Raw genomic sequence first — 288,358 nt, 5'->3', positions numbered from 1 at the left:
CATATCAACCTACTCCGAGCCTGCTAAGAAAACAATTCAGATATTATAGTCATAAGTGTAAATAAATGTAATTCCTTCCCCTCACGAAGAATAGTTCACTTTCAAATGACATATTAACTTGCCTATAGGTGGGATGTTAAGAGTGAGGTTCATTATAGGGAGAAGTTATACATTGGAGAGTTTAGACATAACTGGGAGAGGTCTGGGGCTAGATGCCAATCAGAGAGAAGACAGCTGAATAATCATTCACTGTATGGTTAATGACAAATTTCTGCATTTTGTCTGAAGACCTTTATTGATCAGAGTACGTGGATTGGTTTAGTGAGATTTATAAGAAATAGTGAAGTAAAGCTTTTAGGTCATTTATCCCACCTTCCCCTACTGCTCTTCAGCCAGTCATATAGCAGATAGTTAAAACACAGATAAATACATTTCTATTTACAGATCATTAACTGTACAGTATGCTTGGAGTCTGATAGGGCCAAGGAATTTCATTTTAGAATATGAACTGATATCTCTGAGTTATGATTATCTTGATAACATTTACTGAATTGACCAAGCTGAGTTGGAAGGTATAGAAAATGTTCTCTATTGTTCTTGTGTGTGGAGAAGTCAAGCTATCATGTTGTCAGCTAGATTTGAATTGCTTTGTCCTCAATAAATAATTTAATTAAATGCATTGTTTGCATATTATGGGGGAAAATAATTTGCATAAATTTGTAGTCAGGTTAAATAGAACCTTCACTGCAGGGGAGAATACCGATGGTTGTAGCTATATTGATTCATAATCTCCTAGCTCCAAAATGGTTTGGACATTTTGGGATCTTTTATTTATAGAGTTAGAAGTTCATGTTTATTTTTAGGCATACTGAAAATACACTACATGTTTGTGTTGTAGACAGACATTTCATACTACTCAATGCTTCAAACAAATCTTCTTTTTCAGATAAAAATCAAATCAAATCCTATTTATCTCAGATCTAATTCGCCAATTTTAGAGACATCTTTGAACCATATTTACTTATCACTGTTGGTTTTCCATCTTCTTTCTTTGTAGATCTGCCTATGAAATAAAAGTAGCCTAACCTTCCACATTGAAATTCTTATTCATTCTTTAATCCACTTCCTATTTGAGCTACTAAAATTCTTGTCTGATGTTTGTAAATTGGGGGTCACTGCTCCTCAGAAAGGTGCAGAATGTTGCATTGATCAGAGACTTACTAATGACTCCAACCTATATCAAATTCATAGACATCCTGTTTTCAAACTTTTTCTCCACCTACTCTCCATGGGATCACTTGTTTTCCTTTGCTTATTTTCTGACTCCATTCCACGACATTAATTGGCAGTGCTGGACAAAATAATACATGCTTTATAATTATCATAATCCCTCTAGAAATCCCTCTCTGAAAGTCATCAAGTCTCTGTTGCTATTCACATTTCCGTTTTTGTTTATGAATGACTCACATTAAAGTGTTTTATATAAAGAAGAGTCTACAAAAAATTGCTTTGTGTTCAAGTTAAGGTGCCATCTACTATTCAGCATCACAGTGAAGAATGCTCTGTTTTAAAAGTTAGCATTCCTCCCTCCAAAGTATTTCCAACTACTCTGAAGGCAGAAATAATAAGAGAGCCTAAGGTCTGGGTCACTGTGTTACAACTTATGATCATAATATCAGAATGTGATTTATTTGTCAATTACTTCTGGCAAATATAGTGTGCTAGATTAAAAATCAGGAAGGAAATGAAGATTAAAGTTCAAAAGGGTACAGTTAGGTGAGATGAGGCTCCCATTAAAGTTGATGGGAATTTTACCATTGACTTCAATAGATGCAGGATTGGGTTCTGAAATTGTGTTTTGCTAGATCTAAAGGAGCCTGACAAGTGAAGAAGAGGAATTGATCTAGCCCTGGAAGAGTACTTTAAAGTCTATTTTAAGCATCAAGAGCTTGATATAGCAAAACTTTAATTAAGTTCTCCCTAAACTTCTGGGCACCCTCTCCCTCTCATTCTTTGTGCGTGTATTAAATTACTTTGCTAGGCAGATGCTTGGAAATGCTCACAATTTTAATTATAAGAGCAGAGCAACACTAAGAGCCAAACTTTATCAACAAAATACTATAAAAAGATATGCTGTATTATTTTAATGACAATATTAATTAATTAAATGTATTGTATTTAGCTGAGAGTTATAGTGCTGAACAGTAGCTCAGAAAGAGTTTGAGCTCAATTTGCATGTTACACTCTCTCTCACATCTCAGCCAAATACAGCAAATTTACCTTCTCTCTCTGTTCTCTTTCCCATGGAATTTCTTTCTATATTCTCTCCACATACGGCGACCTTGATTCTTCTAATGAGGCTACCTCCTCCCTGGACCTCTTCTTCTCTGTCACAGAACCTTTCACCTCCCACTCTGGCAACCCACCCAGGGTCAGATTTCATACCTCAGAATCACTTCCATCATATATATCTATGATTGGATGATTTTCATAAATCATTGGAACCATATTGTGGACATGTGGGTATTCATAGGTCATAAGTATGTGTCACTATCCCTGTGTTACCAGTTTGAGAAACTAAGGCACAGATCAAGGAAGTGACCTGCACAAGGTCATACAACAGTTCTGGGTCCATGAAAGGAATAGAAATCATAAATCCTGATGGCAATTGATGGGAAAATGGAAGAATTTTAACACACTTTTGTGAAAAATATGCCTGTGAAAAATATCAATAGTCAGAAGATTTTGAACATCTCTACTTTTGACTCAGTTGTGTAGCACTTTGCTAGCTGAACCATATAGCTAGTGTTTCTTCACATTTGCCATAGGTAGCTCTGAGGTAAATACCTGTATCTCCACTAACAGTGAAGATAACCCCACAAGTTTCAGTTCTGGCTTATATTTTAAAGTCAGCATCCAGAATTATGAATGCTTTTTGAATAAACTGCTACACATACATACAGAGAGAGAAAAGGAGAGAAATCCTTAACAGACAGTTTTAACCCCCCTTAAAACTCTAGCTTCTTTCAAATCTTTTTTGCTGATGGCACATTTTGACAGGTAACGTCAAGTTGCATGAGTCATGTCACACTACTGCAAAGTGGTAATTTTCTCATTTCAAAAATATCACTTTTTTAAGGGTCACTGGTGACTAAAAATCCTGCTGAGGTTATTTGCTAAGGAAGACCAGACTTACGAATAGTTGTACAGCTTTATTTCCATTGAGATTGCATGGAGGTGAGAGAGACATCCGTCTTCCCAACATGTGCTGTTAGAGATATAAAAAATATTCATAAATACATGTGGGAAGAGGCCACTATAAAGCTTAAAGCACTGTGTGAGGAGTCAAATAAAAGCAATTTTTAGATGTCATGTATGAAGAAGAAATAAAGTGGCAGACATATGGGCTGTGTGAAGTTTAAAGCTGAATAACTTAAGTCTTTTGTTTACAAAAAACAATTTGTGCTATTTTTGTTGCAATTCATATTAGTATTGAAAGACCAAAGTACAAAATAAGCTGAAAGAAAGCCAGCTCTCTGTGCACCTGTTCTGTGTGCTAACTGAAGTCTGTATTATTAAGGTTTTATGCTTATGAGACACTTTTCATCCTAAGTGTTCCAAAAACACTTAGGATGTTTGACACCAAAGGGAAACAGGCATCTCTAGGGTGACTATTAGGAGTCAAGCAGCAAAAGAGATGTTGTGCAACAGTAAAGGAGGAGAAATATGTTCAGGATAAAAGACAAACCTCTGCTCTTCCTTGGAGTATTATGAAGTCTTCAATGTACATACAGAACAACTATTAGGGCCAATAGCAGGCAGTATAAGAAATAAGAATGAGGAAATTAAAACAATGGTAAGAATTTGTCTTTGCATTCCCCAGATTCCTTAATTTACTCTAGGGTCTGGCCACTCTAAGGAGGGACAAACTTGCAGCTGAAGATCAGTGCAGTATATGAACATTACAGCCATGTCTCCTTTCCCCTCTGCCCATTCTCTGTTCTAGCAAGCAGCAGATTCTAGATTAGCAAGGATGTACCTTGCACTGAGGTGATCATTTTATCTCCAGGAAATCCATCTTAAGACAAGAACATGAAGTGACAGCACTATGCCCCAAGGTCTGGCTCATGGTACTTATGGTCTCCTCTGAAATAATCACACTAAGTCAATTGCATTTGCACAGATACTTTTTTTTAAAGCGTCTGTTAAGTTAGCATCTGTTGTTTCAGATCTGGTTAACAAATAGTCTGATTACTTGTTTTCTGGTTCTGCTTTGACTTTGTCATCATGCCCTCATTATCATATTCAATTAATTAGTGTAGAAAAGTAATATTCCAGCATGCACACCTCACCAAGAGTCATTATTGACTTCAAATAAGTAGGGTAGGTTTACAGCAAAAAGGTGGGGATTTAGGGAGACTGTTTAGGTGATAGAAGAACACAATGAAGTCCTTTAAAAAGGATACAATACTAAAATACACTTTTTCCCCCCAGAAGAGCAACAGGCAGTCAAGGATTAAGGAAGAGAAAAATTCAAATAAAGGCAAAGCCTGAGAAAAGTGCGGCTATACACTACGAGACAATTAATTTATGTTCTGTTTCACCGTGGCCTGATTATCTTCACTAACACCAACATGAGTGGGTATTTAAGAACTGTGCCACTTCACTGTTTCAAAGCAGTCATTTTTAAAAAAGAGAATTCTGGATTCAGTGCCTTTGCACTAGAATATCAGAAAGTTAATAAAATCCACCATATTATTAGTAGGTGAAAATATTTGTATAAGTCGTCATTTGGCTACTGCTGCTGTTCATACAGTCAAGAGGTCTGTAAAGCAAAGCCTATCAAAATATTAATAAGAAGCAGAACTTCACAGAGACTGCACATGTGCCCATGTGCTTTCTTAATTCAAAGGTTTGAAGAATGCATAAATGTGATCTTAGAAAGCATCTCCATCCTGACTCTTCACATTTGTAGAATCAGCTAGTCTTGGACATTTTGTATTTTAGATCCATTGATACTCACTCTGATTTGCACTGCAAGTTTTCATAACTGTGGTGTCATGGAGGAGTGCATGTTGAGCATAGTTACTTCCGTTGGTCCAGTGCAGGGTTAATACACCCAGTCACACAACCATCGGGACTCCTTACTGGATCATGCAATTTCAATTAGGGGGAGCCCAAGATCCCTGGCAGGGCTGCTGGCAGGTCCTGGCTTCGGCCAAGAGACGGTTTATGACTACTGGCTGAGGCAAACAATCACAGCTGGGCTTTGAGCCACTGAGTAGGGTAAAGCCAACAAATATCCTGCAGCCATGGTGATAGGGCAAAAACAAAGCTCAGTCTTGTCTCTTATGCCTTCTAGAAAAGGCAAAGAATAGCAGGTAGGTGGTTCTGACCCTCTGGACGGGGCAGATCAATCTGTAGCCTGTGAGCAGAGCAAAACAGAACAAATCAGGCAAAACAGGCAAACCCTCCTGCACAGACAATCACAGTTAAGGGGCTCTGATCCTCTGGGTAGGACAGAGTAAAACAAGCCATTGAAGCTCTTGGCTAGGGAAGGCAACAGCAATAAGTGCAATTTGATCCTTTAAAGAAGGCAGAAAAAGCAAACAGACTATAGCCTCATGGCAAGGCAGGGCAAACAATCAGTCTGTGACTGTAGCCCCCAATAGCCACACCTAGTGGCAAGTGAGGAAGGGGAGCTTATGCCCACACTACTCTATGAAGTTCTAACCCAGGGCCCTTTGAAACCAGAATATTGCCATGTACGGCTTCAAGCATTCGCTTCTAATACATTCTTGGGTCACTTCCTACCACAAGTGTCATCTCCTCGGCACTTGGCTCAGTATCCCAGTCAGGTTCTGTGATTGACAGGTCATCCACAGTACAGTCCAAGTCCAGAGTTTCCACTGCTTGGAGAATCACAATCACCTCTACTGGAACCCACAGCAGCACATGGAGCTGGGATGCTGTCTTTTATCTGTCACTTTCACCTGCAGCATGCTCTACAGGATGTGTGGGGTCTTGAGTCCACAGTGATTGGACAGGTCCCATTGGTCATGAGCAGGAATGGCACACACCATCACACATAGGTTACTCAGTTATTTTTTCCCAGTGCATTTTTAAATAGATGGACTGAATTCCATTATTGCCTCCTCCCCTATACACTGTTTACATGAAGAGAGTCCCACTGTCTTGATTCCAGATATGATCAATGTTATATGTTTTATAACACACAAAAAGAAATATTGCTGTTCCAACAAGAGCAGAACATTTATACAAGGTACAAAATGATCGCAAAGAAGTGTCACACTTGATCATCAATTCTTGGCTGGAATAGCAATGTTGCACGGTTAGAAATGCAAATAAAGAACATCATATTGATCTCATCTGAGCTGTTATCAATGCCCCCTAAGATGCCCTTTACTAAAGCACTTTTTGACACTCCTCCCATTAGATCGTTCTAAGAGCGCCACCAGATCTCTCATGACATGAAGCTTTGGCTACCATTGAAAATGCATTTCAACATCCTCAGCTGAAGAAGTGTACTGAGTTTCTGTGTTTGACAGTGTACTAAGTAGACTCAATCTTAGAAGTAGAATAACCCCATAGATCCGTATCAGACATTAATAATTACCCAACTTATCCCTTTGGGATGTTAATGCTGAAATATGGTGCTCTGAGGAATTCTAGCATCAAGTCAGCAGGGGGTACTGTGGGCCTTTGCTGCTACAACTCTTATCATTTCTGAACCAGGTTGCTGTTAAAAAGGGACCTTAATTCAAAGAGAAGTGAATGACATCTGAGCTCCCTCGGACAAACTGCAGCCCATTTAAGGGCAAAAATGGCAAGGAGAGAAGACCCAGTCTGATCAAAAAGGAGAAGTAGTGGGCCTCCCATCATTTCTGCAAGTGTAGATGGTCTCTGCCAACTCAAGTAGAATTAGGGGAATAGTGTGTAGCATAGCATGGTTGGAAAGCTAAGATATCCCTATGTTGGGGTATGTTTAGGCCCACAGATTATTGGAGGCTTCTTTTCTAACTATAATCTGGCAGAAATGGAAGGATAATTACATTGAGAATTGCTCTACATTTTCCTGTAAGAAAAAATATATTATCAGTCAGTTTTTTTAAAATAAACTCTAGTGTGCATGTTCTAGATGAGGATTTGCTTTTTAGTTAATTAACAGTCAAAAAAATCTCCCTTGCCTATTTAAATTGGTTTATTAAACCTAATACAACTCATGTGTATTTAAATGACCATCACTAGTCATTGGCACCTCAAGTTTTCATTTCAAATGTGAGGTACATGTGCAGCCTTTCCACAATATAATTTAAAATGCATATTTTCAATGACAAGTATCCAAGGCTTGCACATGAACCTAGCCCTGTGTATGAAAATTGGGTCATTTCACATTACTTTAAATGTCAAAGTAACAGAAGTAGGAGGCCAAAGCGCATTGTTCACTAGGCACTAATTGCTTTAATGAAGTAACCCAAACATCACATTGTGCGATGCTGTCATATCACAGCTTTTCTAAGAGAGGTCCAAGTTTTTTTTCCCCCCTCTTTCTTTCTCTTCCTCTCTTTTTCTTTTTTTCAACTTTAAAGGTTTTAGAGTTCCTACGAATTTTCTAGTGTAAAAATATTTTTTGTTCTTCACTTATAAAATAAGTCAAAGAACTGTTAGTGCTGAATATATGTTAATATTTGTCAAATAAACACTACAGCAAAATATAATATTTTAACAGCAAAAAGATTACTGAACACTGTATTTGACAGGATGTGTTAGTTTATCTTAAAAAAAATCATTCTTTCCCAAATTTAGCCACATCAATCTATGTGCCTAATTAAACAGGAGCGTAAATGCTCAGCTACCTCATTAGCTACATGTATGCAAGTATGGAATATTCACTGCACAGCCTTACATATCAGAATAGTTTCATATATGTGAGTAGACACATTAGAGTTAATTGATCTACTCATATGAGTACAGTTACACACATCTTGAAGTGTTTGCAGGATTTGGACTTCATTTTGTGCATTTGATATGAAACAAAAACACTAATGACTTTAATAGATTTTGATTTTCTCTAGTTTTCAAATCGTGTTATTCTTAGAACATGAAAAAGTTGAAAACTATTCTTCTTTTTCTGCCTGTATTTTGCCTGCTCATTTACGAATCACAGATATGTGTGGGAAGAAACTATTCAATAAAAAAATAATTGTGCGGTGTCAAAAAATTTCCATCAAAACACATAGTAAGTGGAAAAGGGCATTTTGAAAAAAATTCCCCTTTTTGGCGAGGAAAAAAAAAAACACACAACATTTTAGGTTTGTAATCAAAAAGTGATATTTCAGCTACCAAAACTACATAAACTAAGATGCACTATGGCCACAGGACTCACATGCACATCGTAGTGGTACAATTGGAGGAGAAGCCACAATGTGTCATAGGATATGCAATCAAGTCAGTTCCAGCCCATGGAAGAGAAGGGGACCATTAAGCACCCTTAAGCACTGAATTGTAATTATTTTGATGTACTGTAATAGCTCAGGCAACGCAGATTGAGAAATTGAACTAAAAACCAACTGAAATCTTTAGGTTCAGGTAATGTAAATATTTTGTTCCCCCTGAATGGAGTACACACATACATACACACACAATTAGGAGAACAAAAGGGTTTCATTTATAACATTGGGATACATTTTAGAATTAAAATAATATTTTCATTACAATAAAATTCTAGTAGCAGAAGTGATTGTGCTCATTTATTGGAGAGAGAGAATATAAAATGAAAATTTCAGAGATTTAGACTAATTGATGTAACTTGGCACATCAGGGATTCACTGTCATCTCATGTGGTATTCAAATCTGACAGGCCATAGCATCACTTTGGGTTAAGTGTGTCTCCGTGTCCCAGAACAGTTGATTCAGAATATTTTGATAGCTCCATTAATCCACTGTCAATTCAGCTAGCTTGGTAAGCATAGGATCCCATACCAATTGTCTGTATCTTAATGGATGCACCAAAACCATTAGACCTATTCTAGAGGAAGAGGGCACATCTAAAGTCATGTCATGATGTGATAAGGCTCACAAATAGAAACAACTCTACGGCAGTTCAAACAGCCAGGCTATTACACTGCTACTGATAAAACAGCTGCCAGGAAATATTAAATAGTACTGGCCACTCAGCATCCCTAACTGTGCAAATGGCATACCATGGTGTTCTATGGAGGCATGCCAAAGAACAGAGGTAACAGTATGCCTTTCCTGCAGTGAGTGTAATGTAGGAAACATACCTGCTCAAACCTTTCTGAATTCATAAGCCACTGTTGAATAAGGCTACATCTACACTTCAAGGTTTTTGCACAAAAACATTCACATCTCAAATGAGCTCTTGTGCAATTAAATGGGCAGTTAAATGGCAGAACAGAGGGCTTTTTCCACTGTAGGTAAACCTCCTTTTCTGAGGAATAACTGCTTTTAGCACTACAGCTATTGTGCAAGAAGGAAAATGTGGACGCTTTCACGATGTGCTTTGAGGTATGGATGTACTCTCGCAGAAGAAGCTTTTGTGCAAAAAGACTTCTTGCGCAAGAAGCAGGTAGTGTAGACATAGCCTAAGTGTTTTCCCTGCTACATCTAGAAAATATTCTTTGCCATGAAAAAAATCAAATCCGTCAGCTGGGTCTCAAAGCCCAGGCTCCATACCAAGCTCAAATATATGCTTTGTGGTTTTATAGCCTCACAGACGAAGCCCTAAAAGCCCAAATAAGCTGAACAGCACCAATCACAGTTGTGCCACAGATCTTTTATTGCTATTTGGGCATGTCATCCATGTCCAGATCCTGGGTTCTATTCATGACATTAATACGCTCTGTAACCACCTGCTAATCAATTAACTTCATTGTTCCTGAGTTCCTACATCTGTGAAATGAGTGCAATAATATTTCCCTGACACTCATGAAAAAAAATAGTTAATGAGCATACTATTTTTTATTGCAAAAAACTGTATTGATTCCTTTCACCTCAAAAACTCCAAATGTAAATGAACTTTTTTCTTCTTAAAATAAACAAAAGTTACAAAATGAACAAAACAATGACCTGGTCCTTAATTGTAGATATTTTTAATTGGAAGAGTCTATGCTACTTGTCAAGACTGTCTTAAGAAAGTTCCTTTTCTCTCTCAACTTTGCAAGTTTTGATGGAAATCACTTTTCTTTCTTGAACAGTGGCATAATGATCACCTGTATTTTTTTCAATTGTAAAAACCACACAGAAAATCTGTTCTAGCAAATTTCTGACACATTGCAAGTTTGATTATACTCAAAGGTGAGAACTGAGACTGAACTGAGCAGAAAGCAAATAAATAATTTCCAAGTTTTTTGCAAACCAGTACATGTTCTTCAAAATCGTTAGTATTTCAATCAAAAAAGCAATTTTCTGATGCAAAGCTCTAAAAACACAAGAGAAATATAGATCTATATTATTAGAACAAATTTAAAAGAAATCTTTCAAATATATTCAAGGAGAAAACAAATTAAAATAAAGTGCAAAATCTGATTTTAAGGAAATCAGTGTTGCTTCCTGTCAATTTTACATCAGGTCAAGAAAGATAAGAAAACAGATTAATACATTATTATTCTATTATCTAGAACATTAGGGGGATATAGTATAATAATTAATTGTGAAGCCAGAATGTTAAGGAACTTCTATAGAAAAAATTATGTTGATCAGATCTTTGTGCTCTCAAGGATCCATAGAAAACAGAAAAAACAGAAAATCATTTTGAAAGAGCTGAAGAAAATATTTGGCAAACTGTTTCAATTAGCGAAGTGTGATTCAATTAATGAATCCCACAAAAGAGTAGGAACTGATAATAGCAATATCAAACAGAACAGAAAAATATCTTTCAAAGACTGTTTTCAGCACACTACTAACAACATAAAATTCAGCTGAAATGGAACAGACCAGATGCTGTTGCTATTATAAAGGTATCATAAATTCAAGCTATATGCAACTTATTGCCCCCAGGAGGCAAACAAATGAAAGCACTGGTTCACAGTGGCTCCTTTCAATCATTATTAATTATTATCATTTAATTATTATTGGAAGACTTTCAAATTCGGAAGTCTGTAAAAGTTTAGGCCTATAGACTTAGAGCTCCATTTAAATTCCAAGTGCTACTGTTCAATAAGACATAGTTACTACTGTTCCTAAGTTGATCAATCATTCCACAGGAGGTAAAATCCTGGGTCTACAGAAGTCAATGGGGAGAAAAATTTCCATGGATCAGTATTTCATCTATTAAGTCATGTTGTCTTTACCAGTGGAACTATGCACAAAGTTTAGGCATCTTCCTGCATCAGGACAATCTTCTTACTGGATTTCATAAGCCTTGTTTTGCAATTCCTCATGCAATTCTTCCTATTTACAGTACATGAAGAAGCTGTTGAAATACTTGTGTCTGTATATTTACCCTAATTATGAGTCTCAACTATAAAAGAAAGTGAAGATTTGTAAAATGTCACAATAACCTATGACACATGTTGATGGGAATTTATCTAAAAGGAGACAAAAAAGATGGAAAAAATACTGAGAAAAAGGCCTCTGATGCAAATCAAGGACGACATTAAGCTTATGTCTAGTAAAGTGTGGGACAAGAAATCAATGAACCAAAATAGATTTGTCAGAAATTAAATGAACTGAATAATGAGAAGATGTGCTCTTCTGCCTATCTCTCTACTTTTGGGGGGGTGTCATTAAATAAGAGAAGTTGGGGGAAAATTAGGAAACAATGCACCAATTTCTGACTGAAAGAAGGGAAAGGATTGAGCTTTGCCATTATTGTTGCCACCTTCGCCTTCTCCTGTGACTCCAGGATCTCTAACACCACCATTGGTCCTGAAAAGCACCCTGACCAGATCAGAACAGAGAAAGAGACCTCGTTGAAATTTCCATCTCCATTTGTTTTACAAAAAGGGCAACCACTGCGTCGGATCTAAAAGGCAGACATATATACACACATGAATGCCGTTCCTTTCTCATCTTATAACTTCTATTTCCTATCCCTCTTCTTTTTCCTTCTGTTTAATAAGAGTATGACTTAGTTGGTCAATATTCCCACATTGCTATAAGCCTTTGACTAGGGAGGCCAATAAAATCAGTGTGCTAAACCACTGGTATAACTTTGCCAGGTCTCACAGAGTACATTTACACAGCAAAGAGGACCCTGTAGCAGCGAATCTCAGAAGCTAGGTCTATAGACTAGAGTTTGGGCTAGAGAAGAGCTGGGCTGGAGCTAGAGCTTGTGCTCTGAAAGCTGGGACGGGTTTCAGAGCTCAAGCCACAACATTTTACACTGCTGTTTTTAGTTCCATATCATGAGCCCCGTGAGTCCACAGCTGTAGATTTGAGGCACTGTTGGTTTCAAAACACATTGTAAATGTATCACAGCAGCTAATAAGGCCATATGCCATGCCTGTGTTTCTCCAGCAAGGAGGTTTCCAGGGAAAGTCAACACCAGAAATAGATGCTGCATTTTTTCCACTTTGCTAGTCTTCTCTTTCTCCTTTTGAGCAAGCTTGCCTGTCTTGTGTTCTAAGAACTAGGATTGGACTTTAACAATAGCAATAACCCCCCTCCCCCCAGCCCATCTCAATTACTTAATCTATTTTTTCCAACAAAGACAGTTATTACCATATTTAATACCTTTAAAAAAATATCAAACAAGGGCTTTTTTCTTATAGGAAACTTTTCAGCTAAAGGGCAAGAGAAAAAAGGAAGTTGTTAAAATCAAAGTCTTACTTAATATTTACCTTTCAGTTTTTTAAACTGTTGTTCCTTCTCTTTCTGCATCTCAATTATGTGTTTACCATGCCATAAGTCAAGATGGGGGTCTCTCTATACTAAACACCTTATCCTTTTTAACATTATTCAGTGTGGATAGTGCTAGGGCAAAATTAACTCTTTTAATTCATGGGGCCTGTTAATTCCATCAAAATTAATCCAACAATCCTCCTTCACCATGGACGGTAGTGTTGCCAGCTTTCACAATTTTGTCTCAGATATTGGTATGTTTGTTATTTTCTTTATATGTTCAGGACTTCGCTGAACTGAGGATCTCCTGTGCTCCTGTGGCATCCCAACAAATTCAAATGCAGATTAGAGACATAGAGGATATGTACTCTATCTACCATCACAAGAATAACCATCAGCATTATCTCCCTATCAGGATATCTAGATCTTGCTTCAAACTTAGTCCTTATTAATAGTTTTGGGTGAGATGTATAAACAGACTTACTGACTTTCAATGGAATAAAGGGAATAATAATGCTTCCCTACCTCACAGAGGTATTGTGAGACTAAATACATTAAAGACTGTGAAGTGTTACTGATGAGAATCAAGTATCATGATTAAACCATTAAGCTGCTTTTGAAAAATCCTCCCTGTAAATGGAATTTATTTTTAGAATTAGAAATGCCCAGTTGGAGCATGAGCAATGAGGAAGAAACCATGCTCCCCTTAACATTCTCTTCCTACTAATAGAATGCAGCTATGATCTTTTAAAAATTATGTTTTCTCCTATGGCATTCATTTTGGTTGTATGTAAGGAGTTTCCCCTATTACTGTACTACAGCAGACATTATGAAGCTCATATTTGAGAGAGGTCTAATCAGTAAGAATCGCTGATCACAAACTTTTCAGCTGAATACTAGCTGAACCAAACACATTGAAGGCACAACAAAATCCACAGATGGACAATTTTATATTTGTGTGAACCAACCCAATGCTCAGATAGCGGTCAGGCAGGGAAACCTGAAATAGTAAATATATTTGCTACTTATCAATGAGATTACTATTAGTAGCATTTTTGTAAAAAACAAAAACAAACAAAAAACCCTTTTTCCATTCTTTTTCACTAGCTAGAAAAAGATTGGAATTATGAGTGTAGTGTTGCCAATTTTCACAATTTAGTCACAATTCTTGGCATTCTTTGTTGTTTTCCTTATATGTGGAGGTCCTTGACACATGTGAATTTCAATTTTCATTTAAAAAAAAGGTCCTAAGCCCCTCATATTTGTTGGTAAAATCTTGCAAGTGCAAACCCTAGTGCTCCAAAAGCACACTGCAAATAAAAAGTACTTTTAAAAAAAAATCTCATTCTTTTTAACACCTGGGGACCAGCAATACTGGAGAAAAGCCTTTTAAAATGTGCAGATATTGGAGGATCATGACTGGTTGTTTGCTTTAGGAACAGATTTGTGGAGATAAACTAAATGAAGGTCCTGACCACACTAAAACTTTTCTCGAAGTTCCTTAACAACGTGATAACTGGCTCTAAACATGGTTGCATCCTCATACAAATGTCATATTTGTCTTTCTGTTACCTGTTTACAGTACTGTTATATATGTATATTATCATAACCTTCTAACCATTGCTTACTAAGCAATAGGACCAGTTTACCTTCTTCCCAGCAATCAGTATAGAATCACATCACAGTATCTATTTACCTTATGTGCTGTTGATTCATCCTCTTGAAGCAATATGGGATGTCTGTCCACCTCTTTAGAATTTCAGCAATACCTTTTAGAAGTTGATTTTTCAAGTTCCTCAGTCAAGATTGCATTCTCTTTCTCTCTTTTTTCAACTCAGGCTGTTCCTCACTGCTGTGCATGTGTTTATATATTTTTCTTACCCTAAACACACTAACCCCCTTTGAGATAGATATGTGCCATTTGCAGTTACTTCTCAGCCAAGAATCTAAGTGTGCAAACAAAACCAATGACCATCTGGAATTGATTAGTCTAGGATTCTGTATCTGATAGAAATGATTCACAACCATTTTGCACTGATGAAAAGGAGCACTGCTTTCCATAATAATAATGGGGAATGTTTTCAAAAGCACAAAAAGGAAATAGGAAGACAAGTACCCACCTCCCATTGACTAATTCTGATTTGTGCCTTTCAAAATTCTCTGCTAACAATAATACTATCCTAAAAATATGTAAAGCAATAGCTTTCAATGTAACTATGAATGTATGACTCCATTATCCACTGTTTCCTGTTAATGAAAGTGGCTTGGATGTACTTCCTGTAATTGGGTCCCATGTCATATATTTTACTTCAGTACATTATTTTATTATTTTTGTCACTACAGAGTCTAGAAGTTTGTGCATACTCCACACAAAGCAAAACATTTTCATTGCTATTTCAAATAGAAAATTTTGAGGCTCTGAAAACTTTGATTTAAACCCTGCTGGTTTGAATTGGGTGTATTAATCTGAAATAAGTGACTTTTGAGGAGGTTAGCAGTTTACTAAGAACATTTCTTGCCATTCTAATTGAAATCCACATGCACCAGGCACTTTTTAAAGTAGTTCAATCTTCATAAACCATTTGTTCAACTCAGATAGTGCCACAGCAAATCTGGTTAATCCATACATTAAACTGACAGTGCAATCACAGTATCAAATACATTTATGGTTATGTCCATAAGGCTTTTGGCCTTTCATCCATGAGACATACCTGCTTAGTACATGACTAGAATGCTCAGTGAACTACTGAACTTGGATTTTTCTCTCCCTAACCGTGTGCACTCTGTTTCAAGCTTCCTACATTTTTAGACTTATAATTCTCTTCTAGTCATGAGCAAGGTATTTATAGTTTACTAAACCTGATGGATTTTTCTGACTTCTCGGATGGGCTTAGATCTGTCAGCTTTATTACTACATGGCTACTGCCAGACATCTTCAGCACTCCAAAAATGGTTTGCATTGAAAAGTGGCAGTGCAAACTCCATTTAATGTGATAATTTGCAATAGGCATCAGTAATGGCCAAATGCTTGTCATCTAAATATCCCTGTAAATATATGCAGAAGTATAGCTTTGTTATACTACATATCTACTGGCATCAAACCTTTTCTAACTGTCTAAGTCAGATGAAGAACATACTCAAATTATAAATTGCCATTTTATACGGTATTTTCAAAAATATGACAGCCATCCTATAAAATCAGTATCAGGTCTTTTCATATGCCATTCGGATATTCATTTACTTTCAACTGAAATGAACTGCATTGAAAGTATCAAAATAACTGTTTTATTTTTACCCCAGCCTCAGCAAGAGATAAGCATATTGATTATTATAGTTGGCTTGAATGTGGAGAGATTTGTGAAAGGGCTAGATAAAAATAATATTGGAAGTGTTACTAAAACAAAAACAATCCAAATATAAAGTATTAACATCCTACGAACAAAGAAGTGACAGAATTGGTTTAGATACCCACTGTGTGCTATACCAAGAGACAGCACTCATCTTTTAGCTGACACTGAGTATCCATTATTGACATTAGATGCATTAACTGCCATAATTCATGGAAACCCAGAAGTACCTTTACTGTACACTTTTTTTCTTTGTACATGTAACTCTTCTGCCAGGTAGTGCCAGCAGTAGCCAGATCTGGGTTCAATATCTAGAGGTTACTCTCCATCCATTCATCACAGAACTGGCTCAAGTAACCTGGGAAATTCACACAATACCTCTGGGTGCTTCTGAAAGGCAATGCTTCCACACTCAGAAGTGTAGAGTCTGAATACAGAAAAGAGACTTTAAATAAAAGGAGAAAGAAGTACCGGGACATTCATTTGGGAAAACACAACAAACAGTTCATAACCAAAACCACAAGTAAACATCCCAGCTCAAGAAGGTTGGGTAATGTCCTTTTCCTCTCAAGCCCAGAAATATAAATGTCCCCTCTATATGCCTAACCCTTCTCTGTACCCCAGGTCAGGGCAGACCAGTGTTCAGAATATCAGAGGGGTAGCCGTGATCATCTGATTCTGCAAAAACAACAAGAAGTCCTGTGGCACCTTATAGATTAATAGATTTATTGGAGCATAAGCTTTCATGGGCAAAGACATCTGATGAAGTCAGTCTTTGCCCACAAAAGCTTATGCGCCAATAAATCTGTTAGTCTATAAGGTGCCACAGGACTTCTTGTTGGTGAGAGGTGACCTGCAGAGTTCACCTTCTATCCTGAGGGGGTAGGAGGCATCTCACCTACTTCGCTGATCACTTGCCATCCACCTGCTCACTAGTGCTTTCCTGCTGGCCATTTGTCATCCCTCACTGCTACTGCTCTGCCGGACTCTTCTCATGCCTTTCCATCACCACCCTGCTGGTTACTCATCACATCTTCCTCTGGCTTGTAGTAGATTTGTCTCTGGGCCAAACCTAGTGATTTCAGCTCTCAGTGATTTCAGCTCTTAGTCCAAAACACAGTCCAGCCACAAAAGATTCTAGCATTCACTGGAGTAAATTTACACACAAAAGATACTCCTCCTGGAGCCTTTCTTGAATTCTATCATTGAAACAATGGGGAGAAGCAGGTTGAACCAGTCTTATAACTCACTCCTGGAGGTCATACAACCTGCTGATTCACCCCTTTCCCCTGCTTAATCTATAGGGGTATGTCTACACTACTACCCTAGTTCGAACTAGGAGTAACGTGGAATGAGGAGTAATGGTAGTTCGGAATAGGAAGCCTAGTCCTAACTACCTAGTTCGTGCCGTGTGTAGCCATGGGGCACGGAGTCCGAACTAGCGGACATTTAAAAATGGCAGCGCCCGGCAACATGCAAATGAAGCCCGGGAAATTCAAATCCTGGGCTTCATTTACAACTCCGGTTGACTACATTACCACCCTAGTTAGAACTAGGGTGGTAGTGTAGACATACCCTTGGTCTCTGAAAGACCAGCCTCTGTCCATCAAGTGTACTTACATCGACAGGGGCTCTCCTTTTCACTGAGTTAAATGCAGTCTGACTTTTCCGCATTGCACACTCCCATAATAACTGCTTTTACTGTACATACAGACTATGTCTAGAGTGCAGGGTTATATCGGTAAAAGATACGCAAATTGCAATTTGTGTAACTTTTTTCACTTTTTTTCGGAAGAGGTTACATGGGACCAAATTTTGGAAAAACCTCCTCTTTTGGAACATCCCTCGTTCATCATACAATGAGGAATACAAGAATGCTGAAGGAATGCATCTGCTTTTTCTCAAACTGTTCTGAAAAGGTGGGCATGTTCCTTGGACATGGCAGAGCTTTTCCCAGATACCACAGGTATCCTGGAAAAAGCTCTGCAGTGTAGACAGCCACAGTTTGTGACTCCCACAATAGTCAAATTGGTTCCAATGGGCAAAACACCTTCTAACAATTGAATATCTACTAGGCCTAAGCAAGCTGAGTGAATTGTATTTACATAACTACACCCAGGATTGATTTCTCATTCTAGCTGACTGCAGTGGAAGCACTGATTGTTCCTGGTATCCCAGGGAGCCACACTGGAGCTATTCAAATGGAGTGAACTGAAAAGAATGGGACAAACAATCCACAAAGCTGGTGGGTATTAAATTTACCAAGACAGCACAAAACAGTTTTTATAATACCTTGTTGGCTATGCAGAAGCCAGCAACCGGTTCCCTTAGAGCAACCCAGCCTAAGGCCTCCACCTATATACCCAAGTCAAATAGAACGAGGATTACTGAAAATCTTATTCATCATATAATTAAGTTCTATCAATCCCAAAGGATCAGATTTATTACCTCCCAGGTTAATGAATATTCCAGACATTACCCCAAAACACGCTTACATCTAATTCTTATTAAATAAATTAAAATTTATTTTTCAAAGAGAGAGTATTTGTTAAAAGATCAGCATGCATTCAGATCTGAGCATAATTACTGAGATTCAGATTCATAGCAGAGATGGTGAGCTCTATAGTTGCAAAGAGTTCTTTCAAAAATAGTCTATAGGTTATAGTTCAATGTTTGTACTCAGGGGGTATTCCAACTTAGGACTGGGATCTTGGCCTTGCAACTCACATTAACCCCGATGAAGCTTAAGCAGATATGAGATAAAAAGGATCAAGACCTGAGTGGGTTTTATACAGTTCCAGGCTTTCTCTTTGAAAGTTAGCCTCCTTAGGTGCAAAATAGGCATTCACAGAGATTTTGAAACAGACCTATTTCCTAATCATCACCAGTAATTGACTGAAAATAGGTGCTTGACATATAGCTATTTTCAAGTTATTTGCTACATTTCAAAGAGACAAACACAGTGATGTTAACTATGTTTGCAGGAAAAACGTAAAAAACAATAAATAGCCTAGTTGCACCTAAGGGTATGTCTACACTACCACCCTAGTTCGAACTAGGATGTTTAATGTATGCAACCGAAGTTGCAAATGAAGCCCAGGATTTGAATTTCCCAGGCTTCATTTGCATATTGCCAGGCGCCGCCATTTTTAAATGTCCGCTAGTTCTGACTCTGTGCCCGCGGCTACACGTGGCACGAACTAGGTATTTCGGATTAGGCTTCCTATTCCGAACTACCGTTACTCCTCGAGGAATGAGGTGTACCGGTAGTTCGGAATAGGAAGCCTAATCCATACTACCTAGTTCGTGCTGCGTGTAGCTGCGGGCACGATGTCCGAACTAGCGGACATTTAAAAATGGCGGCGCCTGGCAATATGCAAATGAAGCCCGGGAAATTCAAATCCCGGGCTTCATTTGCAACTTCGGTTGCATACATTAACCACCCTAATTCGAACTAGGATGGTAGTGTAGACATACAGTAACAGACTAACAAAACATGTAGACGGTATCATGAGCTTTCGTGGGCACAACCAACTTCTTCATCTAAATGTTACTATGTCCACTTGATCTGTGAATCAATAGCTATAGTGATAGACAGGATCTGTCTGTTGACATGGCTAGCATCAAACAAGGTATGAGGATACACACAGTTGGTATTACCTCTAATTTATAACAGTGTAGGTTTGCATTTCAAAGGTCTAGGCTATCAAACATGTAATGGCTCTAATTACTAGCTACATACTTTTCAAACACATCTCTAAAGGTTGATTCTGTGTAATTTAGCCTACAAGCTGCTTAACCCTTTTTAGCCACGCATCACACTTTGCATAAGATTTGTTTACAAGAATATAACAATAGTAACAACATTAATTTTGCATGGTCATACTCTAATCAGATAACATCACAGTTTTATTTATTAATGACCTTTAAGGAGAATTGAAGTTTCTTGAGCATTCAAATACTTTAAAAATTATTTGAAATGTCTATTTCTAAATCCCATGGATATTATTCTGTTATCTGATATGAATGCAAGTGGAAAACATAATTTTTTTAGTGACTGGTTTCATCATGTTCTGCCATGTAAACACTGTGGGAATGTGTCGTTTCTATCCATGTTCACAATATATTCAGAACACTAATATAATCTCCATCACCAAAACAATATGTCCATTGTGTAGACCAGCTTCATGTAACTCTTCAATGACAGAAATATACTTAGTTTTAAAAATCTCCAGGTTGATTTGAGGAAATTTAAAATGTACATCCTTGCTCCTAACTTTTTCTCCACTTGGGACTTGCACTATCCAGAGTTTGCTTCGTTTTCCATGGGCTTTTCTGATAGCCTCTTCAATAGCAAGTTGGGAAAAATTAGCCCCCCCCCCCCCCAATTTTGGAGCCACCCAAAAAGGGGATTTGGGTCAACCAAAGAATTTCATGAATTTCTATTAACTTTGGTGAATTGATTATTTTAAAAGTTACATATGTCAAAATGACCCATTTCAACACCCTTGGTAAATTCCAGGCCACACTGAGGTTAATGGGAGTTTTTCCATTAATTTCCATGGATGAAATCTTAACTCTCTAATCTTTATCTAAACAACTTTGTCCCCATGCTCTCCCTCCACCTTTTCTTCCAAGACTATTATCCATTCCTTTTGTTTCCTGCTCTTAATACACATTTTGAAGGTCTAAATTATGTTCACTGTAGAATAATTAAAAAGAGAGAAGAAACATTGGAAGCATCATTGTTTGACTTTCAAGCTACATGTCATCTGTTTTTATGTGAAATATATATGTAGGCACCTCATGTCATGAAATAGGGGGCATGCAAGCCATGGTGCAAGGTATAAGCAGCTGCTCGTGTCATGGGTGAGACTGCTCTATATAGCCAGCAACCATGTTCTATTCTGGATGTGCAGCATGCTATATGTTCACCAGCCAGCTTCTCTTTGCACTGGAGATTGGCCAGTGACTGGGACAGATGGATCATCTGAGGGTGAGACTCCTCAGCAGGGAGGGGTAAAGTAAGTAACAGGGTGGATGGGACAGGGAATCCTTTGGGGAGGATGATGGCTGAGGGGGTAAGTTTAGGGACTCATTGCCTGGGGAGATCACCTGGCAAGTTAAGAGGAGAACATGGTAGGGGTCAGAGTCTCTCTCTTCCCCACAAAACACTTCAAATGATGTTTGCAGCCTGTGACATGCCTAAACATATGTTTGCATTGAACAACCTATGCCTAATTTAGATGGTGAAATCCTTGTAGCGGTCATCATTGATTTCTTTTATGCATTATATGGAACCAGCCAGAATATTATCAGTGGTCAATAAATAAAGAATTATTGCATCTCAGATCAGGCAGTGTGTCTTCAATGATTCAGTCTTCAATGTTGTGTTTAAATGCATGTGGGTAGAAATGTAGGAAGGGAGAAAAAGCTACATGCCCATTAAATTTACAGTATAATGTATCGTAATGTACAAGATAAATCTTTTTTTCACCAACATAGATTACTTGAATGAGTTCTCAGCATGCAAAGTATATAACATATTTAAGTAGAAACCAAAGTAATATAACAAGTGCACACTAAATTACATTGATTCAGCATACAGTTGGAGCACAAAATGGGAGTACGGCTACTTGTACTGATTTGGTATTCTGAAATACTATTGGGATGGTATAAGTATAAGCTAGACAGGGAAAGGCCTGATTTATCTCTTTCCTTCCTGTTGGCTGCCTTTCCTGCTATAGATTGATGCGTGTTGTACTAGTTTACCACTTAGAGGTAATTTGGCTTTCAGGGAAGTTGCAACCTCCTGCATGGTGCAGCTGATCGAACTTAACTTACAGTTTCTAATAGCAGAATTGTATTATTCTATCATTTTGTTAACATTAGCTAGCAACAGGCAAATGTGTAATCTGAAAGTACAACCTATTTGAACTCTTTGCAGTATTACAGAGGTAAATAGAAATATATATTCTGCCATTCCTCGATCACTGGCTAGTAAGATATAAGAATGAGGAAATACTTATCACCATGGTGTCTTGCTGTCTTGCTCTCTCTCTCAATTAGTACTTTGTCCAATGCAGGAATAATTTATGTCCTTTTCCCATAATCAACCAACACTCAAGAAATAAATATTTACCCATTGGTTTATCACATTTTCCACTGTTGACCCACCTTGCGCTTGTGGGTCCTATGTTGTACTGTACATTTCAATGTAAGCTGAATGACAGCATTAATCTTGAATTTTCTTTCATTTATACATTTAAACACAGACTCTGACATTTACTTTTAAATTAGGTTTATGTATTCAATAATACTGGGTTGTTTTTTTTATAGTGCTGTTATACAAAACAGGAAACTAACCTTGCATTGACACAACATTGGGTTGTAATTTACTTGCTTTCAGTGTTGCACTGAGACCTCTTATTAACATTTGCTTTTGTACTGAATAATACTGGGAACCCCAGGCAAGGCATTTCAGTCCAGCATTCAGACATACAACAGCTAAGAGGATAGATTTCAAATGCCTGAAAACAGTGAAAAAATAAATTAGCTCTTCCAGAATTGTTATTTCACCATGAAAGACCCACACCTCTCTCTCTCTCTTTTTTTTTTTTTTTTATATTGGCCATGAATAATGTTGATCCTTCATGACTATAAGCAACACACACACAGCCACAGAATTTAACAGTTTGAAATACATATTTCAAAAGGCCAAAAATCAACTGAAAGTGCTGAAAATGGACAATCCCTTGTCCTATGACAGTCACAGCCTGTTAATTTACCTTACCAACCAATAATTCTTAGACTATTAGAACTGGTATAAAAATATGAATTTCTATTTTTCAAACATTCCAGTACTACAAAGTTGATTTTCATTCCAAATTGGGAAGTTCCAAAATATTTCCATTTGGACATGTCAAAACATCTCATTTGGATGTTTTTTCGTAAAAAAATCTTTGGATATGTCTAGACAACATGCCACTGCTGACAGAGGCATGTAAAATAGGCTACCCGACATAGTCAATGAAGCGGGATTTAAATATCCCCGGCTTCATTAAAATAAAAATGGCCACCGCACTGTGCCGGCTCAGCTGCTCATCGGCACAGTGCATGAGTTGAGATGCGGATCAGTCAATAAGGGAAGTCTTTGTCAACCTCATTTCACGAGGCATAACCAAGCGGTCGACAAAGGCTTCCCTTGTCGACCGATCCACACCTTGACTCACGCTGTGCTGATGAGCAGCTGAGCCGGCACAGCACGGTGGCCATTTTTATTTTAATGAAATCAGGGATATTTAAACCCCACTTCATTGACTATATCGGGTAGCCTATTTTACATGCCTCTGTTAGCAGAGGCATGTAATCTAGACGTACCCTTTCTGTAGTGCCTATGATGAATAGTGGTAGTTAAACCATAGGAGAAACTGCAGTACATCAAGGGTGGTATAGTTCATGCAAGCAAAACCAATTAAAGAGAATGGGGGATGAGGTAACTCAACTACAGGTCCCATGAAGAACAGGGCAGGGCAGTTCAGGGAGACACTGATTAACATCTAACTGATGTGGAAAAAAATAATTTGGTTTTAGGTAAACCTGATTCTCAATGAAATATTTTATTTAAATTTTATCAATGGAAAACAGAAAAGATGGAATAAAACATTCTAAAGGAAAACATTTGAATTTTGCAGATACCGCATTTTCTTCAGAAATTCTTTTTGACCATAATTCCCAATCAGCACCAATACAAATGATTCCTACTGAATCAAAATGTAAAGATGTTAACAGTAGTTTTTTTTAGCTTTCCCTACCAGTTTAAAACCACAAAAATAAAAGTATGGGTAATTTTTTTAAAAGCCTATAATATGGCCTATTAAATCAGTTAGGCCCTTTAGAAAATTTTCCTTCACATTTTTACCACAAAAATTCTTCAAGCTAACAGCAAATATAACTTGTTTATATAAATTACATAGCAAGGGAACATTGTCATTAAAAGGCCATTATTACTCCTGAATCATTCTATGATGTCAATGGGACTACTCAAGTGATCAAAAGTCACACATGTGCTTAAGAATATGCAGGATCGTGATCATTGCATCGAAACAGTGATCAGAACACATCCAGATCAAATGTATCTCTCAATTTTCCACAACAAATATACCATATATAAATCCTCCTTCGTGATGAATGTTCCATTGTTGAGAGCATGATTTACATATTTTTAATGTATTCTTTGAAAGAACATTTTAAATGTATAATAAAGAGTTTATTGTGCTTATAGCTGTAAAGGATCTTTGACTTAAAACATTGTTTTTTTTCTACATAGTATTATGATTTTACAAAAGATTAATTCTTCTAAGCTCTTCTAACTACGTTTGAAGAACTGGATTCAACTGAGCCTAAAAGATTTTACAAAACTCAGTGTGGAAACCATCTTTACCTGGAGTTTTATTGAAATGCAAAGAGAGTAGTGCCTCTGATATGTCTGCCTGTGTAAGTAGATCTTCTGTAATTTATTTTTGTCATCTTAAAAGTGTAGGGAGTTTGCAGTGCACTCTCTCAATACCCACCCCCTCCAAAAAACCCTGCTACAGTCAAGATATGATTAGAGACTTAGTTGATATATAAGGTAGAATATTCAAAGTTATCTAAATATATTGGCAATTTGCATCTAAAATGTCTTACAAGGACTTAAAATATTCAAAGACCTTATTTTACATCTTCCTTTCTGGAACATTCCAGCTTTTTTTACCTCTTCAGAATGTTGACAGGAGGGAAGAAAAAAAGAGGATAATGGTTTTGCTATACATAATGACATTTGAGCCTTGCCTATTTCTAACACTTTCATTTAGAGAATATGTCTCTTTTTCCAATTTTGTGATTATTTTCTATCAGTATATAGGGTTTTTTTATTTTTAGAAATAATTTTATGCATTTATCCATCATTTTTATTTCTGCAGCTCTTTAAAAAAATGTAGTTAGGATTGTTTTTATTTAAGATGGTGATTGTCCTCTAATAGAAATCTACTTGACAGTTAAATATCATGAAATACAATTCAGTTCATCAGAGTTGATGTATAACTTGTTTCTGATTCTGCTTTGCAATTTGGACAGTAAGTGCAAGTTAAGGGGAGAGCTAAATTGGCAAATGCGATACTTGTCCATAGAAGACATGCATTCTTTCACTATAAATTGTAGGCCATTGAAAAGTCTTCTGGATTTCTATACCATGCAAGCAGTCTTCGGGCAATAAAGGACATTCAATTTTTTTAACTTTGGTACAGTGAGATTTCTTTTTAAGTATCTGAAAAGGAAACCAAGTGCAATCAAGTATGTTTATCCATATAACTCACACATGCCTCAAATTTCAAATTTTTCAGCTTCTGTCTGGCAAATACTAATAATCATTTAACCATATAGACCTGGTTTCTTGACAGAAAATCATGTGGCTCTTTTCAGTTTTTTGGATGTCTTTCACAAACTTTTTCAGCCAGTAGTCTTTTGCTTATTTACAGCATTTAATAAATGCTCACACTGCCATCACCAAAAAACAACCTCCCTCCCCTAAACAAAAACATAAATAAATACAAATAAAAAAAATCCGATACAAAGCTGATATCTTCAATTATTGCAATTATAAAGACAAACAGATCACCAGATAACTTAGTACATTTTGTTCCATCTCCTTTGTGATGACTTCACAAGATGAGGTTATCACCATTCACCACAGGACAGACCCTGCCTTCTTGGATATTGATGGTCCTCAAGGAAAGGATGAGATAGAAAGTGACCTGTGTTGTGTTGTGGTTTTTATGACCTGCACTTTCTTGTGTTTTACATGATTAAATATAGAAGAGCCTAACAGTGTTAGATACAGTGCAGAGTAACTTCACAACTACTGCATACCTCAGAGTTTAACTGCAAACAAAAGTATCACACCTTCAGGTAGAATTTTGAGGGGATGTGTTTAAGAAACTGGAATGTCTTGGGTGTCTGAGCTGGTCCTGGAGGCCTAGGGCAAAACATCGCTAGAAAGGCTATGAGAGAAACCTGTGCTGCAGCCTGTTTAAGCTCCAGGAACTCAAATCACCCCAGGAGATACAAAGCCCAGAGGCTCAGATTCCCAGCACAGCAATCTCAATGGGTGGCCAGCAGAGGAGAAGATCTATGATAAGGTATTTTACACCAACATGAAAGTTATTCTGTATTTTTGTTGTATGCATAGGTGCACACCACTCATCATGTGATTTATTCCACAAACCAACATTTCTGGAATTAAATGAACTTCTTGGCATGAATATCAAAACAATAGGTTTATCTTCATTTGCAACCCACAGAAGCTTCCCTTCCCCTAAAAGCATTCATTAAACTTATGATCAACTCCCATTGCTAGAGGTGACACATTGTTAATTTGTTGATATATCAGGATGTAGTTCCAGAGCAGGTCCCCTCATGGCACAACAGATGTGACAGGTACCCTGCACCAGTGTGATTCTTGTTCTTCCTATAATGCATACAAAAGCTAGATAATTTAAAACAATATGCCTCATCTTGGAATCTAATTTATTAAGTCTCAGAGAGGAAGCCATGTTAGTCTGTTACTTTAAAAACCACAAGTAGTCCTGTGGTACCTTAGAAACTAACAAAAATATATGGAATCATCAGTGTTCATGGGTAAAACCCACTACCATCAGATGAAGTGGGGTTTTACCCATGAAAGCTCATAATTCTATATATTTTTGTAAATTTCTAAAGTGCCACAGAACTACTCATTGTTTCCAATTTATTATGTTCTCATACAATGCAGTACCCTTTCCCCACTGCAAACCCAAAACATTCTGCTTGTGGGTACAGATTCACCCTTGTGCCAGAGCTTTAGGTCCCAGTTGTAAACCTTCCCTCTCCCCCCACCCCCCCACACACAATTCCCTCTGAGCCAGATAGCTCTGCCAATCCCTCTGCTGCCAGTGAATTCTCTGAAGAGACTTTCCCACAAGTCCCTCCTGCCCTGGTCTGTGTACTCAGCTCCTTTCTCTTGATTCCTCTGAGTCTATATTGCACTCCTTTGAATCTCACACTTCTCCTCTGGGGGACAGGGTTGTGATTCATGCAGGTGCCCCTAGTTCAGTCTCTAGGTTCTGATTCCTATCACAAAGAGCACCTCTCAAGTCTATTCTCATCATTTTCCTTTCCAGTCCATCCACACTTAAGAATCACTTAAACGTCTGGGTTCTAGCATGATCAAAGGGTAGCCAGTTCACTAACACCTGTCCCCCATATTCCCAGCCTGTCCCTTGATCCCTTGAACATCTCTCCTTAAAGAGCGTGTGTAGTGAAAGATGGGTTGACTGGCCATGGTCTCTTGGGGACAGACCAGTCTGATACAGTGTACTACTAATGATATATTTTACATTGATGATTTTTAGCCCTTCTTTGATTCCTTCTTGGATTAAGATTGAGTTGAGTTTATTAATTCTTTTATCAGTTTAAAAATCAGATTGTATTATCCTGTCAAGTTAGATTCAACTGACTCTGACTAACTGAAGTAATCAAGATAAGTGTCTTATCCATAGGAGGCATTGTCATTTTCCTGGGAATCAGTGTTTGCTCATTTTTTCCATCAAAGTGTGAATTCTTTCCATTTATGTATGGAACACATTTTTTGACTTGAGGCATGTTAAAATGTGCATCACAAGCAGAAACAAAAAACCTAGCTATGGGCACTCTCCTAATCAGCTGAGAAGCATTTGGGTCTTTCCTGGGCAGCCACACAAATAAACAGTTTATAGGGAACATTGCCTGTGACCTTACATCTTTCATTCTCAATGACAGATGACTATCAATTTAACTACTGTAATGCACATCCAGTGATGGCTCTTTGGACCATACAACCAAGGGTTGCCCCCACCACATTTATATATTGAAGACTTTGCTTTGGGTTTTGAGCACCCATGAGCTGTTTTTACCTTTAGATACCTGATGATCAACTTCCTCTTGATTAACTTTAGAATTATATATAGGCTGCACAGCTCTCTCAAGTCAGGTCTAATTCTATATAAAATACCTAGAAAATTTCTACATCTAAGAACTCAGTGATAAATGTGTCCTTAATGTGCTTCTGTATATCAACATCAGACTTATATTGTGCTGATTCAGGCTTCTATTGTTTCCCCAAGTTTTCAGTTCCTTCTTTAGAAAGGTACTCTCATAAATTGTGCTCTCTTTGGGGATAAAATATTCATCAAACTTTCCCATTACTATTTCATAATCATTTTCATCATCTTCACTCTTAAATGAGAAGGTTTCAAATATTTGTTCTGCCTCCAGTCCGATGACACATACAGGAAGCAAAGCTGTACTTTTCTTCCCTCTATATTCATTGCTGTCCTGAAAAGGTACAAATATTGCTTCCATTCAGAGTAGTCTCATGGATAGCTAACACAAAAGCTTCTGTTAGTTGTGATATTTTCTCTTCCTTTGCTCGCTTTGCTTACTTCTCCCTCCTTAGACACCGCTATTCTTGTTTTATTAAAACAATGCATCTAAATGAAATGATGTCTACAACTAGTATTAACAAATTATTCATAAAGGCCCCAAAATCCACCATTACATTAAGTGCAGTCACTGAAAATACTTGCCACGACAACTAATGTGGTAAATTTTGGCTCCCATAACAACTTAGTACAAGTGAGCAGTTTCTACTCCTCAGTGGAGACAGACATCCCATAAAAACAAATACATTCATGCTTAAACTCTGCCAGCAATTTTTAAAAGTCTCACTCTATTGCCCTTCACCCAACCAAATTTCCATTCCATCAAAATACCTTTATTCAATATAATCTTTCCTAGCTGAGCCTCTGGATTCTTTAAGGAATAGTTTCCTAATTCCTAGGTCTAATAAAGAGACTGGCATGCGATATTCACTTCCTGGCACACAGATGTACAAAAGTTGCTTCATTTTGTATTTCTCCACTAGCCAGTTGTTGCCAGTTCATTTATGGAAACCCTCCATAGTTATTTTACACTGTGTTATTCATATCTACTGACACTAATTCTAATAATAATCCTCCATTACAGTCTCAGTGCTTAAGACTGAGCCATATATTCTTCCAAGTCAGTGTCATTATCACTCAATATCAAAATAATTCACATTAACTTGTTTGGGCTGCAATTAAATAAGCACAAGACCTGCATACTATTTTCTAAAAGATCTTTCATTCCCTTTTTGGCTTCACAACAGCTTCCCTCCCCCCCCCCCCCCAACTCCTTTTTTGTTTGTTTAATCCTCATCTGTATTTATGGGACAATGTACCCAAACAACAAATATTCATGAACTTGTGAGCCATCAGCTATATTGTTTTAGCACATTCTAAGCTAATTCCACAAAAAAAAGTTTTAATTAAGCATGAAAAAAAATTTTTTCCTCTGTCAAAAAAGTGTTAGGATTACAAATGTATTCTGGGCATGTTATACTGTTTTCCTGTGTTTTAAGTTGGCCAGTATGCACTTTTTATTTTACTGAGAATATCATATGCTATTACAATAACAGGTAAGTGATAGAAGTTGTTGCATACAGTCACCTAGGGTAAAAGGTACTCCAAGGAAGTCAATCCCTTCAAATTTGGCTTGATAGGATACTCAACACAGAGTGAACTAATGCTAATGGCTTTTTGTCTTCCACTTCTGAAGGGATTTTCTGTCTAGGTATTGTCCTCCAACCTTATAAAAATGATTTTCAACTCTGAAAGTGCATTGTCATGTGATAACATATTAGATTATCATGGTTTTATGACACATCATGTTGAGAGCACTTTTGTTTTTAGACAATAAAGATTTCATGTTCAGACCTGGTAAAAAACCTGTAGGAAACATAGTTCAGGATAACATTACTAGTATTCAGCTTGCTGAGGAGCTACTCAATGAAAATTTAACCTATGTTGGAACAAGTTAACAAAGAAACCAGACATATCTAGTGGGATGCATCCCCATTTCAGCACAGAAGAAAATGTTATCAGTAACCAGGTTTACTGTGTCACTGACTCTGGCTTCCTGTGTTCCAAAGGAAGGCAGGTCATTAATGATACAATCAATTAAACAATTTGACAAGGTCGCAGAAGAAGACAGAAAGAAAACCTATATATTTCCATCACAACCATTACACTAGAAGTGGAGTCAATAATATGGACCATCTTCCAGATACAAGGTAAATAGATGAACAATGTTTCTCTTCTTCAACATGCTTGATATTGCAGGCATTGAAAGTTTCATCCGTTAGCAACAATCCTGCTTTACACCACACTTGACCAAGACAAAGAAAGTACTTGTCCTTTGTCAATTTAAGAGAATGACTTATAGATGCACATACAATGAGAACAATCATTGTTACTCATCATGTCCAACAAAAGAGCACTTTCATCCTTTGGCTGTCATCAAAAACCAGCCACCATGGAACACCTAGCAAACATGTGACACTGATACATTTGCCCAAGGCCAGATAATCATAACGGCCGTAAGCAATGTGGAGAATGCAGTGAATCTGTGTGCACTGAGCATTTCACATTGATGCTGAAGTGTGTGTCATTTGCACGCACACATTAATACTGAATGAGGGATAGCTCAGTGGGTTGAGCATTGGCCTGCTTAAACCCAGGGTTGTGGGCTCAATCCTTGAGGAGGCCATTTGGGGCAAAAATCTGTCAGGGATGGTACTTGGTCCTACTGTGAAGGCAGGGGACTGGACTCAATGACCTTTCAAGGCCCCTCCCAGTTCTAGGAGATAGGCAGTCTTCACTCATTAAATCTGATAGTTTATTATTTTTTTCTCTTTCCATCTAAACAATAAATTATTCTTGGTTACTGAATACATTTGGGGAACAAACTTCCCCACCTGTTATAATTAATGTAGCCTTTTTTTCCAGTACAGGGTAAGAGTTAAACATCTCTTTGTTGACAAAGGTATACATACAGAAAAGAAATAAGTGAAGTGTAAATTAAATAGACATAAAACAACAAATCCTTATTTTTCTGATTTTCCAGCAACAAAAGAAACAACCAGGAAACTAAAGTGTGTTAGTTGTGTCTGAGTTTAAATGTGTTAAAATAACTGTGGCAAGCCAGAGACTAAAGTCTGTTACCACAAACATGGGGGAAAAAAAAAAAAAAAAAAAAGAGACAGAAGGCTCAAAATAAGCCCTCATGCAGAGCTTAAAGGAACCCATAAATCAATTATGAAAACTCTTTCTGGATTTATTTTTTCAGGTAAGAGGTAAAATCATATGAGAATCACCAGAAAAATAACACCTCTCTCAACTGGACACACTACCATCACATTCTCTTAATCAGTTGCTTCCTGAAATGCTAATTGACCATAAAAAATTGCCAATACCATCACCAATTTATTCATTGAAAGGTCTTTTGATGTAAAAGAACAAAGTATCACTGCCTAAAAATTAATAGCAGAACTGATAGAAACATTTCCTCATTTGGGTTGCGATAATAACCCAGTAGCAACCATAACTCTATTAAAGAGAAATGTCAAGGAAAGGCTGACACTATTAACCTTCTTTCTTCATATTTTCCTTTTCTAGTTTCTGTGAGATAGTCAGAACTGTTACAGGCCCATCTCAAGATGGGTGGGAAATACAAGGCTTTTCCTTAACACTTTCATGAAAAGTCATTTGAAAATATGTTGACACTAGTTCATTTTCTTGTTAAAAGAGGCTCAATTCTTATATACAAATCCCAAATTCTTATCCAAATCCCACAAGTACAAAACCTTCCTCCTCGTATACAGAAATTAAAAAGCAAAAGCTTTTTATTTTTATTTTCCAGCAGCTTGTGCTATGTTAAGTGAAATAAAAATGAGTGCTTAATATGCAGTTACAGAAACTTTCAAACAAACAAACATCTCTCTCTTTCCTTTCCTACACTAAGGAATATATTACTTTCCCCATCTGTGCAATAAAAAAGTTTATGGCAATAGATCCTGAAACAGTCTTCTGTCATTCAAACATTGTCATATTTTTATGATTTTATTAATTCCTTCATACTGCTGGTGTTAAGCATAATATGATAAATACAATACTGCTAAAATCTCATACAATTACAAAGAAAAAGAACATAAAACAAATTCTGGGCACTCTCTCTAATAGTAACTACACGAGCACAATGTAAGATACTCATGTTCTTATAACACTTCAGTACACCTTTTAAACAAAGCTGGCTGTTCAGCAAACAATCCTCTGAACAAAAATTTATCTGAATTCTAATGTGCTAACAATGTCACTGTTTTGCTGAAATAGAGGGCCAGTTTCATCTGTGGTTTCATTCTGTTGAAGTCAACAAAGTTACACAAGGGATAAATTTAGAGAAAATATGTTTGATCTCCTTGAAGCGGAGCAATTAATGATAATTTGAAGTGTGTTACATAAGAAGATTTACAGATGTCATGAGAATAGTCTATTCCATATTTTAGAAGATGATTAGAAAATACAGTAAGAGGAATCCAAAGGAGGTGTCTTGGGGAGAGGATGAAAAAAGTACGAGAGAGAGAGAAAGGGGACATCACCAAAGTGCATGCTGACGATATTTTAACTGCAATCTTGGTGAGATAAAGAAAGCCCCTACATTGCCTATGGTTTCAAGAGCATATATTAGTCAATCATATGTTTCAATTTTAATCACTTATGAATACCAGGCTTTCATTAATGGAAGTATTATTGTATTGTATACAATAAACATGTATTGTATCATGCCATGCTATCAGGTAGCACTTAGGAGAGCACAGAGCCAGCAAGCCCAGCGTGGACTAGATCATACCATTATTGTCTCTAAATTTTAAAAAAGGACCATGCTGTGTATGTTATACTTGAAGTTTTAATTTGAATTAAAACATCAATATCTTGCACAAAATCACCTAGCCATGGACCTGTGAAGTGAGTTAGCTCAATTTTTTTTCTAGCAGTGCTTTTTGGGTAGAGTAAAACAGAAAACTACTCCTCTCTTCACAACAGATATTTATGCACAGGATAGCTAACATTTGCCTGTTATAGGTTATCTGGGGTCGGGAAGGAATTTTCCTCCAGGGTAGATTGGCAGAGGCCCTGGAGGTTTGTCGCCTTCCTCTGTAGCATGGGGTACAGATCACAGTTGGAGGATTCTCTGCATCTTGGGGTCTTCAAAGTATTTGAAGGCTTCAATATCTGAGATATAGGTGAGAGGATTATTCTAGGAGGGGTGGGTGAGATTCTGTGGCCTGCACTGTGCAGGGGGTTAGACTAGATGATCATAATGGTCCCTTCTGACCTTAAAGTCTATGAGTCTATGAGGTTATTACAGGGAATATTGATATTAATGATGTTGATCATCCAGAACTGAATTACTGATGTTTTTCAATCTCTTCAGATACTATGGAAGCAAAGGAAATAATTGCAAATATGTAAATATAAATGTTGTAAATCCTGAGTCCTAGGGTGATATACAAAGCTAAATCTAGAAGTAAAGACTGAGTCCTAGATTATGCAAACTCCCTTCACAAGTTTCAGGAAAGTAGGGTTTGAAAAATTGATCTTGATTCACCTCTGTTCCAAAATAGGTTTGCAAAACTGCATATTGCTTCAGTTTAATATAACATCAACCAGATTTTGGCTTTGCAAAACCAAAGCCTGTGGTTCAGATGTGGACACAGTTCATTTGATCCCTCAAAGTTTGTGAATGAAGAGTGTTCAGATAAAGAATTAGTGTCTCTCCACCTCTGGATGCAGCTAGACTGTCGGAGTACGTGTTTGCTCTTCTGCTTTTTTTGAGAAAGAGCAAATGTACCTCTTCCAACAAAAGTATTGGGAAAAGATATGCAAAATGCAGAGTGCATTTTGCATATCTTTTTTCCGCTAGATCTATCTGAACCCTCTATTAATGATATTTGTAATTGAGAACTTCAAAATATATAAGCATTGGAAGAGACACAGTAGAAATTTCACTGTCTGCTTAAAAGTCACCACTAAGGAGTAATATCCTACCTTTGCCAGCTGTACTCATCCCTTGAACATGAAATTCTGTGCTACAGGTACTTTGTCTCTGAGTGCTCAGACAGGCATGGTAACTTAACAGCAACTGAACACTATACTGGTATGCAGTACAGATGGCTGTAGCTTGTAAAATCAAACTAAAATCCTGATTTAATTGAACTCTAATGGAGTTTTATCATTGTCTTGAGTGGAACCAGGATTTCACCCATACTGTACTATTCTACATGTTCAATAGCATTATTCCACATACCCTGGGTGACATTTTTTATTCCAAGATGCATAAGTTTAACTTCCAATTGATTTAAAATCCCATCTTTAGTTAAGACAGTGTAATTTTAAATATAGACCAGGCTCTGTCTCAAAATATATGGAAATGGTTGAAAATTATGAGAAAATATATCAAGAAAAGAATCATGTTATTTTAACAACCAAGATAGCAAATAAACATAAGAAAATAGATATTGGTCTAACTCAGAGAAATGGATATGCCCCTATACTCGCACACCATAATCCTTGTACAAAATACACTCCGTGAAGAATCACTTAAAAACAAATAATTTGTTGGTCAACAACGTCATGGTGAAATGCACGGGTCAATATTATCTGTAAAGTTATAACTATAAGCCAAAGTAATGACTGAAATGTGTTTACCACACAAGCCTGGAGGAGTTGGTAAACCAGTATCTCAAATTCAAGCTCTAGACGGGTCTCAAAGTTGATTGGCAACCCTTAGAACCCTCAGAAGCAATGTATTTCAAAGGGTGACTAGACAATAAAAGTGAAGGGAAAAAACCACAAAAAGGTGTTTCTCCTTTTTTCACCTAAAATGACAGAGAATGCAGCCATTATGAGAAATCTTGATCTAAAATTTGGTTCTCTGTTTCTGGGAATATATGGTAAAAATTTTAACTTGAACTAAATCTAGTTTGCTAAATTTTAGTACTAGAAAACATTTATCATAATTTCCCTTATAGCCCTTTTGGACTTTAATGACCTATATTCACTTAAAACCAATCTCTTTGTGGTTAAATAAACTGATTTAATTCTTCAAAAACAACATTGGATCAATTTTCATTAAACTTTGTGGAGGACAGAATTTAAAGTAGCAAATTTTTCTACATTGATCCCATTACAGGGGCAATGCACCTCCAACATCTGCACTATTCGGGGGGGCTGGACAGTGAAACACATATTTTAGAGGAAAATTTGGGTCTGTGAGTCTGGTGGGGTCACCCAGAAGGGACTAATCAAGGCTGCTGGGGTCAGTCTTGCTAGCAGCTGCAGTTATAAACAGATATTCAGGGTGTGGCCTGAATGTTGTTTGGTTGTTTCTGAGAAGGCCAGATAGAAAACTGTATCAGCACAAGTATTGTGAAGTACTCAAGTGATGACAACACTTCAGTGGATTGCGTTGCAGTCCGGAATGTGACACTGACAGAGTTTTAAATTTGTGAAAAGCAGACTAAAACACTCAGTGGGTGATATTTTTTATACCATCTATAAACAGAAGTGCTGGAAGACCCTTAACTAAAACAATGCTAGCTGATACCACTATAATTATTTCCACTATTTGTTTTATTGTTAGCGTCTCACCTTCCTTGAGAAGTGCATCCTAAAATAACCTTTTAGTGCTTCCTTACACAACTATTAAGTGTTCAAAAGAACAGAGCTGGCTCTCTGGGTTTTTTTTTTAAGAAGCCAACAAGCACAAACCAGCAGCTAGATGTGCACTATATTTGAGCATGATCCCGTAAACCTCTCTTTCACTATAAGATCCCTCAATGCCCACGGATATATCCCATCAGACCCAACTCATCACACTCTACCCCCAAGGTATTTACTATTGTGTTCTATATAAAAGCTGATGCCATGCTGATCATGAATGTCATGGTAAAATGTATGCGTTAATATTATATGTGGAGTCATGAATTTACTTATTCCCATAATATAAGAAGTAGGGGTCACCAAATGAAATTAATAGGCAGCAGGTTTAAAACAAACAAAAGGAAGTTTTTCTTCACTCAGCGCAGTGCACCTGTGGAACTCCTTGCCAAAGGATGTGGTGAAGGCAGGACTTTAACAGGGTTCAAAAAAGAGCTAGATAGATTCATGGAGGTTAGGTCCATCAATGGCTATTAGCCACGATGGGTAGGAATGGTGTCCCTAGCCTTTGTTTCTCTGGAAATGGACAACAGGGGAGGATCACATGAGGATTAGATGTTGTATTCCTTCCCTCTGAGGCATCTGGTATTGGCCACTGTCAGCAGACAGAATACTGGGCTAGATGGACCATTGGTCTGACTCAGTATGGCCGCTCTTATGTTCTTATCAGCCTGCAAAAAGTAACCAGGTTGGGCAAGGCTAGGGTGAAATTTTGTGGGCTGCTGGCAAGGTACTTGGGTCAGAATTGTGGACCAATGCTGCCTAGTCCTAAAACACCCAGGGTTACAAGACAGATGGTGACCAAATCACTTAATGGGTTTGTGAACCCCAGAACTTCACAACCTCCATGGATAAAATTCCACGCAAGAGAGTGAATGGAACCCTGGCCTCAGTGAAGTCAATAGCAAAACTCTACATTGCTGCCAATTACATTCCAGTACTGTAACAAAATCTTAAATAGTTTGACAGTGTAAATTACTCAGATTATATATTTGTAGACACTGGTCAAAGGTTGATAGTTTAGGCTAACTTGAAAATATCAGTGAAAGTAGTATTATTACCTATTTTATAAGGAAAACAAAATATTTACATCTCATACTCATGCCACGTATTCTGTATGTCTAGATCTTGTGAATATTGTAAGAGAGCCTGTTGATTAGGATAAAAGCTAGAAACAATTAAAAAGGCTCTCACTAGACATTGATCATAGATTTTATGTTTCCAGTTGACAGTCTTCAGACTTAACACCTGAACAGATATTGACAGAATCTCTAGTGTAAGGTAGACGCTGCTGTTAGTATTTATGCAATAAAGTACATATTTACATTTTTCCACTTTAATTATTTCATTCATCAGCAACCTCAATTCTTTGTTCATTCTTTTCCCTTGTGTGCTGGGATATAAAAATATCAAACAGATACTGGAACCTTAACACTTAACATGGACCAGAACCCTCCAAGCATGGAGCCTCTCTCTCCTGCACAGAAAATGGTCAACTGCTTTTGTGGCATCATTATGTCACTTGTTACAGATCCCACAAAGGGTATAATATAGGTCTGTATTACTGAGCAAGACGGCAGGCTTGTAAGGGAGCAAGATTAGGTTGGCAGGAAATGTCTGTGCAAAACAGAAATTCTTATCATTTGTCCCCCACCATTGTCTCTGGACTTGGAAAATTACTTAAGAAAAGATATATAGTCTTGGCTTGTATTGTTGTTATCTTTCTACTAAAACCCTCCACTTTTAAGAGTCTCAAAATACAGTGCAGTCAGAGTGACTTCCAGTGATGTAATTTCCTCATAGCCATGCGTTTGGTCAGAGCAGACACTGGAGATACACGGACTTTGGCGGATGTATCAGGCTTATGGTCAGGTTCCTCTTCTTTGGTGGGACAGACTCAGCATTGAAAGCATCCCAGATATTTCCTTCCCCATCCTGTGGTTAGGAAGATGGTTCCAATCAGAATTTGCTACAGCACTAATTTGGTGGCAAATCCTATCTAGTTCCCTTAGGCATTTAACCCCATTGTCTGCAATGGGATGACCCATGTGAATGGAGCAAGTTAAGTGGTTTCTCATATTGAATTCCATTTTTATCAAGTGCCCTTTATTTATTTTTAAAGGTTATATTGTGTCTGACAAATTAACAGAGAAAGGTTCATGTATTGTGCAAAAAAGGATAGCATAACAGGTGATTAAATCCTACTTGCTAAATTTATAGCCACTATAGTTATTAATTTTGTACCCCTCTTCTTTTGTCTGTGGTGAAGAGACTTATTTTTAAATTTCAGAACACAATATGTACATTTTGAAACCTGTACTTTTTTCTGGCATCTGTCAACATCCTGTAAAATGTGTACAGAAGTCAGTAATTTACATATTTCTTGAGTTGTTGAGCCCTGATGATATGGCAACTGCTCTCTACTGGGCATACTTTTTAATTAACTGATGCTATAATTTTTATCTTAAAAATATTGGCAAAAAAGGAGCTGTTCAGATTGAACAACCTGTAGCCTGAAATGAGCAGATGTTTAAATACTCTAATCTGACTTCCGTGCAAGAACATCACTGATACTGCACTCCTGCGTTCTACGTATAGAAAGTGCTACAAGCAAAAAGTAACAATTGTGGTTTAAAATGATCACTTTCAGCTGCCTCTATTTTTAGTGCAATAAATCTTTGTGAATTTTCTAGGCATGAGGTGTCACTGAGATGAAGTGTTATACCTATTCATGTCCATGTGCATATCAGATTATCCTCTATAATCATTCCAAGGATACATGTCAAGAATGGCATTTGAAAAGATGCAACTCACTGTGAATTGCCTTTAACAATAACGTATTTTTCAATAAGCTGTTCTGAATGTGAATGATTTCATATACTGGAATATTGTTTTTCATTTTTATCCCAGCGGACTCGTCGTCCTCAAAAAGATTTCCCTTACTGCGGATATTTGTTGCCAGCCTCTCTGAGGCAGACGAGGCAGGACCGGATAAAGTCCATTGATATTCATAATTCAGCTTGTCTTTAACAGCACTGTAGTTAAGCTGAACCACACAGTGCGGATCTTTCTCTATGTAGAGAGGGGGCTGATTACTAGTGCCGTGCAAATAACTGATTTTTCAATCAAAACCTATTTCATTTTGTATCAAATGAAACAATTTGTTTAACCTTCAAGAAAATATTTAGTTGGGGTTTGAAGTTTTTTTGTTTTTCAAATGAAGTTGCAGTAAAATTCAAAATGAAAATGTGTTTAGAAATTTTTTAAAAAATCAAAATATCTTCATTTCAAACATGTCAATATTAAAAGCATTTTTTCTTCCCTTTCCCACTCAGCAGAAATAATGTGGTGAGTTAGTCTCAAATTCATGAAATGTTTCATTTGGCCCAAATGTTCATTTTTCATTGAAAAAAAATTGCAGATAAATAATTGCACTCAGCTCCACTGATTATCCAATTAGAACCCAATCTTGCAACATCTATTGTGTGCAAATGGTGCATTTGAGAGTTTCTCATGTCAGCTTGGGGCCTTGATCCTCAGTCATACCTTTAAGACACAGCTGAAGACTGGAAAAGTGAAGAATCTTCCCATCCCAGAGGTGAAAGGGAGAGATGACATTTTTATTAATTTTAATATTAAACCATTGAAAGATCTGGGATCAGGTATATCTTGGAGCATCTGCATTAGCAGCATTACAGAGGTACAACTGCACCACTGTAAGCTCTGTAGTGTTGCCATAGCCCTAGACTCGGCTGAACTACTAGGGGTAGAACCATCAGGGGACAGCCGAGTTAGTCTGTACAGGGAAAAAAAAAACAACAAATGGTCTGGTAGCACTTTATAGGCTAACAAAACATGTAGGGTATGTCTACATTACCCCGCTAGTTCCACGAGGAGTAACGGTAGTTCGAACTACCTAGTTCGTGCCCCGTGTAGCTGCGCTGCACGGGGTTCGAACCAGCGGGGTTTTAAAAATGGCGGCGCCCCGCTTATGCAAATGAAGCCCGGGAAATTCAAATCCCGGGCTTCATTTGCAAGTGCGGTATGTCTACATTACCACCCTAGTTCGAACTAGCGGGGTAGTGTAGACATACCCATAGATGGTTCCATGAGCTAGTAAGTTCTAGAGGTGGCTTCTTCCCTGAAAGTGCTCTGCCTTTTAGGGCTCTCCTGACTAAACCCAGAAGTGCCAGCTCGATTGCCACTGCTGATCTTTTCTCTCAATATTAATGCTCATGGCCCCACTGTAGTTTTTGAACACCTCACAACATGAATGTATTTATTCTCTTTACACTGCTATTAGGTAAGGAAATGTATTGTCTCCCTATTATAGATGAGGAATGAAGGAACAAAGCTGACCTGCTTAAGGTCTGTTAGAGAGTCTATGGCAGAGCTGGGAGCTGAACCCAGCTGTTCTGAGTCCCATTTCAGTACCTAACATCCAGATTACACATCCATATGCTCAATTACTATAGTATAAGAAGAAAAAGTCAATCAGGACCTTAGGTAACTAGGCCCTAACCATATTTAGGAAGTGACATATTTAGGATGTAACAGTATATTGGCCAAACCTTATTGAAATCGATTTACCATCTTGGATTTTTTAAATAACTTCTCCTTATTTACTTTCTCCACACTAGTCATGATTTTATAGACATCTAATACATTCCCCCTTACTCGTCTCTTTTCCAAGCTGAAAAGTCCCAGTCTTATTAATATCACCTCATATGGAAGCTGGTCCATACACCTAATCATTTTTTGTTGCTCTTTTCTGAAAATTTTCCAATTCTAATATATCTTTAGTGAGATGGGGTGATTATATCTGCATTCAGTGTTCAAGATGTGGGCTTACCATCAATGTATTTATTGCCAATATGATATTTTATCTTATTTTCTATCCTTTCCTAATGATTCCTAATAGTCTGTTATCTTTTTTTAAAAAACTGTTGCTGCACATTGATCAGTTGTTTTCAAAAAACTATCCATGAAGACTTCAACATCTTTTTCTTGAGAATTAATTCGTAATGTAGAGCCCAGTTTTTAAAGTTGGGATTGTGTTTTCCAATGTGCATTACTTTGCATTTATCAACATTGAATTTCATCTGCTATTTTGTTGCCCAGTTTTTTCAGATCCCTTTAACTTTTCAGTCTGTTTTGGACTTAACTATAGTAATTTACTAATTTAGTATCTTCTATAAAGTTTGCCACCACACTGTTTACATCTCATTCCAGATCATGTATGAATTTGTTGAATGGCACTGATCCTAATACTGATACCTGGTCACTACTATTTAACTATATTTTGGAAAATGACCATTTATTCCTACTATTTGTTTCCTGTCTTTTAACCAATTATTGGTCCATGAGATGACTTTCTCTCTTATTCCATGACAGCTCACGTTGCTTATGATCCTTTTGTGAGGGACCTTATGAAAGGCTTTCTTAAAGTCCATGTACACTGTATCTACGGGGTCCATCCTTGTCCACCTATTTGTTGATCCGATCAAACAAGTCTTATCCTTTGGCAAGACAAGATTTTTTCTTACAGAAGCTGTGTTGACTCTTTCTCAACAAATCATGTTAATTTCTGTATTTGCTATTTGCCACAGTTTCAATCAGCTTGCTTGATACTGAAGTTAAACTTACCAGCCTTTCATTGCCAAGTTCATCTCTAAAGTTTTTTCTAACAATTTGTGTCTCATGAACTATCCCACACTCACCTGGTCCAGAAGGTGATTTAAGTGACAAGTTACATACCACATTACTTCAATTGTCTCCTGGAATTTCCAAGCATGCAGCAGGCACATGTATCCAGCTAAATATCTTAAAGGACTTGAAAATACTGACTTCCATTTACATTTTGAGCTGTTAGCTATAAGCCTTTTACTAAAGTAATACCACTTGAATAGAGAAAGAGAAAACAATGTCTTTGCACTCTGACCATCTTTTTCACACCTACTCAGGACAGTCAGTCTGTCTTCCATACAAAAGGAAAAATTTTGAATAGTGAGTTTTATCATTCAATAATATCAAAAATAAAATAAGCTAGTTTTATAGCGTTTCTTCCCCCAAAACAGAACTTCATTTTGCTTTTATTTAGGCCAGATTTGATATTCTTATTCTCCCCATGAATGACCTACTGAAATCAAAGGGACTACCTGTGAAGCAACAGTCTCAGTATGTGTAAAGATATCATACTGAAGGCCCTTACTGGTTAATTAGCATCCTTATGTTATACATAGGAGTCCATAGCAGTCAGAATTAATATGGAACCTAGCCAGGGGTTATTAGAACATTAGATTAATGAGCTAAAACCAGCAGTCCCAGAGCAAGAACAATTGTTAAAAATCTAAGATTCACAGGCAAGGACTACCATCCTCTATCACCAGTTGCCAGGGGAAAAAAAAAGAGAAAGAGAGAGAAAAGATTGGAGGAAAAGTAGCAAGGAGAAGTTTATTTACAACACAGCACATGGGGACTGAAAAATTTTAGGTATGACAACTTCTAGCTTAGAGACAACAGTAAATAAAAGGCTAACACACAAGTAGAAAGAATTACACTGCAGTTTTTGAAAATAAAATAGTTGTGTGTAATCTGCCCGAGGAGCCAGAAATGGGATAGAAGTTCACAATATTTCCCTTTTGTTTGGATAAAATGTTTCTTCCAATTTAAGCAGCTGATGCACATTCATTTTAGAAGTGACACACTGTCATTACCACAAACACAGTAAGTATGAGTAAGACTTGGATCTGAAAGATAAACAGTTATTGTAATGTATCAGTTTCATGTTGCGTATACATAACTTAACAGCTGCTATTTACAAAAACTAAGGGTCACCCAATAAAATTAATAGGCAGCAGGTGTAAAACAAACAAAAGGAAGTACTTCTTTATACAAGGCACTGTCAGCCTGTGGAACCCCTTGATGTGGGATGTTGCGAAAACCAAGAATGTAACAGTGTTTAAAAAAGAATTAGGCATGTGTGTTGAAGACAGATCCACCACTGACAATTAGTGAAGGTCTGGCACACCACCCCATCTTCCATGGGCCCCTAAACCTCCAACATTCAGAAGCTAGAACTGGATGTCAGGGTGGATGACCTGACAATAGCCCCGTTTTGTTCATTTCCTCTGGACGATCTGGGATTGGCCACTGTCAGAGGTCAGATACTGAGATAGAACATTTCTCTGACCCAGTCTGACCTTGCAATAGTGCTGTGCCACTACTTAATCTAGAGCAAGGATAGGCAAATACTGGCCTGTGAAAAGATCTGGTCATCAGGATTAACCTCTGGTAGCCTGCCAACACTAATTTACCTGCACCACTGTAGGTTCAGGCGATTGCAGTTCCTGTTGGCCATGGATCACTGTTCCTGGGCAGTGGGAGCTGCAGAAAGTGGTGACCCAGTCTGCGCCATTTTCTGCAGCTCACATTGACCAGGAACAGTGATTCGCAGCCAACAGGAGCAGCTGTTGTCAGTTCCTGCAGAGTGGAGGTAAATATAATGGTGGCAGCCCACCAGGGGTTAACCCTGGCAAACCACCACAATTTTATTGTCCATCCCTGATTTAAACTCTAATCCTTTTGTAAACATACCTAGTTAAAAAAAATAAATATATGGCTAAACTATTTGATGATTCAGGGGTTGGATTACCATGAAAAGATCTCCTGGAACATCAGTGGGATCAGTAGTGGATTACTAGCCAACTTTATGGTATTAAATAAAAATCAGGATATTTTACTTAATAGGAAAACATTTAAGGAAAGGAAACTCTAAATTTCTACTTGCATAGTTTTCTTTTCATGTTGCTATAAAGGGTTTAGAGCTTGACCCTCACCTGCCCACTAGAATATATATCACTAGAAACAGGTGAAGGGTGACAAGCAGGATATTCTCTAAGGTCCTCAGTTTTGGAACTCATTCCTCCCAATATGTTATATTTTAAGACAGAATGTGAAGCTCATCTTTCCCCAAGCTATTGAAGGAGTGGGCTGATGTAACTATGATCATGGGACAGCCCTTTCATATTTTTTGTTGTATGACCATAGAATAGGTGACTAGAGCATAGGATGATTGCCTGTATTGTTGCATGTAGTTAGTGATATGGGTAGGATATGGGTAATCAAAGATGTATAATAGATAAAGGGGTGTGCTTGAATACAGGCAGTCCCCGGGTTACGTACAAGATAGGGACTGTAGGTTTGTTCTTAAGTTGAATTTGTATGTAAGTTGGAACTGGTACATATTGTAGGGGAAACTCTAGCCAAACATTTCTCCAGAGCTCAGTTTTATTCTCCCACACCTCACTTCCCTCAGTCCTTTATTCTCAAGCTGAGGTGTCTGCTGAGAAAAGCCGCTCCGCGTCTCCCTGGTCTGCGGGGGGGGGGGGGGAGGGCACTAGCTTCGCATCTCCCTGGTTTGCTGGGAGGAAGCAGCTAGAGCAGGGTTGCCTCACCCCGTTTGTAAGTAGGGATCCGATGTAAGTCGGATCCATGTAACCTGGGGACTGGCTGTACTTAGTGTGCACAATCAGTGATTCAAAATGGAGTCTGGAGTCTCCATGAAGCTGAAGGGAAGGGATAAAATCCAGTCAAATCTGGATTTTCCCACTCAAAGTGCTTTGCACTCAGTATACATGGAGTTGCAATCATTTCTAATTTGTGTACCCAGCCCAAGATCTATGCACTTATTACGCTAGATCTATGTACACGGTCCTAAATTGATTAACCCAGTTTGCAACTAGTTTTCCCACCTTGAAGTTAATAAAAGCTTCCTGTGAAGAGAGTTCATGTTGGCTCTTTGGATCTGGACCAATGGTGCATTGCTGTCTTAATTGCTGTAGCGAAGGCTCAGGATAAGGACTTGGTACTTGAAATAACAGCAGCCTTCCTTTCATGTAACACCATCTGGGCTGCCCTCCGGTTTGCGATATTGCATCAAAGAGTTAATCACCTCCATACCAAGGAGAAGCCACCAGCTATTATGGACTTACTTACTTTGGGTTCCCTCTCTATCCTGAGCTAAAAGCCTGCAATTGTGCTTCAAGGGATCTCCTCATTGTTCCTCCTCCAAGACTTTCAATTAGCAGACGGGCTGAAGGTCACAAGGAGTATGTAATATATATTCCTACCTTGTTTTAGGATTTTTCTGTCCTCTATCTCTTCGGGTTAGATTTGGATTGGGTATTGGTTGTTTTAAGTTTCATGCGTTGCTGTTTCAAAATTTATGGTTTGGCCCTAAATTGGAGTCTGTGTTATTTGTTTAAAGGGAAAAAAATCACTGGTGATAGAGATACAGTAGGTTGTCAGCAGACCTAACTTCTGGTTCAGTGACGCTTAACATCTTTATTGAAAACAGAGCCTAAAATATTCCAAATCATTCTAAATTGATCGGTTGCAGAGATCCCTGTGCAACAATATTTATATTGTATAAAATAAAAAACAAGCAGAACAAAACAGTGGGGATGTTCAACACTCTAAAATTCATTAAGGTAATTAGGGGAAGGTACCCCCTACTCGCTATGCTCACCAACCTCCCTCTCTAGGGATAGGAAAAGCGTGGCTGCCCTGGCCTGCCCGAATCTCTCACCCCAGGTGCCAAGAACCCTGAAGTGAGGCCAGCCCCAGCTCTTCTCCACAGCTGCAGGGGCAGATGGGTCAGTCCAAGAGTACAGATGGCCCAGCTCACTCCCTGTGGACACCAGGAGGCTGGGCCAAAACTGTGCCAGGCCCAGATCTCCCTCTGGCTACCGGGAAGGGCCTGGGGCTGAGGCCACACTGTCCCCAGCTCTTCCCTGCCAGCCCAGAGGCTGAAGCCACCCCGGCCTTTGTGCTATCTCTCCCTCCCACACAAACCTCTGCTTCTTTGGCCCCGTCCACTCATCCGCCCCTGTCCAAGCTTGGCCGCACTTCCAGCCACAAGGATGGAGGCCTCATGGCTTTCCTCCTCGGTGAAGGTGGAGGACACGTGGCTCCAAGCCCCTCCCCAGAGCACTGTGGAAACTGCATTGTTGCTGCCACACCCCATACCAGGGAAGCCATGCCTTCAGCATTGGGGAGGGAGAGAAGGAGAGAGAAGGCCGTGTGGCTGGGGAGGGAGGGAGCCTGTGGGACACAGAGTGACATGATGACATCACTCTGTTGGCCCCCCGCAGGAAATAACTTATATATATATATATATATATATATATATATATATATATATATATATAAAGATTGTGTGTCAGCTCAACTACCTTCTTTTAGACAGAAAAGCATTTCCAGGCAAACATGACCATTGAGAAGGACTTTTCAATAAATGAGACTGAATTACCATCCTACCATCCTAGATGAACACAAAATGAGCCATTACACTTATATATTAGCTTCGTCTGTTGGAAAACTTTTTTAAAGAATAAACTGTAATGAACAATTTACAGTTTTGCAGAGAAAATGTTGTTCTTGTGTGGGAACAGAAGTACATTTCTGACTCGGTGATATTTCTTAAATGGTCTGTAAAATATTTTTCAAAACAAATATTGTTTGCACTCCTCATTCTCCATAGCACCAACAAAAACTTCATGTTGAGTTGGCAGCTAGTATGCCCATCAAACTGAACAGTGTCATTGTTTTCCTGCCTTTTCCTGTTCATCTCCAACAACTTTCTCATCTTATACTTGTAAAGTTTTTGGGGGCAAAGACCATTATTTTTGTTCTGTGTTTGTACAACACCTAGCTCAATGGGGCTCTGGTTTATGACTAGGGCTCAGAAATACTACTTAATTTTTTATTATAAAGTAATCAATCATCTTACTGCTGGTATATTCCCATTATGTTAGCTAAATGCACTCTTGGCAGCCCATCATAAGACTAGCGTGGCATACTTTCACCATCTCTGCTTCTTCCAACACACTTTGTACAGCATGCCAGTATGAAAACTACCTATATTATATGCATGTCAGGTACTGCTTTTATTCAAGTTTAGTAGCATTTTTATGAGGACAGAGAGCTTCTTTGCCAAAATGGAAATGAACAATGTAATATTATAAATGTAATATTATAAGTTAATATAATTTCTAAACAAGCTTGAAAAGTGGATTTGTCAGTGATATATGCATGTATGTATGGGTATGTCTACATTACCACCCTAGTTCGAACTAGGATGGTTAATGTAGGCAACCGGAGTTGCAAATGAAGCCCGGGATTTGAATTTCCCGGGCTTCATTTGCATATTGCCGGGCGCCGCCATTTTTAAATGTCCGCTAGTTCGGACTCCGTGCCCGCGGCTACACGCGGCACGAACTAGGTAGTTTGGATTAGGCTTCCTATTCCGAATTACCGTTACTCCTCGTGGAACGAGGTGTACCGGTAGTTCGGAATAGGAAGCCTAATCCGAACTACCTAGTTCGTGCCGCGTGTAGCCGCGGGCACGGAGTCCGAACTAGCGGACATTTAAAAATGGCGGCACCCGGCAATATGCAAATGAAGTCCAGGAAATTCAAATCCCGGGCTTCATTTGCAACTCCGGTTGCCTACATTAACCACCCTAGTTTGAACTAGGGTGGTAATGTAGACATACCCTAAGTAAGTAAGGACTGGTCTCTGGGGATTTTCTTCTATAAAAGGAATTCAGTAACATCCCATTTATTCATATGTCCCCATCTTTCTGTGGAGTTAGCTCCATGACAAGTTTTTTGTGAATGCAGCTCAGAAAAGACACTTCTGCTACAATAATACCAGTGTTTGGATCACTAACCTGTTCATTTCTAGGATAGAAAGGTTTGGAAGCAAAACAAAACATTCTTAGGGTAATGAAATGAGCAAAAATTCCTCACCCAGTCACTAAAAATCATAAACGGGACATACTTTTTCTTTCCTTGCAATGTCTCCGTCTGGCAATAGTAATAACACAATAGGGACTAACCCTTCACTCTTTGTTTTGGCTCATGGGTCCTGGACTACCAAGCTGTTTAATTGGAGTGTAAACATTCAGGCTCAGGATGCTCCCCCTTCAGGAGGTCTCAGAGCCTATGCTTCAGCACAAGATCAAATTTCTACACAACAATTCAACAGGCCAGTCACAGATGCTTAATTGTGGCGTAGACCAACCCACTAAGGGCCCATTCCAGCAAAGTATTTATCAGGGAAAACTATATATTTAACTGTATAACCTTTATTAAAAGCATAGATAAAGGCCCTGATGTGCAAAGGCACTGGATATTTTATCCAAGTGTGGCCTGCAGTCCTTGGCTCTCTATCATTTAAATTCTGTTCCATTTATTTGTACAATGGAAAATATGCTTCCCTTTGGAGTGTCTCTACCAGAGTTATTTCTGAGGATTTAACTATGAGTACAATACACACACACACACACACACACACACACACCTCTGCCATTAGCATTAGTAGGAACTTACTTTATATTCATGGGAGGTTTGTGTGTGCAGTGACTCTAATAAAGATCTTCAGATAGTTAACATTTAGTTTACATTCACAACTGTGGACCACATTCAGCTTGACATGAGCAGGCACAGCTCCACTGATCTTAATGAAGATGTATCCACTGACTCTTGGGATGAAATTGGCCTTCTGTGATTGGACCTTTTTAGAATTCCCACCCATTTTCATGTCCCTTCCTTCTATCATCCAAATATGTGACTGCCTGCATCTCAAATCTAACAGCAGCAGAACACCACCTGTTCTGATGTCTTTTTTACCTTCCCCCCTCCCTACCCCGCCAGGGACACCATTTAACAGTTTCTCTGTACATGAAAAATTTAGATTTTTAAAAAACCTAGATCGCAGAACGTACTTCATGGAATGTTCCAACCCATCAGCTAAATACACCAGTATGTTCCTTTAAAAAAGAAGGTAGGTACCAAATATACATGAATGGCTACTTTGGAGCCACACACACACACACACACACACACACACACACACACACACACACACACACCCATATGAATACATACTGAAATCTTCATAAATAACACTCACAGCCTGGAACAAAATCTTATTTAATTTCTTTAACTCTTTTGTCTTTACAAAGGAAAAATAAAGCAATTAAGCATCATTCTGTGCTCCTTTGCAGAACTGGGAATAATAGACATACATACACACATCATATTTTAAATGAACTCTCTCTGAGGCTTTAGCTCTCAATAATATGAAAAGTCAATGATCAAGCTTCATTGCTCAACTGGTGTTTCTATTGGGACAATCCTGCCCTCCTTTCTCAGGAAAAATGCCCTATTTTTTCAACTAAGTATTTTACCTAAAGAAGAAAAGTCTAATCAAGCCATCTATTTCCTAATGCTAAAAGCAAAGTTTCAACATAGCTTTATGTAATATTAACAAGAACACAATTTTTAATATAGGATGAAGAATGCATCATCTACTAGGACTGGACAGTCAAGGATAGTGGAAATGTCTCTTCACATCTTTAGCCCTAATGTTTCAATCTGCCCCATGCTATTTACTGACCTCTGGGAAGATAATTGGGGGGTCTACAATCTGTTCCTTTAAAGAGAAGCTAGATAATTTCATGGAGGTTAGGTCCATAGAAGGCTATTAGCCAGGGGATAGAAATGGTGTCCCTGGCCTTTGTTTGTCAGAGGCTGGAGAAGGACAGCAGGAGACAAATTGCTTGATCATTGTCTTTGGTCCACCCTCTCTGGAGCACGTGGTGCTGGCCACTGTCGGCAGACAGGCTACTAGGCTTAATGGGCCTTTGGTCTGAGCCAGTATGGCCATTCTTATGTTTTTATGTTCCTTGTATGCAGGTGTCCACATGATAAGTGTTGCGGAATTAATTCTTCCTGGCTTTGTCGGTGAAAAGGACTAAAATTGAGTGGAATTCTCCTCTGACCACCTAGTTATGTTTTCTGGAGTTGAGACATATTCATGAGACAGTTAGGAAGCTTACTTTTCCTTCTGCCCTGCTATGTACAAAACACTTCCGATTTCTGGGATGTCAAGCTGTCTGCTTTTACTAACACTTTCCAAAATACATTTAAAATATATTAGAATAAAATTTGTATTCACAGTGAATCAACCTCTTAAAGTTCTTGTTTGCCTTTAAAAGAATACAAAAGACATTCTGGGCACAGCAGTCCCTCATCCCCTTCTCCCACAAGAAACACATAACAGATGCACGCTTCATTGAGTAAGGAACATGCACACATTTAAAATTGGTTTCATCTTACATTTTACAACACAGTTGTGAATTATATTCTTTTCCATTTGTGAAGAGGGTAGAACAGATGGTGAGGACTAAGTTTAAAATGATGCACCCTTTAAAATAACCTATGCTGACCAAAGATTGTTCAGAAAACTGTGTGATTTGTACAACTCTAAGAGGGTTTCTGCTCCAATGGAATACTTTACAGTGGAATGAAGCTAGACTTTAGGAAATGTGTTTTATATCATGGGATTCATGCTAGTAGAAGTTAGTTACCATTTTAGAGCTAATTTATGGCACTGTTTTTCTTATGCACTTTCCTATATGCTCTGAGATTTAGAGAGGTGAAACACTGGTTAAAGTAACATATTATTGCAAAAAAAAAAAGCTGTTCCTCCTCCTGGCTGGTTTACTTTGTGCACCTGCTGTTTGAAAAAAAATTTTTTTTTGCAATAATAGGATTAGAATGCCTAGAAGGCTTACAAAATCTATTTTTCCTTCCTCCTTACTCTGCCTACATTAAAACTAGTACAGTCTAAAAACAGAGAGTGTATTGCAGATTTTGAATGAAAACAGTTATAAAAACAAGGGAAAAGAAAGAAGAAACTCACTCTTATTACAAGGGCAGGGGAGAAAAATCAACCACTCGAGGCTAGAGAGCTATCTATTTATTTAAGTTCTGTGAAAACACTTTAAAAATTGCCTTTAAACAAAAAATCTATTATTTGCCCAGCTCCACTCATCAGACCCTTTCAGCTTCCATTCCCCTCTTCTAGCAGTGTACAAGTGTAGGAGTAGCACATACTGGGAAGGGCAGGTTCGCATTGCAGGAGTGAGAGTGTAGGCTGGAACAGAGATGAATCTTGTGGACAGGGAAATAAATGAGAATGAGGTGCTTAAATATCTTTCAGGAGCTGGGCCATGGATCCAATCTCTGTCAGATACAGTGGCTGACAATCTGTATGTAAGGGGTGAACATGGTCTTTTGTGGCAGTTCGCAAACTAGAATAAGCAGTTGCAATGCAGCTGAACTCCTTCCCCTGGCTACAAGGTGAATTGTGTCATTTTCAACCCCCACCAACGTTCCTCATACAAAGACAATTTACTAGATGGATTGAATTTTAGTCTTGTTTGATAAAAGTAGGGATACAAAATAATCACTGGAAACATTTATTAATATATTAAACAATTACTATGTTATTAAAATAGACTCTCCATTTAAATATTATTCTCAACACATTTGCAATGTAAATGTTGTTGGCAGGTGTCATCACCTTTCCAGTTATTATAGCACAGAGCCAGAATTAAATAAAACCATTTTCAGGCCGATTTTCTTTTTTGGAATCATTGATAATGTTTTCAGTTATAGAAAAAGTAAATCCATTAGATCAAACATGGCATCTGATAGAATTTAGCCCTTAGGACAGATCTTGATAAAATACTATTTTCAAAAAGTTAAACACAAATGCATCTTTCTGCGAACTATATTTGGTTTGGCAGTTTCCCAGTCTAATATGTAGCATTATCCTGTACCTTAGGTTAAAACTAGCAAATCATCAATCCCATAATTGCCCTAAAGCAAATTTTAAATATAAAAATTGGCATGTTTACACTAAATTAGTGGTAGGAAAAATACAGAGGAAAACAGCCATTCTGTGAAGGCCAAATTTAAAGCTGAAAGGAAAAAAAATCAGTTTATTACTAGATAGTACATAGCCTGTTAGAGTGGAACACCTTTAAACAAATAGTTGATACAAATACCTGGATTTAATAAACAAAACATTTATAACTATACAACCAACTTGTTGATGATCAGTCTTATCTAAAAGCTGTTTCTATTAGCCATCTTTAAATGGAGGAACTCATCTCTTAAATAAAGGAATTGCTCTGTTAAAATGATTTTGTATAAACTAAAGCAGACTAGTCCAATGGTCTCTGCTGACATCATCATCATCATCATCAACAACCATGGGCTCAGTGCCTGTTGGTGTCCGATGTCTCCCTCACTATTTCCTTCCATCTTTTCTTGTCCAATGTGGAGTGGCTTAGTTTCTGTAGACTAAATTCGCACCTATCTGCTATATCAGCAGACAGGTATAAGAATGTTTGTTATAGTAGAGCAAACTGACATTTTTTCACTGAGCCCACTACTTGCATCTAAACATGCTCCCCAAGTCCCCCCACTCCCTTCTTCCTAGTTTGAAGCCAAATCATCAAAAAGTCAACCATCTGAATCAAGCGTATATATCAACAATTGTAGAGATAGGGCTCTATGTCCACCTTTTGGATGACCAGATATAATCAGAATGAATGTGTACTTTAAAAAATGAAGAACTTAAGCAAAGCATCAATATCAGTTGAACTAAAAGACAGAACTGTGTAGCACTTTAAAGACTAACAAGATGGTTTATTAGGTAATGAGCTTTCGTGGGCCAGACCCACTTCCTCAGATCCATATGTGGAAGAAAATCGGCATAACCATATATACCAAAGTGATACAATCAAAAAAAAGTGAACGCATGTGAAATTGACAAATCAAATTTTAGAACAGAGTGTAGGTGAGGGGGGAAGCTTTGTCCACACATTTACTCTGCTGACACAATTATTGGACCTAACCATGCCAGTTACAAGATCAAGAACACATATTCCTGTTCATCAAGAAATATAATTTATGCCATCATGTTCCTAAAGTGTCCGTCTGCTATGTACATTGGACACACGTCTCAGACACTTCACCAAAGAATCAATGCCCACAAAACAGACATAAGACTCTCTTACAGAGAGAAAGCTGTTGCTTGCCATTTCAGCCAGAGTGATCATTCACTTAATGACCTTAAAACATGCACATTGCTTCAAAGAGACTAACTCCAGACTTCAACGAGAAGCTTCAGAATGGTCATTCATGCTTAAATTTGACACTTTATGTTTGGGTTTAAACAAAGACTCTAATTATCTCACCCATTACAAAGATAGCTTCCCCAATTATCCCCCCTATGTCACTACCTCACAGAAACTTACCTTTCCCCCTCACCCCCACTCTGTTCTAAAATTTGATTTGTCAATTTCACATGCATTCACTTTTTTTTGATTGTATCACTTTGGTATATATGGTTGTGCCGCTTTTCTTCCATATATTGATCTGAGGAAGTGGGTCTGACCCACGAAAGCTCATCACCTAATAAACCATCTTGTTAGTCTTTAAAGTGCTACATAGCTCTGTCTTTTGTTTCAGCTATACCAGACTAACACGGCTGCATCTCTATCACTATAATTTGAACTGTGTATTGCTTAGCTAGATGAAAATCTACTGCCATAATCCTGAAGTGAATGGCGGTGTATGGGGGTAGGGAATACTGCAGAGTACTGCATAAGAAAAAGAGCACCCAAATAAAAAAAAAACAGAAAAAAAAAACCCTCCAAAACATACATGGTCACATTTCATTTTCATTTGCTCCACTTCAAATTGCACTGAGGCAATTTATGATAGATTCTGACCTTTTATTTTTTACAGGACATTTTGAAGGAAGAAAAGAGACAGTGTTTGCAGATCTTTGCTTGGCAGCATACAGTTGCATCACATGGAAATACCTATTCTTCACTTTTTTAATGTTAGACATAGAGACAGTGGGCCTAGAATCTTGAAAGTTATATTGTACCCATCTTTACAATATATGTCAATGCATCTGTGGACATACACATCTCCAGATTGCACTGCGGAATGTGTCTCTCTAGGATTCCCTCCTCCAGACAATGGCATGAATTGTGGATGGTTCAGTATACATGTGCACAGAGTACAGCTCTGAATAAATGTTTCAGCTTCTATTTTATAACTTGCCAGGAGCAAGGATTTTTTGAGCAAACGCCTCCACAGCTAGTTGTTTCACAATAAAGACGACAGTTTCCCACTGGCTCTAATAATATTATTTTCCATAAGAGGCTTGAGTCACAGTCATTACTCAGTGCACCCTAACCACTAAATCTGGGTCTCTCTCAAAGTTTGCTTTCTTGTTTTAATGACAAGAATGTATGCTGTATTGAGACATATTGGTAGACATATGATCATGGCATGGCAAGTTCAGTCATTCTCCTTAGCATAACAGTAACAAACTTGAATAGATTAATTGTAATGAGGACCCTGTTCTGCTCTGGGTTGAGGGTTTGATATCATCGGTGATGTGTGTGTCCACTCAAAGGCAGAATTTGACACCTCAGTGGTTATGTGGATTAAAACAAAGTATTCTAAACAACTGAAAGGTATCTATCAGGTAGAGCAAAAGAACTTAAGAGATCCAATCTGCCCTTTTGGTACTGTCAAATATCACCAAACCCTGCCTTCTATTTGTTATTAATAAACTAGGGGATTGGTCACTTTATAGCTGCTATAGTCTAAGTCAGCCCCTCCATTTCGCACTGCAAACTCCCTGGCTACGTCTACACTGGCCCCTTTTCCGGAAGGGGCATGTAAATTTCAAAGTAGGATTAAGAGCCTCCGGAAAAGGGCGCTTTTTCCGGAGGATCGGGGCCAGTGTAGACGCTCTTTTCCGGCTTTTTTAAAAGCCGGAAAAAAGCGGCGGACATTTTTATTTAAATGCAGCGGGGGATATTTAAATCCCCCGCGGATTTCCCTACGACGACTGGTGAAATTTACATGCCCCTTCCGGAAAAGGGGCCAGTGTAGACGAGCCCCCTATGTGCCAATTTCCCCTCTATTGCAGGGACTTTTCCCATCCCTGACATCTCCTCATGCTAGGGATTGTGTGTCTCCATTTGCCTCCCCGTACCATGGTTCCCCTAGAAGAGGAGTTCTATGTGTCTCCCATTTTGTCCTCTCTTCCCTTCATGTTAGTTTCCTTTCTTCCTTACTAGGAGGTAAGTTATTCAGCACTCGAACACGTTAAAGTCTATTGGAAGGATTGGCAGAGCTTCAGTGGGGGCATTATGCTGAAAGGTGAGTGCCATCAACTTCTTCTCTGATATGTTGAGATGCTGCTGCATATGCTCCACAGATTCTCTTTTCCCTTTCAAGTTAAAAAAATTGTTAGGGTACATTCAGAGAAATACCACCAGGTTGAATGTAGAGACTCAAATTCATTCATTATTCATTCTTCATTCACTGAACAGTACATTTCAGCCAGGTTCTCAAAGCATTTTATAAACATTAATTTAGTCACACAACAACTGCAGGAAGTATTATATCCCCATTGTACACAAAGAAACTAAAGCAGGGAGAAGTTATTTAACTTGCCCAAGGTATCAATCACAAACAGTACCAGTACCAGGAATAGAACGCAGATCACTTGACTCCTAGTGCCATGCTCAGACTACTAGGCCATGCTCCCTTACTATTGTTAATTCTGTGGGCATTGACCAGCCTATTCTGTTTAAATCACTGCTGCTCAGCTGGTGATCTAATCAGGATGGCAGTCAGTTCTGCTGAACTCACAGCTCCTGCAGAGCTCATCTCTGCGGGAGTTGCAACATAATGCATGTTTATAATGGATGGTTGAATGGAAAATAAAGGTAAGCTATTTGTTTGAAACTTACATCCTATTTATTGCATGTTTATATGTTGGCATAAAAGTCCTCCTAAGTGGTTGTCAGAGATCCAAGACAGACCAATATGTACACTCATATGCTTAGCTAAGAATGTTCTTACTGATAGCTAAGAGTGTCTCTCACTTATTCCCTTGGAATGAGAGTACTAGAAAGGAAATCTGAAAAGTTCAGATATCACATGCCTACACAAAAGGGAGCACAATATTTTATGATATGCAGACAGGGACACTTCTGTTTTTGTAAATAATGATAAATAATGGATAGTTTAATCACATTTTTCAAATATTTGAGGGTTGAATTTTCTTAATCAGCTTCAGATACACTTATCAAGGTGATTTTCAAATGCATGCATGAGGAAAAGAGCAAGCTGCATGGTGACTGAGTATCCACGCACTAACAATTTACAATTAAATGTTAAAACACCATTTCCCAAAGAGTCAGTGATGAATTACATCACATACACTCATATTATAGTAAAAGCAGCAGATGTATTTTCCCTTTTTATATCTAAGTGACCTAAGAGGAAAGACTGAAAAAAAATGGTTTTATTTAGTCTGGAGAAGAGTAGATGGGCCGGAGAGGGACATCATAGTCTTTGGTGTGTAGAAGTTTGTTATAAAGAGGAGAGTGATAATCATTCTTCTTAATTACTGAGGATAAGATAAGAAGTATTGAGCTTAAGTTTCAGTAAGGGAGATTTAGGTTAGACATTAGGAAAAATGTCCTAACTGTGGGTGTGTCTAGACTACATGCCTCCTTCGACGGAGGCATGTAGATTAGCCAGATCAGAAGAGGGAAATGAAGCCGCGATTAAAATAATCGCGGCTTCATTTAAATTTAAATGGCTGCCCCAATCTGCCGATCAGCTGTTTGTCGGCAGATCGGGGCAGTCTGGACGCAACGCGCCGACAAAGAAGCCTTTCTTCATCGGCACAGGTAAGCCTCGTGAAACCAGGTTTACCTGTGCCGATGAAGAAAGGCATCTTTGTCGGCGCGTCGCGTCCAGACTGCCCCGATCTGCCGACAAACAGCTGATCGGCAGATCGGGGCAGCCATTTAAATTTAAATGAAGCCGCGATTATTTTAATCGCGGCTTCATTTCCCTCTTCCGATCTGGCTAATCTACATGCCTCCGTCGAAGGAGGCATGTAGTCTAGACACACCCTGAAAGGGTACTTCAGCAGGGCAAAAAGTTGGCATGGGAGGTTGTGAAATCTCTTCCACTGGAGATTTTCAAGAACAGGTTAGAGAAACAGAGAAATGTCTGAAGTAGATAAGACTTAGCCCTGTCTCAGACCAAAGGACAGGAAGAGATGGCTTGTCAAGGTCCCTTCCAGTCCTGCAGTTCTACTCATACATAACTCTATAGCAAATATGAGCCCCTCACCAGCTAGCTTGATATCATGTGTAAATTGGATTAAATTCTTGCTTGGACTAGAGTGATCACCAAGGTTTAAAGAAGGAAAAGAAATTGTAGAAAAATAAAAAAGATGACGCTTTCTAGGAGACACTCTTCCACAGTCTTTTATGTATAGTACAAAACCCAAACACACATTTGCATATGATGTTTGACCCTATGGATGGATATTTGCAAATGTACTTTTTATCTGATCAGATGCTTCACAGTATCGCCTTATTGGACATATATTGTGGAATATTGTGTGTCACATGAGAAATGCTCATTAATAGATGCTAAAAGTCAGCACAACCAATAATTCTTCAGTTGTCAACAAAGCCATGGATTTTGGATCGTTTCAGTGGTGTGACTGCTGTACTACTGCAATATACGTTCTCTCAGTAGGACACTTCTGGTGGGTATGGAAGCTCCAGTGCATCAGGTTGCTACAAGGGAATGCTTGGAACAACTCTAGTGCCTGAAGTCCAAGTGTTGAGGGAATTCCTGATGTGGAAAAGGTACAGAGCAGAAAATACGAGCCTGTGAGAAGCTATTGCAGATAAAACTAAAAGAAATAGAACTTGGGTCTCCCTACACATAGTGGTGAGGAGTCCTGTGGAACCTTATAGATTAACTGAAGTGTTGGAGCATAAGCTTTTGTGGGCAAAGACCAACTTCGTCAGATGCATGCGACATCTGACAAAGTGGGTCTTTGCCCATGAAAGCTTATGCTCCAACACTTTGGTTAGTCTGTAAGTTTCCACAGGACTCCTCGCCGCTTTTGCAGATTTAGACTAACACGGCTACCCTCTGATACTTGACTCCTACACATAGTATCAGCTATAGTCACAGGCCCCCTGGGAGTGGAGAGAGGAGGGGAAGAGATAGACACTTCAAATATAGGTAGTGGGTAGAATAGGGTCTGCATGTTATTGCTTTGGTTAGATTTTGCTTATGTTTTAATTAGAGCTTGTTTGTCTGTAAATGGGTGACAGGGGAAGGATCGGGTGAAGATTACCTGTTGTGTTCCCTCCCTCTGGAGCATCTGGCATTGGCCACTGTTGGTAGACAGGATACTGGGCTATACGGACCTTTGGTCTCACCCAGTATGGCCATTCTTATGTTGTAAACTGGTATTTCAGTTTCATGGAAAATTCTATATTTTTTTAAAATCTTAAATGGAGTAAGATGTCCATACACAACAACTCCTAAGAAATTAGTTTGTTCATTTTTAATTGTTTTGGAACAATCAGAATGTTCTGTTTCAATTTAAACTTTTTAATTTTCTATTTGCATTTAGTTTTAAATAAAATGGTAACTTTAAAATTGTAACCAAGCTGTTCTGAAACAAAACAAAACAAACAAAAAAAAAAACAACCTGCAATGTTTTGATAATGTTAAATGGATTATTTTAAGTAAGCAAAATGTTTGTTTCAGGGGTTGTTTTTTTTCCACGTTCAATGAGTTTTATTGAAACTGACCAATTGCTATGTAATGTTTTAATTTTAACAAAGCTTTTTTTTATATATAGAAAAATGTTACATAAGAAAACTTTTGACTAGGTCTAATTTTGAAAGATTAATTCTATGGTTAGTATTTTACTTTTGAGAGGACATAGAAGTTATGTTAATATGCCATGAAATGAGAGGATTGCCCTTAGTTTTATGTTAGTGGAAGCTGATTTAACAAAATGCAAGCTCAGAGAGAAGAAGAAAGGAACCCATAGATCCATAGATTCTAATGACAAACACAACCATTATCATAAACTAGTCTGACCTTCTGTGTAGCACTGTTCATATATCTCACCACAAATCTTTCTTAAAGCATAAGTTTTGAAAACATCCAGACATGATTTAAAAAATGGAGAATCCACTACTATCCTTGGAAAGTTCTTCCAATGATTAATTAATCTTGCTCATAAAAAAAATGTATACCTTATTTCCAGTCTAAATATATCAAGCCAATGGATCACGTCATACATTTCACTGCCAGACTGAAGAGCTCGTTATCAAATATTTGTTCCCCTTCTGGGTACTTAGAGACTACAATCAATTCACCCCTTAATTCTCTCTTTGCCTATGTGTACACTGGTGGTTTCTTGTGCAAGAATATCTTGCGCAAGAAGTCTTGCGCAAGAAAACGTCCACACTGCCATGTGCGTGCTGTGCTTTTGCGCAACAGCTCCCATAGCAGTGTGGACACTCTCTTGCGCAAGAAAGTTCTGATGGCCATTTTAGCCATAGGGCTTTCTTGCACAAGAAATCCCTGCCGAGAATCCACACTGCCCTCTTGCGCAAGATCACCTGCACAAGAAGGCTTACACCTGATAAAAAAAAGAGCATAAGTCTTGTGCAAGGAGCCCTCTCTTACCACGCCGTACTATAAATTTCCTTGTGGAAGAACGGCCATACTTGCGCAAGAAGCCGCGAGTGTAGACATAGCCTTTGGGTACGGCTACATTGTGTTTTATTTTTCAGAAGAGGTATGCAAATAGTGCTCGCATTTGCATACCTTCTTCCGTTTTTTCCCATAAGAGGATTTTCCACCATTTGGCCCCATCTACACGGAGCCAAATGTCAGAAAACCCCTCTCTATTGAAAGCCCCCTTCTGCCTCATAAAATGAGGTTTACAGGGGCTTTTGAAAGAGGTTTTTTTTCAGCATTTGCAAGTGCTATTTGCATATCTCTTCCGAAAAATAAAACACATTGTAGCCATACCCTTGGTTAAGATAAATCAATTTTGCTCCTTTAGTCCATCACTATAAGGCAAGCTTTCTTATCCTTTAATCATTCTCACAGCTCTTCTATGAATGTGCTTCAATTTACCCCAACATTCTTCTTGAATGGTAGGCACCAGAACCAGACATGTATTCTAGCGATGAATTCATCAGTTCCAAATAGAACACTAAAGTAACTTGTGTTCTACCCAAGAATTCCCTGTTTATGCATCCCAGAATCACATTAGAGCACTTAGCCACAGCTTCACTTGGGAGTTAATGTCCACCAGACCCGTAAATCTTTTTCAAAGGCATTGTTTCCTAGAATAGAGTCCCTTCTCCTCTGTGTACAATCTACATTTAGACATATTAAATATATAGTGTGTGCTTGTGTTCAATTTGTCAAGCAATTTAGATTGCTCTGTATCAGTGATCTCTTCTCTTCATTATTGACCATGCCCTCAACATTTGAGTTATTTGCAGACTTTATCAGTCATGATTTTATGTTTACTTCTGAATAATACTTAAATAGTTTGTCTAGAATACAGGGATTTTTTGAAAAAAGTGGCCTTTTTTGAAAAATCTTTACCTGAGTCTAGACTGCCACTGTGTTCTGTCAACAGTAAATCGAAAGAACGTGGCTGTTTTGTTGTCTGTGGAAAACCTCATTTTATGAGGAAGAACGCCTTTTTTTGAAAGTGCCCTTTTGAAAAAAGGCACTATGTAATACAAAATGTGATTTTTCGAAGGACAGCATCCAGACTGCCTAGGTGCTCTCCTTCGAAAAAGCCGCTTGCTTTTTCAAAACTACTGATTGTAGTCTACACAAAAGGTCTAGATGTAGCCAAAGATGCTAAATAGAATAGGGGGGAAAAGAACCATCCCTATTAGGAACATCCCACTCACTGAGGATTCTTGCAGATACTTGTGGACTGGATGTGAGACTACAAATGTGACCAAGTAGGATTCACTTTAAATGCTCAAAGCTAGAAAGAGACGTACAGCTCAAGGCATAGTTTTCTTTATTTTAGAAAAAGGGCTTCCAGACATAGTGACTCCAGCCCTTGTTATTAGATTTTCATGGATATCCTGGGAAAATAGTTTGCTCTTTCTGACTATATGATCAGACTATCAATACCCCAGAGCGGGTAAGTATATTTTGGAATTACTTCTGTATTGCTAACAGTAGCTTATTTTACAGGTGATTTATATACTGTGGCTATGTCTAGACTACATCCCTTTTTCGTAAAAGGGATGTAAATTAGACGTATCACAATTGCTAATGAAGCGGGGATTTAAATCTACCCCACTTCATTAGCATAAAAATGGCTGCCACTTTTTTCCGGCATGGAACTTTGCCAGAGAAAAATGCCAGTCTAGACGTTAATTTTTCAGAAAATAAAGCCTTTTTAAAAAGATCCCTTATTTCATAGAGGGATAAGGGATCTTTCAGAAAAGGCTTTATTTTCTGAGCCGAAAAAAAGCAGCAGCCATTTTTATGCTAATGAAGTGGGGGAGATTTAAATTCCCCCTTCATTAGCAATTGTGATACATCTAATTTACATCCCTTTTACAAAAAAGGGATGTAGTCTAGATGTAGCCTGTGTGCTTAATTACACCACAAAATGATCAGTGTGAAACAACAAGCTATTGCACTTACTCAGGTGGTTGAACTTGCAGTCTGGAATGCCTTCCAAGGGAGGCACTGCCAAAACCTGAGGTTTACTATACCAGAGGAAATGGTGTACAATTTGAATCATGGGTCACTACATTTTTGTAAAATGTAATTTAGTAACTGATCATTGTGTTGTTGCAGGTTATCTATAAGGAAGGAAAACATCACTGAGGTTCTGTGTCCTCAAATTGTACAGGGAGGATGAGAGAGTCTAAGGTAGCTGGAAATGGCGGCTCATCGTAACAGAGCTGTTTCCACAGCTCTGTTTCTAAGAAAGATGATATAGGTTAGCATATGCAGTGCTGTTGTAATTCTGCTGTTCCCAGGACATTAGAGAGATGTAATGAAGTAATATATTTTATTGGGCCAACTTCTTTCAATGAAGGAGACAATTTTTTTTGAGCCTACACTAACCTGAAGATGAATTCTGTGTCACCAGGAGAAGTTGGTTCAGTGAACAGTATTTTCTCACCCAATGAAAGATAGTTACACTCAGTGCCATTAGCTGATGGAAAACTGTTCTACACCAAAGATGTATGACCATTTGAGGAAATAAAGTGTTGTTCATGGATTCCAGAAGAAACAGATGAATGTACCTTATAAAACAGAAATGCTGTACAAAGACAAGCCACTCTGACTTAAAGGAATCAAGCACCTGTAACAAGCACTGAGTACACTGAGATGACACAAAGGAGGCTGGAGGAGCCCCATGTTTCTATCAAATAACCTTCCAGACATTTATGGTAACACATTGTAATATACCAGGTGCTTTGGGGCTCTGCTGAGAGGGTCAAATCAGGGTGAATTGCTTAGAATCAGGGGGTACGTCTACACTACAGCGCTAGTTCGAACTAACTTAGTTCGAATTAGTTAATTCGAACTAAGCTAGTTCGAACTAACGCGTCTAGAACTAAAAACTAGTTCGAACTAGCGTTTTGCTAGTTCGAACTAGTAAGTCCACATTGAGTGGACTCTGAACAGGGCTTAAGGATGGCCGGAAGCAGTGCCGGCAGGGCATAAAAGGAGGACTTAGAGCATGGAGATGCTGTCTCAGGCTAGCCGAGGGCTGCGCTTAAAGGGTCCCGACCCCCACCCCGGACACACAGTTCTAAGGGGTGCCCCGCTTGCAAAGAAGTTCTGGCTTGGAGTGCCCTGAGTGCCCACACTGGGCACATCACACCACTCGGCCATCAGCCCGGCTGCACTTGCCGCAGGCTGCCATCTGGGGAGAGGGAGTAATTGGGGGGCTGCAGGAGAGCTTCCACCCCCAGAAGCCCGCAGAGCCAGCCCAGTCCTCCCCATCGGGGGCTCGTACCCCATTCCTCCCTCACCTCCTTCCACTTACCCTTCCCTAGCCCCTCTTCTTATTGATGTACAAAATAAAGATAACGTTTCTTCCAACATTGACTCTGTCTTTATTGAAAAAAACTGGGGGACACTGGGAAAAGGAGGTGGGAGAGGGGAAGAGAAAGGCTGGGAGAGGGGAGGGCAACTAACATGATCAGGGGTTGGGAACAGGTCCCAGATAAAGAGAGGCTACAGAGACTGGGACTGTTCAGCTTAGAAAAGAGGAGACGGAGGGGGGACAGGATAGAGGTCTCTAAAAGCAGGGGTTGGGTGGAGAGGGTGCATTCAGAAAAGTTCTTCCTGAGTTCCCATAAAGAAGGACTAGAGGACACCAAAGGAAAGGAATGGGTAGCAGGCTTGAAACTAGTAAGAGAAAGTTGTTGTTCTTGACAAAGCAAATAGTTAACCTGTGGAACTCCTTGCTGCAGGAGGCTGTGAAGGCTAGAACTAGAACAGAGTTGAAAGGGAAGTGAGATCAAGTCATGGAGGTTGGGTCCATGGAGTCCTATTAGCCAGAGGGTAGGAGTGGTGTCCCTGCCCAAAGTTTGTGGAAGGCTGGAGAGGGATGGCACGAGACAAATGGCTTGGTCATTATCTTCGGTCCATCCCCTCCAGGGTCCCTAGGGTTGGCCGCTGTTGGCAGACAGGCTACTGGGCTAGATGGACCTTTGGTCTGACCCAGTACGGCCATTGTAAGCTCAGGGCTCAGTGTCGGGGGTCTCAGTGGACCCCCTTGATTTTCATGCACACCTGGTCCTGGGTGGCCAGGCTGGCAGCTCTCCTGCCCTAGACAGCCACTTTCCTGTGCCTAGTGCGGAGATCGTGGACGAGGTCCACGATGTCCGCACTAGCCCAGGAAGGTGCCCGCCTCTTGCGGTCCAGGGCAAGCTCCCGGGAGCCGCCAGCCTGGTCCCGGCAAGAGGGGGTGGGCTGGGGGGCATCGGGTGGGTGGCTCTGTGCCGTGCCAGATGCAGGGTCTGCTAGCTGGGTGCTGGCAGGCTTGCACCTGGCACGGGCACCGTAGCCAGCCCGTGCCCCTTTAAGGGGTCCGGGGCCGGGAGGGGGGCATAGAGTTTCCCTGGTGTTGGCCAGAGTGGCCACCAGGGAAACCTGGGGAGGGCTAGCCTCCCACTAGTTCGAACTAAAGGGCTACACAGCCCTTAGTTCGAACTAGCTAGTTCGAACTAGGCGTTAGTCCTCGTAAAATGAGGTTTACCTAGTTCGAACTAAGCGCTCCGCTAGTTCGATTCAAATTCGAACTAGCGGAGCGCTAGTGTAGCACCTATTAAAGTTAGTTTGAACTAACGTCCGTTAGTTCGAACTAACTTTGTAGTGTAGACATACCCAGGGCTACTTACAGCCCAAGACTGGAGTCCTCTTCTATAAGGCATCAAATCTGGCACACTGAGCACTCCAGCTGCCAATCTGGCCGGCAAGAAGTTGCACAAGCAAATCCCCTTAGACACTCCAGCTTTACCTGTGCCACAACCGATGAGAGGTTATGAATCCCAATCTCACCAACTCAGAACAGGCTCTCCTGGTCCCAAATGACCAGCCACAGTCCCAGGTCAACTTATATCTCAGATCTTACCTGAAAGAACACATTGTGTCAATCCTTAAGACTCTAAAAATCTAAAGGTTTATTAATAAAAGAAAGAAAAGGTTGAGAGTAGGATTTTTGAAGAAAGCACATTACATACATCAATCACCAGGTTCCTGATGCAGGCTCTTAGCAGAGATGTAAAAAACTGCTAGCTTAAAAGTGTGTGGAGTGCATCCTATGTTAGGATGGATCAACGCTCCTTCTCCTGGATCAGAGAGCAGGAGTTAAGACAAAGATGGAGGAGTCCTCGCGACCCTTTTATAATCTTGCCTATGTGGAGGGAAATCTGTTGTTCTCCTGAGTGATGGTGAAAACTCCAAAATGGAGCTGATCACATGATCAACTAACTCATCCATGTCTTTCTATGCAAATAGCCAGGGTTCGACAATCTATATAATCTACTCATCCGTGGCAAGTAGATTACATCCCAGAAGAGCCGGGTTCTGGCGATCTGCGCATGTGCACAATGCCGGACAGTGTGGCTAACAATAGGGGCTCGCCATCGCTCAGCGAGCCCTGCAAATAGCCATGTGTTACCCCAAAAATATTCTCACTGGAGACCACCCAGAGTTACACTAGTATGGGTTTATTTCCACTAGGTAAAATGAAAGAGGAGAAAGCAGCCACCAAAGGTTAAAACTAAAGAAAATAGAGATCTCAATCTCCCTCTCTCTCCCCCTCCCCCTGGAGGGTTTGTCTGCTTATCATGGCTGGGGAAGCTATTCAGGAGAGACACTGGAGAGGAGCTTCTCAGGATTAGAGGAAGGAAAAAGAAAGTCTCACATGTGCTCCTTCTCTTTTAGTTATAAGCTGGGGACACATCAGTTTGAAGTAATGAAAGAAGAGAAGGGTCTTGGAGTCCTGGTTGATCACAGGATGACTATGAGCTGCCATTGCAACATGGCCGTGAAAAAGGCTAATACGGTCTTGGGATGCATTAGGCGAGTTCTATTTCCAATAGAAATAAGGAGGTGTTGGTGCCATTATACAAGGCATTGGTGAGACCTCATTTGGAATACTGTGTGCAGTTCTGGTCTCCCATGTTTAAGAAGGATGAATTCAAACTGGAACAGATACAAAGAAGGGCCACTAGGATGATCCGAGGAATGGAAAGCCTGTCTTATGAAAGGAAACTCAGGAGCTTGGCTTGTTTACATTAACCAAAAGAAGGCTGAGGGGGGACATAATTGCACTCTTTAAATATATTAGAGGGATAAATACCAGGGAGGGAGAGGAATTATTTAAGCTTAATACCAATGTGGACACAAGAACAAATGGATATAAACTGGCTATTAGGAAGTTTATACTTAAAATTAGACTAAGGTTTCTAACCATTAGAGGAGTGAGGTTCTGGAACAGCCTTCCAAGGGAAGTAGTGGGGGCAAAAGACTAATCTGGCTTCAAGAATAATTTAGATGGGTTATTAAGGGGATGGTTTGATGAGATAACATGATCTTGGTAACTAATTGACCTTTCACTATCAGTGATAAATAGGCCAATGGAGGGATGATAGGAGTTACTATAGAGAACTTTTTCCTGGGTATCTGGCTGGTGAGTCTTCCCACATGCTCAGGGTTCAGCTGATCACCATATTTGGGGTCAGGAAGGAATTTTTCTCCAGGGTAGATTGGCAGAGGCCCTGGAGGTTTTTCACATTCCTCTGTAGCATGGGGCACGGATCACTTGTAGAGAATCCTCCAGCATCTTGGGGTCCTTAAACCATTTGAGGACTTCAATATCTGAGATATAGGTGAGAGGTTTATTCTAGGAGAGGGTGGGTGAGATTCTGTGGCCTGCATTGTGCAGGGGGTCAGACTAGATGATCATAATGGTCCCTTCTGACCTTAAAGTCTATGAGTTTATATAGTGTCTGAATGGCTCCGCTGACTCATTCGCCTCGTCATCAGGGAGCATGCCCATACTGTGATGACTCATTGAAATGTGCTCCATTGTTCCAAGCCTTCTTCAAACACACTCTCACACTCACAATCTCTCTCCATTCACTCAGGGGAGAATGCAGTTTCAGGAAAGTTACAAGCAAGGTGGCTGAGAGTTACACAGATTACAAAGATTGACAAGGATCACAACAAGTTACAGTTTAAAACCTTAGACCTTACAGTTTGGTGTAGCTTCAGAAAATCCATGTATATAAATCAAGTAAGCTCAAGTGGAGGCTTTTTTATGCAGCACCATGGGGTACCTGCTAGTCTTCAGCTTCCCAGCAGAATTCCTCATATGTTTATTGGCAACACTTGAAAGCCATTGTCCATACTGCATCACAATTCAGCATAGCTATTCACTGAATAATCATTCCCTCCAATAAGTGGTCGACACCTATTTCTGTCTCCCAAGCACAGAACATTTACATATAAGTAAAGAGCCCATATTCATAACTTAACATATAAAATCATACATACATATATAAGAGTAGCATAGACCGAATCAGCATAACATAAGCTTTCATTAGACACCTCATTCATACCACTTCACACAGAATTTGATGCAAACACACAACAACGGTAAACTTAATAAAACAACAAATAGTCTGGTAGCACTTTAAAGACTAACAAAATATGTAGATGGTATCATGAGCTTTTGTGGGTAAAACAATTATCTTCATTTTCTTATTAAAATCCAATAATGTGACACACATCAACAGATTATCCTTAATTACCAGGGAATTTCAACATAAACACACACAGTTATATAACCATTGTGTATATTGAGACTAAAATACAAACATTACCTCACTAAAAGTAGCTGCATAACTGAGTTAAGTAAACGAAGAACCTTTTTTGCCTCAGAGACTAAGATGATGACTGGTTATTTGCCAGAATGATTTACCAATAATAACCACCTGAGAAAATTACTCGGCTTTCAGACTTATCTGTAGCCAAATATTCTGATTTTACTGTTTTCAAATATTTTAATTGTATGTTTATATTTAATCACTTTTGAACAGAGAGGATTTTATTCTGGGCCCATCTAAGTTAATGGAAGTTTTGCCACTAACTTCAATCTCTTCCTCGGTTTATTTTCTCTAAAGCTTTGTCACACTGGTGATCTGCCCAAGCCACTGTTCAGACATGCCAACATCAGAATTTCTATTTCATTTTTGAGAAGTGTTTATTCTCCCCATTTACATATATGCATTTTCCATATTTAAATGTCCATGTAACTTTAGATCTGTCAACAGAACATTGATTAATTGCTGTGCTGCACTGTGCTTGCAGTAGTCATGTCATGTTGCTATTTTCTAAAGTGCTATAGATGCAATTTTGATTTGTTACTGTTCTGTAGTACTTGTTTAATAAGTGTCAGCCAGAACTAGAGTGCCCAGACCACACAATATTGAACTATCCACTTACAATAAATCAACATTCTGGTAAATCATCATTTAACTAGAGCTGGGTTCAGTCTTTTGGATAACTAATTTTGTTGCTGAAAAATGAAGTTTTGATCAACCGGAAACTATTCACAATGTTGATACAAATTTTAAAATACTTTTGGCAAAAGTCCCAAACTGTTTTTTAGGGATTAAGATGCCATTCACAAGATGGCAGTAGCAGCAAGTCACCTTATAACTTTTAGCCCACTGATTGGGTCACTCAACTAGGCTGTGGGAGACCCAATCTAATTCCCCGATTGCCTTTTATATAGAACATACTTGACCTTGTATCTCCCCTGCTTGTGAAAACATGTTAGCCACTGCACTATTCTGCAATGGAGCGCTCCATCTCTCCTAATGAAGTTGTAGCATAATAGCAAATCAATAACTGGAGCAGAGACTTGAACTTTGGGGTTTCTCACCTGGTAGGCAAGTGCTCTATAATTAGCCAGGCTCCAGACCTACTCTCTCTGGTTTAATCATTCAGGGTATATCTACACTACCCCGCTAGTTTGAACTAGCGGGGTAATGTAGGCATACCGCAATTGCAAATGAAGCCCGGGATTTGAATTTCCCGGGCTTCATTTGCATAAGCGGGGCGCTGCCATTTTTAAATCCCCGCTCGTTCGAACCCCGTGCCGCGCGGCTACACGCGGCATGAACTAGGTAGTTCGAACTAGGAAGCCTAGTTCGAACTACCGTTACTCCTCATTCCACGAGGAGTAATGGTAGTTCGAACTAGGAAGCCTAGTTTGAACTACCTAGTTCATGCCGCGTGTAGCCGCGCGGCACGGGGTTCGAACGAGCAGGGATTTAAAAATGGCAGCGCCCCGCTTATGCAAATGAAGCCCGGGAAATTCAAATCCCGGGCTTCATTTGCAATTGCGGTATGCCTACATTACCCCACTAGTTCGAACTAGCGGGGTAGTGTAGACATACCCTCAGTTGTGCTAATTATGAATTGTCCCTATGAATGCAAGCATGAGCATGACTTTGAGCCAGTATTTAGGGCACTTACCTAGGACGCAGGAGACCCAAATTCAAGTCCATAATCTGATTAGTCAATTAGGTATGTAAAATTGAATAGCTTCAACAGAAGAGATTAAGCTTCAGAGAGGTAGCCAAGTTAGTCCATAACAGAAAAAAAAAACTTAAACAATGCTTTTAAATGTTTTTCCTATTACAGGAGAGATTAAGAAAACTCCACACTCAAATATTCTACAGTCCAGTGACAAAGGTTTTCTCCTGAACTGTGGGGGACAACTGAATCCCTTTTCCATATGAAGCACAAGTAGAAAGAAAACCTTATCCCACTTTTCATTTTCTACATATGGTTTAGTTGATGGCTGAGGTTTGTATGCAGGTGATCATAGATGCACTCATCTTTCCCTTTCATTCTATCAGCCATTAGCATGCATAAGTGACCTAGGGGACAATAGCACATTCCATTTGATTGGGCAAAGAAAAACCAATGTTTGAACTCTCATTTTTTAATGTTGCTATGGAAAACTATCAAACTATCAGAAGAAAGAATAAGTAGGATTAATCTCATGCCAAGAAAATCTCATGTAATATTCTGCCACTGAGCATAAAATAAACACAGGCTCTCCAAACAAGCACTACTGCCTGTAAGAAAGAGATACAGATGTAATCAACACCTGGAAACTAAAAGCTGGGAGTGATAGTTCCTGCCTCTCTGAACAACAGCTGACATTTCCGTTATATGAAAGAGATGTTCAAGTCTCTCTCAGGTCTTAAAGCCTGTCCCTAAATTCCATTGAAAGAGAACAAGAAAAGGGTTAATAGGGTGTACACTGTAAAGTTATTGATAGTGTGTGTGTTTGGTGGGGGAGGGGAGAGTGATCCCTACAAAAAATGCACAGAGCATATTGCAAGAAAGAAACTGCCGTCAAGTCAATTCTATGCAGTATGGTATCCCGCACAGATAGAGTTGAAAGTCTGATGTCAGGTGGCTGTGACAAATGTGTACACATGTAACTATAGGAGACTACGCTAAGCATGTGTGTTGTTTGAGAGCAGGATATAGCCAGACTCAAGTTTTGCTCCTATTTTAAGTCAGTCTAATATCACAATTATGTTAGTTAAGGGCCCTCCACTAATATGATCAAGTGCCAGCACAAACTACTAATAAAGTATTTGTGCAGTATCCAGACTAGCTTGCACACGTGCATTAGCTCCCTCAGGTTAAACAGTTACCATTTACCTTGAGAAAAACCTCTTATGTAAGTAAACCCGACACTATTCAATGCTATAAAAGCCCTCTTTTAATAAGTGCATAGCTCTTCATTAACTCAAAATGTTTCTCTACTAGCACCAAGAATACACTATCCAATACTCAGTTTCTACATGCGTGTTGCATTTCATAATTGTTTGTCTGAAGAGATGACTAGCCAGCTAAGTTGTTTGCTATCTAGGAACTTCCACTTGCAAAAACATCTACAGATTTACTTCCATTTCAATAAAGTTATTTGGATTTCCTTAAAAGAGGTAGTCAAAACAGGTAGTCCATTTTATGACCTGAACAGCAAATGAAGCATAATTTATTCTACCTTTTTTTGCCCCTTTCCAAAACAGATGCAGGTTTTGTATACAAGTCGATCATCTGTACCCCCACTCAATATGTCTTTTCCCTTGGTAGAGGTCTTCTCTCTACACCTTGTTCTGGCTTCAGTGATCATGAAAAAAAAATCTCCTGAAAAATGTATCCTCCATCTGCCACTGAACCCACTCTTCAAGCACACAAGCTGGATCTGATGTACTTCAAATTGGGTGTGTCATCATATTTCTCCATCTGTTTAGCCATATATTTTCTTCTTACTGCATTATTCCGGTACGGAACATGAGCAACATTGCTATGATGATTGTTAAAAAGGAGTCTGGAAATTTCAGGCAGAATTTTCCCAAACCACATGAACATGAAGGACAAAACCAGAAAGCATAATTCTGACCTTTAGATGTTTTATGAAATTCAGCTTAGATGCAGAAACACACTTGCTTTGTTTCATAAAATTAAATAAATTAATTTAAATAGGGAAGGAAGCTATTTTCTTATCCTACAGAATATCAAATTTTAGAATTCTACTAGTCCTGAATGTGGACAAAGATGCAAAATCATGAAGAATTCCATAAGCCAAAAATCTGGGGATTTTGTAAATCAAGGTTTATTTCTGATTTTGACACTCCTTTTCTTTCACTATTTACCATAACATAATTTCCAAACAAAAAAATTCAACCTCTTCCCTTTGTAAAAAATTTGAAATGACAAATTTCTAATTTTTTTAGAGGACAAGTTTCTCAGAACCCACTCTCTCCTGCAGTTTCAACAAATAACATTTTCTTACTTCAAGAAAAGAAAAGTTTCAGCTAAATGCCTGACCAACACAACTCATAACTGCTACTTTTGAGCAAAATGAGGTAATCTGAAACCTTTTATTTCAGAGTTTCCAAAGTGGGATGGCTGCGATGAAGTGAAACTCAGAGAGACACCACTGGCTTAGGTTTTTCATAGCTAATTGCTGACAAAGAACATTTTGACAAATCAAAGACAAACTTACGATAAGTTTTAATTTTAATCAAGCAATTTTAGGACAAAACCTGTCTAACATGTATATGGATGCCCCAGAGTATGCAAGTAGCACCTATTTCCTCACAGCAAGAGGCTACTTTAAGAGTTTTCTCCCCCTAATGGTGATCTCTTGAAAATGAAATAACTGAAAAGAAAGATGGTATAGAACTGCAGAATGTCCTGGCCTGGCCTGACAGCTGTGTTGCTACTACCAGTGACATCACTGAAGTTACTGTGATATTACAGATAGCCCTCTTGAAGTTGCTTACATCTTGGGCATTCCCCACAAAAAGCAGTTTTAGAAACAATATTTATTTTCCTTAGTTGAGGCTAGTTATTTTAATTTTATTCCTAAAAGATTCTCTCTTAAGAAAGCAGTCAAGTTTTTTTTAAATTATTTTTTAAATTTTGCTGAACAGCAGAAGCTAAAGGTTTCATTATCAGTCAAACTATTGAGGTAGCATCTAGCAGCCCCAGTCAATAAACACCTCCCTATGCTTGGAACTGTACACGTTAAGTAAGCCCTGGTATACACTAGGGGCATGTCTAAACTACAAGGCTCCATCGACGGAGACATGTAGATTAGTTTACTCAAGAAAGGGAAATGAAGCGTCGATTTAAATAATCACCACTTCATTTAAATCAAAATGGCTGTCGCACTGTTCCGCTCAGCTGTTTGTCAGCACAACGCGGCAGTCTAGATGGGGATCTGCCAATCCCAGAACCCTTCATCGGCAGATCCTGTAAACCTCGTTTCACTGTTTAAAATGCCGCTTCATTTCCCTTTGTCATCCTGCCTAATCTACATGGCTCCATCGACAGAGCCATGTAGTCTAGACACACCCTAGCACTTTATTTCAAAATAACCCCCCGCTCTAGGTTGACTTTATAAGAGGAGTGTCCACACTACCAAGCCTGTTATTTCAAAATTACAGGCTGAGGAATTCAAAATCTGAACTGCTTTCCTTGGGGAATAACACCAATTCTAGAATAGTTATTTTGAAGTAACGGTAGCATGGACACTCCTGTGCCACTATTTTGAAATAATTACTCCACAGAGTAATTCGAACTAACTACTCACAGTGCTTCCTGGGGCTCTAAGTCTGAGGTAGCATGTCCATATTAACTGAGCTTCTCTCTGACTGATTTTGAGGCTTCCCCATAGTTTCAACACTAGTTTGTATGTGTTAAATCAGGAGCTAAGTCAAATTTACTAATTTCAGAATACATTCTAGTGTAGTAAACATGGCCAAAAAGTGAAAGTGCCTTGTCTGCTATAAAGAACTTACTATTGCTCTAGAGAAGAGATTTCAAGAAAGAAAAAGGGTATGTCTACACTACAGCACTAATTCGGACTAACTTAGTTCGAATTAGTTAATTCGAACTAAGCTAATTCGAATTAGCGCATCTAGACTTAAAAACTAGCTCGAATTAGCATTTTGCTAATTCAAGCTAGCATGTCCACACTGAGTGGACCCTGAACTGAGGTTAAGGTTGGCCGGAAGCAGTGTCGGCAGGGCATCAGATTAGGACTGAGTGTGGAGCTGCTGCTTCAGACTAGCAGAGGGCTGGGCTTAAAGGGACCCGACCCCCACCCCGGACAGACAGTTCTCAGCGGTTCCCCGCTTGCAAAGCAGTCCTGGCTTGGAGTGCCCTGAGTGCCCACACTGGGCACATCACAGCACTCGGCCATCAGCCCAGCTGCACTTGCCGCAGGCTGCCATCCGGAGGGGGTCAATCAAGGGGCTTCAGGAGAGTTTCCACACCGAGGAGCCCGCAGAGCCAGCCCAGTCCTCCCCATCGGGGGCTCATACCCCATTCCTCCCTCACCTCCTTCCACTTACCCCTCCCTAACCCTCCTTCCTGATGTACAAAATAAAGAACACGTGTGTTCAAAAATAGAAACTCTCTTTATTGAACAAAACTTGGGGAGACTGGGAAAAGGAGGTGGGAGAGGGGAAGAGAGAGGGTGGGAGAGGGGAGGGCAACTAAAATGATCAGGGGTTTGGAACAGGTCCCATATGAAGAGAGGCTAAAGAGACTGGGACTTCTCAGCTTAGAAAAGAGGAGACTGAGGGGGTATATGATAAAGGTCTATAAAAGCATGAGTGGTGTGGAGAGGATGCATAAAGAAAAGTTCTTCATTAGTTCCCATAATATAAGGACTAAAGGACACCAAATGAAATGAATGGGTAGCAGGCTTCAAACTAACAACAGAAAGTTCTTCTTCACAAAGCAAAGAGTCAACCTGTGGAACTCCTTGCTGCATGATGCTGTGAAGGCTAGAACTAGAAAAGAGTTTAAAGAGAAGTGAGATAAAGTGATGGAGGTTGGGTCCATGGAGTGCTATTAGCCAGGGGGTAGAAATGGTGTCCCTGGCCTCTGTTTGTGGAAGGCTGGAGATGGATGGCATGAGACAAATGGCTTGGTCATTGTCTTCGGTCCATCCCCTCCAAGGTACCTAGTGTTGGCCGCTGTCGGCAGACAGGCTACTGGACTAGATGGACCTTTGGTATGACCCAGTATGGCCATTCTAAGCTCAGGGTCGGGGGTCTCAGTGGACCACCTTGATTTTCATACACACCTGCTCTTGGGTGGCCAGGCTGGCAGCTATCCTGCCCTAGACGGCCACTTTCCTATGCCTAGTGCGGAGGTCATGGATGAGGTCCATGATGTCTGCACTAGACCAGGTGGGCGCCCACCTCTTGTAGCCCCGGGCAGGCTCCTGGGAGCCGCCAGCCTGGTCCCGGGAAGAGGCGGAGGGCTGGGTGGCAGCGGGTGGCTGGCTCGAGCCGTGCCAGGGGCAGGGTCTGCTGGCTGGGTGTTGGCAGGCTTGCACCTGTCACAGGCACCGTAGCCAGCCCATGCCCCTTTAAGGGCTCCGGGGCCGGGAGGGGGGCACACGAGTTTCCCTGGTGTTGCCCAGAGTGGCCACCAGGGAAAGCTGGGGAAGGCTAGCCTCCCACTAGTTCGAATTAAGTGGCTACACAGCCCTTAATTCGAACTAGTTAATTCGAACTAGGCGTTAGTCCTCATAGAATGAGGTTTACCTAGTTCTAATTAAGCACCCCGCTAGTTCGAATTAAGTTCGAACTAGCAGTTTGCATGTGTAGTGCCTATCAAAGTTAATTCGAACTAACGTCTGTTAGTTCGAATTAACTTTGTAGTGTAGACATACCCAAAGGAAGTACTATACCCATTTCATAGCTAGATAATGGATGCACAGAGATATACTTGTCCAAGAAGTCTGGGTTAAAACTGGAAATGAGCCACATATCACCAGTCCCATTCTACTGCCTTAACGATAGACTACCTTCATATCAGGAATTCTGTAAAATATTAATAATGGACTGCAAACACCATATCTGTATATGTTTGTACAGCACCTAGAACAATGGGGCACTTCTCCAGAATAGGGCCCCTGGAAGTTACTGCACTAGAATAATTCAGGCAGAATAACACCACAAAAACCAATCCATTCAAGGGGTGGAAAGAAGGGGGAAGGACGATAGACTGCACAACTTCAAAGAGGTTCTCCCCTTGCCTTCATGATTCAGTAATGTGATGGAGTTCACCTATACAATCTGAAAAAGCTTAAAATTGTCAACTTTTCATATTTCAGAGCTGTGTTAGTTCTCCTTCACAGACTGCTGCAATTGGATGTAATCCCTCTGCTATAAACTAATTTTCACTTCAGAATTACTTCTAGGGCAAAAGCTGGTTGTTTCTTTTAGCTCTGTGTTATTTTATTTTAAAAATATAATTTCAAAATGGCAACGAGACAATCCGTGGCTAAAATTAAGTTGGGATATTTGTGACTAATCCCATATGTGTGATCAGTTACTACATAACAATTCACATCCAGTTCATTTTCACTGCTTCATTAAAGTGCTTTGTGCTCTCAGCAGGTACAGAAATTGAGTCAAATTTTTCCCAAAATAGTTAGGTTTTTTTTTCAGAATCTAATGAATATGTAAACCTTTTCACTTCAGCTTTAACAACAAGATTCATAGTCCAGATGTTGCCACCCTTACTTGCAGGAAAAGTATCTTACTCCATATTTAGTGTGTTCCTTTCAATGATGCTACTGATTGAGTATGGTGCTATTCAGTGGGAGTTAAAGTGCAGAAAATAGCATACAGATAGTGGTATCTTAGTTTTAGGAGGACCGTGAAACAGGTCTTGATGGGTAGCTTCATATACCGGCACCACGTGCCTTTTAGGGAGCCCATAGATCAGACTTTATTGTGGTGAATGGTGAATTCTACATCCTAGCAGGATCTCGGATTTGAAAAAAAAAATCATTCGGAGAATTCATGTGAACAGTTTTAATGTTTTAACTATTGCCAATTGTTCAGTCTAATATTGCTCTAATTGAGCTCATTAAGAATTTTGGACTCAACTGAGGGCAGAATTAGACCCTTGACTATGATGATGATCCATTGATTCATTATTTTTATCATGCTAGTGCCTTGAACCCCATATTGAAGATCAAAACTCTTTGTAGGAGGTCAAATAGAAACACATAAAAAGAAGTAGTATCTACCCTATGAAATTCACAATTTAGGACTCTAAAAGATGAAACACATGGAAGAAACAAACAAAGGAAAAGGTAATGGTCAAACTACCATATAACATGTATTAATCTCTGCCCTCAACTTATCACCTTCTAATCTACTGTGAACCAGTGTTTTGTAGCCATAATGTCAGAGAAAAGCTTTCAGGACTGAAGGGATTTAAAAGGACATCAAGGTATATACACATTTCCATCCCCATATGTATTCTAGTAATGATGTCAGTTTGCCTTTCAGGTTCTTCTTTGGTTTCCAGTTTTTATGTTTTAATACTTTAATTAGTATTCTTTATTAATTTATGAGATAGAAGAATTGTGCAAAAAATTGCTTTATAAATTTCTTTTTTTAAGACAACATATGAGTTTGGCCTTGCTGTATATTTCTCTATGAGGTGAAGTTTCTCCAACCAAATAAGTGTAATCAAAATATGCTGAATGCACATCATGAAAATATCAATGCAAAGCTTTTAGTTAAAAGAAATTTATTACTTAACTACATCTCCACTGTTATTTTGGAATCCCACATGAGAATTAAGTGTATATATAGGCTGACATTGATTTCAAATCTTGAAGATAGCAAAAGTGGTCTAAAATGTCTCAAGTAATGATTTTGTGTTAAAAGGCTTACTGCCATTAAAATACTTCTTGTGATATACATGATAGATCACAATAATGTTTGAGCAGGCTAAGGACAAAATCTTGCCCTTACCAGCAAAAATCTCATTCAGGGGGTTGAACTATCTGCAATACTTCATTCAAATAGTCATCTTCTTGCTTCAAGGCACAATGACTCAGGGGTGAGTGGCTACACAATGCAAGTGGGCACATTCATTTGCTCTTCTGCACCCTAGCCATGCTGCAGATGGCTCTAAATCTCCCAGGCAACTGGACAGTTGATGAGGCTCCTTTTATTTTAAATGTTTCCCCCTTATCTCCATTGACCCCACATACAGAACTATGATAGATCAACAAGCACACAAGCCAGTCCTTTTCCTCAGTGAGCTCTTTAGGAAAAGGTTAGAAGAATCCTGCATTCACTCTGGCCACGTGTTCGTTCCCCTCTCCCTCTCCCACACCCACACACACACACACACACACCCATCTACATCCACTTCTCAAAATGTAATCATTAAAACAGAGCAGGATTTGGTCCTAAGGGAGCTATTGTTACCAAAATTATTATTGTTGACCTGTAATGATGTTATACATCTTCTAGATCTTCTAGACTTTGATGCAGTTTTCTTGTTTGCAGTAAATTTATGGCAACTTTACAGTAATCTTGAGAAACTTTCAGACTGTGGTCCTAGTAAATTGTTGGAGACTGAGTGACTGCAATCCTGTACCAGACAGAGCTAGCAGCACTGCAATGGTCAATGACCGTGATGTAATCACTGGGCACCCCAGCACCCCGTGATGTCATCATAAGGTGCCCAATTGAAGGTGGTGCCCTAGGCGACCACCGAGTCTGCCTATGCTCATGGGCTGCCCCTGGGTAGAGACCCAGATTTTGGTTGTTTATAATGTTCTCAAACATCTATTGATTTATGATTATCTTTTCCATGCTGGCATTCTGTTGCTGGCAGATTTTGGAAAGTTTCAGCAAAAATGATTCAGACATTTTCAAGAATGAGATTAGGGAGGGAAAAATATGTTGTCTTCCCTGTGTTAAATAAATATAAAATCTTGTACTGTTTTTGTTTGTTTCTTGAAAATTGGGAGAAATGTACTGACATTTGGAAGCAGGATGTAGGGGGAAGAAGTTATGTCAGGGATGGGTCTTAGAGAATTTGTAAAAAATGCGAGAAGGGTAATCTCAGTTTGTACCTGCTCAGTTAAGAATTAATGGAGTTTGTCAACTAAATTCACCAAAGATTCCATCCACAACAACAACGTTTTAGACAAGGACTGCGTGAAAAAGCCCCTACAATAGCTCCTCTTGATGGTTGTGAGCTATTGATGAGCACCAAAAGTGAGAGCAGATAGGCTGTCTATCCTGTGATCTGAATGCCCCTTCCCTGTTGGTACTCAGGCAGCATGGAGGAGGGAATAGTTAAACCTGGTTGGGGAGTGGGGAGAGGAAATTGTAAAGAAGAGACAAAGGATATTAGGACAAGAAGCAAAGAGAGACCCTGGAACTGGGAGGAGCTGTGGGCCAGACTATGAATGACAAGACCAAGGAAACTTGAGCTGGGATCCTGGGGGTGGCAAAAAAAAATTAAATTAAAAATAAATAAATAAATAAAAGAATGGAGGGAACACAGAGCGAGGAAACTGTGGGTGGACAGATTGGAACAGGCTAGACAAGAATTTTGGGATAAATATTTGTGGGGAATCTAAAGGCAGGCATAAGAAGTCAGGCATTAGGAAGGAGAAAAGATAGGGAGCAGCAGAAGGGCCCCCATGATTACTAAAAACACTCTCTTCCAGAACCTGAAGTGAAAGCTAAGATGTGTGCATGCATGTGCGCGCACACACACAAAGCCAGCTTGCAGTAGCTGCTCCACATACATAACCACTTAGCTCAACTGGCAGAGGCCCGTGCAGTGTATCTGAAGGTTCCACACTGCTGCTGGGCAATATCGCAATCAGTAATGGTTCTTCATAATTAAATTTCTGTTTATTTCCATTTGTTTGGTTTTTTTTAAATCTAGACAATTTCATTTAAATAAATATGAAAAAGAATGTTATGGTTACAAAGTAAAGGAGTCAAAAATTAGAAAATAATTGAATCAAGGTTAATTTGGCCTCCTTTGTGTATATGCATTATGAGATGGTATATGTCCATGATCATGCTATTTTGCATCTTGATAGATGTCTGTTAATGTCATTTTTCATCTATGAGGCAATGGGGAAAGAGATACTGGACAATTTGTGGGGTCTGATGATGGTATATATAATAGCCCCATTTACTGATTCAAAGTCTGCTTACGTCCCAAGTAACCAAAAGTTATTATCTGATTGCTTATTTGTTATGGGTGGGTGGTTACAATCCCAATTCTGCCTAGGTAATCGGCATCATTTGCTAACCTGATGGCCAACTCAGTGAAGACTCCTCTATTTTCCCCAACAATCAAGCTGGTATGAAATGTTTGACTAATGTCTTCCTCCAGATGGTCCATCCAAAAGAGAAAAACTGCACATTGATGGAGCAACATGAAGAGGATTGCATTGCCATTGGTGGGTGTTTGCAGCTAAATAAAGATAAGCAGGTCTGACTTTTTTCTAGCTTATGTAAGTGAAAAAATTAAGAGATAATTCCACTGAAGTCAGAGTCACAATGATGTAAAGCCAGTGTGAGATGAGCCTCTGGTCTTTACTTTCCAGCATTTTAAAATTTACAACTTTCAGGGGCATCAATATTTTTTTTTAATCCAAAAATATTCCAGGAATTGTGAAGACTGTTACCCTCTCTTCCTTGTGAAACAGATGAGCACCTTTTAGATCTAGCTTAGTGTGGATGACAGCTAGTGCTTAGGCAACATCTATTCAGAAAGTTCCACATGCCCAACCTTCAAAGACTTTTTGATGGTTTCTGAGCCTAGCTTGCACAGTGAAGAAAATCTGAATTCCCACTTTACTTTCATTCCATGTGGAAGGCAGTCAGCAGAAGTAATAGCATCATCATAATGCACTGGCACTAAAAATACATTCTGCATTATACAAAACAAATGCAGACACAACTCCTGTGCCTTTTTCCCAGGAAGCTGACATTTGAAATGGATAATCCTAAGTGACTAGATCGGTTCTCTTTGAATTATATTAATCTCTGGTGCGATATCGAGGTTCGCAAGTTGTACTTTGCATCCTCTAAAGACTTGGGTATTCCCTGGAGTTGGACACAACACACCTACATGTATTTTAACATGGCACCTTCCATTCTGAACTGAGAGAATCCCACACTGCACTCCTGAATTTCCTCACTGCTGGATTCAACAAGTACATTGTATGCATGCCCATCTTCCCCCCAAGCAAAAACTCACCACATCAAGCTACAAAGGCTGCCCTTTCAAATGGGCAGCTCTGTATATCTAATTTGGATTAGTCATGCATTCACTCCAGACTAAAAACAATGTTTATGCTTTTTATTCATTATGCGTTGGCTCTTCAGCAAGTTCCATATTCATTAACAAAAGTTGGCAGATAGGAATTAAGACTGGTGTGGGATTTATTCAGGAAACAGATGCAGAATGGGCATGAGGGAAAATTTTTGTCTTATAAGTACCACACACACCTTCTCATGTGGATTTGAGAGGCATTTTATTTGCATAAACAGCTGTCTTCTTACCTCATTTTTGAAGCAACAAATAACATCATGCAAGAAAGCTGCCATAATACATCCTACTCATATTCTTCAGACCACTCCCCCTCTTCTATTTGCAACTGGCTCTCTCCAAAATCTCATCTAAAAAAACCTGAGGATTACATTATTTTACATTATAATGCTGCAGGGATAAGATATCAGGACTTGACTGTCTAAAAATTTGGAAATTACTAACAATATCCTGTTGTGGTTTTATCACTTTAGGAAGGTTTGTTTTGGTTTGCTGGCCAAACTTGTTTTTATCCAGAAATCAGGGATATTGCTAAGGAGAAGATGAGTGAAGAAAAAAAAAACCCAAACCCAGCTGCCTAATTAAACTACAGAATTCTGAAAAGGTCAAAATAGTACAGGATACTACTGTAGATCATAGAACGAATGAAGCATTTAAATGCCAGTACTCCAACCCAGGAACAAAATTACAAAGGAGAAAAGAGAGACTTGATAGCTTCATGATGGTGAAAAACAATTGCAATGCAGATTTAAAATTCTCTGTTTAAAAAGCCACAAACATTTTCTCATATGTGTATTTTCAGGACTCTTTTCAGATGCTGCACATTCAGGTTATGTCTGCACAGCAGTGTTATTTCAGAATAACTAATGTAATGTAATGTAATGTAACGTAAGCTTAAAATAATACTCAGTCTTGGCATGAGTGCAAGTAGGGCTGGACGGAGGCATGGGCGAGCCGGGCAGCTGCCCAGGGCGCCAACCGATGAGGGGCGCCTGATGGCAGCTGTAAAGAGGTACACAGAGTCCCTTACAGCTGCCATCAGAAGCTGCACCCCTGGCTCCCACAGTGCTGGCCCAGCGGTGCCCTTCCCCCCACAGCTGCGGGGCCCTGCATGGCCCGGCACGCATGCCAGCAGCGCTGGCCAGGCCAGGCTGGCTAGTGCATGCACGTGCGCCCTGGGGGCAGGCCCCGGGCTGCGCACCAGCAGACATGACCGGCCCACGCATGCGCCGAGTGCCCCGGGGGCGGGCCGGTGCTCCCTGGGGGGTGGGCCTGCGCATGCGCCCGGTGGCGGCACCGCGTGCCCGGGCCCAGGGCGCCAAAAGGGCTCAGGTTGGCCCTGTGTGCGCCTACAAAGGAAGCAGTTATTTTGATACTATGTTGAAATAGTGACGAGCTGGAGGACTTCTTACTCTGACCCATGTAACTCTCATTTTATGAAGCGTAAGGAAAGTTAGAGGAAGAATGTAGACAGCACCTAAAGCCAAAATAAGCTATTTCAACTTAAGTTACGCAATTGGCATAGCTGAAATTGCGTGGCTTATTTCATCTTCAGCATTGCTGTGCAGACATGCCCAAAGAGTACTATTAAACATATTACATTAAGTCCTGTAGCAGTTCAAATATACTGCAGTGTGGTAACTATACCATATGGCAATAGATGACTACTTTTCCAGTGCTGTCTACTTTGTTCTTTCTACATTTTAAAACAGCTTCCAGGTAATACATTTTGAATAGAACTACATTTATGTCATGTGAGACTAGCATTTAGAGAAATTATCTTTCACCTTTCTTGCTCTTTCCAGCCCCCATTTTATCCCTGAGATTTCCTAGTTGGGAATAGTTTATATTTCTCCCTAAACATGCATCAGTGCAAATTTAGTCTGGCACTTAGTCCTCTCTTTTTAAATTGTCTCTCTGTGATGGTTACTATTTATCCTGTAGCATGCTGTTTTACCAAATCAGAACCATCACGAGTAACTGGACATCACATTGATAACTGAGAGGACGCATTGCCTCCAGGAGGGCTGACTCAGTGAAGATGGGGACAGTCAGATTATCAAACAGCAATAAAAGGATTTTGAAATCTACTGGAAAGCATTTCAAGCCAGAGGGAACGGGAAAGGAAGTACGGAATCATGAGACCACAGCACAGGATGAAAGAGGTAAAGTGAAGAGAGAAAATGAATGGGAGATTACAAAAAATGTATCTTCAACTTCTCTCCTTGCACTTTCCAACCACACCTTTTGACATCCCCCTTCTGTGTGTTTCACACTGGTTTCTTTTCTATTCTTTTCTCCCTCCTTTCCATCAGCCTCACATATTTTACTCTAGCTGGGAAAGTGTACCTCACCACTATACATCTCCTTACATCACAGTAGCTAACAGAGTTAGCATTAATCTTCATCAAAAGTATTGCTACAAATCTCACTTTAATGTAATTCTCAAATGTTCCAGTAAAATCCCTTTTCTTGCAGCAGGTCTCTCTCATAATCCCATATCAATGGTGAATGTAGGCAGTGACAAACAGCAAATTGTGTCTAACGCCACAGTCACTCTGATTCCCTCTCCCTATCCCTCTGGAATAACAATGATAGAAGTCACTGCTGAGAACCTTATAAAATTTGCTTTGTTCCTTCAAACAACAAAAGAGAACAAATGCACCAAAGGTGGGGGGGGGGGGGGGAGGGGAGTCCCAATCAAACTTTGAGCCAGAAACTGAAACAGTGTTACTGTAAGCATAACATTAGTCTAATGGGTTTAGTAGGAAGTAGAGAGAAATTTTAAGAACACCTGTTCACTATTTTCTCTCTCATTAATTTTATGGGGAAGGGTTTTCAGTTGTTAGTCAATATCATGTATTTTAGAAGACTCCCAGGATACTATGTCTTTATCTTCTGCTGTATTCCAAAAATACTAAGAGGTAAACCCTCAAACTGTAGCCTGTAGATTTGTAGCCTGCTTGTTTGCTGATAGACAGACAGACTAGTTATTTCCTTATAATAGGTTATAATATGTTTTAAGTAATTTGGCTCTAATGAAAAGGATTTAGAGGCCATACCCTGTATTTTGTGCTAAGGCAAAGTTAGCATGTGTCTGTCTGGGAGCTTTCACCAAGACTACAATGTTGGCACACATTTATTCAGGAACTTTCACATAGATAAATGGTGTTGAGCGAAAGCATGAGGTCCACATATGACATAAAAGCAAGTTAGCATAGAGACTTGCCTAATTTCATACCATTTTAAATTTACCAGGTACAACACAATTTGGAAAAACCAGAAATAACTGGTTAAGACCAGAACAAAATAACTGGTTAGGACAGAAATAATAAATATGATACCTAGCCCACAAAAGGGACATGGTAACTGATTGATATGAGATAATAAGTTGAGATCATTGATATACTATTCTATAAGGGAAAAAAAACACTTCAGCATTAGTAAAGGGAAGAAATGCCAATAAGGAAAAAGGGAAACATCCCCTATGTATGCATCGAACATAACGTCAGCATAACATATCATTAAAGTGGCATCCCAGCATGGGGCCAGTAAGAGAAAGAGATACAGCTCATGCGAGGTGACAGAGGCCACTGGTGATGAGGAGGAAGATAATGGCTAATATACACCATTCCTTGTAGAACAACCTGAAGTATGTGGAAGTGCAGATGTACATTCCCTATACATCTTCCTTCAGCTGTGTTGTTTGTGACTGTGCTAAATGTATTAATAAACTAGCTTTGTAAGTTAAAGAGAGTGCCTATTGTGTGAGTGTTACAACTGTGCACATCAGGATTTTTAACTACAGAATAATTTAAATACTGTGCCTGATCCTGAGACAAACCTGTCAGCCCTCAAAGAGATAACTGGGAATTCTTAAGCAATCAACATAATTAATACAGAATCTAAGATCATGCAACAAACCCTGTACTTTGCATGGGTGGTAACTGTCAAAGTCAGATATATGTTCTATAAGGAATGCTCATATATTAACAGTTGCTAGGTACCATTCTGACAAAACAATTCATGCAACTACAATCTCATGTTATTCGTAAAGACTTACGCAGATACAAAAATCTGTATCTGAAATTGTACCTGCAAAAATGAGCTATGGCTATCCGCATTGATGATGTGGATACACATGGATCTAAAGAAGATAGAACCCTGTACATTTGCAGGGTTCTAGATATGATAGCTGTATCCGCATCCACATTCATATTCATAAAAATGAGCTGTGAACATCAGTATCCCATTCTGCAGATGTGGATATTTGTGGCTATCTGCAGATTTGCAGGGCTCCAGCTATTTGCACTCTGAGCTTTTTCTAACATCTGGAATGTTATTGTATATGGTTTGTATAGATGTCTTTTTATTTTGAAAAATAGATATGAAACTAGATAAAAAGGGAGTGGGGTTTATTAATCTTCTGCTTCTTGTAAACAAATGCACTATAAATATAAGTTGAATTAAATTTATATATTGGAACAGATGGAAAACGTAAGCTGTGAATGCTGTTCCCCAGAGAATGGCAATGCATGAGCCTCTCTCTTTGAGCTGATTTATCTATATTTAATAAACATGATTGAGCTGAGCTTACCTAAAACTCAATGCAAAACTCCTGCATCTGACTTTAAAAACTATTAAATTTCCTTACTAATTTTCTCTTCACGTTTATTCAGAATTTACTTTCCCTTTTAGAAACAACGTTTCTGATTAGACACTGTACAGTTTAAGTCCTGCTGAGTTTCAGTGTTTTTGATAAGTTTACCCTGAATCTTGTCTTTGAAGGCAACAAGGCAAATTGAACTTTATGGTTTTGCCCAAATTCTCACAAATGCTCAAACACTCAAAATAGTGTGGAGTCCAGAACTGGACACAGTGCTGCATTTGAGTTTCACCAGTCCCAAGTGGAGTAGCACAATTACCTCCTATATTGCATTTGTATCAATCTACCCCAGAATTATATTAGTCTTTTTTCACAACTGCATCAAATTTTTTTACTCATAATAGCTGTGTCTACATTGGCACCCCTTTCCGGAAAAGGGATGCTAATGAGACCAGTCGGAATTGCAAATGCTGTGGGGGATTTAAATATCCCCCACGGCATTTGCATGAACATGGCTGCCGCTTTTTCCGGCTCGGGGTTTTGCCAGAGAAAAGTGCCAGTCTAGATGGGATCTTGCGGAAAATAAACCCTTTTCCGGAAGATCCCTTATTCCTACTTTCAAAAATACTTGCACAAGGGCCAGTGTATACAGGGAAGAATTGTTTTGCGCAAAAAAGCCCCGATGGCTAAAATGGTGATCGGGGCTTTCTTGAGAAAAATCGCGTCTAGACTGGCCACAGATGCTTTTGTGCAGATCCGTGCCAATCTAGATGCGCTTTTGCATAAATACTTTAACGGAAAAACTTTTCCATTAAAAGTATTTCCACAAAATCATGCCAGTCTAGGCGCAGCCACAGTGTATTTGATTTTTCTTCGTTAAGCGTAGTACCTTGCATTTGTCTTTAATGAAATTCATCTTTTTAATTTCAAAGTAACAGTCCAATTTCTCAATATCATTTTGAATTCTAATCCCGTCCCTCAGATTATGTGCAATGCTTCCATTTTGGGACCATCTGTACATTTTAGCAGTATATTCTCCAGTCCCTTATCCAAGTTATAAGTGAAAATATTGAAATCATACAAGAGCCAGGACTGATCCCCGTGGGAATTTACTTTCCTTCCCCCTACTCTGGCAGAAAATTATAGATAGCTAACCTCTGAGTACAGTCTTTCAACCAGTTGTGCACTTATGTTACAGTAATTTCATTGAGAACACATTTCCCTAGTTTGCTTATGAGAATAAGTGGGACAATATCAAAAGCCTCCTAAAATCAAGATATATCATGCATACTATTTCCTCCCATTCTAGACTAGGAAAAACAGCCGAAGAAGTTATTTGTTCTTGATAATTCTTATAACCATCCTAGCTCTTGGGTTCTTAAAAAGTAATTGTTTCATAATGTGTGTCAGTGTCTTTTCAGACGTTAAAGTTGGACTGGCTGTTCTATAAGTCACAGGATCCTCTTTGTCATTCCCCCCTCCCCTTATATATATAAGTACTGTACCATTTTTTCTTTCTCCATTTCTTTGGAACCTATCTGTCCTCCACGAATTATTAAAGATAACTGCTAATGATTTAGAGATTACATTAGCTAGTTCCTTCAATATCCTATGCTCAATTTCATCACACCTTGCTCATTCGAATACATCTGACTTACATAAATACTTTTAACTTGTTCTTTCCCAATTTTAGTTGTCATTCTTTCCCTCTTGATAACATGTATTTTGCTCTGTACTTGGTCACCATTAAGCATTTTAGGGAACACTAATGCCTAGTTTACTTTACAGAGCCAGCTTTAGGCCAATTCGCCCGATTGCCCCGAATTGGGCCCCATGCCTAAAAGGCCCCCATGCCCTAAAGCAAGAGGGCCCAGCACCCTAAATCTGGAAGCGAGCTGGGTGCACTGCGGGAGGCGGCGTCGGCCCCCTGAGGAGCGCAGCGACTTCTGTGTGCCACAGGAGGGGTAAGTCGAGCTCAGGAGTTTCCCTGCTCTGTGGGAGGGGGAGTCAGCTTGGTAGGAAGGTGAGACTCTGGGGATTTAAAGGGGCTGTGACTTTTGCTCAACCAAAATTTGTGTGTGGGGGGGGATTTGGGGGAGTGGGGGGCAACAAAATGGGCTTTTGGTCAATTAGAAATGATTCGAATTGAGCCCCACACTTCCTAAAGCTGGCCCTGTTATTTTAAACACATTCTTATTGAGAGCTAGTAGCTCTCCTTCCCAACTAAATAGAGGGTCTATACATTCCTTTGTTTTTATCCTGATTCCAATGCATTTAAAGAATCTTTTCTTGCTATCAGTAACTCATTTTGTGCTTAATTTTGTCTCTACATGTTGGTGTTTTTCTTTTGTACTCAACAATTCATCCATGTTCCAGTTTTTGAAGGAGACTTTTTTTATTATAATTATTTTTCATGCAAGAGACCCTTAAAGAGCCACATTGTTGTTCTCCCTATCCTTCCTTCACATTGGTGTTACCTTCTTTTCGCTAAAGATCAACCCAGGGTTACACTAATATTGCTTTTATTAAATTCCACTGTTAAATTAAATATAAAAGAGATTGAACCTGATTACACACATATATCTGTACACTCGTATACAAACAAACAAATCCTATCTTGCTTTTGCTTAAAGTTACCAGTCTGTTGCTCACATTAACTCACCTGGCCAATGAGTTAAATATGAGGGGAGGTATGGGGGGCTTCTCTCCGTCGGGACTCGTGCTCTGATCTTGACAAGATGAAACCCAGAGATTCCTGCAAGATGCCCTATCTTTTATAGGACTTTGCCCCTATTCAAGTCCATTCATTTTGCTGCATCATTTCTTAAATCAATCACCATTTTACCAGCTGTTTATCTGGAAGTCATTCTTCTTTGCCATTTGACATCAGTATGTTGGTGGTTCCTTCCCAGTGTTATTTCAACGATGTCTTGTTTGTAAAGCGATGCTTGCTCTTAACATCCAGGGCTCTCCATAATGTCCTGCATTAGTCTGCTTTGTTTTGGGCCTCAGTTTATGGTACCTTGTCGCCTCTGAGTCTTCCAGCCCCTTCTTCCACTGTTTGAACTCTGAAACTGCTGGACCTACAGATTGGTATCTCTCAAAACAATCAAATTCCAAACTCATTAACTCCCCCTCCCCAAGAACTACACAATCATTTCACAGATGGGAAAAGGGATACAACTGTCCAACTGTGCCACATTAGCAGTTTAAGTGTAGACATAACCATACCATCAATTACCGTGCATTGTTACAAATTAGATTATAAACAGTTCAGGGAAGGTATGTAATTTCTTCTTTTCTTATATCATACCTAGGACTATGGTGCCCATTTCTGATTTGCATCTTGGTCACTCCTTTGTATTAAAGCTAACACATTATACATAATGTTTTTGAGAGAAGGATGTGGTCCTTATTCAATGAAATTCCATACATTGTATTTTTGTATTTCCATCTCAAAATTAAACAGTTAGTTTACTGTTTATAGTAATTCCGTTTTTCTAGCTCTACTTCCTACAACTATTAGTCCAATTGGTTTGCTAACCTCATAATTCTATTTCTTTGTTCTGTTATTTCAGTGAATAGTTCCTTCCAATAACATTTTCACCCTTTCACAAAACTAAACCAATCAGAAAGCAAAAGCATCCTGGGCTGAGACACAATCTCGTACAGTTGTCTTGACAATAAGAATTTCATCTGTCAGATAGAAACTATTTGTAAGGCAAAGATATATTGCCAAGAAATACAGAGGAAAGCAAAGAAAAAAAGAACTAAAGTGTACCAGTTGGATTTATATTATAATGATTTCTGAACTGTAGTTCATAAAGACAAAATGTATTTCTTCAAAAAAGGAAAAGGATATCAAGGGGTAGTAAAAACAAAAGATTCAAGACTTCAGGCGATGTGGCAGTCAGCCTGTTGTAAACACACACTATAAACTATTACAAGCTGATCATCAAAGAATACTATAAATACGGGACTGAGATGATGGAGGGATGGTCCTTAAAATGCCATCTAGTCGCCCACGCTGGGGTGGGACCTAGACGACCCGTGGCAAATGTGTGTCTACTTGTTCTGAAAAATCTCCAGTGACAAAGATTCCACAGCCAGCTCTGGTTAATTTAACTCTCCTTATATTTTTTTTCTTAATCTCTAGCCTCAATCTCACTTGCTACTGATAAAGCAGATATCTACCTTTGGTGGATATGGAGAATAGTTGATGACCAGACTCATGACAACATCCTATAATGGGGTTTACTCACTGCTGAGGCACCTCCTTGAGTCTAGGTTTGAGGATTAGTGCTCATTCAGTCTGACACCTCTTTCCACTCCTATCACAATATCTCTCTGGGCTCCGGATGCTCCCTCTTTAGAGATTTGGCCTTCTGGCCAGATCATTATTTAGTCTTCCCTTTCCATGACATCCAAGTCCCACCAGACAAGCTTTCCCTAGGTCATGTCCAGCAATCTCCAGTCCAGTTCCAGGTTGAAATCCAGTGCCACTTTTGTAGTGGCTGAAAAAAGAACCCTGGCCCACCCACTACTCTAGGTTCCAGCCCAGAAACCCTATGCCTAGAAAGCACAGTGTTCACTGTCTCTCACCCTGTTCCTTTCACCTCTCTTCTCTATCTCTTGGGCCCTCTCTGTGTTTACAAGCCTGAACATCCTCTGATCCCCATGATTACTCTGTTCCCTGAGCTCCCTGTCAGATTGTGTAATCCAACCAAGACCCCAGAATACCTCCTTATTCTTAGCCACTTCCTTTTATCTCTAGGGAGTGACTGCAGAGCTCCTCCCTACAAGCCTCTCACTCTCAACTTCCCACCTTTATACAGGCCCATTTCGCCTCTGCCCATATGGGCTACATTTTCAGTTAGGCTTTACCCCAAAAAAGCAAAATGAGCAACATATTCCAAATGATGACCCAGAATTGTGAAGGAACAGAACATTTTCCTACCTAAAGATTCACACCAAAGTCACCATTGCCTTGAACCTTATTTATATGAAATTAAAGAGATGGTGTTTTCCACCCATTCTGCACTGGTGCAAATGACAACACAAAATGCATGGAAATAGTATATTGTGTCCTCTATTATCAGGTACCAGATAGAAAAAGATACACAATTCCCCTGTCTGGCCAGAAATTATTGTAAAACCTGTCTGTGGAATGGAGCTAAAAATAATCCTTTCTAAAGGAAATCTAAATACATTATATTCTGACACATACAGTTTTCCCTACTTTCCATTTACTTCTTCATTTCTTGTGTACCTATTTTAAGTGCACTCACTTTTAAGGATTCTTTGTGCTGTCTATCACAGATTTAATAAAAACATCCATTATTGAAAGCATTTCACACTACATGATAAAGGCACACAGACATCTTCAGGGGAAAAAAACCCAGATATTGCAGGGAATATTTTAAGACCCTTGTGCTGCCAGCACCATGTATATGCTTAACGTTTATCACATAAGGAGTCCTATTACAGTCACTAGGACTATTCAAAGCCTTCATTAGAAGTATGTATACAGTGTATGCAGAATCAGGGCATATGTCCCTGAAAATTCTTCCTTACTCTGTACAACATCCAGATTCCCTCTTAGTAGCATGGGGAACTATTTTTAAGAACAAAAGAAACACAGAAAATATTAAAAATTCTCTCAAGAACAAAAAATAACCTTGTCTCGGTTGGAGTTCTTGCAAGAAATAGCTTGATTGCTTCTGTGAAAGGAAATGTGCCAATTCCAAGAGATAAGACTGGATTTCAGACTTCTCAAGTTTATAATTAAGAAAAATAAACCTTTTAAATTATCTTGAAAAGGTGCTTTCTGAAACCTGAAAAAGTCAGTAAGTGAACAACAGAGCAATCAAGGGTATACCAGTGAAAACTCTGAAATATTTCAGTTTAGAAAATAGGTAAAAGGAAATAGGGAGGGGTAATAAAAAAAAGACTGAGGGGAAGATTAGTAAATTGGAAGCCACAGTGACTCAGCTCACGCCAGCTAGAGCTCTCAGTGAGAGCTGGGCCAAGGGAAAACTGTAACTGGTTACTTATTAGAGACTGAAGTGGGAATAAAAGACAAAAAAAAATTAAACTGAAGCAAATGGAGGGAAAAAAAACTGGCAAGCAGCCAAGCAGAGTCAGGGAAAACAAGGCTGTACCAGGGGAGTTGGCGTGGAACCAAGCATGAAACCCAAAAGGAGACACACAGAGACCTTAAAGAATGAGAAATCCAGCTTAAGGGGAATTCACAGACAAGTAGAAAAACCACATGACATACTGCCTAAGGAGAAAGCACACATACTTGAAGAGATGCTGATGCTTTTGGAGACAAAAGCAGGGAGAAAAAAAAAAAAAAAGACTGAAAGTTCTGAATTTGAATCCCTGAAGGGAACATTAAGCTTAAAAATGTATTCAGGCACAGTAAGGCAGAACAGTTGTACATTCTGTGATTGGAACAAATATTCAACACTGAAAGAGATTACAACTATTAATAGACTTAAAGTTAATCCTTTATAGAAATGTAAAAAATTAGACAAGTAGATAAATGGGCTAAGTTGTTACTTTTAGACTTGTCCCCTAATGTTGTCCTGTCTCCCTGAAGCAAACTTCCCACAGTGTACAGTTTTACTTTCAGGATTATTTTATGTTTTCTGACTGTTGTGTTGATCTTTCACAACTGCAGGTTCAAAAGGGACCCGCTTTTCTTCATGTTACCTCAAAACCAACGAACAGTTGGTCCTCCCATCAAGTGAAAAGATGTGAGGTATCTCTGAAGTGGACAGTGAGGAAGAGTCACTGTCAGTATGACTTCTGTATACTAGATGTATTCCCCAAACATGTGCTCTAAAAATATTCCCTCCCCCACTGAAAAAAGCCATTCAGAGTCTGTAAGGGTATGTCTAGACTACATGCCTCTGCTGACAGAGGCATGTAAAATAGGCTACCTGACATAGTCAATGAAGCGGGGATTTAAATATCCCCGGCTTCATTAAAATAAAAATGGCTGCCTCACTGTGCCGGCTCAGCTGATCGTCGGCACAGCGCATGAGTCAAGACGTGGATCGGTCGACAAGGGAACCCTTTGTCGACCACTCCTGTAAACCTCATTTCACAAGGCATAAGGGAGCGGTCAACAAAGGCTTGTTGACCAATCCGCATCTTGACTCGTGCACTGTGCCGACGATCAGCTGAACAGGCACAGCGCGGCGGCCATTTTTATTTTAATGAAGTCGGGGATATTTAAATCCCCGCTTCATTGACTATGTCGGGTAGCCTATTTTACATGCCACTGTTGACGGAGGCATGTAGTCTAGATATACCCTATGTTATCGTGTATATTTCTGCCCAGCACCTCAACCACTGTAACATCTGAACAGGCCTTACAGTCCTGAACATTTATTCTCTTTTGGGGGTACAGTTGGACCACCCTGGTCTGGCACCTTCAGGACCCGACCTGTCCTGAAGGAGGAAGTGTGGGGACCAGGGGAGGTCAATTCTGCTGATGGACTCTGGATGTTGCTGGACTGGGGGGTTCAACCTGTAGTGAAATGCTATCATGCTGTTTTTGTAGGTGGAGAACTGAGGCACAGACAGAGCTTTCATGTCATAGAAGCAGGGCTGGCCTTACCATGAAGCGAACTGAGGTGGCCGCTTCAGGTGCTAGGCTGTGGGGAGGGGGCACCACTAGAACCCAGAGTGTAGAAAATGGTGTCTGCTTCTGGTGCATATGTATTCTCTCTGCTCTAGATGCACAGAGATGGTGGAGTGCTGTGCTGGAGGAAGGAGGGCACAAGAGACATAACAGGCAGGCGAAAGAGTGGCATAGGGGCGAAAGAGTGGCAAAGAGTGGCATTTGAGCTCCCCGACTCAGATGCCAAAATGTTGTGGGCCGGCCCTGCACAGAAGAAGTCTATGACAGAGCAAGGAAGTGGACGCAGTTCTCTCACATCCTGAAGTAGCACCCCTGATGACTGGGCAATCCTTCAGCTCAGACTGCCAAATCAGGGTTAAGGGTGATATTAAATATAGGTTTTATTGTCTTCAAACTCCAGAAACACATTTTAAAAGAGGCACTTGTAGAAAAGGAAGTTTGGGGTAACCTCAAAAACTGACACAAATTATATCTGTTACCATTTTTCAAAAAAGAAATGCCTTAGTCTGCCTGCACTCTGACGGTGCAGCTTTGGAAAACTCAGCACTGCTTTGGAAAGTTATGTAAAGCCCTTCACAGATGAAGTTAAAAATAGAGTATCACGTCTTCCTTGCTTTCCCCCCCCCCCCCCCTTTCTTGTTTCTGGTTATGGCCTGCTTTGTCATTACATTGAAAAATCTGTTCAGTTGAAATATCAGAGAAAACAGGTATTAAGAGTAGAACAGAGAGACTCCAGGTTTGTTTTAAGCTGGGGTCATTCAAGGCTCTGGAGCAGTCTGGTATTTAAAACAGAGGGCCATTTTTTCCTTTCAGCACCATCCATGAGATCCTTTGCCTTTGGCTTCTATTACTAGCTCTTTAAAATACAGAGATTGCACCAGGCTACTTACCCCATTGATAAAATTCTGGGATTAATACTTGGTCTGTCTTTTAAAATGCAAGGATGGGAGCTTGCTCAATAATATGAGTTATGAGGTACATATAACTAACACCAATCACTGGAAGAGTTGTTTCTTCCTTACTCCAGCAAACATTGTCCATAGCCAAATGGCATGAAGTAGTATAAATTGGACTAGAGAAAGAGGGTCAGGTTACAGGAGGAACCTAGTCTACCATGAACTCAAGAATACAAGCGGCTACTACCAAATACGTGCCTCGAAGTATGAAATGCAGGCCTATATTCCTACTCAGTTATGCATTCTCCTCCCTGTCTGCTGCATCACCGATTGCTAGGGTAACAGCAGGGACTGTTTCACCATCCCCCAGCCCTCCAGATTGCTAGCCTGGGTTCCTAAGAGCATGTTCTATATGTGGCATGTAGGAAGCTCTGCAGCTGGGATGAGCTTTCTGTAAATGGCATGTTCAGAGATTTTATCTGAATGATTAACAATCTCTCTATGTAATGTACAAATCATGATTTTCAAAAGTCTTACAATTCAAAGCCAGTTCTGGTTGGATTTTCATGAGGATTCCAAAACACAACTTTCTAAATTCACAATTGTCCCTTCTACCACATTTCAAATTTCTACTACTAATCCTGAAAGAAATAAAGTTTTGTTTGTTTGAAAGATATGATTTTTTTTGTTTAAACATTTGCAAATGCTACTTTCCCTCCTAATTTCTCTCTTAAAATGGAATTGTTTTTGAGTAGCTCCCAAAATAGCCAAACTGAGATAAAAAGTAAATATGAGACATTTTGACTTGCAGGTTAAATTTGGGGGATAAAACCCACCACACCTACCACTCTATAAGCAATGGAAGACAGATGCCGTTTAGCAAAGGGTCTGTCAAAGTTATAAGCAAGCATAAGTCTAAGTTTTACTATCAGAGCTACTTAGGAGGAAGATGTAGATTTGAAAGAGAAAATTGCACAAATATCTATGACTGCACCTCGTTGACATTTACCTATTTCAGAATATAACAAAACTGACAACAGGCGTTGGCACGCACAATTTTTGCAAATAGAAAATTTTGGTCTGATACTGTGAAGGGACATTGTCCACAGCTCAAAAAATATTAAAAATAACTCCCGGAATAAATATAAATTTGTTAGGTCTGGCTTTAGCAGTAAAGGGATCGGTCTCCCTCTCGGCAAATTGATTGTATTGCTGAAGGACATTCTCTATATTTCTCACCTTTTCTCAATAACTTAGTTCTGTGACGTTACTACATTACTGCAGGCCTCAATGATTGCCATAAACAGTAGTGTACTTTCAAGAGAAATGTTCAGTTATTGTGATTTGGTCATAGTGATTCAGAACTAGGCTTATGGGCCCAAATATGCATAATTTGCCCAAAGCATCCTTCAGTTATCTCATGTAACCTGTCAGTCTTCAAGTCATAATCCACTGGATCTGTTTATCTTATTTTGGTGTATGTATCATTCTTGTATGTGAGGTTAGTCATATGGAGTATGAAATGCTTTATTATTTTAAATGTGTAAATGGAAATCCATCAAGGTTGATTCTACTGCTGGGAGGGCTCAATGTCTGGGCAATCATATGCAAACAGCCTTTTGTCCTTAAGTCTTCCTAGTGGTTGGTAGGAACGGAACAGGCCAGGCTACTTCCCATGCAAAAAGAGAATCTTTAAAAACAATAGGAAAGTAGGAGTGTTTTGTCTTTGGCTGGCACACCTTCCGGAAGGAACCAAAGACCCCAGGGTGAGGAATAGCCCTACTTTGGAAGGCTTAGCTGGGAAAGGAACAGTTTTAGGGTGAGTTGTAATAAGTGAGTACTGAGGTTTCAGTCTTAGAGTCAGCTAAGCGTTTTCTGTTATTTTCAGTTTGCAATCTACTTTGCTCTGCCTGTTCTCACTTATTACCACCTAAATCCTAGTGCTTGTACTTAATAAAAGCACTTTTATTAAGCTATCAAGCCTAGTGTAAATAATTACTACCTGGGGAACAATCAGTGTGTATATTCCTCTTTCATTCTTGAAGAGGGCTTACCTAAATAATTTCTTTGGGGTTCTGATCCCATTTGGGGAGTGGTATCCTGGGAAGCTGGGCCCTAAAATGCACTTTCCTTGGACCTGAAGAGATTCAGTGTCTGCACTGCTTCTTGAGGTGGCCTTGATCTCAGCTTGGGGACTTGGCTGGGGGAGACCAGCAGAGCTGGCTGAGCAGGACCAGGCTGAGCAGGACCAGAGAGCAGATAGGTGAGTGGCAGTGGCTGTGTCAGCACTCTGGGAGGCACCCCAAGGGGTCTTCTGTGACCCATCACTTATGGTTTGCATACAACTGTCATACTACCACGCTCTTGTAAGTGTGCTGTTTCTCTATTGTTTTTGTCATAATGCATTCTCTCTTGAACAGTTTATACTTCGTTCAGGTTTTCAAATGATCATTGCAACTAGGTGATGTGGAGGCTTCTTCATTTTGATCATACACTTTTACTTTTTAATTTTATTGCATTATATAGTACCCTTTTTACTCTGCATAAATTGACCCTGGGAGGGCTAATAAATTAACAATAAAATTCATTCATTTTCACAAATGGGCCAATTCAGTACCTAGTTAGAAGCATTCTACACTCTAAACATGCTGGAGAACTTGTACAATGAAAGCTCAAGAGTTCTCAAAAGTTCAGAGGAAAAAAAAAAAAAACAGGAGACCAAACTTTTAAGTCCTCACTTAACTTGTATGCATCATTTTCTCAGCCACTGTCTGCTTAAAAATTGAGCAATTTGTCTCAGAGAAGAAATCCACAACTAACCACCCAAAATGGTTCCATCGCATGCCAGTATCACTAACCCTGTTCTTTCTAAGCTTAAATGTCTAAGGATATATCTAGACTACATGGTTTAATAAAAACCTGCCTTTTTTAAAAAAAAACTTCACCTGCGTCCACACTGCAATCGCATTCTTTCAAAATTAAATCGAACACAAGGGGGGTTGACATTGGTAAACCTCAAATTACGAGGAAGAATGCCTTTTTTGAAAGAGAACAGGGACGCAGAACAGAGACATTTTTCAAAAGAAGAGGCAATCAGAAAAAGCATAGGTGCCCTGGTGGCCACTCTGTGAATAGCAATCAGGGCTTTCTTTTGAAAGAGCGTCCATGAAGTCTGGATGCTCTCTTTCAAAAAAATAAATCGCTTTTTTTAATCTGATTTTGAGGTATGGATGCTTCTTTGAAAGAAGCTTGTAGTCTAGACGTATCATAAATGCACAGGAATGGAAGGTTGTACAATGGAGCTATATTTTCCCCTCATCCTCCTGCTGCAGGACCTAGTCCCAACCTCACTCTACTGTTATACCTACACTTGAAGCCACAGGTATGATTCCCAGCCTTCATAGACGTAAGTTATCTCTTATTGACAAATACTGTAGCAAGAATTGCATGGGCTGTGGCAAGTATAGGCACAGGCTAGCCTTTCCAAGTACAGACATGGATAATTCGTGTTCCTGCAGCTGCACTATGATGTTTAATGGACTGGCCACTTGAGTTGGGAATCACACACCCAGCTCCAAGGGTAGGTATTGACTGCATTTCACAGATTCCAAGGCTTGAAGAGACTCTGCAATAGTCTAAAATGAGCCATACACCTTGCCCAAAATATTCCTTTTTGAACTAGACTTGCCATTGTGAATCCAGAATATGGGGAAAGCAATATAAATAGTTCATGCCCCTCTCTCTGTATGTACTGAATCAGATGCTCAGAAAGGGAGGTAGAAAGCTGTTTTCTGTTAAAGAAAATTTAGACTGTAGTATGTTTAAGATGTAATATTTTGATTCCAAAGTGTTCCTGTAAATGGTTTTCAATATCTAGAAATTATTATCAGTACTTAAAGTACATATTTAAGTTTATTATTCCTGTTACTTCAATTCACTAAGACAACGCATCTTTAAATGTATAGTAGTCACAGCAATAAATCAGAGCAGACATTTCTTCCCAAGGTTTTTTTTTTTTTTTTAAGAAAGTCTGATTACCATAAGAATTTCCTCATCACCTCATCAGCATTGAAGCTAACAGGTAAAATGATCATTTTATTATGTGTAAGAACAACCCTATTCAAGGGCATACAAATAATCCATTGTTGTGCACTGAAGAGGTGATACCACATTCCATTACTATTTATTTTTCATTTGTCACAAGCAGCCTTGTGCCAGGCAAAGATAAAGACTGTTCCTGTCCCCCAAAGAACTTACAATTCAAATTCGTGACCCTGCAAGTACATATTCACATGTTCAGCTTTAATAAGCATGTGAACAGTTCCAGTGTAGTCAATGGGATCCCTGAAACCGTTAAAGTTAAGCATGCGCTTACGAACACTTCAGGATCAGGGCCAAAAAGATTTAGAAAAGGCAAGATAAGGCAATCCAAATGGGGGAAATAAAATAACTATGCAGAGTGTACCAAGGGATCGATGAATCAAAATTTCTTTTTCCCTTATGAAATGGTCATATGTAGTCATTGAAAGACCAAGAAAACCTGCTATTCCCAGATTTTGGATTTAGCTGTAATTCTATGAGGGTCTGTCTACACTGTGGCACTATTTTGGGATACTTCCGATATCCTGAAATAGCTATTCCCCATCTTGGCAGTGTGCCCATTATTTCAAAAAAGCTTTTGAAATAATGGGAACACTATTCCAACATCCCTGTAAACCTTGTTCCACAAGGTTTAAAGGACGTTTCAGAATAGTGGTTTATTTCGAAATGTATCACTATATAGACAGGGCTGGCCTGAGTCATTTGCGCGCCCTGGGCTCCAGGAGTGCGGCACTGCTCCCAGGAATGTGACGCATGTGCGGCCCCACCCCAGGTGTGCAGCACATGCGTGGCTCCACCCTGGGCATGCGGAGCATGCGCAGTGCCGTTCCCGCACAGCCCGGCAGCCCGCACAGCACCCCCTCCAATGGAGCGCCCCGGATGGCAGCCCGCCTTGCCTGTACCTTGGGCTAGCTCTGTATATAGATAGCACCAAATTATGAAATAAATTATTTTAAAATTAACTTGAAATAAGTTCTGCAATTAGAGTAGCTCAAATTTTGTAGCTTGTTTCAAGATAAGGGTGCAAAGTTGATGCACCCTGAGAAACTTCTGATCCTCCTCTTCTTCCTTAGTTAAGGCACAGATTTTGGATCCACTTCCTCTGATGAAGGATTTCATTAAAATACACATACAATTCCTAAAAAAGCAAACAGTCAACATTCTTACCCAATACAATAGCAAATTTCAATATCAAGAAAACCCAGAAGGACAAACAACTAAGAGATAAAACTTTACTAGGAAACAGAAGTGATTGCTCAAATCTGAGGGTATGTCTACACAGCAAAGTTATTTCGAAATAACTTTCCTAGCGTCTACACAGCCAAACCGCTATTTCAAAATAAATTCGAGGAATAATGCCAAATTCGAAATAGCTATTTCGAAATAAGTGCTGTGTAGACACTTATTTTGAAATAGGGGGCCGCCAGCCTTCCCAGGGTGCCCTGGTGGCCACTCCAGCCTCAGCCAAGAACACTTTTCTCCCTCTCTCTGTCCCCAGAGCCCTTAAAGGGGTAGAATCCGGCCACAGTGCCTGTGCCAGCTCCAAGCCTGCCAGCCCAGAGCCAGCAGTCACTGCCCCGACCCAGAGTCCACAAAACATGACCCAGCAAGCCACTGGCAGCCAGCCCTCCAGCATTCCTCAGGAGCAGTCTGCCAGCTCCCAGGAGCCTGCCAGGGCCTGGAGAAGGTGGACACGTTCCTGGCCCAGGATAGAAATCATGGACCTTATTAAGGTTTCGGAGGGATGCTCCCAATGTCCATGATCTCTGCACTAGACAGAGGAATGCAGATGTCCATGGCAGGATAGCTGCCAGCCTGGCCACCAAAGGCCATATACGAACCCAGGAGCAGGTTTGCATGACAATCAAGTTGGTCTGGCAAGACCTCCACCCCGAATCCTGAGCTTCCCTTCTCCCTTCTTCCCCTTACTTCCCCCTTCCAGCTCCCTACTCCCAGGTTTCCCCCTCTCCTCTCCCACCCTCTCTTCTCCCATCTCCTGCCTCCTTTCCTCGGTCTCACCAGAGTTTCATTCCTCTCCCCCCAGTTTTGTTAAATAAAGAGAGTTTGTGTTCATGAAAATACATGTATTTTATTTGACTTCAGGAAGGGAGATTAGGAAGGGGTAAGTGGAAGGACGTGAGCGAGGAATGAGGCACAAGCCCCCAGTGGGGCAGCCAGAGAGGCTTTTAGTGCTCTTCAGGGTGGAAGCTCTCCCGCAGGGCCTCCTGGATACTGACAGCTCCCTGATAGACCTCCCAGATGGCAGCCCACAGAAAGTGCAGCCAGGCTTACAGCAACGCATCAACAAGAAGCACCAGCATGCCCAGGGGCAGCTCTGGCACCATGCTGCAGAGTGCTCTGATGTCCCGAGTGAGGGCAACCAGAGCACACAGAGACAAAGTGCTTTGCTGTCCCTCATCAAAGTAGACAAGCAAGCAGGGAAACCTGAGAACTGGCTGTCTGGGGTAGGGGAGGGGGGGGGGAGTTCCTTTAAGCACAGACCTCAGATAGCGTCAGGCAGCAGCCCCACACAGTAAGTCCTGACCTGGTGCCCTGCCGGAACTGGTTCTGGCCAGCCTTAAATGCGATTCAGAGTCCACTCAGTGAGGACGCGCTATTTCAAAATAGCAAAATGCTATTTCAAAATGCATTGTGTGTAAATGCATTATTTCAAAATAAGCTATTTCAAAATAACACTGTAGTGTAGACTTTCCCTGAGTGTAGTATTGAGGGATGTACTATGTCCTCCAAAACTGAATTTTCTACTGGCAACAAAATGTAGGCTATAGAATAACCACCTGTATACATATCAGTCTCCCTTTCCCTGCACACCAAAATTTCATACATAGCAAATAGGTATTAATTCATGTTTCTCATTCCCTACTTTAAGATTCTCTTCTAATCCCAAAGACAAATATGGTCACTTAACTAAAATACAGTAGTTTTTCTTCCAGTGTTTTTTTTTTTCTTGTCCCTCTCCATTTTGAAATCTGCTTTCAGAGTATACAGAATTATATCAGATAGGTGCCTCATGTTTAATAATGAAAGTAATTATAACGTTCAGTAACTGACTTGTGTATTACCTCTGCAAGGATCCCTAGATGTTTCTTTAAATTGTATCCAGATACAATAAGTGAGGAACAAGGTTGCAGATTAGTAATAGTTTTTATCATAGATCCAAACCAATAGAATGTTTTCATTAGGGCTGGGAATGCAAGCTGTAAATGCAGCCTCTTTTCCTGTTTGTTGAATTAGCTCCAAAGAACCTTAGGTGTTTTGACTTTTTGGGGGCTTTTTAAATTAGCCCTTCTTAATTTAATAAACAGCTTTGAGAACATATTTTTGCAATCAGTTAAATTCAGCCGTGTGCAGAAAAGTAGTACAGGGCTTGACCCTGAAGACATAAATCGGGTTTATGTTCCAAATTCTGCAATGTTCCTCTACAGGAGAATTTCACCCTCATGTTTTCTCCAAGTATTCATTATTCACACTTGATCACTCAAGTAATATACAATATTTCTGTTATCTAATCAGATGACTCCCAGATCTACACAGAGTTTTCAACCAGGACTTCCTGAAAGTGACGTATGCGAATACATTCGCACCCAGAATACACATTTTTCACAAGCAAACATAACACTATTCTTGAAAACAGCTCTTTCTTACAACTTGCAGACAGCAAAGAAATGAGGTCACATTTTAAAGAAAATACTACTTTATTTGAATGCATTTTCAAAACACATTTTTGTAACATTGGTTCTGCTCTACTCTGATAAAAACCATGCAAAACTGCAAATAGCATAATATGACCCCTGGTTCAGCAAAGTACTTAAGCATGTTCCTGTATTTAAGCATAGCCCAAGTTAAAATCATTCATGAAGCATGATCAGCAAAGTTAATGGGTCTACTTCCACTTAGACAATTGCTTAAGTACATTGCACAACTCGGGCCTAAATGAGCAATTGGTAAATTACCTGACAAAATATAATGTACGATTTGATTTTAATTATATATGCAGCTTTAGCTCTCAGTTATATCCAAGGGTATGTCTACACTACCCTCCTAGTTCGAACTAGGGTATGTCTACACTACCCTCCTAGTTCAAACTAGCGGGGGTAATGTAGGCATACCACACTTGCAAATGAAGCCCGGGATTTGAACTTGCAAATGAAGCCCGGAAATTCAAATCCCGGGCTTCATTTGCAAGTGCGGTATGCCTACATTACCCCGCTAGTTCGAACTAGCGGGGTAGTGTAGACATACCCCAAGGTAAATCTGTAGTAATTCTTATTTCAATGGGATTGCTGCAAATTTACGCCAGCATAACAAAGGAGAATATGGGTTTTATATTACTGGAGGTTAAGATGTAAGGCAAGAAATATGAAACTTAGAGGAAATAAACTGACGTGAAAGCCTCTGTAAATGTTACCCAACATTCTTGGGAGAAAAAGAAAGCCAGATTATACCCTCAAAGAAGTTCAGCGCTTGCAACTTAATTTTCTGCTGCATAAAGATGCTTGTAGAAACCAAATTTGAAAAACACCAGCAATATTGATTTCCCCAGGCATTCTACAGAGACTGGTATATGAGGTGCAAGTCTCCATAAGAAAAATAATATTTTACTATGGAACCGAAACCATTATTGTGTTTAAGTAATATGACTTATCAATAAGATCCCCATATTTATTAATTCTAGCTTGATGTCACCAAAAAGAGTTTTTAATCAGTTATAACTAAAAGGCTTATCCAGATTGATTCATCTATGGCCCCTAGATGCTTAAACTTGGAACTGTGCCCCATTCAATGAATGTGCGACGAGTGTTCTTTATAATTAAATTTTTAGATAGTGACTTTGGCATTAACATAGTAAGTAGAAGTCTAATTGACAAGGTTTTATAGATAAATACACTGACTTGCCTTGAGTTCTTAACATTTAACAGAGAATTCATTCAGAATGCCATGGCTGTATGTAACTAGGAATGAATATATGCATTATATTAATTCCTTAAAATAAATTCAGTATCTATCACATTGGCATTGGACAGTTTGCAATATTAAAAAAGATCTCTGCTTTCTCAGTGGGGCTACCATCTCATCAATGTCCCAAAGCTTTGCTGCACAATCCATGAATTTCATGGATGTATATTGAAGGTGGCTGAAAAACAGCTCTCCAAGTTATACCCCAGATATCAAAACTGAGTGAAACTCAACCAGAGTTCATGGGTCCCCTCCTGCTCTGACACTGTTCTCTTGGAATATGACAAGTCAATTCAAAATAATCTGTGAACTCATCAGAACTCCTCCCCGCACCACCCATGAATCAATATAGTAATTTTTTGGCCCAATCCTGGGGCTTGAGTCTCCTCTCCTCTCACTGGTACAGTGTGTAATGCCATTGGCTTCATTAGCAGCCCAGGCAATGGGAGCAGTCAAGAGTAGAAGAAGAGGGCAGGACATGGCTGCTAGCAGAAGGACACTGGGTCAGAACCTAGAGTAGTGGAGGGACTGAATCTCCCCCTGACACCACACTTTGCCACCAAAGAGCATAGCCTTGACAGACCTCAGCTTGCCCTTGAGGCAAGGGACTAGACTCTGGGGATGCAATTGGCCATGGTGGCAGGTGTAAGGACTAAAGACTGCTGATAGTAGTGGGCACTGTTGGAGGGCAGTGTCCTGAAGAGTCTGTAGCAAGACATAGGTCCGGAACCAGAGGGTGAAGAGAATGGATGGAGAGCAGAGCGGTGACAGGCAAGACACTGGTCAGAAGGCAGCACAGTTCAATGGACTGGGCTAATTCCTAGCATGACCACGGTGGTGTTGCAGTGACTAGTCAACCCTGATGCAAGAAGCCAGTTATAGAATTACAACTAGAAACACAATCCCTGCGTTTCTATACATCCAACAGAAAATTAGTGATTGGTGAAAATAGACCATTGGTATCCTGCAGTTAAAGATGCAATTACATACTTCATAGACTTGACTTCTATTGTCTAGAACTGTTAAAACTCACAGACAGTTATGTGGTCATTGCAAGCTAGGGGATACAAGGCCAAGAGTCTTAATCAAATAGGGTATGTCTACACTACAATGTTAGTTCGAACTAACGGACATTAGTTCGAACTAACATTCATAGGCGCTACACTAGCGCTCTGCTAGTTTGAATTTAATTCAAACTAACGGAGCGCTTAGTTCGAACTAGGAAAACCTCATTTTACGAGGATTAAGCCTAGTTCGAACTTACTAGTTCGAATTAAGGGCTGTGTAGACCCTTAATTCGAACTAGTGGGAGGCTAGCCTTCCCCAGGTTTCCCTGGTGGCCACTCTGGCCAACACCAGGGAAACTCTATTGCCCCCCTCCCGGCCCCGGACCCCTTAAAGGGGTACGGGCTGGCTACGGTGCCCGTGCCAGGTGCAAACCTGCCAGCACCCAGCCAGCAGACCCTGCACCTGGCACGGCACAGAGCCACCCACCCGATGTCCCCCAGCCCACCCCCTCTTCCCGGGACCAGACTGGCGGCTCCCGGGAGCTTGCCCGGGACCGCAAGAGGCGGGCACCTTCCTGGGCTAGTGCAGACATCATGGACCTCGTCCACGATCTCTGCACTAGGCACAGGAAAGTGGCTGGCTAGGGCAGGAGAGCTGCCAACCTGGCCACCCAGGAGCAGGTGTGTATGAAAATCAAGGGGGTCCAGTGAGACCCCCGACCCTGAGCCCTGAGCTTACAATGGCCGTCCTGGGTCAGACCAAAGGTCCATCTAGCCCAGTAGCCTGTCTGCTGACAGTGGCCAACCCTAGGGACCCTGGAGGGAATGGACCGAAGACAGTGACCAAGCCATTTGTCTCATGCCATCCCTCTCCAGCCTTCCACAAACTTTTGGCAGGGACACCACTCCTACCCCTTGGCTAAGACTACTCCATGGACCCAACCTCCATGACTTGATCCCACTTCCCTTTAAACTCTGTTCTAGTTGTAGCCTTCACAGCCTCCTGCAGCAAGGAGTTCCACAGGTTGACTCTTTGCTTTGTGAAGAACAACTTTCTCTTACTAGTTTGAAGCCTGCTACCCATTCCTTTCCTTTGGTGTCCTCTAGTTCTTCTTTATGGGAACTCATGAAGAACTTTTCTGAATGCGCCCTCTCCACGCAACCCCTGCTTTTAGAGACCTCTATCCTGTCCCCGCTCCATCTCCTCTTTTCTAAGCTGAACAGTCCCAGTCTCTGTAGCCTCTCTTCATCTGGGACCTGTTCCCAACCCCTGATCATGTTAGTTGCCCTCCCCTCTCCCAGCCTCTCTCTTCCCCTCTCCCACCTCCTTTTCCCAGTCTCCCCCAGTTTTGTTCAATAAAGACAGAGTCAATGTTGGAAGAAACGTTATCTTTATTTTGTACATCAGGAAGGGGGGCTAGGGAAAGGTAAGTGGAAGGAGGTGAGGGAGGAATGGGGTACGAGCCCCCGATGGGGAGGACTGGGCTGGCTCTGCAGACTTCTGGGGGTGGAAGCTCTCCTGCAGCCCCCCAATTGCCCCTTCTCCCCAGATGGCAGCCTGCGGCAAGTGCAGCCGGGCTGATGGCCGAGTGCTGTGATGTGCCGAGTGTGGGCCCTCAGGGCACTCCAAGCCAGGACTGCTTTGCAAGTGGGGCACCCCTGAGAACTGTCAGTCTGGGGTGGGGGTCGGGTCCCTTTAAGCGCAGCCCTCGGCTAGCCTGAGACAGCATCTCCACGCTCTAAGTGCTCCTCTGATGCCCTGCCGGCACTGCTTCCGGCCATCCTTAAGCCTGGTTCAGGGTCCACTCAATGTGGACATGCTAGTTCGAATTAGCAAAACGCTAATTCGAACTAGTTTTTAGTTCTAGACGCGTTAGTTCGAATTAGCTTAGTTAGTTCGAATTAGCTTAGTTCGAACTAGGAGGGTAATGTATGCATACCGCACTTGCTAATGAAGCCCGGGATTTGAATTTCCCGGGCTTCATTAGCATAAGCGGGGAGCCGCCATTTTTAAATCCCCGCTGCTTCGAACCCCGTGTAGCGCGGCTACACGGGGCTCGAACTAGGTAGTTCGGACTAGGGTGCCTATTCCGAACTACCGGTACACCTCGTTTCACGAGGAGTAACGGTAGTTCGGAATAGGACCCTAGTCCGAACTACCTAGTTCGAGCCCCGTGTAGCCGCGCTACACGGGGTTCGAAGCAGCGGGGATTTAAAAATGGCGGCTCCCCGCTTATGCTAATGAAGCCCGGGAAATTCAAATCCCGGGCTTCATTAGCAAGTGCGGTATGCATACATTACCCTCTAGTTCGAACTAGGAGGGTAGTGTAGACATACCCTAAGTTAGTTCGAACTAACTCTGTAGTGTAGACATACCCATAAAGTGTGTGCTTGTCTCACAAAAGCAGCAACATTTGAAACACGTGAATCCATTATGCAATGCTCTTGTCTTGATAGAAGCAAAAGTAATAAGGAAAATAAGATCCTAAATGTACTGTTCTTGCCGCATTTGTTTGGGATTAATTCTCTCTCACTCCTGCTTTACATTTCACAGTTGTTTTCAGCTGTGTTTTCTTATATCATGGGACAAACATGGCAACAAGGTGAGTGATGCTCATCCAACACATTAAAAGCCCCCAGAACAACTATGTGGGTGACACCAGACAATCTCAATGCTCTTGAATAAACCTATACTGAGAACTGGTAAAAGACAAACACACCCTGTTGCCATGGGTTCACACTTTCCACAGAACTGACACTCAATTTCTAATTTATCAGTCCTCACCCTCAAGGAAACCTGCACACCATCTTCAAAAGATGAACCTGACAGATTAAATTCACCATGTTCCTGGACACTAAATACCATGGTCTTAATAAAGACACTAGATTAACGGCTTACTAGAAAAATCTGAACCCTATTCATCTCCCGTTTTAGTCCTAAGATTCCAAGAGTGTTAATAGGCCACTTCACCTTGAATGGTCCCTTATAGATATGTTAACTTCTTCCTCTAATCTGTTCCACCTTGTATTTAGCTGTGACATTACCAGAGATGAAGAACACCATGTAGCTCAAAGAACACTTGTCTCTTTCATAAACAAAAGCTGCTCCTGTAACAGATAGCACCTCGCCACCCTTGTTGCTCTTATGTTCAATAGGCCACACTTCATAACCTCCCCCAACCTAAACAGAATTGATAGCATCTTCTTCTTTATGCTATTATATGCAGCTCTGAGAATACAGCAAAATAAAATGGGAGGAATATAACTCTGAAATATCTATGGGAGACAAACACTAAATATCATCATTCTAATTAGCTGGTGAAGTAGTTAGTTGTAATCCTGGTATAATTTTCTGAAACAAGAGTATTCTCTCCTTACGAAATGTATAGCTAATGATACAGACATATGGAATATTAGCTCTACAAAAAGGAGAGTGCTTTATAATTAATTAATTCATACCATCAAATGTATCTCTTATGACACAGGAGCATCTTTGCTGTACGAGAGCCAGAACTATAGTTTTGTTTCAAAATTCTCACAAGACTGTATTTTTATACCATTAGGGATACCCTTGATGGTAAGTATTAATTTATATTGGCAGCAAGCTTTGGAAGACTGCCATTTGCCAGTTTTGCATGTACAAAGTGTGCTGCTACAGATGTTGTAGCAGCAGGTCTGGACAATCAGGAACCGGGGGGAAAAAAGATATAGACTTGATCTTTTTAGTCTTTTATCTATACATTTCTAAAATATACTCATCACAGTATTCCCTGGATGAATATACAGTCTTTAAAGCTATAAAAATACAGATTATTGTTGCTATTAACATTACTCTAAGTCACTTCAGAAATTAAACAATAATTACCTCATAGTCCTGTGGTACCTTTGGGTATGTCTAGACTACATCTAGATACTGTCGACAAAGCTTCTGTCGACAAAGAGCATCTAGACTACATCCAATTCTGTCAACAAAGCAAGCCGCTTTGTTGACATCACAGTGTAGATGCAAAAAACAGTGTAGATGCAATAACGCCTTTTGTCGATAGAACTCTGTCAACAGAAGGCGTTATTCCTCGTAGAATGAGGTTTACAGCTGTCAACAAGACTGCTGAGTTCTGTCGATGTTATGTTGACAGAACTCAGCAGCAGTGTAGACGCAGGTATAGTTTTGTCGACAAAAGTGGACTTTTGTCGACAAAACCGTGTAGTCTAGACACACCTTCAGAGAGCTTTCATGGGTTAAAACCAACTTCACCAGATGAGTGATCAATTCCACCTGCAGCCTATAGACCTCCTCTCTGCCCTTCTTTCCCCACTCACTTCAGAGTTGTTAAAGTAGTTAATGGTATGGATATATACAGTGCCATGTCTACAGAAAATGAAGTCATAAACAAGACAAACATTTAGTTTATTTTTGTAATCTTGCTATTGCAGACATAATTCAAAATACAGTGCACACTATGCTTTTTATAACCATGGCTATCTCTCCCTCCTCCTACCTAACAAAAAGTTGCAGAAGGTCTTTAGAAGTTTAAATCAATATTAAATTCAATATTAGTCTCAAATTTGGAAGCTTTAATGTTAGAATTAATAGCTATCAATCCCACAGAGAAACAGTTCCTTTTAAAAGACTGCCAGCTCCATTCAGGGAATAGTCAAATTGTGTGCTAGCTAATAATTTAACAGTTCAAAAACAGAACTTTGAAATGAATTATGAGTTTAGAGCACACAAAGGACATTTAAAAAGTTCTCCAATGTACAAACAATATACTTTGTGGATGTTTAACACATTTCAAGATCATGCAATTACAGACGGAAGCTTCAGATGATTTAGTTCTTAAAAGGTGTACAATAATCTTTTAGTTAAACATAAAAAATATTAAAGGTAGAAGAAGAACAACAACTGCTTTACATCCCAACTCACTTCAGGAACATACATGTGAACATACACTATAAACAGAATGATGTAGGGAACCAGACTACTTCTGCAGGTATGCAGGCTAGTCCAAGGCACTCCACTCACTATAATGATTCATTGCATGGGTCCAGGCGCAACTGCTGTCACTACACTCCTGAGGGTGTGTCTAGACTACAGCGTTTTTTCAGGGAAAAAATGGCCTTTTTCTGAAAAAAAACTTCCTCTGCATCTAGACTGCTGCCATGTTCTTTTGAAAGTAAACTGAAAGAATGCAGCAGTTTTTTTGACCATGGAAAACCTGGTTCGCAAAGTGCTCTTTCGAAAAAAGGCGCTATGTAATGCAAACTGTGCTTTTTCGAAAGTGTGCATCCAGACTGCTTGGGTGCTCTTTTTCAAAAGAGTGGCTTGCTTTTTCTAAAGTACTAGTTGCAGTGCAGACGCTGTTTTTTGAAAGAGGCTTTCAAAAGAGGCTTGTAGTTTAGATGTAGCCTCACTGTGTTTGTCTAGCATTATTGCCAGGACTAGAGTATCTGTCTGATACTGTTGCACAGCAGGACAAGATTGGTGGAGCTCCTGATATGGTGCCCATGTGCAGAATCTCTGGTGTAATTTTAGCATAGTTAGCTGGAGTGCCTTTGTGAAGTCTCACTGCTACACGGACTATTTGTGTCCCTAAAGAGGGATGAGAATTCAAAGTTCCATTTAGGCCTGTATTTGAAAATATGATCCTCTTTGCTTTTGCTTGCTTGCCTGCCAAGTCTGTGGGCTCAGTTCTGGGTTTCTCCTACAGCAGATGGTCATAGAATTATAGGAATTAAAGATGAAAAAAAAAAAACAACCCACCTATCTGGAAATTTGGCCATCCTCTGCCAGCACCAGATTGTTCCTTACAGCACAGTCAGACTGGCTGTGTCACAGGTCAAAATGCCACTCTACCAGAATAGGCCCCAATAGGCATGCAAAAGTAAAATCTAAGTTTAATGGGTAGTGCTTGTGGTATAGGACACCTACAGTATCTCTAGCATCCTAGGCTAGTCTACATTTCCCCTACAAATGGAACAGGAACCTAGAAAAATTGAGGATCCTTGGTGGATGAGCATTAGGAATAGAGAAGGCTCATGGCACAATGAACTTCTAACCAACTCTTGCAATTTTATCATGTGTCTCCTTATAGTTGGTATTTCACTTGAAGCCTCATGTCTTGGAGTCAGGTGATTACATGAGAATCCCCACTTCATTATTTGTTAAATTACCAGTCCCCATGGTTGTGGAGACAAGCTGGAAAATGTGACCCACGTGCATGCTACACTCTCTAAAACCCAAAGGTCCATAGAAAGAACCTCCAAATGTATTAGATAAACAAGTATCTGTCAAACAAATTTAGCTAATTTCATTATTTAGGGGTTTGATTTTTTTTTTTTTTTTTTACTTGATACTTGCCTTGGGTGAGCTGAGGTGTTTGAAGCTGAGAGGCGCTGAAGCAACCAAGGCAAGGTAAACTTTGTACCCAGAGACTGAGCAAGAAAGGTGAAGGGGTGGAGCAGGGGCAGCCAGAAGTTGTTCATCATAACCTTCAGTGATTTCGGGACTGAAACTACAAGTTGGAGACAGCAACATTTGGTAAGTCAAGGCCTCAAGGTTCTGGGGAGAGACAAGGAGATGGAGGACTCCTCAGAAAGTTGCCTAAAACATTTAGCTGCATGGTATTAGCAATCCAAATCAGATGTGAAATGGGCCCCCTGCAGCACTAGCTCTCACATAAGTCTTTTAACCCACCCCCCAAAAATGGGGGTGGAGTTAATTTACTACTATTATTCGTATGTCAGCATTCAATTTCATCCTCATAGGTCATCACATTCAATACAATATTTATAGTGTGAGCACATAGGCTACATCTAGACTGGCATGATTCCGCAAATGCTTTTAACGGAAAAACGTTTCCGTTAAAAGCATTTGTGGAAAAGAGTGTCTAGATTGGCACGGACACTTTTGCGTAAAAGCACTTTTTGCGGAAAAGCATCCGTGCCAATCTAGACGCGGTTTTGCGCAAGAAAGCCCCGATTGCCTTTTCGCCATCGGGGCTTTTTTGCGCAAAACTGTTCTCAGCTGTCTACACTGGCCCTCTTGTGCAAAAGCATTTGCGCAAGAGGGCTTTTTCCCCAAATGGGAGAGTCATTGTATTTGCAGAAGAACACTGACAATCTTACATTAGATCATCAGTGTTCTTGCGCAAATTCAAAGCGGCCAGTGTAGACAGCTGGCAAGTTTTTCCGCAAAAGCAATTGCCATAGGGTGCATCTAGATGGGCAAGATTTTGCACAAAAGCAGCCATTTTTGCACAAAATCTTGCCGCCTGTCTACACTGGCTGCAAGTATTTGCGCAAGTGCACTGACTTTGTACTGTAAAAAAAATCAGTGGTTCTTGCGCAAATACTTTGACGCTTCCACTCAGGGATAAGCCCTCTTGCACAAGTATGCTTGCACAAGAGAGTTAGTGTAGACAGGCGAGCTGGCTTTCTTGCGCAAGAAAGCCCGATGGCTAAAATGGCCATCGGAGCTTTCTTGTGCAAGAAAGCATCTACATTGGCACGGATGCTTTTGCGCAAAAGCATCCATGCCAGTGTAGAGGCTCTCTGGCACACATACTTTTAATGGAAAAACTTTTCCGTTAAAAGTATTTGCGCAAAATCATGCCAGTCTAGATGCAGCCATACATATCACAGATTCCTTTTCCCAGAAGGTTGTTGTAAGAAGTTTCTCTCTCTTTCTAGTATCAGAGGGGTAGCCGTGTTAGTCTGAATCTGCAAAAGCGACGAGGAGTCCTGTGGCACCTTATAGACTAACTGAAGTGTAGGAGCATAAGCTTTCGTGGGCAAAGACCCACTTCGTCAGATGCATGACTGCATGACTTTCTATCACTTTCTATCCATCACGTGTATTTCATATTAATGCATCTGACGAAGTGGGTCTTTGCCCACGAAAGCTTATGCTCCTACACTTCAGTTAGTCTATAAGGTGCCACAGGACTCCTCGTCGCTTCTCTCTTTCTAGAACACTAGCACTGAACACTAGAAGACTGAATTCCCTAGGGATGGAATGCATCCCCACTCTTTGCTGTGGTATTGGTCAGAACACACTAATTGGATAAGTTGAAAGTTCCAGAGTGAAACAGGAGAAAAAGTAGCATGCTAATTGAGAGCTAATTATGGTTAGCTAGCAGTTGGCCACTAGATGGTCTGAGCTACATAAAAGGAGGAAACCGGGTAAGCAATACATGTTTCTCTCACAGGCTAATAGGAATTAGATTTCAAACTATACTTAGTCTTGGCAGAGTTTTATTTTTATCATTCTGACACAACACCAATGTTTATTTTAAGCATGTTTTCCAAGTTTTATGTATTTAAAGTTGCATACTTGAGATGTATTATGAAGAAGGGAAGGTCAGATGATATTCCTTAAGTGACAGATGGAGAGATTCAAAAAATTAAAGCTTTTTAAATGTTAAAACAAACTAACAATATCCCATGTCAAAAATATACCAAAGAACAATTTTTAATTCGAAATTTAATGACTTCATAAGCAGCAGTTCTTACTTTTCTGTGTGTGTGTGTGTGTGTGTGTGTGTGTGTGTGTGTGTGTGTGTGTGTGTGTGTGTGTGTGAGAGAGAGAGAGAGAGAGAGAGAGAGAAAAATTGACATTTATGAATACAAAATCTAATCTTTCCAACCCTGTAAAAACTGTACTGTAAAAACTGCAGTTGAATGCACTGTGAATCTGTTCAGGTTGGCTTATTCCAACTGGGAAGTTTAGATGTGGAATAGGGCAGCTGTTATTAACGCAGAGTGAATGTGAAAGACTTCCTGCATTTTTTCTTACATTTAGTAAACCACACTGAATACTACCTTTGAAAACCACTTCTATTATCTCCCAGCATTAGCTAATGTGAAGTAAAATTTTTCTCTTTTCCAATACATATTCATCTGAACTAAACAGTTCCATCTTAGAGTGACTCTTATCAGCTGTCATCCACGGCAGCAAAAGATCTTGCCTTATATTCCATCTCTGATGTCTAGGGTAATGCTAACTGGGTACATTTATGCTTATCCTTGTTGAACTGAAACACAGATTTGTTTGTCAAACAGTATTTTGTATTGCTACCAATATACTAAGCAATGTGTTCTGAAAACTTAAAACTATCATTGAGCAAACAGATGAAAGAGACTTCCATAAATATTTATTCATTTCTGTTTGACGATGATTACAGCCCTTTTGTGTTTGTCCTCTTGCAACAAACTCTCTCCTCCCGCCCCATGCCATTATGTTGGATTTAGGTGGCAAAGTGGGGAGTCACCGCCTCTATAGAAAAGCCAAGGGTTTCAGCATTTGCATACAAGGCAGGAATAATAGAAAATAATAAGGTATATTGCTATAGCAATACCACTTGGTGAGAAACATGAATTTGAATAACTATAAATATGATCCACTCAAAACTTCGACAAACTGATTAAGGTGAGGCTTTACAAAAATAGAAATTAATAAATAATTGAGACTAATTGGCATATTTCAATTCCTGTTTTGAAATGTTGTACTATAATATCACCCTGAATTTATTAAGTTTGTGATTCTGGAACTTTTCTTTGGAGAGGGGGGCAATATATTTGGCTTTGCTCAATGAAAATATTTCCTATGCTCATTCAATTTCTATCATCTGAGTAAGGATTTTATATTTTGTCTTCTAAACAACTATGGGCCTGGATTAGTTCAATAGTACTTCAAGTCTGGTATTGAAGGATACTAGGGGTACCCACTGAGTCTACATCTAGACTGCAAGCTTCTTTTGGAAGAAGCTTTACTGGAAGAGATCATCTGGAGAAGCTTATTTTGAAAGAGCGTCCACGTAGCAAAAGCGCAATGAAAAAGCGATGTGCTTTTTCGAAAGATAGCATCAACATTGATTGTACGCTATCTCGCATTTAAATTGTGATTAGTCTGGACAAGTGACCACCAGTGCACGTGTTATTTCCTGGAGGCCTCTTCTTTCGAAAGAACTTCCTTTTGTGTATCCACACACGTTTTCCAAAAGAGCTCTCAGAAAAAGGCTTCTTCCTCCTAGAATGAGGTTTACCGCCATCGGAAAAACACCCTATAGTCTTTTGACTTTCTGTCAAAAGAACTCAATGGCAGTGTGGATGCAGGTTTGGTTTTTCCAGAAAAACACTGCAGTGTAGACACACCCCAAGTGTGATCAAATCACCATAAATGGTGGCAGCCACTTTTTATCCATCACGTGTATTTCATATTAATTTCCCTCATGCAAGTTTCAGTGTAAATACCACAAAGTGTACACTGAAACAGGGAAAGAAAGCACAAAGTGTTAAATCAGGGCTAGCCACTTATTTTATTACAAGGCCATATATTTCATTCCTCCTCTTTAAACTTTGTGAGAGGAGAGTGAATTTTTCATGACTTGAGGGGCTCAAGGAATGCAAGTGAAGAGAACTATAAAAAGGTATTGCTCCATCTAACTAAGGCAAAGTGCCTGGAGGAGTACTGCTGGGGTCACGGTCAGTGATGGACCCTGTTTTGTTTTACATCTTTACCAATGATTTGGAGAAAAGGGAGAAAATACATTTGTTCAACTTTGTTCAAAGGCTGGGGTTGTAAACAGACAGAAAAATTCAGCAAGTGAAAGCAACACAACAGCAGAGACAAATCCCCCAAAGAGTAGCATGCATATGTTTACTTAATATTCCATTTTTGGCAAGATGCAGCTTTCAGATAATTTGTGCAGAATAGAATAGAGGTAACTAGAAAACAGCAGTTCTGCCTCTGGGGGATGATAGCAAAACAAAGCATTAGAAATGAGGTGGACATGATATAATGCTTTGGCAAGGCAAGACAATGTTATCTTGGGCTACATACACTGAAGCATGACTTAAAGAAAACAAGGAGTAGACAGTTCTTGTGTGTTACGCTGGAGTGAACGTATCAGGAACAGAAAAGGTACTTCAGGGTTGTTCTGCTAATAGATGAAACATCAGAAACAAAGATTTAGGCATGGTCAGATGAAAAATCTGAGTAAGGTAAGTTATTCTGTGGAATAGGTTTGGGCACAAGAAACAGAAAATATCCCTGCTTTGGAATGTAGAGATATTCGGAAAAACCGTGATGATTGAGGTAAACTTATAGAAGTAACACTGACCACACTAGCAATAGTGAGTGGGTTTTCTTTTTTCATCTTTGGGTTTTTGTTTAGTAAACCCCGTGATGTTAAGAGGTGCCAGTTGGATTACACTAGAAAAAGCAGCTGTGTATAGCCACACACGTTCGAGCATAAGGAACGCTTAGTCGAGCCCTTCATCAACCACCCTGACAATGTCTCTCAATCATATCTAGAGGGAATAGGTTCCTCCCTGGTGTCCATTCTGTCACTAGCATCTTTGTTAAGACTGACAGCAAAAAGTACTTGACTGATTATGATGCTTCTGAAATAAGAGTACTACTTCACAAAGAATTAGACTGAAAATTTGCTTTCTTCGGGCCTCATATCAATGTTAATGGTGATAACTTTTGTTCATCTCTCATTCTATGGTGGATTGAACCGGTGCTTAAAAACCTGAAGATATTGCCATTCTCGTATTCCATTCAAGAGCACAAGAACTGCTCTTAATGTGTCAGTTTAGCAGACCATTATTTAAAGTTACCATCTGGGAACAATACAAGCTATGACCAAAGCAATCATTAAAGTCAGCAGATTCACCCATTTCCACATATGCTTCCTTCCAGCAGATGCATCTGTGGAAATGCAATTGTAAAGAAAATGGTTTAAATGTACTGTGCCCATCTAATTATAATTAGCTTTGCACATGTAGAGATCTAAATATGATACATATGGCTCTGAATCTCTACTCCTACGTGCATGCCCATGATAGTATTCAGCCTTCACAGAATGTGTGTGTGATGAAAATGTGGAGCATCTGACAGATGCTCCACAATTTAGATAAATGAAACTTGTTCAGATCAGGTCCATGAAGACAGAAGCTGTGCAAATTCTCTTACAAAGTTTGGATAAATCCACTTGAAACCCCATATGTAACTTTTTATTTAGTGTTTCAATTGACCGATAGGCACCGCTTAGGGAAAAAAAGCAAAGAAACTGTATGTTTGAGACCCCACAATCCAGCACAATTTCTGAAATTCATAGTTTGGTCCTATTGCTCTGTCCAGTCCCACTATTGGGGAGGGGTGGGTAAAACTGTCAAAGCTTCCAGACCTTCCTTCACTACCTGACACTTGTATTTCATATTAATTTCCCTTATGCAAGTTAGTTTACACACACTTTCATTTTGTAATAAATAATGATAAATGAATAATAAACACACAAAGCTGAACTAGAGAGACCTAACTAAAGGAATAAAGTCTACATAGCACAAAATGCACATATGAAGAAACAGTACGCAGGTAGATATTGTTATACTGTACAATAGAAGGACCTCTGAATAAAATAATTCTTAGCCATAATATGTAATTAATTCTCATACCAGTTGCAACATGGAACCAGTTATTCCTGAGTAAATTCACTTGACTAAATACATTTTATTCAGATTCTGAATAAATATTGATTTAAATACAATACAGAGTAAATGTTCACTCATAATGAATGATTTTAAAGAAAAGTGCCCTTTTCCGGAGGATCTTATTCCGAGGATCTTATTTCCGGAGGATCTTATCTTTGAAGTAGGAATAAGATCCTCCGGAAAAGGGCACTTTTCTTTAAAATCATTCATTATGAGTGAACATTTACTCTGTATTGTATTTAAATCAATATTTATTCAGAATATTAAGAATTCAATAATTTTTAGGACTGGCAAAAGTAAAATACTTGAACAAAGTATGCAGTTTGGTATGTTTCTGTTCACTTTCTGAATGTAGGATTGGATCAGGCTAGATAAAAGTTCTCGGAATATAAGTAGGTGGGACATACAATCACTACTAGAATCCATTACCCTTGCAAAAAGCAACATTAGGATACTGTAACTGACGGCAAAGGTGATAGCTTGTATAATAGGAAATCTCAAGTTTGTCCTAAGCAAAATACAGTTGCATTTAGAAAAAAAAATAGTTACTGTGCATAATTTAGATATTTTCCCCCAAGAAATGAATCATCAGTTGCTTCTTATCCCAATAATTACAACATAATGTAGCACCTAAAACACCCACAGATCTGATGTGATATTAGATTAGATGTCACTTTCACAAATGATACATCTCTTAGGAATGCATGATACTGAACAAGCTGTTACAATATTTTAACATTGTATTTACATGCTAAGAAACTGTTCTTTTAATATTTTGAATGAAGATTAGTCAGGATATTCAGTTTTAATTTCTCCTGAAAACATAGCTCATTAGGCAGCCCACTGGCACACTTCAGGGGTACATCTTCACTGTGGTGCTATTTTGGGATACTTCCGGTATCACGAAATAGCTATTCCGCATCTTTTAAACAAGCTCCTTATTTCAAAATAGTTTTCATAATAATGGGCTTGCTAGTCCAATATCCCTGTAAACCTTGTTCCATGAGGATTAAGGGACATTTTGGAATAGCACTATTTCAAAATACACTCGAAATAAGCTACATAATTTGCGTTGCTCGAATTGCATAGCACATTTCAATTTATGGATGCAGTGTAGACACAACATAAGTGTGGATAATGTATTTGCATATTGGGAGTGGGAACTGTATCTGATTTTGTAGATAGTGGCCAGTACAATGGGATCTTAGTCTTTGTTGTGTCCTCCAGGGATAAATGTAATGCACTTATCAATAATTGAGTATCTGATGCAACACCCACTGACATCAACAGGAGTCTATTATTTTCTATGGCCATCAGTTAAGATCCTTGTCACAGTAAGTCAAGAAAAGCAAGAGTTAAAATTCTACCAGCTATATAATTGAGAGTAATTGCATAAACTGGATGTTTGATAAGCAGTGATGTTTATATTTCTAAACAAATAAAATGCATGTTGAAAGTGTCCAAGTTAACATTGCTACAGGAATTTTAATTATTTGCATTTCATGTATTTGTGACTAACTGTGCAACTGTCATTTTGCATTAGTAGTTAATTGCATTGGATTACCTAGGTCTTTTTTAGAAGAAAAAATATGTGGAAAAAAAGAAGGGAGAAAAACCATCTCTATTCAGTTTGCAAAATCAGAGCTTTACAAGATGGCTTTATCAGCATCTAAACTAAACAGTCCATATTTAGTGAGCTACATGTATATGGTTCAAAGGACAAGTCCAGCAATACAAATATTGCCAGGCACAATGTCAATCAAGATAATCCAAAATGGGATGTTTCACAGTGATGAGAACTGCAGAAATGAGTATGTTTTGACAAGATCAGGCCTATCATGTTTACTCATGTAACGTAACTGTGACCATGGATGAAGATTATCCAGAGTAGACTTTGAGGTACATTGCTAGGAAATTTGAATTCACCCACAAAGACACCTCAACATCACCATGTTATCTTCCCCTAAATGTATAACATAAATCTTAACAGGAGCCTGGAATAGAAACCTATGGAACTCTACATGAGAGAGTTGCAAAGGTATGTGAGCATTTGCCCAAATGTTACTTTGGCATTCCCTTAAGAAGTATTTGGAATTCCATCCTGTTATGGTATGTCTAGACTGCATCCCTCTGTCAGCAGAGGGATGCAGATCAGGCAGGTCGACATTGCAAATGAAGCGGGGATTTAAATATCCCGTGCTTAATTTTCATAAAAATGGCCACTGTTTTTGCTGACTCCGCACTTTGTTGGCAAAAAGTGGCAGTCTAGAGTGGAATCTATCAAGAAAGAAAGCCTTTTTTGATAGATCCCTTATGCCTCCTACAAGGAGGTTTACAGGATCTGTTGAAAAAGGCTTTCTTTCTCAACAGTTCCCTCTCTAGACTGCCACTATTTACTGACAAAGTGCTGAGTAGGCAAAAATGGTGGCCATTTTTGTGCAAATTAAGCGCGGGATATTTAAATCCCCGCTTCATTTGCAATGTCGACCTGCCTAATCTGCATCCCTCTGCCGACAGAGGGATGCAATCTAGATGTACCCCTAGGGTATGTCTAAACTACATGGCTCCGTAAACGGAGCCATGTAGATTTATTTGTTCGGCAAACGGAAATGAAGCCGCAATTTAAATAATCATGACTTCATTTACATTTAAATGGCTGCCGCGCTGAGCTGACAAACAGCTGACCAGCTGTTTGTCGGCTCAGCACAGCAGCCATTTAAATTTAAATGAAGCTGCGATTATTTAAATTGCGGCTTCATTTCCCTTTGCCAATCAGCCTACTCTACATGGCACCCCTAGAGTCCACAGTGGAGCTGGATGATTTTTTCCAAAACAGTTTATTCACACAAATTCATTTTGAAACACCAAAATTGGTTGCAAAATGGGGGTCAAATTCTGTAAATAGTATTGTAATTCTTTCTCCCCCAGAGTTTGATCTCAATCATTTTCAAACAAAATGTTTTTACTTTGTTATAAAACATTGTTTAGTTTCAAAATTAAGCTACATTAAACAAAAAAAGATAAGGATACATATGATGACATATAGGACATCTAGCCCCACTGTCCTAAATGGGAGGTTCACAACTGAATTCAGTAAGGCCAGAATTTCATCATTCGTCTTCATAACCAGAAGATCAACAAACATATTAAGTGCACTAACCATACCCAGACCAATAATCAACCAATACTCTGAAAAAACTTCAGGCTAAACGAGTGAGAATTACCACACCTCTTCCTTGTTTTTACTGGCTGCTTGGCCTCTCCATGTTGTTTTCCCATTTGATCCTTCTTCTCAAAATTTACTTCTGAGAAATGGTTGGTCCTAATGGTATAGGATAAGTTAAGAGCCCCACAAACTTCCATGAATTATCATGTACTTATATTAAATGTCACCCTAACTAAGAAATCTAGTTGATTCTTTGAAATAATTTGTCAGCTGATATAAATCTCTTTTAAAAACTATGCTCATAGCCTGTGGTGAATGATTAGTCACCAAAGGCCTTGTTTCTTTTCTTTAAATGGATAATCTAATAAATGCTGTTCACAAGATACCTCTGATCACATACAAATCTGGGTACTGATATGAAGACCAAACATTTGTGCTTACATAGTCATTTGTATTAAATTAAATTGCACTGAAATTAGCAAATCAATTTTTAAAATGTGCAAAAATCATGTTCAAGCAGCTGTTCATATGTACAGTTTTTCAGGATTTCACAGTGTCTGAATGTCATTAAGATGTAGACATGTAGATGTGGATTATTTGTATAGTATTTTTGACATCACTGTATTTCCAAGTACACTAAACTGCCATACTTTGAGCGGTCCTAATCCAGGAACACTTATGGTATGGAGAAGGAAGTGGCTTCGTGTGCTGTCACTCCTCTTCACTGCTAGATGGGAGAACAGCAGCATATAGGGCCACCTCTCCTGCAGCTGCCATAGCAGCGAATGGCAGTGCCTGGGAGCAACAAAGAGGGTGGAGCTATGTGCAGGGAGGAGGTTGGCAGATTAAGGGTTCCACCCCTGACCCATAATGCCTAGACCCCAGAGCACCCTCCCTAGTCCAGCAAAATCTTTAATCCAGCATATTTTATTTTCCATGGTTGCTTGATTAAAGAGCTTCAAACATATATACACCAACTTCAACTTTCCTTCATATCTTTTTCAACGCCACTTTTAAAAGTCTATCATACCAGTGTCGACTTCAATGGCATATCAACATCAATGTCCCAGTATAAAGCCACTGTCCATATGAGAAGTTTGGTACCATATCATAAATTTATAGAAGATGTATCTTAAAGTACCATATATACAAGGTAGCTTATATTTTGCAATTATAACTACAATTTTGTCTGCTGGAAATAGCTGCTCCCAATTTCTTAAAGGAAGGTCAGAAAAGAGTAATAAAGCTATGAAGAAACAGATTCATTTTTTCTATTAATGACTAGCAACTACCATCCTGACTCAGGAAAATATAGATGACTCACGAGGTAATAGGAATTCTGAACTCAGGGATGCAGTCTGAATAATGAGAATATTATCTAGAGGCAGTAGAAAAATATATAATCTTAAGTAGCATCAGGAATGCTTTAAGTTGCTGAACTGTAGATTTGCAGAGTCCACACAGAGTATAAAGATTTTTTATTTTTAAAAGAGTCTTTGTTTGAACACCAAAATGTACAGTAGGCAATAAGAGTGTGTTGTTTAAAGAAAAGAGAACAAGGTTAAGTAATTTAAACCATCCACCAACATAAAATCATTCTAGTGCTCTTATGTAAGCAAAAAAAAAAAAAAAAAAAAAAAGTGAATATGTTAATGTAATTGTAAATATTTGTAACATTTATGCCCCCTCCTGTAACTAACCTTAGATTTTACGGCATCTGTACTAATTTTAACTTATAGGAATAGACCAAGGGTAGGCAAGATGTGGCCTGCAGACCAAATCTGGCCCACCAAAGCTGCTGGATCTGGCCTGTGGCCATCTTGTTGGGACCCTCACTACAGAACAACTCATGTTTTAAATGTCCATCTGCTCTCTGCTTTGGATGCTGGGGAAGGAGGAGGGAGGCTTCATGTGCTGCCCCATCCCCCAGCAAAATCTCTTAGCTCTCATTGGTTTCCGTCCCTTGTCCCCCGCCACGTCCAGAGCAGAGGCAGATGGAGCAGCCAGCCGACCAGCCAGGCACTGCAGCAGAAAGGAAGAGAGCCTGTCTCAGGTTCCTGCAGTGCTGCTGGGTGGGAGATGCCTAGATAAGCGCCTTCCTGCCAGAGTCTGCCTCTGGCACTCCATCTTCTCACTCCCCCCAACTTTCTGCCCCAGCCACCATTCCCTCCTACCCCGGGTCACTACCCAAATCCTCTGCACTTCCTTTCCCCCTTCTCCCAGGCCACAACTCCCTCCCAGAACCTACACCCCTTCCCAGAACCCCCTCCCCAGGCCATAATCCTCCCCTGTACCCATTCCCCGTCCTGGGCCTTGTACCCAAACCCCTGCCTCCAGATCATAACCCCTCCTTTACCCTCTCAGACCCCAACCCTCCTCCCTTATCCCAGTCCCCTACCCCAAGCTCTCTTCTGCACCAAACCTCTGTCCCAGACCCAACACCCCCTCCATAGAGGAGTGGCCCTTGACTACTTGCCAAAATCTTGGAGTGGCTCCCCCATTAAAAAATATTGCCCACCCCTGGAATTGACACTGTGTTCTTATTACCTTAGCACAGGTCTTGTCTCATTTATTCTGCACTTATTGGCTTGCTATATGAGTAATCATTGGCTGTGATTTCCTGCTCTCCCCTGGCCCAACCTCTTTTTTCAAGGATTCACAAAGTTCAGGAGCTTTTCAACCTCTGCCTTTAAGTACAGTTTCAACTAACAGCAAGCAAACACCTCAAAGACTTGAAGTAGTAATCCTTCATCTTAAGTGTTCATTAAAAAAGGCTAATAATGCACAACCTCAGGACAGCTGAATCTTTATGATAGTTCAAACGTTACAGTATGCCTAGCCAAGCTAAAAAACAATACTATAGTACTGACAATGAGGGACCCTGTTCATTATTTAGAAATGTACAATGTAACTCAGATGTTTATATATTGAGAAGAGTTCATAGTAAATGCTGATGTTAGCCGATCATGAGTTTTTGGGCAATATGTCTTATTAAACTAAGTTGATATTTTATAGAAAAAAATTACAAAGTTGGTAGAGTAATAGAATTGATGTAAGATATATAGAATTCTTTAAAGTGTTTGACTTGGAACTGTATGACATTTTGATTAAAAAAAAACTAGAGCATAAACTTGATATAGCACACTCGAAATCGATTAAAAACTGGCTGATGGGTCTGAAAATGGGAAATAATCACAGACAAATATTTCCAGTTAACATTTTTGTTGATAATCTGAAAGAAAAACAAAAAAAAAAATTGATAAAATTTTCAGATTACAGAATTTTAAAATCAAAATGGAGGGTTTTTCCCTCAACGATCCGCTCTAGGAATTATTTTTGGAAAGTGCTATGTCCTGTGTTACGCTGGTCAGACTAGATTACTACAATCGTCCCTGCTGGCCTTGGAATACAAGAATCCTTCTTTTCAGTTTCAGCACTTGAACTCTTCTATGGTGTGTCTAGATCTCAGGGTTTTTTCGAAAAAAAAAAAGGGGGGCCTTTTTTCAAAAAACCTTCCAGTGTCTAAACTGCTACTGTGTTCTTTCAAAAGTAAGCGGCAGTTTTTTCGGCCGTGGAAAACCTCATTTTACGAGGAAGAATGCCTTTTTTTGAAAGTGCTTTATCGAAAAAAGGCGCCATGTAATACAAAGTGTGCTTTTTCGAAAGAGATCATCCAGGCTGCCTGGGTGCTCTCTGTCGAAAAAGCGGCTTGCTTTTTCAAAAGTACTGGTACTACACGCTCTTTTTCGAAAGAGGTTTTTTTAAAAGTCTCTTTCGAAAGAGGCTTGCAGTGAAGATGAGCTTCACTGGAGAGGCAGAATTTCCCTAACCCTTCCCTGGGATCCTTCACTCAGCCTTCCAAAAATCTTTTAAATCTTGTCTTGGGTCCTTGCACCAGCTTTTGCAGAAGCCCATCCGAGGCTCTTGGACTGGAATTAACAGAAGTGCCTGTACCTTTTCTCTCCAGACAGAAACTCTCAATAAATCTCACTCCTTCTCCTAGTTTCTTACTCATCTACTTACATCTCTACCCAGATTCCTTTCCTGAGAGATTTACCACTCCCAACTCCCATCTGTACATTTTAGAATCCTCTCTTCTTCATGGGAACAGGGTCAGAGTTATGCCAAGCCTGTATGTACTAATACCAGCAAATGTCTTGCTGGTGAGTGGAGTGGAGTTTATAGCAATGCAGAAGAGAGCCAGATTCTAAGTGGTCTAGTCCATGAGAGACCAAAATCCCCAATCACCAGTCTGACGAGCACCCTATGTTTCCTTGACTATGTCTACACTATGGAGTTTTTCCTGGTTAACTCCAATATACTTGAAAAACTCCACCTCAACCATGGAACTCATCTGCTCTTCCAAAATTTTGTTCAGAAGAGCAGAGGCGCACTTTTGGAAGCCATGTATTCCTCATTTTATGAGGAATAAGGACTCTTCTGAAAGAGGAGGTTTTTCTGACATTTGACTCAGTGTAGATGGGACAAATGTTGGAAAAGCCTCTTCTGAAAAATGAGTTGGAAAAAGGTATGCAAATTGAGAACTGCAATTTGCATACCTTTTTCAAAAACAAAAAACAAAAAACCCCACCAGCAGTGTGGACATAGCCCTAGACATGTTGTCATTGTGGTTTTCTTTGATCTTGCGACACACGTAAAGTGTCCTAACTGGTCTTTCTGGTACCGTAATTCATTTTCCTATCTCTAAAACTATTTGTAAAATAAATAAATTCTTAAGTATCCAACTGATGATGAAGTGCCCCTTAGGATAAATGCATTATGCATTATTTCACTACCAGTACACTTGGTGGTTATAGAAGAGACTACCATAAAGCAAGCCTAGTATTTTTCTTCCCTTAGGTGAGCCTTTTAAAAAGGCTTTCTCTAATGGTTTACTTGGCTTCTGTGTCCTCATGAATATTTCATTACATATATAGCATATTAAATTCATTTTGGCTATGCTCTTTAAAATATGCTCATTATAAATGCAGTGTAAGCAGGGTAGGAGGAGAGGAAGCCCTTTAAGGAGATTCTGATGTTTCTAGATATTATATATTGCTGCCCAGTGCATGTAACATCAGGCTGCTTTGTCAGGAATTGTAATGGTACCCTTTACTGTAATGTTAACTCTTTCAGATGGCAGGTGATTTTTTTAAGTTTGACAAACCAGTATTACTCTTACTCAAGTATTACTGCTTTATATCACTAAAGACGATGGTCTTGGGTTATTAACTCATACCATCTCTTTTGTCTGTATCCACTCTACACATTTTCTAGAGCTGGTTAGAAAATTATTATTCCCTTCCAATAAGTTTAAACAAAAAACAATGTTGTTAATGTTTAATTTTTTAGCAAAAAACAAAATGCCCAAATCCTCCTCCTCCCCCCCCCCCCACCCCCAATCAATTGCTGGAAATAGAAGTTTTAACTTCGACAACATTTATTTTTTCTTTGTTTTTCAAATGATCAGTTTGACAGTCAAAACATGGATTTTAGGGATACTTAAGGGTATTTTTGCAACATTTAACCAAAAATATTTCAATTGAAAATTTTCCAAAGTTCATTTATAGTTTCCTTGGGGCTCTGGGTTAGCATCTTTAAACCACTTCAAAAGCATTTAATCAATGCTTTATTAAATGTAGAATGGTAAGTCTTGGCTACCACAGCAGTAAAAAGTCCTGTCAGCATCTAACTTGGTTTGGTTAACTCTTATGAAAATACTAAATAAAAATAACTGTCCCCAAAGTGCACTAAGCACCTTACAGAACAAATGAATGTGTGGCAAAATCAGCATAAAATAGCTTCATAAAAACTGGGGGAAGAGAATTGAGCTCTCCTTTATGCTCCAAATTCTTCAGTATCTTTCTCCCTGAGATGGTCATAAGAACATAACATAAGAACGGCCGTACTGGGTCAGACCAAAGGTCCATCTAACCCAGTAGCCTGTCTGCCAACAGTGGCCAGCACCAGGTGCCCCAGAGAGGGTGAACCAAAGACAATGATCAAGTGATTTGTCTCCTGCCATCCCTCTCCAGTCTCTGACAAACAGAGGCCAAGGACACCATTTTATCCCCTGGCTAGTAGCCTTTTATGGACCTAACTTCCATGAAATTATCTAGCTTCTCTTTAAAGTCTATTATAGTCCTAGCCTTCACAGCCTCCTCTGGCAAGGAGTTCCATAGGCTGACTACACGCTGTGTGAAGAAGAACTTTCTTTTATTAGTTTTAAAACCTGCTACCCATTAATTTCATTCGGTGTCCTCTAGTTCTTCTATTTAGGGAACTAATAAATAACATGTCTTTACCGGCCCTCTCCATACCACTCATGATTGTATAGACCTCTATCATATCCCCCCTCAGTCTCCTCTTTTCTAAACTGAAAAGTCCCAGTCGCTTTAACCTCTCCTCATATGGGACCCGTTCCAAACCCCTAATCATTTTAGTTGCCCTTTTCTGAACCCTTTCCAAGGCCAAAGTATCTTTTATGAGGTGAGGAGACCACATCTGTACACAGTATTCAAGATGTGGGCGTACCATAGTTTTATACAGGGGCAGTAAGATATTCTGGGTCTTATTTTCTATCCCTTTCTTAATAATTCCTAGCATCCTATTTGCCTTTTTGACCGCCGCTGCACACTGTGTGGAAGTTTTCAGAGAACTATCCACGATAACTCCAAGATCTCTTTTCTGATTGGTCATAGCCAAATTAGCCCCATCGTACTGTACGTATAGTTGGGGTTATTTTTCCCGATGTGCATGACTTTACACTTATCCACAGTAAATTTCATTTGCCATTTTGTTGCCCAATCACTCAGTTTGGTGAGATCTTTTTGGAGTCCCTCACAGTCTGCTTCTGTCTTGACTATCTTAAACAGTTTGGTATCATCTGTAAACTTTAAATGGTATCATCTGCAAACCACTTCACTGCTTACCCCTTTCTCCAGATCATTTATGAATAAGTTGAATAGGATTGGTCCCAGGACTGACCCTTGGGGGACACCACTTGTTACCCTTCTCCATTCTGAAAATGTACCTTTTATTCCTACCCTTTGTTTCCTGTCTTTTAACCAGTTCTCAATCCAAGAAAGGACCTTCCCTCTTATCCCATGGCCGTGTAAATTACACAAGAGCTTTGGTGAGGGACCTTGAAAATCTAAGAATACTATATCTACTGTATCCCCCTTGTCCGCATGTTTGTTAACCCCTTCAAAGAACGCTAATAGATTAGTAAGACAGGATTTCCCTTTACAGAAACCATGTTGACTTTTGTCCAACAAATTATGTTCTTCTACATGCCTCACAATTTTATTCTTTACTATTGTTTTGACTAAATTTGCCCGGTACTGAAGTTAGACTTACCGGACTGTAATTGCCAGGATCGCTTCTAGAGCCCTTTTAAAATATTGGTGTCACGTTGGCTACCTTCCAGTCATTAGGTACGGACGCCGATTTAAAGGATAGGTTACAAACCACAGATAATAGTTCAGCAATTTCCCATTTGAATTCTTTTAGAACCCTTGGATGAATGCCATCCGGTCCCGGAGACTTGTTAACATTAAGTTTTTCTATTTGTTCCAAAACCTCCTCTAATGACACTTGAATCTGGGACAGTTCCTCAGATTCATCACCCACAAAGGACTGTGCAGATTCAGGAATCTCCCCAACGTCCTCAGCCGTGAAGACTGAAGCAAAGAAATCATTTAGTTTCTCCGCAATGGCTTTATCGTCCTTGATTGCTCCTTTTATAGCTCCATCATCTAGAGGACCCACAGGTTTTTTAGCAGGCTTCCTGCTTCTAATGTACTTAAAAAACATTTTGTTATTTCTTTTTGAGTTTTTGGCTAGCTGTTCCTCAAAATCTTTTTTAGCTTTTCTTATTACATTTTTACACCATTACAGATCGTTGATTTGAGAATATTAACAGAGCTGTAGTTATTCACTGCATAATAATAACCATACTCATTTTTGCTTAATGCTAGTCCTATCTGATGCTGAAGGAAAAAAAAACAAACTACCTATCCACACAGAGAGATCGAGTTGCAGAAGTTCACACATTTTCTGTTTTTCCATCATATTTTATATAGCATAAAGACCAAACCAACCAACATTAACTCTCAAGTGGAGTTTAATAGAAAGTCACATTTCATGTGGTTCAATGACAATAAAAGAAACTTAAATCACTCAAATTGTGAAACCAATGCAAACTTTCAATGAACCTTTTCCAGTGTCAAATTTTTTAACGGTACATTAAAAAAAAAAAAAGGATCTGTGTTTTGAATTTAGGTTTGAACATTTGTGCACCTCTAATCATTTAACTGGGTAATTCTTGAGAAAAATAGTTCTCACAAGTCCCACTCCATTCAAATCAGAATAGAAATCATATTACATTTTCCCCTTCAAGTATATAATAGCAAACCTAAATTAATTATCATCGTACTTAACATTTTCACTTTTCCTGGAACAATTCATGTTTAGAAGAGAAATAATACATACAACAGATTAATACTCAGCTTGGGTAAAACAGACTCATTGTTATAATAAAGGTATTGCATAAAACTAACAAAAAAGTTGGACTGTAAGTGCTTCTTGTGCCTACAGTTGAGGCTTGGACTCTAGATACTGCCACAATGAAAAGAGCAAATTTACTAAGAGATATCTTTCAAGTACAAGTAATACTAAAGGTTAAAATGAGAGGAAATGATGAAGTATTCTGAACATTCTTCTATCCTAAACTCACATGTGCCAATGGTTTAATAGCAACTATGAACATTCCACATGTTTTATAATGGACGTGACAAACTGCACTGGGAGTTTTAGATATTCAGAATAGAAGTAGAAGTAGAAGTAGAATTCCATCATGAAATTGAAGGTACTATCCCATATTCTGTGGGGAATTTCCAATTGATGGAGCTTCTTAAATTATTGCATCTGAACCTATCAGTGCTGCCTAAGGTATAAACAAAGTTATGTCATACTGATCTGTCCTGGACCATTCGTTGCATTCTCCTCTCCACGACCATTTCATCTCTAATAAATGTAAAGAAGATACAGTTTTTCCTACTACAGACTGAACTTCTCTAATCCACCACCCTCAGCACTTGACCGGTGCTAAACCAGAGAATTTGCTAAACCATGGGAGATCAGTATTATCTAGCAGTATTACCAACACTTACACGGCATAATGGGCTCTTAGAAGACATTTAGGGGTAAATTAGAGCTAAACAACAGCACAGAACACTGAGCCAGGACTGGTAGTTGTAAACAAACTTTATCGGATCATGGGAAACTTGGCCATACCCATGGTAAGTGGACATCCAGCTACCTAAAATCATGCTGGACCATGAATCAGAGTTGTTGACTCGAGTCCCACGACTTGAACTCGAGTCCAACTTAAGTTGCCTAGGTGACTTGACTTGAGACTCAACTCAGGTTCATTGTTTGTGACTTGAGACTCGACTTGAGACTCGACTTCAGACTTGCTAATTTTGTTAAATCGACTTGGTGAAAAAATTGTCTGAAAATGCCGATATTGATGGCTTGTACAAAAGTGACTTGACTTTTTTTTAAAGTAAGACTTGAGAGTCAACTTGGGACTTGACTCGAAAGTGACTTTAGGGACTTGAGACTTGAACTGTAGTGACTTGAGACTCGACTTGGACTTGACAATGACAACTTGAAGACAACGCTGCCATGAATGTTGCCAGTTCTGAAAGTACCAGACTAGAGAGGTTTGATCTGAAATTAACACAATTCTAATGATAAACTCATTTGTCAAACACAAGCCTATGTTTTAAGGAGAATCTTACAATTTCAGTACTTATGAATGTCAATCTATATAGACATAGAAGACCTATATTCAGTAGTCACACAGCCATTAGGTATTGTAGTGATACCCTAGGTGCCTTAGAAAAGCCGAAAGTAGTTCAGATACACAGGCAGAGTCAAGCTGTTAAAAATAAATTCAGGAGAAATGAATTTGAGAAAGAATCAGTTTGACATGATGAGAAATATTCGAGCTTTAAGAATCTAACAATGCAGGGAAAGTGTTCAGCTGTTTAAAGGACTTAGCACTCAAAGCAAAGCCCAAATCATGTTTCTCAATAACAAGTAGAGAATGAATGAAGTAATGTGCCCAGTATGGAGTCTGGCAAATAAGGTTTCTGATCTGCTGTTATTAAGAACTACAGTACTATTTAACACACTAGGATTTAAATTAAAATAGAATCTGCAAAAGGGATTACTGTTCCACAGCTCCTTCCACCGTTTCTTAATGGCAATTCTACCTAGACTTCCAATTTCAGTGCAGGAAAAAAAGGCCCTTAAAAGCAACTTGATGGGTATTATAGTCAATTCAGCTCCAGTCTTGTCTTTTAGATTTCCATCCATTTCAATATGATTGAAGACAAATAGTGTGGACCTCAGTACCCAGCATATTAATGAATCACTCAATCCACACCGGCTGCTTTTTGGATGCAGTGAGAGTAACTAAGGACAAATTGCTAGTTTTAATCATTATATATTTTACAGCTCCCTCTGTGAATATAGTAACTTTGAAAAGAACAAATGTGTCTGATATATAACAATCCCTCACCTAAATAGATTGTAATCTAATGGCACATGCATATGCTGTATGTTACAACCTAGAGAAGAGATTGATGTGAGGTTTTTATAGCAGAAACGTAAGCTGAGTTGTTCTGAAGCCGAGGCATCGTATTGGGGAGCGTGCAAGACAATGAGAGCCAATACAAAGTTACAGAGTGACTTGAAACTCAAGTCAGGGCAGAGAGAATTTATGCAAGAGAAGTGTGAGATGGTGTTATATGCTGGAGATTTTGGCACAGTGATGACCTATGCCTAACGGCATACCGGGGGCTAGCTCTGCTCATCTTGTCATTAGAAGGCTGTCACTGTTGATTGTGAAGCTCATATTCAATCCATCTGATTCCCTGGAAATATTCTCAGTAGACTGATGGAAGGAATAAGACAGCCCCTCATCCCACCTCCCCCTACAAAACTGGAGCTAAACCAAACAAGCTAGCATTCCCCTAGTGTATTGGAGGGAAAGGAAAAAGACCCAGGATAAGTTAAGGTTAAGCTGAGGAGACAGCCCAGTTGGTGTCTGAGGGAATATTCTACATGGGTGGGTGAGGTGGAGGGGAGGAAAAGGGATAGTGGTAAGGCTGCAGTTTACAACCCTGACGTTTCTATCTAATAATACAGTAATAATTTCCATCAAATTAATACTGAGAATTAGTCATTTCTTTGCAGAACTTCAAGAATCACGATAAATGTATTTTCATATATGATAATTTATGTGTCCCACAGACTGTATTTAATAGCAATGGAATAATAGAGATTAGAAAGTGAATTGCTAATATACTAGCACTAACCCAAATTCAAATTATTTTCAGATCAACATCACTGTAGTTTCCCAAACCAATAATATTTTTAGTTGTGATTACTTCTCACTCATTCTTATTTATTCCTTGGCAAAAAAAAGGTCAATACAGGAGGGAGTTAGGTTTAGAATAGCAAAAAACTGATTTAGGGTTTTTTTGGGGTGAGTGGGAGGGTTTTTTTTGTTTTAACTTCTTGGAAGTTTGTCATTCAGATTTTTTTCCCCACAAGGTAAAACTTTGTCAAAGTATTTATAGATTTAAAAGCAGCTAATTTGGCACTTGTCAATTCAGGTAGGGAAAAAAAACCCTTCTGTTTCCCTGATGAAATATGTATTGTTATATAGTGGTCAAAGTTAAAGGGGAGGCTTTGAGTAAGGCTAACCTTCCTTAAAGTTTCTGGATTTGGTACATAATAAAAGGAAATAGAGAAGCTTAGGCTCAGAGCATTATTAGAAGATCTAAGAAATCCTGCTGGCTAAATTTCGGTAGCACTATTAATAAAGATGCTTCTGTAGGTAAGATAGGAAAAAAGATTAAAAGAATCAATAGATGAAGGGAAGTTTTATACTGTACCTAATTCAAAGGTGAAACATATTCAGAAAGCTCACCTAAGAAGAGAACTTTTTTCTAATATTAAACTGTGATAACACTAAAGCTGATTTTCTCACTGTCAGAAAACGTTTGCCGTTTTATATTTAATTTTATTCTTAAAGCTTAGTAGGAGGATCATTTGTATTACAATGTCAGATGCACAATTAACTTTATAGACATTTTCCCATTTTTTTCTCCAGTTATGGATAATTTGTCTTGCAAGTATTTTAAATATACCTAATCAAAGGAAGTAATTTTTAAAATAATTTAAAATGCCAAGCCTTTTGGTTTACTAGCCAAAGATGGGAAAGCTTGAGTGTTCTAGGTCTAAGCATGAACTATAGTTTTCAAGTCAATTAAGTATGGGAGATCTGAATCATATTTTATTGTTCCATCCAATTTATCGGCATCTCCATTTGCTTTAAAACATAGTACTGCTATGTCCAAAGAATCAAAAAGGAGAAAGAAAAAAGGTGTTCCATGTCATTCCACTGACTGTGCTAGTGTTTCTCAAAGTGAACCTCAGGGCTATTTTGAGAAAGCAGCTAACATGACACTACAGTTTTTCTGTCCAAAGGCTCCACATCAACTGAGCCTTGCAGCTCCCATTGGCTGCAGTTCGCCCTTTCCAATCAAGGTGAGCTGTGGGAATAAGCAAAGCCCAGGACATCACTTCCTGTGGCTCCCCTTGATGGAAATGGCAAACTAGACCAAGCGGAACCTCTAGATAAACAAACTGCAGTGGCCCATTAGAAGCTCTCTCAAAGTGGGTCCATGCTCCACTTTAAGAAACACTCAATTAGGCAGCTCCTGATTTTCTGTTCAACTGTGTTATTTGGGTGACTTCATCCTGCCTTCTTTCCCCATCCAATTCATTTGCTTTGTCCTCCACAATATTCAGGCTGGCATGAAGTTTGTAAACTTCTTTCTGACACTGTACAGCGCTCTGAATCTCAAATGCTATTCTTCAACATTACCGTAATAGTAACAGTAAGAACAGAATCCTAACTTACCTATGTCTAGAGCATTTTTTCATGTTTCATTTGTTATAAGGTACAAGAAATTCTATGGGATTTTCAAAGTGGTGTAATGAATATAAGTGGAAGGCAAATGGGCCAGTCCTGTGTTCAAAGTATAAAATTTTATGAGGTAGAACAAGGCAAGACCCAGAATTGAAAACAAACATAATGAATAAGGTAGTTGATCATGCAAACCACAGGCAAGTGGCTGCAGCTTAGTTAAATTAATATTTATGTACTATCCAAATGCTCTAGATAATACTCCTCTCCCCCCAATTCATTAAGAAATGGAAATGTTAACATCTCTGCTATTGCAGACCTAATATTACCCCCCATTCTGCTTAAAATCAAATTTGCAGTCAAGGAAAGAGCTCGCTCCTCTTTCAATAGTATCACTAGCAACACCAAACAAATCAAAAATCTGCCAAAACAATCATCCTGTGGAGTAAAAGGAGAGTCACTAGCAGCATAGCTGCTCATCTTTGGGTTCCCTGCTTCCCTACCGCCTGATCTCACAAAGATCAAAGAGGTGAAGTGCATGAGGGTAGGGATGCCTCCTCCTAATGCAAGAGGCTAAGGAGGTCAGAGATTGAAAAAACACTGCTTCTTAAGTGGAGTTAACACTCTCTTTCTATACATAGAGAACTGACAGTGAAAAAGGGAGAGGTTTGAGAAAAAATATCCTCTCCTTTAAGCTCTCAACTATAAAAAAAAAAGATAGTTTTGAGTTAAAGTTTTTAAAATTCCATTTAAATTTGGATTCACCATCAAAAGAAGTCCATCAGACTTTGGGTCCAAAGCATAAAGTTTAAGCCCTGACTGAACTGAATAATTCTGAATGGCCACTGATTTCATAGGTTCCCTCAATCCATATCATGATGAGTAATATTAATTGTTAGAAAATGAGACCAATTCACCTTATGCATGAATGCTTACATGTAGCACACTGAATATGTTAGAGCTTTTAGCACAAAATTCTGGGATTCACTTGTAACATCTGATACATATCTAGTACTTCAAAAGCAACCACTACAAGAACTCTGCAGAGAAGAAGTTCATCCCTGTGTCAAGAGCCAACACAAGACTTACTTAAGCCATGACAACAAAGCTCAAACAGAATTTCAGAGGTGAATAGGTCGCCTGTTGGCTGAGGGTGAACACATTTTTTTATGCTAAACAAACCATTGCCAGAGGCTGTCTTGTTTTCTTTCCTCTGTTCACCATTTCAACAGAAAAAGTGGCCATGGTTATTAAAAAGGAAGATAATAGTGAAGTTGTGTAGACTCACCATCCTGAAGCACCCCACTGTGGCAATTTTCAGCAACTGTGTTCTGCTAGCTCTCTCAGAAATTCTGTGATCTGCTGCTGCTGTTGATGTAGACAACCAGCCAGGCCACCATTTACAGGACTATCAATGTCCCAAACAAATAATGTCTGACAAAATAACGGCAGGCAGCACAATATCACCCACCTTTTGTGGTCTTCAGTTGCACATTTCTTTCAGAGTAGAAGTTCCTTGGCATTCTGCCTAAACCCCTTTAGCAAACTCAGATACCAGACAAAAAACACAAACTCTGCAACTTCCACCCATCTTAAGCTCTCCCAAATTCTTCTCTTGTTTCTTTTTCAAGGCCCACCACAGGAGATAATTCCACTCCTTTAGCTTTCCCACTGTTCTTCCTATGCCCAGCTATTTTCAGGCTTCCTCCATATAAAGGAAATTCAAAATCACTTCTCTTCTAGGTATCCTTCTTCCATCTACTTTGCATCTTTTATTTTTAACAAGTGGGACTAATGTGGTTCTTAGTCTTTAATAACACCAATGAAATGTGCATTTATAATCTTTAGGATAGACAATGCATAGAGATGATAGATATGTAAGATGGGACTTACAAGTTAGCATACTAAGCAGGAAGCCATCTAAACTAACCATTGGCACATGTTGATAAAAGGGGTGTGCCCTAAGCCACAGAGTTCAATGCTTAAATTTGAGCTGTGGGGAGGTGTTAATTGCAGCTTATGTCATACAACCAGGTATCCATGTTCTGAGCTCAGTCAGCTTAGGCATGTAAGCTGTTTCTTACAAGAATAAGATAAGTCCTTGCCTAAATCCACACAAAACAGCTAGTTAAGGCTCTCATATGGTGTCTTGGAAACTTCATTTCCCCTCCCTCCCTGTCTGATATAGAAAAGGGATCTCAACAAAGTTTTTCCACCTGTCAGGAAAGTGCCCCACCTACTGTACTATCAAGTGATTCTCACACTTTTGCGGTTCATTTAAAGTGGAACTCATTCAACAAGCGTGACAAAGAGCATACCTACACTACAAAATGGATCCACCTCTGAATACTCGATAGTCATATAGTTTGAACTCTTACCTGTTCGGTAGAACTTCCCTGTTCAATGCACTTGTCATAGAGATGGGAGAATTGATGGGGTTCTCTCACATTTTGGGGGAGTAGCCTATCTATTGTACTATAGGCCTCCTCCATTTTGTGTGGAGTTGGGCAGGCTCTGAGAGAGCCTAGCAAATCAAGTCTAACAGTCAAGATAGGAATCCTAATCTCCTCTGGGGAACTTAGGTGTGAGATAGGTATCCAAGTAGCTGCCTGAGGCATGACTGTTCAGAAACTTCTGCCTATGGAAATTTTACAGTCAAAATTTAGACCCCAAGTATGTTTAAGTACCTACAGAGTTATGCAGTAGCTCTGTGTGGGTATTGTGGATGGCAGAGGTGCCTAAAAGTGAAACCTAGACATTAAAGTCCCTTTGTGAATATGGCTCAAGAACTTTATAACAATCATTTTTATTGAAGCATTTATGTCATCTGCAATATAAATACTTTTCATGAGCAAAAATACACACAATTAAACTGAAGGGGAGAAATCCTGTCACTACTATGAAAGCTTCTTTGGCTTCAATAACATACCAGGACAGGAGTGGCCAACCAGTTAGAGATGAAGAACCAAAATAGCTGTGGATAAGAGTGCTAAGAGCTACATATTATATATTTATTTTTATCTATCTATCTATCTTTAGATAGATAGATATAGTACCCAAAAGGTAGTAATAAAAATAACATTATAGGACATTTTGAACAACAACCAATAAAAAAAAATCTCTAGTCACTTAAAAAAAATCATGGCCAGCTCATAGATCTTCAGAGAACTTGACAAGGAACAAACAACAAATTAAAAAAAAATAATAATAACCTTTACAAATACAGTAATATTATCACACTAAAAAAAAGCATCCCCAGCATGTATTTTAAATTGAACACTACTGCCCTATTATGTCCTGTGAGTTTTTTAAAATTAAACTGAACTGAAAAGTAAATTAGCACAATTTGAAGTGCCTGTTGATCTCTGGTATGGTTTCCTCATTTTTTTTTTTTTTTACTTATGAAGATTATGGCTTTTTTATGGTTTTAAAAATTCATGTCTGTCCCAGACTGCAAATACGAGAAGTTCAAAAACAAGAAGGGAGAAACTCATATCTCAGAATAATTGCTTCAGCCTGGCAAACAACAGCATTTGATTTTTCTTTAAAGAAACACAGTGTAAACCTACATACTGATTCTTTTTTTGCCCTGGAATTTAAATATGACATCTGTATTGGCTGCCTTATTCTGCATCCATGAAGACTTTGAGTTTAAAATGCTTCAGCTCCCCGCATCTAACCCAATCTCCCACTTCTCCCCCAGAACCAGGCACCCCCATCCCGCAGCTCTAACCCAATGTGTTCCCCTCTCCCAGAGCCTGGCACCCCCAGCTCCCCACTCTAATTCAATGCACCTTTCCTCCCCCAGAGCCAGGCACCCCCAGCTCCCCGCTCTAACCCAATACCCCTTCCCTTCCCCCAAAATCCCCACACACACACTTTAACCCAATGCCTGGGTCCTGGAGCTGCTGCTGCCATGTGCTGCTCCCTCTAGGCACTGGGGTGTGTGCACAGAGTGGCCAACCATGAGCAGGTAGGCACGCAGCTCAGAACTAGGAAGAGACGCATTTCTTTAAGCAAAGAGATGCATGGCCACCCCTATACTAGGTCATTATCTAGTGAGAAAATGGAGCATAACTCATATTATAATAAGAGCAAGTGAAGTGTGGTACAAAGGGATTCTGCTATCCTTGAGTATAAATATCACAACAATTTAATGTAAGTTACAGCTAATTATTTAAACAAGATAGAATGTAGCTATTCCCATGCACTTGGGGGGGAGGCTAGCAAAGATTAACATTCTCCCCAAAATCCCATTTTTTCATTAATAGCTACAAGTAGTAACCCCAGGATACACACACACTTAACTAAAACATCCGTGTTTTCATAATGTTTGGGACTGTAGCCAAATAACTATTATAAATTTATGTGGAACCCCACTTAAATTTGTGCAAGTAGACAAATATGAGATCAAATGGTACAGCTTTTGGAGATGTCTTTTTCTTACAATTCCTAGAGGGTATGTCTACACTTGCACCCTAGTTCAAACTAGGGATGCAAATGTAGGCATTCGAAATAGTCAATGAAGCGGGGATTTAAATACCCCACGCTTCATTGGCATGATCTCACCAGTGCGTTACTCCGATCAACAGCTGTTTCAAAAGTGAAAGTGCGCGCCAGGACGCATTAGTTTGAACCAAACTCCTTGGTTCAAGCTAACGTTAGTTTTCATTTTTTGAGGAGTAATGTTAGTTCGAATGTTCCCCTCTTCATTGACTATTTTGAATGCTTATGTTTGCATCCCTAGTTGGAACTAGGGAGAAAGTGTATACATACCCTAAGGTAATTACTGTCTGTATTCCACAAGTGGTAAATGTGACTTCAGTTTTTATATACTGTGGGAGTTATATAATTAAGTGCCCTACATTGTCCAGCATACTTGCATTTTTTAAAGCAAACTTGGCATGGAAAAATGCATTTCTGGATTCCTCTTTATAACCCATTTGCCGTTAATGACTTTAATTTGTTTTGAAGAACCAACAGGTTCATCTATATTCAAATCAGCAGAAAATGTAAGCATTGCTTTTCTACGTATAGTAGAGAGTATAAAGGCAACCCATTTGAATTAGGCATTCCCAGACCTATTAATCTGAAACAACTTGTCCATTTGTTCCATGCCTTTATAATTAATTAATAGATTACCTCCTCTGTTACTTTACTGGCATAACCCAAACTGTCAGGTTCTTTAATTAGGGAAACTAAATTAAGAAGATTAGTCTTAAAAAAATCTTACTCTTTATTTCTGAAACAAATTTATCCTTAGGTTTGTCATGAACAACTCTCCTAGATTTAGCTCTAGGCACAGTATTATCACATATTTGAGTCAAAAGTGTTAGTTCTCCCATGTGTTCTTTTGGCTTTTTTCCTTTGAACTAATGATTGGCCAAATGTCACCTTCTTCTCACACTAAAATTCCTAGTCATTAGGTTCTACAATGTGTGTGAAGAATAATTTTGTGTGTTTTATTTAGTTATTTATATTTTGTAGTTTACTTAGACAGCCAAGATAACCTAATATGCCTCTAGTTCTTTAATATTGCTCAGACATCAAATACAGAGAAAGAGAAAATGGGAGAAGAAAAGGGTAAGAGCTATGACACAGAAAAAAAAGGAGAAAAAATGTATAAGAAAGTTAAGGATCCTCTTCTTTCCTCTCATAAGAGCCATAAATATCTATGGTGCTGTAGAAATAATTAATAAGCTCTTTCATTGCCACTCCCTTTTGATTATCTCTTAATCTCTTTGCCATTTTCCCAGGTTGCAAGTGATAATTACTACCCCTAACATGGGTTTGTGGATTGATGAATCAGCTAATGTTTGCAGGGAACAGAGAAAATGGAATATGCTATGTATCTTCTACGTATCCTTAATATTTTGATTTCAGCTTTACATTAAAAATGTTAGAGATTTCAGTAAAAGAAGCTTGAAGCTCCGATTTTCAATTGTTTGGTCAATTACAGTTTATCTGTTTTCAGTAGAGGCTTGCAAATAAAAAAACCAAACAGATAACTTCATGTTTTGGCCCATGTAAAAACTTGTAAGGGTATGTCTACATTATGGGACAAAGTCAAATTAAGATACGCAATTTCAGCTACGTTAATTGCATTACTGAAGTCGAAATAGCTTAACTTGGCTTTTGACAAGGTCTACACTGTAGAAAGTTGCAGGAGGAATACTCTTCCTTCAACTTCCCTTACTCCTTGTGAAAGCAGGGTTACCATCATCAACAGGAGTGACCCTTTCACTTCAAATTAACTGTCTTAACTAGACCACTAATTCAAACCCTAGACGATTGACAGCGGCAGCTTCGACCTTACTTTGTAGCCGAGATATACCCTAAGGCTGTGTCTACATTGGCACCCTTTTCCGGAAAAGGGATGCTAATGAGACAAGTCGGAATTGCAAATGCCACGGGGGATTTAAATATCCCCCGCGGAATTTGCATGAACATGGCTGCCGCTTTTCTCCGGCTCAGGGCTTTGCCGGAGAAAAGCGCCAGTCTAGACGGGATCTTTCCAGAAGATCCCTTATTCCTGATTTTAAGAGGAATCCTCACAAGCAAAACCCCTCAGGCATCCCAGGTTTCCTTGTGCCACAATCAGCCCTGGACCTTACACATAGGTGAAAAATTATAAAATCCAATCTCACCAACTCCAAACAGATCCTTCCAGTCCCAAAGAACCAGCCACAGTCCCAGGTCAATTTACACTTTACATCTTACCCACAAGCGCACTCTGAGCCAGTTTTTAGAATCTAAAATTTATTAAAGGTTTATTAATAAAAGAAAGAAAAGTTTGAGAGTAAGATTGTTAAGGAGAATACATTACATACATCAATCACCAAGATATTGATGCAGGCTTTTAACAGAGATATTGCAAACTGCTAGCTTAAAAGTCTCTGGTGTCCATCCTGTGTCAGGATGGGTCTGCAATCCTTCCTGGCTCTCTGACGCTAGCAATAATGCATCTGGAATCAGGAGCAAGACTGATGACAAGATGGAGATGCCATCATGGGATTTTTATATTCCTGGTCTCTCCCAAATTGGAGATGGTCACATGATCAAGTGACCTATCTGTGTTTCACATACAAGCAGCCATGAGGCACTTGCTAGTCTGCAGGCTTCCAGATGCATTCCTCGGATGTGTATTGGCCACTCTGAGAGCAGTTGTCCATGAAGCAGTGCTATTTAGCACAGCTATTCACTGAACTATCATTCCTCACAATAGGCAGTCCAGGCCCATTTCTTCCTTCCAGAGAACATTTACAGTATAGGAGTAGAGCCTATATTCATAACTTCACATAAAAACATCATACAAGTACATGAGTAGCGTACATAAAATCCGCATAGCCTAAGCTTTCATTTGACACCTTACATGGCCCACTTTGTACAGAATTTGGGGCAAACACCACCCATGGGTGCAACAATGATCTGTCTGCTCACTTTAAAATCCAATAACGTGACATGTGCCTTGAGCCAGACAAAGGCACATTCCACCTGGATCCTGGCTTGGTTCAGGTGGGCATTAAACAGGTCCCTACTGGGATTCAGGTGGCCGGTGTATGGCTTCATGAGCCATGGCACGAGGGGGAATGCCACGTCCCCCACTATGCACAGAGGCATGTGCAGATCCCTGACTGCAAAGTCAGGTGGGGGAAAAATGTGCTCACCTTTAGCTTGTGGCACGGGCTTGAGTTTTGGTGTGCCTGCCCAACCACCCTCAAAAAATGTCCATAAATTGTCCTCAGTTGTTCACCAAAGCCTGCAGGACAAATGAAAAGTAGCCCTTTTGGTTAATATATGGGGCCGCTCGATGGTCTGGTGCTCGGATGGGGATGCGTGTCCCATCAATGGCTCCCCGCAGTTGGAGAATCCCAGGGTGGCAAATCCAGCCACAGTTGTGTCCAGGTCTCCAAGACGGATGGCTCTCCACACCAGGAGGGAGTTGATAGCCCTCACCACCTGCACAAGGAGACAAAGAAACACAGAAAACAGAGAAGGAGCAAGAAGGGGTGCCTGAGCCCTTGGGAGGTGGCCCTGCTCCCCTCTCCTGCCCCCCCAAACATCCCAGAAGCCACCCCCTATGAGGTATGACCCCCCCCAAGCAGCAGGGCTGTATGAGGGCAAGACAGCACAAGCCCCCAGGGACAGGGCTTCCCCCCCACCTCCACTCCACCCCGCCCGCACAACCCACAACCTCTCTTTCCCAAGGGGCCACCTTATGCAACACTCTCCCCGCTCCCCTGCAGGGACTGCAGTCCAAGACCACCTTACCTCCATAAGGAGGGCTCTGACGGTGGACTTCCCCCACACTCAACTGGTTGCCCACTGACCGGGGAAAGCTTCCACAGGGTGATTGCAACCCGCTTCTCCATGGGGATAATGGACCGCAGGTGGGTGTCATGACTCCGGAGGGCAAGGGGTGAGCCAGGCACACAGTTTGAGAAAAGTGGCCTTCTGTATATGGAATTTTGGAGCCTCTGCTGGTCATCCCATCGCTCCAGGACCAGCTGGTGTCCAAACTGGTGTCCAGCCTCCAGAACCTTCTCGACTGTGGGGTACAGTAGCCAGAGTGGATCAGCCATAGCCATGGAGAGGATCCCCAGAATGAGCTCGGGGTCCAGGTCCTGCAGTACCAGGAAGGTAGCTAGCACTAAGTGCTGCAGCATGGCTGTGTGGGGCCATTGCATACCCAGGGGCAGCTCGAGCTCCATGGCAGAAAAGAACAAAGCTGTGGCATCCAAAAAAGAACAGCACAACCACAGCAGACACTGCAAATATTCTGCTGTCCCTCAAAGAGGTAGCAAGCATGCAGCAGCAGCAGCACAGAAACAGCTGTTCAGGGGGTTCCCTTTAAGTGCGTGTCTCTGCAGGGAATCTGGCACCAGCACTCAGAAGCAACTGAAGTGATTCCAGGTGGCCTTTTATGTGAGAGCGTCCAATGAGTCTAGATGCTCTTTTTCCCAAAAGCTCATCACTTTTTTGATGTGCTTTTGTGTGTGGAAGATTTCTTCCAAGAAAAGGTTCTTGTGCAAGAAGCGTGTAGTGTAGAGATAGCCTTACAGATGGAGTGACCTGCCTGTCCATTGCACACAGGAGAGAATAGGTTCTGTGAGGCTAACTCTTTTCCTGCATATTTAGAATGGCATTAGGCAGAGAAGAATGGAGCTTTGGCTCTGCCCACTGGGGCCGTGTCCAGACTCAGGGTTTTTTTCGGGAAAAGTAGCCTTTTCCCGAAAAAACTTCCCCTGCGTCCAGACTCAAGCCGCGTTCTTTCGAAATTATTTCGAAAGAACGCGGCTTTTCTTTCGATGGCGGTAAACCTCGTTTCACGAGGAAGAACGCCTTCCTTCGAAAGTTCCTCTTTTGAAAGAAGGCGTTCTACAATGTAAAGAGGCCGTCTTCGAAAGAGAGCATCCAGACTCGCTGGGTGCTCTCTTTCGAAAAAGCGGATTTCCTCTATCGAAAGATCCGCCTGCAGTCTAGACGCGATCTTTCGAAAGAGGCTCTTTCGAAAGATGCTTTCGAAAGAGCCTCTTTCGAAAGAAGCCTGCAGTCTAGACATAGCCAAGGTTTCAGCCAAAAGTGCTGATTCAGAGTGACTGAGTAACATGCTAAGCACTGGAAAAGGCTGTAGCAAACTGGTCCTCTCTTTCAACTTGACCCATAACAAGGAGGAAGTCAAAGGTTCTGTGACTGAGCATCTGTTTGTCAGTCACAGAACTCAATTGCAGTTTGTTCGCTGCACTGGTGCCACCCCTAGAACTAGGTGTAACTAGATGCCACCCCTTAAAAATGGCAGGATGTAAAGTTCCATGCTAGCCCTTAAAAATCTATTTAGCTATTTTTCTGTATGGGCTAATTAATCAGAGGACTTTTTATCCAAATGAACTTGAAGATCTGACTGAGGACAGGTACCTAGGAAACAACTTTATGCAGTAGAGAAGTGGACTAGAAGCAACAGCTCGGCTACGTCTACACTGGCCCCTTTTCCGGAAGGGGCATGTAAATTTCACCAGTCGTCGTAGGGAAATCCGCGGGGGATTTAAATATCCCCCGCGGCATTTAAATAAAAATGTCCGCCGCTTTTTTCCGGCTTTTAAAAAAGCCGGAAAAGAGCGTCTACACTGGCCCCGATCCTCCGGAAAAAGCGCCCTTTTCCGGAGGCTCTTATTCCTACTTTGAAGTAGGAATAAGAGCCTCCGGAAAAGGGCGCTTTTTCTGGAGGATCGGGGCCAGTATAGACGCTCTTTTCCGGCTTTTTTAAAAGCCGGAAAAAAGCGGCGGACATTTTTATTTAAATGCCGCGGGGGATATTTAAATCCCCCGCGGATTTCCCTACGACGACTGGTGAAATTTACATGCCCCTTCCGGAAAAGGGGCCAGTGTAGACGTAGCCCTCCTGTCCAGTAATAAAGGGATTCTGTAGTTACATATATAAATCGTGGATGTGTTAAAAAACCAGAGATTCGGCAGGATAGGAATTAATGACTGCAAACATTAACTTTGAACTCCCTGTCTTTTGTTCAGTTAGTGTCACCATCTTAATGTTACTGAAACATAGTTTTCTAGATTTAATATTTACAATGTGAAAATTACAGCATTTTAGCTACAAGGACTTCTAATCACAAAAGCTAAATGTCAGGTCATTACTTCTGTCATTTCATTGGGGAAAATATGAACCTTTACTTGAAATGCTGTCCAGAAAATCTAAACACTTGTTTCCCAGTAGTAGTTATGTGTATATTATACCATGAGTCAGTGTAGTTTGTTTTGTTTCCTTGAGAAAATCAATTAAAGACACAACATGTAATAATTAACATTAGAGAGGGGGGAAATTAATAAGCAGTCAAAGTGGCAGCCTGTGAAACACCCTGGTTTCTTAAGATTTCATATCACTAATAGTATAGAATGCTCTAAACTACTAAGTAGTGATTATTCACCATGTATGCATACTGGATTTCACCAGGCAGGGCTGTACATGCATTCCCCTTCTAAACACAGCTAGCGTTAACATGATAAGTTACTTGGATTACTAGCCACATCCAGTGTTATATGGAATTACTATGAATGAAACAATATTTGTCCAAGAAATGTAGACATCTATTTTTATTCAGTGGCTCCTTTGATGAGGCTGATTTATCAAATCACTCCTTGGAACAAGCTATTGGCATTATTAGAATTCTATTTGTATGTATTTACTTTGGTTCAAGGCAGAGAAATGAATACATTACAAGTAGAGTAAAAACAATCTTTTTTAAGAAACTAGTAGTTCTGGGAGTCAAACTAGAGACATTAAGTTGCTTGCTTTTCATTAAGAGGATACTGCTTAACTCATTCAGAAAATCAGTCCTGTAGGCTGTCTGTAGCTGGGTAACCAAAACAAACAAACAAACACAAAACCTAAGGCAGCTAAACTCACAAGGCACTTTTAAAACCTTATCCTTGTTTTTATATCACCTGTATTTATTGGATTGTTGAAAGGACTCTTGTCAGCCAATAATGGGGAAAAGAGGTTAACTAGAAGTTCATTAGAACACTGAAGTAGTAGCAGGGTTTGTGAAAAAAGAAAAGCCTTGGAAATAATGAAGTAAGGCTGAAAAAGGATTTTTCTTAATAGAGGTGGCATAGGGCAAGGTGAGCAGTGTTATCACTCTGTATTCATGACAATTTCCAGAAGCCAGGGGACCTATCTAGAATGTGTATTAGTGTACGTATACACTGCGGGCTAAAGTTGAATTAAGATAGGCCACCTCAGCTATGTTAATTGCGTAGCTAAAGTCAAAGTACCTTAACTCGGCTTTTGGTGCAGTCTACACTGCAGGAAGTCGAAGGAAGAACACTCTTCCTTCAACTTCCCTTCATCCTTGTGAATGAGGGTTACACAAGTCAGAGTAAGAAGCCTGCTATTTTGAAATGATTTCAAAATAACAGGCTTTGCTGTGTAAAGGCACACCCTGTTATTTTGAAATAGCGTGAGTTGTTTCAAAATAATGCTTCTTTGTAGACATGCCCTTAATGTGTACCAACTGCCATGTAAATTCTCATGTGTCCCAGTGTGTTGTCCACAGGCAGTCCATATGGAATCTTCTGGTGCACACTAATTTTTTCCTTGTGTGCACTGCCATAGTCCCCTTTCTAATAGTACTACTTCATTATGTGGCAGGAAACTTTTGGTGTATGCCAGCAGACTCCACTTGGACAATTCATAGATGACACATTTATGCACACTAGAATTTATACCCAGGTGGTATGCACTAATGCACTGCATAGGTAAGCCAAAAAACTCCCCAGGTTTGAGAGGACATGTATGATGCACTACAAGGATCTGAGCAACAACAACAACAACAACAAAAACCAGACAAGTTCAAGGCTGGTGTATTTTTTCATCTGTGTAATGCCAGAGTAAGCCAGCTGTAGAGCTGCCCCCAAAATTGGGTAGCATAACTTAGGGTATGTCTACATAGAAGCATTTTCTGAATAGCTGGTGTTATTCTAAAATAACAAAGAGCCCATCTACACTACAAGCCTTTATTTTGAAATAATGTCGAGCTGGAGGACTTCTTACTCTGATGCCTGTAACCCTCATTTTATAAGGAATAAGGGAAGTCGAAGGAAGAATGTTCTTCCTATGACTTCCTGTTGCGAAGACAGCGCCTAAAGTCAAGCTGTTTTGACCTTAGCTATGCAATTGATGTAGATGAAGTTGCATTGCTTAATTTGACTTTAGCCCTGCTGTGTAGATGTACCCTTAGTGAATTAATAACAGACACTGAAATCTCATGTTACTAACAAGTTCACTTTTTGCCTTGTAATTAGAGGTTGGGTTAAGCAAAACATGAGCTGAATAGTCTAAACTTTGGGTACAATGTATATGGGGGTATAGCTCAGTAGAAGCGTATTTGATTGCAGATTAACTGATCCTTGGTTCAAAGCCAAGGGCCCCCTTGAAAGAACAATTCCTTTAGCCAGATGGGTAGAAATGGTGTCCCTAGTCTCTGTTAGAGGCAGGAAAGGGAACACTTCGGCTACGTCTACACTGGCCCCTTTTCCGAAAGGGGCATGTTAATTTCACAGGTCATAATAGGGAAATCTTTGAAGTAGGAATAAGATCCTCCAGAAAAGGGCTTTTTTTCCGGAGGATCGGGACCAGTGTAGACGCTCTTTTCCGGCTTTTCTAAAAGCCAGAAAAAAGCGGCGGACATTTTTATTTAAATGCCGCGGGGGATATTTAAATCCCCCGCGGATTTCCCTATTACGACCTGTGAAATTAACATGCCCCTTTTGGAAAAGGGGCCAGTGTAGACGAGCCCCACATGATTATCTGTTCTGTTTGCCCTCTATGGGGCATCTGGCATTGGCCAGGGTTGGAAGACAGGATACTGGGCTAGATGGACCTTTGCTCTGACCCAGTATGGCCATTTTCATTATCTTACTTCATATCTGCTTGTGAGGTTGGGAAGAACGAAGTACTCCTCTTACTTCTTTGAAAATCCCAGCCCAAACCTTTTGACCAAATTGCAATTTGCACAGATGCATAATCTGATTTGGTAAAATATATCATGTGTGATGTTTGTTCCCTACTTGTACGTTATGCTCCCTTACACTCCTCCAATGCTGCAAAGAAAGGTCCTATAAGTAATAACCATTCAGGTTTCAAACTATCCACTACAGCTCACTGGAGGTCCCCAGAAAATTCCTAAATTTTTCTATAAGTCAATTTCTATGAATTAATTAGAAGTCCTCAAACAGTGATGTGTCCAGGCAACTGTAGCTTAGTGTAGGACTTTGTTAGGGATTTTAGAAGGTTTTCTGACAAAAATAAGCTGAACACCCCAAACAAGTCTCTCTCTGCACTCTAAACGCTAGGTTCATAACTTTTCCAGGTGAGCCTGAGGTGAAAATTCACCAGAGATCAAAGTTAGAAAAGGGAGATATATGAGGAACAAAAACAAATTTTAAAATGGTAAGAAAGAGTTACAGCCAATGATGGGAGATTCATTATAAAAAAGACCTATGCACAGCAGTTGGAAATAAAGTATGTAATAAAGGAACCGTGGCATTATATCCAACAGCTATCTGATTTAATTAGAATTTGGAGGAGAACATTTACTTTTTCATATCATCATTTAAAATTGCATACACATTTCTTTTTAAAAAAACGGATGAATCTTATGTCCATTTTATAGAGAAAAAAATCTGCAATGGGTCCTGATACCTTCTTTATGAGATTATCTATTCTGAGAATATTATTCATTATAATTATGAACATCATTAGCATGTTTCATAGTGTATTCACTTGTTTCTTCCTCTTGGATTGTGAATCAAACATTAAATTTGCTATAAATCCACCAAAATGTTCTGTGTTCCTAGTTTAATCGTAGAGTACCACTATTACGAAGTTTAGTAAATCCAGTCTAAAAATACTGAGCTGTTGTCAAGGTTGTTTGGCTTTTTAATTTAGAAAACAGATTTAGATCTCTCTTGGTTCATGCTGTTAGAATCATATTTCAGCATATACTTAAGGATTCTTTTTCAGAACAATCACGTCTTTCTTGACCATTCATAAAATGTATATTCTTTTATTTATATAGTTTTAAAAAAATTATTTAATCCCCAAATCCAATAAGTTAAACAAATAGATACATTTTTCAAAACTGAGTGCCTTAATTAAGCTCCTGATCTATATTTAGGCATTTAAATAAAAGCTTTACTAGAATTTAACACAGGCCTTCTCTATACTAGAGAGTCCTAGGGCACGTCGAGTCTGCGGTGCTATTTTGGGATACTGGAAGTATCCCAAATTAGCAACACTGTGTCTTTAAATGGTCCCGCTATTTCCCAAAATAGTGAGTGCGCTATTCTGGTGTCCCTGTAAGCCTCATTCCAAAAGGGTTAAGGAATTTGTCAGAATAGTGCTGTATTTTGAAATTTGGAACTATCTACACAGAGACAAATTTCAAAATAAGCTCTTTCAACTTAGGCTATGTCTACACTATAAGGGTATGTCTACACTACAAAGTTAATTTGAACTAACAGCCGTTAGTTCGAATTAATTTTCATAGCATCTATACATGCAAACCACTAGTTCGAACTTAATTCAGACTAGCAGAGCACTTAATTCGAACTAGGTAAACCTCATTCTAGGAGGAGTAACACGTAGTTCGAATTAAGTAGTTTGAATTAAAGGCTGTGTAGCCACTTAATTCGAATTAGTTGGAGGCTAGCCCTTCCCAGATTGCTCTGGTGGCCACTCTGGGCACAACCAGGGAAACTTTTCTGCCCCCCTCCTGGCCCCGGAGACCTTAAAGGGGCACGTTCTGGCTACGGTGCCCATGCCAGTTGCAAGCCTGCCAGCACCCAGCCAGCAGACCCTGCACCTGGCACAGCATGAGCCAGCCACCCGCTGTCACTCAGCCCTCCACCTCTTCCCAGGACCAGGCTGGCAGTTCCCAGGAGCCTGCCTGGGGCTGCAAGAGGAGGGTGCCCGTCAGGTCTAGTGCGGAGATCGTGGACCTCATCGAGGTTTGGGAGGAGGCCTCCAACGTCCACGACCTTTGCACTAGGAACAGGAATACAGCCATCTGGGGCAGGATAGCTGCCAGCCTGGCCACCAAAGGCCACATGTGAACCTAGGAGCAGGTTTGCATGAAAATCAAGTTGGTCTAGTGAGACCCCCGACTCTGAGCCCTGAGCTTAGAACATAAGAATGGCCATACTGGGTTAGACCAAAGGTCCATCTAGTCCAGTAGCCTGTCTGCTGACAGTGGCCACCACCAGGTACCCCAGAGGGGATGGACCAAAGACAATGACCAAGTGATTTGTCTCGTGCCATCCATCTCCAGCCTTCCACAAACAGAGGACAGGGACACCATTCCTACCCCCTGGCTAATAGCGCTCCTTGAACCCAACCTCCATGAATTTATCTAAGTTCTCTTTAAACTCTGTTATAGTTCTAGCCTTTACAGCCTCCTGTGGCAAGGAGTTCCACAGGTTGACTATATGCTGTGTGAAGAAGAACTTTCGCTTATTAGTTTTAAACCTGCTGTCCATTCATTTCATTTGGTGTCCTCTAGTCCTTCTATTATTGGAACTAATGAAGATATTTTCTTTATGTACCCTCTCCGCACCACTCATGATTTTATAGACCTCTATCATATCCCTCCCCAGTCTCCTCTTTTCTAAGCTGAAAAGTCCCAGTCTCTTTAGCCTCTCTTCATATGGGACCTATTCCGAACCCCTAATAATTTTAGTTGCCCTTTTCTGAACTCTTTGCAAGACCAAAGTATCTTTTTTGAGGTGAGGAGACCACATCTGTACACAGTACTGATGATATGGTGTACCATAGTTTTATACTTCCCCTCCTCCTTCTTCCCCTGGCTTCCCCCATCCTGCTCCCTCATCTCAGATTTTCCCCTCCCCTCTTCCACCCTGTCTCTTCCCCTCTCCCACCTCCTTTTCCCAGTCTCCCCAGAGGTTAATCACCCCCTACCCAGTTTTGTTAAAGAGAGTTTCTATTTTTGAACACACATGTCCTTAATTTTTTACATCAGGAAGGGGGGCTAGTGAAGTGTAAGTGGAAGGAGGTCAGGGAGGAATGGGGCACGAGCCCCCGATGGGGAGGACTGGGGTGGCTCTGTGGGCTCTTCGGGGTGGAGGCTCTCCTGCAGGGCCTCCTGGACCCTGATAGCCTCCCGATTGACCCACCCCCAGATGGCAGCCTGCGGCAAGTGCAGCCGGGCTGATGGCCGAGTGATGTCATGTGCCGAGTGTGGGCACTCAGGGCACTCCAAGTCAGGACTGCTTTGCCGTCCCTCATCGAGGTAGACAAGCAAGTGGGGAACCCTGAGAACTGTCTATCCGAGGTGGGGGTTGGGTCCCTTTAAGCACAGCCCTCGGCTAGCCTGAGACAGCAGCTCCACACTCTAAGAGTCCTAACCTGATGCCCTGCTGGCACTGGTTCTGGCCAGCCTTAACTTCGGTTCAGGGTCCAATGTAGACATGCTATTTCGAATTAGCAAAACGCTAATTCAAATTAGTTTTTAGGTCTAGATGCACTAATTTGAATTAGCTTAGTTCGAATTAACTAATTTGAATTAAGTTAGTTTGAATTAGTGCTGTAGTGTAGACGTACCCGAACTCCGCCATGTCCAGGGAATGAGTCTCTTTTTATTGTGGAAGAGCAGATGCGCTCTTTCGGAAGCCCCGTCTTTCTCCTCCCATCAGGAAGAAGGACTCTTCCGAAAGAGGAGGCTTTTCTGAAATCTGGCCCAGTGCAGACAGGCCAAATTTCAGAAAAGTCTCTTCCGAGGCAATTTGCATACTTTTTCCAATAGATCACTGTAGTGTAGACATAGCCCTAGACTTGGAATAAGCTACGCAATTTGTGCAGCACAAATTGGGCATCTTACTCTGACAGAGGGGTGCTATTTAGATGCACCCCTGCTGATTTGCCTTTATCAGTATTCTTAAAGCAGAAAAACCCTCTCCCCTGCTGTGGACACATGTATTGGTATGAGCACCAAGGGGAATAACTATTGCATTAAAGGTAGAATGGCCATATAGTTACATCTGCATTAGCGGTTGTAACTGGATAACTATTCAACATAGTTAACTGTTTATAAATCAGACCTGAGTGTCCTGATTTCCAAATACGCTCAGCATTCTTCAGGATTCATGGGAATACTCAGTGCTTAGCACTTTTGAAAATGGGGCCATTTGCTTTAATTTAAATATGGATTTAGAACCATAATTTTTACACCCAGATTTGGAAATCTGTCATCCTCATTTGGCAAGGACATTAGTTTAAATGTATGAAAACTTTTACATATTTTTAAATCAGTATAGAAACTACCAAGAAGACTTTGTGTTCTCAATAGGATGGAGATGTCGCTGAGGGAAATGGATTGGGGGTATTTATTAAGTGAGTGAGTAATTGAGTGAGAATTGTCTTAGTAACTTTCATGTTTTGGATATGATCCTGCATTACTTGAGCACCCAGAACTTCTACATAGAGAGTGTAAATTTTTTACCCAGCTTTGAATTTTGAATTTAAAAAACCCTATAATATTAACCACTAATTAGCTATGTTTATAAAATTACAAAATGTTACTACATCATTATGTATTATTACATCATTTTGTAATTCACTTCACTCTAGTTCCAAATTGCATTCACAATACAACTTGGACTGAGAATATAAGAAATCAGTCTTTCAAGTATTATGCAAATGAAGGACAAATGATGGGCAATATACTCGAATCTCCTTAATCCGGCAACCTTGAGAAACAGTGTTTGACAGATTAAATATTTTTCTGGACTAGGGAGGGAGGATAACAGGGGTAGGGTATTTACCTGGTGCTCTGCATCCCCCCACCACTTCCAGGTACAGCCAATATGGGAACTGCAGGGGAAAACCTTCTGTCAGAGTGTGTCCTTACGCTGCCATTCTCCCATCGTGGAGGGGAGAGGAGCAGCAGCGTGTAGGGCTGCTTCCACCTCCACCTTCCATTTTTCATACCACCGGTGTTCCGAAATTAGCAACACCTGGAGTACAGAGGTTATAGTGTAGTCATCAAGGAAAAACATCCAAAAAAACCTGACAATGTAATAGATGCAAATTCCTGAGCTGGAGACTGGGAATAATTTGTAAAGAGAAAGTTTTTTGCGATTCATAAAATGTAGAATCACCGGAACAGTGTAAAAATCTATAATACTAAAGAAGATAAATGGGAAATGTACCAGCTTGACATTAAATAAAATAGGATATTTATAGACACTACTAATGAGTAGCCAATCACTGTCTACAATACCGCTGGACATGAAAAAAGGTAGGAATCACAATTAGTGGGGTACTATTGGTAGCTTCATCATCAAGATTTTCTAGTCTTTGGCTGTCAAAAATGTAAACAAGAGACAGAGAAAATCAGAATACTCATGATTGAGAACTAAGGAGAGCTCTATCCGTCTTCACAAATTGTATTTGGTAACCAAATATGATCACTATGGATCTAAGTCAAAGCACTCCAAGCAGGTGAGTTACTGAATTAGGGATAAAAATGGGAATGATGTCTGATGAGATGTGAAGAAATAAAAGCACAGTATATCTAAAGAGTACTTTGGGTGTAGGGTGTATTATTAGAGAAGCAGTTCATGTTGTTTAACTTGGTAAAAAATAGGAGATAGACATTTGATCACTGCTATAAATGTTATTTTTCTTCAATATGAAACAAATGTGCAATGCCTAGCAACCCACTAGCTAACTATGCAGAATAAGAACTCCTCTCTCTAGCTAAGCCAGATCTTCTTGTCTAGCACCCTGGAGACCTGAGTGGTCCCAGGTGAGGGATTTTCTGAATCCCCTGTCACCCCCACAGTCCTGGCCCAGCTGCCACACGGAGTCTGCCACCAGCTCCACTGCCCTGCTTCCTGCATCCACCCCCAAGTTTCCTGGCTTTACTGAGCAGATGACCTAGGGAACAGCTGGCTTCCCAGCCCCACCAAGCAGCTCAGCTGAGGTATGTCAGACTCTTGGCCCACTGGCAGCTCGCTGCTGGCATCCCAACCACCAGCCTTTCCTTTTGAACTCTTTGGTGCTGGAAAATCTGTGGTTCTACTAGATCATGGATGTTGCCAGACTAGAGAGTCCCTGTTTAGAAAGGCTCAACCAGTAATACAACATGTGTTTCTCCACAGCTGAATGTCTTAGCATTTTTCTCTTAGCACAGAAAGGAGCACAGAAAGAGGAGGCCAGACAAGAAGACAGGGAATGGATTCTGGCAAAGGAATTCATATATGTAATGTGGATTTTGGGTTTGTTAGTAAAGGAAAGGAGGAATAATTAGTAGTCTGAAAAGATATGTTATTCCTTTTGTGAAAAGGTGCTGCAGTTTTCTCTCTTTTAGACAGATCTGTTTATGCTATTAATGTAAGATCTAGTGTTCATTGAGCAAAATTCTGAATATTATACCTATAATGATGAAGGTGAATGTATAGAAATAGCTATGTTGCTGACTGCTAATTTTCTTTTTGGGTGCTTCTAAATTTCATGTTGACTCTTCCTAGGACAACACAAGTCACTGGAAAAAAATATCTGCCTGTTTTATTGGTAACTGCACAGAAGAAAAATAAGCATTGGCAAGGACTGGGAAGTGTCAGGCAAAAGTGGTAAGCAAGATAAAAGTCATTGCAAGATGATAGAACTAATGGGCCCCACTTAACTTTAGATAGCTGATTGAGCATGCTGCTGGATAGCCATTAGTGAATCTAGGCTGATAATTGTTACTTTGAGAAAGCCATCTGGTAAAGCAAAACTGAATGCCTCGAGGCACTTGCTGGTGCACATATGCAGTAACAAGTAAGAGACGAAACTATAACTTGGGAAATAGATAGCATTTCAGAATAAATGAGCAAGACTGAATGGATCATTTCTATTCATGCGTCTACGTCACAAACATATAAGCATTGCTTTTCTTCAGGAACTTCTGCTTAAAAAAATAATAAAAGCGTGAGCTTTTGCAATCCTTATTCAACCTGAGCAATATTAGACAAGTAACTAGTAAAGTAAGGCTTTCTGCAACATACACGTAGCAAACCTGGTTTAAAGTGATTCAGAAAGCTGAAAATATCTAATAATCACAGGTAATTACTGATAATCAGATGTAATCTATATGGAACTAAAGATGAAGGCATTAGCTTAGCTCCATCATCCATAATCACACAGAGTAGTACCTTTGTTTGTGAATCCTTTAGACTTAGGTAGGCTTGTGCATCACATATAAGATTGTAGAATATGGCTCAATTATTTTAAGTCTAAAGTTTCTCTCTGTATAAGCACCATTGTGAAACTGTTATTACAGGAAATGTTAAAAAGACACCTTAAGACCATTTTTGTCCAACCTATTGTGAAGAATCAAATTGCACAAATATGTCAATATGGTCTCCAGTGTCTCTAAAATCTTTCAGTTCTAAAAAGTAAAATCATGAAATTGCAAAGATAAGTAGCTTTTCATTTTCAGATTAGTAAACGTCCCTCAGAAAACAAACCCAAGCAATCTAACATTTAAAAGATAAATTCAGCTTTCTGTCCAAAACTGGAACTTTGGGATTTTTCCATCCATGATGTCACACCAGTGTCCACTGTTCACTAATTACATGGATTTTAATATTTGTATTCGAATGGGGTATCCTGGATCTTTAAGGACCCAGAATAAGGAATACTATAGTGTAGAGTGTGGCCATGTCCTTCTCTCTGACAAATAATCATGGGAAAGTTCTTTGAAGGAGGTAGTACAGATGCAACCATAAATGCTGGAATTAGGGATGCTACTGCATTCCCTGACTTTAAGTGGTTTCTATAGTATACAGGGTTTACAGTTTGGTTCAATGCCTCTCAACACCCCTGCAAGCTACCTTCTCTTTCAGAAGACTGCTGACACAGTGAAGGAAGCCAAAATCAGAAGTCTCACTGGACGGACAATAGCCATAGCCCCATAAAGACCAGTCTGTGGAACAGCCAAAAATGGACATGTGTGCTGCTGTAATGGACTTTATTTTGTGGACATTAAGGATTATTATGAATGGCTTTCAGCTATTAATCCAATCTCAGGTAGTGATTTTTGGTAGTACCAAAAAAGACTGTGGGGAGCTCCTGAGGAGATCTGAAGACAGGCAAAATACAGTGCAAGGACATTGGTGAGGCATCACTGGCCAGAAGGAGGTTGCTCAGTAAATGGCAGCTCCATTACATTCATTAACAATTTTAAAAAATACCCTTTATGAATGTAGGATCAGTGACATAGACATCTGTCAACTGCAGTTTATAACATTTTTCTCCTGTTAATACATATATAAACTCCATTGCCGAACTGCAATAAGGCATAATAGGAATTGCATCTTAGAGCAATTATTGCTCTTCTGAGTGCTAGAATGAGCCATTAAACTGATCCCAGAATGAAAGCAGAGTGCAGCTGTACCAGCCCAGGAGGAGTCCAGGCAAAGAACTTGGCTGCTTTTCCCCACTGTTCTGCAGGGAGACTTAGGCTACATCTACACAGGGGAGCTATTTTGGGATGCCTCTGAGATCCCGAAATCGTTAGTCCATATCTTAAGAGAAAGCCTGTTATATTGAAATATAACAGGCTCACTATTCTGATGTCTCTGTAAACCTCATTGCACGAGAATTAAGGGACGTTTTGGAATAGCACCTTATTTGGAGCTGTGTAGGTTTTGCCAAATTTTGAAATAAGCTATTTTGAAATAACATCAAAATAAGCTATGCAATTTGCTTAACGCAAATTGCATAGTTTATTTCAAGGTAAAGGTGCTGTGTGAGGTGCTCAAGGTAAGGTGCACCCTTAGGGTTCTGTACCCCAGAGGTTTTCAAAGTTGGTCACAGGCCTGCCAGGAAAAGCCACTGGTGGGCCCATGACACTTTGTTTATCTAAGTATCCATAGTTATGGAGTCTCATAGCTTCCATTGGTTGTGGTTCATCATTTCTAGGCAAAGGGAGCTGTGGGAAGTGGCATGGCCCAGACTGAAGCTTCCCTCAGCTCCTCTTGCCTAGAAATGGCGAACTGTAGACAAGAGGATCTGCGAGGCTCCATGGCTACGAACACTTAGATAAATGAAGTGTCATGGGTCTGCCAGCAGCTTACCCAAGTGGCCCTGTGACCTTACTTTGAAAAGCTCGGCTCTACATTATAAAAGGTGTGATTGAAGGTCAGGGAATCATACCCACGCTAGCTTCATTCTAGCTACTGTGGCTAAATGTAATGGCCTTCAGCACAAGCTGTAGAAACACATCCAGGGTTCTGTTATGTACCCAGGTTCCTAGCCGGCACTGAAACCCATACCATCATGTCTTCACTGAAGTGTTCATCATGCTACATTAAAGTTAGCATGGATGTGTTTACTCATGCTGCAACTATAACCCATGCCTTCTTGGTGTGGCAGTCTGACCCCCTCTAGTGACAGCTATGGCTGCTGGAGATTGATAAGCCTGCTTGTAAACGGGTCCTGCCGTGCACCCCATTAGCGCCTAACATCACCCCCCGTCCCCGTGTTTCCTTCACCCTTTCGGGTGCCCTCCGGCGTCCGAGTCTGTTTTGACCAAGGCTCGCAGGGCCCTCACTCATTTGGGGTTTTGCTGGCCCCTAAGCAGGAGTTGGTCTCGCACCGACTGCTAGAAGAAGGTGGTCCGGGCCCGCCTCCTCTCACAGACCTCAGCCCAGGGCCCTAAGGACACAGACGCTTCTACTGTCAGGTCCAGTGGGCAGGTCGTCTGCCGTAACTCGCCAGCCCACAGGCTCCCTTTGCCCGCCCTGGGCTACTTCCTCTCTCCGCGGTCAAATATCCCCTTGCCTCCGGGCTCACCTCCTCACCTTAGGTCCCATCTGCCGCTGGTCCTCAGTGAGGGTATGTCTACACTACCCTCCTAGTTCGAACTAGCGGGGTAATGTAGGCATACCACACTTACAAATGAAGCCCGGGATTTGAATTTCCTGGGCTTCATTTGCATAAGCGGGGAGCCGCCATTTTTAAAACCCCGCTGGTTCGAACCCCGTGCAGCGCGGCTACATGGGGCACGAACTAGGTAGTTCGAACTAGGCTTCCTAGTTCAAACTACCGTTACTCCTTGTAAAATGAGGAATAATGGTAGTTCGAACTAGGAAGCCTAGTTCGAACTACCTAGTTCGTGCCCCGTGTAGCCGCGCTGCACGGGGTTCGAACCAGCGGGGTTTTAAAAATGGCGGCTCCCCGCTTATGCAAATGAAGCCCAGGAAATTCAAATCCCGGGCTTCATTTGCAAGTGCGGTATGCCTACATTACCCCGCTAGTTCGAACTAGCGGGGTAGTGTAGACATACCCTGAGAGGTTGCTCCCTCGGACCTCCTCCTCTGTCCGGCATCTCCCGAGGTTTAAATCCCCGCTCTCGCTCCCGGCCCATGGGGTCCTGCCCCTTCCGATGTGGCTCCACTTCCGAGCCATTGGTGGGGCCGTGACCCGATGTCGCTCCCCCCATGTCAGCCCCCGGCCTCCAGGCTGTACGTGGGCTTCCTGCCAGGGCAGCCGCCCAGGAACAGCTGCCGCACAGCTGGTAGGCCAGCCCCTGTACCACTCAGCCCGCGGCATGCGGCGTGCCCGGCGCCACTACTCCGCCCCCTGCCCCGAGAGCTGCCAGATAAGCGGCAGCCAACGGGACCGGAGTGCGGGGCACCTCCGCCCCGTCACAGTGCTACAGTGTATCTTTTAGCTCATGAACCAAGCTCGAGAGGTCCTAGCTGCCAGGGACTGTTGGCCTTACACAATCACATCACAGACTGCAGTGTAGACATACCCTAATTATTCTGGCCCACAAAAAGCTGGTGACAAAATAAGATTCTTACAACTCCCCTGACCATCTCTGCCACCACCGCACTGCTTTTCATTTCACGGAAGTTAGGGAAGTAGACCTCACTTTTCCATCTCTCCATCTGTGGCCTCGAGCCCAAGGATGAACAGAGTTTCTTTAACCAGCAAAGAACTTGGGGGAGGACCTCATCCTTATCCCCTTATGCAACCAAGTAAAGGGTAGGATCATTCTAGCCAAACTGAGTTCTCAAAACATAGCTGTGACAAGAGACAATCTCCTCTGATGAGCACCTCCTATAAGCTGGATGTGATCCTTTTCCTCCACTACTGCTGTCCCCTGTTGACTGTTGCCCTGGATCAGTGAGTCTGCACTGGCTGAGCACTCCTACTAAGTCACCAATTTAACAGGTGAATGAATAAATCTTCTGTGGGTTAACCAAGTGCAATAAATGACCAGCCCTCACTGGGCTCTTCAGGCCTGTCTCTGGCAGCATGTCTGCACAGCAGGGCAAAAGTCAAATTAAGCTACTCAACTTGAGCTACGTCAATTGCGTAGCTGAAGTGAAAGTAGCTTAATTCAACTTTTGGTGCTGTCTACATAGCAGGAAGTCAAAGGAAGAACACTCTTCCTTTGACTTCCCTTACCTCTTGTGAAATGAGGGAGTCAGAATAAGAAGTCTTCCATCGCACCATCATTTCGAAATAATGGCTTGCTATGTAGACCCTTTGTTATTTTGGAGTAACTGACATCGGTTATTCTGAAATAACGCTGTTGTGTAGACACACCCTGGGTTTGTTTGAATTCCAGCCCCTTACTTGGCTTTTAGTAGATAATTTTGTCCCCTTTTTGGGACTTAGACCACTTCCCCACTGGCTGGTGGGGGAACTTGGGCCCACACACTATTCTAGGTCCCAAGGCAGGGACCCTGTAAACAGTAGCGACATATTGCCTCACTTAATAATTGGTGCTGCTGCATTCCCTGGGCTGCTTTCCATTCAGTTCCATCACCTTCACTTTAGGGTTACAGTCCGTTGGTTCTCTCTGTCTTATCCCTACCTACGCAGGAGCTCTTCCTAGTGCCTCTTGCCTGGAAAGTGTCTCTATCTTCCAGTCTTCCCTCATCACTCTTTTGATTCCAGCCAGAAACTGACCAACTAATACCCTACAGCTCCTTTTGTCAGACTCTTCTGTGCTTTGATTAGCTGATTCACTAGAATCTTTTTAGTGACAGTGTGTCCCTAAAGGACATACCTTCACTGCTTCTTTTCTCTAGCAGTGTGTGCTATGACCATGAAGCCTCCAGCAAGAGGCTTTAAAGGGCCTGGTACCAAATTAATCAACATATTAATTTCAGATTAACTTAACTGGAGCTACACAATAATATGCCATTAATTCAGTATATTGCATCTGTCATGATTATGAGGGTTAGCCAGCAGCCTGGGGAATAAGGAGTTAACTACACCTAGCCAGGTGGAGTGACCAGTAGGAATGTAGGTGGGACTTTCAAACTGGGACAAAGGAATTTGGATTTTTTCCTTTCTCCTTTTGTCTCTCTGGGTGTGTTCTCTGCAGCTACAGAGAGGGACAAGCATGTCTCTCTCTCTCTCTCCAAGACACCATTCTTCATTTTCTGTAAGTAAGGTAAAGTTTAGGTAGTTTCGTTAGGCTTTATTGTTTTAAGGGTTGGGTATGGGATCTGATGTCTGGCACTGCTTAAAAGATGTTTTGGCTTTTCTTTGTAACTAAGGCTGTGTCCAGACTCAGGGTTTTTTTCGAAAAAAGTAGCCTTTTTTCTAAAAAACTTCACCTGCGTCTAGACTGCAGCCGCGTTCTTTAGAAATTAAATCGAAAGAATGCGGCTTTTCTTTCGACGGCGGTAAACCTCATTCCATGAGAAAAATGCCTTTTTCGATGGAGATCTGTCGAAAATAAGTGAGTGTGGACGGGGGGAGGCCATTTTTTCGAAAATATTGGCCTCCAGGAAGAAGCCCTGGTGGACAATCTGGGGCATGGCTTGCATGTCTCTGGTTCCTGTCTGCAGCCATTTCTTAAAGGGACAGGCACCCTCACAGCCACTTGTTGCAGCAAAGCAGCCAGAGCACACGGCTACTTAGGTGCAGCATGTCCCAGCCCCAAGACCCTCCTGGCCCTTCCAGAGAGCCTTCTGGGGACCCAGCCAGGGGCTCCAAACGCCGGGCACCATCATGGTCTGGGCCAGAGATCAAGACCCTTCTCGAGCTCTGGGGAGAGGAGGAGGCCTTACAAGCCCTCAAAAGCAGGCGGCGAAATGCGGACATTTATGGCCGCATGGCAGAGGCCCTGGCCCAGAAGGGCCACTACCCCCGCACCCAGGACCAGGTGCGCTCCAAAGTAAAAGAGCTGCACCAGGGGTACGTCAAGGCCAGGGAGGAGAGCTCCCGTTCTGGGGCAGCCCCCTACTACTGCCCTTATTAGAGTGAGCTGGACCAGATCCTGGGTGGCAGTGGTGAAGCACGCACACCACAGCGTTTTGTCCAGTCAGGATTGGCAGACCCTGTGGTGGACGCTCCCGAGCAGGACCCAGAGCAGTCTGGAGACGGGGACATGGTGCCAGAGGAGGAGGACAGTGAGGAGACGGCGACCCTCACCCTGGAGCCAGTCACCCAGACCCCAGAGGCCTCCCAGATGTCATCTGGTGCAGGAGAGGAAGCAGCAGGTGAGTACAGTGAGGTTGTGTAACACCCGGGGGGGGGGGGGGGAGGGGAGGTAGGTGGGTGCACAGTGGGTGATGCACAAGGGAAACCTGTCATGCTCAGGCTGATGCCCAGGTCACACACAGTGTTACCTTCAGAATGTCTGATTCCCCTGTCTCAAGGAGAGGGCATGCCCTTTTGGACAGCTGTTGCACACATGACTGACTGTGATAGAAATGTAGCCGTGTTACTCTGATCTGAGGAAGTGGGTCTGGCCCACGAAAGCTCATCCCCTAATAAACCATCCTGTTAGTATTTTAAGTGCTACAGAGTACAGTTTTCTAGGACCAGCCGTGCAAGAGGGCCGCAGCACGCCAGCCCACCTCCATCTCCATCTCAGGGACATGGGAGCCGCAGACACAGGCGTGTCTATGCGGACATCCTGAGGCAGCACGTGGAGGCCGTGCAGGAGCTCAACTCCATCCTGAGAGAGAGGGCGGAGGCAGAGGATCGCTGGCGTGACCGGCTGATGGAGGAGCTGGTCCTGCAGTGCACGTCCCTGACTGCCACTCTCAGGGAGGTCTGCGGCTTGCCTGCTCCTGTGCCTGGTCCTGCTCCTCCAGCACCCCATGACCCCGCCCCACCAAACCCCCCTTCCACAACAGCATCCCTTTCCCCCCTTGGACCTCCCTCTCCCCCAGCCCCCCCAGTTCCCCAGCCCCTCTCTCCCCCTGGCCCTCCTCTCCCCCAGGCCTCCACGTCCCAAGAGCACCCCAGCCAGCCAACCGACAGGTGCACCACCCGATCCCGTGGCCATGGTGCACCCCGAACACGAGGCCCAGGCAGGAGAGGGAAATCAGGCAAGCACCGTGCAACCTGATCCCCTTCCCCCCCTCCAGGTTTCAAGTCCCCTTCCCCCCCTCCAGGTTTCAAGTCCCCTTCCCCCCTCCAGGTTTCAAGCACCCCCATCACCCCAGTTAAATCACAAAGAAAGGGTTCAACAAAAGGTTTATTGTACATAGTTTTGTCAACATCAAAAATGAAAAAAAGCTTTTTTATGTTTGCAACACTTATACTATTTTTTGAGAGATATTTAAAAAAATTAAACAGAACATATTATTTTGCGACAAACCCTGGTGTTAATGATTTCTCCAATCGAGCGCTCCTCCACAATTCAGGAAGCCAAGGGCAGCAAAGCCAGCCATGACGCTGTCCAGATCTGGTAGACAGATGAGCCTGTTGAGCAGCTCCGAATTGATGGCCCTCACCACCTGCAGAACGAGACAGGCAACAAAATGTTAGAAGGGGTGCCTTATCTCTTAGGAGGAGAACCCACCGCCCACCTTCCCTCTCAAACACCCCGGGAATCCCCTCCTCAGAACCCCCCCCCCCAACAATTCAGGGTGAGTGGAGGAGCTCCCTCCCACTCCACTTTGCCCTTCCTGACAGTCTCCCTTCCCCCCACCCCAAACTGTGACTGTCCCCAGACAATGACTTACCTCCATCAGGATGGATCCAACAGTAGACCTGCCCACTCCAAATTGGTGTCCCACGGATTGGTAGCTGTCGGTGGTTGCCAGCTTCCAGAGGGCAATGGCGACCCTCTTTTCCAGGGGGATAGCGGGCCGCAGGTGGGTGTCTTGCCGTTGCAGAGCAGGGGCGAGCCAGGTACACAGCTCCTGGAAAGTGGTCTTTCGCATCCTGAAGTTGCGTAGCCACTCTTGGTCATCCCAGATCACCATCACGAGCCGGTCCCACCAGTCAGAGCTGGTGTCAAGCCTCCAAACACGCCTGTCCACAAAAAAGTTTGGAGGCAAGGGCAGTGCGGCTGCTTGACGGAGGAGCCCTTCGTACCTCTGGTCTGGGTCCAGCTGGGGAAGTAGCCACATGACTGTGTCATGCAGATGCAGCAACAGTTGCAGTATGATGGTGTGGGGCCATCGCCTGCCCAGGGGCAGCTCTGGCTCCATGCCACAAAAATGGGTCTAAACCAGAAAAACCTCCACAGAAAAAAGCTTCTGGGGTGTCCCAGGAAGCTGAGCACTCCAAACCAGCACTGCAATGCCTTGCTTACCTCCTGCAGGGACAGCAAATGCAGCTGCAGGAGCAGAGCAACGGGTGTTCAGGAGTGTCCCTTTCACCACGCGGCGTCTCTGCAAAGGGCAGGCAGGCAGCAGCACCCGGAAGGAAATGCTGCCCCCATGCCCTGGCAGAAGTGGTTCCGGGTGGCTTTTAATTTCGAAAGAGCGTCCAGCAGTCAGGACGCTCTTTTTCAAAAAAGCGGATCGATTTTCCGATCCGCGTATTGTAGTCTAGACGCGCTCTTTCGAAAGAGGCTCTTTTGAAAGATACTTTCGAAAGAGCCTCTTTCGAAAGAGGCTTGCAGTCTAGATATAGCCTAAGTTCTAGGCCCATGGAGTTTCTCCCTGAGTATATTTTGTAACCTTCCCATCTAGTTATTATGCCTGCAACAGGAATATTGTTGTAATAATAAAAGTCTTCTATTTTCTTTTTATTAACCTGGCATTGGCTACTTGTGTGTCCTGATTTTTATAATAGGGGTGAGATTTCCCAAATGATCTTTCCCCTGATTTCTTTATCAATATTTGGGTGGTGGCAGCAGAAGTTTTATTCCCAAGACCTAGGTTTTTAAGATTTTGCGGGAAGTTTTATACCAAAGCCTGGTAGATAAGGCTTTGGAGTACACTTGCTGGCCCCCACTTCTGCATTTATCATGCCAGAGTGGGGAAGGATCCATGACAGCATCATTTTACATAATAAACTATTGCAGAATCATAAAAATAGAGAAGGAAAGTTTTCATTAATGCACTTCAGAATATGCCTTATAGTACATTTTCTCATTCTTTATACAGAGTCCAGCTTTCACCTCTTCCCTTTCGAGAGGCACAATTCATCCTCTACATTTCCTCCATGGATGTCAGAGTGACGCAATGCTCCTCATATGAGCTGTTACAAAAGATACAATCTATACCTAGGTTGGTTTGTATTTTTCCTCTCCTTGTTAACGTATAATTTTCAACTGAGAATCAGCAGCAAATTCATCTTTGTGCTATTTATTCCTTCTTTCAGATTATGGAAGAACTCATTGAATAGGATGGGATTTAATGGAAGTTTTTTTGGTACCCACTGAATTTCAACCCCGCACTCTTCTGCTTTGCCCTTTGTTGATTCTCTTTCAGCCAGCTTTCTCTCTCTGTGATAGCATTCTTGTGAATTTGAATTAGTTTTGTAAGACTGTGAAAGACAATATCATAAATTACTAAAATGCAAATATAGTATATCTACTGAGTTCCCTTCATCCCCCTAATTTGTAATTCTATCAAAAAAGCAATCAAGTTTGACTGGCAAGATATGGGTCCCTTTCTTCCTTTCTAACTCATGCTGCTTTAAAAAATAATGCTTTTCATTACAACACAGAGAATTCAATACAATGAAACAAGTACCCTATAATAATGAAATATAGAGGAAATACAAAATATAAAGAAATGAATTTTATATGGAAACCTTCTGGGCAATGTTCCAATATTTCATTAGATAACTAAATAACAGCATGCCTAAATAGACTACTTGATCATAAATAAGTAGTGTAGGGAGTTATAGGTCTATACCTCATATTGCTCATAATTGAGTCCGGGGCTTTCAGCATTTAGGAGGACCATGAACAGATGCTACTCTGCCATTCCATAATGTCAAATGAGAGGGGCATCCTAGTAAGATGGGTGCACTTAAATTCCCTAACATTGAATCACTTTCCTTGGTAGTCTATTTCAATGGTTAATTACTTTCTCTGTTTTAAAAGTTATATATTATTTCTATTATGAATATTTACTAGCTTCAACTTACAGTCACTGGGTCTTGTTATGCATCTGTCCTCTAACTTAAAGAACTGTATTATTAGAGTGTGTCTTTCTTTGTACATATTTATAAACCATGATCAATCTGTCCCTTAAACTTGTCTTCGATGAGCAAAATAGATGGAACTCTTAAAGTTTCCTAATCTGAGGTTTACTTTCCAAACTTTGAATATTGTTTGTAGTTCTTCTAGGAATCGTCTCTTATCATCATTCTTTTAAAATTCATTTCATATACCATTTGGCATGAATAGTATATCTAGTTTTTGTCAACAAGGATCAAACTGGGGGGAGGTAGATGGTGTTATTCTCCCAAGCTCCACACATAAAATAAATTCCATCCATGTGATTTATCAAAATGGTAAATGTCATGGTAATTTATGCAGATGTCCAATATACAATTATATATATGGTCTGAACTCATCTCCCTATCAATAGAGCTGGAACATGCTTGTCCATTCTATTAGGCTTTATTAGGTGAAAACATAAATTGAAGTCACTCACGCAAATGACTGAAGGGAAAAAATGCTGGTCTCTCTCAAATCCCTTCCTCTACTGGCCCTAAAACAAGACATCACTCACAATAAATTGTGCAGATCTATAATCTGCCTTCTTCTTTCTTACATGAGGAAGAATGTAGTTAACAATGCTGCCATTTAAATGATCATCCTTGGAAATCTGAATTTATATCACATGGAAATGAATGAGGCAGCTCACACTTTTATAAGCTATTTTTCCAGACTCTCTGCAGACTCACAGAGACATCTCTGCCTTGATAAGACTTTGGGCTTACTTACATGAGGAAGTTGACCAGAATAGCTGTTGCAGAAAACAATATTCTGCATTAGCTCTACATATACATACACCTATTATGGAATAAGAATGTCTCCCCTCTCCTTGAATCTTAACTCACTGGTTCTATACCAGAGTTGCTCCACACGAGATCATGTTGCCAAGGAGGGAGAAGGGCAGAGCCATCACCTATCACCTAAATTGCTGACCAACAGAGGAATTTGGACACTTAGAAAAGGAGTACTTTTAAAAAAGTAAAGCAGTTATTGAATATAGCTTGAACCTCTCTCGTCTGGCACCCTGGGGACCTGACCAATCCTGAACCAGAGAATTTGCCAAACCACAGGAGGTAAATATTGTAACATAAGAACATATGAATGGCCATACTTGGTCAAACCAAATGTTCATCTAGTCCAGTATCCTGTCTGCCAACAGTGGCCAATACCAAATGCCCGAGAGGGAGGGATCACAACAGGTAATCCTCACTTGATCCTTCCCCTATCTCCCACTTCCAGAGAAGCAGAGGTTAGGGACACCATTCCTACCCATCCTGGCTAATAGCCATTGATGAACCTAACCTCCATGAATCTATCTAGCTCTTTTCTAAACCCTGTTAAAGTTCTAGCCTTCACTGCATCCTCTAACAGTATTACAAAAACTTCCACTGCTTACTGGGCTCTTAGAAGACATTTAGGGAGAAATAAGAGCTAATACAGCACAGAACCCTTACTGGGAGCCAGAACTTGGGTGTCTGTAAACAAACTTTATGGTATTATGGGAAACTTGGCCACACCCATGATAAGTGGCCACCTGGCTAACTGTAATCATGCCAGACCATGGATGTTGCCAGACCACAGAGTGCCAGACTGGAGAGATTCAACCTGTGTTAGAACAAATATGTAACTATTTGCTGGGAGCATGTACAGGAAGAACAGGCAAATCAGTAAGAATACAAAAAGCTTAGCTGCAAAGCCTAATATAAGTGGATTAACCACCTCAACAGTTTGGAATAAATCCTTTTTATTTGAAAATATCTAATTCAAGAGTTCGTATACATGTCAGTTTAGATTTACTTTAAAAAAAATTAAGAGGCTGTGGAATAGCAATGCTTACTGACTGAGATAATAAAGTAGTAGAGAAGTAGCTTTGGTAAAAAATCTGGTCCCACCAATTGTAAAGTGCATTTATTACAGCTTTATTGTTGAATTGCTGCAAAAGAACAGCAAAATATTACAACTAATCGAATGCTTTTAATTTGAATCACTACTCTGAAAAGAGTGCAATATAGAGACATTTTTGCTTTAGTTGGACTATATTTCTTATGTTCCCTTCAGTGCACAATGTATAAAATTATGATATGTGTTCAGATTACTACATGTTAAATCATGTCTATTTTAAAATTTTCTCTGCAACCATAGCCACAGCTTTGCATGAACAAAAAAATTAATCTGTTTTAGGTATAAAGAGCCTATAAATCAGAAAGATTCGGGAACTGATTCTTATTTACATCAAGATCACTTTAGCCCTGTCTGAAAATATAAATGACCGTTAAAGTAGGAGTAAACTATATCCACATTCACTTAGTTCCTTTATCCTTTAAATGGGAATCAGGTTGTCTATCTCCTCCCCAAAACTCAGTCAAGGTAGAACATAAATCAGAGTCTATTGATATAATTCATTATATCAATCTGACAATAGCAAATCATGTACTGAAAACAGTTACTTAGTCAAGCTTCTTACAAATTACAGAAAAGGAAAGCACATGGATTTTCACAGACGGGACCATAGTGACCATCTAACATAGGTCATGCAACTTACTTGAATTAATTCCTGTTAGGAGTAGAAGATGACAGCACTCATGTCCATCGTGTCAAGTGAAAAACCACAACTGACATCAAACTGGCAAATGAACGTTGACTATCAACCACTTGGTCAAAAGAGCAACAACATAAATCTATCTTTTCTGGGCCAATATGGTCTTGAATGGATTTATGGACCTACAAAATTGCACCTATAGAAAGCTGCTCTGTAGATGCCATATGCACACGAGAGAGAATTCGCCTTTAAAACAGATCATAACTTTATTTAAAAAAATCTAACCTGGCAGGTTGTTTCAGTGATAATTACCTTAATGTCTTATTTCCATTTTGCAGTTGTGTAGCTTCATCTTTCAGCCACTAGATCTTTTTATTCCTTTTTCTGCTAGTCTGAAGATTCCATTATCAATTTTTAATTCCCTCCGTTAAGTACTTTTAGACTGTATTCAAGTCACCCTTTGACCTTCTTTCTTAAGCCACATAGAGTTTCTTGTGCCTTTCACTACATAGCAAATTTTTTTTTCAATCTATTAATCATTACTGTGGCTCTTCTCTGACCTTTCTCCAGTTTATCAACATCCTTCAGGAATTGTGGACACACTGTACTAGCAGCAGTCATGCCAGCCCAAACCAAGAGTAATATAACCTCCCTACGTTATTTGATGTTTTCGTATATATACATCCAAGAATCACATTAGTCCTTTTGGCCACATTGCTGTACTAGGATCCACCATGATCTCAAAGTTATTTTCAGAGTCAATACATACCAGGATGGATTCCCTTCCTGAGAAATCAAAGACATCATCACAAGGGGGAAGAAGTCAGAATCAATATGCCTATCCATTGCCCTATCAAGGCAGAATTGAAATTCAACTTCCATTAAAATCTAGGCTGCGTTAATTAACTGAAAATGACTTTCTGAACTGGGACCAACTGGCCTATAACTCATGTTAGGGATCATAAAACAATTATAAAAAGTAATGTCTCACATTCATTAGCAGCAGAGTTCCTTTTAGAAATTATATAAAGGGAGTCAGAAATTGACAAGAAAAAGAACCTGGTGTCCCTCAAAAGATAGCAGTTATATAGCAGTACTAGCTCCGTGAAAGGGAGCTACAGCTGGTCTAAAAAGGCAATTTGTTTTCAGAAATTTATGAAAAAAATATTCTTAAAATTTTCTTCTTCAAGAAAATGTAATTTTTTTTTACTGAAACTAGAACATAATTGGTTTCTAGTTTCTTAGTTAAAATCTAAAACATTATACAAAAAAATCCATAAACATTTTCTTTTTATTTAGAAAGGCCATTATTTGTTGAATTAAAAAGTTTCATTGAAAAAAACATAAACATGTATATCCAGCAACACTAAGGCTCCTTTTCCTTACCAGAACAGTGCAAAGAGCAATTAGCTTTTGTTTACACTGACATTTTCATGATAAAACTCTTGCCCTTCAGAGGTGTGAAACAACAGCCCCCTGAACGACAACATTTTTAATGGCATCGCTTCTTTGGCAGGACCCATGATCCCACTGTGGAAGCTACCTCCTTTCTTTGGAGATGGTTTTATTTTGTCACTAGGGTACTCTCTCCGGGCAATAAAGAGCACCTACCCAGTACACCTTACAATGATGCAGCTGGAGCAGCACAGTCATGCTGCAGTGTCGACATAGCCTTTGTGTAATGGGAATCACTCTATGTTTGTGTGACTCAAAACACATTTCTGAGAGAAGACTGTCAGTGATTCCACTGCAGAGCTCTCTTTAGCTATTTTATAATTAAAATAATTTCAGCTTCACAAAAGCATGCAGTCACTTTTGTTGTAAGCCATCATTTAGAAAATTGCCAGAGCCTGAATGTGTTTTTAAATACAGAACAACTGCCACTAAAGCTTATGCTCAAATTCATGTGAACAACACATAAATTATGCATAAAATGTTTGGTTACAGAATATCCAGACTACACTTTCTAGCAGCAAGATCTAATTTAGATAGAAAAATTATATAAAAAAATAGTACTGAAGCTATAATTTCTTAACCACTGACTTTCACTAAACTAACGAATTTCCTTAATGTGTCTTGCAGACATGAAAGCAAGGTTTGGTTGTTGTTGGTTTTTTTTTTAATTGTGATATAAACCAAAAAGCTATTTAACCTTGTTTAGAATTGTTCAATCAAGAAAATAATGAAATGGGGTCAATTTCAGTTCCAAACTGTGCTGATAACAAGCAGAGAGAGAATGACAAAACCAAAATTATAAGCAAGTGAGGACAAACAAGGATGCTGAACAATCCTTTCCAATTTTTTTAAGTCTAATATTGAAGTGCAAGTATATTTTCATGAAATGGGAAAATTATGTTTTAATTATGTTTAGATTGTGACTTAAGGCCTACATTGAAGAGACATATGTGGAAGGGCAGTGCTCACTCGAGTGCTCAGAAGAAATTCTGGATAGATTTACCAAGATACTTAGACACCTCGTATGCCACTGGGATTCACAAAACGGGAGTTATACATTCAGGCTTCCTCTAAAATTAATGGTGAGAGAGAGGCACCCAAGAAAGGGCTTCAAAAAAGCTAGCATACTTGACAGATTCCCTTTCCTCCTTGCAAGTTAGCCAATGAGGAAACGAGGGAGTTGAGCATTTAAAAAGCCAGGTGGGAGGGAAGTGAAGTTTGGTGCCTCCACTGTTTTTGCAGGAATGGGAGCAAGCGAGAGGAAGTGAACTTTCATAACTTTTAGCCCAGCAGTTAGGGTACTCATCTGGGATATGGAAAATATCTAATTCCTCTTTTGAAAGCTGTTTTGAAAGGATAGTCCTAAATATTCAATCCTGTTATGGATCTATGACTAACTATACCAAAGAAAAAATATGCCGAGTATAGGATTTGGAGTGATTTAAGATTAAGTAGTGTGAAAACCACAATTCTTCTTAGCTTAAATCTACATATTCTTATATTGGAGATAAAAGAACATGTGACAAAAAATAATGAAGTGGGTCTGAAGTTATGCTAGTTACTAATTAACTTTGTCTCGCTGATAACAAGTGCAACATATCCTGTGTTTCCCATATACAAACACACACTCAAAATGCACCCAGCAGAGATTTGGGATAAATTTGTTTCAATGTTGCAAATTCATTATAATGTGGAATAAAAGATCTCCATTTGGGGGAAAGAAAAAAGTTAATTAGATCTTATGGATCCTTCTTGAGATATTTTAATACAAATAATTTTAGAATTACTTGTTAGAAATTTCCCCTTTTAAGTTGGCATTTCCTAACATCCAAAAGAGAGGATTAAGTTTTTGAACTACTTCATGCTATACTGTACAGCATGTACACTACGTCTACGTCTACACTGGCATGATTTTCCGAAAATGCTTTTAACAGAAAAGTTTTCCGTTAAAAGCATTTTCGGAAAAGCACGTCTAGATTGGCAGGACACTTTTCCGCAAAAGCACTTTTTGCGGAAAAGCGTCTGTGGCCAATCTAGATGCGGTTTTCCGCAAAAAAGCCCCGATCGCCATTTTCGCGATTGGGGCTTTTTTGCGGAAAACAGTACTGTGCTGTTTACACTGGCCCTCTTGCGCAAATGATTTGCGCAAGAGGGATTTTGCCCGAACGGGAGCAGCACAGTATTTCCGCAAGAACACTGACGATCTTACATGAGATCATCAGTGTTCTTGCGGAAATTCAAACGGCCAGTGTAGACAGCTTGCAAGTTTTTCCGCAAAATCATCTGATTTTGCGGAAAAATTTGCCAGTCTAGACACAGCCTAGAGGTCTTGAAAACTCACCAGGACTATTCACAACACCTTCTCTCTTTTGGGCCATAAAAAGCTAAGAAGATCAGTAATGGTATCTTCCTCAGTCATACTTGTTAAAAGGAAATTCTTCTCTGATACATGTACTCTAATTATTGTTCTACTCCCCTATACAGCACATAGAGAATAGTTATACACAATTCTCAGTTTTAGCGTCAGACACAAAGCAAGAGGCATTTGAAGATTAAAAATGACCTTGCCAAACTGAAGATTATACTAAAAGGCCACAAAAAATGCTACACCATTTATATTATATAAATTTGAAAAAGGTTCAAAATATAATGTAACTGCCATGCTGTAACCTGAAGAAAACCAAAGGGTCTGAGATGTATTTTACAGTGCCAGGAAAAAAATATTTCTGAAACATAAGTAGAGATAAATGCGGGGGGAGGGGGAGAGGAACAACTCTCACTAGATTTTCCCAGAATTGTAACTGATTCTGAACCCTTTTGATAGACTACCTAACTGGTACTGCCAAATAAGATATTCTTGGTTGGCCATTTCTATCATGAACATGCTTGGTCAATAGGCAATTCATAAAAATAATTCAATGTGTATATACAGGCAGTCCCCGAGTTACGCGGATCCGACTTATGTCGGATCCATACTTACGAATGGGGCTTTTCTCGCCCTGGAGGACGTGGGTGGCGGGACCACCCAGACGCGCTGCGGTCCTGCCGCCCGCGTCCTCCAGGGTGAGAAAAGCGTCTCCACATCTACCTGGTCTGCTGCTCCCTCCCCCCCCCCCCCCCGCCAGCAGACCAGGCTTTTCTCGTGGATGCCTGTGGTAGAGCAGCTGGGGCGCTGCTGGGTTGGTCCCGCAGCGCCGCTCCTCGGTGCTACTGGACCAACCCAGCAGCACCTCAGCTGCTCTGCCCCAGGCATCCCCAAGTCAGCCGCTGCTGAAACTGACCAGCGGCTGACTACAGGAAGCCGGAGGCAGAGTTGCTGCCTGTACAAAGTTTTGTTCCTGTTGCATATGACAATGTTTTGACATGGACGGGAGGTAGGATGGAGAGAGAAGAGATGGAATGTTATCTGGAAGCTACAGAATGGTCACTATCATCAAGAGGTCTTTAGACAATAATGAGATTCTGTTTGGTGTGATATGACAGACAGACATTTTGAGTAGCGAGTACTATCTGATAGGGACAAATCTTCCAAAATAGGAAGCTATCCAGAGCTACTTTATGGTTAGGCACTATTCTGAACTTATTTGAAGTAAAATGTTTGGCATAGAGCACAGGTGGGAAAATACCAATCCATCATCCAGATTCAGTTTGCCAGAGTTAGCCCCTGTTGAGCTCTTTGGCAGGTACATGGGATTACAGCTTCTGTTGGCTACGGATCGTTGTTTCCAGCCCTTGAGAGCTGTGATCACCTGTCTCTGCAGAGGTGCAGGTAAATATAGGGGCTAACTCTGGTGAATCACCAAAGTTTTATTACCCACCAGTGACATAGAATATTAGGACTGGAAGGGACCTCGAGAGGTCATCGAGTCCAGTCTCCTGCCCTCATGGCAGGACCCAGTACTGTCCAGACCATCCCTGATAGACATTTATATAACCTACTTTTAAATGTCTATACTATAGCCTGGACCAGCCCTATAACTTGGATTGGAAGGATTAGATTTAAATTGGTAAGGAAACTGGTAAATGATGATTTTCACATTCATACAGACAAAAATATTTTCAATTACAATAATAAAAACGATCAGATAAGCAAAGTAATAAAAATACCTCTTGGCAACTTAGAATTTGATTTCAAGATAGTTCTGTTATATATTTTAAAATGTGATGTTGATAATTTGTGTATTAATGGTTATAAAGATTTTACTTTTTGAATCTCATTGTCTATGGCCATTAAATTGTCTGATACCTCCACTTGTTTGATCCCTACAACTGTAAAACTTAAAGATAAAATTAGAAAAAAAGGCTTACCAATAAATTTATATTATTAAGTTATAAAAATACTGAATTCTGCTAAGCTTAACTATCACATTCATTAATTCCTAGCAGATTCCTTAGTAAAATAGCCTATTCTTGTTCATAAGCAGCTTATAGTACATATTGTTTTTTATTTGAAATTATGCACTAAATAATTCAAATGTTTTTATTTCAACAAATATTCACTGAAATTTGTTTTGGGTACTAATTCAGCTCTGATATCTATATTCATATATTATAGAAGCAACTGAAAGCATTGTGTACCTTTCTGTGGCTCGGGGTCAAGACACCTGGCAGTGGCGGGTGATGAGTACATCCACTGAATGAAAAGCAATTTTGACCTCAAGACTACACAATCTAGCTGTCTATGGCTTTGGCCTTCTAGGTGGGGGTTAAGCAATTAAACAGCCCATCTCTCAAACTTCCTGGCTGAAGTAAACACCTAGGGTATGTCTAGACTACAGGGTTTTGTCGACAGAAGTTTTGTCGACAGATAACTGTCAACAAAGCTTCTGTCAACAAAGAGCGTCTAGACTACATCCAGTTCTGTCGACAAAGCAAGCCGCTTTGTCAACATAACAGTGTGGACGCAAAGGACAGTGTAGATGCAATAATGCCTTCTATCGACAGAACTCTGTCAACAAAAGGTGTTATTCCTCATAGAATGAGGTTTACATACGTTGACAAAACTCCTGAGTTTTGTCGATGTTATGTCGACATAACTCAAAGGCAGTGTGGACGCAGGTATAGTTTTGTTGACAAAAGTCCACTTTTGTCGACAAAACCCTGTATTCTAGACACACCCCTATGGTCTGTGGCTTTAGCCTCCAGATAGAGAGCCATGCGGTTAAACAGTCCCAAGGAAGGGCAGATTAAGCAACAAAGTCTGGGTCTTAGGCATGGAAACCATCTATAGAGCAGTTCACCTTGTGGAGCAAAAAACAATAGTGTATGAATCAAGTTATCTAGGACAGGGATTGAACTAGACACAGTCAATGGCTCAGACTACTAGGTTGAAGGCCAACCCAATACGCAGTCAATATATCTTGCCTTATGGCCTAAAAGGTACTGGCAGGGGTAGAAGGAACCATGACCCACCCTGCTTTACTGGGCCCTTGAAGTGACAGGTTTTTCTACCACACTGTCACTGAGGGAAATGTGCTGCCTCATTCTTTGACACCACAACAGAACCAAAGTTTCATTTCCCTGAGCTACTTCTTACTGTTCTATCCCCACTGGGGTCTGGATCCCAGTGTCACTGTTGAGCAACTTTTCTTCCACTCTTCTGTGATGTTATCAACCTTCCAGGATAGTGGTTTGCCCTTTTATTCCTTGCTACTGATTGCAGCTTCCTGAGAAAGATGTCTGTCTCCTTCCTTAGTCCAGCCCCAACTGAATTGTAGGACTCTGCTTTTACGCTTCCCAGCAGTTCCAGCAAAGCAGGCGGGCTGGAGTTAGCTGAATCCAAGAGTTAACCCTTTCTGTACCAGAGTAAGGACACTACTACTTCACGCTCCTCATTGTTAAGGTTGCCTGATCAAGTTCCTTAAGCTTTTACTACTTCAGATTAAATTTTCCTGCTGCATATAGATTCAGGCTGAATTTTATTTAATTTTATTTATTAAAGTTTCAGCAAAAATAGCTCAGCAATTTCCAAGAACACCATAAGGGAAAAATACTCATTGTAAAAATATTCTTACATTTCATTCAGAAGCACTAGTGCCTCCAAGCTTTGGAACAAGGTTTTCAAATGTATTACCTTTCATACTTATGTCTAGGTTATACTTTACTTGTGAAAATACACCCAAGTATGCCCAAGTTACAGAATTTGAAATACAGCCTGTCTCTGACTTATGAACCGTTTATGGACCAAGCAATTGGTTGTAACTCGGTTTGTTTTTAAGTTGGACCCCATTTCGTTACACATGACCGTGCTGTTCATAAGCAGCTGTATCTGTTTTCATATGCTCAGCAGAGACTTGTTAGAATTTGCCTTCAAATTCTCCAAATATACTATTTGAAATAAGCATGCTACCACCACCCTTGCCTGTATGGGCTGTGCAGGACTTTCTGCACATGTGTTGCTCTGGATTAGCTGGGGTCACTGCCATACCAGGCATTAGACTTTCTCTCTTGTGATCTCCAAACTCCCCTGCTGGAAATCAGGTAGTGAAAAGCAACTAAGAGTTTGACTCAAATATAGATGGCATAAGCACTTGTTCTGGGATGGAGCAGAAAGAGTAAACTGAGATGAGGATCCTGAGAGTGAAGATGGGGACTAGAAGGGTAAGAAGGTGGGCAGTGGATGGAGATGGAGAAAGAAATTGGATAAAGAGCCAGGGTAAGAGTGGGAGAAAGAGCAACTTCCATGGGCTGGACAAGGAAATTGGGACTAGAATCTATGTACAGCTAGATGTTGCAGCTTTTTGCTATGCATAGTGTGATGTAAAGTTTGTCAGTCTTTAGCATTAGCAATGTCAGCAGAAACCAAATTTTAGTTGCATTTATATAACCAGCCCTCTTTTCCCATTATGTTTGAGATTCATTTCAGATTAGCAGTTCATCAAATAAAGAACATATACAGAATTTCTAAGAATTACAACTTTTATGGAGTGAAATGAAATATCTGTTCTTCTGTGACCAGGTAATATCCAATAGATAGCAGTGTGGGAATGTGCTCTTTAAATGTACTGAGAAACAGCAGGAAAATCCGTAAATGTGTACATCAATATTGTCACCCAACAACTTTTTAAAACACGGAAAAAGTTTATTTTAGCTAAAGAAGATTTTCCACAGTGTCTGTGAAACCAGACAGTGCAAAACTCTAAGGCAAGTCCAATTAACCAGACACCTTTGCCCTTTCTGAACCTGGACTGCAGAAACAGAAAGAGGCACAGACAGGAAAGGCACTTTAACACATAGCATTCATAATTGTTTTCTGTACTTAACTTTCCAACTAATTAACCTTTCTTAATGAAGAAAAAGTTATAAATTAATAACTAAAGCAGAACTCAAACAGTTGACTCACTATTATTAAATGACTGTTTCCATTACTTTTTCGCTGTTTCCATTTTTCACAAAAACCTCATTCTTTTAATTTAATAAAATCCTTTCTGGACTTATAACTACGTTACTTCCAAACAAATAAATAAAAACACAAAATAAAAACAAAATAATTGCCCTACACACTACCTTAGAAGAAGTTTAACAATTAATTTAAAAATGTTTTAGGGATTTAGAAGGATTTAAAATGGGATTTCTTTGCTGTTCCCACACGCACAAAAAGAAGTTCTGTATATATGATAGCACTATATTTTTTTCACATGTGATAATTTTGTGGACTGCAATCATAGGGTATGTCTACACTACCACCCTAGTTCGAACTAGGGTGGTAATGTAGGCAACTGGAGTTGCAAATGAAGCCCAGGATTTGAATTTCCAGGGCTTCATTTGCATAAAGCCGGGTGCCGCCATTTTTAAATGTCTGCTAGTGCGGACTCCATGCTGAACGGCTACATGCGGCACGGACTAGGTAGTTCGGACTAGGCTTCCTAGTTTCATGAGGAGTAACGGTAGTTCGGACTAGGAAGCCTAGTCCGAACAACCTAGTCCGTGCCGCGTGTAGCCGCGCGGCATGGAGTCCGCACTAGCGGACATTCCCATCCACCACATTCCCACACCCATAGGGACTACTGCCTCATTAGTATGTGTCAGTATGATCTACAAGATTCCCTCTAAGCTGCTTGGCAGGACCAACCCACAACTGCTTAATCAGCCCCTCCCAATCAGACAGCTCTGTGAATGGAGCTCTGAGCCCCTGACTCGAAGGGGCTGTGCTGCCATGCAACTTAGAAAGAAATAGAAATTTGGGGGATAATGCAGTATGTGATGACAGAATTCATTTTCTGTTCCTTGCCACTAAAATTATCCACCACACATGCATCCATCTTTGTATATGTTTTAGTCCATCGATCCTGTCCTGTCCCACTACCCCAGGGCACTGTACGAACATGAGTCATTATTTAATGGCAGAAGGGACTTTGATCTTCTTTTCTGGATGGTGTGTTTGTCTCTTTCTCTCTTGGTGGACTCTTTTGCTGGAGTTGCTCACATTGTTCTTTGGCCATCAAAGTGGTGCTGCCAGGTAAATAACAGAATCTTACAAGGTAATTCTTAATAGGCTACAGGCTGGAACTCCCTGGTCTGGCATGCTGGGGTCCTGGATGAGGGAATTCACCAAACCTGGGAAGGTCACCTGCAACTAGTCCCTCAGCCTGCCACCCCTCCCCACAGCCAGCTTCTTTAGCCCCACTGTTGGCCAGGTGACACAGCTGCCCCAGCCCCACTGCTGGCATGGCAGCACACAGCCCTGGCTCTCCTACCATGGCACCAGCCCCAGTACTGGGCAGCACATGGACCTGGTTGAGCTGCCCTGGTCCCAGCTGGGTTGCCACAATGACACTAGCCCTACTTCTGGGTTGGTATGCAGCTCCGATCAGGCTACCAGCCTTCTCTGGACCCAGCTAGTTTGCTGCAGCTCTGGCTGCACCGTCTCAGCCCTAGATGTGCTTCCTCTGCTGGACTGCTGTGGCCTAGCCTTACAGCTAGCAAGTTTGCCACAGCTCTGCTCTCTCTGCCAGGCCAGCACATAGCCTCGATGGAGCTGCCATGGCACCAGCAGCACACATGGGCTGCTCCAGCCACAGCTGGGTTACTGGGCTGCCGTTGCTCCACTACTATGACCCTGCTACCGCTGCCAGGCTGCTGAGGCCCTGTTCCTGCTACCACCACTTTTGCCATGTGCGAGGCTGTCAGCTGCTGGCCCTCTTGCCCCAGGACTCTCTCCATTAGGAACATCCATGGTCCTGCCAGACCCTGAGTGTTGCCAGACGAGAGAGTCCTGGTTTGAGGAGGTGCAACCTGTGCTAACAAATTCATCAAAAAGCGGTTACAACTTGGAAAGTTACATAATATCATACTGGTAACAAGAATTCATTAAAAAGATGATTTAATTCTTCAGCCCTACATGTGTCTCTCTTTGCTGTCTGTTTTTGTATCTGTTGTATTGCATGTACAGTACTGTATCTGTCTCTCTCAGAGTCAAAACTGTTTAGATCCTCACGTAGCCCTTGTTACAGTGTTAACGTGAGGTCCTGGGCATGTGGTACCATGTATATTATAATTTAAAGGACAACTGATAGAAGTCAGTAATAACTTACTCACTTAAACAGAAGATTCCCTCGTAATGTGTTTTACTGTCAGTTTGATTTGCCAACAGAGTTAAATGCATAGGCTGTCACCCAGCCTACCTGGAAATAATTTCCTATACTGAAGCTAAAAATATTTAACACTAATTTGCTCCATTTATAATCAGCTGGTCATGAAAACTATGAAGTGCATTATTTTAATTTTTGATCCTCAAGCACTAAAATCACTATAATGAAAGAAGTCACCATAAGCAGATCTGATTATTAAATGGATAACATGCCATGCTTGAAAGATTCCAATAGACTCATTATGCTTAAAGCATTTCTGGAAATAGATCTTCTCCAGACACACTGTGAGTCTTCTTTTTCTCTTCTTACCCTCTCTCTCTCTTTGTGAGTGTGTGTGTGTGTGTGTGTGTGTGCAATAATGAGGTTTGATTTTTTTTAATCTTCTTAAAGATTGTAATGTCACAACTAACAGTGTAATATGTATATTACAGCGATTACTTAAATTATCACTTCATTTTCATATGTCAAGGAAACTCATCTACATGGCTCCATCAACAGAGCCATGTAATCTAGACATAACCTCACAGAAGAACCAGCATGTATGTAGGAGAAGAGGATACAATGCCCAAAAGCTGACATAGGGTGCATCTACACTGAACCGTTTTTCCAGAATAACGGCCATTATTCTGGAAAAACAATACTAGTATTCACACAACAACTGTGTTATTTTGAAAGAAAATTGAAATAACGGAGGGCTTTTTCTGATTCTGGTAAACCTCATTCCATGAAGAATAATCCCTCTTCCAAAAAAGCTCTTTCGGAATAGGAATGTATGGATACTCCACGGCTGCTATGTCGAAATAAAAATTCCTCACCAAGACCATTCTAAGTTATTTCTTCTCAGTTCCTCCTGGTGTTCTACATCGAGATACTACATTCACATTAAGGAAGCCTGCCTCGGACTAATTTTGAGGCTTCCCTGTAGTACATACTCTTTAGTTAGAAATAAATAGATATCTTCCGGAATAGCTTTTTCCAAAATAAGCTTGCAGTGCAGACATACCCATAGGGATTATGCATGCTGCTCAGATCTATAGACTCAAATAAGCTCCTACTGAAATAACAAGAAGGGTTCGCCTTGAGTTCCATGATGCTCAGGCCTTTGGGATCCTTAAAGCACTGACAAGATGGGCTTCTGGAAGCAGGACAGATATCACAGGGATAGAGTCACTGGAAACAATTATAAAGTTTGACTGATCATTCCCACTAAGACAGTGGTATGAGAAGGACAATACCAGTCATAACTACTGTAGCAAAGAGGCTGCACTAATGAACACAGAAGAGTATAACCCACTACAGGGCTCTAGACCAGGACTACTCAACACAGGGGTTTATGGCCGACTGTGCCACACTGGTGGGATCCTTTGAACATGGCCTCCACTGAGAACATGCTCCACATTGGCGAGACATCTCCCAAGCAGGGTGAGCATTGAAAGATACAAGTGGATGGGCTAGCTGGATATACAGATGACATTTCTAGCCCAGAGAGAGGAGCAACAGGGCATTGTGGGAAGTGCTTTGTATTCATGCCCATCAATGTGAAAAGATATTTGCATATATATTTGCATTTATATGCAACCACACTTAAGTTGCAACCCTCGGGCATGTGCTGTGTGTATCATTATGGTCCCCAGGGCTTCCCAAGTTGAGTAGTCCTGTTCTAGACAGCACTAGTAAACTAGTGTTCCTATGCCCAAAGGCAGCTGGGGGTAAGGAGGATGACAATTTTTTAGAGATGAGTTTTATAATCTTCAGCAACATACTAACGACATATTTTTTCCAAAGGAAATTGTAAACTATGGTCCTGTAGACTAGCACAATAAATTCAGAAACAGTATATACCCAAGGTTGGCAAATACTTGTTAAATGTCTTCTTTGACACTTAAATGACTCTTTCACAGGTTCAGTGTTCAGTCTCTTTCATAGGTCTGGCAGATTTTTTCACTTTTAAGCTAACTAGGTCCTTTCAGGAGGAAGCAGAACCACAGAGCAGGGATAGATGGGAACACATTAAGGGCACGTCTACACACCAGGGCTAAAGTCGAATTAAGCTACGCAACTTCAGCTACATCAATTGTGTAGCTTAAGTCAAAATAGCTTATTTCAGCTTTTGGTGCTGTCTACACAGTGGCAAGTCAGAGAAAGAACACTTTTCCTCTGACTGCTCTTACTCCTCATAAAATGTCAGAGTAAGAAGTCATCCAGCTTGACATTATTTTGACATTATGTCAAAATAACTGCTTGTAGTGTAGATATATCATCAGACTTAATGGTGCCCCAATTTTTGGGTGCACTTCACAGTTGAGTATTATTTATTTTGGTAAAGATGGCCTTGCAAATAACAAATATTATTTACAAAACATTATTTGGTGGTTCATACATTTCTTACAAATTCAGAGCATAATCCAATATTTATTAACTTCAGTGAGTATTCTCTCTCACTATTTGTTACTTTTTACTTTGTGTTTAAGTCAAGGCTAGCATAGGAAAGGAATAAAATCTTTCTTTTAGGGTGCATCTAGACTTGCAGGTGTTTTTTTTTGAAAAACTAACATTTTTTCCAAAAGAACTTCACTTACGTCCACACTGCTATTGCGTTCTTTCAAAAGAAAATCGAAAGAATGCAGTCGGTTTGTCCGACATTGGTTAACCTCAAGCTATGAGGAAGAACCCCTTTTCTGAAAGAGCTCTTTTGGAAAAAGGTGTGTGAATGCTGAAGAGGGAATTTTTTCAAAAGAAGAGGCCTCCAGGAAAAAGCACAGGTGCTCTTGTGGCCACTCCGTCCATAGTAATCACAGCTTACATGCAAGAGACTGTCCAATGACTGTGGATGCTCTCTTTCGAAAAAGCAGATAACTTTTTTGATGTGCTTTTGAAGTGTGGATGCTCTCTTTTAGAAGACTTTTTTCAGAAGATCTCTTACAAAAAAGCTTATTTCGAAAGAAGCCTACAATCTAGACATACCCTTTGTCTTAATTATAATGATCTTACAGAATGCCCTCTTCTATCATGATGCAATGGTTTATATATACAGTATTTAATATACAGTATTGAATTCCTACACTGTAGTTTAAAGACTGCATAGCTGTGTCTAGACTGGCAAGTTTTTCCGCAAAATCAGCTGATTTTGTGGAAAAACTTGTCTGCTGTCTACACTGGCCGTTTGAATTTCTGCAAGAAAACTGACGATCTCATGTAACATCGTCAGTGTTCTTGCGGAAATACTGTGCTGCTCCCGTTCGGGCAAAATCCCTCTTGCGCAAATCATTTGCACAAGAGGGCCAGTGTAAACAGCACAGTACTGTTTTCTGCAAAAAAGCCCCGATCGCGAAAATGGTGATCGGGGCTTTTTTGCGGAGAACCACGTCTAGATTGGCCACGGACGCTTTTCCGCAAAACGTGCTTTTGCAGAAAAGCATCCTGCCAATCTAGACGTGCTTTTCCGAAAATGCTTTTAACGGAAAACTTTTCCGTTAAAAACATTTCCGGAAAATCATGCCAATGTAGACGTAGCCTATATGTTCAATCTTGCAAGGGACCAAGCACCTACAATGCCCATTAAAAATATCAGAGACCTCAGCACTTTGAAGGATCTAGCCCTGCCATTTTATTTTAAAAAAATGCTGTATAGGGTTCCTTACAAAAATGACATTGTTCTTTTTGAAGTTTCAATAGGGAAAATAAGAAAATACACCATTCTAGGAAGCAGTGACTGCTATAGTGAAGCTTTGCAAAATGCAAAAAAAAAAAAAAAAATACTAGTATATTCTATTGCAAGGTATTAATAGCAAATTGGGTTTTTAATAACTGATGCTTAATGCATGTTAATGAGGGGAAGAACATGGTTCTGCCGCTACTAGAGGCCTCAGAGGTCTAGTTTGGAAAGACATCAAAAGGGTAAGTTTTATTAAAAAAATATAATAAATGTGAGCTTAGTTTCTAAATTATTGTGTTCTAACTTGTTTTAATTGATTCTCTTATTCAGTCCTGTTTGAAGTTTGACACTACAGCCCCAGTGGAAAGACAGACCTGGATTTAAGTACCAATTTGGCCTTGGTATTATTGCACAAAATCTTCACGATTCTTTTAAAAATATATAAAGCTTCAAATCCTAATAAAAGGAATAATAATCAATCTTCTGGTTGATGCCAAGACAATATTGAATTTCATAAATAAAAACTCCTGAACTACACCTTTTTCAAGAAAAGTTGAGTTTGAATAGGGTTTCTGTATCGATTCACGTCACCTTTAGCTTTCTAGCTATTGAATAAACTCTTCTTAATAGAGGCAAACAAATATTTTGCATAATCCCCAGGATGCACTAATGTATTTTTAAATGTTACACCTGGTAACAAAATCCAACAGTGGAAAACGTTAGTGTTTTGTATTTTTCATGCATTAAAATTATTTAAATAATAAATCTGCGATACACTAAATTGTGCTAGCTGCATTTTAAAGAAAAAGGCCTAGTGGGAACATAGAATAGAAAATTTCCATCTCCATTTTCACTCTACTTTGATTCCACTTGCTAACCCATAAAGATGCTACTCTGCAAGCTTCCCATGACTAATAGCAGAGAGAAGAGTTCCAGAGCAAGAGCCAGAGCTCAGGAAGCCCAAATGTTTGGATGAGTACTTAGCAATGAGACGGATGCACTCCCGCAGATGCAGATCATGCCTGCTCTAGCAGGAAGATGCATGCTGCATGAACAATGTGAAGTGTTTGCTTTAATCCTAGTTATCCATGACCCAATGCACAGCAAACTATGCAGATTAATCTTGATCCTGATAGAAATAATCTGCAGAGGTGGTGATAGAGCAGTGAGGCCAAGGCCACTGAAGATATACGTACATAATTACCACTGCTTTTGCTGCTCTTTTGAGGAACATTTATGCTATGGATTCACCTAACTGTAGTCTAATGAAGATCATATTTTCAAAAGCACAGAAGGCAATTCGATATCTAACTTCCATTGACTTTCAATGGGAGTTAGTCCCTGGCTGCTGCTTGTACTTTGGTAAATCTCTACCTAATATGGGCCACATTCCAAATTGGTGTAACTCGGCAATTCTCCACTGATACGATGTAAAGAATAAGATGAATCCCTTACATACAGTATTCCCGAAACCAGCACTCAAATCCACTAACACAAACTCCTACATGAAGAGCTATTATGTTTTCTGTGTTGGTGAGCAGTTATGTAGAGGTAAATCACACCATTGAAACAGAGGTGATGGAAGGATTAGGGCCTTTGTCTCTGATCAAGCACACTAATTTAGTGGAAAGTTTCATTACATGAGAGGAAAGATCATAATGTAGTTAAAACACCAGCCTGAGGGATACAGGTGATCAGATTCAACTTCTAGATAAACTTAGAGATATCAAGAGGAATGTAAATGGTTGGAGAGAAGAACAAGAAAACCAGGTGAATGAGCTCAGAAATATTCATCTCCCTCTTTTTCTTTAGTCCACTCCTATTATGTTCCAGCAGGTCAGCACCATAGTTCACAGCTGCTGGCACTAGAGGCTTTTCATCATTATCAGGCCTGGTCTACGCTAGCACTTTACATTGACTTTAGTTGCCTAAGGCCAATTTTCTAAGTGATGCATCCACACTACCATGATTCTTGCATTGACCTTAAGGGCCACTAAATTTGATTTCTATATTCCTGCTTTTCACGAGGAGTAATGTTATTCCCAACCTTATATGGTCAAATTTTTGCTAGTGTAGACACAGCACTACCAGGAAGTCAACACTATTGACTCCAGGATGCCTCCTGCAGCTTCTCACTCTGACCAGAACTTGTGCCTATACTGCTTACCTGCTGAGATAAACAAGTCCTGGGAAAGGAAGAATGGTCTGTCCCACTTATCCAGTGAGCTAGCAGCACAGCATGGCACAAGTGGAAATTGCATTTAATAATCACAAGACCAGTGTGATGACTTCAAGGACTTCTTCTCTCATGGGCTTTAGTTTCCAGGGGCACAGATAAGCTCCTACATGGAGTGTCCATGAGATCTTGGACCTCCTCAAACTGTGGTGAGATGAAGCCATCCTTAATGGGCTCCAAACCAGTAGAAGGAATGCCGAGATATATGTCAAGACTGCAACCTGCATATGAGCTAAAGTATATTCCAGGGACACCCAGCAGTACAGAATCAAGATCAAGGAGCAGCACCAGTCCTACCATAAGGCAAAAGAGGAGAGTGGACAGTCTTGTGCAGCACTTCACACATGCAGTTTCTCCAACCAATTGGATTCCATTTTGGGGAGGAGGTGTGGCCACCAGCATCTCCCACATGGTCATGGAGTCTGGCCCAGACACAACTGGCATCAGATGCTGGAGACAGTTCTCCCTTCTCAGGATGTCTCCCACTCCAGTACCAACACCAGGGAAAGCACTACTGGTGAGTTCATAATTTTTGTCTAACTACAAGCCAATTAAGGCAATGGGGTGTGAGGTGCAGCATGCTTCAGTATGTGTGTGGGAGGGGACAGAACAGCTTGTTCACGTGTCTGCAGCTGGAGTGGGAGACTTGTCTGCACAGCTCCAGGAAGCTCTCACATAACACTTCGATTTTTCTCACAAAGTTTTTCGAGAGGCCAGCCTTAGGCCATCTTGGATCTGTCTAGACTGAAGGCTTCTTTCAAAAGAAGCTTTTCCAGAAGAGATCTTCTAGAAAAACTTCTTTCGAAAGAGAGTGTCCACACAGCAAAAGCACATTGAAATAGAAATCTGCTCTTTTGAAAGATAGCGTTCAAATTGATTGGATGCTATCTCGCATTTAAGTTGTGATTACTATGGAAGGAGTGACCACCAGGGCATCTGTGCTTTTTCCTGGAGCCCTCTTCTTTCTAAAAAAATCCCTTCTTTCCTGTCCACACACGCCTTTTTCTGAAAGAGCTCTTTTGGAAAAAGGCTTTTTCCTCATGAAGAGGTTTACCACTGTCTGAAAAACCTCTGGGTACTTTTGACTTTCTCTCAAAAGAATACAACTGCAGTGTGGATGTAAGAGTAGCTTTTATGGAAAAATGGCAATTTTTCCGGAAAAAACTCTGCAGTTTAGACATACCCCCTCTGTGCTAGGACGCTTTCCCATGCCTCCACTTTCTGGCATCATCAAATCACAAAGCAGTGAAGTTTTTAAAGGGCCCTGGGCTCAGTCTCTCTCTAGAAAAAAACTTTTCTGTTATTCACTAAGGATATATGACAACACTTTGCAGCTGAGTAAAGCAACAGTGATATTAGCTGGTAAAAGAAGAAAAAATAGGAAAGGAAAGAGGATCATAATATCTTTTTATAATAAGATAAAGAAGAGATAATTGAATATTCGAAGATGTAACTTATTGTATAAGTATTGGATTTTTTTAATGCAAAGGAAAAGAAATGGAGAGGAGAAAAGAGTAAGAAAACAAAATTTAAAAATAGTCTTTAAACTTGTATTTTTCAAAACATGTTCTGCTTCCCTATAGCTAATGGAAGTTATTGCCACCCCAAACACTACTATGTCTTAAATCTTAGACATGATCATTAATGTTTAGGAATATTGTAATTCCTGCTTAAAGCCTTGGGTAATACAATTACTTAAGCTGGATAATTCACCATGTTCCATTCACTGAATTTCTGCAGAAACAAAGTTTCAAACATTAATCAAATGTAGGCATTAGCCCAAACCACCAAGGGCTAAATTCTGTATTTTACTCATGTGTGGGGTGTAAAAGATGTGGAAATTAGGTTGATTCTGGTCCTGACAATTCCTTAGATATGCCAGTATATTCATCCCTTAGCATCAGCTTTGTGCTTCTGCATTCCACACTGGCAAGACAGAGAAGATGGACAGCCTGGGGACAGAGATGAAAAAGTGCCAAAACAACCGAAAAAAAGTTGGACCTCCCATATCCTTGTAAAATATTTCCCACCATGCCCTAAGGCTTTTGGAAGCTTAATAACCCTAGAAACTTGCATCTACAGTTGAAAATTTATTTGTGAGACTACATAAATATGATATACTGAGAAATTAAAATTCCTTGCCAAAGGTCAAGAATCCTTCATAATAATATGCAATTTCATTTTCTCTATTTTTCTGTCAAAGTGTTTCAAAAATTATGTATCAAATATAATTTTACATGATAAATATAATTTTACATGATAACAAATGTTAAAAATTGGCATAGTACACAGGTTATGAAAAAGTGTCTGTACATCTAGTTGTAGTGCTTAAATTATCCACAAATACAAAGTTTGTTTTAAAATCAAAGGTACATGAGGCACAAAAATCAGCAATAACCCACATTTAGGGGATTACACAATGCAGTTTTGATACATATTAGCATACAAGTACTTGGGTTACATCGTAAATTGATTGTGGAAAGCAAATATAGCAATGAGTGAAGGTTGTACTTCGGTGATTGAGACTTTAGGGTTGGTTGTACATTAGAAAATACTGTCCATCAAGAATGTGAATTACATCCCTCCTGGTATTCCCGATGTCTAGTGATATGTTTCAGGTATATGTCCCATGACCACATAATGGCATCCGACATCCTGTGTTGCTGCATCAGCAAAGCATTCCCTCCACACTTTCTCATTGATTGGGGTCCATGCGACCAGAGCTCTGATGATCAGTATGCAAGTTTGAACCTCATAGCACCTAGCTCTCAGGGTGACAGCCAGAAGGGTGTATTTCTCCAGCATTTGAACTCAGACATTTTGGGAGGCTGGAGTCTTGTTCTTGAAGGGCACTGTTTCTACATGCTTCACACCATGCCATCAAATCAAGTAAAATTGCATATGAGCATTAGGAAGGTCAAAGGTTGAAGCACAGAAAATGTTCCTCAACCTGAAAATTACTGAAAATTCTGATTGAAACAAAAATTGACAGTTAATATATGCCTTATGGTTGACAGGCTTTTTATTCATACATATTTTAAACTCAACATCCCATCCCTCCCAAATTAATCCTAAAATTCATTATATCCTCTAAGGGTCATCATTCCTAGAAACTGCATAATTCTGTACACAGAAAGAAGGGTTTTTGTTTTTTTTTACTGTAGCTTTGCCTATAAAACTATGCACAAATCAGCTCAACTTTTCCAAACCTCGGCTTTGAAATTCTTTATATAGTATCATTAACATGACAGGAAGAGATGTAGAAATGAAATGAACTGTTTAGGGACTTTTTTGAACCATTAAATCCTGATGTGGCTTATTTGCAACAGCTTCATCCAGGAGTCATTAGAACCCTTCTAATAATACAGGGAGTTGGCATAGTAAAAGCTTATTCAGATCAGACCCAAAGGGTCTGATAATCCTATAATAATTCCCCTTTCCAAATTCATTGGGTAGCATGATAACATTTATTTTTATTAGCTGCTAACTTGAATTATATATCTATATCCCCAACCATTGTGATCTAAATCTGTTTTTAAAAGAGTTTAGAAACCTCCCACACCATTCGAGTCATAAAGAGATTTAATTATATATGTATATATTAAATTAGATTTCTCCATCCATTAGGAATAAGGGAACGTGTATGTCAGATGACTGTACATTTTTCAGTGAAACTAGCTAATCCTATAGGGCCAAGCCATGTCGCTTTTCAATGAGAGTGATAGAGCTCTAACAAGTCTTCCACATCTCAAGGGTAACAGAACATTAGCAAGGTTCCTATTCTTTTTGTGAATAGTTACCAAAAATGTAAATTTCTTTTTCCTCAAGGAGATCACACTACACTCATTTCAATCTCATTTCTTGATCCAAAACAATTGAACTTACTCTGATGGAACTGCTTATAGCATTCTTATATTTATCAATGCCAACATTTCTCTTATATAGGGACAGCAGAGGACAGTAGTATAATTTGGGCATTGTAAAGTTCATATCAAACTCAAACCTGGTGCATGACTTTGCAGTTACTTTTGCTATATTTTGCTCACACTGAACAATTTTCACATCTTCCTTGGAAAACTCTTGCCCAGTGTGCCCGTTGTGGGTCACCCACCCAGACTGCTGTGAGCATTTGATAGCTAAATTTTCTTTAGAGCTTTATGTCACACTATCACCTTAATACCTAGATAGCCCAGTGATTGCATCATTAGAAAAGGACTAGACAAACAGATCTATTTTATTGGGGTTACACTGTCCTGTAGATGCTGATTTTACATAACTATTTTCTATACAGTGATTCTCAGTGAAAATATAACAGGGAACAGAGCTCCCCCCTCCTTCGCCCCAGTAAAGACACAATGAGAGTAATTTGCTGGATCATAGTGCTCCCAGGTATCCTTCTGTCTCAGTGACCCAATCCTTACTTCTAGCCTCTGAATTATGTTTTGGATCTGTTTTTCTATTGCATTTACGTCTGAACAAAGGACCAGACTTTGAACTGACAGAGAACAGTGCATATCTAAAGTAAGTCCATGGAAATCTATGCAGTTAATACTTATTTGCATATGGTATTAAATCAATCTACTCCTTTAGGAGTCTCACAGAGAGGACTGATAGCACAGGCCTTTCTATTTTTACAGAAATATTAGGATCCTCTGATAGGTTTCCTATTTTTGATCTTGTCACATAAAGGGGCTTCTAGAGATTTCCATAACCCCGTGCTTGATGTTCCTTATGCATACCCCTTTGTGGGTATCTACTTAGCAATGCCACAGTATCAAACCATCAGTATGAAGGCATTTAATAATGCTTCAATGATTCAACTGTGAGAAAATAGAGACTTATCTAACTCTATTCTGCAAATCTTCAGCTAAGGATTAATCACAGCTGTAGCATAGTTAATTTTATTGACAAGTACAATATTCTAGTAATTACACTTAACTTTTCCCCATTAAAAAATGAAGAAAATCTGAGCAACACATATTATTCGGGTATAAGTGCTGATACATGACATGATTCTGATCTCATGCTATTTTCATGCTGATGTAGTCTAACAATTTTTAATGCAACTACTAATGGTTTTCCCCAATGCGAGAGCAGAATTAGGCCCTGTAAACAAGATCATTTAATTCATTTTTATTGAAATAATCATGTTTTCCTGGGTTATATATAAAATATATAAAATCTTTGCTTTTATATATTCATTTAAGACCCTTCTCTGCTTAAATTAGATGAATAGACCCTGTATCCCTTTAATAATATGTTGGTATCTGGTTTAGCTGAGTGAGTGATGAGTCCTAGGGGCCCCAATCATTTGACCAAGACTTTGTTGTATGCGACAGTATACAAATACATAATTAAAAGATGTCCCTACCCCCAAAGAACTTACTCCGAGACAGAATTGCCACCAACCTTGCACTGGTACTGCTATACCCAAACAGAATGCCAACAGACTTCTAGTGCCTGGGTACTATCAATCAGCAAATGCCTGTTATCCTATTAAGAGTCTAAAAGGCTGTTCCTTTATCACATTTTTGTGCAGTTAGATAGGCTCTATGATAATCCAAATAGTACTCAGGAATGCTCCAAATCCCATAGGTTTATAGAACAACTTGAAAATGTTAGGTAAAGGGAAGCTCAAAAACTCCTAGAATTATTACAGTTACTGAAATTGGAAACAAAAAACAGGACTATGCAGCACTTGAAAGACTAACAAGATGGTTTATTAGGTGATGAGCTTTCGTGGGCCAGACCCACTTCCTCAGATCAAATTGTGGAAGAAAATTAGCATGACCATATATACCAAAGGGATACAAAAAAACAGTTTCTTGCCATTTCAACCAGACTCGGCATTGTATTAATGACCTCACTACATGCATCCTGCTTCAAAGAGACTTTAACACAAGACTACAAAGGGAAGCCTCTAAACTGTCATTCATGCTTAAATTTGACACTTTACGAATGGGCCTCAACAAAGATGCTAATTATCTTACCCATTACAAAGATAGCTTCCCCAATTATAACTCCTAATATCATTATCTCATAGACACTAACCTCTTCCCCTCCTCCCCCTGCCATTTCCCCTCTGTTATAAAATCTGATTTGTCAATTTCATATGTGTTCACTTTTTTTGATTGTATCCCTTTGGTATATATGGTCATGGCAATTTTCTTCCACAATTTGATCTGAGGAAGTAGGTCTGGCCCATGAAAGCTCATCACCTAATAAACCATCTTGTTAGTCTTTCAAGTGCTACACAATCCTGTCTTTTGTTTCAGCAAGACCAGACTAACACAGCTACATCTCTACTACTATTCTAGAATTTGAAACTTACTCAGCACCATTACATTGTGATGGATGCAGACATCAAGTAACTGATCGTCCAACAACCTTAACCAATTCTCGACTAATCTCCAATGTTAATTAACGCATAGACCTTCGTGTTCACACGTTACAAGCTAGAATGCAATGCATAGATGGAAGGCCATTATGTTCTAAGTGGAGGAGTTCTACTAATACATCTGGGCTGCCTATATGGTGTCTGTCTTGGAAAAAGGAAACAAAAATTGAAAAAGGCATTGATAGTTCAGGATGAGCTCTTCTCCAGAAAACAGAGTCAATATATCAAGACAAATAAACCTCATAACTTTTACATTTCTTTCATACGATGGAGAATTTTCTGCACTAGAGGAGATTTTTGTTTTGTTTTGTTTTTGTGCTTTTGTTTTAGAAATAGAGCTTCTGTGTTAACGCTTTCAACTATAGTTCATCAAATATATTCTCCAAATAATTGGATTAATTGCATGCTGTTTTAAAAATATTCTAACAAAAATTTTTGTTAGCTACACATCTAGCAATAATTAATGTATGTTGCCACCAATAGCATGTACCACAAGTTCCAGATTTCTGAGGGTTTTACTGAAAGCCCTCAGTGCCTTGTTCTGACCATGTCCTTCAATGGTCAAACACAGTAGAAAAAGAGACACTGCATACTTAGTTCCTCCTATAGATAAGTTGTTCAAAGTTGAGAAGTAGAAGTCAGTTTATAGTCAATTATCTCTATTGGAATATGGCCAGAGTCCCTAAACATGGTCAGTGCCCTATTGTGATAGCACTGTATAATAAGAAGTAACCCCTTATCCCCAGTACATGTATCTCTATTCCAACATTCCAACATTAATCAGTTACTTGACTCTGTTGTATGTCTACTATATCTTTTCATTATGTGACCACTATACCTCTTTATTCTTTATGCTTAGACTTGATTTAATTCTTTTGCACATTGTTACAGATTGCTGACAATTGCCTCTAGTCCTTTGCATGTCAGGAAAGACCTTTTTGTGATTACTTGATTTCTTCTGTACCAGGTTTCAGTCCCTGTTCAAAGTGGAATATGTCATCATTTAGCACATTTCATCTTGGCTCAGTTTCAGTTGAATTAACTTACATCAGGCCTATCAGGTATCTTTTATATTTATTTGAGCTATTTCATATACCATTCTAGTAATGTATCAGTTACAACTTGGGTCTTGTTCTCTCATGAGACTATTTTAAAGATTTGAATAGGCAGATCGAGCTTTACAAATGCTGTAGCTTTTTATCCGGACATGTAATGTTCTAGTTCTGCACCCATTTTTCTTTAGAAAGCCTTGGGACTATGAGAATGAACAGGTCCTTCCTGTATTGTTCTTGTTGTCTGAATGCAGCTAGCAAATCTTTTACACACTTTGTGTTATTTCACACACACTGAATGGAGAGTTGTTGCAGTGCCATAGCAAATTATATTTAAAGGCCACTTAATTTTATAAATGGGGGATCAAAATAGCACTCTTTAATGGAAATGGGTCAAGAGGAAGTTGCTTTCTTGATTCCCTCAAAAAGTTTAATTAATGAAGACTGAACGGATACTTCTATAACAAAACCATCACTAAGTGACTATGTAAAATTCAGCATAAAGATTATATTCTCTCTCTCTCTCTCACACACACACACACACACACACACACACACAAAGTTCTGAGAGGCTTACAACCTGCATCACAACTCTGCCTTATGGGTTTAGGTACATAAGAGGGGATTTCTGCCAGGAAAGGACAGCTTTAAACCACACTATCACTCTATATAGGCTTTACTGACAGATGCTGCTGAGAGATATATAGAACAGCTTTGGGACCTATATTTATCAGTTCCACACAACAGGAAGAACAATCCAGCACTCTCTGCTCCAGCAGGACCATGGATGCTCCTGGACCAGAGAGTCTAGGCACCTAAGGGCAGGAGGGCCAGCCAGGTGGGACATCACGGTCAGCAGCCTGGCAGGGGGTAGTGCAGAACTGGGTCTGGAGCCCTGCAACAGCGTCCAGCAGCCCGTGGAAAGGCTGGGCTAAGGCCAGAGCCCCAAGGCAGAGGGACCAGAGTCCCCACGGCAACCCCCAGGAGCACAGGACTGGAGTTGGGGCCAGAGACCCATGGCTTCTCCCAGCTGTGTGGGGCCAGGGTTGGTGCTGCGTGGGGCCAAGGTCAGAGCCCCAGCCCCACAACTGCTCCTGGCTGCAGGAGCTGGAATCTGTGCCTTCCAGGGAAGAAGAAGTAGCTGGGCAAGCACTCCAGCCACATTGGTGGAGTGGGGATGGGGGTGAGGCAGGATTGCCTGCTGGGGCAGCCTGTCAGCAGCGGATGATGGGCTTGGGGCCTAGTGGCAAGAGACCTCCCCTTGGGCATCAAATTCAGGACCAATTATGTCCTGATGATGCCAGAGCTAGGCAGTTTTGTTTCCAGGGGGATCCTGAGTTCTGGTTATGGTAGCTGTAACTGGCATATTCCAGGGCTGAATCAACACTGAAAAGAATCAAACTCCATAGGCCTAATTTTCAGAGGTTTTGAGCATCTGCAGCACTCATTGACTTCTATGTTATTCAAAATACATGAAAATCAGGACCCTAAGTCTACAACCAGTGGCTCAGAGATTACAATCTTGCAAATCATTAAACATAATTTGGGTGGATAAAAAGACAATTGCGCTTCTATTGGAATGTCTTTTCAAAAAAAGGGGAGGGAGTTATATAAATTGTTCCTCACACTACCCCTTTCTTATTGTGAATCCTCATGATCTCTGAAGTGACAGAATGTATATTTTATTCTATGAAAAAGGACCCAAATGACCAACCTTTGATTTTAAATTGCTTCTGAGTAATTTATATCTTGATACAAAGTATGATGTTAAAAATGTACAAGTGCATTTGCTCTTTTACAAGTGTTTTAAAAGAAACAGTCGAGGAGTCTTTATTTTAGAAATTTTCTGACCACCTTAATTTAGTATTAGCTGTTGATCTCTCTACCACCCCGTGGTTCCCTCCCCACACTATTTCTTAATTCTGAAATATTCCACTATGGCATGTCAGTGTCCGACACATTTATTGTCCATGCAGTCCACTCACATGTTTTTATTTCTCTACAATACATACTAGCTGTGTCTAGACTGGCATGTTTTTCCGCAAAATCATCTGCTTTTGCGGAAAAACTTGCCAGCTGTCTACACTGGCTGCTTAAATTTCCGGAAAAGCACTGACCATCTCATGTAAAATCATCAGTGCTTTTCTGGAAAAACTATGATGCTTCCGTTCGGGCAAAAGTCTTTTTCCGAAAGACTTTTGCGCAAAAGGGCCAGTGTAGACAGCATAGTACTGTTTTCCGCAAAAAAGCCCCGATCGTGAAAAAGGCGATCGGGGCTTTTTTGCGGAAAACCGCGCCTATATTGGCCATGGACGCTTTTCTGCAAAAAGTGCTTTTGCGGAAAAGCATCCTGCCAATCTAGACGCGCTTTTCCGAAAATGCTTTTAACGGAAAACTTTTCCGTTAAAAGCATTTTCAGAAATTCACGCCAGTGTAGACATAGCCACTCTGTTATAGAGATACTGAGGGAAAACAGTCCAGGCTCTGTTAAGGCAAGTGAGGTCTTTCAGCAGACACCACAAGATTTTAACCACAGTGGAGGTCCTCTTTATTTATATTAAAAAATATACAACACAGGTCTTCTTGGAAACCTTCTCTCCCCATGCTATTAATAAGATTGTTTGTAGGTTGTGTTTTATATGTGTGTATTAAATCTGCTTCAAGTCTGGAAGTAGATTACTTAATCCCAGTATGAACACTCATTCATCTACTGTATCCAAGGCATCTGCAGAGGAATAAATTTAATCTCTCCTCATCAAACAGCATATTGACCTGACTTCATTACCATTTTTTCCACTATATCCCTATATAGTAATGAATATGATAGAGGCCATATGTAGCAATTTGGCATCCTAGGTCACTAAATGAAAATGCTCTCTTTGGCCATGATAAATAACAGCTTTCATTCAAATGTGATTGTAATTCATGAAGTAAGAGCTTAGCTAGCTGATAAATTGATCAAAGATGAGTTGGTAGAAGGGCAAAATAATCACATCATCACTAAACTGGTTCAGTGCCTGCAACTAATCAGAAATTAACTATTTTAGGGTGTCATTTGGATCAAACATTACCTGCTGCATTCCCTACAAAAACTCAGCCCAATTTAGGAGGATAAAATGCAGCTTGCAGTGTTCAGACCAATGCACTCTTTAGATTGTCAAATTTCGCAAGCTCAACCAGCTTTTTTCACATTCAAGTGTTCATTTTAATTTGTTTACTCCTTTAGAAGATATAGAGATTTCAGCTGAAACAGCAGCCTACTTAGACTCTCAGTGCAGATATTATCAACATCTTAAACTTTTTATGGAGGAAGAGTTACAATAAAATATATGTATTATTTTTTTCAGAATCAAGTTCAAAGAACCTGGCCTAACATTTCTGACTTTCTAGCTGTGGAGCAATCTTCCTCTCAGTACACTAGAAAGAGTGACCAAATCTCCAAATAACTACTCTGTTTTGGGCAATTCTCTTGTGGGTATTTTTGGTGCTAAAGTTTTTCTTTACAAGGAGAGTCTATATTTTACTACAAATCAGTTCTGTAGGAGGAAGAATCATGTTCTTACCATGTGAAATACTATGTCCAGCTGCTAACAATAGAGTCTTTTATGGGCACTCATCAGCCAAGTACTTGAGTGCAGGTAAGAACAGTATTTAAATGAATATGAATTTGGGAGACTATGTAAGAATTAAACTGCTGAAGAGGAATGAGCTTTAAACAGCTCATTAATCTTACAATATGTAATGGGGGGGGGCAACACGGTGCCCCACCTGATTGCCAGCACTGAGGGCTGGGAGAGGAAGCCCTATCAACAGAGAAGTAAGGGTGCAAGTTAGAGGACCAAGCTTTTCACAGAAAGCAGGCCCCCCAATGCCAGGGCATGTGTAGGGTGCAGGTAACCTAAAACTGCTAAACAAGCTTAATATTGATTGTAGAAAAGCAAATGAGTAAGTAATGTGAAAAGAGAGAAGAATCTAGTGAAGGAGGGGCACAAACTGACAAAATGTCAGATCAGAAATAGAAGGAAAAGAACTGAAGGATGAGATCAGAGTGGGCAGTGATAATGAAGTGCAAGAGAACTTCCTTGAACCCCAGAATGCATTAACTTGGGCCTCCTGTAAATTACATCTTAGCTGCTCATCATAAATACCTGTTCAGCCACCTTAAGTGAAAATAATTCTGCCTGCAATTGTATAAATTAAGGCAAAAAATTGATTAAGCTTAAATTGGGTAGACTTATGACTCACCTTACACTCCCAGCAATTAGGAATGCTGTAATAGGGAAGCCTGATTGTTACATTAAGACAGCCTGATCTTTTTAGGGGGACAAAGGTCATGTGAGAAATTCTGAGCAGAAAAGAAGTCTTTAAAAATTAAGATACACAACAGAATTCTAATCAACTAATAATGTTAATCAATGAAAGATCATTCTAATCAACTTGTTAAACAAGCACAACACAAAAAGATGCTTGCCTCTACCATGTGGCAAAATATAGGAATGAGTGACTTCTACTTAAGGCTTACCACTGTAGGTAGTGAGAAGGAAAACCACACAAAGATATATAAGGGATAAGCAGCCAAGTGAGTGGTTGAATGGCAAAATGGAAATTGGGAAGATATATTAAAAATCTAGCATGAATATGTAAGGAATGGTCAGAGTTGTAAAAGGTCTTACAGGAAGGAAGAGAAGGATTCATGGATGGTAATCAATTAGATGAGAGATATGAAAGTGACATGCAAAGTAAATCATCATAGTAACTGCTTTTTTATTGATCGAAGTGAGATAAAATGGGTTTAAGAGAGAAGAGAGGAGAAAAGTTTACAGTGGCCACGACAGGAAATGATAAATGTCTTGAGAGCATTAGAGGTGTGGACAGAGAAGAAAAGTCAGATTTTAGAAATGCTGAGGAAGAATAAGCAACATTTGCAAACAGCCTGGATGTGTGGTAGCATGAAGGTGAAGATGGGCCACCAGAGACATTGGGACAGGTTGGACCTCACTGATCTGGCACCATCCAGATCTGAGTGGTCCTGGATGAGAGAATTTGCAGGACCGGGGAAGGTCCCCTGCCACCATCCCCCTCAGCCTACTGCCCCCTCTACTTTCAGGTCCTTTGGCCCCGCTTCCATGTCCCTGCTGCTGTAACTGCTGCTCCAGCCCCACTGGCGGCACAGTGGCATATAGCCCTGGCCCTGCTGCCAGCCAGTACGCAGCCCTGATTGAGCTGCCAACCTGTCATGTTCCCAGAAAGGCTTCCCTTGATGGACTGCCACAGCCCGAGCTTACTGCCAGCTGGGCTGCCATGGCTCTGTTTCTACTGCCAAGCCAGCATGTATCCCCACGCGGGCTACCATGGCACAATCCCACTCCTGGGCCAGCAGACTTGGACTGCCCTGGTCCCAGCTGGGTTGCTAGGCTGCTTCTGCCCTGTTACCACAGCGCTGTTACCGCTGCTGGGTGGCTGAGGTTCTGACCCCGCTACCACCAGCGTTGCCTTTCGCTGGGCTTTCAGCAGCTGGCCCTCATGCCCTGGGGCTCTTTCATTCAGCAACTTCTGCGTTCCTACTGGACCACGGATGTTGCTGGATGAGAGACTCCCAGTTTAGGGATGTGCAACCTTTACTGTCAACAGCGACAGACCATTGGGGAAATGGAGGTGGTTTTGAAGGAATTATCAGTAGTTCAGGTTGGGTCATGTTAAATGTGACATTGCAGTTTATTATTGTAACCCCTTTTTGACTCAATAGTCTATGTACAGGCAGTCCCCAGGTTACGTGCAAGATAGGGACTGTAGGTTTGTTCTTAAGTTGAATTTGTATGTAAGTCGGAACTGATATATATTGTAGGGGAAACTCTAGCCAAACATTTCTCCAGAGCTCAGTTTTATTCTCCCACACCTCACTTCCCTCAGTCCTTTATTCTCAAGCTGAGGTGTCTGCTGAGAGAAGCCGCTCCGCGTCTCCCTGGTCTGCTGGGGGCGGGGGGGGGGGGGAGAGAGCTAGCTTCGCGTCTCCCTGGTCTGCTGGGGGGAAGCAGCTAGTGCAGGGTTGCCTCACCCCGTTTGTAAGTAGGGATCTGATGTAAGTCGGATCCATGTAACCCAGCGACTGCCTGTAATTTATAGGAGCCCTAGAATGTTCCAGTTGGAAATAGACATTGATTGAGTCTAGTAACTTCTTTGGAGCAGTGTGTTTAGTTATAAAGAATTTATTAAATTCTCTGTATAAAAGGAACCAAGACCAAAAGCCCTTTAGCCTTCAAACCTAAAATACTCTCTCTAGCTTTTTTCAGGGTCACACTGCTGCTTATATGCTCCTGCATGACTTTTCTTGCCTCTTTTCATCAGCCTCTCTTTCTTCTCGTCTGTGACCTCATCCTCTCTTACATACACCCATACGTTCAAACACACATTTTGTCTTATGTGAGCTAATATGTACTCTTATTTTAAGTGAAGGATGAGTTCACATCTATTTATCTTAATAGGATTTTAATTCAACTCATAACAAGTCACCCAGCTCTTAACATTAATATGAATAGTGAACTTAGCATCCCACTGCACTAGACACTACATATGTTCATAAGAGACAGCCCAAGAGTTGACAATCTAAATAGAAAGGAATACCAGAGTATTCCAGAGAATCCCCATTTTACAGATGGAAATTGAAGCTTAAAGGCTGCAGATCAGCATTCCATCCCTATTCACAAAACACTTTATTTACTTAAAACTTCTTGGTTTCAGTAGGATTTAAACACACATTTAAATGCTTTGCTGCATTTCAGCCAGAAATATGAAGTTATTTGAAGAGTAAATCTATGACAGATCAACACATGGAACACCCACCTAGTCCAATTTCTTAACCATTGTTCTGTCCATCCCTCTTAGACCTTAGGGTTAAACAGGAATACGGGTTGTTCACCTGGCCCTCATAAAGTGTTCGTATGAGGCCATAAGACAATCTACTTTTATATATATTTTAGTGTGTAATTTCCTTTGAATTGAGTCAATATAGGCAGAATGCAGGCTGGCGAATATATAAATGAATATGAGAGGCCTAGTAGTTATAGGTTTGTTAGCATAATAGGAACAAAGATACATCATCAATAAGTGACCTCGGATCAGAGCCATCCATGGAGTAATAAACTTTTTATTTCTATTTTTTTACATTGTATATGCATTTGAGACTACAGAGTGAAAATTAATAAAATCTTTGACCATGGATGTCATCTTATTAATAAAAGTCTTGTCTGGATCTACTATGAAATACAAAGAAATAAGTAGCTAAAAAGTAATACTCTTGTGCTAAATAGAGAATTTTGGATGATAAAACCTTCCTTAAAATGGCAACAAAAGTTATTTGTATTCCTATTAAGATAATTTTTCTGGATGACCCTGTTGACTCTTGAAGTACAATAGCTTACCTTACTAATGATGATGGAAATGCAAACCAATATATCCATTAGAAATAACCTTTCATAGTGCATTTCAAACTCATGAAAGACATAGTGAGATACAGGAATGAACATTGTATTTAAAATGAAGCTACTTATCATTATGCCATTTTAATTAATTTATGCTCCTTTCACTCTTTTCCCCCCATATATATCCACGGTACATCCAGATCTTGAATATTGCATGCAGGTGTGGTTGCCCTGTCACACAAAAAAGATATATTGGAATTGGAAAAGGTACAGAAAAGGGCAACAAAAGTAATTAGGAGTATGAAACAGCTTCCACATGAGGATAAATTAATAATATTAGAACTTTTCCGCTTTTAAAAATGATGACAAAATATGGAATATGACAGAAATCCAAAAATCATGACTAGCGCGGAGAAAGTAAATAAGGAAGTGTTATTTACTCCTTTGCATAATACAAAAAGCAGGAGCTCACCAAATGAAATTAATAGGCAGCAGGTTTAAAACAAACAAATGGAAGTACTTCTTCACACAATTCACAATCAACCTGTGGAAATCTTTGCAACAGGATACTGTGAAAGCCAAATCTCTAAGGCCGTGTCCAGACTCAGGGGGTTTTTCGGGAAAAGTAGCCTTTTCCCGAAAAAACTTCCCCTGCGTCCAGACTCAAGCCGCGTTCTTTCGAAATTATTTCGAAAGAACGTGGCTTTTCTTTCGATGGTGGTAAACCTCAATTTACGAGGAAGATCGCCTTCTTTCGAAAGTTCCTCTTTCGAAAGAAGGCGTTCGTCAATGTAAATAGGCCGTCTTCGAAAGAGAGCATCCAGACTCGCTGGGTGCTCTCTTTCGAAAAAGCGGATTTCTCTTTCAAAAGATCCGCCTGCAGTCTAGACGCGATCTTTCGAAAGAGGCTCTTTCGAAAGATGCTTTCGAAAGAGCCTCTTTCGAAAGAAGCCTGCAGTCTAAACATAGCCTTACAGTGTTAAAAAAAAGAAATATAAAAAATCATGGATGATAGGTCCATCAATAGCAGTTATTCACACTGGACAAGGATGGTATTTCTAGCCTCTATTTGCCATACTTTGGGAATGGGCAAAAGGGGATGGATCATGTGATGATTACCTGTTCTGTTCATCCCCTCTGGCGTACTTGGTATTGGCTACTGTTGGAAGACAGTATACAGTGCTAGATGGATCTTTGTCTAACTCAGTTTGGCTGTTCTTATGGTCTTACTTTCTTAAACTGATACATAAATAAGAATTAGTCACTTAAAAATAGCATCCAGAAATCTAGAATTTCAGCACTCAATAGTAAAATCAATGCCAATGGCAACAGATTCTCAACTTTGTAACTGACTTCAATAATACAAACATTAAGAGGTTTTTATACTATTTCATTGAATGCTCACTGAAGGAAAAAATTGCAAATTCCAGTCAAATTTATATTCCAGTGTAATGAAACTTGTCACTTCATGATACTGGTCAGTAACATTACAAAATAAAATGTGCATTTTGCAGTGGTTAACTATGTGTTCACATAATTTTAAATCTCGTATTTTATTCTCTTGAAAACATATTTTTTCTAGAGAATAAATTTCACTGACATATTTGAGATAACTTATCTTCCTTCATTTCAGTTCCATACTTTCTTATTGCCAGAGTTCTTAGGAGTATCTCCCTCGGAACTCCTTCATGGTCTGATGAAGGCAGCCCACTCATGTCTCTGGCTTCTAGCCGTCATCTTTCTTAAACAGGATCTCATGAGCTGTTCTCGCCAGACCAGGAACTTATGCCAAAGACCCCTACAATTCTCTGTAATTCTCTCAGAAGATCCAATAGTAGTTCAATACCTGTTCTCTGATTGGCCATGCCAAGGTCAATAAGTGACCAGCCTGCTTGAGATCCAGGGTTTTAATGACTCTAGGACAGCCATGCCATGCAGATTACTGGCACTCACTGTACTTCAAAGTTTGCTGCCATAAAACCTGTAGCTGAGGTGTCTTGAAATGGCCTTCCAGGCTGCATAGTTCTGGGGCTGCACAAGCACATGGATATTGTCCTGGAGCTGGGAATGCCAAGTCTTCCAGATTCCTGGATCAGCTAGCTCCTTTGGCTGCTGAACTTATTCAGCCCAGAGAGTCAGCTGTCCCTGGAGTCTAGAAGCCCAGTTTGGAGCTGCAATTACTAGGGCCTGGTCTATATTCAACCCAGGAGGTCATCTTAAGGTGTGCAATTCCAGCTACGTAAAATGCATAACTGGAGATGGCTTACCTTAAGCAGAGCCTTGGTGGCAACCACATCGTGGGAGTGTTTGTTCCCATCAGCTTCCCTTATTCCTCACAAAAGGAGGAGTACTGGATGGTAGCAGGAGCTGCCCTGAGCATTTCATTTATGCGTCTATACCAGACCCACTAAATCAAATGGCTAAAGATCAACCTCTGTAGCATCAATCTTCCACTAAGTATAGACATGCCCTAGGAGTTTTGGCTACTGCTGAACTGTCAATGGTTAAACTAACAAGAATGTCCATTTCAATCAACAGCTGTCAGTCACAAGATTTTATTTCAGAAACACTATGCATTCATCTGACGAAGTGGGTCTTTGCCCACGAAAGCTTATGCTCCTACACTTCAGTTAGTCTATAAGGTGCCACAGGACTCCTCATCGCTTCTGCAGATTCAGACTAACACGGCTACCCCTCTGATACTTGACACTATGCATTCATGTTTCTGAATCTATTTAATTTATTAAAAAGATTTCCATCTTGCAAGAAATTTTGGAAAAAAATGCTTTTGGTCCAATTTGAAATAAATCCAAAATGGAAAATCTCTAGATGTGTTGTGACACAAATCCAGCTCTAGTTTTCAGTTATTTGGTTTGCCAGGCCTCCTGAACAAGATCTAACTAGTACATGTATTTTCTCCCAAACAGTGAGAATTTGCCAGACTTGCCTATATATTTGAATTAATCACCCCAAAGTGATTTCATTTGCAGCAGGAAATTCTGTGAATCAGGAACACAATCACTAGCACATACAAATACATGTAACATTGAAAAAAATGATACAATAGTATCTGAATATTTTGTGTGCATAGTAGTTGTTCCTTAGTACAGAAATGCAGTTAATTATATAGGTAGAAACTATGTGAAATCAAATTAATAATCAAAGTGTGTGGGGATTTGAGTTGCCTCAGTTGCTGTTTTCTTGTGCCCTTTTAATCTTGTATTTGGAATTTGGCAAACACACAAGGGCTGTGTCTAGGCTGGCAAGTTTTTCCGCAAAATCATCTGCTTTTGCGGAAAAACTTGCCAGCTGTATACACTGTCCGCTTGAATTTCCAGAAAAGCACTGATGATCTCATGTAAAATCATCAGTGCTTTCCCGGAAAAACTATGCTGCTCCCATTTGGGCAAAAGTCTTTTTCCAAAAGACTTTTGTTCAAAAGGGCCTGTGTAGACAGCGTAGTACTGTATTCCGCAAAAAAGCCCCGATCGCGAAAAAGGCGATCAGGGCTTTTTTGCGGAAAACCGCGTCTAGATTGGCCACAGACGCTTTTCCGCAAAAAGTGCTTTTGCAGAAAAGCATCCTGACAATCTAGATGTGCTTTTCCGAAAATGCTTTTAATGGAAAACTTTTCCGTTAAAAGCATTTTCGGAAATTCATGCCAGTGTAGACATAGCCAAGAAGTTTATTTCTTTAATTTGTACCAAATTGACATATAATTTTAGAAAAACTATATATTAGTATTAAAACACTAGTTTGGTTTTATTTTTCAGGTGTGCCACAGATTTCCTGGGTACCACTAGACAAGTCTCTTAAACCAAAACCCAGAAGTCAATAGCAAAACTTTTATGTCTCCTATTGAATCAGGATGTTACTATCATTGTTCTTTGGCTCTGTGTTGTGAAATATAAATACTAGTTTCTTTTTCCTACCTTTCATCTTGTCTGTTTTGATTGTAATCTCTTTGGACATACACTGTCTTACTAGTATGCACTTATGTGTTTAATAAAAATGCCTTTATTTCTCCACCTCTTAAGGTTCAATTCTGCAAATATGCACCACAGAACTTTTCACACATGAGCAATCCCAATTATCCCAGTTAATATATATACATGTGTGCAGCACCAGGTCACACATTTATACATGGACTTGGTAGAATTAGATTTTAATCAGTAATTGTTGGTAAATATCAATTTCACCGTGCGTGCACAAATCAATACAAAAATATTTCCAGGGATGATAATCAAAATTTACAGATAGGAAAAGTCAGAAAAATGCTGCTGGAGAGATTTTGTGCTTTTATTTAAGAACTAGCCAATTAGCCTGTCATAAGACGGGATTTTTAGGTCTCTCCTCCACTTCGGTCTTCTCTCCTGAGCCTCCGGTCTCTTACTCCGTCTCTCTCTTTCTCTCCTCCTCCTACTGCCTCCCCCACTCTCTCTCTCTCAGCTCTCCTTTGCCTCCTGCCTCTCTCCCTGTCTCTCTCTTTCTCTTCTCCTCTCCTTCCTGCCTCTCACTCGGGGGATTGTGGAGCCCAAACGGCCATTTGGGCTCTGCACTCCCCGTGCTGCATGGGGAGCGTGGAGCCCAAACGGTCACTTGTGCCACTTGCTCTCACGCAGCGGCCTGGCTGAGCGGTGCAAAAGTCAGCTGAGCACTGCTGGGAGGCAAAGGGGGGCGGGGTGGTGATGTTCACAGTCAGGGGCAGGGCCTGGAGCCACTGTCATGCTGCATGTCATCGCCTCACCCCCCTTCGCCTCCCGCCGTGGCGCTCAGCTGACTTCTGTGCCACTCAACTGGGCTGCCGTGGGGGAGCCCAAACAGCCGCTTACTCCGCTTGCTCCCCCGTGGCGGTCCGGTTGAGCAGCACAGAAGTCAGCCGAGCACCACGGCAGAAGGTGAAGGGGGCGGGCCCCCTGGCCATGTACATCACCACCCTGCCCCCCCCTTTACCTCCTGCCACAGTGCTCGGCTGACTTCTGTGCCACTCAGGGGAGAGCAAGGCGCTCCTCATGCAGCACAGGCCACCCAGAGGGAACAGCCAGCATTTCAGCAGCAGCACCGCCCAGAGGGAACAGCCAGCATTTCAGGCAACAGCGCCCCCCAGAGGGAACTGCCAGCATTTTAGCGTTACAGACTCATAGACACTGGGCTACTATATATATGATGTTTTGTCTGGATGTGAAGCTGACAATTTGTGTTTCAATAGTTTAAAAGTTTTAATTTCCAAATCTCACTTTCTACTTTAATCAATTTTTGCTATCCTTTGTTTATCACAACTAGGAAAGCTTATATGGGTACAAAAAGAAACAAATGTTTTAAAATAAACCAATATTATCAGTCAAAATTATAAAAAATAGTATGATAAAAAATAAAAATTTAATTCTGTCAAGGCTCTTCATATAGCACTTACTATTACAAACCCTAAGCCTGGTTTGGATTTGTTAGGCACAAATATAAACATTAATAATCACTCTTATTTGCATAGTATATTCTTAAGATACTTTAAAGTGTCACAGTACAGTGCACTGAAAAACATGCTATGGATATGTGTTTGTTATATTTGCCTGCAATGAAAATGGATTTTTTTCTGATGGTTTGATCAAAAAATTAGAGCCTAGTTTGCAATTTAGTTTTTTTATTTGTTTTCTAGGTTCACTGTCTGTTCATCTGTACACACCTGTCCAATCTTTACAATACATTCTGTAAACAGAAGCAATTTTCCCTAGTTATATTACTGCCAACACTAAAATTAAGGCCCAATCCAACAACTCTCAGTCCCCAAAGCAACCACATTGAAGTCAATGGGATTTCTTTGATTACATGAGAACTGCAGTATTTGGCTCTTATTTTCAAGACTTACGCACAATTATTTTATTACACTAGCTAAGACATAATATCCACAAAATTCCTTCCTCCTTTATTATAATGTATGTCATCCATGTGTGGACCTGAAATGAGAGCTATCTTACTCCAAGTATTTGAATGAGCTTCTCCGATAATGTTGGTTTTTTTGCTTTCCAGTAGATTTTGAGAAATCAAAGAGGGATGTTCACAAAACCCATTAACAAATAACATGTGCTCTCACATTTCCTGCACACTGTTTTGAAATTTGATCCCTAAGGACCTAATTAGCTATTATGCACTTTTCCTTCTGGGAAAAAGAAAAGGAACTTTTGTGGTTAAAACAACTTTGAAACCAAAATCTTCCAAAAGGTGCCATCCCTCTTCTTCAGCAATTTTTCATAAAATTAAACTAATCTCCAAGGGCCTGATCTGAAGTTCACTGAAAGAAGTTTTGGCGTTCCAAGGAACCACACTTAGAATTTCTTCATCTGCGCCCCAGAAAATATAGAGATTCTGATCCTGCAAAAGGCTGGGTGCTCTTAACTTCTGGAAAAGTCCGTGGGAACTGAGGGCACTCAGCACCTTGTCAGAGAACTAAGATCCCTCAGAGGAATATGTGCAGTGCTTAGCAAGCTGAGCAAACTGCTGTGTTTACAAAGTACTAAACATTAGGAAGTAGGGTGAAAGGAGGCACAACAGACTTAGAAGTATGGCATAGGTAAGATATATGCACTTTATAAGTGATGCAAATAAAAATGATGGTGCAGTAGCCATTTTAATTAATTCCAGCTACTATTTTAAAAATCAATAGCAGTGGCTTACATGTGTGTCCTCAGCTGCACCTATAGTTTAGTGCAGGACAACCGTGGAGAGGTGAATACTGACAGAAATATTTCCTTAGTTCTAATAAAGCAATATGCCTCAATGAAGTTTCCTGAGTGTTGCAAGATGGCCTAGGAACACAATATTTTTGGTACTGACTAGCCTACAGATCCAGTGAGTGGTATATTTGAAATATATCCAGGGTGGGAATGAGATATAGAATCCCACCAGCTAACCCTAGCAAGCAATGTAAATTGTCCTCCCAGAGAGCAGTTACAAAAAGGATCACTTTCACAGACTGTGCAAAATTGTTAGCCTGCTCAATAGTAATAATGCCTAAAGAAATATCATATCAGATATCAAGAGTTGCTGAAATAGTAAATCTGGGTCTTGCCAAACAATTAGTGGACTGCAGAATTTTTGACACAGATAAACCTCATTCATATCCATGTTGAGTGATTTACAGGGAAACTCAAGTAGGGATTAGTTCACTCAGTTAAATATAAGGTATGTTTCTCACACTTTTTTTCTGATGTGACTTGTAAAGGTTTCTATTCTATAATATGGGTTGAAACTCTCTAGTTCGGAACCATTGGGACCTAAGTGGAGCTGAACCAGTGAAGTTGCTGAACCATGGGAGTTCTACATTGTATCGTAGAATTACCATCACTTCCACTGCTTACTGGGATTTAAAAAGATATTTAGAGGTAACTGAGAACTAAATAACAGCATAGAACACTGAGAACCAGGACTGATGGCTGTAAATAAACTTTATGGGACTGCAGGAAATTTGCCCACACCCATGATAAGTGGTCATTTGGCTGACTAAAATCATGCCAGACCACGGATGTTGCTAGACCAAAGACTGCCAAACTAGGGAGGTTCAACCTGTAACATAAACTATATGAGTGAAGTACACTTTGTGCTAAAGTAGCTCTAAGGTACAGCATTTTACACGTGATAGGATTATAATCTATTTTACACATTTTACCATTTGATTTTGCATACTGTATATGAATTTATATTATTTTAACAAGTAGGGATTTGAGTTTATAGTACATTCTGCATATATAATGTAAACTTGGGTGATAATATAGAGGTTTTCCCCATTTGTATATAATTTGATACTTTCCAAATAGAAATTAAATACAAACATAATCCAAAGGGAAAGAAGCAAAGAGAAAGAGGGGCATAATGTTCTTTACAAAGTGAAAAAGAAGTGGTCACAAAAATCTAACAAGTCCCCAGCTTAAGAAAACATGAGGAGGTGAAGGGGAATCTTAAACAGCTGTGAAAAAGATAATCTGTCCATATGCAACTATAACGCAACAATGACAATTTAAAAGAGGAATATTTTCACAAATTAGCATTTAATCCTGAGCTGCCCAGAAAACTAACCACACTATTCAGTCAGCTGAGATTCAGCCAGTTTAAACAACGGTAAGTTTTATCCCTATTTTGAGAAAGGTATTGTAACACAACCAATAATTATGTCATTTGAAAAATGAAGCCAACCTGTTAAGGTGATAGCACCCTATCAATCTGTGATAAACAACTGCAAGCTGTTGCCACTTACAATGATACAAGGTAAAGGTTTGGGCTAGGTGGCTCTTTACATAAGTAACAACCTGACATAATATAACAACAGATTAGATGTGAATGTCATTAATTTAAATAAACAGTGCATCTCCTCTGAACCACACAGTAATGGATAATTGCCTAATAGCAAGTACAGTACGCTATATTCCATGTGGTTTCTATGCAAAGTATAGTATAGCATGCAAGCTATTGCACAAGAAGCCAAATTCAACCTTATCTCTACTCCACAACAGTATGTGTTACTGTCCAAAATAAATTCTCATTACAGAAGATCTCTTTAATTTGATGAAGCATATGGTTAAATTATGGTTGAGAAATAAAAACAGGAAGAGAGCAATTCTGAAGTGTTGATTAAAAATGTTTTGTCAGGAAGACAAAGGGTACTAATTAGTAAAAGTTTATGGAAAGTCATTAGAACACTTAATTTTAAATTGAATTAATTTGTAGAAATTCATTAACATACCATTATAAGCATAAAGAATTCTAAATGGCATTGATATAATTTTCTTTCTTTATAAAAGACCCAACAGCTATGGATTTATTTTAGTGCCTGCTATTTACATGCATCTTCCAGAAATTACTGTGGGTATGTGCCACACAGAAAAGCTTTTGTGCATTTTACCACTTGTGGAGGATCCATTCTTCTCAATCTCTTTTATAAAATACTGTTGAAAACTGTGTCGTCATAGCAATTTCATTTAGAATGGAACTTGCTGTTCCCTTACTGAGAATGAAATATAAACTGTCATCTGAGGCTAAAAGTACACTGGTTGGCTTTAAAACTTTAACATTTTTCCCATAGATATCTGAACAATATTACTTGAGTATCTGTGGTATTCTGTAAGTACTATATTACTGCCTAGAGCTTTGGATAAATGCCTCTTGTTATTGCTGTAGAATTCCAAATAAATGAATAATAAATCTAGCCCCTAATGATCAAATAAAATTTGCTCCAGGCAAGAGAAAAAAAAGTAGATTTTCTACTTTTTCAAGTCCATTAGTCCAAAAATTGCAGTTTCTTTTCAACATATTACAGTGTTTGTCAAGCTGTAGTTGTAGCTTTCATAAAAAATAAGAAGTCTATTCTCCCTTTCTCCATTCCTGTACAAGCATTTAAACTGCATTTGGAGAATTCAAAGACAATGCTCAATGATACAGAATGAAGTAGAATCTGCTTTATGTGTTTGTGCTCACAAGCTGTAGAAAACCGATTATAAACTAATTTTCTATGGGTATATCAATTTTGCCATTAAGAGAAAAAGTACTACATACGGAATGACCATCTGATACTGAATAATATAATTGTTAAGTACATTCTTATCAAGGAGCCTGCTATTATGTTCTGTATGTCAGATTAAACTGGAAATTATTTTTTGTCCACTGAACGTGCATCATGAAAAAAACTGGATATTTTAAAGTCATGTGTTGAGAAATATGTAGAAATCACTAGTGATCATATACCTGCTTGTGCATTACAATATCTACTGATTACTGTCACAAAGAGCCACTCTTGCAACATGAATGGTAACTATCTAGAGGTATGTTATTTCGAAATAACAGCAGTTATTGCAAAATAAATGTCCTAGCTTCTACACAGCCAAACCGCTATTTCAAAATTAATTCGAAATAGTGCAGTGCTTATTTCAAATTTGGTAAACCTCATTCCATGAGGAATAACGTCAAATTCAAAATAGCTAAATCGAAATAAGCACTGAGTAGATGCTTATTTCGAAATAGGGGGCCTCCAGCCCTTCCCAGGGTGCCCTGAACAACCAGGAAATCTCTTCTGCTCCCCATCAGCCCCAGAGCCCTTAAAGGGGTAGACTCTGGCCACAGTGCCTGTGCCAGCTACAAGCTTGCCAGCACAGAGCCAACCACCTTGCCCAGCATAAGCCAGCAACCCAGTGGAGCCCAAACCTCCACCGCTCTCCAGGAGCAGGCTGGCAACTCCCAGGAGCCTGCCAGAGGCTGCAAAAGGTGGGCGCCTTCCTGGTCTAGTGTGGAGATCACGGACCTCATTGAGGATTGTGGTGGGGGGAGGCCTCCAATGTCCATGATCTCTGCACTAGATGCAGGAACACGGCCATCTACAGGCAGATGGCTGACAGCCTGGCCACCCAGGAGCAGGTCCGCATGAAAATTAAAGAGCCATGGCAAGCGTATGCCAGGGCCACATGGGGCATCTCCCAACCAGGGGCTGACCCAGACCCCTGCCCCTATTATGATGACCTGGACTGCATCCTGGGGGAAGCACACTGGCATCCAGGCACCGCTGCTTCTCCTCCCCGGCCCTCAAGGGGGTTCGGAAGAGGGTCTGGGGGTTGGGCTGCAGCAGATGCTGCCAGGCAGTCTCCAGAAATTGCAGCCAGTCTTGCAGCAACATGTCCAAAATGAGCACCAGAGTGCCCAGGGGCACCTCTGGCTCCATGGTGCTCAGTGCTGTGGTGTCCCGAGTCAGGGCAACCAAAGCTGACAAAGAGAAAAATGCTTTGCTGTCCCTCAACGAGGTAGGCAAACAATCAGGGAAAGCTGAGAGCCGGCTGTCCAGGGGGGTCCCTTGAAGCACAACCCTCAGATAGCCTCAGGCACAAGCCACCCAAAGCAACTACTGACCTGATGCCCGCTGGGACTGGTTTCAGCTGCACTTAAATGCAATTCAGCATCCAATCAGTGTGGATGCGCCATTTCAAAATAGCAAAATGCTATTTCGAAATGCATTTTGTGTGTAGATGCGTTATTTTGAAATAACTTATTTCGAATTAACTATTTCAAAATAAGATATTTCAAAATAACGCTGTAGTGTAGACATACCTTAAGAAACATGCATACACAAAAACATGCATACACTTGCCACACAAAAAAACAGTGCAAGACTATTAACACCACAACCCGTGTAGGAAAGGTGTCCTTCTTTTATTCAGGAAGTAATATGAGCACACAGTTCTCATCTTATCCCCTTAGGGTATGTCTACACTGCACCCTTACTGCAAAATAAGCTACACAATCTGTTCTACACAAATTGTGTAGCTTATTTCGAGGTAATTTAGAAAAAGCTCATTTGAAAATTTGGCACTATTTAGACAGCGCCAAATTTTGAAATAAAGTGATCTTCTGACAAGTTCCTTAACCCTCATTTAATGAGGGTTACAGGGATGCTAGAATAGTGCACCCATTATTTCAAATTATAGTTCAAAATAACAAGCACATTTAAAAACACAGAATTGATATTTCAGGATATTTCCGGTATCCTGAAATTGCCCCGCTGTGGTAGACGTAGCCTTACTGAAGTAAGGACTGTGCCAAACACTGCATTTCAGAGTTGTAATCGAAAGTGAAACAATGTCTTTTATTCAGGACATCTGGCCTCTTGCTTACTTCTCCTCTATCCTTTCAGGACAGTAGATAGGTCCTTAGTGCCTGTAGTATGTCTCAGTCTCTGGATCACATATCACACCCGCTGGAATATGTATTGGTAAGCACATGCCCTCCAAATACAAAGCTAAGGAAGCTGCGTGTGGTTGAGGGAAGTATATTATTTGTAATGCTATCATTAATCATGACAAGGGTAGACATGTGAAACCAATACTTTTAAATGATTCATCACCATCAAGTTATGTGTAACAGCATGGATTTACCGCTTTTATTCTCCCCTTTCCAGTTATCGTTTTTTACACTCATGAGTTTAGTGTTGTCTTAAATTAGTGTGCAAGACCAGATGGGACCACTGTGATCAACTGATGGCAGGAACTATGCCTTTGTATGTATTTGAACTGCCCCCCGCATAATGAGATGCTAATGCTGCCTGGAGTATTGAAACCTTACTTTAGAACAACTAACAACTTCAACTCAATATAATAGGAATATTGGATATTTGGAGGACCTCAGGGGCTGTGAACCTGAAACCTCACATGAGCACTAAAACGTAATGGAAATTATTTTCCAATATCTTATAGCAATACATCTTAAAGTCAAATTTTGCAGAGGGAGGGGGAAGTATTTAAAATATATTGTTGGCCTCTGCCTCTAAAGAAAGACCATACAGAATGGGAAGAAGATTAGTAATATTTTTTACCTCCTCTATAACCTTTCTTTCCTGCCCAGCTTTTGCATAAATTAAGATTGATCATTCAACAGGGGAAAAACACCTACAGAGCTATTGCAGCACAAAAGCAATGGGCCATTTTTTCCCCCTCACGCACTGTCACACTTACTCTCCATTCAATATGGCTGCGTCTAGACTGGCATGATTTTGTGGAAATACTTTTAATGGAAAAGTTTTTCTGTTAGAAGTATTTCTGCAAAAGCGCATCTAGATTGGCACGCATGCTTTTGTGCAAAAAGTGCTTTTACGCAAAAGAATCCATGGCCAGTCTAGACGCGATTTTGCGCAAGAAAGCCCTGATCACCATTTTAGCCATCGGGGCTTTTTTGCGCAAAACAGTTGTTCTTTGTCTACACTGGCCCTCTTGCCAAGTATTCTTGCACAAGAGGGCTTTTTCCCAAGCGAGAGCATGGAAGTATTTGCACAAAAAGCACTGATTTTGAACATTACAAATTCAGTGCTCTTGCGTAAATTCAAGCGGCCAGTGTAAACAGCTGGCAAGTTTTTGTCATCTTGCCAGTCTAGACAAGCTGGCATCTTGCCAGTCTAGATGCACCATATCAGTTTTTAAGTCAAATAGGCCCTGTGGCTTAGGTCTCTCCTGAGGTAGGTCATATATGTACATTTTAAAAAAAAATCTTCTAAAAAAACATTCCTGAGGTAATTGAGGTGTGTTTGGACCTGCCCTGATGAGTTTTCTAGAAAACTAGTTTTCCTGCAGGAATATTCATGGAAACCATGAATTTAAGTAACTAGTAGTGAATATTTATATGAAGCAAACTTCATTATTCATATAAGACTCTCTAAAATTTACTCTCCGCCAAAGAGGGAGTAGTAATAATATCATCTAAGGTACCACATGTCAGGCATGGACAATCAAAATGGTAGATCTGAATACTGAATACTCGGACAAATTGTTTACAAATGACCTTCTGACCAAGTAATATTACAGAAAATGAAAATCATACGCTGCCCAGAGAAAACTAATGAGCTAAATTTGGTGACTTAATTAATCACTAGGTCTTATTTGTGCAATTCAGTGATGTTAAATTGTAACATTCAATTCCACCAAATTACTTCCAATTCCACCAAAACTATTTTGAAAATAATATAGTAAGGATATTAGAATCTATCATTAATTTAATATCATGATCAAATTCTCTTCTGGGTTCTACCATTTCTGTGTCACATTGGTCATACGGTCATACAAAGAGGCAGTAAAAATTACAATCTGGCCAATTTAGCAGTGCTCAACTGGTGGAAACCCAGTGTATTTCCTACCTAGACCTGGAAGAAGATGATTAAAAAATACTTGCATGAGTGAAGAACATTTTCTATCAAAGCCTTGTTTCTATATAGTCCACAACCAGCTGTCAATTGTCTGTGTAGATTCTCCTTGTCCCCTTCTCCCCCCCCCCCCGACCCCCGCCCAATGATTTTAATTTGTGACAGGGACAGATGCAGTTTGGTTCTTAAAATTAGGGAGACTAACCCAGTGTTATTGATCAGCGTTAGACATTTTTAAAATGGCAATTTAAACTCTGTGGTGTCATTGAAGTTACTGAAAAGTAAGAAAATATTAATTTTAGTGGTTGCATATGATATCCTCTGAAAAGATTATGGAATTTTATACACAAGCAGTGTCAGTTTTCAGAAGAGGCGGATGTGTGGGTGTCTACATGCACACCACAGACGTAGTATACGTTCACATTGCTTGGTTTTAAGATTATAATCATAACTGTTATAACCACAAGGACAAGAAATGTTCCATTAAAATAAATGCATTTTGCTATAAATGACAATGTCACACCAGCCAGGTCTGCATAAAATATAAAATTGCTGACAGAAGGATTAAGCAACCAAAATGTATCAATGCTAAGTCACAACATAATTGTTTAAATGTCAGCTGAACCTTAGAGGACTGCCTTTGTTAATCTTAAAATTCAATAGGATTAATATAAAAAAGTTAAATATCACTCTTTGGACAAAGAATAATATTTTGAAATATCTGTTTTTGGGACAATTAGATAAGTGTCCATTTGAAGAAGGTTATATAACACTCTAGAAGTAGAGATAACATTTTGAATTATATTAGAACTAAGATTGTATGCTATTTAAATATGTAGTCTCATTTAAATAATTACTCTCATAATTTGTAGGGCTGTAAGCTGATCCCCAGCCCCACATTGCAAAGCCCCTTTCAAGTACCGCTCTGGCACTTCAAAGAGGCTTTGCAACAGTGGAGCAGGGGATCAGTCCCCAGCTGATCCCCAGCTCAGCTTGCACTGCCCCTTTGAAGTGCTGCTCCACCGCGGCGTTTCAACGGGACAGTGCTGGCATGGAGCCTGGGGTCAGCTGGAAACTCCACCTGATCCTGGGCTCCACGCAGCGCTGTCCCATTGAAACGCCGCCATGGCCACAGCATTTCAAAGGGGAGTTGCATGCGATTAATCACAATTAAAAATTTTTATCGTTTGACAGCCCTAATAATTTGCAATATTAGCAAGGTCATTCAGGGTGGTGACATAGGATATTGAACATACAACTGTGATGTGTATTTTATATATGCAGACTTAATAGTGTTTCTTTAATGTAGGTTTTTGTTTTGTTTTCTTTTTGGCCTATGTTCTCACTAGTTCAGTTTCAGTCTATCTCCCTGGCCTCCTCATCCAACCTTAATGTCTCTCCCTCCTCCCAGCTATGTATACTCATTTATTTGCTGAGCCAGTTCTTTACCTGCACACTGGTTTCTCATTAGATCTGTCTCTCCTCCTTCCTGTCCCACTGGTTCTCAGTCCTAGTATTTATCTCCATCCACACTAGCCCCACTCCTGCTTCTCAGCTCATCTCAATTTCCCCCACTACTGGCTCTCTGCCTGCCTGCCCATATCTCTTTGTAGCTCTCAATCCCATTCTTCTTAAACACCAGTCCCAGACTCTCTCCTGGCTCCTCATATGAACCTCCTTACTTAGCCAGTCCCAGTCTTCCCCAACACCTTATCTACTAACCAGTTTCTCTTATGCCAGCTCTACACTTATCCCAAGATTGATGGTCCAGAGAGTGATCTGGGATCCGATTTAGCGGGTCTAGTAAGGACCCACTATATCAACAGCTGATGATGCCTCTGTTGACCCTGCTACTCCATGGAGTTGCAAGGAGTAAGGGAAGATGTTGGGAGAAACACTCCCATCGACCTGCCATAGTGGAAATGCTACAGAAATTTGACTTAAGTTACATTAGGTCTAGCTATGCAATTCTCGATTACAGAGATGCGTATCTTAGGTCGACTTTCTCACATAGCATATACTTCGCCTGACTCCATCCTAATCTCATGAGACTCTTTATCCCAAGCTACTCCTTTCCTTCCCCCTAGTTCCTAGTCTTACCTCTCTGAATTTGAATCAGGCAGCTACAAACTCCACATTAACTTGATCTAGCAAAGGGAATAATTAACAGCAGAAGAGAGACAGGCACCTCTCAGATTAGAAGCCTGAATCCTCATTCTACAAGGTGTGTCGACAGCACCAAATTTCGAAATAACCTATTTTCTAAATAAAATAAGTACATAATTGTGTATCTTATTTCGTGTTTAGAGTACAGTATAGATATAGCCTAACTGAACACATTAATGAGGAATTCAAATGACACACTGAAAGAAAAAATACTTGGGAACATTTTAACTCTCGAGCTGTATTAAGGAAAGAGATCGGATAAGAAACTCAAATCACCAAGGCTACGTCTACACTGGCCCCTTTTCCGGAAGGGGCATGTTAATTTCAGCCATCGTAGTAGGGAAATGCGCGGGGGATTTAAATATCCCCTGCGGCATTTAAATAAAAATGTCCGCCGCTTTTTTCCGGCTTTTAGAAAAGCCGGAAAAGAGCGTCTACACTGGCCCCGATCCTCCGGAAAAAGCGCCCTTTTCCGGAGGATCTTATTCCTACTTTGAAGGAATTTGTTGTCACCTTTCAATTTATAAGAAATACTGCATGGACACAGTCCATGTAGGAAGATACTTTGAAGTAGGAATAAGATCCTCCGGAAAAGGGCGCTTTTTCCGGAGGATCGGGGCCAGTGTAGATGCTCTTTACCGGCTTTTCTAAAAGCCGGAAAAAAGCGGCGGACATTTTTATTTAAATGCCGCGGGGGATATTTAAATCCCCCGCGCATTTCCCTACTACGATGGCTGAAATTAACATGCCCCTTCCGGAAAAGGGGCCAGTGTAGACATAGCCCAAGAGATCTAATTTCTCCAAATATAGACATAAAAATCAACAGCGAATTGACACCCAAAGCAGACTAACTGAATTATAACAACGTCTGAGTACCACAAAATTTTGTCTTGATGAATATAAAGCAATGTGTTTCGAGTCATCACACAAATATATTAGCAGCATTTAAGAGCAAGCAAAAAAAAAAAGTGCCTGAATCATCAGAAACCTGAAGGTGAAAGGAATAAAAAGGAGTGGAGAGAGAAGATATAATATCAGAGACATTAACAGATTAGAGATTTTACTTCTGAAAGTCTAATGTCTCTAGGGTCTTGCAATTAAAATGAAATGCTGAAAAAGTTGTCACCTTTCAATTTATAAGAAATACTGCATGGACACAGTCCATGTAGGAAGATACAAGGTAAGACCCTATCAGTGTATAATAATAAAGGAGACATTTGGACTGTGAATTAATTTTGTATCTGAGGAGTACCCTGCGAAGTGCATGGTGGCAAAAAACTCACAATATATCCTAATGGGCATTTTTATAAGATACAAAAATCTCTGTCCTTTTTTATGATCTTCCTGTGTTGCAAATCAAAGAAAACAGCAGAGTTGCTGTAATTTTGAATTTCAGAAACTACAGAGTTGCATGAAATTTTTACTTGATTAATCATCAGAGGAAGCTGTTTTCCTACTTACACATGCCCTGCACTTTTACACTCTGCTTGTTTGGAGTTTCTAATCAGACACAGGACATATTTCCAGCAAAATATAAAATCCTAAATTTCTCCCTTAATTGGATTGTGGAGAGTTGCTTGAGCTCTGCTCTGAGCCAGACTCAAAGGGCTGAGGGGTTTTTTTAAGTTACTTTGCAGACTCTCTGAAATCTTTCCAGCTCTCTTTGGACCATATATTTCTGTTATTGCAGAGTACATAGGCAGAGGGAAAATATCAGATTGAAGGCTGATATTCACCCCCAACATAAGCCTATTCACCATTTAAGTCCCATGTATTTTCAAAATATGAGATAATTCTTGCTTTCACCACCTGTTCGTTCATACAGTATAACAACTAATGTGGTACAACATTACAACCACAATTTCATAATACAAATTTCTTAGAAAATCCACTCCTAGACTGCAATGAGATAAATAAGGAGGTGAAAGTGGGGAAGAGGTGCTAAGGATTATGTGGAACAACAATTCAGAATGAATCATTCAAAATACATTGCAATATCAAAGCCACATCAGAAGTCAGAGTTCAGCAGAACATCAAACTGTGACAGGACCTGTACCTGGTAAATGGGACAATCCAAAATTTTAATAGTAGTGGGTGCTGGCAAGAGCCAGATCATATAACAAACATATGCAGAACAAAGGAGAGAGTGCCCAGTGATCCAAAATGCAGTACAATCTCAAAACACAATGTGATGCATAATCAGGATTGGTGGACAGAAGAAAAAGGAAGCAGGACAGACAGAAGATCAGGATGGGATATCATATGGCATCTTGTGTTGAGATGGAAGTAATAACTACATGTGAAGCTAAGCATCCTCCATACTGCTATTGGTGAACGCTAAAAGGAAAATAAAAACAAAATATACCCCCAACTGTCACTGAGTTTGTCTGAATTTCTTAAGCTTTCATTGTTAATGTTTCATAGTTCATTTTCTTCAGACATTCAGTAGCCAGGTCATGCATATGGAAATTGTTGGTGCTAATCATCGGTCACCACCTGCTAATGCTAGCTAATAATAACTTCATTCATATTGTTTTAACCCCTCTTCAACAAACTGGCGTAAACAATTTCCAGAGTAGCAAAATGGAAAGTTAAATTAAAGAGAGAGTTATAAGCAAATTACCCAAATGTACTAACTTCTTATCTGTTCATGCTGCTTCAGAATTATCTTCCAAAAGATGCTGGACATTCTTGGGAAATGATAATCAGAGGAAAGGTAGAGATATGACCTTTTCCCCCCTGGAAAGTGCAGAAGAAAGGCAACTATTCCTGAAATCCCAGACAAAAGTGGTGATGAACAAAACCCACTTTTCCTATACCCATCGGTACAGAAAGTGGAGGAAAATGTAGTGATGAAGAAGATAATGTTGCTGTTAGCATCAAATAATATCCCGCTTTCTTTGATAATGGAGTTATTTTGCACCCAGCCTATCAAAAAAGGTCAGTTCTATTTTCAGAATCACAAAGACAAATTTATAGCTTCCAAGAGGCAATATAAATATCAGAAGTGGTATCTCTCAACTCTTCTTTTTGAATGAAAATTTCCAAATGGAAAGCATAATCAGAGGCATTTATTGATGTGTTCTAAATCCACAGGACCAATATTCTGTTTTGTGTGCAAACTCTTTTAATTACCTAACAATCTTAGTGCATTTGCAACCCTAGCCTTTTCTCACTGGAAAAAAAAACCCTAGAGAATACATGTTCTTATGAAAACAATGTGGAACATCACACTGCCACGGTTGCATAGCTAACACATTCACAGAACAAGAATCACACCAACAGCTGCTTCTAAAGTAACAGTTGACTGGAATAAAGTTTTAAGGCACACTGGAACAGTTGTTAAGCTTTTTGCCAAATGGGGTTTAACCTATTGACTTCTCCTCAGAACTGAAATTATCTAGACATTCTTTAAGCAGTACTGTACTGATTTTGACCTCTTCATAGCTGAGCATATTAATGGTACAAGGATAGGGTCACACATCCCTCTTGTCAAAACAATCTATGATGTTTTTAATTGAGTTAATTGTTAAAATATTGGAATTCACTGTAATTGAAGTCAAACAAGAGAAATAATGTTAATAGAGTCAACTGCTAATATTCCTGAGAATGATCAGTTATTTACCATTTTACAATACAGCTTTCATGGTGCCTTTTACTGGCATTTTTTTTTTTTTTTTGGCTTATGCTCATAAAAAGCCACCTAGTTAAGTCGCTTTTCCAGATCTTCAAGTCTTTATTGGGCACAAACGACACTGCTAGTAATGCTGGAAAGTTTCTAGCTGTTCAAGATCAGATCAAAAGACTACCCACAAGCTACACATGTGCCATGCACAGTTTATTCTCTGAATTTAGATGGAACTTGCCACACTGATTGTTGCCTAGAAGCCAGATTGGTTTTTTCAGTTTTGTTCAGAAGTTATGTTTTTTGGAAGGAGAACCACTCCAATGATGGCAGCTTCTGTGCAACAAGCTTATCAAGAGTGAAAAATGAATTTCCCTTCTCCTAATGACGCTCTCAGATATGAGATGGTCCTGTCATGCTGGGTCCTGTATAAACAACTATAGTGAACTATAAGGGCATTCTAATTTGAAAGGAGCAACGCTAAGAAAAGTGGTAAAACCCTAAATGGAAGCATGACTGTTGTCCAAAAAATGTGCCAAATGGAAATATTTATGAGCATCTTATGGAAGTAAAGCTTCCCTGCCTTTTCTGGCTGAGGCACACTCAAGTTCTCTACTCTCAGTCCCCCAGTGGCTTCAGCCAGGGTGAGAGAAGGCCCATTATAGACATGGCCAGTGGAAGGGGCTAAAAACTCAGTGAAGGCAAGCAAGGGATTCTGCGAGTTCAGCCCCAGCTGACACCAAGCTCTCAGCCTCAACCAGACCACAGCTGAGCTCTTAGCCCTTGCTAGAGCTCTGAGCCTCCCCCCCCCATTCTGTCATTTCCACCCATAACCCCATGTGGCACCATCCCATTCCACCCTTTCCTGCCATAGCTCCATTTCACTCCTTCCCCTGTAATTCCATCCCTGTTCTGCTCCTCTCCACCTTTTCCTCCCTGAGTCCCCTCTCCCCTTGATCCGACCCCCACCCCTCTCCTGCTGCAGCCATGAGACCAAAAAAGTTCTGTGCCCAGTGCCAGGGTGGGAACTGAGAACCCCTCCAGGGCATGACGGAGGGACATGTTTCTGTGGGGCCCAAATCTGCCACTGCCTTCCCCCACCCCAGGGATATGAGATTTGGGGAGTGTTAGCCTCCCCCAGCCTCCTTTATGTGCCATCTATGATTTTAAGGACTGCGATACTGTAAAGGTTTGACAAAATGAATGTAAAGCTTCAAAAGCCAAGTCTGAATCTTGCCATTGCTATTAGTTTGCTGACTTCCTGGCAAAAGTTTCACAAGCTTACAGTCTCAGGTTTGACATTTTAACAGCAAGCAAAAAAATTGGGAAGTGATGTTGATGAGCCCTACTATGAGGAAATATCAAAGTACTGTAAAGCAAAAATGTCCAGATGGCAAAAGTGAGACTGTACTTGGATCAAGAAGGAAATTTGAGGTTGTGTGTTTTTATGTTATCCTCGACAAGCTAAGTTTGGAACTAAAAAGTACTGAATGTTATGCTGAGCTATCCATAAGGTTTGGCTTCCTTACATCTCTTGCTCAAGTACAGAGGGAGGAGAAGATGAAAACATGCACTCAGGCATTGCTTGATACTTACTCATATGATCGAGTGCCTAAGCTTTTTTGCCAAACTGAATCAATTTTCAGCATTTTTAAGATACAGTGACACGCATAATAAAAGTGCCACTGGAATCTTCAAATTTCTGCACAACAAAGACTTGAATAATATCTTCCCAAATATTTTCATTGTGTTGAGACTGTATTTGACTGAACCCTTTGCCAATTGTGAAGCAAAGCAATCTCTTCTCTAAGCTTACCATTATAAAAAATTCTATTCAGTCATCTATGGTAGAAATGAAGCTTAGCGCTCTTGCTATCATGTCAGTTGAATGGGATTTACTCCACACACTGTCATTTAAGGTGACAGTAACTGAATCTGTGGCACTTAAAGCGCACAAGATGCAAGTTTAAACATGCAGCTTTTCATTTGACTCAAGGTTTTATGATTATACAATATAACTTGTCATCATCAGTTTGCTTTGCATGTTTATTCAATAACATACATGATTTGTTGATTGTCATAAGCTGGGTAGTTTTTTATTCTCGTTAATACCATATTCATGAAAAGACGACATCCAAAAAACATTAACCGTAGGCCTCCAATTTCACTAATATAGTCCTGCACAGAGACAATCCTTGTCCCAAAAGAATATACAGCATAAGTAAATTATATTCACCATTACTTCCCTATCATAGATTTATAAGCCACATACTCCTCATTCCTTGTCTCAATAAAGCAAATGATATGGAATAACAATGGAGACCATCATTGCTACAAAGGTAGTTTTAGCAATGAGGAGTCCTTTGGCACCTTAAAGACTAAGGGCATGTCTTCACTATGCAAAAGATTGATGCTGCCGCGGTCAATCACCTACGGTTCAATTTAGCGGGTCTAGTGAAGACCCACTAAATCGAACTCAGAAGGCACTCCCATCGATGCCAATACTTCTGCTTCTCACAAGGCGTAAGGGAAGCTAACAGGAGCATTTGACCTCCCGCTGTGTGGATGGCACAGAAATGTGATTTAAGATACATCGACTGGAGTTGCACATCTTAATTCAACCTTCTGCTGTAGTGTAGACCAGGACTAACAGATTTATTTAGGCATACCCTTTTATGGGTAAGTCTTTTCTGCATCCGATGAAATGATTTTTATCCATGAAAGCTTATGCCAAATAAATTTGCTAGTCTTTGATGTTCCATAGGACTCCTTGTTATTTTGCAGCAACAGATTAACATAGCTACCTCTCTGAAAATTAATTATCTCTCATATGAGGTGGATGATCAGAATCATCTGAGATCCCAGCAGTCTGTCCTAGGATCAGGCAAATGTGTGCATTCTTTTCTTCTGCACCTATCCACACCTGGAAACTTCTAATTATTCCTTCATATTTCACCAAGCAGAAGATTGATATTGTTAAACATATTCATGAGTGAATGAAGATGGAGAAACTAGAGAGTTGGGAATATTTTCAGATGACACGTTGTTTAGGATAGACAATAAAAGGAAAGAGTGATTCCAGGAGGACCCTGCCAGACTACCACAGGTTCTTTGTAGCTATGGCAACCTGTCACTGTCTAGGCTTACACTTGTATATGGTGCAGCCCTGTGTTTCAAACAGGTAAGTAGCTGGGAGCAAAGCAGTTGGTGCTGGTCATGCAAAATCACTGTTGATCATCAGTTTAATAATTTATTCCACCATATGTTTCACGTCTGTGCTCCCCATTCAGCCTGTCATCTCATGCATTTCTAAACAGCGACTGCCTTCTGAACAACACCAATTATCTCCATTGTTGCCCCAGCACTGGTTTTATAGAGGTGAAAAGATGTACACTGCGTGTGACACATGAGTCTGTGAGGATTAGCAATGATGTGCACTGGTTTAATGCTTCTGAGAGCACTGATATTGTGCTATTACTCACTGATAACGATCCATTTTTGTAGCATCTGCACCTCATTTAGGAGGAGTGTTTGTCCACATCCGCCATATCCACTAACCCAAACAAAGAACTTTCCCTCTCCCCATTTTCTGTCTTTATTTTCAAAGTTATAGGCATTTTGGAGATTGTTGAATTGATCTATCATTCTTTAGCAGCTTCAACATATTGACCAATGTTCCTCTTGCTTTATGTTTGCTGGTATCACAGCTTTCATTTTACACTGGATGTGCTATGAGTCTCTCTCTGAATATGTGGCCATGTGGTGTTTGATGATAGCACTTTACCAATTACTGCTCACAGCTGCAGGTCTTTCCCAATGGCATTTTTTTATGTGTAGCACTTCACGTTCTTTTTCAGGGCATGCGTCATACTGACTGTTACAAACAGGTTATTGGAATAACTAACTGACATTCTATCTCAGTTTTGTCTGCCATATTTTGCAGATCTTTGCCACTTGCATGACTTTTTGTTTATAGCTAATGTCATATTAGAAAAATGAAGAATGAATCACAGACATGTATTGGCTGATTGCGAAGTAGTAAATATTGGCATCAGGGTCAATGATCCCTGTAAAATACATGCCGTTGGAAGGGGAAGGACAGAGCTAGAATACCCCAGTATTTTGAAGTGGCACACCTGCTACTGCAACCACAGATTTCTCCCACCATGCAGCTACTCAGTACATATGCAGGACAGAGCTATGCTCCACCCTTCACCCTTTTCGGATGCCCGATATCACCATGTGTATAAGAAGAACTGAAATCTTGCATGGCCCTTACACAGGCCACAGATACAATGTGCATGCTGTCTCTCTCAGGCTGTGTCCAGACTCAGGGTTTTTTTCGAAAAAAGTAGCCTTTTTTCGAAAACACTTCCCCTGCGTCCAGACTCAAGCCGCGTTCTTTCGAAATTAATTCGAAAGAATGCGGCTTTTCTTTCGATGGTGGTAAACCTCAATTTACGAGGAAGAACGCCTTCTTTCGAAAGTTCCTCTTTCGAAAGAAGGCGTTCTTCAATGTAAATAGGGCTTCTTCGAAAGAGAGCATCCAGACTCACTGGATGCTTTCTTTCGAAAAAGCAAGCCGCTTTTTCGAAATTTCTCCGTGCAGTCTAGACGCTCTCTTTCGAAAGAGGCTCTTTCGAAAGATGCTTTCGAAAGAGCCTCTTTCGAAAGAGGCTTGCAGTCTAGACATAGCCTCCCAGTGCTTATATAAAATGGCTAAGCAGAATCTGGCTTTTTACAGTCAAGCAATGAGACAACATGAATGTGAGTCATGATTAAATGGATGAGTTAATGCAGGAGAAAAGGAACTCAGTGAACATATGACTATACAAAAATATATCTGTATCAGGAGATACAGATTAGGTTATAAGGATTATGATTAAGGTTATAAGGAAAATGTTTCACTAGTGCAGTTAAAATGGCATTATCTCAGATTTATTTAAATTGGTTTCATAACCCTACTGTACACACTGTAATTGTTCTATTTTTACTTGTAGTCTGATCATTTTGGAGAGCCCAAGAAACAAGATTAAAAATAGCTCCATAAGGCAACATTGTAAAATCAGGAGGTCTAGTGTTCCCCCTTGCTATGCTGTTGCAACAGAGGAGAGAATTAGGCATGCATGCTACATAAAGACTGGAACTGAGGAGGGAGCTCTAGAAGTCTTCTATACTCTAACTACACGTTGTTATAGTTATACCATTTCTGTGGTATTTGAGTACCTCTCAATCTAGAATGTATTTATTCTCATCACAATCCTGTGAGAAACTGAAAGCTATTGTTCCCATTTTAAATGGTTTACTCTCAGTCACATGGAAAGTCTGTCTCAGGGCAGTTAAAACCTGGGTCAATTTCCAAGTTCCACGTTAATACAAAAAGGCTGCATCTAGATGGCAGGCTTCTTGCACAAGAAGCTTTTTGTGGAAGAGATCTTCCACAAAAACTTCTCGCACAAGAGTGTGTCCACATTAAAAAGCGCATCGCAAAAGTGATGCGCTTTTGCGCACGAGTGTCCAGATTGCATGGATACTTTCTTGCAAGAAAACTCTGATTGCTATTAACAGAATGGCCACCAGGGCACCTGTGCTTCTTTTGATAGGCTGTTTTTGTGCAAACCCTCACCCCCCCCCCCCAATTCCCATCCACACACACCTTTTTGCACAAGAGCTCTTATGTAAAAAGGAGTTATTGCTTGTAGAAAGAGGAATACCTATACTGCAAAACCTCCTCTGTTCTGTCAATTCACTGTACATTTTCTTGCACAAAAACACACTTGAGGTGTGGATACTCCAAAGGTTTTTGCACAAAACCATCTGTTATTGCACAAAAATTCTGCAATGTAGACATAGCCTAACTGTGAGACCATCCTTATATTACACAATGGCCTTGTTCCAAAGCTCGAAGTAGAGAGTGAAGTCTTCCCACTGACATCAGTGGGCTTTGTTTCAGGACCAATGGTAGGAAGTGGAGTTGGAACTAAAAACATAGCCAAGGGAGAGAGGGAGAAAAGGTTCTTTAGAAAATGAGTCATTTCTACAGACTCTTCTACTAGTAAATGTTTGAAAAGTCTGTGTTCAAATGATCTAGTAACATATTTATTGCATATTTATTTCATTTACGGGAAACCCTTTTTACTGAATCTCTTATAAAAGGTCAATTGTGAGTCTGGACCAGAGGTAAGAAAATACTAAGAAAATAATTATTGAAATTAATATTTGAAGCTAAGGACTGTTTATTAACAATAAGTCTTTTATCAAAGTCTAGAACAGTGGCTCAAAACCTTTTATTGACCTACAAAATGGATGGCAAAAATTATCCAATGACCTTCTGAGTTTGGGGGCAAAGTTAGAGATGGCCACGGGAGGCCTTATTGCTGTTGGAGGGGGTGCTAGCAGCAAATGCTTTCCTCAAGCACCTTCTTGTTCCTTCCCACTCAATAGCAGTTAGCTGCTCTAAGTTGCTACATTTCTCCTAGCATGGAACTAAGCCCTGCATATTATGGAAAAAGACAGTGAGAGTGGGTGGGTAGGAACGGAGTAGGGTAGGGGTTGTTGTTACCACTGAGCCTACAAATTTACCCTCAAGTATGAGTAAAATAATATAAAATGTCACAATAATCTAGAGTAATAAATGTTAATGGTAAAAGATGCAAAAGGGAGACAGCAAGACTGAAGCAGTACAAAAAAGCATTCTGATAGAAGTCAAGGACCGTGTTAAGATCAACCTTGTTTAAAATAAAATAAGACCAAAATTGGTGTGGTGGAAATTAGGCTTATGTGGTGCACAAAATAGTGAAAAGGCAGTGAGCTCTTATTATGGTTGCCACTCCCACCATCTCTTGAATTTCATGATCTAGCCTAATGTAGTTGGACCTTCATCATCCCAATCCTGAGGAATGTCCCGACCAGACTGAGCTAGAGAAAAGGACCGAGATGACATCTCCACCTCCAACAGCTTCAATTACAAACCGCATATCACCTAGGATGTCAAAATTTGTCACAAACATCACTTTGGGTGTCCATTTCTGCCCTTTCCTTATGTCTTCTATTTCATATCCCTCTCTTTTTTATTGTGACCACCTTTTAGCCAACTGCCTTAAGCCTGTGACTAAAGAGGCAGCTAAAAGCAGTGGCCTAACCATCCCATTAATACTCTAAGTTTCCCTGGTCTTAGAGTGGCTAATAAGACCATATGTCATGCTTCTGTTACTCCAGTGCAATTTCAAGTGACCGTGGACACTGGAGACAGCCGCTTCATTGATTTTCTTTGCAGTTCATTTTTTCTTTTTTGTGTGTGTTTGTTTGGTTTTGTCTTTTTGGGAAATGGGATCTACCTTTAACAGCAACAACAAAAGCAATTCCCACCCACCCATCTCAACTAATTTCTTCTTTTTTCCCTAAAAATGGCAGTAATCTCCCCCTTCAATAACTTTTAAAAGCATATCATACAATAGCCAATTTTTTTTTCTTCTGAAGAGTCTGGACAACTACAGAGAAAGGTAATAAGAGATATTGTTAATGCTTTAGTCAACACTTTATATTTCAAATATTTTAACTGTTTTCCCTTCTCTTCTTTATTTTTAACTAGACATTTTATATAGCCTTGCCTGGGTATTTCAAGGCAAGAAACTGTAGGGGTGGAGAGAGGAATGCAGGAATCAGGGCAGAGGCTTAGGGATGTGGGGAATTCAGGGTGGGGGCTGGGAGTGCAGGGGATCCAGGAGATCCAGGGTGGGGGCTGGGAGTGCAGGGGATCCATTTGGGTGGCAAAGCTGAGCTGCCTGGTACCCTTGGACAACAGGCAGGCAGGTGCCTTCTTGCAGCTGCCCAGTGGCTCCTTGTGGGCAGTGTCATGGTGTTGCACTGTCCAGCCCTCCCAGCCAGCCAGCAGCTCCACAGGAAGGAGTGGGGCTGCTGGCTGGCTAAGCTCTCCCCCTTGGTCCGTCACTGTGGCCAAGCGGGTTGGAGGCAGGAGGGCCACTTATCTGAGCTGGTGACCAGCAATATGGAGAGCCCCAACCACAACTGACAACTCTCTTCATCGTGCAGATGTCTGCCCTGTGGTTCCTCTGCAATATAACTGTCCTCTGGGCTTGCTAACCCAGTGGCCATTTCAGAGCATGGCTATCCATGCTCTCAGAGCACTCCCTTTCCATGTTAGGGAAAACAATCCATTCCAGACACCTTCCATTTTGGAAACCAAACCTGTACTTTGCATTTAGTTAGGATAAGAGAACCAAATGTGATGGTCCGAACCAGTGTTCCCTCTAAGCTACGCAGCGACACAGTTTCATAGGTGATTAATCAGGAGTCAGTAAGTTCCTGGGCAGGGCTGATTAATCATCTGTGAAGCTGTGCTGCCATGCAGCTTAGAGGGAACACTGGTCCTAACTCTTCGGGTACATCTACACTGCAACACTATTTCAAAATAACTAGCACTACACCGAAATAACTTAGCCATGTCTACACAGCAGGCAGTTATTTCATAATAGTTTCAAAATACTGTCAAGCTGGAGGATTTCTTACTCCAACTCCTGTAATCCTCATTGTACAAGGAATAAGGGAAGTCAGAGGAAGAGTTTTCTATTTCAAAATAAGTGCTGTGTAGACGCTCACTATTTTGAAATAAGCTATGCAATTGACATAGCTCAATTTGTGTAACTTATTTCAAGTTAAGCCCTGCTGTTTAGACATACCCTTAGGCTGTGTCTAGACTGGCCAGTTTTTCCGGAAAATCAGCCACTTTTCCGGAAAAACTTGCCAGCTGTCTACACTGGCCGCTTGAATTTCCACAAAAGCACTGACGATCTCATGTAAGATTGTCAGTGTTCTTGCAGAAATACTATGCTGCTCCCATTCGGGCAAAAGTCCTTTTGCACAAAACTTTTGCGCAAAAGGGCCAGTGTAGTCAGCTCAGATTTGTTTTCCACAAAAAAGCTCCGATCATGAAAATGGCGATCGGGGCTTTTTTGCGGAAAAGCGCGTCTAGATTGGCATGGACGTTTTTCCACAAAAAGTGCCTTTGCGGAAAAGTGTCCATGCCAATCTAGATGCTCTGTTCTGAAAATGCTTTTAACGGAAAACTTTTCCATTAAACGCATTTCCGGAAAATCATGCCAGTCTAGACACAGCCTTACAGTTTAGGAGGAGTTCTTGAACAAATGGACTCAGAAACACGACTCATAGACAGATGCACATGAGTTCGCCATGGTAATAGCAGGCTAATTTTTTTGAATACCAAATTCCATGTAATATTGTTCAATGTGGAACAGTGTTAGGATCATGCCAACATCTCTGACTCTTTGGACCCATTTATTTCATCTAAATTAATACATAAGGGTACAAGCAGCAGTAAAGAGACAGAGGAGGCAACAGGCTGCTCTTTCATTCCACTACTCCCAGCTTCCCTTGGGTCCTAATTTTGCTGCTTTCTGTGGCATTATAGAATTCCTTTGCAATTCTCTTCCATAGTGTACTCTGCCTATTGAGTATTACCAGCCAATGTAATTCCTTGTCCACTATACATATTATGGATCCTATTAAGACCTTTTGTAAATACATGTAATTCTTCTGAATCTGACCCAGTAGAATAGTTATAAAGTCCAAGGAAAAAAGCAAAACTGCCTCAGTCCAGCTGATTCACTTTGTTTGTGGTATGCACCTTTTAACTATTACTTAAGAAACTGAATGGGAAAAATTAAAACAGCTCCTGATTGAGTATTTAAAATAGTGTTAATGTTTGAAAATAGCCCAGATACACTATCATGGGCTCAGTGGAAATAAAAAAAGGGTGTTTTTTTCCGTGATATTCATTCACTAGTACTCTAGGGGGTGTGTAGATGAGGCAGGATGACAAAGGGAAATGAAGCAGTGATTTAAATAATCGCCGCTTCATTTAAATCAAAATGGCCGCCACTCTGTGCCAATAACTGTTTGTTGGCACTGCTTGGCAGTCTAGACAGGGACCTGCTGACCCCAGAACCCTTTATCGGCAGATCCTTTATGCCTCGTGAATCCTTATCTCTTAATTTTTTTTCCAAAAGTTGCTAGGGTTGTATATTTCTTTGAAGCAATATTGTATTTTTTCTCCTCTTATATTTCTAGAGGTTAAAAAAAATTATGAATTTTATGCTGCAAAGCAACTGAACTTATAATTATCTATCAAAACTCAGGTTGAAAGCTTGATCACTTGCAGCGGTGCTATAGCTACATTAAAAAGAAAATATCTTGTTTAATGTGATGGTTCTCCATTAACATGCCATGACCTGGATGAATCACCACCCTATAATTAAACTATTGAAGAAAAATATAAATGGACACATCAGATATGTCTCAAAGCATTCTTTTCCAGAGTTTTTTTTAAACATAGCTGTTCAAAATTTAAGGATGATAATAAAGTCAGAGCATGATAGATGTGGAATAATGTGAATGAAAAAAATATTCTAAGACAAATATAAAGAGTCAGAAGTAGCTCCAGACAGAAAAGACCTCACACAGTATTAAGGGTAGGATCTTAAATCTGTCATTATGCTAGGTATTCTGTTTGAAAAAACAAACCATGTAAAATCCCTTACAGAAAGCTTTTAATTTCAATAGCAGATTATATCCAAAACACAAAGACAGATAAGGCAACAAAATCAGTGCTCCATGCTAGATGTAATATGGCAACAAGACTAACATGACCAGCGAAAACTTGTAGCTACTAACCACAGACTAAATCTACAGTGCAGGAGAACTGCTGAAGTATACAAATAAGCATCTATTTAAAATTAAACAATACTTAGTGGATGTCTGAATTGGTACGTAATTAAGCTTAGTATATTTTCCAAGGATGAATGCACAAGCAGACAAATATATTTAAAACAGAAAAAATTGCAAATGATGCAGTAAAAATACACTTCTCTAGCTGACAGAGGTCTAATAAATAAATTAAACCTCAGTTCATCATAGCATTTAAATCTGTGCTATAGAGCTAAGCGCAGGATTATGCGTTTTGACGAACTAGAGCTTTAAATCTCAAAGAAAAGAGTATCAGAGGGGAGAGATATCAAAAGGTGATAGTACAGGAACAATCTGAAATTGTAGAGGAGATAATACAGTTATTTTGAGAGGTGCTGGTGACTATTTGGAACAAAACCCTCTTTGAAACTGGATGTGAGTACACTCTTCACTTAACACAGTTATAAGGAATAGCTAAGAAGCCACATCTAAAGGAAAGCCTAATAGAATCTGCTCAGAAACTAGTGTCATGGGGAAGGGCGGGCCTATGGGGTATGGTGATTTTTTACAAGCCATGATAATTCAGGGAGGGAAGGTTGACCACACAAATTGAGAACATACAAAACAGAAAGGCAGATGCAAACGATGGGAAAGTGAAGCAGTAACCTGTGAACAATGTATGACCAGGGAAAACAAAATGAACTCATGCTTTTGGGTTTGTTGTTGACTAAAGAGACTGGGATCCATAAGCTAAAAACTGTGTTGTATTTTTGGTACCTCCTATATTTGGAAAAACAGGACTTTTTGTACATTCTTTGTAAATAAACAAGTTTACATCAAAGAGCCGACCGGAGTCCATCAATTTCTACTTCCAACAGGATCATCCCGAGAGGCCCCAAAATGTCTTTAACCACACAAGTTAAAAAAGGACAAAATCTATTTTAAAATAGAGGGTCTGATTTTTCCATTCTGATAATGCCCCTTTATATCACTGTAGCACTATTAAAGGGCCTTAGTATAAATGAGATTAAGTTCAACAGAAAAATACTGTAGGGAAGTCACAGGAACTTTCATGTTAAGACTTGGGACTACTGCATAGTCCATTTTAAATTAAAATGCCACCTCATAGTCCCCAATTTCTCTTTTTTTCCCCTCAGCAAAGCCTGTTGTGTTATATCTTTCCAGAAAAAAAAACCTTTCTGAAACAAGTATTTATCTATCTGTATCTAATGTTATGACCACCCACAAAAGGCATACAATCAGCCACTGAGATCTCAGAGCTAATGCCAGTAACCATTCTAAAAATGAATAATGTTAAATCACTAAATTGGGAAATGCCTGTGAGAGTCTGCTGTCCTGATTAAGCAGTTTTCCCAATTAAGAGGCTTTTGATTTTTTAAAAGCCCATTACCTACATGCGAATTCAGACAAAAGAAAGTATACTTATTGCCTGCTCAGCTTTCCCAAAGTCTGTGTGCACATTTGTATGCTTAGATGGGACAGCCAGTCTGAATGAGACCTACACAATATCAAAGGCAGGGGGGCTTTGTTTGATCAAGCAGGAAGAATGGGTTCTTGACATAGCTTCTAAGGTACACGCTTGAGTGGGCACACACAGAAAATTTCTACCCTGCTCACCTCCTAAGCAGAGCCATGCAGCAGCGAGGTGGGTGACAGGTGGCTGCTCCAGCAGTCAGGGCTGGAGGAGCTGTGTGGTGGGAGCAGCCGAGAAGTCACCACATGACCCTTGGCCCAGCATCAGACCCGCACACACAGCTCCTGTCACTGGGGAGCTAGATGAGGCAGGGTCATGTTGTGGGTGGGAGGGGGGACTCTTGACTTTTGCTCAATGAAACCCTGATGGCTGCATGCAAGGTACCCACATGTAATGAGTTTGGCAGGTCTCAGCCCAGCCATTAGCCAAGCCCATGTTGCAAAAAGTGCTTCAGCTAGAGGCCAAGCTGGACCTGACCCCAGAGTATGAATGCCCTCTTGAGCAGGGGTTATGTATGGTGATAACTCTACTGGCCACTCTACTTACAACACGTATGACCCCATGAACCACTCCTTCAGGCTGGAGATTCCTCTCCATGCTTGTAGCTTAGCCACCTTGCTGGGAAACCTCCCAGCCCCCAGATTGAAGGCTTCCTACTTGTGGGGAGGGGAGGGTTAAGCCAGGATGCCTGGATCTAACCCAGGCCTCTAGCTCCAGGGTTGGGGGGGGGGGCACTGAGGACCCAGAACCACACCGTGGGTGCTCAGTCCAGAGCTATCCCTCACTGAGGGAGGTCCCTCGCCACCTGTGACATCTCTGGCCAGCCCTAGCCCAGCCTGGGACATCCTCACCTCTGCCCACAAGGACTATAAAGGAAGTTGGCTACTGAAAATTTTTCAGTATTATTTTTCTTTTTATTTGACTTCATATTAAATGAATATTTAAATTCATGCACCTTGTTAATTATCCCTTGTTTAAATATTCTTTCTTCCATAACATTATATATATGATATTTGTTAATAACTTGGGTGCCATGGTGGCACTCATCTGACTAAGCACACATGACCTGAATATTGGTGCCCAAGACAAAACTCACTCAATTCATTCTGATCATGCATGGAAAACCTAGTTCCTGGCTCTTTTAAGTCTTCCCCCCTCCTATTTAGGATGGGATGCCTGGAAGCTAGAGGGGATCATTTCAGGAGTGGGTTGTGGGAGGGGCGGGGCGGGAGAGATCTACTTTGGGCATTTAGTCAACATTTTTGGCACTCAGAAGGAAAACTTCCTTCCAAGTTGTTCAGGGCAAGATGATTTATTTATCTTTATTTATTATTTTGCCTCCTTCACAGCAGCTCGAATACTGGGAAGCCTCTCCTTCCATAGCTGTGGAAGAAGGTTGGGTTCTTAATCTTTTGTACAGTTTAAAAGATATCTGCTTTTCACAGCACCTTCACTTTCATATCAAGAGAGAAAGGTTCAGTGTCAGAATGGGCTGGGACCAGGTCTGCGTGGGGCAGAGGAAGGGGCTGGAAACTGAGGGTAGCTTTCCCCAGCCTGATAGAAGAGATTGGCTGCAAGTTATCACTGGAAAATTCCCAGATGAGTTAATACTATAGCCTAATAATATGACCTCATCTCGCATAATTCATCATTCTTTCTGCATAACCAGGGCAATAGCTGGACATACAACTGACTGTCTAGGTGTTATGGTCATTTTGGATGTGCAGTTATCACAGCTGCATGTGATGCCACAGTAATTGCTAACACATGTGTATGCCCATTTTGCAGATGACAATCTGACTAGCACCAAAAGCAGACTCATACAACAAAACATCTCTTTAATCACTGTTCAAGTCCCGCGAGGAAGAAATTTCTAGATCACATGGAGGCTATTTCTCAGACACCTGAAATTTGGCTTCCAGGAAAGTAATCAGAGGACATGAGTGTAGAAAATGTCAATAGTTGCAATGCAAACTCATTCTCTACAGAAAGTTATCCTACCTTGATTTCTCTGCCGAGGAGCATTTCCTATCCTTCTGGAAAAGACCTATATAGTTTAATAGAAATGAAAACACGGACTTCTATGAAAATCAATCTAAAAGCCTATAGGATTTAATAGCAAATGAGAACCTTTCTAAAATGTATTTTAAACCACTCTAATATATTTAATAACAGGGACACGTTTCTATGATAAATCCTATAGGAGGCTTAAAGATTCTAGAAAGTACATTTTCTATTAAATCATTAGGACTTTGCTAAAAGCTAGCACATTTCATCTGATCTCTCTGCAGCTGCAGGCCAGGTTGGTCTTTATACATAGTCCAGCAGGACCCACAACCACCTAGTCATGGTGTGGGGGGGGGGGGGGGGTTGGCTCCAGGTCCCTGGAAGGGGCAGGACCTCAGGTGAAAGGGGAAGGAGCAGCTAGTTGTCAGTATACCAGGAATGTGGTACTGGGCCTCCCCCAGCCCTCAGAGCCATGCAGAATTCCCACAGAGATCCAAAGGACTTGGGGTTCTGACTGCCACCTCAGCCACAGTATCATCAGCGACAACCAGGAGCCCAAGGCTCCTTTGGATCACGGGTTCTGAGGTAACGGCTGCTTTACGCCCTGCCCCCCATCAGAAGGCCTGATATAATCCTCACCTAGTTGCTATTCAGGTCCATTTTTGGCACACTGCTGAACACACAGACCCTTCAACTGATGCAGAGGCACTCTAATATCTTTGGGTCGCCATATGGGTTTAGGAGTTCATTCCTACTGAGCACATTCCAGTATGGGGCACTGTGACAGTGTCCACTTCTCACAAGTAGGGTTTCTAGCTGACCATCCTGGGGATTAGCTCTACGAGCTTACAGTTCTCCTTCTGATAGCAGCTTATCTCTGACTTGTCTTTGTGGTCTCATTTTCCAGATTTGTGGCCTCATCTTCATGACTAAGCTCCTCCCCTTTTGGGGAAATCACAATCTCTAGAACTCCTAGTTGACTGGCATCTCCAACACTCTTGTTATTTCCCTGTGGTGGATTGGGGAACACAAAATCTCCCTCTAAACTGGATTCCAACACACTGACCCTATAACAAGCCATAGTCCTTGTACAGTTCTACTTCTTGATGCTCTTTCCATGGTTTTGTTCTACACATTTGCTCCTATCTCTCATTTACCAGCCTCTATTCAGGGACAGAATACATCCTACTTCCCTACAACCTTTCCCAGCAGCAGACCCTTCTCTGCAGCCTGCAACCTGGCTTTATACAGGCCCTGACTATTGCTGCACAGGTGAGCCTGTTCATAATCAGTCAGTTCCCAGCTGCCTGGATCCTATTCTAGGGGCAGCCTGAGGAGTTAATTAGCCACCCAGGGCACCTTAACATCTTCCAGCCTCCTGTGTCTTGGACAACCTCAGGGATGTAAGAGATTTTCCCCCTTGCATTTCTTGAAAATTCCAAAGAATGGCAGCCTAACCCTTTAAGAGTTTAAAAGATTATCATCTTTTTTGTTTGGACAATATCGTGATTAACAAATATTTAACAAGAGTAATTTCTAAGTGTTTTTCTTTAACACAAGTTGGTCAAGACTATTCTGCATAATGTAAATTAATATTGATCTATAATTCATGTATTTATTTTAATCAATCCATAAGGGAATTGGATAACAATATAAAACAAAAAAAGCACAGCATGAAACTAAAACACGAATGAGCTTATGTTGGAAGCGCTTTCCGGACTGTCTGATTGGAAGGTCAACATGGCTACAGCAATAAAAAGAACATATTGTGAGGTATTATAGAGCAGGTGTGTTGTTGTGTCCATCTCTTTCATGCAGTTGAAGGGTCACTGATCCCACTGTGGAAGAGCGCTAGTCATCTCTGACAATTTTGATACAAGACTGACTGATGGCATACATGCTGCTGGGCATCACGTCTGGGGTCAAAAGACTAGTGGAAATTCAAGCTGCCTTTGCACTCTCATTTCAGAGACGGGGGCAAGATAAAGTGACATGAAATTTTCATGAGGAACAGCAACTGATATAGACGAATCATAATAACATACAATGCTTCCTAATAGCTGGGGTTGAGGCTATAGGCAGGATTCTCCTCTCACACCAGTGTAATTCCACGGATTTTATTGGAGTCACTGCTAATCTGACCTGACATGCATAGATGACAGATGAATCTAGGCCTATGTGAGAGTTCTGTACACAGGGTAAGGCAGGAAAAAAACACTGCATCTAAAAACATTTCTTCTAAGTCACAATTGGATTCAGAACTGTGGTGTTGCTGCCTTTATTTCACCTCCATATGGCTCAACATTAGGATGAAGCTATTTAAATTAATCTGTAGGCACCTAAATGAGTTTGTTCACCCCAATCTGCTTTCAAGTACAAACGCCTTGATTCTTCTCTCATACAAACCAATTTATTTATTCATGGACTCTAAGGCCAAAAGGGACCATCATGATCATCTAATCTTTCCTCACATACATTGCAGCATCAGTAACTCACCCACCCACTGCCAATAAGACAAATAAATAAATAAATAAATAAAATTAAACTCTAACCTCCGGCTGATTTACTGAAGTCCTCAAATCCTGCTTTAAAACTTCACAATTGAGAAAATCCATACTGGCATTGGTTTAAACCTTGAAGGAATGAAAGCCCGAGGCTACAGAGGAACACACACACAAAAAAAACCCAGGGTCTTCACCAATCTGACCCAGAGGAAAATTCATTCTCACCCCATATTTTAAGCCCTGAGCTTTTGAACAAGACCAAATAGCCATGCAAAGAACACTCTTTAGTAACTTGGAGGCTTCCCCAAATAGTGTCCCATCATATTTGCTACTAGCTGTTGCGGATTGGCTATATATCAGGGGTCTCAAGCAGTTGCGCAATATGGGCCGGGAGTCCCGACAGGCCAGGGGAAGCTTTAGGGCAGGGGAGGCTGTCTGTTCCCATTCCCCGAGCCTCACCCGTTCCCACCACCGCTCTTCCCTCCTCCCCCAAGGAAATGGCTCTGGAGACTATTGGGAAGGACGGGGTGGGACACTATCATGGGGCAGCAGCAGCAGTCACCCTTCCCAACTCTCCACCATGGCAGGAGGTGCTGGAAAGTGGAGTGCATTCACCCCACTTCCCTGTGGTTCCTCCCTCAGAACTCTATTCCAGAATTTAAATGCCCGTATAGTTAGAAAGGGTTTTTCTTCTAATATCTAACCTAAACCTCTTACTGCACAATAAGTCAATTACATCTTGTCCTCTCTTCAGCAGATTTTGAGAACAATTAATCAAAGTCCTTTTTATAATAACTTTTAATTACATGACAATTGACCTTCAGGTTTCACTTTTCCAAGACAAAATATATCCAGTTTCTTCAATCTTTCCTCATAAGTTTTCTCAACCTTTTGTCATTTTCTTTTGCTCTCCTCTAGATTCTCTCCAGTTTATCCAAATCTTTCTTAAAGTGCTCAAGACTGGATAGAGTAGTCCAGATGAAGTCTCACCTGTACTGAGGAGAGCAGGACAATTGCCTCCATGCCTTCTATACAATGATCCAGTTAATAAAAGCCAGAGTGATATAATCCTTTTTCGCAACTTATATTAGTGTAAACATTAAAATACACAAAGATAAAGACATAGGGACAAATTATCTGCTGTTATATTTCCCTAATAATGTAACTTCGTCCATTCTTACATACATCAAAAATGAGAGAAGACAATTGATGCAAAAAAGCCCTGACACTACTGCATCTGCACCTGTGCAAATGGATCATAATGCCTACACTGAATATCTTCTGGAGATAGTCTTGTATAGTTCTAGAGCTCCATGTGATGTAGGGTCTGCTTGTTTAGAAGAGTTTACAGAATTGGACCCTAACTAAGGGAAATGCAGGTCTTAGAAAGAGCACTGTCATAGTAAAGATAGTACAAGTTGAACCTCTCTAGTCCGTTACTCTCTGGTCCGGCAGCATCTGTGGTCCAGAATGATTTTAGTTAGCTGGATGTCCATTGAGCATGGGCAGGGCCAAGTTTCCCACAGTTCCATAAAGTTTGCTTTCAACCACCAGTCCTGACTCTCAGTGTTCTGTACTGTTAATATTTAGCTCTAATTTTCCCTTAAATGTCTTCTAAGAGCCTATGATGGACCGGGCTGGGTCTGGGCACCAGTGAGGGCATCCGCTCAGGGTGAATTGCTCAAACTCAGGGCTCCTTACAGCCCCTGACTGGAGACCCTTCCAAATAGGTCACAAACCAGTCACACTGAGTGCTTCATCTGCCAGTCCAACCAGCAGGAAGCCTCATGAGCAAAACCCCTTAGACACCCCAGCTCTCCCTGTGCCATAATCAGCCCTTGGTCTAACACACAAGAGAAGGGTCATAGAACCCAATCTCACCTACCCTGAATGGGTCTTTCCAGTCCCAAAGAACTAGCCATAAATCCCCGGTCAATTTACACTTTGGATGTTACCCACAAGATCATGAGAGCCAATCCTTTAGAATCTAAAATCTAAAGGTTTATTAATAAAAGAAAGAAATGCATCAGAGTAAGGTTGTTATGGAGAATACATTACATGCATCGAATCACCAACGTCTCAATGCAGGCTCTCAGCAGAGATGTTATAAACTGCTATCTTAAAAGTCTCTGGCGTACATGCTATGTCAGGATGGGCCAACAATTCTTCCCGGCTTGCTGTTCCTTGCAAGGCTGCATCTGGAATCAGCAGCAGAATTGAAGGCAAGATGGAATCCACCTCATGGCATTTTATATCCATCCCTGTTATCTTCCAAGCTGGAGCAGGTCACATGGCCCAGTGACCTATCCCTGTGTCCCAAGTCAGCAGTCATGATATTGGCTGGCTTGCACAGACACATTCCTCAGGTGTGTATTGGCCTCTCTGAGAGCCTTGTCCTTGGAGCCTTTCTAATTAGCATAGTCACTAACTGAACATACCTGGCTCATTGCTCTGTCTCAGAGAATCTTCCAGCATTAACACAGAGTACATATTTATAACTCCACATACAGATATCACACAAGTACATGAAGAACATACATAAAATCAGTAGAATATAAGCTTTCATTTGACATCTCACATGGCCCCCTTTGTACAGACTTTGGGGTAACCTCCCCCCTTGGGTACAGCAGTGACCTGTCTGATCACCTTACAATCCAGTAATGTGACAGAGCTCAGTAAACAGTGGAAGTGTTGGTAACAAAGTATGGAAATTTTAATATAATGTTGACATGCAATTCTTAGTTTATATTTACGTGAAAAGGAAAGTAGACCACAATCTTTCTGGCTCAGATTTTCCATCTGGATATAATACATACCTACATCACAAAAAAACCCAAACAAACATATTTCATTCATATAATAGATTAATGTTTAAATGGAGACTGATCCTGACTTGCATTAATTCCAGGATAAAGATCCCATTGTCTTTAATGGGAACGAATCAGGCTTGCATTGCACAAAACTTTCCACTGACCTCTGATTCCCAGTTCTGCCGAAGTAAATCTTGAAGAAATATTTTAAAAATATTGGTGACTCTGGATGATCCAAAGAACAAGCATATGAGCTCCACTTCCCTATCAGTACTTCAAAATCCAAAAGACTGTTATAAATATGCTTTTTTTAATGTCACTAAAGGTATTTATTTGAGAGACTGTCTTCAGATTAAGTACGTATTTAAGTCACTGCCTTATATTGTAACCATAACAGAAGCACTCCAGTGATTCCTCCTCTGAGGTGGCACACATTTTAAGTTCACTCTTGTATGGATTAGACTTTGAGAAATATGTATTAAAACAAAACAAGATAAAAAGGTAGTCTGACTGGACCATTTATAAGTTGCTAAAAAGTCTATCAAGCATAAGAGCCACCCAGTTTTGTGAGATAACTCAAAACCTCTCAAAAATAAGAAATATCTACTTTTATCTTAAACAGCTTTATATTATATGTAAAATCGTAAGAATGATTTTTTTTGGTGAAGACTTTCTATACTAAGTTGCAACTTTGCTTTTATCCTCCCCAAAAAAGGGATTTATTAATAGACTGTGAACTCTAAGAGCAGGACAGCAGTGTTGCTGTGATAATCGATAAGGGGGGTCTCTCACTTGTTGATTTTTTATTTTATTTTTTTACTTAGCAGCAGCAAATACCTTCAATTACATTTTTCAGCTATATTTTGCTGACTTGGGCAAGATACAGAGACAATCCTTTGTGCAAAATTGATTAGTAGAATCCGTGTAACATGCTGCAGAGCCTGGGAAAAAGTCTTACAGTTCTCCCCACCAGTAAAATCTCATCTTTTTGCCCTATTTTTATTCTGTATTCATGAGGACTCCGTGCTAGCTCTATTAACTCAATATAAGCTCTATTAATTAACTTGAGTCTATTTTATCATCAGCTCTAGTATGGTAGCTAGGATTTAACTATCTTTTCATTACACTGGGCCTACTACTGCTTGAAAGGAAGTAAATGGGAGGTTTTTCTATTACCTTTAATGAAGAGGGATCACACTAATTATAATTTTGTAATTTCCACATTAAAACAAAATAATAGTAATGGTATTAAAATGTACTTCCCATTTGATCCATTGATGATAGGTTTCCATGAAACAGAAGTCTGCATTTTCTAAGAAGCAAGAGACACTTAATTCATATTCAGATACACCAGATAAACCCATGCTTTCCCATAATTGTTAAAGTCATAATTCTCAGAAGGTAAAAAATTCCCATTAATACCACATACACTTTTTTTGGTATGGCATATATTGCCAAGAGAGTCCTTGCTTGTTATTGAGCATGTATGTCTATTTGCTCCTCTATATGTAGGTGCATATGGGGTAATGTCTCTTCTCTACTTCCTACTATTAAATGAAAATAACAAGTGATTAAATTTGTCTGAGTAATTTTGCTAAACAAAGAAAATAATGTGTAGCAATTCTGGCCAATATGTTAAATAAAGGTATAAAGGATCACTGCATATAGTGCTTTTAGATATCCATTTATCCTCTTCTCTATGTAGGCTCCAAATGGTTGTTTTTAATCTTCTCTCCATCGGTTGGTTTAAAGCATTTGGCTATTAAAAGTATAATTCCAATTTAGTAAAGCACTTAAACTTCTACTTAACCTTAATGCCTTTTCATTATGGACTTTTTGAATCTTTTGTTTCAGGAGCCAAATTATTTGTGGCAGTGTTCTACTGAAGACAACAAAGCTATATCAGCAAAGAGTTTGATGACAGTACTTTAGACAATGTTTTATTCAGATAGGATAATAGGTTAGTCTAGTTCAGAGAAAATATGCCTAGTGTTAGACCTTATTTGAGTTTCTAAAATTACCAGCCTTCTGTCATTTATCAGGTTCCACTTTACAATTTTTTTTAACTGAGACTGATTGTATAGAGATTATCAATAATTTTCAGCATCCTACTCCGGTAGACTATCTGCAATGATGTATGTTCTATGTAGTTTTTCAAGAGCTTTTACGTTAGTGTCCATGCTCTCTGATGCACAGTCCAACTCATTAATTAATTTTGTGAATAGGTTTCTTTTGTTTGAGGGGAAACAGTGGCAACGGCAGCTTTTGAATTTCCCTAATAGTGAGGATTTAACACTTGTAATCTTTCTTTTCAATACCAATGGACTACTGTGGAGAACACCTAATGAATTTTCTATTTTTGTCCATTTACCGTGAAAACATTCAGTCCACCACTTTGATACTGGCCACAATTGAGATCAACAGAGCTATATCAGGAATTTGTAAAAGTACAAGTTGACCCTCATTAGTTCGGAACTTTCTGATCCAGCAACATCCATGGTCTGGCTTGATTTTAGTTAGCTGGATTTCCACTTATCATGGGTGTATCCAAATTTCTCATGGTCCTATAAAGTTTGCTTACAGTAACCATTCCTGGCTCTCAGTGTTCTGTGCTGCTATTTAGCTCTAGTATCAGAGGGGTAGCCGTGTTAGTCTGAATCTGCAAAAGCGACGAGGAGTCCTGTGGCACCTTATAGACTAACTGAAGTGTTAGTCTATAAGGTGCCACAGGACTCCTCGTCGCTATTTAGCTCTAATTACCCCTAAGTGACTTCTAAGAAACCAGGAAGCATTGTAAGTTTTGGTAATGCTGCTAGACAATATTGATCTCCCATGGTTCAGCAAATACTTTGGTTTGGCACAGATCAGGTCCTAATGGTGCCAGACAAGATAGGTTCAACCAATACAAATTTTCAGGAGATATGTAGATAGATATTGTACTGACATTTCTGTCTGATCATTGTCCTAATTTTTTGGTATATATTGCCACTGATTAATTATATCCAGATGTAATAGCTTATGTATATACACATACCAAAAAAGGAATACACATTTTGGCCTTCCAATACTCAATAAGGCTCCTACTGGGTTAGAATGTACATGTGACATCTGTATTTTTAATAGAATAGGATGCACTAATCTGCAGGTTAATATTATAAGTATCAGTCAATTTCTGAAGAAAAGCAAGTATGCTGAGGTACCTAAAAGATTTGGGACTCAGAAAAATGAGAATTTCACCCCTTATAAACAGTCATATCTCTAGACTATCTTAAAGGAGCCCACAAACTTTAAAATGTTTACAGTCTCCTTGCAAGATTAGAATTCAAAACAACCTTGACAAAGTGAAGAATTGGTCTGAAATCAATAAAATGAAATTTAATAAAGATAAGTGTAAAGTACTTCACTTAGGAAGGATAAATCAAATGCACAATTACAAAATAGGGAATAATTGGCTACGGTGTAGACTGCTGAAAAAGATCTGGGAGCATCACAAAGTGAGCGTATCAACACTGTGATGCAGTTTCACAGAAGAATATAATTTTGTACGTAAGACACGGGAAGTAACTGGCCAACTCTACTGAGCACTGGGAAAGCTATAGCGAGAGTACTGTGTCCAGTGCTTAGTTCCACACTTTAGGAAACATGTGGATACATTGGAGAGAGTCCAGAGGAAAGCATTACAAATAGCAAAGGGTTTATAGCACCTGACCTATATGGAAAATGTAATACAATTGGGAATTATTTAGGCTTTGTCAAGGCTTTTTCCCCACTCTGGAACAATGAATGCAGAAGTGGGGGCCCGCAAAAGTATCCCAAAATCTTATCTTTCCAGGCTTTGGTATAAAACTTCCGCCCCAAAATCTTTAAAAAACTTAGATTTGGGGATAAAAATCCACTGAAGCCACCCAAGTAATGATAAGAAAGCCAGGGGAGAGATCACTTGGGAAATCTCAGCTCTACAGTAAAACCAGGACACAAAAAAATAACTAATACCAGGTTAATAAAAAAGAAAAATAACTTTCATTATCACCACAATACTCCTGTTACAAGCATAATGACTAGATGGAAAAGTCACTAATTAATAAACTCATGGGGAATTCCATCATGGGCCAAAACTTAGTTACAAAGGAGAGAAAAACTCATGTTTAAATGCTCAGACATCAGATTCCCATTCCCAAACCATAAAACAATGAAACCTACCAGATTTATCTAAATGTTACCCTACTTACAGATAGTGGAGAGTATTTTCTTGGAGATAGAGACATGTCTGTCTCCCTCAGTATCTGGGGAGAAACTGCTCAGAGACAAAGGAGGGAAAACCCCAAAAATTCCTTTGTCCTGGTTTGAAATCCCTATCTGCATTTCTATTGGCTGAGCAGATACCTGGCTAGGTAAAGTTAACCTCTTATTCCCCAGGCTGCTGCCCATCCCTCATGGTCATGACCGACTTCAGCACTAAAACTGGGCAGGGGTCCTAAAAGAGTCTTCAAAGATTAAGAGAATAGTGGTTAATTGTTCTCCGGTTACACTGAATATAGGACAAAAAGATATGAGCTTAATCTGTAGCAGTTTGACAACAAGCTGTTGTTAACTCTGACTACATTTTCTCAACCAGTTCGGCACCATGTTATAGTAATTTCATTTAGACCACATATCCCTAATTTACTCATATTAGCCTTGTATGTTTTCTATGTATACGTCAGGATTATTTATTTTACCAGAAAAATACAAAATCCTAAAAGCCATAAAGATGTGTGAATTAGTATGTTGTCTTGCAGTATATTCCCATTACTATCAATGAGATACCCTTTTTTTTACTAAAAGCAAAGAGCACCTCATTTGCTTATTAGAATGTATATATGAATATACACAATATTATATATTATTCAGTTTCAGCACAGTGAAGTGATGGGGGGAGGGGTGAAATTGACCCATTCTATTAAGCTAGTCATAAGCAAATACAGTAAACTTCTGATAATCTGGCACCTTTAGGACCCAGGGGGTGCAGGATTATCAGATATGCCGGACTATCAGAAGGGGGGGCTATGAGGGGTCTGGAGTGGGGTGGGAGGGGATGCCACTCCAGTCCCCTCATAGCCCCCCCTTACGATAGTCTGGCTCTGCCCCAGGCATCTCTGATTCAGCCGCTGCTGGTCAGATTCAGCAGCAGCTGAATCGGGGATGCCTGCAATAGAGCAGCTGGGGTGCTGCCGGGTTGGTCCCGCAGCGCCGAGGGGCGACGCTACGGCACCAACCCAGCAGCACTCCAACTGCTCATGGGGACGCCTGGGACAGAGCAGCTGGGATACTTCCCAGTTGGTCCTGTAGCGCTGCCCCTCGGGGCTGTGGGACCAACCCGGCAGCACCCCAGCTGCTCTTGGGGACCCCTGGGGCAGAACAGCTGGGGTCCTGCCAGGTTGGTCCTGCAGCGCTGAGGGTCGGCGCTATGAGACCAACCCCGCAGCACCCCAGCAGCTTTGCCCCAGGCATCAGGATTCAGCCTGCTGGTGAAACTGACGCTGCTGGTCAGTTTCAGCAGCGGCTGAATCCCGATGCCTGGGGCAAAGCAGCTGGGGTGCTGCCGGGTTGGTCCCGTAGCACCGCCCCTCGGTGCTGGGGGACCAACCTGGCAGCACCCCAGCTGCTCTGCCCTAGGGGTCCCCAAGTCAGCCGCTGCTGAAACAGATCAGCGGCTGATTCCAGGAAACCCGGGGCAGATCAGCTCTGCCCCGGGCTTCCTAGAATCAGCCGCTGATGTGTTTCAGCAGCGGCTGAATCGGGGACCCCTAGGGCAGAACAGCTGGGGTCCTGCCAGGTTGGTCCTGCAGCGCCATCCTTTGGCGCTGTGGGACCAACCTGGCAGCACTCCAACTGCTCTGCCCCAGGCGTCCCCAAGAGAAGCTGGGGTGCTGCCGGGTTGGTCCCGCAGCCCTGAGGGGCAGCGCTATGAGACCAACCTGGCAGCACCCCAGCTGCTCTGCTCCCGGCTTCCCTGATTCAGCTGCTGGTCAGTTTCAGCAGCAGCTGAATGGGGGAAGCCTGTCCGGCTGCCCCAGCACTTCCGGGTTCCTGATATTGCTGCACCATCAGGAGTCCCGGAGCATTGGATGCCGGACTAATGGAGTTTTACTGTATTGTATGTGGTGTCCACTGATTTTGGATGCTCACTTTGAAAATATCTTGGACCTAATTTTAGAGGTACAGGCCAACTGCAACTCTCATTGAGTTCACAAAGAATTTTTTATGTTTAATACCTCTTAGAATGAAGTTCTAGGTGTCTCAAATCAAAAAATGTATGACTTAACAACATTAGTCATCTCTTCAAAAAATCTAGATTTTAATTCTATGGTCATTTCTACTTCAAGTCTATATTTCTTTATTGTTCGTATTTATGCCCCAAATCAGCAAAACTCTTTAAGCGCATACTTTATTTAGGTCCATACAACAAGGAATCTTCATGTAGGGTTGTTCTACATGGTACATTTTTGCACAGCAAGTCACAGAGAGAATCTACAGTGCACCAGCCTGGTAAGCTGTAACATCATGGCTAGGTCCTTCTACAGTGAAGTTTGGCATATTACTACTTTAAAGTGTAGTAAGCCAAATTTTACTCTGGCACTTTCAATGCCCTTAGATTGTACCATAAATTTTATAGCTTTCCATATCTTTATTTTTTAACTACAACAGTGTTAGTCCCATGTTCTGTGTACTTTCCTAAAGTTATAAAGCAATCTGATGAGTGTTATATTTCAGAATTGAACTGTGTACAGCTCATGTGAATGGTACAAATTAAAACTGTTTTGACTTTGCCAACCATAACAATCTTGGTCGCCCTGGTAGATGATTTACGCTTGGAGATAGACAAGGGGAGTGCATCCCTGTTGATTCTCCTAGACCTCTCAGTGGCTTTTGATACCATTGACCATGATATCCTTCTGGGACGCCTGGAGGAGTTGGGTATTGGAGGTACTGATTTGCAATGGTTCTGGTCCTACCTGTCAGGACGTTTTCAGAAGGTGGAGCTAGGGGGCTGCTATTCGACCCCATGGCAATTGTGCAAGGTTCCATCTTGCCCCCTATGCTGTTTAATATATACATGAAGCTTCTGGGAAAGGTCATAAGTAGTTTTGGAGGACGGTGCCATCAATATGCAGATGACACCCAACTCTATTTCCCGGTGACATTAGAACCAGGTGTGGCAGTGACTGGAGGCAGTGATGGTTTGGATGAAGTCAAATAAGCTGAAGTTGAACCCAGATAAGACTGCAGACTTGTGGATCAGGAGGCCATCTGTTTGTGATTGTGGCATGGCACCTGTTCTAGACAGGGTTACTTTCCCCCTGAAATAACAGGTATGCAGCTTGGGAGTCCTCCTGGACCCTTTTTTAACATTTGAAAATCAGATCTCTTCAGTGGCCAGAAGTGCCTTTGAGAAACTTCATTTGATCTGCCAGCTGCGACTCTTACTGTATAAGCATGACTTGGCCACGGTGATCCATGCTCTTGTTACATCCCAACTGGATTACTGTACTGCACTTGAAGTGGGGCTGCCCCTAAAGTGCCTTCGGAAACTTCAACTGGTCCAGAATGCAGCTGCTCGAGTTTTAACTAAAACTAGTTATACAGAGCACATTATGCCAGTGCTTTAGCAGCTGCACTGGCTTCCGGTATGGTTCCGGGCACAATTTAAGGTTTTAGTTATGACTTACAAAGCTTTAAATGAGTTGGGTCCGGGGTATCTGAAGGACCGTCTTCTCCCATATGAACCTGCCCAGGGATTGAGGTCAGCTGGGGAGGCTTTGCTTCGTGTTCCCTCACTTGTGGAGATAAGATTAACATCTATGCGGAACAGGGCATTCTCTGCTTTTGCTCCAAGACTGTGGAATTCTCTTCCTCGGGATATTCTCATGGCACCAACGCTAGTGTTGTTTCGGAGTCAGGCTAAAGCTACCCTTTTTACTCATGCTTTTATTAATGTTTGAGTCTGTATGTGTGTGTTCCTCCTCTCTATATGTTTTTAGCTGGTTATGTCCTTCTGAGGTCTAATATTTTAAATTCTCATATTTTAAATTTTTATATATATTTGTATATTTTTGTTTGTTCTTGTAAGCCACCTTGAATATTTTAAACAGAAAGGTGGGGTAAAAATATTTAAATAAATAAATAAATAAATAAAACTACCATAAATCCTGACACTAATAATATGACACTAATTTACAATTACTAATGCAATGCAGATTTTAATATAATATCAAAAAAGAAGAGTTGAGATATAATGGCATAATTCACGTTGAGCACTATTCACCATCATGCCCCATGATGGGTGTGAAGGAGACTAGAACAATTGCATTACGAATGAGAGCATAACATGAATACAAGACTTATTATGAAGATTTAATGATGCAAGAAATCATTATACTTAATAGCCATAATTTTTCATAAATATAAAAAATATTAACCAAATCATAATTCTTGAGAAACTTACAAAATGCATATAAGCTCTGTTACAAAGAATGAATACAGATGACATATGACTATATCGTGTCATAACATGGTATTCTGTTTTAAAAACAACAAAAATAGACACATAGGAAACAAAAGAGGCTGTGGAATCATTGCCCTTTTTTACTTCTTCCGTGTTCTCTTTAATTATTGTGTGGAGTCTACATAATATGTAGGCAGACTCCTTACTAATAGCCAAGATAGCTTAGTATAGAGCAGACCTCTCACTCTTTATTCCCCGCCCCTCACCACCACTACCCCCACCCCATGGTTTAGGTGTTAGGAAAAGATTATCAGTGAGATAGCAGAACCACCTAGGGAGAATTCCAAGGGAGCCCCATGGAAGTGCATTTAATGCCATTATTCAGTGCCGTTTTTAACACCTACTCCTCAGGATTTATTTAAGAATAATGAAATTAAATTCTATCTTATTGCAACTGAGGGGACTTGCTGACCTACTACAACTCCCTTACTCATTAAGTAAGTCTGTTACTCTAAGGCTCTGATCTCGCAGAAATTGCCTGTTTAGTATTAAGCATATGCCTACTTCCCATTCAATATAATAGCGGTACATAGGTTCTTAAAATAGTGATAGAAATGTAGCCGTGTTAGTCTGGTGTAGCTGAAACAAAATACAGGACTATGTAGCTCTTTAAAGACTAACAAGATGGTTTATTAGATGATGAACTTTCATGTCTCGGAGATAGCTGGGGGTGTTGGTTGCGTAGGGTTTGAGGAGAGAATCTACATAGCTAGATAGACCAGTAGTGAGTGTGCCAATACCAGACATTATACTCAAACCAGCTGACAAAGGTGGTGCTGTGGTCATTATGAACAAGGCCGACTATAACCAAGAGGCAACCAGACAACTCTCCAACACCACATTTTACAAACCTCTCTCCTCTGATCCTACCTCGGAATACCAAAAGAAATTACTCTGTCTCCTTAAAAGCCTCCCTACAGCTACTCGGGAAAAAATCCACACAGAAACACCTTCTGACCCCCGACCAGGATTTTTCTATCTGCTTCCCAAGATCCATAAACCTGGACACCCCGGATGCCCCATCATCTCTGGTATTGGCACACTCACTACTGGTCTATCCAGCTATGTAGACTCTCTCCTCAAACCGTACGCAACCAACACCCCCAGCTATCTCTGAGACACTACTGACTTCCTAAGGAAACTACAAAACATCGATAACCTCCCCAATAACACCATCCTTGCCACCATGGATGTAGAAGCACTATACACCAACATCCCACATGAAGACGGATTACAAGCTATTAGAAGCACTATCCCAGAGGACACCACTGTCAACCTGATAGCAGACCTATGTAACTTTGTTCTCACCCACAATTATTTCCAGTTTGAGAACAACTTATGCGTCCAGATCAGCGGCACAGCCATGGGTACACGCATGGCCCCACAGTATGCTCATATCTTTATGGCTGACCTAGAACAACGTTTCCTCAACTCCCGTCCCCTTTTACCCCTTCTCTACTTACGCTACATCGATTACATCTTTATGATCTGGACGCATGGCCAAGAAACACTGGAGACATTCCACAGAGATTTCAACAACCTACACCCCACCATTAACCTCAGCCTGGACCATTCCACACGAGAGATCCATTTCCTGGACACCACAGTACAAATCAACAATGGAAAATTAGACACCACTTTCTACAGAAAACCCACTGACTCATACAGTTACCTATATGCTTCCAGCTCCCATCCAGCACACACCATACGATCCATCATCTATAGCCAAGCCCTTCGATACAACCGCATATGCTCTAATCCCACTGACAGAGACCAGAAACTTCAGGATCTCTACCAAGCATTTATAAACCTCAACTACCCACCTGGAGAAATAAAAAAGCAAATTGAAAGAGCCAAACGAATACCTAGAAACCATCTACTACAAGACAGACCCAAGAAAACCAACAATAGAACACCACTTGTCATCACCTAGAGCTCCCAACTTAAACCTGTCCAACACATTATCAATAAATGACAGCCTATACTGGAACAGGACACTAAACTCCAAGAAGCTCTGGGAGACAGACCCATAGTCTCCTATAGACAACCACCTAACCTCAAGATGATTCTTATCAACAACCACAGGACATACCACACTAATACCAACCCTGGTACTTTCCCTTGCAACAAACCCCGTTGCCAGCTTTGTCCACATATTCACTCTGCTGACACCATTATTGGGCCTAACCAAGTGAGTTATAAGATCAAGAATACATATTCCTGCGCCTCCAGAAATATAATCTATACTATCATGTGCCGAAAGTGTCCGTCTGCTGTGTACATTGGACAAACGTCTCAGACACTTCGCCAAAGAATCAATGCCCACAAAACAGACATTAGACAGGATCACAAAGAAAAAACAGTTGCTTGCCATTTCAACCAGAAAGGACACTGTCTCAATGACCTACTCACCTGCATCCTACTTTAGAAGACATTCAAATCTGCACTTGAAAGGGAATCCTCTGAACTGGCATTCATGCTAAAATTCGACACTCTCCGCAGGGGGCTGAACAAAGACCCCAGCTATCTTACTCATTACAAAGATAGCTTCCCCAATTATCACCTCTAATACTATTAACTCACAGACATCTACCCTTCCCCACCTCTAATATCATTAACTCACTGGCATTCACCTTCCTTCCTCCCCCCCCCCCCCGCATCCTCCTTCTGTTCTGAAATGTGATTTGTCCTTTTCATATGTGTTCATTTTTTTTAATTGTATCCTTTAGTATATATGGCTGTGACTATTTTCTTCCACTATTTGATCTGAGGAAGTGGGTCTGGCCCACGAAAGCTCATCATCTAATAAACCATCTTGTTAGTCTTTAAAGTGCTACATAGTCCTATATTTTGTTATAGGTTCTTAAAGTTAATCATGTATTCAAGGTTTTGTGGAAGTAGGTCCCTAGCCTACTGGGCCTGCAGACTATATACATTTAAGTCTCTGAAAATCAACAGATTACTCTTCTGAATAACAATTTAATAACCATGCTCTATGCTTGCTTTAGCAATTATAATGTAGTTGTTAAGTAGTGTTAGTTGAAACTTTTGGGGCTTATGTTGGTATCTATGTGTTTAATTATCTATCAAACAGTTATTAAGTGCATTTTAAATGAGAACTATTGTAAGTAGATAAGTTAATTTTAAACACTTTTTTTGTTATTCATTATCTTTTTTGTGACTGTATCTGTATTTTTGTAATAACTGTTAAATCTAAAATGAATAAGTATTGAAAGGCAAATTTATGTGCATTCATAATACAATGAAGTACACAATTAAATAAAAATGATGCATCCAATAAAACATGACTGTTTTATCTGTATTTTTTTATATTTATAACTGGAGCATGGAATTTAATATGGATCATTACTTTCCCACAATTTTATCATTAGCTTCAGTCTTTCTATTATTCCAACACTTTCTCGTCTTGTCTTGTTTAGCTGAAAAATATTTTCAAGCACATAAAATCATAAAAATGTCAAAATGTCAAAATATACAAAAAATCATAGAAATAGAAATGTCAAAATGTACAAAAGTGTCTTTGAGGGATAATCAGGTCCAACTTCCCTGTACAGAAGAAGAACCAAATAACAGTTGATTGTCTAACCTGTTCTTTAAAACCGTTCAATTACAGGGATTGCACAACCTCTCTTGTAAGCCTATTCCAGAATTTAACTACTTTCTCAGTTACAATGTTTTTTTTTTCCTGAGCTAAATCCCCCAAGTCCCCCTTGCTATAGATTAAGCCCATTATGCCTTGTCTTGCCTTCAGTGGACATGGAGAAAAACTGATTAAGATCCTCCTTATAACCGTGTTTAACATATTTAAAGACTTAACAGGTCCCTGCTCAGTTTTCTTTTCTTAGGACTAAATATCTCCAGGTTTTTAAACCTTTCACCATAGGTCTGGTTTTCTAGAGCTTTAATGTTTTTGTTGTTCTCTTGTGAATACTCCCAATTTGTCTGAATCTTTCCTAAAGCATAAAAAAAAAGTTTAAAAGAATGACAAGTGGTCCTATAGCACCTTAGAGGCTAACAACAACAACAAAAAAAGAATAGTATTGTGAGCTTATGACAAATATATATCTGGAGAAGTGGTTTGTGCCCATGAAAGCTCATGATACTATATATATATATATATATATATATATATATATATATATTAGTTACAAACTAACATAGCTACCCCTCTGAGTCTCCTAAAGTGTATAACCCAGGATTGGACACAGTATTCCAGCTGAGTGCTCACCAGTGCTGAGTACAGTTAACAATGACCTCCAGTGTCTTATGTACAACACTCTTTAATAATTCCAGAAAAAAAATTCACTTTGTATGTAACTGCATCATATTATTGGCACTTATTCAATTTGTGATCCACTATAACTCTAATCCTTTTCAACAGTACAACGACTGATCCAGTTATTGGATTTTTCCTTCCTAACTGAAGTAATTTGCACTATATTGAATTTCATTTTATTCATTTCAAACCAATTCTCCAATTTGTTAAGGTTGTTTTTGACTTATAAGACTGTCCTCCAAAGTGCTAGAAACTCCTCCCAGCTTGGTTTCATCTGCAAATTTTATGAGCACACTCTACACTCCATTGTCTAAGCCATTAATGAAAATATTGAGAAGTACAGGAGTTGGACTGATTTTCACTTGATGCGTCCTCCCAGTCCTAGGGTACACTTATAAATATTCTTTGAGTGCTGTTTTCCAACCAGTTATGCACCAATGTTATTGTTATTTCATCTATACCACATTTCCCTAATTTATTCACAGTAATCTAGTATGTTCTTCATGTATTATTTAAAGCTTATTTACCTTAAAAGAAAAATACAAAATCCTTGAAAAACATGATATATAAACAATGCTGTCTTGCAGTATATTACCCTTACTATCAATGATAGACCATGTTTTTTTATTAAAAGCAAAGAGCACTTAGTCTGTTAACATCTCCAAATATCAATGAATTTTAAGTGGGTCATTTATGTTACATGCTCTAAAATTTTGCATCACTGTTTATTTTATCCCAGTCTTCCATTTGAACATAAAATTATTGTTCATCATAAGTATACAAGCTAAAAAGCTAGTCAAATGATAAGAGGGGGATTTATATATATTAAATGTTCAAACCGTAAATTACATGTAAATAAAAAGAGGTCCCGGTGAGTCTGTGTGTATTTAAATAATTACCTCATATTGTACCATTTCAGTCTGAAAACTTAGTTCTCACTACAATAATCCATCTACTAGTTAGGACAAAAATTCAGAATGCAGCAAAGCAAGCTCACAAAATAGGACGTTATTAATTATTTTATTTATTCTAAACAGATTGTATTAAACTAATATGCTATAGCTTTCTGACATTCATATTTGGTAAATATTAGCACTATATGAGACTTTGGCCCTGTTTCTGCCAAGTCATACACATGTGCTTAGTTTTACACATGAGAATAGTCCCAGTGAAATCAATCTAATTATTCATGTAGATAAAGTTGAAGCACCTTGTTACAGGGTGGACAGGCACTGAAGGGCAGGGAATAGCCCAGACCCAGCTGGCTAAGAAGGCCTCACCCCACCAGCCCTGCTGTGTATGCTCCCAGCAGAACCACGGTAAAAAAGTAGAGAGCCCTGCAGTGATGAAGGCCTCAGAGGGGAGGAAGAGTCCAGAGTGTGGTGGTGTTTCTGCAGCAGCTGAGACCTGAATTGCTGCCCATGGCCGACCCTGGAGCAGAGCCAGCAGTCGCCAACCCCAGGGAGGCAGGAGTGCCCGCAGCCCCAGCACCAGCCCAGTAAAGACCAGTCTGGGAGGCCAGAGACTACAGGGGTACCAGGGTGTGGCAGGAAGCAGCCCAGGGTAAAGGACCGATAGTGTGGCTCGGCATGTATTGGCCAGATAGTCCTTCGTAAAGGGCCCTGGGCTGGGACCTGTAGGAGAGGGAGAGCCCAGGTCCCCCTACCACCCATTTTCCCTCCCTGGACAATCAACCCCTGATCCAGGAAAGGTTTCTCCAGGCGGCTAAGCCTCAGAAGCCATATTTACCCTGATAGAGGGGCATTGCCTTTGGGACTAGGCTGCAAGCTGTATTTACCCTGCTAGAGGGGCATGGACTTTGTGGCGAAGCCGAGTGGGGGACAAGCCCCTCGACACACCTGTATATGTCCTTCCAGAATCACAGCCTTCATCAGCAGAGATCACTACTACACATAGACAACTTTTTTTTTTAAAAGAAGGAGTTATAACCTTCAGTTTCCTATGACCTAGTCTTGGTTATCTATTCACACAACAAAGTTTGCTACTTGGAATTTTACCATGGGAACTCCTCCCTTTGGTCTCTTATTACAAGAACTTGTCCCTAGCAGTGGGAAGTTCCTCTGAGGGACCATAGTTGGTCTTCAAAGGCTGCTGAAGAAACAGCCATTCACTACAGTTCCATTCCAGACTGAATTAATTAACTTGTAATTTATTATTCACAATTAGTACCTAAAATGAGTTCTGCATTCATCATCCGGAAGTGCTCACTATCCTTTTCAAGCTCTGAACAGTCTTATATCATACCCTAACATGAGCTTCCTGTTCATAAGCCATGGCCATCTTTTCTGCAGCCCAGCCTTCTGCCATCCATTTGTGTAGTCTGCAAAGCAGTGGATCTCAAACTGCAGTCCATGGACCACTATGGTCCACGTCTGCCTTTGAGGTAGCCTATATCTTGAGCTCAGCCTCTCTCCTTCCCCTCACAACATGGAGACCATGAGGGTAGGAGCCTTGTCCACTATCCCCTCCCTCCACAAGGTTGGAGCACTGTACTGAGGACATGGAGATTCGAATTTGTAAAATCAGGTGCCCAGAAATCAAACTTAGAAAATTCAAAAAAATCTCCTAGTGTAGACATGGCCATGCTATTCCTCTGAGTCACTCCTCTCTGTGCTACAGGACAAAAATAGGTGATCACAATCCTAAAACAGAGGCTGTCTTGAAGTTCAGAAAGAGAACTAAGACCTTGTCTATTTTTGTCTATTGAAGTCCCATGGCACTTTTCATAAGTCTGGGTAACAACAACTGGACTCCTTATTACATACATTTTGTATCCCTAAAACTCCTTGTGTTGTTTGAATTGGATATAGTATTCTTCACCGTTACATAACATTGTTTTTAAAGGCTGTTTCATTTCACTTGTGGTTGAACAATCCTTATCTAGAAAAAGTTTGGAAGCTGTACGAAAGGTACTAGATAAATGTCAATTCAAATTTTATTATATTGTTACAAATAAAGTCCTGATGTAACAGGCATGGAGGCTTTCTCTCCTGATGTTAATAACTTTACCAAGCTAAAAAGTGAGAGAAATTAAGAATAACATACAATCTGATCATTAGCTCCCTCTCTCCCCACACACACATCCTGCAAGATTTAATTGTTGATGAAAGTGCAGCAATTTCTAATTTCCAATGGGAATAACAACATGTAGGTGTAGTAACCTGCAATAAGTTACAAATAATGTACCTCAACTGTACTTAATAAGGCTATAATTCCATCAAGGGCTTCTGGAGACATCGTAAACCATCAGAGTGAAACTTGAGTGGTTTCTCATGGTACTAGCAAGCTGCGACGGAATTACAGCCTTAATTTATATTCATTTTGAAGAAGCCTTATTTAATATTACACAGTGATCATGATTAATGCCCATGGAACCACTGAACCCTACTAGCTGTGTTCAGGGCCTTTTAAAGACAGTTTACATCAGGTATGCCAATGAAAGCCGCAAGAATTACTCAAGATTTTCTTTTTTAATATTTGACAGTCCTATGACACAACCAGTGGAACTGGAGTCAGAGTACCCCTGCTTTCTACAGAGACTTTTACTGACAGGATACCAGTGGAAAGGGTGGAGAAAAGCTAGAAGTAACTCAATGACATGACTGTCCATAATATATAATAAAGTTCTATTTATTCAACTTAAGCTGTGCTTAGCATCAACTCTTTGTTAATGAAACACGGAGGCAGCAGCTGAGTTGTGAGTTCTCTGCGGTGCAGCAGCTGGCAGCATAAGCCATGGAACTTAGTCTGAAGCCCCTAAGAGCCCTAGGGTTTGGAAACACAGATGTATAACAGCAATGGGCCCAGTGGGAGACCAGCAATGGGCCCGGTGGGAAGGAGGAGTTTGAGCTGTACACAGACTTGGCTATCAGGAAGATGAAAACAGCAGGAAAAGTATAATTTTACCTGACTTGAGAGTAAGGCAGTGATGTCTCCAACCATTCTGAAATATTACCACTGCCTGAAGCCTCAGGTAGTCCTAAGAATCCTAGGGATCTATTGTTCCCCATAACAAAATGGAACTGTGGAACAACTGTGGAATTTTCAATAGAGACCAATTCAAAGGGAAGGAGACGGATCCCTCCATGTTATCACATTATGCACATGGGCTCGTACATACAATGTGGGGAATTTAACTGACTCCCTGATTGGAGACAGACATTCTGGACTACTTGGGCACACTACTAAGCGAGCAAGTATTCAGGGGGCACTGCTAGACTTGCTTTCACTTTCAAAAGGAGATATGCAAATTTGGTGCAAATTTGCATATCTTCTTCTGATCACTTTTTCAAAAGAGGTTCTTTTGAAAAAGAAAGTAGTCTAGACATGGTTCTTCCAAGTAAAAAACTCTTTTTCGAAAGAACCGTTCTTCCTAAAAAAAAAAAAGAGGTTTACACAGTTCTTTTGAAAAAGGGGTTTCTCTGCTTTCCCATGACACATCTAGACTACTTTCTTTTTTGAAAGAACCTCTTTCAAAAAAGTGATTGGAAGAAGATATGAAAATTCATGCCAAATTTGTATATCGTCTTTCGAAAGTGAAAGCAAGTCTAGACGTGCCCTGGAAAAGCAATCTCACATTAGACTGTTGCTTAGACATGAGGCATACAAAGAAAGCTTTAGAACAAAAAGACTGAGGACTCAGAAGTAAATGCAGTGGGACAATAGCAAAGGAGATCAGGTGGCCAGTGTTCCATATACATAGTGGCTACGTCTAGACTGGCCCCTATTCCGAAATAGCCATGCTAATTTCCAACTTTGGAATAGGGAAATCCGCGGGGGATTTAAATATCCCCCGCGGGATTTAAATAAACATGTCTGCCGCTTTTTTTCCGGCTTGGGGGAAAGCCGGAAAAAAGCGTCTAGACTGGCGCGATCCTCTGAAATAAAGCCCTTTTCCGGAGGATCTCTACTTTCAGGTAGGAATAAGAGATCCTCCGGAAAAGGGCTTTATTCCGGAGGATCGCGCCAGTCTAGATGCTTTTTTCCGGCTTTTCCCCAAGCCGGGAAAAAAGCGACGGCCAGGTTTATTTAAATCCCGCAGGGGATTTAAATATCCCCCGCGGATTTCCCTATTCCAAAGTTGGAAATTAGCATGGCTATTTCAGAATAGGGGCCAGTCTAGACGTAGCCCATGAGATACTGTCAGATAAAGCATATTTGGAAAAAGGAATAATAGGATCATAGAATACTAGGACTGAAAGGGACCTCGAGAGGTGCCCCAAGCTAAGACAGCATTGCAAGGAATGTATGAAGCTGAACCACTTCACAGGGTGTGCAAGAGAAAGGTCCCTGATGTAAAAAAGGCTGATGGCATATTTGACAGCAGTGATGACATCATGACTCTCTCTTTCAGTGCAAGATTATATTCAGACTTCTGGGATAGGAAAGCAACACGAGATAATGCCAGCCTCCATATATGCAGCATAAAACACCCTGTGTGATTTCAGCTGAACAGTTAGAGTTCCTGAAATATCATTTTGAAGGGGAATTGGACTTGAGCACACCCATTACAAAAAGCTGGCAGTCTAACACAGTACAATGAGAACATAATGCAGCCTGTAGGAAAAGTTGATTTTAGAGTAACTAATCTGAAAAATAGCAGATGGTACCAACTGAAGTTTGTGATAGTGGAAGGCAAGCACACAGTCCCCTTTTGGGAAATACAGACTTTATAACCATGGTTTTGTTCAGGATACAGCATCAGAATTATATTGTTGCAGTGCAAAAACTGGAGTTCCATGAACAATGGAGGTAATTTTAAAAAGCAAGGGAGAGTTTTGAGGATGGAGAGCTGTTTTCCCTGATTCATTACATAAGGATACCAGGCATGGCTCTGACCTGAGCATTGACAATTATATTATATGGGCTTGAGAATGCATTTGACTTATGTGTGTGTTTACTGGCTGGAAATGAATACACTCCTTTTTCTTGATAAAAGGATGTGACCCTTGACAGTTGTGTGATAACCATCAAGAGATAGAGACTCTTACCACATAGCCACATACTGGTCTATGGGAAAAGGTGGGAGCAGAATTGCTTATCTTGAAGGAAAAACAATGGTTGGGACATCAATTACCTGCCTGATACAAGAAGCAAGTTAATGATTGGCAGACTGAAGTCTCATTTTGCAAGATGGTGAATGTAGTATCTGGAATACGTTAACAATGGATTCCAATTTCCATTAAAAGAATTGAAGGAATTTTAACACAAAGAAGAGACTGAATGCTATACCTCCTCTCCAACATACCCACAGAGTAAAGGTACGGTTAAATCAGCTGTGAAACCAGCTAAGACTATCACACAAAGCTATTTCTTCTGATAAAGACCTCTTTTGGGAATTTTTGATACACAGGAATATTCCATACCATGTGTGCCAGAATATTCCAGATCAGGCACTGATGGGACAAAGAACAAAAACTGTGCCAGTAATATGAGAAGACCAGTTGTAGCCAGAAATTGACTGAGGTCCTTTATGCTAGACTATGACATACTGGTGATTATTATAATTGGGAACTATATGTATTAACATAAGGAATTATGGATACTTACTAATGTTATGATTTATAGTCTGTGTACCAAAGGGAGAAACAGTATCTGCAAGACTGGAGGGAACATCACAATTATCTGCCTATTACCAAAGAAATTAAGCAAACAATGGAGGCCCCGTTTAAACAGTGATAGAAGACCACAGAAAGGAATCATCAGTGATATAGGAAGACCACAGGAAGGACAAACAGCATGAGGTCATCCTGCCTGTTAAAACAAAAATCAATGAACTTTGAGAGAGATGCTTTTATAATGTTTACTGAACTATAATGGGAGGGACAGAGAATCCCTAAATCACTAGACAGACACTAGGGAACAGTGCTCTTGCAAACTAAGAAAGGTTAGACCTTCAGGCACAGTAGGGAGGTTGAAGTCTTTATAAAATGGATATAGGTGAGAAACCATCCTGAACAAAGCCTATATCTTGCTAGATTACATTTTAGATTTTTAGACATATGTTTTCACTTCTATATCCTTGTAGCCCTTTGTAACTTTCTTTTATTTGGCGTCATTTAACCCATACCCTAAAATTAACACATGTAGTTTATTCTTAGTAGAAGCCAATTTAGGGAAGTGTTTAAATGGAAGGATGTACTTACTCAGGTTAAGTTAAGAAGATGGGATCTGCTTTTTTATGTCTTTAGAGGAATAAATGAACCCACCATGTCTCGGAATGATCCAGGAGAAGGCAGAACACATAGATTTTGGAAAATTAGGGATGAGGACTGTTTGGGGCTACTTTGCTGGCTGTAAACAAGGGTGATGAAAGGCAAGATAGGGCTATAAACAGGCTGCTGGGATCAAAGCTGCTGTGCCAGGTTTGTCTCTCACACAAACATTTAAGGCACACTTTTAAGCTGACTGTGAGCATCCCAGGTTGGGAAATACATGAGCAAAGTACTTGAAAGCATCCAGAGTTTCCGGAGAAGAGATAATACAACTCCTCACTGGTCTGCATTGCGCCTCGGAATCAATATTTCTGAGGTATTCAATAACAAATTGTCCTCTGAAGCAACAGAAGGAAGTATAACTGAAGCAAGCAAGTCTGAAATATGTTCACTAGTCTCCATAGAGGCATCAGTAAAATATATACAAAATGTGATTAATATTTCTGAGAGAGTTTTTCCAACAGGGCTGTCCTTTTTTTATTATTTGTGGGCTTAAACAGGCAGCTTCATCTTTTTGAAGTTGTCAGGTGAAAAGACATTCACTTTCATTGTTTTACGCAGATGCAGGGGTTCTGTTATTCAGAATAATTTTAAAAGCTAAATCAGTGGCAATTTTGATGAATAGTTGTCTTTTACCATGCAGCTCCTCTAACATTTAAAGATCCTTATTTGATGGATGCAGGGTTTCTAGATATCTCATTTCCATCTGGGTTTCCTTGGTTGATATTTTATTTTTTCAGGTTTGTAAGTTTTGGAAAGTTGGAGTTGGTTAGCTGATGAACCTCAAATTATTTATTGGTTCCTAATTCATGTTGTGAACTTTTTTCCCTTTAAGGATACGGGGGGGAGGGAGGGGGGTTCCGGGATACCAGCAGTATCCCCGAAAAACTCTGCTGTGTCCAGGGAACACATTTGCTCTTCCGCTTTTTTTGTGTCTTTTGGGGAGCCCTATATACCTCGTTCTATAAGGACTAAGGGCTCCTCCAGATGAGGAGGATTTTCCACCGTTTGGCCCCATCTAGACGGAGCCAAATGGTGGAAAAGCATCTTCTGGAAAAGCAGTCAGAAAAAGCTATGCAAATTGTACAGCGTAATTTGCATAGCTTTTTCCGGGAAAAAAAAAGGCTATAGTGTAGACCTAGCCTAATTTAAAAATCCCATCTCCTGCCACCTACAGGAGATATTTCAGTTTGAAAGAGAATGTGATTTTTTTAATGACACCAAGAAAAAAAGCAAATGTACAGTATTATATAAAGAACTATCCTCCAAAATTTGGGTTAGCACAAGTTGATGCCTTTCATAGCATTTGTGTGTATATACATATACACACACAAAATTTTCTTCTCTATGCATTCACTACCACCTTATTTCACAGTCTCTCCAAAATGGAATATCAATTCAATATTTCATTTCAAGATGTAAACCCAATATTTGAATTTCACTAATAATTAACCTTTTTTAAGGCTTTTCCCATATATCAGGTGGTGCTACCTTGTAGTCAATATATTTCAATTTAGAAAACATGTTTAATTACAATTATTTGTTATCTTGAGTTATTTGTATATATAGTGGTTTTCCGATGCCCTTTTGCAGCACGGACACGCTCTTGCTCAAGAAGTTTTGCAGAAGATCTTTTCTACAAAAAGCTTCTTGCGCAAGAATCCTGCAGACTAGATGTAGCCTAAGTGTCCCTTTGACTCCTACCCACCACTTTCTACCCTGTTTTGAGGGAGTGGGAGAAGAGCATAAATTCAGAGAAGAAATACCAATAGCAGCACACCCAATGTGAAGCAATGCTCCCAGGAGAGGCAAAGAGGTGGGGGGAGCATGAGGCTCTACAATGTTCCCTGTAATCTTTTCCTTCCATGTGCAGAGTAACTTTTTACATGCTCCAAGGCATGTATGATTATGCACCACCAAGAGAAACACAAAACCCAGCTATGGGCGCTCTGCAATTCAGCCGGGCCACAGTGGAATCTCTTCTGAATGGCCGCACAAACACACAGGTTACAGAGAACGTTGGTGCCCTATGAGTTTCCAGTGGCTGTGGTTTCTCCCAGGTTTTTAGTTCACAAAGAGATGATGGAACCATTTGGTAGTGAGTCTGTGCATTTCTATTCCATTTTCAAGTAGATTGCACTGTAGATATACATATATATATGCCACTTTCAGTTAAAAGAGCATTCCATACCCAGCATTTGATAAACTTTCCCTTTACAAAGTTAGTGTCATGTTAACCAGCTGTGTCGTGAAACATAAAAAATATATAACCCAAATTTTGCTGAATGATTTTTTTTGAAATGTGAATTTCACCTTGTAGCATTCTACAATCTTAATTAGCTCTGTGTAAAAAAACCTGTAGATCTAGCAATGCTGAGTAAGGAAGAAAGAATTAAATACTCTCTTGAGATCAAGAAGAGCTGAAAAACTCCTCATCAGGTGCATATGTAATCATGGGCAAACACACACACACACACACACACACACACACACACACACACACACACACAGAGCGAAACAGCAGTATTTTGTGCCTCATTTTTGAGGAGCACAGGATCTTTTGAAAAAGCACCCCGTTGTCCAAAAAAAAATGTATCTACACCACGATTTCAGTTTCAAAATGCGCTTGTTCAAAACAGCGCCATGATGCAATTATGTAAATGAAGCTTGGGATATTTAAATGCCCGCTTCATTTGCACTTTCAAAGTGCTTCATTTACATCCCTCTGCTGACAGAGGGGTGTAGTTTAGACGTATTCATATTGTCAGCAACAGCAGCAAGAGTCATCTAATCTATACCATACAGGTATTTTTAGTATAAAGACAGCATTTTAGATAAATCTCAGTTCTTCAGGAACTAGAAGTATTCAGATTACATAGTATAATGCCAGGATTGCTTTCTGAAGAAGTAAGAAATAAAATCTTTCAGAGCCTAGCATTTCCCCAGAGTGAAAGCCATCTTCTGGAGAAAAAATACTTTCCCTCTCTCCCCCCAGATAGCTTAAAAACAGATTTGTTTTCCCTGAATCAGTAAAATATTCACAGTATGTGAGGACAGCATCCCTGAGTAATTATTCCAACACCTATAACCCTCATTTCACAAGGAGTAAGGGAAGTCAGAGGAAGAGTGCTCTTTCTTTGACTTCCCGCTGTGTAGACAGCACCAAAAGCCGAAATAAGTTCTTTCATCACAAGCTGCACAATTTATGTAGCTCAAGTTGCGGAGCTGATTTTGACTTCAGCCTTGCTGTGTAGATGTCTGCTTAGAAATGTTACAATTTAGCGAGCTGGATCTGGGCCTGAAATCTGGCCCTGATATCTGTTGGGGCTTTGAACTGGGGATGAGGGGCTGTGTACTCATTTTTATTTCTGTAAGATGTTCCCTTTCCTACTAAGCAAATCATCATTGACAGGAAAGAAATCATGTCAGTTCTTCCTGCCTCCCCTTAGGTGCATATCTGATGTGCACATTCTGTTCTTTTGTTCTTTCACTCTTGCCACTAAGTGCTCTGCTTTTGCAGTGAGCTTGTTCTAACCCCAGTTTCCATTAGTCATGTGGGGATCCAAGGTTGTTATTCAGTCTTCATATGCTGGGATCCACTCTTGTGAAAGAGTCAGTCTTATTGTCTAACTCTATACTGCAGAGTTCATTTCTTTAATGATCTGAGGATTGTTAGCTTTCATTTCTGCCTTTACAAGCTGAACTGGTATCTCACTGTTGGCTGTCTGTGGAGAGAACGATAGGCCTGCTGCTTCTCAAAGGAATTCAGCAAGACTGGTGAGTCTTTCAGGAAATTAGTTTTCCCTTGCTCTAAGATTATTCTTTAGCCCCAGCTTTTGTATTAGGTGTATTTACTCTAGATTTCCTGCCTCTTGGAAATGGCAGAGACCAGTTTTTCATGGAAATTATTTCAAAAGGGAAGACAGGTGAGACACGGTTCTGTTAGTTAAAGGGAGCAGCTGTACAAGAGAATGTCTTTCCAGCTTCCTAAAAAAATATTATAAAGTATATTTTTCATCAGATTTTCTCCAGTCATATCAGCTATGTATAAAATAGGTACAGGTTGCACCTCTACAAACTGGGACTCTCTGGTCCCGCAACATTTGTGCTCCGGTAGGACCATGAAGATTCAAGAATCAGAGAGTGCAAGGGGTAAGGAGTCTGGGATCCCGGCATGCTGTACGGAGTAGAAGGGTCTGGAAGCCTGGCATGCTGCAAGGGGTCAGAAGAGTGGGAGCCCTGCGTGCCATGAAGGGTCGGGGGGCTGGGAGCTGGGAAGCAGCCATACTAATGGAGAGAAGGAGTAATGGGAACCAGAAAGCCCAGCACGAGGTTCAGCTGGACTACTGTGGGGCTGGGAGCCAGGAAGTCCATCCTGCAGCTAAGCTTGGCAGTGGGGGTCGGAGCTGGAACTGGTACGTGGCACAGCTGGGCCTGGGAGGCAGGAAGCCCAGTGATGCAGCAGGACAGGGGGTAGGGCCAGCAGCAGGAGGGCCAGAAATTACCTTCCCTGGTCAGGCAAAATACCTCATCCAGGACGAGTCAGGTCCTAAGGGTGCTGAATCAGGGAGGTCCAAGCTGTATTTTATAAAAATGCAACTTACAAAAGAAAACAGAAATCAATATAAACACTAGCATCTATCAGACTTCCTTATGCAGCGCTGAATTGTCCCACAGGAAGTCCATTCTCTGTGATATACCAGATTTAAACAATCTAGGACACTGCTCCCAAACCTGAAGCTTGCCAACAAGTTTTGAGAAACCTACAAAGAATATTTTCAGGTTTAATTTACTTACTGCTCTAAGAGCAGTTTTTAAACTTAGGGCTGGGAAAAGATGACAGGTAAAGAGTTACCAGTGGATATCCCATAGGGGGGATGTATTAATGGAGATTCACTATGTCCTAGTAAGAAGGAAAGGATGGAAGATGATAAAATATGGATAGGCTCTGATGAGAAACATCAAATGTGTTGGCAGGCTGCTAAAAAGTGACAGTTTTAAATTGCTTAGATACCATTGCCAGAAGTCTAAATAATAAGATGGGTGAACTAGAGTACATCATATTAAATGAAGATATAATACACATCTTGATGTAATACGCAACACAGAAACTTTGCAGAATGAAAACTATCAGGGGGACACAGTAATACCTGGGTACAAAATACATTGGAAGATCAGACTAGATTGTGCTTGTGTGGGAGTGGCACTATATGTAAAAGAAAGTATAGAATGAAACTAACTAAAAATCTTAAATTAGCCAATATGTTTCATAGAATCTGTATAGATAATATTTCCATGCTCCAATAAGAACACAGCAGTAAGGAAATATTACTGACCACCTGACTAGAGTGGTGACAATGACTGTGAAATGGTCAGGGAGATTAAATAAGCTATTAAAATTTAAAAAAATCCTTAATAATAATGCCGGACTTCAACTACAGATGAATCATGAGATGGTAGAGTTCAGGATCCTGAACAAAAGAAGAAAGGAGAGCAGCAAAATATACACCCTGGATTTCAGAAAAGCAGAGTTTGACTCCCTCAGAGTGTGTCTACACTAGCTCCCTAGTTTGAACTTGCAAATGAAGTCAGGGATTTAAATATCTCGGACTTTATTTGCATCTTCCTGTCCAGGCGCCATTTTTAAATCCCCTTAGTCCGAACTAACTGCCCGCAGCTACATGCGGCAGTCAAACAATAACTTGAACTAAGTCCTTAGTTCGAGTTAACTGTTACACCTCATTCCATGGACTTCATTTGCAACTTCAAATGCCTACATTAGCCTCCCTAGTTCAAACTAGGGAGCTAGTGTAGACATATTCTCAGAGAACTGATGGGCAGGATTCCCTGGGATGCTAACATGAAGGTGAAAGGAGTCCAGGAGACCTGGCAGTATTTTAAAGAAGCCTTATTGAAGGCACAGGAAGAAACCATCCTGACGTGCAGTAAGAAAAGCATATATGGTAGGTGACCAGATTGGCTTACCAGGGAAATCACTGATGAGCTTAAACACAAAAAGGAAGATAATAAGAAGTGGAAACGTGGACAGATGACTAGGAAGGAGTATAAATACATTGTTTGAGAATGCAGGGGAGTAATCAGGAAGGCAAAAGCACAATTGGAATTGCAACTAGCAAGCGATGTGAAGGGTAAAAAGAAAGGTTTCTACAGGCATGTTACCAATAAAAGGGTGATCTGGAAGGACATGGGGCCCTTTCTGGATGAGGGAGGTAACCTAGTGACAGATGATGTGGGAAAAGCTGAAATACTCAATCCTTTTTTTGCCTCTGTCTTCACAGACAAGAATCTTCAGGGGGTAGCCACGTTAGTCTGTACAGAAAAAAACAACACATGGTCTGGTAGCACTTTATAGACTAACAAAACATGTAGATGGTATCATGAACTTTCATGGGCATAGCCCACTTCATCTGAAGAAATGGGCTGTGCCCACGAAAGCTCGTGATACCATCTATGTGTTTTGTTAGTTTATAAAGTGCTACCAGACCATTTGTTGTTTTTCACAGACAAGGTCAGCTCCCAGACTACTGCACCAGGCAACACAGTATGGGAAGGAGGTGGAAAAAGAACAGTTTAGAACTATTTAGAAAAGCTAGACATACACAAATCCATGGGTCTGGATTTAATGCATCCGAGGGTACTGAGGGAGTTGGCAGATGTCATTACAGAGCCTTTCACAAGTTTTTGAAAACTTGTGGAGATCAGGAGAAGTCCCAGATAACTGGAAAAAGGCAAATGTAGTGCCCATCTTTTAAAAAAGGACAATCCAGGGAACTACACACGAGTAAGCATTATCCCAGTCCCTGGAAAAATCATGGAGGGGATCCTCAAGGAATCCATTTTGAAGCACTTGAAAGAGGGGAAAGTGATGAGGAATAGTCAACATGGATTCACCAAGGGAAAGTCATGCCTGACCAATCTGATTAACTTCTATGATTAGGTAACTGGCTCTGGGGACATGGTGAAGTCAGTGGATGTGATATACCTTGACTTTAGCAAAGCTTTTGATATTGTCACCCACAATATTCTTGCCAGCAAATTAAGCAAGTATGGTTTGGATAAATGGATTGCAAGATGGATAGAAAGCTGGCTAGACTGTCGGGCCCAACAGGTAGTGATCAATGGCTGGATGTCAGGTTGGAGGTTGATTTTCTAGCGGAGTACCCCAAGGATTTGTTCTAAGACTGGTTTTGTTCAACATTTTTATTAATGACTTGGATGAGAGGATGGATTTCACCATCAGCAATTTTGCAAATGACTCTAAGCTAGGAGGAGAGGAAGATATGCTGGAGGGCAGGGGCAGGGTCCAGAGTGACCTAGACAAATTGGAGGATTAGGCCAAAAGAAATCTGATGAGGTTCAACATGGACAAGTGCAAATCCCTGCACTTGGGATGGAAGAATCCCAAGCACTGTTACAGGATGGGGACCTACTGGCTAAGTAGCAGTTGAGCAGAAAAGGACCTGGGGATTACAGTGGATGAGAAGCTGAATATGAATCAACAGTGTGCCCTTGTAGCCAGAAGGTTTATGGCATATTAGGGTGCATTAAGAGGAGCATTTCCAGCAGATCTAGATAAGTGATTATTCCTCTTTATTCGGCACTGTTGAGGCCACATCTGGAGTATTGTGTCCAATTCTGGGGGAAAAAATGTGGACACATTGGAGAAGATCCAGAAGAGGGCAACCAAAATGACTAGGGGACTGAAGCATATGACCTATGAGGAGAAGTTGAAGGATTTGGGCTTATTTAGTCTGCAGAAGAGAAGAGTGAGGGGGAATTTGATAGCAGTCTTCAACTTCCTGAAGGGAGGTTCCAAAAAGAATTGAGAGACTGTTCTCAATAGTGATGGATGACAGAACAAGGAGCAATGGTCTCAAGTTATAGAGGGGGAGGTCTAGGTTGGATATTTGGAAAAACTATTTCACTAGGAGGGTGGGGAAGTGCTGGAATGGGTTACCTAGGGAGGCAGTGGAATTTCCATCCCTAGAGGTTTTTAAGTCCCAGCTTGACAAAACCCTGGCTGGGATGATTTAGTTGGGGTTGGTCCTGCTTGAGGCATGGGGCTGGACTTGATGACCTTGTGAGGTCTCTGTAGTAAGTTGAGGGTCAGTAAGGGTATGTCTACACTACCACCCTAGTTCGAACTAGGGTGGTAATGTAGGCAACCGGAGTTGCAAATGAAGCCCGGGATTTGAATTTTTAAATGTCCGCTAGTACAGACTCCGTGCCATGTGGCTATACGCGGCCCAGACTAAGTAGTTTGGACTAGGCTTCCTATTCCGAACTACCGTTACTCCTCGTTTCACCTGCTGGGGTGAGGATTCTCCCACATTCTGCCTGGCCCCTTTGATGTTGGGGGTTCCCTGGCCAGATCAGGGGTTCCTCAGCTGCTGTCTAGTGCAGCTGCTGCTGGTGAATTCCCCAGCTCCCACATTGTCTACCCGTGGTAGAGAAAACACCATAGAAGCCCCACATGGTAGCATCTGATTTAAAAAAAGGGTACTATACACAAATGAGGAAGTTAGTTAAACAGAAATGGAAAAGGAATAGAGCCAAAAGTGAAATCCCTAGAAGCTACATGGTAACTTTTTAAAGTCATCATAGTAGACTAAACTAAAATGCATCCTTTAAAAAGTAAAAGTTAAATCCATGGGCGGAAAATAGAAAGAAGCATAAACTCTGGCAAATGAAGTGTAAAAATATAATTTGACATATCAAAAAAGAATTTGAAGAGCTAGCTAAATACGCAAAAAGTCATAGAAAAAAGTATTTTAAATACACCAGAAGCAAGAAACCTCTTAAACAACCAGTGCTGCCACTGGATGATGAAAATGCAAAAGAAGCTCTTAAGGCCATTGGGGAGAAACTAAATGAATTATTTGCATTGGTCTTCAGAGCTGAGAATGGGAGGGAGAGTCACAAACTTGATCTATTCTTTTTTAGGTGACAAATCTGAGGAACTCTTACATATTGAGGTGTAATCAGAGAAGGTTTTAGAACAAAAAATAATAAAAATTGAATACTAGTAAGTCACTAGGACCAAATGATATAAACCCAAGAGTTCGGAAGGCACAAACTGCATAATTACTAACTCTGGTTGGTAACCTGTCATTTAAATCAGCTTCTGAAGCAAAGAACTGGAGAATAGCTAATGTGATGCCAATTTTTAAAAAGGATCCCAAAAATGATCCTGGCAATTACAGGCCAGTGAGCCTGTCATTAATACTGCACAAACTTGTTGAAACTACAGTAAATAACAAAATTGTCAGATACATAGATTAACATAATTTGTGGGGGAAAATCAACATGGCTTTTGCAATGGGAAATCATGCTTCGCCAATCTGCTAGAATTCTTTGATGGGGTTAACAACCATGTGGATAAGGGGGATCCAGTGGATGTAGTGTACTTAGATTTCTAGAAAGCCTTTGACAAGGTCTCTCACTAACGGCTATTAAGCAAAGTAAGCTGTCAATCTTCTCATCATGCACACTCAGGTTCCCTCAATGTTGATATTCTCATTCAAAGGTCAACTCAAAGACTTCAGTGTTTCCCACAGGGGCAGAGATGTCTAATTCTTTCCAGTTGCCTCTGACCTACTAAAGTAGAAGCATAACCCATCTGAACAGAGCCACTCTTGAGGCAGAAGAAAAATGAGCACAACTCTCAAGATGAAAATATCACCTAAGACAAAGGGCATACTGAGGGTTAAAGAAGAGAGACTTTAAAATGTTAAGGCAAGCATCCACATTTTCAGGAACTTTGGATATATATATATATATATCATACTCAACGCCATATGAGGCATAAGCCTTTATTCTGCATTCTATTTGTGGCAGCTCGAGCTTACATACTTTACAAAAAAATCTAGCAAAAACAGCTCTAAAAAACCAATCCTAATATAGGCTTTCAAATCTAATGGCAAGTATTATAGTCATGTTACACTGTAATTGTTCAGCACTTAGTTTCTGTAACCTGTTCATAGACTGTAAACAAAATAATGTAGTTTGCCCACACACAGGTCACTCTTAAGTACACTTTTGAATAGTTAAGGCTCAAAATTTGATCAGCTGTATTATTATCTGGTGCACAAAGTCCTCTAAATTATAAGTATCTCAAATTTTGTTGTTGATGTTTTAAACTGCATAATTAAATATAAACAATTACCATAGAAAACAGACAGGGTCAAAGGACCTGAATAGATTATTGTCATACATGTTAAAGAAACAATCACTTGCCAGTGTATCACAGTAATATGTAAAGGTCCTCATCAGATTAATGTTCCAGGGCAGAAAACACTGTACAGACACATAGTAAAGAAAATTCCCACCACAAAAGTACACAATCAAGGGTTATCTCTCTCTGCACTGTATTCTGGGTGTCATCAGCCCAGTTCACACATGCCCTGGTACTCTTCACCATTGCAGATTATCCACACTACCAAAGATTTTTTTCTTCTACTAAACTGCACGACAAAGTGACTCAGTCCCATCATTTATTTCAATAAAATAGCAACTAACTTTCCCTAACACTTCAGAGGGGTAGCCGAGTTAGTCTGTAACTGGAAAAACTTGAAAAACAATGAACAGTTTAGCAGAACCTTAAAGACTAACAAAACATGTACAGGCAGTCCCCGACTTAAGCGGATCCGACTTAAGTCGGATCCGCAGTTACGAACGGGGCTTTTCTTGCCCCGGAGGACACGGACTGCGGGACCTCGCGGTCCCGCCGCCCATGTACTCCGGGGCGAGAAAAGCTGCTCCGCGTCTCCCTGGTCTGCAGACCAGGAAGACGCAGAGCAAAGCCGCGGAGGGGCTCGGGCAGCCGGGCAGCCCAGGGGCGCCTGGGCTGCCTGGCTGCCCGAGCCCCTCCGTGGCTTTACAAAGCCTCGGCAGAAGCCGGCAGCGGGACAGCCCAGAAGCGCCTCGGCTGCCCCGCTGCCCGAGCCCCTCCGTGGCTTTGCTCCTCGTCTTCCTGGAGACCCCCCAGCAGACTAGAGAGGCACGGAGAAAAGCTGGGGAGGATGCGGGCGGGACTGTGGCGCATCTCCGCGGTCCCGCTGTCTGGGTTTCCCTGGTCTGCTGGGGGGCGCAGCTAGTGCGCCCCCCAGAAGACCAGGCTTTTCTTGCCTGGGGTAGAGCAGCTGGGGCTGCTGGGTTGGTCCTGCAGCGCCGCTCCTCGGCGCTACTGGACCAACCAGGCAGCACCCCAGCTGCTCTTCCCCAGGTGTCCCCAAGTCAGCCGCTGCTTAAACTGATCAGCGGCTGACTACAGGAAGCCCGAGGCAGAGTTGCTCTGCCCCGGGCTTCCTGGAATCAGCCGCTGATCAGTTTCAGCAGCGGCTGACTTGGGGACACCTGGGGCAGAGCAGCTGGGGTGCTGCCCGGTTGGTCCCCGCAGCGCCGCCCCTGCGGGGACCTACCCGGCAGCGCCCCAGCTGCTCTGTCCTAGGCGTCCAGACTCAGCTGCTGTGGAAACTGATCAGCGGCTGATTCCAGGCAGCCCAGGGCAGAGCAACTCTGCCTCGGGCTTCCTGTAGTCAGCCGCTGGTCAGTTTCAGCAGTGGCTGAATCTGGAAGCCAATTCCGACTTACATACAAATTCAACTTAAGAACAAACCTATAGTCCCTATCTTGTACGTAACCCGGGGACTGCCTGTAGATGGCATCATCAGCTTTCCCTAATACATCATTCAGAACCAGTTTCTGATGGACTCTTTGTCATTTGTAGAACCTTTTCCATAAGTAGTCCAAACAAAATGAATAGGCTCAATTTTGGGATAAGCTGTAAGACTATATAAACAAGGCCCTTGTCTACAATAGGGAGTTATTTCAAAATAATTCTTCTTATTTTGAAATAACAAGCAGAGTGTCCACACAACCAAGCCTGTTATTTTGAAATAAGGGGCTGGTTATTTTGAAATAATAACTCTTGCTTTCCACAGGGAATCATGCTTATTTCAAAATAGTTATAACTATTTTGAAATAACGGCGGTATGGACACTTGACTGCTGATATTTCAAACTAACTACTCCCCAGACTCAGTCAAAGTAATTACTCCCCAGAGCATCCTCAGGTTCTAAGTCTAAGCCTGCCTCAGACCAATTTCTAGGCTTTCCTGTAGTGTGGACACACTATTTTGAAATAGTTATTTTGAGAGTTATTATTTTAAAATAAGTTATTTCAAAATAATGTTATAGTGTAGACATACCCAAGGGTAACTGCCCTTATACCTGAATTTCCTTAAACTTTCATGTTTTATTCCAATATTCTGTAACCAGTTAGCAAGATGAAGATGAGGCCTACACATGCAGACATATAAGTAGGTATATGTAAAAAGGATTTATGAGACTATACAAAGAGAGTTCAGAGAGAAAAATGAAAATTAATATTCCCTCGGTAAAGCTTTTTCTTTAAAATATCTATCTATCTATCTATTTTGGATGCTGAGTTATAAGAGTCAAATCCTGAACTGTAATCAATCGAGCTACCTTGATTTACACCAGTTGAACAACTGACCCTTGGCATTTTCCCTCCATTGAGTTTATCTGCATAAAGGACAGAATAGTAACCCCAGCTGTTTAATGCATTTTCACTTCTGATAGGGGGCAACCATCACTCAGCTGAGACAATTCGACCCACATCTGTACTTCTGCTCCCACTGTTAAGCAACATCACTCCTCTACCCATCCCTTGTGAGGGTGCTACACCTAAAATGTTAAGAAGAGCAGGACAATCTCGAGACCATCACTATACACTGTAAGCATGTGATTGTCATTGATGTCCCCATCATCACCCAACTCGTCCTGCCCAGATTGCTCTGTGAACAAGGAATGGTCTACTACCAGCATAAAAAACTAACTTCTTGTAATTGACCTACCCATGTATATATCTGGATTAGATATGCCCCACTGCTCTTGGGTGCATCTCAACTAATTTAGAATGGATCTGAGTCAACGGTCAGCTCAGCTTCACACCCAGGACCAAGAAGATGATCACACATAAACCTGAGGCCAAAGACAGACAATGCCCCGCTTCTCTGATGACTTCTTTCTGATCAGATTTCACAGTAATCTGAGGAGTCTGAGGCTGCTGTAAATTGGCTTGCCTAGCTCATCATCTAATATGAACATTTGTGACATCTTTTCTTCCACAAATTTCCCAGATTTGTTAACTGAATTTGACTGTGGACACCTGCAGAAATAGGCCAGTGCACGGTGGCTTGCTCCGACCTAATTTTGGAGTATAGAGCCAGCCTAAGTAGCCCCAATGTTAATAAAAAAGGAAAGAAATCTTTCCTTCATTGATTTGATTTATGAGCAATATATATTAAAATATTAATCTGTTCTTTAAACTGAGCTCATAACTAGCAGGTAATGTTGCTGATTTTATTAAGACAAAGGTGTAATTTATGTAGGTCTCATTCAATAGCTTTTAACTGCTTAATAAAATCACAGACCTCAATCCAAAAACTATTAACAGAATCACACTCTTACAACATATGAGCTGCAGTTACCCTGGGAATTATTACAGGACCAGTAAATGTCATTGTCATTAAGCCTGGCTCTTCAGGACTTCAATGGGGTCTACCTAACATTATAGAGAATGAAGAAAGCTGATGGATCAGAGTAGATAATGAGAAGATTGATAGCTAATACAAGCAGAGATTGTCATCTACAAGCCTCCAATCTACTCCATCACCATAAATAAAATGGGGGCCAATGGAAAACAGAATCTTTCTGAATACTCTTCAGACTGTAGACACATGCATAAATAGGTCAATTCATGAGGAAGTTAGGTCACGGTCACATTGGTTGTTTCCCCTCATTTTATGTTTAATTTACACAAATATTTTTTCCTGAAAGGACTGTAATAGAAGCCAACAATACAACCAGAGTTTTGAGGGCTAGAATTCAGACATATTCAAGGCAATTGTGTGAGCTGAACTTTGTGTTAATTGAAGAAAAAGATGAATGGAGAAACATGGATTTCAAATACATAACAGGAGATGATCTCCAATACAGAGAATATGAAAAATACTGTAATTTCTGAAATTGCTGAGTGCTCTAGTGGACAAGTAATAGCCCCTTTTGTAAAGAAAATTGGGTAGAAGCTTCATCTCACAATTAGCAGCACAGATCCTATTAACTGGCTTTACAACCATAGGCAACAAGCAGCAGTTGGCTCAACTGCAAACCTTGAAAGAGATAAAGGAAAACACATTTCAGTGGTTCCACTCTTTGTTCTTGGAGAGGTCCTGGAGGAGGATGTTGGCTTATGTATCTAAGATGACTCACCTGGTGGAACCATTAATTTCTCTTTAGCCATTTATTCTAATCACGTATGCATGCGATCACTAGAAGGCTGTATTGTCTATACACTTAGTACAAGATAGACTTGGTCTAAAAGATCTTACAGACTGCATAGATAAGACAGACAAAGCATGTAAAAATGTTGTCATCTTTATTTTACAGATATTGGATTGAGGCACAAGAAGAGAAAATGACTTACCTGTAGCAGAATCAGGAGATGAGTCCAGATCTGCTAAGTTTCAATCTAGTTCCTTAACCACAAGATTAGCTTGCTACAAGAACTTCAGATCCTTGCCATGTATCAGATGTGGAGTGCTCTATGGCATGATTTAGCATTGTAAAGTCCTCTACCACTTGAAGACTATTCAAAATTACACCTAGTATAGAAGGCCCCCATACTAGAAATAGCAAACTCATGTAGATAATTTTTCACTTGTTTCTCTCATGATTTTTACATTTTCTTTCATTCATAATTCAAAACAAGATGGGGTACTTATGTTAACTGTTCCAAATATAGGAGAGCTGGTGGCTAAACTTGCTTTCATAAGTAATTTGTCCATAGGTCAAACAAGTGATCTCTATCGCATTATCACAGTGAACAAATTCCTGGGTCACAGACTATGGCTGATACTAATCTGACCTATTTTTAAGATGAAGTGATTGGCTGACCTTCAATTTTAAAGAAGTTGTTAAATAGGCAGGAGCGGCTCGAGGTGAGCTGCTGGAAGCTGCCGCCCTAGATGGAATGTGCGATTGGTGCTCCCGCCTCCATAGCCCTCAATGGTGTGATGTCATCATTGGGCACCCCATTGAACGCGGCGCCCTAGGCGACTACCGAGGTTGCCTGCATCCACGGGCCATCCCTGTAAAATAGGCAATGTTTAATTTGTGATAATAAGTATTATTTTGCTGTGAAACATGTATTCAGAGTGGTGTGAGAGTTCTAGAAAAGGATCTGCTGGAATGAGGTCAGATGTGATAGTACTGAGATGCTCCAAAACTGTGCCTGATTAGTGTTTGGGCACAACTCAAGCCCTGATTCAGAGGCACAGCTTCTCCATAAGATAATTAATTTAGATTAAAATTATTAAAATTATCTTAAATCAGTCAAGAAACTAAAGATTTGCTTTGTGGGGTGGCAATGTGCACCAAGTGTGAAAGTTAGGGAAGGGAGCAGAAAGAATATTAACAGAGAAATTGGTAATTTTATGAGTGTTATAGAAGAACTTGGGTGACAATAATGATGGTGTACATTGTGAGGTATAATGCCTGTTTAAAGTCATGGTTAATGGCTCATGGCAGATATACCTAACACTTAAATAATTCTCTACAGCTTCAAAGCATATAAAACATTAAGTAATCAATCCTCAAATGTTTAAGATTATCTATCTGAATAGGAAGATCCCTTTTGTCATGTTCTAGGTAGCAAATACTACAGTAGCAGCTTTCAAAATATAACAAACAACAACACAACCACGACAGTTATGAGGTAGATAAAACAGATGACAGAGGGGAAACTGAGGCACCAAGCAATTATGTGATTGATTTTGAGCCCACACAGTGAGACAGCTGTAATTAGGTCTGAGGATTTCCTGGGTCGCAGTCCCGTTTTCAGTTTGCTAGATCCAGCAGAGTGTCAGTGTGGTTTCGTGAGCTGAGGTAGAGAAGTCTAAGCAAAATGCTCATGACTATGATGTGTGTCTCATAGCACCATTTTAACTGGATGAGACTGAGTCATCCTACATTTTTTTTCTATAACAGGAAATTGAAAAAAAAAACCAAACTTATTCTCCATTGTACTGCAACTAGATTCTGATTAAGGTGTTCTTTCATGATAAATAGTGTCAGAAATATTCAGCACATGCTTGAATGACAATACTATCTTTTCTTCATAATCTCAGCTCTCATTTAAATAACAAGTACCATAATATCTTGAGTATAATGAGCACCTATGTATAGTGCGCACCCTGAGTTTAGACTCTTAAAATCATGAAAAACCTGAACTCCCATGTATAATGCGCAGCCATTATACAGGAGAATAGGAGGGAAGGAACGGGAAGGAAACCTGCCCCCACCCAGCAGCCCGCATGCTGAGCTCGCGCCTGCTGGGGAAGCCTCCCCCGCCCAGATGCCCATGCACCAACCTCACGCCTGCCAGGGGAAGGGGGGGCCTTTCCCATCCAGGAACTTGCCTGCCCGCCCCCCTGCCCAGCTCGTGCCTGCTGAGCGTGAGTTTAAAACTTTTTACAAAAACCTCCTACAGATAATGCACACCCCGTCTTTGATGCTAAAAAAACAGGAAAAAGGTGTGCATTATACTCGAGATTTTATGGTAAGTCTCTAGAAGTTGTTGTGGTTGTAAAGAAAATGTTAAACATGTAAACTAAGTTAACTAATATGTTTATGGGCGTCTTTAGAGATATGGAATAATACAGAAGTTGGAACTGTACCTTTCATCTGAATAAAGTATTACCTCAGATGTCCAGTGATGATAGTATAAATGCAAAACTTGGTAACTACTTAATTTTTCAGAAAACAAAGGAAAAGGAGGGGTACAGTTCATCATAATTTACTGGGAATGACATCTAGTTTTGGTGACTCAAGTGGATGCCATTTGGGAGATCCCAGCATTTTTTTACGCAGTCAAGGGGTCAAGTGCAGAACCTGTGATCGTGTTTGTGCCCCACTGAAGGGATTCAAGATCATGGAGCCTAGTGGAGCTCGGAGAGCACAACCCTCCATATTTTGGCTATCTGATCAATTTATCTGGAGTAACATCTCAATGTGGCATGTCACATGGGTGAATCTTGAAGACAATCACCAACCTTGTTTCTCCCATTCTGACTCCTGATAGTAACACAATGGCAACATGATACTTTAAGTATTAGGTATTTAAGTGGGATTACAGGATATTACTATCCTGTACCAGTTACTGAGTACACTCCAACTTGTGAGGTTAGCTAGATGAAAGCATCAGCCTCCGAATGTATGTTTCATTGTTTATGATTGTTATGACTAGGAGTTCAATGTTAGCTTCAACCTTCCACAAATTCTCTCAATATTCATTTAACATTTTATTTATGTGAACATTCCTAACTTTAAAATGGTTTGCTAGAACAGTTATCATAGAAGGGACACAAGCACAAATGAAATAAGATTTTAGTTTACATTAAAACCGAGCAAAGGTCTTTTGATGAAGACAAAAGAACTGAGAGGCAGGAGACCAGTGGTAAAACTCTGGCCCCTCTGGAGTTCATAGGATTTCTAGCACTGACTTCACTAGGGCTAGGATTTCAGTTTTGGCTTCTTTCTCAGCTTTCTTGTATTATCTTGACCAAGTTATTTTGCCTGTTTGTGCCTCAGTTTCGCAGGCTACAAAATGGGGTTATTAATACATACCAAACCTTCATCCTCTGGAGAGCTCCTGTGAGGCACTATTCAACTGCAAATATAACACCATTGGCAGTTAAATTATTTGAAATATCTTATAAATAACACTGAAACCGTTCCTCCTCATTTAAATGAGCTCTGAAAATTTATTTGTGTGCTCAGGGCATTTACCCCTCATTTTTGTATTTATTGATTTTTCAGATATGCTCTTAAGCCACCCTCTGTCTTAATACAGAAGTTTATATAAAGGCACACAGCAACTATATATTAATACAAAGAAATAACACTACAGGCAGTCCCCGGGTTACGTACAAGATAGGGACTGTAGGTTTGTTCTTAAGTTGAATCTGTATGTAAGTCGGAACCGGCGTCCAGATTCAGCCGCTGCTGAAACTGACCGCCAGTTCCGACTTACATACAGAATCAACTTAAGAACCCCAAGCTTCCCCAAGTCAGCTGCTGCTGAAACTGATCAGCAGCTTATTCCAGGAAGCCCGGGGCAGAGCAACTCTGCCTCGGGCTTCCTGTAGTCAGCGCTGGTCAGTTTCAGCAGCAGCTGACTTGAGGACACCGGGGGCAGAGCAGCTGGGGTGCTGCTGGGTTGCTCCAGTAGCGCCGCTCCTCAGCGCTACTGGACCAACCCAGCAGCACCCCATCTGCTCTGCCCCAGGCGTCCTGATTCAGCCGCTGCTGAAACTGACCAGCAGCGGCTGAATCAGGACACCTGGGGCAGAGCAGCTTGGGTGCTGCTGGGTTGGTCCAGTAGCGCCCAGAGCGGCGCTGCTGGACCAACCGGCAGTGCCCCAGCTGCTCTGCCACAGGCGTCCGGAGAAAAGCCTAGTCTGCTGGAGGGGGGGGCATATTAGCTGCGCCGCCCCTACTCCAGCAGACCAGGAAGATGCGGACGGCGGACCGAGACGCACCGCGGTCCCGCCGCCTGGGTCCTCCGTAGCTTTGCTCCCCGTCTCCCTGGTCTGCTGGAGACCAGCAGACCAGGGAGATGGGGAGCAAAGCCTCTGAGGACGCCAGCAGCGGGACAGCTGCGGGGCGTCTGGGCTGTCCCGCTGCCGGCTTCCCCCGAGTCTTTGCAAAGCCGCAGGGGGGCTCGGGCCCTCCAGGAGAAGAAACAGTCTTTGCTGCTGGAATAACTGTTGCTTTTTCCACTGTGATTTTTTCTGCAGTACAGTATTTGCTCAAACGCTAAGAAGAGTCTGTTTTGAGTGCTCTTTCTGATTTACCTTCAAATTGAGGAGGTGGAGAAAGTTGTCATGATGTCTGTTTCTTGCATTCAGAGTACCACCTTCATGAGAATAGTCCTTTGATCTGTGAGAGTAAGATGTCTATAGACCTTTTAAAAAGTGATTGCAGCAATCATGCTCACATATATTCATCTGTGTTAAACATTCTGCATATTCTGGAGTCTATGCCCTAGGCAGCTTGAAGGCCATTGAACAATGATTTTTTCTAATATATCATAATTAAAGAAACACCTGTGCTAAATAACCTAATACTGAACCACTGTGAAATTTACTAGAGTGTTCAACAGCCCTCCACATTTTTCATCTCTTATCTGATGGACATTGTGTTGTCACGGAGAACAGACGGGAGTTGTAGTTTCCTTAAAGCAGCTTCAGCCTAAAGGAAGCAATGGAGATTTTTTGAGGATTGATGATACAGATTGGAGGAAGGCTTTCCAATTTGACAGCATTGGTCTATTAATTTTCATGAAGAAGGAAATCCAGCCCAATGCCTCCCCTGTCAGCAGAATGATTACCAAGCCAACCTTGCCTGGATCAGAGGCATAGACTGCCCCAACTGGTAGCATTGGTTCATGAAGCCCCATAACCTCCCCTGAACTCCATCCAAGTGTTCTGTCAGGGTCCTTTTCAGGATAGGGCACTGTGGGCTGTGTTTGAAGCACAGTGTTCTCAAGCGTGATCTGCAGCAGCCAATTTTCTGAAATCAACTACACCATTTGGGCCAGCAGAACTTGGTTATCTGCCTGTTGACAGATGGCTCATTTGAATGAGTCTGGTACTTGTCAAGGCAGTGGTGGATTGCAAGTTCTATAGGCCCACTTGAATGGGATTACCATATGGGCTACACAAAAACACGTCAGGGCTGGGAAATAGGCAGCCAGGCCTAGTGATCCACATAGGATGAGGTCCAGCTCTCCGCCCCAGCTGAGTTCAGAACCAGTAAGTCAATATCGGAGTCAGACAGAGTCAAATGCCAGGAATCAGGCTAAATCAGGAAGCCAGAGGGACGTGATAGCCAACACTTTCAGCATCAAGTTGGTTTTACCCCAGTGAGGACCAAAATAGGTTTTATATCAAGGCTCAGTTCCACCAGCTTTTACTTCTTTTATGAGGCTTCACACATACTCTCTTCTTCAGTGAGTTCTCGGATCCTGTACACGACATCTTCTTCCCTAAATTGGGTCCTAAATTGCCTTCTAGAGTATCTATTACATCTAGAAATTTGCAATGATGACTTTTGGGGCCTATCAATCTGTGTCTAGGACTCTTAATTTGGGGCATTCATTTATATTAAAGAAAAAAATCTATGATAAACTTTCAGACCCCTTGGTAGATCCACCTTTTCAATACTGCCTCCAAGATCAAAAAGAATGAGAAAAAGCACACAATAAACCAGACTAAACCAAGCCAAGCTAAGACTAGCTCTGATTTCTCTCTATACCCTCTGCCCCCATTCACATTATGGATAATCTCAGCTTGATCGTGTGATAGTTTTTGTGTGTGTTTTTCTAGTCCTTTTCTGTCTTGAAGGCAACATTGAAACAGTCAATCGAGAACTTGAAAGTTTACATAGCAAATTTTCTAAATATCTTAAAAGTTATCCACTATGTCTATAGTCTGGCATGGCTAATAGTGGGGCATTGAAACCTGCTCTCCATACTCTGAACTTTCGTGTAAAATAAATCAGGTAAGATAGGGTCAGAGGTCAAAGAATCTTCTCATTGATTCTCTCAAAATTCGTGACACTGGTCTTCTGCCTACTAGCATGATCACAGTGGAGAGAAATTGTTTCAGATTCAGGGAGAGAGGGGAGACATCGTTTTACAGTCCTATATCAAAATATTAATGCCAGCTATGGAAGGTTAAAGGCTGACCTGGCACATACAGTTCCGGTGTCTCAAATTGATCACAAGCTTAATGCAGTGGCAGAAGCATTAGTCCTTGTCAAACTATTACGTAGTATCATTAGCATAGCTACTCCCACCTTAGTGATACAAAATCTATCTATACTATGGGAGCAGCAGCCTGAGGTGCAAAGTTAATTTTGAATGTGTTACTTAAAGTAGGGATTCAACCACTTTGTTTCATGTGAATAAGCATATCATTAGAGGACATACTCGCTGAACATAGAAATAGTTTTCTGAGCATTTATAAGTTAGAAATTATTAATAAGTTATCAGTTATTTAGTTTACAGGTCAAAATTAATTTTAAAATGGATCCTTTTATGAAAAGGAGCACTGCATCAGAAATGCAGTACCATTCAGCTTCCCCACTCCATCTGCTTCATCCTCCTGAATAATTTGGATAACAGAGTTATACTGACTCCTCAAACTTCTCTTAGAATTAAAATTCACTGAAATCTAGTGTGTTTGCTATGTAAATCACTGCACTGACTTCTGAAGCTCTTTGGTAGAATTTGAGAAAGTCCCAAGTTCCTCCAAGTTGCATGAAGGATAGCAAAAAGTGTTCCTGTCTTGGGGTATGTCTACACTACCCTGCTAGTTCGAACTAGCGGGGGTAATGTAGTCATCTGCACTTGCAAATGAAGCCCGGGATTTGAATTTCCCGGGCTTCATTTGCATGAAGCCGGCCGACGCCATTTTTAAATGCCAGCTAGTTCGAACCCCGTGCCGTGCGGCTACACGTGGCACGGAGTAGCTAGTTTGGATTAGGCTTCCTAATCCGAACTAGCTGTACGCCTCGTTCCACGGGCTTCCTAATCTGAACTAGCTACTCCGTGCCGCGTGTAGCCACGCGGCACGGGGTTCGAACTAGCCGGCATTTAAAAATGGTGCCGGCCGGCTTCATGCAAATGAAGCCCGGGAAATTCAAATCCCAGGCTTCATTTGCAAGTGCGGATGACTACATTACCCCCGCTAGTTCGAACTAGCAGGGTAGTGTAGATATACCCTTGGCTCTCAGCCATAGTAAGGCGTGTGTGTGTGTGTGTGTTAGTTAGGAACTAGGGAGCTGTTTGACTTCATTTATTCAGTCTTAATTTTTATTTGCTTGCTGTAATGATCCTGGTGTGTTAGTTGTGTGAGGGGAGCTCATGGTGATCTTTATATATATAAGGAATGAAAGGGGGTCTGCAAGAGTTTAATTCTACAAACCTCTCCCTGAAAGGGTTTTGGCAATTGGGTGTTAAAGAGTGGCCTGTGGGCTGAATAACTCTGCCTACTAAACAACTTTCCTTGTTCAAGGGTATTACCATGGTACTAACCATAATAGTTAAAGAAAGAGTGCTTTAGTAAGACAAAGGTGAGTTCCTTAAATTTGGATGTGTCATTTCTTCATTCTACTTGCAGTCTTCTGAGAAAATTGACCCTAACCTGCACTACAGCTTTTCCTTCTGAGTCTCATGCTGCTGAGCAAAGCCAGAATCAACTTACCCAGTGGGCAGCCAAGAAAACCATAGAGAAGGTCATTGCCCTATACGTTCTCTCTCAGATTTTATTCAGTTTAAGTATCTCTTTTAACAATGAGATTTACCCTACCCGTGGTTCCCACCAGTTTGTCAGTCTCTTTCTGGTATTAGTTATCCACAGTTATAGTCCTTGATGAGGTGGACCATTCAAAAAGAACTATCACTTCCTTCATTCTTAATACATAGTGTAGGTAACCTAAACACAACATCAGCCAGAACTAGATGATTTTTTTCCATTATTTTTTACTGAAAATTTGGTATGATAAAATGCACATTTGGGTAATTTTTTTTTTTTGTAAAGGGGGAATTTGTGCTGAAAAAATAATCTCTAAATTTTGCCAACAAAATAATAAAAAACAAAAAAGTTTTATGGGGAGAAAATCCCTTTCTAATAAGGTCCACACATCAGCTTTTCTACTGTTTTATCCCATTTGCTTACCACAGTCTCTATTACTACATTTCTCTGAATTATAAGCCTGTCATTCCATTAAATCTCTGTTCCAATAGAAGTAGTGTACATATTTCCAGTCATATTATTATTATAATTTCCTATCCATTTAGCATGTTTCTGTTGTTTCTCCCTGTTAGCATTTATTGTCAGTCATCTCTAATGTTTATAACACTTCCAAATTTAGTATTGTTTGCAGTGTTTGTGGTGTATACTATTTCTTCAAGTTTATTAATAAAGATACTAAAATAAAACTGGGCTTAACACCAATCCTTTGAGAAACTCACTGGGGAAAATAAACACCACCACTTGACTCCAAACCATGCTTTGTTTACAGTCCTTTTGACAACTGCACTATGACAATTACACTATTTTTTCCACAATAAGAATCTACAAAGAAATATTTGGCTGAATTCCCAACAATTTACCCTTGCATCCTCTTCAGTTATTAATTACATTATTTGACCAACAACAATAGACATTATTGTGTTTGTTTTGCCTAATTTATTACATATAAATTTATTCTTTTCTTTGCTCACAATACCTTTCTGCTCTAGCTCCTTACCAGTTTTTATTCTATGACACCTGTTCCATTTTCAGAAAGGAATGAATTAAAATTTAGTGGTGCATTACTGACAGGGCTCTTGATTCTTTTTTTTCCACTAGAACTCATGTGATAACAAAATGTACAACTTTGCATACCAGTTTACTGATATCTGCTATGTTTGCAGTTTTCAAAAAAACAGTTACCAGTGATTTAGTATATCCAATATTCTTAACACGCTGGGATGTATAATCTGGAACAACCAGTTTCTAGAACCTATATCCACTTTTTCCAAGTATTCCATTTTTTGCTTTTTATCAACAGTTATAGTGACAAGTTCTTCATTTCTTCATAATGACCCATCTTCCTTTTTTCTTCTTCACAATCAATTTTTTAAAAAGCAATTTGATAGCTTAGTCACTTTAGAATAATCTTTTATTTCATTTCCTTCCTCATTTATTAATAGAGCTATTACTTCATGGTTTTCCTGGACATATTTATAAAAGACCCTTTTACGCTCTTTACAGCTATGTGCAGCTTTAATTCAATCTGCTGTTTGCTACCCTTACCTTTTTCCTAGAAGACTTAATTGACTCTACATACCTGTAAAGTTTACTTCTCCATTTCTGATGCCATCAAATACCCAAAAAGCCTAAATACCTCAAAGCTAAATTGGCCTCCTCTATTAGTCATAAGATATAACCTGCCTTGACTATCTTACACAGGCATATATTTCAAAACATTTGACTGAAGCCAGAAAATTACACATGTGAGAAATCAATATGTATTTTATTTAGAAGATCTCTATTGTGTAGATAAATTGAGATATTTTATTCTTGTTGGACAGAAATCTAAAAAACTATTTAGAGTACTTTAAATGGATTCCTCAATTTATTATTGTTCAATTTATGAGTCACAAAAATACATTTTTCTTCTCAGAGAATATGTCAGACAATCCACCTCTAGTTTCATTCTACAGGTTGAACTTCTCTAATCCAGAACACTCTCATTCAGAAATATCTGTCATCCAGAACGATTTTAGTTAGCTGGATTATCACTTTTCATGGGTGTCGCCAAGTTTCCCACAGTCCCATAAAGTTTGTTTACAGCCACCTGTCCTAGCTCTCAGTGTTCTGTATTGTTATTTAGCTCTAATTTAGACCTAAATGTTATTATTTAGCTCTAATTTACCCCTCAATGTCCTCTAAGAGCCCAGTAAGCAGTGGAAGTGTTGGTAATGCTGCTAGACAATATTGACCTCCCATGGTTCAGAAAATTCTCTTGTTCAGAATTGGTCAGGTCCAGAGGGTTCTGGACAAGAGAGGTTCAACCTGTATTCTATATTCAGCTATCTACATTTGGCAACTGAATCTTATGCCAGTTTACAGATTCTTCATTGAGATATACCTTGCCACACACAGACTCCAAATTTCTTTGACTATCTTTCTCTTCACAGTTATTTTTTCCTTCTCAAGTTGTTAGGTGCCTTTAACACCTTTTAAGTGAAAAAAATGTGGGTTTTACACATGGACCTATGCAGAAAGTAATTAATACAGTAAACAGCTGAGGACTTGAAAATATTCTTTAATACATTATACTTGACTGGAATAGTTTTGACAAAATCATTAATGACTCTTAAATAACAAAAAGCAAAGTGAGACTACAGTCTTAGTGTTCACATAGTTTTTTTCTTTTCTCAAGCTCATTTGAAGAAGTGGGTTTCGCCCATGAAAGCTCATGATTTATATATACTAGTTTTTAAAGTTACAGACTAACACGGCTACATGGCTACCCCTCTGAGACTTGGTCACATAGGGAAGTGATAGGGATGCAGCCGTGTTAGTATGGTCTAGCTAAAACAAAAGACAGAACTATGTAGCATGGCTGCATCTCTTTTTAAAGTGCTACATAGTTCTGTCTTTTGTTTTAGCTAGACCATACTAACACGGCTGCATCCCTATCACTTCCCTATGTGACCAAGTCTCAGAGGGGTAGCCATGTAGCCGTTTAAGAGTCATTTTGAAATAGCGGTTTGGCTGTGTAGACGCTAGGAAAGTTATTTCGAAATAAGGGCTGTTATTTCGAAATAACTTTGCTGTGTAGACATACCCTACGTGAACAAGCTAAAACAAAAGACAGATTATGTAGCATGGCTGCATCTCTTTTTAAAGTGCTACATAATCTGTCTTTTGTTTTAGCTTGTTCACGTAGGGTATGTCTACACAGCAAAGTTATTTCGAAATAACAGCCCTTATTTCGAAATAACTTTCCTAGCGTCTACACAGCCAAACCGCTATTTCAAAATTAATAGTGGAGCGCTTATTTCGAATTTGGTAAACCTCATTCTATGAGGAATAACACCAAATTCAAAATAGCTAATTCGAAATAAGGGGGCCTCCAGCCCTTCTCAGGGTGCCCTGGTGGCCACTCTGGGCACAACCAGGAAAACTTCCTCTCCTTTCCCCCAGCCCTGGAGCCCTTAAAGGGGTAGACTCTGGCCATAGTGCCTGTGCCAGCTCCAGGCCTGCCAGCACAGAGCCAGCAGTCACTGCCCCTGATCCAGTGGCCCCACCATGACCCAGGCAGCCAGTGCCAGCCAGCCCTCCACTGCTCCCCGGGCCCAGTCCCCCAGCTCCCAGGAGCCTGCCAGAGGCTGGAGAAGGCGAGCGCCTTTTTGGTCTAGTGCGGAGATCGTGGACCTCATTGAGGTTTGCGGAGAGGCCTCCATGTCCATGATCTTCGCACTAAATGGAGGAATGCGGCCATCTACAGATCGATGGCTGTCAGCCTCACCATCAATGGCCACATGCTCACCCAGGAGCAGGTGCACATGAAAATAAAGAAGCTGCAGCAGGCCTATGCCAGGGCCACAGGGGGCAGCTCCCAAAGAGGGGCAAACACCTGCCCCTATTTTGACACCCTGGACCACATCCTGGGGGGGTGGGACAGTCCGTGCCACCCCGGGGGTCATTGGTCCCTGAGCAGAGGGCCCTGACCAGGGCATGGAGCAGGAGCACCAGGAGCTGCAGGAGCCCAGATGACCGTCCCAGCAGACCCATCACTAGTGTCATCTGGGGAGGCAACAACATGTGAGTGCCATCACTGTCCCCTTATTGGGGGGTGGGGAGGGAGACCAGGGACCACGCACATGGGCCTTGCTTACCGCGGATCACGCAGCAACCTGTGCATGTGCGAGCATGTGCCATGCCACCCCTAGCCACGTGGCCCCAGCTGGCTGCTACACCAGGGTCTTGGTCGGTTAGCCACACGGGTGTCTGAAGAGACATGACATGCTCCTGACCTGGGGTGGAACACAGCAGGACACCCTCCCTCCACAAGGCCATTCTACACAGAGGCAGGGGACATCCCCCCCCACCTCACCCACACTATACACAGCACAGAGGCATGGGTGCGATCTTGGGGCAGCTCCCACTCCCGGGGATACCAGGACATTCTGAACATGGCCCGTGTGCAAGCACATTGACTTAATGGTGCAGGGAACGGTCATCCTCACCTTGCACAGGGAGGCTGGGCTTTACCCACTGTGTCCCCAGGGATAACTGACCACTTCTCTTGTTCCTCCACAGCCTCATCAACTGTGCATGCAGGGTGCACCACCCCACCCAGGACATCCTCCTGCACCCAAGGGCTCCGCAGGACCACCCGTGCAGTGCCCGGGTACCAACAGTAGCACCTGGGGGCACTGCGAGCCCTGCACCGCACCCTCCAGAACTGGGTGCAAGAAGTCCTGGAGCTCCGGTGGGAGCAGCTTGCCCAGGGCCATGCCATCTGCCAACACCTGCAGGCCCTGGCGCAGTGTGCTGCCTACTGCCGCCTCCCCACCAACCGCTCCTCCTCCCACTCCTCCATCCCCTCCCCATTTCCCCGGCGACACTGACACCCCCTCATCTGTGGTATAAGGAGACAGTTGGCCCGGCAAGACCCCCACCCCTGGAGCTTTCCCTCCCCCTTCTTCCCCTTGCTTCCCCCTTCCAGCTCCCTCCTTCCAGGTTTTCCCCTCCCCTCTCTCACCCTCTCTCCTCCCCTCTCCCGCCTCCTGTCCCCAGTGTCACCAGAGTTTCATTCCCTCCCCTCGCCCCCCAGTTTTGTTAAATAAAGACAGTTTGTGTTTATGAAAAAACGTGTATTTTATTTGACATCATCAAGTTAGACAAGCAAGCAGGGAAACCTGAGAACCAGCTGTCTGGAGGGGGGTGGGGGGGGGGTCTTTAAGCACAGACCTCAGTTAGCCTCAGGCAACAGCCACACAAGATAAGTCCTGACCTGGCGCCCTCCCAGAACTGGTTCTGACCAGCCTTAAATGCAATTCATAGTCCACTCAGCGTGGATGAACTATTTCGAAATAGCAAAACGCTATTTTGAAATGGATTTTGCATTTTTTTGAAATAACTTAATTTGAATTAACTATTTTGAAATAAGATATTTCAAAATAACGCTGTAGTGTAGACATACCCCTAGTGTGTGCCCAGATCAGAACCATCAGTACCTTAAGATAAATATGGCACACATTTGTATCCACCAGAGCTATTCAAGTTGAACTAAAATTCACTGCTTGTGAAAGTATGCAAAGAACGAAATAACGTACACTTCCCATTACGGCACCTCACAAACTAAATAATGTTAACTAGTTTCAACTTTACATTTCATAACATAGAGTCATAGAATCATAGAGCTGGAAGAAATGTAAGAAGGTCATCAAGTCCAGCCCCCTGCCCAAAAAGCAGGACCAATCCCAACTAAATCAACTCAGCCAGTGCTTTGTCAATCTGAGACTTAAAAATCTCTAACATATCATTTGATCTGTCTCAATCATCTTTTACTACAGCTAAAAAATCATTAGCAACATTTATTTAGTGAAATAAAAACTAATAATGAAATATTGCAACTCCTTTCTTTATAGGACAAACCATCTCTGACTTGTATGCCATCTCCTGAGCTTCTCTATTTTCAGTGCAGCAGCCAATTTATAACCAGCTAGAACAACACTACTAAGCGACATCTTCTAGCATATATTGACAAAAATAGGAGGGAATTTGAAGAATTGTGGCAAACATCACACATGACTAAGACAAAGAACAAGCAACTTTCTATTGGAAGAAATATTTAGCCATAGCAAGCACCAGTAAAACTAAATTTTCCACTTATAAGACTCATAAGTCTCTGTTCTTGCAGGGATTCCCATTGATTTAAATTCATTAATATTCATAACAAAAGAAATAAATGGCTCAATTGTCAAGGATATTTACTGATAAAGTATTCAGACCCTTTGAAATGTATACACAAAACTGAGTCAAATAATACAGCCATCATTCACACTATTTACAAATAGGTCATGTCAGCCATTAGATTTACTAACATATCACTCTAGAAACAATAATGGCCACACAGTGGGATAAATTCTACCCTCAGTTACAACTGATATCAGTGGTGTTGTGTAGCTAATGTTGAGGGCAGAATTTAACTTATTAAATTAATGTAAATATATTTCATTTTTTCATATATTTGATGAACAATAATCCAAGCAACACATTATAGAACAAAACAAAGGAAAAAAGTTCTAAATGAGAGGGGGGTGGTAGTGAGTGAGAGCAACTTATTTGGCAGCTGCTATATGGCAGCAAATTTATAGCTGAATCCCTTAATTTCCAGAATTTTTTTAACATTTGGATTTTAGGTGCAATATATGCATATAAAATAATTTGTAGCATGTGGGTCCAAGACTGTATGATGTCCAGGAGCCAGCAAACCAGTGAAAACAGGGGAGTTTGAATGGGAGTTCTCTGAGAAAGCAAATCCCTGTTCTTTATGGGCAGTGACTGAATGAGTTTTTGTGCGTGTTGTGTATTTTTTCCTGTTTTCTGGGAGGAGGGGTTGTTTTGTTTTATTTAATTTCCTGATCAGTTTGCAGAGGCTAATAGGGAACAATGAGTTGTGAGAGAAGCAGAGTCCTGATTAGCAGACAGGGCTTCCCTGGTTATGAGTCCTATAAAATAGGCAAACAAACAGGAGCCAACAAGCAGAATTATAAACAGGGTAGTTTTCAGTGGGAGTTTTAAAAGGGAATTTGGGAGGCTCTGGTTTTGCTTTGTTGTTTGTTTGGGTTTCTTCTTTCTCTTCTTCCTTTTTTCTCTTCTCCTCTGACAGGACGTTAGGCAGGAAAGCTGTGATAGATACAGAGTGATAGTGATCCAAAGAATGGAAGAAATAATCGAGGTGACTGGATGTGGAAGCTACAGGATGAACATTATCATCATTCAAACTAGGCCCTAAAAATATTCATGCAGGCCCTGGCAAACAGAAAGAACAAAAGGAAGGCTGGAAAAATTACATCACCATGATGAAAAGGCGCATGACACTAAGAAGAATAGACAGACCCATCACCACAGTTGATCTAGAGATCAGAAGTGTGTGCTATCTACCAGAAAAAACTAAAACACAACAAATTGTCTAGTAGCACCTTAAAGACTAAGAAAACATGTAGATGGTATCATGAGCTTTCGTGGGCACAACCCACTTCTTCATAAGAACATAAGAACAGCCGTACTGGGTCAGACCAAAGATCCATCTAGCCCAGTAGCCTGTCTGCCAACAGTGGCCAGCTCCAGGTGCCCCAGAGAGGGTGGACCGAAGACAATGATCAAGTGATTTGTCTCCTGACATCTCTCTCCAGCCTCTGACAAACAGAGGCCAAGGACACCATTTTATCTGCTGGCTAATAGCCTTTTATGGACCTAACCTCCATGAAATTAACTAGCTTCTCTTTAAACTCTATTATAGTCCTAGCCTTCACAGCCTCCCCTGGCAAGGAGTTCCACAGGCTGACGACACGCTGTGTGAAGAAGAACTTTCTTTTATTTGTTTTAAAACCTGCTACCCATTAATTTCATTTGGTGTCCTCTAGTTTTTCTATTTAGGGAACTAATAAATAACTTTTCTTTATCGGCCCTCTCCACACCACTCATGATTTTATAGACCTCTATCATATCCCCCCTCAGTCTCTTCTTTTCTAAACTGAAAAGTCCCAGTTGCTTTAACCTCTCCTCATATGGGAACCGTTCCAAACCCCTAATCATTTTAGTTGCCCTTTTCTGAACCCTTTCCAAGGCCAAAATATCTTTTTTGAGGTGAGGAGACCACATCTGTACACAGTATTCAAGATGTGGGCGTACCATAGTTTTATACAGGGGCAGTAAGATATTCTGGGTCTTATTTTCTATCCCTTTCCTAATATTTCCTAGCATCCTATTTGCCTTTTTGACCACCGCTGCACACTGCATGGAAGTTTTCAGAGAACTATCCACAAGAACTCCAAGATCTCTTTCCTGAGTTGTCGTAGCCAAATTAGCCCCCATCATACTGTACGTATAGTTGGGGTTATTTTTCCCGATGTGCATTACTTTACACTTATCCACATTAAATTTCATTTGCCATTTTGTTGCCCAATCACTCAGTTTAGTGAGATCTTCTTGGAGTCCCTCACAGTCTGCTTCTGTCTTGACTATCCTAAACAGTTTGGTATCATCTGCAAACTTTACTACCTCACTGCTTACCCCTTTTTCTCCAGATCATTTATGAATAAGTCGAAAAGGATTGGTCAAAGGACTGACCTTTGGGGGACACCACTAGTTACCCTTCTCCAATCTGAAAATTTATCATTTATTCCTACCCATTGTTTCCTGTTTTTTAACCAGTTCTCAATCGAAGAAAAGACCTTCCCTCTTATCTCATGGCCATGTAATTTACACAAGAGCCTTTGGTGAGGGACCTCGTCAAAGGCTTTCTGAAAATCCAAGTATACTATATCTACTGGATCCATCTTGTAAGCATGTTTGTTATCCCCTTCAAAGAACTCTAGTAGATTAGTAAGACAGGATTTCCCTTTACAGAAACCATGTTGACTTTTGTCCAACAAATTATGTTCTTCTACATGCTTCACAATTTTATTCTTTACTATTGTTTCGACTAATTTGCCCGGTACTGAAGTTAGACTTACAGGTCTGTAATTGCCAGGATCACCTCTTGAGCCCTTTTTAAATATTGGTGTCACATTGGCTACCTTCCAGTCATTAGGTATGGAAGCCGATTTAAAGGATAGGTTACAAACCACAGATAATAGCTCAGCAATTTCCCATTTGAGTTCTTTTAGAACCCTTGGATGAATGCCATCCGGTCCCGGAGATTTGTTAACATTAAGTTTTTCTATTCGCTCCAAAACCTCCTCTAATGACACTTCTTCAGATGACAGGAATGTTAGAAGTCCAGATCCAAGAATAAATAAGGGAATGAGGGGGCAGGGAGAAGGAAAAAAAGAGAGAAAACGGGGGAAAAAAGGGAGGGGAGGAAGAAAAAAAAGAGACAGTGAGTAGATAAGCTTCAGACTGGTAGCCGAGTTACTCTATAACAGGAAAAACTAAAAAAGGAACAACAACAAATAGTCTAGTAGAACCTTAAAGACTAAATAGTTACAATAAGCTGATAAGAACTGTTAGCACCATTGCTGGTTGGTTGGTTAAGTCATTAAGATGTGGAAGATAATGTGCGAGCCATACATATCTCCATTCATACTATTTGCCTGGAGCTAAGATGCCTAACAGAAGGAGGAAAGAATCGATTGATCTTCATTTGGCAACAAATGACACTGCTATATTCTTGCTGGAATATATCATGGGAGACAATACCAAGTTGGGGATTATGCTTAAGGAAATGGAGTCTTAGGTGATCTTCAGTGGGTTCTACCTTTCCC

Source organism: Pelodiscus sinensis, chromosome 1 (genome assembly GCF_052426305.1).
Source record: "Pelodiscus sinensis isolate ZL-2025 chromosome 1, ASM5242630v1, whole genome shotgun sequence".
NCBI classification, from domain to species: Eukaryota; Metazoa; Chordata; order Testudines; family Trionychidae; genus Pelodiscus; species Pelodiscus sinensis.
This window is presented reverse-complemented; position numbering follows the sequence as displayed.